We start from the raw sequence: 288,358 nt of genomic DNA on the forward strand, positions 1-288,358 counted from the left end.
TCATTCAGATTTTACATTGTTCTCCATATTATTCTTATGTTGGTTTTAATACATTTGTTTATGTTCAATATATATGAAATATTATGTATAGTGAATACATAAAATAAATCATAACAAATATAATTATATATGATTATAATTATCATTTAATAAGAAATAAGAAATTAAACATATTAAATATTATTTATGTCTTTATGTCAAACTTTTTGCACTCTTTACCCCTTCCTCTGCTTAATTTTTCTTTATAGCATTATTGGATCTGTGAAACCATATAATTCATTTGTTTTCTTTGGTTATTGTCCACTTTCCTCCCCACTGATGGTTATTTTTTTCACTGCTGCACACCAATGCCCAGAACAGAGCCTGGCACTCAGCAGGGCTCAATAAATACATATTGAAAGAATGATGGAATGTTTCATCTGATGATGTGTTAAATCAGATTGTCGGGAAGACGTGTCTTCCTTATCCTATGACCAAGAGACGCGCCTCATCCTCAGTGGGAAGCAGTCCCAGTTTTGGAAAGTAAAAATGTGTTATGTTTAGAGAACATGGGGGACAAAGCAGCAATGACTCCTCCCCATTTGCTTGGCACCGTGAGATATGGTTTGACTTTTGAGTCAAGCACAGGGCGTCATGGGCTTACATCATGAGATATTTCTTGATTCCTGATGAATTAGGTAATTTGATTTTACTTCCCACTAAAGGTCCTCTTATTTCATGAGGTTGGTCTTCAGTGGCCTGCACAATGCAGCTTTCCCTGCCCATCTAGATCGTTCTCATCCCTTAAAGCCTAGATTGAGCCAAATTGCTTTTGTGACATTAGCTGCACTTAATGCTCCCAATATTAAGGCCAATCTTTTTCTCCCATTCAGAGGGCAGTCTCTCGGGTCCAATGGGGCCAGCGAATGGATGTGTATGAGCTCTGTGGAGGTGTCCTGAGAGAAAGAACAAGCTGATTTCAAAGCGTATATAGCAATTTTGAGAGAAGTACAACGGTGTAAATCAGCACCTCTTCTACTAATCCACAAATACAATCACTGACTGACTTAACTCTGTTTTTCTGCTCAGTTCTCGGGAAAACATTTACTTTCTTTCATCTATGGCAATTTCAGACATAAAAAGCTTTATCCTTGGCCTGACCATAGCCCCTTGGTAAGATGTAGTCAGGCTTTAAAAGCATGGTCCTGCTAGTTATTGACAGTTCTGAGTTTACTAAAGAGAGCTACCCTGTTATTCTTTGAGAGTAACCCAAGCCATTGTGTTTATATATTGCCATCAATATATTTAACATAACGAACTTTTACATAGACCTTCTTAGTGTTAGGCACTCATCTGAGATGATTGCACACATTAACTCATTATCCTACAAAAGAAACTGATTATTAGGTAGGTGCTACTATTATCCCCATTTTATAGATGAGGAAACTGAGGCACAGAGGGACGGTGAGTAAAGGCATATAACTGGTAAGTTCTAGAGCCAGTATTCAAACCCAAACACTCTGGCTCCTGAGACCACTGGCTCCACTAGCCCACTTGTCTCACAGCTTTGTTCCCTCCTATCACCCTTCCCATACCTGTCAGCCAACCCCTTGTCCCTGATCTTTTTTCTTCCTGGTCAGAGAAAAATCCCACTGCCCCTCTCTCAAATCATCTCCCAACTACCAAGGTAAATTTCTTGCATTTGGGATGAAGCCACTTCAGGGACCCTTCTTTATTCTTTGGAAACACTCACTAATACTGATTAGTTCACTTCTTGGCTGGCCTCTGCCGTTCCATGCTTTGGTCAAACACACCCATCTGTTAAAATGCTCAAACTATTTTCTCTCTCTGAATTCTTGAATGGAATAAATTACAAATGAAAAGTTCAACCAGGAAATGCTCAAATCTAAATAAAGTTTGGGGAAGGTGAGTCTGGTGGTGATGTCTGGAGGGGGTTAAGGAGAGGGTGTGTCCTGAGAAACTGGGCATAGAAAGCTCTGTTAGAAACTTTCACTTTTGAAGTCATGAAATACCGTAGGAACTTTGGAAATGGAAAGGAAGGGGTGGATGCAAGAGGCATTTCAGAAAGAACAATGGATTGGACTTGTGGGCAACTGCCTCTAGGGATAAAGGAGAGAAGGGAGTTAAAATGATACCGCTATTTTGGGCCTGACTGATTATATGAGAATGTCATTACCTGAAATAGGTATATTCAGGAAGCTAATCTGATTCAGGGAGAACAAAAAGTTCATTTTAGAATCTTTGTCATCATCCCAGTGGAAATGTTCAACAGTTGGAAGACACCATAAGTGAGCATTTAATGAGCTCCCTTCAAGTGTCTAACAGGGCACATGATGTTAAATCTCCTACAATAATTACAGTGAAAGGAAGCTGAGGGTAAGGACGTCTTTTACACTGGCCTCAGGGAGGCACCTGCCAGAGCATTTGGTGAGTTAGAGCATCTTCAGACCTCAACTACAAAGATGGAATTTGGCAAATGATTTGTTTGTAAAGAGTCTGGCTTCCTGTATATCCTAATCCCAAATGGTAGCACATGACTTTTCTTTATGGCTCCTAGAAATCCTCAGAAAGTGACAGTGTCATTAGTTACATGGTTATGTGCTTGATTTCCAGACTCTTACTTCAGATTAGTTTTTAAAAATAACAAACTCAGGCAATCTTGAACTCTGGCCCCAGCTGGTTTCTCTGAAGGCCTTGATAGTGGCAGTTCAGTCTAAGGACTGAGCGGTTAGAGCTGAAAGCTTCTAGGACGGTAGCCCTTACTATCATCAGGCATTTAAACACGCAGACCCGAAAGCTGAAAAGACAAGAGTTAGCACATCGCCCGGAGGGCTCAATGGGCAGGGCCTACGACGGTGCGGTCAAAGAGGCTGCAGACTGGCAGGCAATGTCATGAACCAGTACGTCGAAAACGCAAAGGAGTCTGATGTTTCATATTAGGAAGCGGCCCCAAAGCTCAGACTGATACACCTTCTCCGGTTTCACGTAAGGTCAAGAGTAGTCGCATGCCCCGCGGAGACCAGGAAAATGAACTGCGGCAAATCTCTTCCTTCGATGTCTGAGTTTGACCAACAACCCTACTTCCAGCAAAGTCTTCCGCCCACCCTGCAGGGGGAATAATCTGCGGCGGGGTAGCGTTGGCCCCAAGGTCTGGGCCAAATGCTGAGAAGCAGCAGATTTGCGGAGGCTGAGGGTAGGGGAAATAAATCCAGTCCGGGTTTTGTCTGAACGGGGGGACCGGAGAGCTGCGAGGAATGGCTCGCGAAGAGGGGGGCGGTGGTGGAAAACACACAACACAAACAGCTCGCGCGGAGGGACGGCAGCTGTAGGCCAGGACCGCGCGGGCGCAGCGGGCCGGGAGAGGCGCGCGCGGGCCCGGCCGCCGGCCGCATGGAGCGCAGCGCGGCCCGCGGCTCCGGGGCGGCAGCGGCGGCGGCGGCGGCGGCGGCGGCGGCGGCGGAGGCGGCAGCGCGCCGCTCGCTCACACCCACCCCCGCCCGCGGCCGCCGCGCCGCCCCGCCGTAGCCGCCGGCCGCCGGCGTCCCCGCGGGCCGGTCCAGCGAAGGCGGCGCCCGCGCCTCTGCAGCCAGTGGCAGCCGCAAGCCCGGGGAGGCGGCTCCCGCAGCCCCCCGCAGCCCCGCGCCCGGGGCGCTTGCGACCACAGCGGCCGCCCGGGGGAGGAAGAGGAGGAGGAGAAGGAGGAGGAGGAGGAGGAGGAGGAGGTGACAAACTCTCCGGCTCCGCGCCGCGGCTGGCAGCCCGCGGTCAGGCATGCAGGCGCGGCGTCTAGCCAAGCGCTCCAGCCTGGGCAGCCGCCGGGGGGGCGCCGCGTTGCAGGCGCCCGGACCCGCGCCTGCCAGGGAAGGCACCTTGCCCGGCCTCCCACCGCTCGGCCCGGGCCCGGCCGCGGCCCCAGCCCCAGCCCCAGCCCCGGCCCCGGCCCCGGCCCCGGCCCCGGCTCTGGCTCCGGCCCCGGCCCCGGCCCCGGAGAGCTGGAGGCCGCCGCTGCCGCCGCCGCGCAGCGCCGGGACCGGCCCCCCTCGGGCCGCCGGGGCCGCCGCCGCCTCGTCGCCTGTGCTGCTGCTTCTGGGGGAGGAAGACGAGGACGAGGAAGGCGGGAGCAGGCGGCGGAGGGGGCTCGGGCGGGTGGAGGAGAAGCCCCGAGGGGGCGCGGAGGAGGAGGATGACGACGAGGAAGACGAGGACGAGGAGGTGGTCGTCGAGGTGGTGGACGGCGACGACGACGAGGAGGACAGCGAGGAGCGCTTCATGCCCCTCGGCCCCGGCCGTGCTGTCCCCAAGGGCCCGGCCCGGGGCGCGTTGAAGGTGCGTGCTGGGCACGGCGGCGCGCGCGGGACCCGCCAGCCCGGGGAGAGAGACGGGCCCGGGCCCCCGGGCGAGGCGCGGGCTGAGGCCGGGGACTGGCGACCGGTGGAGGCCGGGCCGGGAGGGGTGTGTCAGGCGGCGCCGGCGGCAGAGCGAGGGAACTGATGAGCTCACACCTCGGGCCCCCAGCACCTTTCCGAGGCGGTCGCTGCCCCATTCCTCAAAGGCCGGGTCGGGTTTCTTGTCTCGTGTGGGTGCAGGGAAAGGACACTTCTCCCTGGCGAGGTGGGGAACTTGGAGATGGGATAAGGTAGGCACGGGTTTGCGCCCGGTGGGGACGCACGAGGTAAGAGGGGGTGAGATTTTATTCTTCGCAGAGGAAGCAGGAGTGTCCTCCCTATTTTTGAGGGCTAGTCAAGCTTATTGAAACTAGCAAGCAGCTTCTCTTGTCAACCTTTCAATTCCTTCTTCATCCAAGAACAATTGTTGATGAGTTTCCATCACAGATGTTTGTAAGGCAACCTCTAAACCCAAAGCGGAAAACCAAGCCCCTGGTTTCTAAATGCATTTTGCTGGCAGCTTTTGGGAATGCCCGCCCCCCCCCCCAACTCCCCTCTTTAAACTCGACATTGTTTAGCATTTGGGTTTTCTCCCCCTCCTCAGAATTGCAGATGGGGGGGGGGGAATCGGGAAAAGTCGAGGTAATTTGGCATTTAAAATGGATGTGAGCTTCTGCTGAGAATTCTAGTGAAGTCTCTTGTGCACTGAAGCACTGGGAGATCTTTCCGTTTGTGTATCTTCAGGAGATAAGGGGTTTATTATTACACAACTGACTGGCTGGGCTTTCAGGCATGCGATTGGACAAAGCAAACCACGTTGAGGTTCATGCACAGTGTATGTTGCTAAGAAGTTTTGAGGGCAGCAAGTGGTAGGCGATGAAGTTAGTGCTTTTTCTCGAGAGCGGTTCTTAAAATCAACTGAGTAACTATTTACTGAAATTTTCAGAGGATAGCGGTATATCAGGAAGAAAAAAAATACATAAACAAGTGAGCTTAATAGAGACTATTTATCTTCTGGGGCTTGGGGAAAAGGAAAAAACTCCTCAAAGCATGAAATTGCAATTCCAAAGAAATGCTAAACATCAGCATTTAGAGTATCCCCAGAATAGACATAGGCACAAATTTCTTTCCTAGACCACCCTGGAAGTACCAGCTCTAGGAGTGAGAAATTTTCAGCAAGTAGTCATTGGGGATGATATTTTTTGACAGTTGCGTGTTGGAATCCAAACCGAGAGCACTCTCATTACCATGGTCTGCTAAAAAGCCTGCATTGTATGGCTACAAGATATAACTGGGTTTAGAATTAAGTCACATGGCATCAGTGATACTGAATAAGGAGAGCAATGATTCCTTAGTGTTTTTTTCCAGCAATACTGAAAGTATGTCTTGTGGCTTGTAGTTTGTGACAGAAAAATCATAATTTATGCTGTGTGATCAAAGTAAACCCAATGTAGGAAAAAAAAAATCAAACCTATAGAAACAAGATAACAGGGTGTGGTAATTCACATTATCAAAAAAGATTATTCACATCTCCAAACAGATTTCTGTTAACTTTTTTAAAAAAATGGGCTTCATTTTATAACATTTTCTGGGCCCACAGCTTTTTAGTAATGTATATATTGAATAGTTTGAGGTATAATTCTTTTCACTTTTTACTGCTTAAATGACATCTTGACACTGGATCTGAAGAGATTTTCTAATGGAATATAGCGGATCATTTTATTCTAATACATATAAAATGTCAACAACTTCTGAATATACTTATGCATTCATTTATTCAAATATTTATTGAGCTTCTCCTGGGTGCCAGGTGCTATTCTAGAACATAGCAGTGGGCACCTTCCAGATGCTCAAACCTAGTAAGAGGAGTCATAGCAATAATCAAACAAACAAATAAGTGTGGTGCTTGAGATTGTGATGCATGCTGTGAGGGAAGTAATGGTATCACAGAGTCTAGGAGGAAGAAGAGAAGGCTACTATGGGGTAGACCTCCCTTAGGAGGGGACATTTGATCTGAGATCTGAGACATGTAGCTTGGGAAGATCTGTCCATTGGAGGGAATAACAATTGCCAAAGTCCTGAGGTGGGAGGGACAAAGAAAGGAGGTTGGTTAGAACTTGGGAGGTACGAGATCTGTCAGGGAGGCAAGTAGGAGCCAGCAACCTAGGGCTTCGTGGGCTTTTTGAAGTAGAATATGAAGTCGTTGAAAAGTCTTAGGCTGTAAAGGCATACAAGGTGGTTTGTATTTAAAAAAAAAAAAAAATTGCTGTTGAATGGATTGTAGAGGACAGCAAGAAGAATCAGGGAGACCGTTAGGCAGTTGTTGCTCTAGTCCAGGGTGGGAGCGGAGGGCAGTTTAGACTAGGCTGACAGGAGTGGAGTTAGAAAGGAGGAGACAAATTCAGGATCTGTTGTGAAGATTGACGTGTAAGGACTTGCTGATGGATTAGGGGAGGATGGTAAAGGAGTGAGAAGTCCCACTGTAAAGGTTTTTTCAATGTGCCATTTGCTGAGATTGGGAAAACTGGGGACACAACAGATTTTTGTGAGGGAAAAATCAAGTGTTCTTCTTGGATGTGTTAAGTCTGAGATGACAATTAGACATGTAAATGGGAATGTAATTAAGCAGCTGGCTGTAGGTTGTGGAGCTGAGGGGAGAGGTCAGGGCTAGAGAGAAAAATCTGGGAGTCAGCAGCATGTTGATAATCATTTAAAGCTGGGGACTAGGAAAGGAGTGCAGTAGGTCAAGAGAGGAGAGCCTTGAGCCAGACTTGGGCACAGCCTTGTTCAAGTTTGGGTGTAGGAGGAGAAGCCAGCAAAGCTGGCTTGAAGTAGCAGCCAGTCAAGTTGAAGGAAACTAGAGAATGAAAGTCCTGTAAGCAAGGGAGGAAGTCATTCTGAAGGTGGAGAGTGGTGAGCTGTGTTAAATACTACTGGGATGTTGAACAAGATAAGCATAGAGACGTATCCACTTAGATGAAATAATGTGGAACGTACTGGTATTCTTGTCAAAAGAATATGAAGACAGTGATGTGAATACAGCAGGCAGAGCAGAATGGGAGGTGAGGACATAGTGAGCCATATGAAAAACTGTTTTAACAAGTTTTGTTGGAAAAGAGCAGAGAGAAGGGGGAATACCTACAGGGCATATAGTCTAGATTTTTTTTTTTTTTAAGATAGGATACAGTAGACTCTAGGTACTATAGAATTATGGGAATTTTCTGGTGTGTGTGGCAGATGCCTTCATTTTCTATTGCTGTGTACCAAATTACCACAGACTTTTTGGCTTGCAGTAGTTCTCACAGTATCTGTGGGTTAGGAGTTGAGGTTCCACTTAACTGGTCTGTTGCTGAGTCTCACATGGTTGCAATCAAGGTGTTAAGCTGGCTGTTTTTTCATCGGAAGGCCTAACTGGGGAAGAACGCACCTACAAGTCTATTGAGGTTGTGAGCAGAATTCATTCCCTTGCATCTAGATCTGAGGGTCCCAGCTTCTTACTGGCTTTTGCCTGGAGGCTGCCCTCAGCTCTTAGATACACTTTCCCTACCTCTGCTCCCCTGTTACTTGTGCTTCCACAACATGACCTCTTCATCAAGCCAGCAAGGGGAATTTTAGTGCCTGTCCTAGCAAGTTAAAGTCTCATATAATTAATTCCCTGTAATTGTAGGAACAATACTCCATCATTTTTGCTTTATTTTATTGTTAGGAGTGGGTTATGAGTTCCACTTAATGGAAGAAGATTTTCAGGAGATAATATATATTTATACACACACACACACACACACACACATGCATATATACACACACACACACACCTTGGAGGAGGGTGAGGAAAATTCTTGGGAAAGTCACAGTGGAGGAGATCTGTAACCCAAGTACAGGGGTTGGCCTTTGACAGAAGCAAGGAAACTTTCTTCCACTGAATTAAAGAGAAGGTGGCAAAGACAGGCCCAGATGTGGGTAGTTGTATATTGGATGATAGTCAGGTGAAGTAGTATTTGTCTATGGCTTCTATTTTCCCCATGCAGCAAGGGGTTGTTGGGGGGCATCAGCTGAGAGTGGAGGAGAGTTGAAGTAAGAGTTGAAGGCATGGCACAGTGCTGTGGGAGAGTAGGAGAGCAAACATACTGAGAAAGCAAATAGAGTTTCCAGATAGTATCAAGGGCCCATCTGATGTCAGTGGTTTTCCATTTATGGTGCAAGCAGCCTGTCTAGGTATGTGATTTTTTCCAAATTCATTCCACTGACTCACGCATGGAGCAATAATAATAAATAATGTTTATTGAGTGCCTACTATGGTCAGTACAAGTCTAAGTGTATAGTGTCATTCCAACCTTATTAAATATTCAGGAGTCAGGCATTATTACTATCATCCTCATTTTACAGAAGTGATAAGCAACTTAAAGATACGTGGGTATCAGGTGGCAGAGCAGGTGTTTGAACCCTGGAAAGCTGAACTCCAGTGCTACCACCCATATGCCTTATACTATACTGTCTCTTTGCAGACAACGTAGACAGTAGGATTCAGCAGGGAGAGGGTTTTGCCAGGTGGGTGAGCAATGGAAAGAAAGAGAGGAACATATTGGTGAGGAAGTTGGCACAGCTGTGACTCTAATGATGGGCTATGGGATTTAAGAGAAGTAAGGATGGGAGGGGGGGTGAGGGATAGTGAAGAGGCCATAGGTCAATGGATTGGAGAAAACAAAGAGTTAACCAATAAAGTCAATAAAAGAATGGGAATAAAATGCAGGGCAGTTTGGATTCCAAAATATCATTAGTATGAATTTGAATGCATATTTGCCAAATATTTATGAGCCAAGAACTGTAGTAAATGCTTTGTGTGAAGGAGGATCTCATTAGAAACGACGACTTGGTAATCAGTATGGCCCCATTCTCCACAACTGAGGACACTGACTCAGAAGTGAAATACTATACCTGATGTAGTGTAGCCACAGGTGGGAACATGGTTCATATCCATGGCCTGTGCTTTTAGTCACTACACTGGAATTTCCCATAATTTACTTGCCCATTTACTTCCCGGAGGACTTGGGATGGCTAAGGAGGTTGAGGATTAGATGCTTTGAAGTATCTGAGATATATTGCTCAATTATTATAATGAACACTAATTTAGACTTTAAATGAGATAACAAGAGAAACTTCGTATTACAGTTTTCTATTCCCGATCAAAGGAGACTTACATATTTATCTGCAGTGGCAAGATTCTACCTTCCACTTCCCCCAAAACATGAACCTCCTAGGGACTCCTATATAAGAAATACTAAGTAGGATAGTAAACAATATCCTTATTCAGAGTTTAATTTAAAAAATACAAGAACACTGCCAAATGGAGGAAGGATTCCGTAGTAAGTTGTTATTCAATGAAACAAAATAGTAGGGGTAGAGATGATAAGGCCAAGGGTTGTGCTCTGGGATGCTGTATATTAGCGTAAGGATAAGAACAGAAGCATCTGAAGGGATTGATAATTTATTGGCATAATACACTTAAGAAAACTCTGAACATGAAAGACTGCTAGTGCTTCTATCAAAATTGCATCTATTGAAAAACTGTGAAGAAAGACTTTTAAATGAGATATGTCTAAGTTCCCACTTTGGGTGCTCAATAAATATTAATTGAATGGAATCTGCTTTCTATGTGCCAGCTCTTCAGGGATGGTTAACTCATCTATTAGACTGTATCTTGAATATCAGATGACTGTAAGAATCCTTTGGCAGGGTCTGTGCAGCAAACACTGAATTCCAATTTGCTAACAAGCATGTGTCTTGCAAATGGTCTGTCTTGGCTCGAGTGAAAGGCATGTGCTTAAGATACCAGACAAAGTTGTCATTCACTGAATTGTAGACTGCTGGAGTTGGAAGGGAAACCGAGATTATCTAGTAATCTAATATCCTCGTTTGACCACTGAGGACACCAAGACCGTGAAAGGTGTAATGCCTTGTCCTGAGAGGGTTGCTTAGCAAGTTTGGTGGGGCCAGGATTAGCACCCTCGTCTGCCAACCCAAAGTTATGGCCCTCCTTTCTGGGTTAGTTTCTTGTGCCTGAGAATGTTCTGCAGTTCTCTGCCTCAGAGCTGTGGCTAGAGGAGTCACAACTTTCTGAAGTGGTCTGTCACTGCTTATCAACTTCTATTTTTAGTATGTTCCTCCTAGATAAAGTGCCTCAGGTAGAGGTGGCCTCACTGTGGCTGTGGTAGCATGTGATAGGATGGGCAGGACCCCCCCGGGAATCCTGCCCAGGCCAGTCCGCCATCCCTATGCAGTTTCCAAGGGACATGTGTACTCAGCCCTCAATTGGGACCTTGCCTCCTCCACCACAATTTTACTACCAGATGACTATGGAAGCATTAGAAAAAAGAGGAGGAAAAGTGAGAAGTCAAGTCTTACCCCCAATCTTCTTACCCCGCCTCTTTGCGAGGAGTCAGACAGAAACGACAGCCCTGTGTGTGCTTGATTTCTTAAAATATAGAGACCCCATTCACTTGTAAGTCTGGCCCAGTCAGATTACTGTGTCTTCCTTCTCAAGAAGGGCTCGGAGAGGAGAAGCATGGGAGCATTTTCATCCCCACCTTCTGACCTACATGGAACAACTGGTCTTCTCACAGCGACTTAATGTCAAGTGTGCTAAAGTAGAAGAAACTTGACCTTTCAGTTGCCCTGTGCAATCTCATTTTAAGGTAAATATATAGTTTCCATTAGACTTTCTGAAATATTTGAGAATATTCCGAGGCTCTCATAACCAGCCTTCTAGCCCAGCCAAATCCGTATCATTGAAAGAAGGATGACTTTCTTTGGTTTGCTTGTCTGTACTCCTGTCCATTCCTCAGTAGGCATTTACTGTGGGCTATTGTTTATCATGTTCCTAATACACATGTGGGAAATAACAGTGGATAAGACCTACCTTCAGGGAGCCCGCAGTCTAACAAATTCCTGCCAGATTGTCTATAAAGAAGTTCTAATTCCTTTTCCCTCCTAATCCCTAACACCAAGATTAGATCTACTGAGAGACCTTATTTGGCTACCACAATGGACGTAATTTTGATATATACCCTAAAACAATTGTAGCCAAACAATCTGTATGAAGAAGATGTTATGGTTTGGCCAGGAGGTGATTTCTGAGTAGCTAGTCTAAGCGTGAGTTTAAATCACTGAATCTGGCAAATAACGTTGGTTGTTCTCACTAACTGGCTGAAGTGGAACAGGATACAACTGAGATATGTGTAGTAGAATTAGAGTGATTAAATTTTTACACTTCATTGAGGATACTGTTTTAGAAAATCCAGTGTTAACGGTTTATATGCAGGGGAAAGAGGCTCAACTCAAGTTTTGAAGGCAGGTCTGTACTTTCAGGGTAAAAAGTTTGCAATAACATACAAGAGGGGTACGTTCATCCTGTGGAACTCCATGGGGCCTTGAGGTACAAAGAGAATAAAAGGATCCTGCTTGTCTGTTGCTCTGTGAGGACTGATTTAGAGTGTGTTATCTTGATGCTATGCCCAACAGTTACCAGTGACACACGTGCTTTCCTTATGTTCTTTTCATAATGGAAGGTTAAGTGAAAGTAAAATCTCCTTGATTCAGACTAATTGGGGATGGCTCGTCAAAATAAGTGAATGTCGAAAGTGCTCCAACATTTTAAATTAAATCCAATTTTTAAAGAGGCTGTGTGCCTTGAAATATGATTTTATAAAACCTGCAGACAGAATAATTATAGTCCATTAGTGTGACCTTCATTGTGGGCTCATTAGTGACATGGGAGAGAACAGGCTTGAGTCAAAGCAGGTGATCCTGCTGGCTACGCCTCACCCCACTGTTACTGGATCTGTAGATCCAGAAGGGATGTAACAGACTCTGGGTTCAAATTCTGACATCTCCCCTTAATAGTTGCATGGCTTATCAGGTTGTTTAATGTCTCTATGCTTCAGTGTTAGCATCTATGAAATTGGGATAATATTGTTTTGTCGTTGCCTATTGTTATTGAATATGACCCAAAGACCTCCTGAAATTTGATATGGATGGCAGCTTATTTCCTTTTATGCTTTCAGAAAGGAATCTTTTGTAAAATTTTCCTCAAGGATCTCAAATCCCACAGTTATTTTGACTATTACAACTTTCTCTTTATTTCATGCTATGGAGATATTTAAAAATCTACTTCCTGAAGTGACTTTGTTCATCTGAACTCTCTGGTTTTCGTTGTATGTGTGGTGAGCTTGAATCTTCCTTTTCATCTCAGGAAGCTGTGAGTCATTTATCAACTTGTGCAAAGAGGACAGAGGTGTTCTATCTCTTAGGTTCATCAGTCTGTTCAGATCTATAGCTCTTATATTGAAGTAAATCTGGCTACTATCCAAAGGGGCGAGAAGAGGCTTACCATATACAATGTGCTGTTAAAAGCTGTGGTAGGAATACAGTGATGTCATCTTCCACCACCTCTAACTTGCAAATAGCTAAGAATCTCTGAGGTGTGTGTTTGCCCTTCCCATCTTCCTCTGCATTTGTGTTCAGGACCTGTTGTATTTTTGTTTGGTGAAGAAGTCATTCTTTGTTTTTTTAGTAGATGGGGATGTGTAACCTAAAGTGTACCTTTAAACCCTTGTACCTACTTACTTCTATTATTGGGGGGATATCCAGAAGGAGGAGAAAAGGATACTATGCTTAAACAATTTGGGGAAATTCTGGTTAAAAACAGAGGTACAGATTTTTTAAAGTTACAAAATATTTTAAACATATAGGAAATTGGGAGAGTAGTACAACACTCATATACCTATAAAGAAGTTATTGATCGTAGATGCCAAGGGCCATTTTGGGTTTCTAAGAAGTTGAATATAGGTTGTGGCATTTATGTATTTATTAGATTACAGAGCCCTTTTTTCTGGAGCATCTTTTCCTTTGGGTAGATTTTAGGAAATACTGGTTTATAATTATTTTATAAATGAGAAATCCATGGATAATGGTCTTGGGATAAATAACTAAAACTGCATTATTAAAGAAATAAATTGTCTCATGTCTAGAGAAAGATTAAAATGTCATTTGGGGTGGGACAGTGTGCCTGGGTAACTGTCGGTTAAGTGTTCAGCTCTTGATTTTGGCACAGGTCATGATCTCAGGGTTGTGAGATTGACCCAGTGTGAGGCTCTGTGCTGATATGGAGCCTACTTAAGATTCTTTCTCTCCCTCCGCTCACCCCCCGCCCCCCATCACACTCTTTCTCTAAAAAAAAAAAGAAGAAAAAGTTGTTTGTGGGTCATGCAATCTTCAAAATATTCCCCTCATAAAGCTGCTAATTTTTTCAGTATCAGGTTTCTAAAAAAAAAAAGAGAGAGAGAGAGAGACTTTTTCATTGTGGTAAATTTTCACTTGTATATCTGTGAATACTGTTTTTGTGTGTGCAATTTAAAAACTGGTAGAGAACACTACCTTTCTTGGTAAATCAAGCTCCACTATGGGTCTGGTGGAGGAGATGGGAGGTGTGAGAGGTGCTATCATAGCAGAATTAAAAGTGCTGAGGGAACAGAAAATCACAAGGTGTTTATACCCAGGAAAGTGTATTCAATGACACGTTTTCCACATTATAAAGGAAAAATGATTTAAAATATCAGAATAGTCTAAATAAAAAGAACATATTAAATCACTAGGACATTGAGATTGACACATTTCCTGTTAACAGGAGTATGACTATTGCAAAAAAGAAGGTTAAGCTTTTGTGAACACCAAATACTTTGTATAAGGACTCTTCATTGTATACTGTTAAATATTTATATCAGTATTACCCAACATTTAATGCATTCTAATTTATAGGGGGCCCTCATAGTTAACTTCATTTGACCCTCTTTGTAATCTGGAAGGTGTATATTATTATCCCCATTTATAGATATGGAAAATAAGCCTCAGAGAAGATGAGGCAATTTCTTCCTTCCTTTCTTTCTTTCTTTCTATCTTTCTATCTCTCTATCATAATTTTGTATCAGATGACATAGGTATTTGTCAAACACTTTTGAAAACAGTGGGTTCAACAGACTTTTAAAATAATTGGAATTTGTACTTAAGCAACAGTGGTAATTTAAACAGTGAGAAAACTTTATTTTGGAGTAAATTATAAAAACAATATGAAATGCAATTTTCATAAACACTTTCATATAGCTTGTGCCTGCTTCACAAGTCAACTACAAGTGTTTAGTAAAGACCAAACCTCACTAATTTCTATTAATTTGGGCTAGGACTCAAAGTTTATTTAAATAATAATTTTTTAGAAAATTAAGCTGTTGAAGCATTCAGAGAAAAACAACTTGTTCCATACAAGGGAACCCCCATAAGACTATCAGATTTCTCAGCAAATATATTACAGGCCAGATGGGAGTAGCATGATATATTTAAAATGCTAAAAGGGAAAAAAATTCCAACCAAGAATACTCTACCAAGAAAGGTTGTCATTCAGAATTGAAGAAGAGATAAAGAGCTGTCTAGACAAACAAAAGCCAAAGGAATCTATCACCACTAAACCAGCCTTACAAGAAATGTTAAAAGGGCTTCCTTAAGCTGAAAAGAAAGGGTACTAATTAGTAACAATAAAACATGTGAAAGTAAAACTCTCACTGGTAAAGGTAAATGTAGTGAATCAGTCACTTATAAAGCTAATGTGAAAGTCAAAAGACAAAAGTAGTAAAAATAACTATACCTATGATAACTAAAGGACACACAAAATAAAAAAGATGTAAAATGTTACATCAAAAACCTAAAACTTGGGAAAGAGGAGTAAAATGGTAGAGTTTTAGAATGTGTCCAAACTTAAGTTGCTCTTATCTTGTTATAAAGTAGACTGTTATATGTGAGCCTCATGGTATAACAACAAAGCAAAAACTTATAGTAGATACACAGAAAATAAAATGAGAAAGGAACCTAGGCATAACACTACAGAAAATCATTAAACCACAAAGGAAGAAAGCAAGAGGACAATGGGACAGAGAGAAACAGCCGGAAAACAGTTAATAAAATGGCAATAATTACATACCTATCAATAATTACTTAAATGTAAATGGACCAAATTCTCCAATCAGAAGACACAGAGTAGCCAAATGGATTAAAAAACAAGATCCATCAAAAACAAACAACAAACAAGAAAAACCAAAACCCATCTATATGTTGCCTACAAAAAACTCACTTCAGATGCAAGGACACATACATACTGAAAATGAAGGGATGGAAAAAGCTGTTTCATGCAAATGGAAACCAAAAGAAATCTGGGGTAGCAAAAAAACCCTTTAAAACTAAAATTGTAATAAAAGACAAAGATGGGTATTACATAATGATAAAGGGATCACTCCAGCAAGAAGATATAACACTTGTTAATATTTATGCAGCCATTAGGAGCACCTAATATATAACCTAAGTATATAAAATGAATATTAACAGATTTACAGGAGAAACTGACACCAATACAATAATGTTAGGGGACTTTAATATCCCACTCATATCAATGGATAGATCATCCAGGCAGAAAATCAATAAGGAAATATCAGCATTAAATGACATATTTGGTCAGATGGACTTAATAAGTGTATACATCCAACCTGCAGTATACACATTCTTCTTGAGGATGCATGGAATCTAAGTGTACATATTGTTCAGGGTAGACCATATGGTAGGCCACAAAACAAGACTCAGTAAATCCAAGAAGCCTGAAGTCATGTCAAGCATCTTTTCCAACCACAATAGTATGGCACTAGAAATCAATTACACATAGAAAACTGGAAAAATAAAAAATATGTGGAGATTAAGTTATGCTATTGAACAACCAATGGATCAACGAAGAAATCAAAGAAGAATTTTAAAAAATACCTTGAAACAAATGAAACTGGACATTTAATATACCAAAATCTATGAGATGCAGCAAAAGGTCTAAGAGGGAAGTTTATAGCAATACAGGCCTACCTCAAGAAACAAAAGAACCTCAAATAAACAATCTAACATTATGCCTTGGGGAACTAGAAAAAGAGCAAATGAAGCCCAGTGTTGGTAGGAGGAAGGAAATAATAGAACAGAAATAAATAAGGACTAAAAATGCAATGGAAAAGATCAATGGAATTAAAACCTGGTTCTTTGAAAAGATAAACAAAACTGGCAAACCTTTAACTAGACTCACTAAGGAGAAATGAGAAAGGGGCTCAAATAAAATCAGAAATGAAAGAGAAGTTACAACTGATACCAAGGAACTACAAAGAATTGTAAGACACTACTACAAATGATCATATTCCAAAAAAATTGGACATTCTAGAAGAAATGGATAAATTTCTAGAAACATACAATCTTCTAAGACCAAATCTTGAAAAAATAGAAAATCTGAATAAACTGATTGAAAGTAAAGAGAGTGAATCAGTAATCAAAAAATGCCCAACAAATGAAAATTTAAGACCAAGCAGTTTCACTGATGATTCCTACCAAATGCTCAAAGATTTAATATTATCTTTTCCAAACTTTTTTAAAAATTAAGGAGGAGGGAATGCTTTTAAATTAATGTTTAGAGGCCAGTATTACTATGGTACCAAAATCAGAAAAGGACACCACAAAAAAAGAAAATTACAGGCCAATATCACTGTTGAACATAGATGCAAAGTCTTCAATAAAATATTAGCAAACTGAATTCAACAACACATTAAAAGGATCATAAACCATGAGCAAGTAGGATTTATTAGAGGGATGCAAGGATGTTTCAATATCCATAAATCAATTAAAGTGACACACCACATTAAAAAATGAAGGGTAAAATTCATATGATTATCTGAATAAATGCACAAAACACTTAACAAAATTTAACATCCATTTATTATTAAAAAAAAAAAAACTCAGTGAAGTGGGTATAGATGGAACATACCTCAGCATAATAAATGCCATATAAGACAAGCTCACAGCTAACATTATACTCAATGGCAAAAATCTGAAAGCTTTTCCTTTATGATCAGAAAGAAGAGCCCCACTCTCACCACTTTTATTCAACATAGTATTAGAAATCTTAGTCATAACTTTGAATCAATAAGAAGAAAGAAAGATATCGAAATTTGAAAGGAAGAAGTAAAACTGTCAGTATTTGCAGATGACATGATTTTATATATAGAAAACCCTAAAGATTCCACCAAAAACCTGTTAGAACCAATATATGAATTCAGTAAAATTGCAGGGTACAAAATCAAGATGCAAAAATTTGTTGCATTTTTATATACTAACAATGAACTATCAAAAAGAGAAATTAAGAAAAACCCATTTGCAATTGCATTAAAACTAATAAAATACCTAGGAATAAATTTAGCCAAGGAGGTGCAAGACCTATACACTGAAACCATGAGACATTGAAGAAGACACAAATAAATGGAAAGAGTACATATTCATGGACTGAAAGAATTAATATTGCTAAGATGTCCACATTCCCAGAGCAATATATAGATTTATGTGTAACTCCTATTAAAATACCAAAGGCATTTTTCACAGAAATAGAACAAACTTTCGAAAATTTGTGTGGAACCACAATAGATCCCAAATAACCAAAGCAAACTTGGGGAAGAACAAGCTGGAGTCATTACACTTCTTGATTTCAGGCTATATTACAAAACCATAGTAATCAAAACAGGGTGGTATTTCCAATAAAACAGACACTCAGATCAGTGGAACAGAATAGAGAGCCCAGAAAGAAACCCATGCTTATACGATCAATTAATTAATTTATGACAAAGGAGATAATAATATACAATGAGGAAAGGGAAACCTCTTCCATAAATGGTGTGGGGAAAACTGGACAGCTACTTGTAAAAGAATGTAAAAGAACTTGTAAAAGAATGGTATCTTACACCATACACAAAAATTAATTCAAAATGAATTAAACACTTGAATGTAAGACCTAACATCATAAAACTCCTGAAGAAAACATAAGAGGTCAGCTCCTTGACATTGGTCTTGGTAACGTTTTTTTGGATCTATCCCCAAAGCAAGAACAGCAAAAGCAAAAATAAACAAATGGGACTACATCAAATTAAAAAAGCTTCTGCAAGGGCGCCTGGGTGGCTCAGTGGGTTAAAGCCTCTGCTTTCGACTCAGGTCATGATCCCAGGATCCTGGGATCGAGCCCCACTTCGGGCTCTCTGCTCAGCAGGGAGCCTGCTTCCTCCTCTCTCTCTGCCTGCCTCTCTGCCTACTTGTGATCTCTGTCTGTCAAATAAATTTAAAAAAAAAAAAAGCTTCTGCACATTGAAGGAAACTATTAATGAAATGATAAGGCAGTGTACTGAATAGGAAAAGATATTGCAAATCATATATCTAATAAGGGATTAATATCTAAAATAAGTAAAGAACTCATACAACTCAACAACAATAACATTCCAATTAAAAAATGGGTAGAGTATCTGAATAGACATTTTTCCAGAGAAAATGTTAGCTAACAGGTACAAGAAAAGATGCCCAACATCACTCATCATCAGGAAAATGCAAATCAAAACCACAATGAAATGAAAGAAACTCTCATGTGCTATTGGGGGTAATGTAAATTTGTATAGGCACTATGGAAAGCAGTACGGAAGTTCCTCAAAAAATTAGAGCAACCATATGATCCAATAATTCTGCTTCTGGGTATGTATTCAAAGAAAATTAAAACATTAATTCAAAAAATATATATATGCACTTCTATGTTTATTGCAGCATTATTTATAATAGCCAGGATAGGGAAACAACCCAAGTGTCCATTGATGGATAAATAGATAAAGGTGTGATACATAAACACACATACCTATACACAATAGAATACTACTAAGACATAAAAAAGAATGAAATCTTGCCATTTGTGATAGCATGGATGAACCCATTATGCTAAGTGAAATAAGTTAGACAGGGGCTCCTGCTTGGCTCAGTGGGTTATAAAGCCTCTGCCTTCGGCTCAGGTCGTGATCCCAGGGTCCTGGGATTGAGCCCCGCATTGGGCTCTCTGCTCAGTGGGATGCCTGCTTCTCCCTCTCTCTCTCTGCCTGCCTCTCTGCCTACTTGTGATCTCTGTCTGTCAATTAAATAAATAAAATCTTTAAAAAAAAAAGTTAGAGAAAGACAAAAACCATATGATTTCACTTATATGTGGAATCTGAAAAACAAAACAAAACTCATGGATACAGAGAACAGATTGGTGGTTGCCAGAGGGGACAGGTTTGTAGGGTATGTGAAATGGGTGAAGGAGATCAAGGGATACACACTTCCAGTTATAAAATAAAGAAGTCATGGGGATGTAATGTACAATGTGGGCACTGTAGCCAATATTATTATAGTTCAAATTTGAAATTTACTAAGAAAGCAAATTTTAAAAGTTCTCATCACAAGAATAAAAGAAATTTTATAATTTTGTATCATGACAGATGGAAAATAGACTTAATTGTTGTGATCATTCATCAGTGTATACAAATGTCAAATCATTGGTACAACTGAAACTAATATAATGTTGTATGTCAATTATATTTCAATGAAAAAAGTATAATTTTGAAAATGTTATCAATTAGCACGTTCACATACTTAGAACTCAAAACTAGTTTAACAAAATATGAGAGAAATAATGTAAATATTAGAATAAGGATCTTAGAACTTATAAAACTGAGTACATGAAGAGTATCTGAAAGGAAAATAATCATGTTTCATTAAGTATTAGTTGTGGTATCTTAGAAAGGGAGGAAAATGGGCACCTGACTCCATGTAAGCCCTGACCTAGTGGCATCTTAAAGTGGGAAAGTGGTGGTTGGCAGTGAGAGAGGAGCCACTTGAAGGTCTGAAGTGACCCAAGGTAGGGTTTACAGAAAGAGAGCAGGCACTTCTATTTGCATTTCTTGTTACATGAGTGCTTGGTGGGTGGTTAAGAGGTTCTGAAAATGTGCATTTAGCCATCTGTTGGGTGACAGCAATTTTTTTTAGCTCTTTATTCTTTTTTTTTTTTAAGATTTTATTTATTTATTTGACAGACAGAGATCACAAGTAGGCAGAGAGGCAGGCAGAGAGAGAGGAAGAAGCAGGCTCCCTGCTGAGCAGAGAGCCCGAAGTGGGGCTCGATCCCAGGACCCTGGGATCATGACCTGAGCCGAAGGCAGAGGCTTTAACCCACTGAGCCACCCAGGTGTCCCTTTAGCTCTTTATTCTTATTCTAAAAGAGATTTCTATTCAAATAGTTTATTCTCTCAACTATATTGATTTTGATCACTTGAGTTTTTCTTGCAATCTAGCATAAAGGTTATTAGGGAAAACTATTTTTACTTTAAAACTTTTAATAGATATGGTATTGTTTTCATTGTTTGTAAACTATGCCCGTGTTTTTATGTTAAAATTGAGATACCTTAAAGGTCTTATTTAAATTCTGTGATCAGTTGGTGGTTTTATTGTTAAAAGTTTTTTTTGTCTATTTCATTCAATATCATGGTTATTTCATTCAACAATATTCACTCAGTTCCTATTCTTTGCCAGCTGCAAGGGCACAGGCAAGAACAAGACCGGGAAAGAGTTCCTGTTCACGCCATACTTGAAGAGACAGTAGACTTTGTGTACAGTGGTATGTTACTGAGATAGGAATGTATGGAGGAAGAAAGATATATATTATATATATTACATAATTGATAAACCCCTAGCTATACTGATTTTAAAAAGAGAGAGAGAACACATTTTACAAATATTAAGAAGGAAAGAGAGGATATCACTACTGATCCTATAGACTTTAAAAGGACATTTAAGACTGTACCCCTGAGGCAAATAATACATTATATGTTAATTTAAAAAAAATTTTAAAGGATATTTAAGACATTTTACTTTATGTCTGTAGAGTTTATGCCAATACCTTTGATGGCTTAGATGAAATGGGAAAATGTCTTGAAAAACATAAATTAACAAAACTGACCACAAGAAGTAACAGGATATTTCAATAACCCACCATCTGTTAAATAAATGGAATTTATAATTAAGGACCTTTGTACATGGAAAACTCTAGGCCTGCATGGCTAGAATGAAAGTGAAATCTATCAAATACTTAAGGAAGAAATAATACCAATCTCACAAAAACTTTTACTAAAAAAGAAGATGGAATTTTCCAAATACATTGTATGAGGCCAACATAACCCTGATATTAAAAATATACAATGACATTACAAATAAAGAACATTATAGACTTTTATGTACATAGACAAAAAATACTAAACAAAATATTAGCAAATCAAAGCTAGCCATATAAAAATGAATAGTATATTATGATCAAAGTTCGCCCTCCCCAAGAGTGTACTTGTGGTGAAATACTTGACAATCAATTGGTATGATTAACTGTATTAATAGACCAAAAGGGAAAAGCCACATGATCATCTCAATAGATACAGAGAAAACAAAGTTCACCAATTTGTGATTTAAAAAAAATTCTCAACAAATTAGAAATAGGAGGGAAATTCCTCAGATTGTTAAAAGAGCGCATGTAAGAAACCTATAACTAATATCACACTTAATACCAAAATCAGTTTATCAATATCACGAACAAGGTTAGGATGTGTGCTCTAACCCCTTTGGTCAACATTGTGTTGGAGGTTTAGCCAGTGTGATATAGCAAGAAAAGTATTTGAAAGATATAAACTTTAGAAAAACAGAAAGTAGGGGCACCTGGGTGGCTCAGGCAGTTAAGCAACTGCTTTGGGCTCAGGTTATGATCCCAGGGTCCTGAGATGGAGCCCCACATTAGACTCCCTGCTAAGGAGGGAAGTCTGCTTCTCCCCCTCCCCCTGCTTATGCTCTCTCACTCTCTCTCTCTTTCAAATAAATAAATAAAATCTTTAAAAAAATAAAAATAAATTTTAAAAAAGTAAAACTGTCTTTCTTTGCAGATGATATGCTCATATACAGAGAAAATCCAAAGGGATTGACAAAACTACTAGAACTAACCAATGAACTTAACAAAGTAACTGTATACAAGGCCATTCTATAAAAATCAGTTGCATTGGGGGCACCTGTGTGGTACAGTAGGTTGAGCATCCAACTCTTGTTTTGGTTTAGGTCATAATCTCAGGGTTGTTAGATTGTGCCCCACATTGGGCTCCATATTCAATACCAAGTCTTCTTGGGATTCTCTCTCTCTCTCCCTCTGCCCCTCCCCACCACACACTTTCTCTCTCTGTCTCTCAAATAAACAAATCTTCTAAAAAAAAAAAAAATCAGTTGCATGTACCGCATTTAGAAAATAAAATTTAAAAAAATTACAAGGACCTCAAAGACTAAACATCTGGGGATAAAATTAAATAGAAATGTGAAAAATAAAAGATGTGTGAGATCTATAAAATATTGATGAGATTAATTTTAAAAGACCTAAATAAATGAATCAATATACCATGTTCAATGAGAAGATTCAGTATGGTTAAGTTGTCAGTTTTCCACAAATTGACTTATAGATTCAACAGAGTCCCAAACAAAATCTCAGCAGGAATTTTTGCAGAAATTGACAAGCTAATATAAAATGTGTGGAAATGCTTGGGGCGCCTGGGTGGCTCAGTTGTTAAGCATCTGCCTTCTGCTCAGGTCCTGATCCCAGGGTCCTGTGATGGGTGGAGCCCCACATTGGGCTCCCTGCTGGGTGGGAAGCCTGCTTCTCTCTCTTCCACTCCCCCTCCTGTGTTCCTGCTCTTGCTGTCTCTCTCTCTCTCTCTCTCTAAAATGTGTGTAAATGTAAAATAGTTACAATAACAAAACAGTTTTGAAAAATAAGAATGAATTTGGAGGACTTATTGTTCTTGAATTTGGGACTTGCTATAAAGTGAAAGTAATCTGAACAGTGTGCTCCTGGTTCTACAGGATAGACGAGTTTATGTAACAGAATAAAAAGCTCCCAAACTGATCCACATAAAAATGGTTCAACTAAGGCACCAGAGAAATTCAGCGAAGTCTTTTCAACTAATAATCCTGGAAGGACTACCCAAATGGAAAGAACAACAATAACAAAAAACCCTGTACTCTTACCTTGTACTATACACAAAAATTAATTCAAAATGAATCAGATACAAATGTCAGCTAAAACTTAACAAAGCTTCTTGGAGAAAATGGAAGAGAATATCTTTGTTACCTTAGGGTAGGCAAAGATTTTTCAGGTCAGAACCAGAAAGCACTGACAGAAAAGAAAAACAATAAATTAGACTTCATCAAAATTGCAGACAATTGCTTGTCAAAAGATACAAGAAAAGAGAGAAAAAATTAAGTAAATTTCCTCTTCTGTCTCTTTCATCTTGGGATATTCAAACATTAGATTCATTTAGTGCCTACTTTGTACCAGCCACTTTACTGGATGCAGATTATACTACTGAACCGAAGGACATGGTCCTCATGGAATATTCAATTTGGTGGGAGAATAGTCAAGCTAATAAATAATACAAAATGACAACTGCAAGGATAGTGAAAGCATGGGACTCATATTACAGTTTTTATTTTACAAATGCAGAAACCTAGCAGTGGTTAATGATTTGCTAAGTTGCAAAGCCAGTCTAAGCTCATTTTTGCTGATTCTTATTCTTCAGTCTCCCCCCCCCCCCGCCTTTTTTTTTTTTTCCCTGTTGTTTTAAGCAAAAAAAGAGTAGAACTTAAAACTTACGCTTAGTGACTAGGATCAAATAGTAAATGGTATTCATGTTTTTAGTTTACTACAAAGAGAAATAGAATTGTGGCTATTTAAAGAAATTCCATTTTAATGTTGCTGTCCTAACAGCCTTGTTTTAAAATTAGTTTTTCAGACTCTGATACCAACACCGAGGTTAGGCAAGTTTCTCTAATTATATTCTCTTGTAATGTAATGCCCAGTGAATTGGAAAGGAGAGCTCTTGCTCAGGCGGCCCCTCTAATCTTTGCTAAGTATTTTTGGTGTATCCTTTTTAAAAAGTTGGCAAAATTGACAGGAAGGCACTGGGGACTAGAAATAGAGAAAAATAGAGTATCATTTGAGAAAGAAGTCTTTACTTTTTATATACATAATGGGAAATGAATGCTTTTGTCCATCTTCCCACCCTTTGATTTGTGATACAAAACGTTGATTATGTCTTATGTTCTTTCAGTGCTTTACACTCTGGAGAGTCATTTCATATGCAGTACCTCTCATAAAATCCTTGACAGTTGTTCGTGTTTTAGTTTAAGCATGAGGCAACCACGGCAAAAGGTTAAATGGTTCTTTCCAGATGATGTAATCAATGACTTTGAATTCTTTCTTTCTGATCTTCCTCCCTGCTTTTGTCTCATCTGCTGTAAGTTTGTAGGATTTTCACGTTGGTGTCTTCCATTCAGACTCATTCTTGCGTTAGTCTCCTGTTTACTCATGTCAGACTAGTAGTTGCTTCTCAGTGACTTCCAGCCCATCATCATTGCCTCCCCTTCCCCCCAAACGCCTATTGATTCCCATTTCCTCCTGTATCCAATAAAAATATTTGCATAGGAATGGATGCTCGGTCAACACTCAAATCAATAGAAAATGAAAGAACAAGCAAGTCATTGTACAAATGCTCTCGAATGATTTTCCTTTATCACCTTTCGTTCTGTGTATCATCTATTACTGCATCCTATTTGGTTTTTTCCATCATGTTATTTTCTTTTCCAGTAATTACTGTGGTATCCTCACTGTTTACTTACCACCCCCCCACCCCCCCCCCCACCCCCCGCCGCTGCTTACTTTTTGTTTGCATTTCCTCCTCATTTAAGTCAGGTTTTTCACAGAATTGGAATTTGGCATTTGGAAGTTAGAAATTGGAAAATTGGTATTTCTATCTAAAATAAGCCTAGGTTTGACGTGACTTTCTTTACATTATAGAAGCAGTATTTGCAGGATATTTTAAATGCTGATAAGAAGAAAGAAGGAACTGGGGTGCCTGGGTGGCTCAGTCAGTTAAGTATCTGCCTTCGGTTCAGATCATGATCTCAGGGTCCTGGGCATTGGGCTCCCTGCTCAGCAGAGAGTCTGCTTCTCCCTCTGCCCCTCCTGCCACTTATATGCTCGATTGCTTTCTCTCTCTCTCTCTCAAATAAATAAAATCTTTTTTTAAAAAGGAAGAAAGAAGGAACTAGTAATCATCAAAAATTATCATCTTTCACAGGTTACCACTATTCATTCCCCTTGCTGTGCATATCCTTCCAGACCATGGGAGTGATATGCTTACAGGGCGATCACCTATTTGGCAACGTATTCTTGGTGACCTGCCTTAAAACAAAAAAAGTAAGCTAGCAATGCTTGAGTAGCTGGAACAGACATGAAAACACAGCTCATACTGCTTAAGTCAAATCAGGAAACATTTACTTAGTGCTATGGTATGCAAAACACCATTCTAGGCACTTCTGGGGCTCAAAAGCAGCCATAGTTACTTCTTACTTTCTACAAGTTTTCAGCCCAGTGAGAAACATGCCCCATTACCTTATTCATTCTTACTCAATATAGTTCCCACAAATGTGTGTGATTTCTTGGACTGTAGCACATTAAAAGTTGGGAATTAGTAGGGAGAAAGTTCATCTTCCTACTAATAATCAGTGTCTGAAGAGCAGCAGGCAGGAACTGATGTTAATGGAAGATATGGAATCTATATTTAAAATACTGTGCAAGTGAGCACATGAAATAAGTTTTAACACTCTGGATGCATTTAATGTGGCGGCAAGGAGCTCCTGAAGCCATATCACTCTGTATTCCTCTTTAATGTTTCCATGAACTTAGAGCATCAAGAAAAGTTTGTTTTGTTCAATAGAGAAATGAGAAGGCAAGTAATACATTTTAGAGAAATTTGCAACAAAAATTACTGAAGTTTATCAGTCAAAGGAGCAGACACTTGTTTTATTAAAAAACTGATTTCTGTGGCATAAGTCCACTAACATTGATGGGATTATTATATTTTTACCATGAGTACAATAATATGGAAGTACCTTCCCAAATGATTTCATTCATTCCCCACAATTGTCTAAGGGTTCTTGTCAGCAAAGCCTCATATTGCTTTCCTGCCTTTCCTTTCCGGGTTCAGATCTTAAAGGTCTAAGAGGTGATATTCTAACCTCAGTGTCCAAAATATGTTGGACATAAAACGTATAGTGTGTTTTTCAAGGGGTCCCTACTGACTGAGGGCACTGGATTCCTTTCTTAGCTATTGCCCTCAAAGTCAGACTGCCCTATAGAAAAGTAAGTGCCTTCTAGCAAAAAGCCTATGTTTTTCTTTCTCAGCCTTTGCTCTCTAAATGGGGATCCTGAGAGATCCCTGCCAAAGTCAGCTGGAAAAAGTAATTGTGTCCCTGCCTTGCGTTGGCTCATGCATTTTCCTTAGATCATGAAAATAAACTTGCTGCTGTTTTCCAAAAACAAAACAATAGGCCAGCCTAGCAGACTGATGGCCGGGGACAATCAGGAAGCAAGCCTGCTTTACTTGTCACCTGCTTTAGATCAGGCACTTGCCCAGGGTCCCTACCTGAGGTGTTCCTGTAAGGTAGAGGAAACAAACATATTTGCTGATATTTACAGTACAGCCTTCTGAGTTCTGTATCAAGGAGCTCAAAAGGGTTCTGGGAACACAGAAAAGGGAAAGTCAACTACTTAGAGGAGTCCATGAAGGCTTTGGAGTAAATGATATTAGAACTAATTCTAAAAGCTGAAAAGGAGATTGTCAAGTGGAGAATGAGGTGAATGGTACTGTAGGCAGAAAGCAAACAGAACAACAATGGAAAGCACATAGTGAGGAGACCAGGGGACAGGAAGGGGCCTGGTGAAGGATAAGGAGATGAGGGGGGAGAAGCAGGCATTAGTGGTAGGGTAGTACCAGCTTTGCTGACTTTGCTGGGGATACACTGTGACAGTGTGATGCCATCATATAAAAAGCATTTCAATTTCATAGGGAGGGTTTTTGCGGGGAAGGGAGGCGATTAAGTACTTTTTATCCCATGCGTGTATTATGCATGATTTTTAAATTGTGTTGTTATAAATACAGAAATGACAAGCTCTGGAAAGGTCATGATAGCTTACCCATTCTGAAAAACGTGCAAACAACTAAGTTTCTATGTTAAAGAATACCAACAGCAAGCAAAAAAGATAAGTTTCTGGTGAATTTTTTCTCATACCGTCATGTGATATAAAGCAAATTATGGGCCTATAATTAAAAGGCAAGCCACAATATTAACCACAATTAGAAATGCAGTTCCATCTAATTCATGATTAAGAAGCAAATATGAATAAAGGAACAAAATCAGCAAAATCACAGTAAATTTGAGTAAAATCCCAGAAAGTTAACATTGCCTATTAATGCAAAATAATATTTTAAGAAAAACTGATGCAAAACATAACAAACTTACCTAAATCCCTGTGTTATGCTGATAATGTAAAAAAAAAAAAAACACAAATACTTTTTGGGAGCAAGAAAAATTGAATTCTAAAAAGAAATATAGTTTGGGACACCTGGGTGGCTCTGTTGAGCATCTGACTTTGCGTAGGTCATTATTCCAGGGTGCTGGGATTGAGCCCCATGTCAGGCTTCCTGAGTCTGCTTCCCCCCTCCCTTTGCCCCTCCCCGCACCTAGCTCATTGCTCTCTCTTTCCCTCTCTCTCTCTCTCAAAAATCCCCCCAAAATAAAAATAAATAAGAAGAAACATATTTCAGTGAACATTAAAGCTACATAACAAGCCCCCCAACTGCATGAAACTATCGTAAAAGGTTTAATCTTCATCCCCACACCTTAGAAATCCAGCATCTTCAGGGCCAGGTAAACAGAACCTGAAAATCCCGATGATACTCGTCAATGCTGGAACTCACTGCAGTGCAGACCGAGTCGGCCTGTGTGCTCAACTCTGCGTTCCAGTCCTCTTGCAGTGTTGTCACAAAGTTGGTAACTATTTTTTTTTTTTGAAGTTGGTAACTATTAAGATGGAACAGTATTAAGTAATACTTTTGTCCCTTTTGACCCACAATCATAATACATTTAAAACTAGACTCTGAGGTAAATAACAAATTCCACCTCAGATGGGCTAGATTTATTTGTTGGTCATGCATGGCTTCCTTCTGTGAAGAAGAGGACCTGGGTCTTTCCTAGGATGTTTTGTGTCGCTGGACTTGCCACTGAGGAGGGTGGGGGCAGGGGAGCAGATGCCAGTCTGGTGACCATTAGCTGCACATCTCCCTTGGTGGTCCTTCTTCTGCCCAGAACATGGTGGCCTAAGCATTAAATATATATAAGGCTAAGTCTGTGCATCTGGATACGAAGTCCTTTTCTTATGGGTTTTTCTGTATAAATGAGGTTATTGGCTTTAGATTTGTTCAGATTTGTAGTGAAATTGTATGACAAACATGTTTGCGCCTTTTTTTTCTCTGAGTTCTTATATATTTAAGTCAGAACTATGTAACACTTAACTTTAGTTCCCACTTATTCCCTTAACATTATTCCATGTATCCTAGATTCTTAGCAGCTTGATGTTATCTTTATTATTTTTCTCTCTTTAAAATTAAATTATTTATTTTAAAAATAAATTATTTAATTAATTAAATTAAAATTGGGTGATTTTTCTAATTGTTGAATATCTTTTTTTTTTTTTTTTTAAGCTCTATACCCAATGTGGGACTTAAACTCATGACCATGAAATCACAAGTAGCATGCTCTACTGACTTGAGCCAGCCAGGTGCCCCTGTCTTTATTATTTTAATCCCCCCAGTATGGGATGGAACAGCAATGATTGCTTATTTCATTATTTGTGTTAAGGATTATGGCACAGTGGAAGATTCAGAGGCCTATGTCTCACTTTTTATCTAGCTCTTAACTAACAGTGCAATCTTGAGTAAATTCCTTTAGTGCTTGTTCCTTTTTTCATTTGTAAAACAGAAGTAGACTGTGTATCTTTTTCCTTTATATCTTTTTTTAGCTTAAAAAATTTCAAAACGTAACTATAAATTCACCCACAGTTGTAAGAAATAACATAAAGATATCCTGTATAACCTTGATCGAGTTTCCTCCAAGAGTAACATCCTGCTTAACTACAAGACAATATCACACCCAGGAAAACTGGTATTGACACAATCCACTGACCTTATTCAGATTCCATCGGTTTTAATGCACCTGAGTGCGTGCGTGCAGTGTTATCACATGTGTAATAGATTTATGTGACCAAGACCACAGTGAAGATAGGGAACAGTCCCATCACAGGGATCCCTCCTGTTGCCCTTTTATAGCCGTAACTACCCCTTTCCCACCGCTACATCCCTAACCCCTAGCAACCACAATCTGTTTTCCACATCTACAATTTTGTCCCTCAGAAATGTTATATAAATGGAATCATGCAGTGTGTAACCTTTTTTTTTTTAAGATTTTATTTATTTATTTGACAGACAGAGATCGCAAGTAGGCAGAGAGGCAGGCAGAGAGAGAGATGGGGAAGCAGGCTCCCTACCAAGCAGAGAACCTGATGTGGGGCTCGATTCCAGGACCCTGGGATCGTGACCTGAGCTGAAGGCAGAGGCTTTAACCCACTGAGCCACCTAGGCGCTCCCAGTGTGTAACCTTTTGAGATCAGATCTTTTCACTACAACATGATTCCCTTGAGTTCCATCCAAGTGTTGGAGAAGGTAATTGAGAGGACATGACTGCCAGCTGACTTGAGAACAGGACCCACGTATTCAGAGGCTCCTCACCCTCCCTTGCTCTTGGGATATAAATGTACCTTCTGCTCATCATTCCCACATGAGGAGCTGTTTTAAGGATGTGGGTTTAAGAGAAGGTGTTTATGAGACCACCTGAATAGTCTCAGTATGTGACTGAGCCCAGTTAAGGCCTCTATATAAACTTTTAAGATTCTGGTAGGCAGGTGTGGAGGTCTACTTGTCATGTGTCTGCCCAAGACAAGCCTGGAGTGTAAGTTCCCTTGCTTATTAAACCTGCCCCCTACCAATCTGGAACCATCTGCCTCTTTCTTCAGTCTTTCTTTGTCCTCATAGATGGGGGCCAGTTTCTAATCTCACCTGGGAAGCTCCTGAGGTTCTGAACCAACACCAAGTTCTTGCATGTGCCAATAGGTCATTCCTTTTTATTGCTGAGCAGTATTCCATGGTATGGATGTAAGTGAAGGACATTTGAGTTGTTTCTGGTTTGGGTTGTTATGAAAAAAAAACTGTGGCCATTCGTGTAAGTTTTATTTCTCTTGGATAAATGCCCATGAGTACAATCGCTGGATCAATTATGGTTAAGTGCATGTTTAGTTTTAAAAGAAACTGCCATAGTTTTTTCATAGTGACTGTGTCATTTTACATTCACACCAGCAATGTATTTTGAGTTACTTTTTATAGAACATGTGAAGTGTAGGTTGAGGTCCATGTGCTTGCATTTGGATGACCAATGCTTCAGCACCATTTGTTAAAAAAATGATCTTTTCTCCATTGCATTGCTTTTCCACCTTTGACAGAAATCAGTTGGACGTATTTATGTGGGTCCAAGTCTGAGCTCTGCTCTGTTCCATTGGTCTGTGTGTGTCTCTCTCTCTGCCAATATCACACTGTCTTAAGTACTGGTAGCTACATAGGAAGCCTTTATACTGGGTAGGGTGACTCCCCTTACTTTATTCTTTATGAAAAATGTTTTTGGGCACCTGGGTGGCCCAGTCAGTTAAGCACCAGACTCTTGATTTTAGCTCAGGTCATGATCTCAGGGTCATGGAAACAGACCCCGAGGGGAGTCTGCTCAAGCTCAGCAGGGAGTCTGCTGGAGCTTCCATCTCCCTCTGCCCCTCCCCGACTTGTGTACGCCTGCGCCCTCTCTCTAATAAATAAATAAATACATCTTCTAAAAAGAAAAAAAGTTGTAGTTGTTCAAGGTGTCCTGTGCCTTTCCATACACGTTTTAGAATGAGAAGGTCTATGTGTGTAAGAGCCTTGCTAGCATTGATAAACCTGAAGATCAGTTTGGAGCAAATTGACACTTTTACTCTATTAAGTCTTCCAACCCTTTGCCGTGATATGTCTCTCCATTTATTTAAGTCTTCCTTTATTTCTTCAGCAGCGCTTTCATATCTTCAGGAAACAGATCCCATACATGTTTCTGCTAGACTTATACCTTAGTATTTTATTTTATTTGGAGTGATTGTAATTGTGTTTTATTTTATTTTATTTTTTGTAATTGTGTTTTAAATTTCAGTGTCCATGTGTTTGTTACAATATACAGAAGTGCATTTGTTTTTTGTTCTATTCATCTTATATCCTGTGATCTTACAGAACTAGATATCTTTTGAAGTCCTTTTAGCTCTGAAATTCTAAAAGAATATTGACCAATTATTCCTTATCTCCAATGAAGATTGATGAGTGGAAGCCAGGTTAAGTTTTTCAGGAATGGAAACCAGGTTAAGTCCAACTAAAAAGAACTTAGTATCCAAAAACATGACTGTGTTAATAGACTACCTAGAAAATACCTCCTTCTTTGAGAGCTCTGACAATGCTATAATTAGCTTTTGGTGGAAGACATACTGCTTGACTTTAGATAATCTATTTAGTCCCCCAGTAAACCCCAAAGATCTCTTGATTCATTTAAAAATGTACCAGTAACAGTATTCTCAAAGTAGAGGATTTAAGGGGTGTGTGTGTGTATGTGTGTGTATTAAGTCTGTATTTTTTTTTTTAAAGATTTTATTTATTTATTTGACAGAGAGAGAGACTACACATAGGCAGAGAGGCAGGCAGAGAGAGATGGGGGGAAGCAGGCTCCCTGCTGAGCAGAGAGCCGGATATGGGACTCGATCCCAGGACCCTGACATCATGACCTGAGCCGAAGGCAGAGGCTTAACCCACTGAGCCACCCAGGCACCCTTACGTCTGTATTTTAGAAGCTGAGTTACTCAATAAATTGGAATGCCTTTTAGTACATATCCTCCAAGATAAAATATCAACTGATTTTAAAGTGTCTGCTTAGGAAATGAATAGTTGCTGCTAGAAACTATGTATGAGTTTCACTCAAGAGCAACTGCTAAAAAACACCAGTGAAGAGCATGCAAGTCATTAGTCAATGAATCAGACGGATCAGTGATATCAGTATGGCCCTGGATTACCTAGGTAGGGATGCAAATCTCTGCAAACCAAAAGACTGATCTAGTCTTGCATGATTCATGAACAGCATTTCCTGATAAGACTAAGGGAATAAGGTGGCTTCGTGGTCCAGCCTTCAAAATCTTGAACATACAATACAACACGCTGCAGTAAAGAAAGCAAAAAGTCATGCTTTATTTTATTTATTTAGTATTGCTAGACATGAATAGTGCCACGTAGTTTTTAATACAGCAGAGGGTAGGAGCTTACCCCTTTTTCTTTAGCAATTTTTATTAAAATCTTCTAAAATTAAAGCATATACTTCCCTCCCCCAGTCAAGGATGAAAATGGTAATTTAGGAACATCAGATACTGGGGTTTTAAGATGGAGACTCATATGTCATTTAGGGCATTAACAACTGAGTAAAGTGGCTCCAAGTTACTATAATTTTTCAAGGGTTTTGTGTGTGTGTGTGTGTGTGTGTGTGTGTGTGTGTGTGTGTGTTCTGTTTTGGGATACTTGGGTGTGCCTCTTCTGCTTTGAAATTTTACTCTATAAGCAATCTGAATTCATGGTTCTGAGGATACTTCCTTACCATTAATCATACTAATAATAAATCCCAAATCTTTAAGACAGTTCCTTCCTCAGTGTCTAAAGACCTTCCAAATTCTCAGAAATGTTTGTAGAAGTTTAGATGTGTGGAGTATCCCATCCCTAAAAGAGGAATGCAGAGTATTGGAGTATACTAGCTCTTTTTGGTTCTGATATAAGCCAGGCGATTAGTGTGAGAAAGGTAAATAGCACAAGTCACACAGCACCACTTTTAATCAAATGCTTGAACTTCCTAAATGCAGCCAAGACTCTTCTTATCAGCAGGGTCAGCCTCCGGTGTGAGGAAATTAAAGTGCAAGTGCAGGAAACGTTCTGCATTAGATTTGGCATCGAGCAGGGCCCTGCTGATGACTGTGTTTGCATGGAGCTCTGAGGGATCAGAATCACTGTAAAAGTGAGGAAGGGTGTGGCATAGGTGCTATAGGGCTATCTATTACTACAAACTGTAACATCCTATGTGTCTTAGCCTTTGGTGGTCTTGAGAGGCTAAATCTTTACCAAGGGTAGCATAAATACGTAATAGGAACATTGACTAGAATAGGTCCTCTGTAACTTCCATTCATGTAGCTTCATGGTCAAGTTACCTCAAGGGCTCCAGGTTTTTTGGAAATCAAAGTTAAGAAATATTCCATGTTCAGAAACTTTTTTTTTTTTTTTAACTAAAGAGTTTTGATCATCTCCACATAAAATAGCCTATTTAGTTTGGAGGTAGATTTTTAAAATTCAAAAACTCTGAGCTGAAGTAAAATGAGAAAAACAGCTTTTGTTTTCCTGTGTTCACATCTTCAAATGGCTCATCAGATCCCAGCCTCCCAAAGTGGGATGGTGAATTGACTGCTGTACCAGTATCTGCTTGTCATCGTGGTAGGGAAGTGAAGAGCACAGATATCTTCTCGCTGGCTCCCTCTCCACCTCCCCTCCAGATCAAATGCAGCATCCATTCCTACTGATTTAACTTACTGAGTATTTCTCAAGTAAGTATCCTCACCTTTGCAGCAACCACCACGGGAGCATCTCTCCAGTAGGCTAATGCTCACCGCCTCATAGTTGATGTCCACATATATTAAGTTCCTATTGCCACTGCAGCAAATTACCACAAATTTAGCGGCTTAAAACAATACGATTGTATTTTCTTACTGTTTCGGAGGCCAGAGATCCAAATGGTTCTCACTGGGCTCAAGTCAAGGGTGGGGGGCAGTGTTGGTTCGTTCCTTCAGGAGGCTCTACAGGTCAATCCATTCTTCTACCTTTGCCAGCTTCTGGTGGCCACCCATATTCCTTGTTTTGTAGGCCCTTCCTCCGTCTTCAAAGCACATTGTTCTGCCCTCTGCTTCCATCATTACACGCCCTTCTCCCCACAGTGAAATCTCCCTTGTGGTTTTATTTAGAGCCCACCTGGATAATTCAGGATAATCTCCTTGGTGCAAGATCTTTAACTTAATCACACCCACAGAGTTACTTTTGTCATATAAGGTAACATTCACAGGTCCCAGGGATTAAGATATGGATGTCTTTGAGAGTCATTATTACCACACCCTGCCACACTCAGTCTCTCTGCAGTTCACCTTGACACCGTAGCCAGAGCAAATGGCATATCTGATCTATATACCCTTCTACCCCCAGTTTAACCCCCAACCATGGATTCCATAGTCAGAGCATCAAGGCCGCATTTTTTACCATGCCGTGTATGTCCTTAGTTTGCTAACGCTGTCATGACAAAATGACATAGACTCTGTTGCTTAAGCAACAGAAATTTATATTGTTTCAGTTCTAAAGGTTCAAAGTCCACAATCAAGGTGATGATAGTCTTGGTTTCTAATGAGGGCTCTTTCCTTGGCTTGCAGATGGCCACCTTCTTGCTGTGTCTGCACATGGTCATCCCTTGGTATGTGTGTTATCTATGTTCTAAAATCCTTATGAGGATAATAGTCATATTGGATTAGGGCCTACCCCTGTGACTTTATTGTACCTTAAGTACTTCTTTAAAGACCCCCGGGTCCAAATATATTCATATTCTGAGGTATTGGGGGTTAGGATCTCAACATGTGAATATTGGGAGGACACAATTCAGCTCATGATATAATGGTCTGGGCCCTTGTATCTCCTTGGCTTCACCTCATGCCCTGTACCATTCCTTATTCTGGTCTCCAGCTTTGGTGATTTTTTTTCCCAAAGTTCTTAAACTTGCATGCTTTCCCGTCACAACTGTCATTCATTTAAATAGCTCCCTGTCCCATCGGACCTCAACCCAGCCATCACTTCCTGATATGGACTGATGGAGGTAATTAGATTAAGGTAAGGTCATGGAGGTGGATACCCATGATGGAGTTGTTGTCCTTATAAAGAGAAGAAGAGTCTGAGAACTCCCCCTCTCTGCCTTGTACACCAGGAAACCACTCCTCACCAGACACCAAATCTGCCATGCCTTGATCTTAGACTTCTTGGCCTCCAAAACTGGGAGGAGCAAATATTTGTTGTTCAAAACCACCTAGTCTATGTATTTTTGTTATAACAGCCCAAACCAAAAAAGACACTTTCTCACAGTCGCCTTCCCAGACTAATTTTTCCCCTTCTGTGTGTTCATAGCTTTTCCACATACCTCCCTATCAGAGCATTTGCTATAATTTTAATATTGTTTATGTTTTTGCAGTTCATTTACTTATGCCCCTCACTCCCATTAATCTGCAAGCTCCATGCGTGTAGGCACCTTTATACCTTTTTAGCGTACACACACACACATGCGCGCGCACACACACACACACATACACACACGCACACACACACCCCATCCTCATTATCCCCTTTGCCTACATACAATACCTAGTAAAAATATTTATTGAATGAATGACTGCTTTTCAAGAAAACACTCTTTTCAAAGGTTACTAAAATATCTTTATTTCTTATTACCACTGGAGAAAAGGAGACTGGTGTATGTGTGGGTTGGAATAAATATTCAAGCTTTAGAATTTTTATCTTCTTTAAAGCTTTTACACAACCTCTTTTACAAAGAGTTCCATGAGAATGATCTTTAAATAAGGAAACTAAGAGGTATTTTAGTTGGGAATTAATGTATTAACATCTACTTAAAAACTGTGTGTTATACAGAGATACAGAAGGTGTTTATATAGTGTCTATCACTTGTCTGCTGTTTTCCTGGAAGAATGTACATGTTTTTGGCTGTAAACAACTTATTTGCCTTTCGAAACTGGAGAATAAATTGTGGCTTATTCATATTTCACCTTCTTTTTATAGAATATCCTTGAAATATCTAACACATGAGCAAAAAGTTTCAACTTGGAAAAAAAAAAAAACCAGACTGTGTGACCTTTGACATTCCTGAGCACAAGTCTTTGCACTGTGGAAGGTCCTGTGAGAATCACTGCTTGGCTGCCAGCCAGGTTTCATTTCTTAGACCGGGGTGTCAGGGCCACATGGCGTGTTTGGAAGGAGAATGTTAGTATACGGAGACTGTGAACTATGGACAAAATCCCTTCTACAAAGTCCATCTCTGAAAGTACTAAATTAAATAGCACCATTCTAGAATAAGCAAACGAGTACAAAGTTCCTACTTTACCAAATTAGTAAACTTTACATTGACATAAGGTTCCTGTTTTTAAAAAAAAACAAACTTAAAAAAAAAACCCCCAAAACCCTATAAATTGAGTTAGTCCATAAGCCAAACATATCAGATATATGGGTGGAATGTAGTTTCTTCTACATGCTTTGCAGTAGCAAATAGCCACCGGGCACATTTTAGCAACAGCCAGCATAGGGTAGGGTTGTCTTTTGGCTCATTCCCTGGGTTGAAGATGAAAGCGCCCATCAGCAGGTGAGAAGGTAAACCTCCACCCGCCCTCCGCCCTCCGCCCTCCGTCTCTGTAGGATTGCATTGCTTTAGGGAAGATTGTGGCTGTTGTTAAACAAGCTCTGGGACAAAAAGTAAAGCAAGCAATGATGTGCCGGTGCTGGGCACCCACTCTTCCTGTTCATCTTCACTGTGGTTCCTATTTCCTAGGCTTTTCTGAGGCAGGTTAGAACTCAGCAAGTGGGGTGATATGAACAGTGGTCAGAGACACTGAGGGCATCCCACTGGGCTCACTCCAGGTACCAGCTTTTAAGCAAGGAAGATGGATTTCGTGATCTCTTCCTGGTTTTATTTCTGTCTGTATTTTTCTTATGACCCATTTCCCACTCTAGGCGCCCAGAAGCCTTCCCTACCTCTGGCTGCCCCAGTGGCCCATACTGTTCTCTCTGAGCAGAGCCCCATTGTCCTCCGCTGGGCCTCCTTTTCTGTCCGTTTGTAGTCCCTTTTACACACTAAGCCTGGATCAGATTGCTACAACCCTTTGTCTTTCATTAACCATCACAATGGACATTAATCACTCTCACAAACTAATTCTCAATTATATATTGCCAGAGAGAAAGGGCTAGAGTTCATTGCCTATTTACCATGGATCACTTTATATTTCCATCTAATCCTTTCTACCCACCTGTTATCCCTCTTTAAAGAAGAAGACCAGATCTTAAAGTGCAAAACAGCTAGGATTTGATCCCAGTTTTATATAATTTCACAACAAATATAAAGTCCTTTTCCCGGGATGTATATGGTTTAGCCAGAGGTGCTAGATTCATGATATAAGTATGACTTAACCCTGCTGTTGGAATGTCTGGCAATATTCTCAGCCATTGGGATATAGATCTGAACTGGGGATCTCTCTAGCACCTTCAAGTTGTGACACATATGTAGCTTCCTACTTAAATGGTGTTTTTAAAAGTTTGAAAGTTATAACTAAGAACAATAGTTTATTAACAATCATTTTTATGGGGTATGTTACACTTAACAAAATCTTCTTTCTTACTTGATTCTCTCAATAATGTGTGGATTCTTGGGGATTAAGGCTAGAAGTGGGTGGTTTAGGCCAGAAGAAATTGTAGTCCAAGTGAAAAATGATGTTAGCCATGGAAGAAGAGAGAAGTGCATAGACTAAAAATATGTGTTGGGGGTAGCAGACAGCAGTGGCTGCAAAGACCACAAGTATGGAAACCTAGAAACATATGGTGGTGTGACAAAGGCCGCGGATTGCTTCATTCAACACCTCTGCCATCCCTTCCTGCGTAATTTTCCTATGCTGCTGTGGCCAGAATTTCTCAGAAGGAGTCCCTTGCAGCTAGAATTGTGTGTGGCTTCAGTTCTGCGAACACATGAGGCACGTGACAAGAGGCACAAGAAGACAGTGAGAGGTGGCCACGTGTGGAAGACATCTTCTGACAGACACAGTGTCAAAGTTGCTTGGTGCTGCTGGGGCATCTGTCATGGAAGTTTTAGTTTTTAGTACCTGTTGTCATGGGGTTTGACTGGTGGGAGGCAGTGCTATAGTACTTTTTCTAGTTCAGACTTAAGATGTAGTTGGGCTTTTCTCCTGGCTCTGTGCTTCCCACTCATCTTTCAGCATGGTTTCTTTCTTCTGTCGTTGTCTTTTTGAACATCCCAGTCTGACTCGCCAGGCTCTGTGGAGATTTCCGAACTACCAATAACCCTCTTTCTGTTTAAGCTAACTAGAGGATTCTGTTCTTTTCTTTGGCAAATATGAATTGGGACTTACTTATCCCGCTATCATAAAGCCAAGAAAAGATGCTACTTCAAGGAGCCTGCTTGTGTTTAGTACTGTCGAGAATGCAAATTGGACGGTGTACATTTATTAAATGGAGTGATATGTAGTTCACTGTGATTCTAGCAAAAGCATCTTTTTTGGGAGGGAAGTAGAAATCGATTATAGTAAGTCAAAGAGGTAGGCAATAAGAGGTAGAAGAGTGAAGACAGCTCATGTGGCCATGTTACTGGTAACTTGACTGTGACAGGGAATACAGCAGAGGTGCAGTCGTTGAACACGATCAGAGGTCAAGATAAGAGATATTGGAGCCGGGCACCTGGGTGGCTCAGTGGGTTGGGCCTCTGCCTTCAGCTCAGGTCATGATCTCAGGTTCCTGGGATCGAGTCCCATGTCGGGCTCTCTGCTTGGTGGGGAGCCTGCCTCTCTCTGTGTGCTTGTGATCTCTCTCTCTGTGTCAAATAAATGAATAAAATCTTAAAAAAAAAAAAAAGAGAGAGGTTGGAGCATATTTGATTACTTATGGAAAGTAACCAGCAGAGAGACAGGTATAGGAGAGAGCAGGTGAAGGGAAAGGTCTGTGAGACCTTGAGTCAGTTATATAATTTCTGGGTGCCTTCGTTTCTTTAGTGTAAAGTTTGGACAACCAGGATCATTCCCTTAGGATTTTGGAGGGAATTGGGTTGAAATAATGTATGTGAAGAAATTTTAATGCCATGTCTTGTATTTAGTAAAGGCTTCATAAATGTAGTCAACTTTATTATTACTACTACTAACTCTTGTTATCGTCTTCTGTAGACTTTAGAATATTGTGAATATGGAATAGTAATCACTCTGTCCCTTGATTCTACAGATCTTCCTTTCTACTCTTGCAGACTGGCGCCATTGCCATATTATCATTGCCATATTACTTCCATTAACTAAAGTAAACATTTATCTAGTACCCAGTGTTTGCCAAGAATGCATTATCAAAGGTGTCAAATAAATCTGATTTATATATCAGATACAAAGCTAAGCAAAACTTGTTCTCTGCCTCCAAGTAGCTTCGGGACCACCGGAGGAAAGAAATGGGTAAAACATTAATACTTTAAACCACATTTTATATTGTATCAGTCTGGTTCCAACAGGAGCAGACCTGCTAAGACTGTACGTGTGTGTTGTATTTATTTATTCATTTATACATATATGTGCACTTTCTCTCTCTCTCTCTCTCTCTCTCACACACACACACACACACACATTTGCACATTTATTATATCTGGCTAAGCAAACATGAAGTCCATAAGCATCCAGGCAGGAAGGAAGGATCATGAACAGGCCAAAATGCCATAAGCACACCTTTTTATCTTGAGGCCTGCCTGTAATCATTTATCATGGGTTAGCCCATTTCTTCTGCTGACCCATCTGCCTTCTTACGAAAGACTGTGCTGAAGTGGGAGAGATTTCTCCCTTACCCCTATCTACTTACTCCTTTATATGCCAGTTGGACCTTTATTTTATTTTATTTTATTTTTTTTTTTTAAAGATTTATTTATTTATTTATTTGTCAGAGAGAGAGAGAGAGGAGTGAGAGTGAGCACAAGCAGACAGAGTGGCAGGCAGAGGGAGAAGCAGGCTCCCTGCCGAGCAAGGAGCCCGATGTGGGACTCGATCCCAGGACGCTGGGATCATGACCTGAGTCGAAGGCAGCTGCTTAACCAACTGAGCCACCCAGGCGTCCCTGGACCTTTATTTTAAAGAATTAAGTTTACGATCAGCAGATATACAAATTTATTCTAATATGCACTGCTTAATTTTTTGAATACACTCTAGCTGCATTTATTAACAGATTTTATTTAGTCATCTGTGCAGCTAGTTAAAGTGATTGGCTGGCTGTGAATTAAGAGCACAACCCAAGCTAAAGTGTGAATTCATTAGTTTTCAACTTTAGTTTTTGATTTCACCTGCTGTTTACTACTCCAAGGAATAATAAATTGTATTTTAAGCGAAATGTATATTTAAGCAAGAAACTTTAGCAACCAGCATTCTTTTTTTTTTTTTTTTTTTTACTGAAAATGTGCTTCTTAATCGCTCTGAAAATTAAACAAGCTGTGTCAGACTGTGGCAAGCACTGTTGAGTTTGAGAAGCTATCTTTATATTTCTATTGCCAAACGAATTCAAGGTATTGGGTTAGATAGTCTAACGCTTTCGCTTTTTGTTGCAAGAAGTTGAAACCAGCGCAGTTTTACAGAAAGGAAAAGTGGGGAGAGGTGGATAAGCGGGGATTATGTTTGTGAGGGGAAGATCGCAGCTTCTAGCAGGAGGCAGCCTGCAGCACACCCTGGGGTGTAGACGGGTATAAGACTGGAGTGTGGGGGGTTGAGGCAGCTCTCAGATCCCGTCTGTCTGAGGATCCTTTTGCCTTCTGTTCCTGTTTCTCTCCAGAGTCTGCTCATCCGTCCTCTTCACTCTTCCCTGATTTCCTCTAGTTCCTCATGTGCACATGGCCTGGCCTCACCACCTGCGCTGTCATTTCCAGCCACTGCCAGTAATCGACATCAGTTTCTAGCTCTCTCCTATCAGATTCCTGAAAGAAAAGATTCTCTGGGCCCTGTTTGTGCCCAAAGAGAATATGCAATACTCTCCTCACAAATTGACTTGCCTTTTTATTGATACATATCAGAAGTACATTCAACAACTTTCCATAAAGTTCTATTCCAACCACTTTTGAGAAATGTGTGGTTCTGGGGCGCCTGGGTGGCTCAGTGGGTTAAGCCTCTGCCTTCGGCTCAGGTCATGATCCCAGGGTCCTGGGATCGAGCCCCACATCGGGCTCTCTGCTCAGCGGGGAGCCTACTTCCCCCTCTCTCTCTCTGCCTGCCTCTCTGCCTACTTGTGATCTCTGTCTGTCGAATAAAATAAAAATAAAAATCTTAAAAAAAATGTGTGGTTTGGTCAGAGAAACCATGTTTTGAAGTCTGATTTAATTCTCAGGTCAGTGGCGAATAACTATTTAACCCATTAAAAAAATGAGCTTTAACATACTGCTTGAGTTCCCATGAATCTCTTCTTTCTTGCTGTGGGTTTTTGCTAGGATTCAGGCCTGGTGGGGGCAAGGGAGCTCAGAGATGTTGCGCCTGGAGGCAGAGGGGAAAAGCAGGATGGGCTCCCAGCAGGGATGTGCGGAAGGCCCTGTGAAGTTTGCCATTTCTAGAGTAGCCCTTCTATTCAGTGTGATGGGGCAGGGTAAGGTGTCAGTGAGAGGGGTCCCTTGGGAAGAGCCTCCAAGGAGGAAAGGTCAGAGAAAAACGAAGGTCTGTCCTGGGCCCAGGGGCCCCAGCTTCTCCTGGTAGTGGCAGTGGCAATCAGTGAGGCTCTGTGTGACAGTCAGAGCAATTGGTATGGACAGTCTTCTGTAGGTCAACTGTCTCTCAGTAAAATAGCTGTCTCTACTCCTTCAGAAGCTTCTAAGAAAAATTTTCAGGTGGGGCTCAAATAGTCACGGTAAACCAAATGTGGAAGAAATTGAAGATGGCATTGATTGTCATTGTTATTCTTGACTAAAAAAGTTCGGAGAGCAAGTGAGCTAGATTGGCTGGGAGCCACAGGCAGGTGTGAGGCAGTGTTTCTAGGCATCCCCGGGGGCCAGGCTGCTTGATGACCTGCCCCTAACACTTTACTCACCAGGAATCTTCACTCCTAGAAGTTTTAAAAATCATACAACTTTAACCGTGCCTTGCTTCAGAAATTTTGCCTTATTTTCTCTCTATAGGTTTGTCCTGGATTAACCTGCTGATATTCGTAGAAGGAAGGCCCAGAGTCCTTAATTTAAAAAGTAAAATAAATCCCATTTTCTCTATAGATTTTATTATGAAATAAGGATTGCATTCCTAGAGATAAAGTCCTCCATGGAATAAAGTTGAATACGCTGATAAGGAAAGGATTAAGATGGTGACCATTCTGTACTTCACTTATTTCTTCCCCAAATATAGCACAATTCACTGTTTCCTTCTGGTAGTTTAGGAAATTTCTTTTAGACCAAGGAATCCCACGCTTTGCAGCCTCAGGAATTTGGCGTCCATCCTCCTTAGACTTTATCAGTAGGTGCCATCATATAGCACATATAATCGCCTGAACATTCGTTTATTTATTTTTTTCCCAAATACTTATTGAGGGTCCACTGTGTTTGAGACACTCTTCTAGGTGCTGGGAAACATCAGTACATAAAACGAAAAATGTCATTATATGTTAATTAAAAAAAAAATGAAAAATATCTATCCTCATAGAGCTAACATACTGGCGGAACAGCCTGGCCCATAAACATAATAAATAGTAAATTACACAGTTCATTGTGAAATGGTAAGTGCTAAAGAGGAATATAAAAGAGAACGTGGCAGATGTGGAGGGGGAGACGAGTGCTACCACTTTAGAGAGGTTGGAGACATTTGCACAAAGATTGAAAGGGTGAGGAAACAAGCAGTGTGCGTTTATAAAGGAAGAACATTCCTGGAAGGTGGGAAGACCAGCGGAAAGGCCCCAAGGGCAGGAGTGTGTCTGGCACTGGCACGTTCAAGGCGGGTAGGACAGAGCTGAGAGTAGGGGAGGAAGCAGGATAGGGAGAAGGAAAGATAGAGGGGAGCCAGCTCAGATGAAGCCCTGGAGGCCACTGTGAGGACTTTGGCTTTTATTTTGTGCAAAATGGGGAGCCACTGGGGAGTTCTAAGATGAGGACGGGCATGATCTGACTCTTCTTTTTAAGAGATAAGACAGGCTACTGTTACTGAGAAGGAACTGGGAGCATGTGGGAGGCAGGGCAAGGATGCGAATAGGGATCCAGGGAGGAAACTGTTGTACAAATCCTGGCAAGAGGTGAGGGTGGGTTGGCTGTGGAAGGTGGTGGGAAGTGATTGGATTTTGGATATATTTGGAAGGTAAAGGCCACAGCATTTCCCCATGGATTGGATGTGATTGGTTAAGCTTTGATTTATATAAAACAAATGGAATACCTAGTTGATGTGATAAGTTAAACATTCTGTATACTGAAGGTAAATCCAATAAGGTTGAGCCATATTGATACTGATTTCCCCTCTCTCCTTACTTTTGGTTAGAAAAGATGTGCAGGTATCCTTAAGTGAACCTGAGGTCTATATTGTATTTTATAGAAATAGGCATTTCCATTCAGGGCTTTTCAGAAAGGATTTAAAAAAAAATACTTAAGTTGTGTGTTCTCACTTGCATAATTTTAATAGAAGGCTTGAAACTTCAGCCAAGAAAGCTTTCACCAAACATTTTTGCAATAACTTCACTAAATGTGCAGCTGACTAATCTATTAGGCAAGCCAAGTCATGCTTTGTTGACTATTAAGTTGTGAGGATATTAAAGTTAAAACTTGCTATAGTAAATCCAGCATTAACAACTGATGGCTGAGATAGTGTACAAGTTTTATTTTTTTGTTTTTAGACTTTTATTGATTTATTTGATAGAGAAAGAGACAGCGAAAGAGGGAATACAAGCAGGGGGAGTGGGAGAGGGAGAAGCAGGCTTCCTGCCGAGGAAGGAGCCCGATGCAGGGCTCGATCCTGGGACCCTGGGATCATGACCTGAGCCAAAGGCAGATGCTTAACAACTGAGCCACCCAGGCGGCCCGAGATAGTGTATTTGTATGGTTAGAATGCCTGGTGCCAGAACCTGACACAGGGTTTCAACTTTGTTGTGAAGAGTTTTACTTCTTGCCCTGTCTTCATACCACCAAACCAGTCTGACTTTCATCTGCCATTGACTGTGTTGGTACAGAGAAATAATACACTTGAGGATAAAGCAGTCAAACACTTCATTGGCTTCAGAGGGCTAAGGGAATAATGTAATCAAGGGTCTAGCAATTGGAAACAATTGTTTTTAAAGTGTTTCTATTACACCTATTCATTAGGACTGGATAGATTTGCCATGAGACTTATTTTTCTGTGTATCTAGCATGAAATTTGAATAATTTAATCTAAAGTGACAAGTACAGTTCAGTTGACTGTTTTTGGACATACACTTTAACAATTGACTCAAGAGTCTACCCTTTCTTTGAGCATGACTCTGAGTGGTAATATTTTAAATTAATTTACAATCAGTTATTCCTATTATTAATGTAACCTTTGCTTTCTTTGTGACATGTTTGAAAATCTTTGGGTCTGACTACGTATCCCACACTGTGGTTGATATACCATTTGTCATCGGTTACTAAATATGTAATGTGTATTTATGTGTTTTGAAAGCAAGTTTAAAAAATCCTAATATGGGGAAACACAATCTGAAATAGGAAACAATTCTCTTGCAAAGTTTTTCAGATATGACTGTGTGGTTTCCTGGTGAATGAAAGAGTCTTAAAGACTGGCTTGGCCAAGTAGACCATTCACTTGCTTCCTAAGTCTTGTTCTCCAAGAGTGGTTTTGCTGTGGTATGAATTTCATTCTCCCTCTCTCTCTTTTTTTAAAAAACATTTATTTATTTATTTGACAGAGAGAGACACAGAGAGGGAACACAAGCAGGGACAGAGGGAGAGGGAGAAACAGGCTTCCTGCCGAGGAAGGTGCCCAATGCAGGGCTCATTCCCAGGACCCCGAGATCATGACCCCAGCCAAAGGCAGATGCTTAATGACTGAGCCACCCAGGTGCCCTGTGAATTTTATTCTCTCTTCCAGAATTTTGATTTTACTTTCTTACTATGCAGGAAGCCCCAAAAGGCAAAAGAGTTGGCTTTCTGCAGATTATTCCTGGAAATCCAGTTAATCTCCAGAGCCAACTCCTCAAATTTTATTGGGTTGAGATGAGTAAGCAAGGACAATTTCCAAGAATGTTGACACATGCTTTTTGGCATCTCACCACTGCAAATCCAAAGGGAGGGTGTTAGGATTAAGGTGGCCTGGAATGCACTTGAGCATAGACAGAAGAAAGGATTGATCAAGTAAGTGGGCTGATGTTAGAAGCCATCCTCTTTTCTGATGAGCTGTTAGAATCCTCCTATGAGAACCAGATGTTTTTGTATTGAGAAAAGCTGATGAGCTTCAGTCCCTGTCTTAGAAAGTGGCATCCAATTTACAAAGGACACCATTTAGAGAAATTCAAGATTTAAATAGATACTGTTAACTTCTTGTTTAAAATATTGCAATTTCCCCTAGTATATCATATTTATAGTTATGCTGTTTATCTCCTTTTAGGAAAACAAAAGCTGTTCATTGGAATAAAAATTTCGAGTTTTATTTGTTCGTTAACTCAGTAATTGGTAGTATTCTCATATAATTGAACACTGAAGCTTTGTTCCCATGCAAAAAATTATACTGGATAATGCATGTGTCTGTGATATGCTACATGAAGGGCTTCTGTGTTGGGTAGATAGAAGAAATTCAATGGTAGTAATTGAAAGGTGCTGATAATCAATGGAAGTAATAGTGCAAATGAATGTATTATTTTTTTTAAAAGATTTTATTTATTTATTTGTCAGAGAGAGTGAGCACAGGCAGAGGCAGAGGGAGAAGCAGGCTCCCCGCTGAGCAAGGAGCCCGATGCGGGACTCGATCCCAGGACCCTGGGATCACGACCTGAGCCGAATGCAGCCGCTCAACCAACTGAGCCACCCAGGCGTCCCAAATGAATGTATTATTTTAAGTAATTCATTTTCCCCTTTAATATATGCATATATACTAATAATTGAAAGATAGTAGAAGAACGAGTATTAGCTATATAAATGCCAGATTCTTGAGAAACAATTATATAAGAATGATGTGTATTTTCTCATCATAGAATGACTTTGTAGATTTTAAAATACCAAATTACATGCAAACAAAACAAAAAGCAAAATTGGCCTATAAATCTGCTCCCAAGGAAAACCATTCCTAACATTTTGGAATGTCCTTTTAGAATTTCCTCTCTCTTTATATGGATATATCTCTCTTCCCTGAAATCATATTACATATACTCATTTGGATTTCCTTTATTTTTCTGTTAATACATTAAATGTCTTCCCATTTTAATAAATACAGAGATATGTCTCAGTTTTTAACCATACCTTTTGTTTATGCATACTTAACACCAAATTTTTAATAGGTGTTCAGGGAATTTGCATTTGTTTAATGTTATAAATAGTTCTGTAAAAGAATTTCTGAGATAAATATCTTTGTGTGCTTTTCTCTTTTCTTTCCTTAGATGTAGAATTGCTAAAACAAAGGGATGCGCAATTAAATTTGCTACCTTTCGCCAGGTTTGCTCCCTCCAATAGTAGTCGAGAGTCCCAGTTTCCTTATATGTCATTTAGCACAGAGCATTATTCCTCATAATTTTTGTGACTCTTATTTTTGAAATTGTCTTTATTTTTATTTTTTTAAATTTGAAAACCTTAAAAACATAAAAGTCTTCCGTAATCTTGCCACCTTAAAATTGTGTGTGTGTGTGTGTGTGTGTGTGTGTGTGTGTGTGTATGTCCCCATCCTTAGGTATTTCTAATTATATAAGAAAAGAAGTCAAAATCTTTCTTGGCACATTCAGTCTTCTGTTCCTTAAGGTGTATAATTTTTAGCAAACCACTCTGATTTTTAAGTGCAGTGCAATTATTAATTAACTGGTAATTAATAATTAACATATTAGTCTTTAACTTGCCTGTTTCTCTTAATAGATCATGGACAATTGTTTTCCTCTTAATAGATCTTCTTTTGGTGACTTCATGGTATGTCCATTGTGTGGGTGTTCCAGGCTTTGTTCCCCTATGAAGAACATCTTGGTTGGTTGATTCAGAAATTCCAACCTCTGGGAATTTTTCCTGCAAAAATATGTTTGCACAAATGCATAAAGCTATATGCATACATATGCAAGGATGTTCACTATAGAATTATTTATAATAATGAAAAATTGAGAAGAACCTCAGTGTCTGTCAAGATGAGATTAATTAAAAAATCTGATCTCATGAGCTGTTACTTTTCAGTGTTTTAAAAAATTAGTAGATGTACTGATTTATGGTGAAGTGAGAAAATAAGCTGCAGAATAATACATGTAGTATAATCACATTCATGTTTGGATGCTCCAAACAGTGTATACACATTGATAGGTATTTAATGTATTTTAAGTGATTTAAAGTATTGCAGTAAATTGTTAAAAGCTGCTCTCTAGAGATAGGACCTGACTGGGCAGGGCTAGTTAAAGGATGGGGAAGAATAGAAGGCTCTTGCCATTTTATTTTATACACACTTTTATTGAAAATTTAATAACAAACATATTTTATAATACTTTTAAAAGTGAAAAGTGTAATTAAACTCCACAGAAACAGTAAAAATTAAAATGTTTAAGTGAGACAAGGTAGCTTCTGAGAATCTACCTACTTAACTTGACTTCATGAAAACACAGTTAGGTAGAAAGTAGTATTTCTTATGGATACACCATATTTCATTTACACTGTGGTAAAAGAGTAAGAAGAAAAGAGGAAGAGTGAGTAAACTGTAAGGTCAAAAGGGAGTTAGCTAGAAGCAGAAATGAGCCATTGATCCTGTTTCCAGAGGAACACGAGAGAACTCAAATTCCTCTTCTTCAAGAGGGCTCTTCATTCATCTACGAGCAGCTGTGTGGGGCATAAATCCTTAGTTTTCTAGACAGAATATTCCCAGTTCCTCCCAATAAGATCCTTTGCCATGCTGATCATTCTGTTGTGTTGGTTCCAATTTGTCATTGTCCATCTTAAGTGTGACAACCAAGATCAAATACGACTACTACCTTCCAATGTCCAGTCTTACCAGCATGAGATAGTCAGATGAATCCTTTCCTGGGCAGGAGACAGTTTATTTTTTTCTTAATCTAGACTAAAATTATTCCTAAACCTTAGCCTCATATTTTCTTAGCCTCGTATTTTCTCCTAGAATTTACTAGTCAATGGTCTTGCTGTTTCTCTTCATTATTTTCACTCGGGGCTTCTAGACTGTGTGTGTGTTTGTCTTCTGGCCGTCTTCCGTGTTGAGCCCTTTGCCTCCTTCTGACCTATAGCGTAGAGTGCTTCTTCTGATACCCTTGATATTTCTGTTATCAAAACTATCCAGCTCATAGGAGTCACATAATTAATTGATATCTGCTTCCAGGAAGGAAGCTAACGTGGCCCAGGCCATGTAGATCATCCTAAGACATTTACTTTTGTCACCAGGGCAGTGTGCAAATTGGGGAAAAAGTAGATAAGAGTGCCCTATTTGGAGAGATGAAGTACAAAAATTCCTCTCCAGGTAGAAGAATTAGAAAAGTGTCTCTCTTCTATGGGTGATGAAGCCAAGGGACGTGACTTGAGTGGGGGCTGGATTAAGCCCCATCTTACCAGTATGCAGGATATAACATACAATTGCTTGCAGCAGCCTGGCTTGCCATATCACCTGTGTTTCAAAAAAAAAAAAAAAAAAAGACTCAATAGAATTTATGGAAGCTGCTTTATACACACAGTTTCCCAATTTCTGGTCTCAGGGTTCTCGCGAATGTACTTTCCACACTGGTTACTTTTTTTTTTTTTTTTTTTATTAACAGTACTGGTGAGGTATAATCTACATACCATAATATTCATCTCATTTTAAGAATACAGTTCAATTATTTTAAATAAATTTATAGCATTATGCAAATATCATAACAGTCTAGTTCTAGAACATTTCCACCACCATAGAAAGTTCTCTGGAGTGCATTTACTGTTGGTTCTTTCTCCTACCCCCAGCCCCAAACAATCACTGATCTGTTTTCTGTCTTTGTAGCTTTGCTTTTTCTGGAAATCTCGTATCTTCTTTTAGCTGCTTTGTTCTGCTAATCTAATAGGAGTGCAAATTTAATTAGGGTTCATATGTTATTCTTTTTGCTCTGTTCTGCTAATCTGCTAGAGGTGTAACAACTCAATATTAGTCCTATCCCTTTCTGCTACTACTAACCTTACTCATCCCTTTCTTTCCATTCTGACTCAGCATTTAAACATGCTCTATTACCTTTCATCTTGGAACATTTTCCCTTGTCTGGCATCCTCTCCAGCCACCATTCTATCTCTCTGAGCCATTTCAGAGTCCAGTTCCTCAAGATTTGACTTCATGTGCTCTCTCTACTCTCTAGTTTCCTGTGAACTCTCCTTTCAAAAATCTTTTAAATGTTAATGCCTGATACAGATAAAAGAGTGTTAATAAGAACATGGAATCGCTATATGTAAACCTTAAAGCTTAGTAATATAATGAAGATCTACACCTGTCACCCACTCCTTCCACCAGATTTACATACAGTGAAATCCATGGCTCAAAGTATCTAAAATCTCTTCCTCATCGTTATATTTTTTTGTCCTCTTTGGTCCTTTCCTAATGCTTTTAATTTCACTTTTAATATAAGGAGTTTGGGCTAAATAGCCTTTGAAATCCACTACATTGCTAAGATTTCCTGATTACTATTGAGAGATTAATTTTTTTGTTTAGGCTGTATTATGGAAGATTTATAGCTTACCTTGTTGAATATTACTATAATTTTAATGAAGTCTTGGCTAAGATCATGACAGAATTATAACATAATCTCTATAGGAAATTTATTCTACTTTGTATTAATTTGCTTTACAATGCTAGATTTTTTTTTCCTTAAAATTTTGAAACTAAGAGCTGAGCTTCCTGTAATATTCTCCACTAACCCTGTCTTTGGATTGAATTCACTTAATCAGTACAGTTGGCCCCAAGAGAGGTATAGATGTCAATTATTGCTACAACTTAATACTAATGACTACTTAAATATTTAATTAATGCAATACTTGGCACTTAGAGGGAAACTATTTATGATCGTCCAAACCAGGCCTTTGTTTTCATCTTCTATGCCTGGTGTTCAGTGTATTCCGGTTGTTAACGTAGGCTTGGAATGAGGTGCACCTCCCTCTCCTACCTCCAGGCAGAACAAGTTACACAGAAAGTGACTCGTGCTGGGTATTTGAAATAAAGTAATTACATTTGTCAATTTTCCAAGCTACACTTTTATTGAACATTCATTGCATTTTTGGAAGTTTGAAATTTTTTTATTTTTCTTTTTCTGTTGTGTATTGATGCCATTACAAGAGCTCTTTAAACCACTAATTTTAAGAAATACTGGTAACTTTTCCATGAGTTGCGAGAAGACCAAAAGTGACTGATCATTTTCCTGGGCTTAGGTCTGACAGGAACCCCATGGGAAGAAGATCATTTTGACCTGACAAGTATAGGTCAAGGAGAGAAGACAGCTCAGTTTAGAGCTCTGTGTTCATATGAAAGATACATTCCAGCCAAGTGGGTTCCAAGGCACAAGGTTATCCCTGGGTTCTGGAAATCCTCATATATGAGCGGGTCCTGCGACTCTTAACATGCGCCCTTTAGTCTGAAAATTTCTGGTCCTTAATATCATACATGGCCAGTCTGCTATTATTGAACACATACATTCTCATTTTTTTTCTGAAAATGTCTTATGTTTGTGGGTTTAGCTTCTGTATTTGATCAGATTTTTTGTGCTTTCCCTCCTACCTAAAATTAAAAAGAAAAGACAAGTATATCCTCTGTTTAGTGGGTAAGTGAAGATTTCTTGCTTTTATAGACTAAGTCCGTGAAAGGGATGAACTGCTGAATGGGCCTGTGACATGTCTGACAGGTGTGCATATTTTGAAACATAATCCACTGAGCAGTGGATCACTTTTCTTTCTTTCTCTCTCTTTCTTTCCTTTTTTTTTTCACTTTCCTCTTCTTAAGATTTTATTTGTTTATTTGAGAGAGAGAGATAGGAGAGAAAGCATGAGCATGGTAGGGGCAGAGGCAGAGGGAGGGGGAGAAGCAGGATCCCTATTGATCAGGGAACCAGAAACTTGGCTCCATCCCAGGACTCTGGGATCATGACCTGATCCAAAGGCAGATGCTTAACTGACTGAGCTCTCCAGGTGTTCCCTTTGGCTCTTTGTACACTCATGAATTTAACAAGTTCATCCCAAACCTCACTTACAATACCAACCACCTTTACAAAAATCTTTCTTTGACTTCAGTCTGTTTTTCATCATCACAGACTCTGAAATAACAAGAGTTAAGGCCCTGAGGCTTAACTTTATATTTGCCTCAAACCTTAAGCCATGTTGCATTTAGTCAAAAATGATAAGAAAAATTAATGACTTTTTTTTATCATCGTAGTAATAAGAGATTTCATTAAGATCTTAGCTGCTATAGATAAAAGATAAAAAACAGTTCTTCATGAACTAAAGAATATGGTTAAGGTCAGTATTTATAGTCAAAGATAAGGCTCATTTTATGTTTATAACACTTTTCTATTCAATATAATTAGTGTGAAATATTTAAGAATTTATATACTTAATTGACTTTCTCAGTTGTAGAAGAGAAACCAGTGATGTATTAAAGTTTAAGATTTGTTTTAGAAGCATTATGCTTTCAAGTCTTCAAAGTTTTTGTATGCCTGAAAAGTTCCTCTTATGTTTGTGATGCTGCTTTTTTGCATTATGACAGATGATGCATCAAATGCCTGTTACTTCGTAATGTCAGTTATTTTATCTCTCTGTTATATTTTTCTCATTTAAACTATAAAATCTTCAACATGAACAAGGAAGTGTCTGATCTGTGGTCTTTTCTAGGGTCATCTGCACATAGTCATGCAAAGCTGATGTTCTGGGCGAGTAAGAATTCTTGTGTTTCATTTCACAGGTGGGGAGCATTAAACGGGAAATGACCTTCACATTTCAACCAGAGGACTTAAAACGTGACTCTAGTAAAAAAATGTCTCATCAACACTTGTTTCCCTTGGCCATGGAGGAAGATGTGAAAACAGCAGACACCAAAAAAGCCAACCGAGCCCTTGACCATGAAAAAGAAAATACTCGCTCCATCTGTCTCCTTGAGCAAAAACGAAAAGTTGTTTCTTCCAATATTGATGTTCCTCCAGCAAGGTAAGGGAACATTAGACTTTCTATGTGTCTGCCCCAGGAAGTCAATAGGGAGCATCTACAGTCTCCACCACTGTATCTCTCTATAGCATATAGACTTAGGAATTTTTATTTTTATTTATTTATTTTTTTTGCCAAGAATGTTTCTCTGTTGTTTGGGTGAAATAGAGCAGTAGCCTTGCTCTTTGGAACTTTGAGGCTGCTCTGGTTGGAAGTATTGTAGCTCCAGAAAAGAATGTTTTATTAAATTTTGGAAAATGAATACTAAAGAGGAAAAGAATAACTGTTAAAGGAAAAACATGAAATGTAGTACTGAGCGTAGCCACTTAAAGCAGAGATACTCAGATACTCAGATTTTGGACAGAGGTTGGAGAGCTATGGCTGCAGGCCAGATTCAGCCCCTGGCGCATTTTGTATAACCTGTGAGGTAAGAATGGTTTTACATTTTTAAAGGGTTAAAAAAAAATGAAGAACATGTGACATAGATCATAGGTGGTCTGCAAAAGCTAAAATATTTATATGTGACTCATTACAGATAAAGTTTGGTGATCCCTGGTTTATATCATGGTAATCCTTTTAAGACTGATCTACCTCAGAGCTGGGCCAAGAGGGTTTATGGAAATATCAAAAGACTTTTATCACATTACAATTTTACTTAAACTATATCCAGTAGCATTAAATCAAAGGACAGTATTGTGGCAGAATGACAATGGAATAGCAGAATGGAATATACTAGACTTTTACTTATTTTCTTGCTTGTCATTTATTTCACCTAGAAAGTAAGTTCCATGTTAGGCAGGATTTTAGTCCATCTTGTTTGTGCTGTATCCTTAGCACTAGAATAATGCTTAATTATGTGCTAGGGGCTCCATCAATATTTGTTGGATGAGGAAAAGAAAGAAAATGCGATAGCATGAAAGATTGCTTATTTTTAATATGTATACTGTATTTTGTTACCAAGAGCCATTTATAATGAAATTTTATAAGCAATTTTTTGAGATAGCCTCTATTTTTTGAATGGTTTCAGACAGCTAACTAGAAAAACAGCATCCTTGCGAAAGGAATAAATGTTTTTTTTTCTACCTATCCACTTTTATAATTAGAATTTCATTGCTTTCTATATTTAATCAAAAATATCTCTTTGAGAAAATTACATATTTTTCTATTGTTACCAAATTTGTCATACTTTCTAAAATTGTAGGTCTTCTTGTTTTCCTTAACTTTCAGCTGCAAATTTTCATATATTCATTACTTCTGTCTAACTACGTAGAATTATTTGCTTTTTTTTTTTTTTTTTTCATATAAAGCACGTTAAATTCTTTAGGATTAGTTCCTTTAACTGGACACTCATCCTGAAATGTTTTTATCATGCCCTAAAAAACTGGTAGGTACTTCAATTCATATCTGTTATTTGGTTGACTCATAGGAAAAGTGACATGTTAATTTGAAATCTGAAGAGCTATGGTTTTATTTTTTTCCAAAGCTTGTGGTGCAAAAATTAGACTTCCCCATGTCAGATATTTTATTGACAACTTGCAGTTCAACAGGATTTACTCTACCTAAAATTTCCACTAGAGCATCTTATGTTAAAAGACCTGGAATTAATCATTTTAAATTACCATAGATTGTTTTAGATATATTTTTCTCCTCTAATTTCACCCCACTTGCAATAGCTTCTGGGGAGAATAATGAAAAGGAAAGAAAGAAAAATGTCTTCTGTTTTTTCTGCCTCTGGTATGTGGAATATTTTTTCCACTTTCTCTAGTTTACTAAGTGGACAATGTTATGTCCTATACACCTAAAAGTTATGAGTTGCGTCAGTGTTATTGTAGTGTTCTTAAATAGTATAGGTGAATTAATTAGATTTTAATTCCATTAATGTACAGCAAAAATTCCCCAATGACAGGGTATAATTTAGACCTATTCATCTATTATGGGAAATACTAGTTAAAGCTTCATTGTTTGAGATCTCAACTGATACACTTGTTTTCATTGCTGTAGTAAGAATTTAATCATCATAAATATGCCAACAGTTGGTGAAATAAATTGCTCTTCTTCTTAATGACAATGAAGGAATTAGAAATTGTGAAGTCTGATTATCTAACTCTCAATCCTTTTGGTTCTATTTCCATTTGCTGTCATGGAATTATTTTGTAAATGTCAACTTTCCACTATCATCTAAGTGGATCAATATCTTGTTTTAAAGAAACTCCTTTACTTGACATGGTAAGAAGATACAAGACTTTTCTTTTTGTTTATAAAGGAGAAATATAATTCTGTCTGTTGGCAGTGTATAAATAATGAAGTTTGAGTACGTCTACAGTATGGTGAAGTTTATTGGTAAACGGAAATCTGTATCTTGTATAATACATAGTACACATATGGATAATATATATACATATATATATATAGTCTATCTCTCTAGCCACATGAGTATTGCAACTTATTCTCTTAAATCCAGACGTTAAGTATTGGACAGTTCTTTGGTGTTTGTGGTTTTTTTTTTTTTAAGATTTTATTTATTTATTTAAGAGAGAGACAGTGAGAGAGACCATGAGAGGGGAGAAGGTCAGAGGGAGAAGCAGCCTCTCCATGAAGCTGGGAACCCACTGCGGGACTTGATCCCAGGACTCTGGGATCATGACCTGAGCCGAAGGCAGTTGCTTAACTAACTGAGCCACCCAGGTGCCCTGTATTGGAGAGTTCTCAGAAAGGCAAGATAACCATTTTTAACCAATAGAGTATCACTGTTAGAGAGTTTCTCAATAGTTTAAAATAAATTCTTTCTCACTTTATCTTTTGCTTATTCCCACTATAGCTAAGAAGATTTTTATTGATGTGTGCTTTCTATATTTTATAAAATGGAACTTGAAGTTTATTTTCTATGGTTTATATAATGAAGATAATAGATATATTTTATGTTTCTTCATATCCCTAGAAAGGTCGAGGAACTTCCCTCCCCAACTTTATACTTCACTGTGATTGAGCATTTCCTGCTTCCATGCAGTAGATTATTTATTGAGTACCTGCTAGGAAACCGGTACTCAGTAAAAAAAGAATGAAATGGGATGCCGACCCTCTAGAGTTTACAGTTGAATCATAGAAACAGACACCTAAGTAGCTAATTTCAAATAACAGTTCCTAACTTGCTTTCTTTGTATTACAACTGGGTGAATTTGTATATAAAGAAGAATCTCTTAATATTAGGAAAGCTATTAATTTGATACAACTATTGAAAAGCCTTTTTTTTTTTCCTTCGGTTAGTCTCTTTTTCAAGGTAGGGATGAATGGAATAGAGAAGGAGGAACTCTGTATCTGAGACCTACTTTACCAAATCCCTTTCTGTTTACCCATTTTCTGAGGACCCATTTCAGGGAAACATAAATTTAAATAAGCTCTTAATCCTGATGTGTTAAGCTGGGTCTTCTGAGAAGCAAATGCCAAGCGTTTTATTGGGACAGATACCTGTGGGTGAAAAGGGGTGGGGTGAGGCAAGGGACAGGGAAGGAGGCAGACGTAAGTGAGACTGTGCAGGCCTGAGCCCAGTGAGGGAGAGAGCCAAGGAAGGTTGGGGGTAAGCGTCCTAGACTGCCTTGCAAGGCTATCGTGAGTCCTGCATTATGTAAATGCATTGGAGTCCACTTACCTGTGGAATATTGATTTATCAATCTTAGGAAGAGACAGTCTTTTCTTTGGGGGAGGGTTGTAGAGGTGGAGTGAGTGCATTATAGAGTTGGGGTACTCAGAGTATTCCAAGTTCTTCAGTGGAGAAAACCAAGCAGAGAGAGCAAGAGTGTGTGAGAGAACACATGAATGAGCAGCGTTTCTTTGGAACTAAACATTTATCATTAACAGAAAAAAAATTGTTTGCAACAAATTATTGGGGAGCACTAGTTTGGGGTTGGGGGTTGTCCGTGCTAACAGTGGGGGCAACACTCTGTAAACGATGCCTCTCTCTGAAGTTGTCGCAACTTACGCACTTAGTAATGCATGGTTATGAAAGAAAACAACCCCCTCCAGAAGAGATTGTGAATGGAGAATGAGGAGTTACTAATTATAAATATGTCATCTTAAGTATTTTTTAATCTCTAGGGAAAAATACTAGCAGTCTTGATTTCTATGGAGAGTTGAGAAAAATGAAGTTTAAGAGTATAAAGAAACAGGGGTGTGAGCTCTTGAAGAGTCCATCCAGAAAGGAATTCCGATACTGTAGTTTGGCTCAAGAAATGAGTAAGAGGCCAAAGGTCAGTAAGACAAATGCCAATCAGAGGTTTCTTGTGGGCAGAGCTCAGTGATTCATTAGTCAAGACAGTGATTTTAGCCTGATTTGAGTAAGATGATGAACGCTGGCACAGATAATAAATGAATCATGCCCCGATTAGTGATGAAAATCTGGGGAGAAAGAAAGAAAGAGTTGAAATCCAGAATAGGGAATTTACATATTTGTCAGGGATGTGAAGCATACAAGTAGTTGGAAGGAATTTTTCTGTTCTTGGAATGTGTGCCAAGCTGTTGGCACATGAGACTTCTGGTGAATTGGGTTGCTTGAATGTAGTTGGTAACACCGAATTCTTTCATAGTGCAAAAAGTGTTTGTTTGGGTGTTTGAACTGATCCAGAGGGTAACTAGGCACAGTGGTAAAATCTGTGAGTCTCAGAAAAGAGAACATGAAGGACCCAGGAGAGTCCGTGTTGGAGCAGGAACTTCCACCCTTGTTAATTCTGCCTGTTGTGGGGAGTTGCTGGGGATGTCACTGGGCCAACTCCCATATACAGTTCACGAAGACTGCTCTAGTGTTTCTATGTATTTTAAGGATTATATGTATTATTTCTTGGCATATATTCATTGAAATCTGCTGCTTTTAAAGTAAACAGTTTTATAAAATCTTCTGATTTTACAGTAAACAATGTAGACATTTACCAAAAGAGAAACAAGGAGAAACAAGTACTGGACACTCATGTCAGAATTGAGAAATTGCAAAAGAGTTGTAAATTGTGAGAAAGTAGAAATGATGGTAATAGGAATAAAGGTTTTCGGTCTGTGTGTGCCAGTTATCTGGAGTATGCATAGATCGAATCATATCCCCCAAAAGATATGACAAAGTCCTGATCCCCCAGTACCTGTGAATGGGATTTTATTTGGAAATTAGGTCCTTGCAGATATAACCAAATTAAGATGAATCTCTTTAGGGTGGGCTGTAAGCCAGTATGGCTGGTAACCATAGAAGAAGAGAGGAGAGGAGACAAAAGGCGCAGGGAGAAGGCCAGTGGAGGCGGAGATTGGATTAATTTGTCTGTTGGCAGCAATACCAAAAGCTACGAAAAAGGCATGAAATCGATTCCCTCCCCAGAGCCTTCAGAGAAGGTGCTGTGGTCTGAATGTGTCCCCTCCCAGGTTCATTTGTTGAGACTGAATCCCCAAAGTCATAGTATTAGGAGGTAAGTCATTTGCCTGTTGATTAGATCGTCAGGGTGGAACATGGCGCCGATGGGATTAATGCCCTTATAAAGGAGGTTCAGAGAGCTCCCTTGCCCACTCTACCAAGTAAGGATACAAGAAGTATGCAGCCCAGAAGACAACCCTCAGTCAATCATGTGGCACCCTGATCTCAGACTCCCAGGCTCCAGAACAATGAGAGATAAATTTCTGTTGTTTGTAAGCTACCTGGTCTATGGTGTTTTGTTATAGCAGCACAGAAGGACTAAGAAAATATTGCTCCCTGACATCTTGATTTCGTCTTTAGCCTCCAAAATTGTGAGACAATAAAATTCTGTTGTTTTGAGACACACAGTTTGTGGTGATTTGTGGAGGGTGCTCTAGGAAAATTAATATAGGTTGCTAGTGCTGATGAATACCTCTATGTCTTGCCTTATAAATTTACTTTGAGTAGAATAATCATTCATGTTCATTAATTAAGACTTATGCTTAATAACATTATTAGTTACCTGTGCCTCTCAGAGAGGGACACTATCACTGCATATTCTATTATTTCTTATTATAAAGGAAACCCTTATTCAGTCTTTTCACAATAGCATTTTCATTCAAACAGTAACCTAGAGAACTTACCTCATCTAATAAACAGGTAGAATTTTGCTTTTCCTATGACTATTCAACTTGTGGATATTTGTTCAGTTTGTCTCTAAGTCAAGTTTATTGAGGTATAATTCATGTAGGAAAATGTACCCACTTTAAATGTGCACTTTAATGAGTTGTAACAAAACTGTGTACCTGTGTAATTAATGCCATAATCAAGATACAGAAAATGTTCATCCCCCTGAAAAAGTTTTACTGTGCCCCTTCCCAGTCAGCCTGTCCTCTGACCCTCAGCACTTGGCAGCCAATATTCTATGGACTAGTTTTGTCTTTTCTAGAATTCATATAAATGGAATCAAACATATATTTTCGGGAATCTTCATTCACTCAGCATGATTTTTTTAAAGATTTACTATATTTTCCTTTTGCATTTGTCAGTAGTGTGTTACTTTGTATTGCCAAAGAGTATTCCATTGTATGAGGATATGATAATCTGATTATCCCTTCTCCTCTGATGGATATTTGGGTTGTGTCCAGTTTAGGGTTATCAGGAATAAATCTGCTATGAATATCCAGGTATGCTTTTGTGTGGAATATGTTTTCATTTTTAAATACCCAAGACTTGAATTAATAGTTCATATGGCCATTGTATATTAAATTTCTTTTAAAAACTGCCATACATTTTCAAAGTAGTTGTACCATTTTACGTTCCCACCAGTAATGTACAAGAGCTTCAGTGGCTTTATGTATTCACCAACACGTAGTATTTTCAGTATGCTTAATTTTTTTATGAAAGTAAGAAAAGTATTCTTCCTAATTTGCTGAGAGTTTTTCTCTTCAATAGATGTTATACTAACAGAAATTTTTGCATCTATTTACATGAGCATACTTTTAAAAATTATTATATGTTGAATTATATCGATCGGTCTTTGACCATAAAGTGAACTTTGCAACACTCCCTTACACATTGAAGGATCCATTTTTGCTAAAATTCTGTTAAGATTCATTCATTTACATCCATTGACCAGTCATTTCACTTACCTGGATCTCTTTGTCTGATTTTCATAGAAGTTTAATGATAGCCTCATAAAATGTGTTAGGAAGTGTTTCCTTGTCCTCTCTTTCTTCTCGGTTTGTTTTAGGTCTGCTATTACTTTGCCTTAAAGGATAGGTCCACCACTGAAAACCTTGAGTTTTCTTTATGGAAGTGTTTTTAATTACAATTCAATTTTTAAAATCGATATTATGTTATTTAGATTTTGTGTTTCTTTTTTAGTCAGTTTTGTAATCTGTATCTTTCAGTAAATTTACCCATTACATTAATTTAGATGTCAAGTTTATTAATGTATAGTTCTTCATTATATTACCTTATTTTTTCTAGTATCTGTAGATATTATAGTAATGTCCCATTCTCATTTCTGATATTGGTTAGTATATTGTCTTCCTTTTTTTAACCAATCTTACTAGCAGTTGATCAGTTTTGTGGCTCTTCTCAAAGAGCAACCTTTGTATATATTGATTTTCTCTATTGTTTGCCCATTTTTTATTTCATTGATTTCTTTTTTCATCTTTGTTATTTTCTTCTTTCTGCTTATTTTGACTTTAAGTTCCCTGTTTTGTTAGCTTCTTAAGTGGAATTTTCATCATTAATTGTAGATCTTTCTTCTTTTCTATTAACATTTAATCCTTTCCAATTTTATCAATAATAACTCCTTTTTTATTTGAAAGATTTTCATTTAAATTTATTTATCAGAGAGAGAGAACACAAGCAGGGGCAGGGATATGCAGAGGGAGAAGCAGACTCCCTGCTGAGCAAGGAGCCCAGTGTGGGACTTGATCCCAGAACCCTGGGATCATGACCTGAGCCGAAGGCAGACGCTTAACCAACTGAGCCACCCAGGCATCCCAGTAATAATTCCTTCTAAGCACTTCTTTATGTATACTTCCCAAATTTTGTTTGGCTGTTTCTTCTTAAAATTAGATGAATAGAATTAGCTCTTATTGTAAAAAGTAAGAAGCATAATACATTTATCTTCTTATTGTTAACAATTGAGAAAACAATCCAGAAAGCAAATACATAGTATATTCTTGAAATAAGATATTTAAGTCATTGCCTTCATTATAATTAAACTGACATGTTTAGAATTTTTTGCCATCTTAATTTTTTCTTTTTTAAGGCATGCTTTACTATTTTTCCTCTTTCATAATGTTATTCATGAATTCTGCGTAGTTACTGATTTTTTTTTCTACTTGTGACTGCTGGTTCTGTGTATTACTGATTTTTTTTTCTACCCCTTTAGTGATTTTGTCTACTTCTTAAATTTTCAGTTTATCAGAATTTGTTTTATGAATTTTAGAATTGGTATGTATTCTTGATGAATTGACCTCTTTATTATTGTGAAATGTTTTTTAAACTTTTTATTTACATTCAATTAATTAACATATAATGTATTGTTGCTTTCAGAGATACAGGCCTGTGATTCATCAGTCTTATATAATACCCAGTTCTCATCACATCATATGCCCTCCTTAATGTCCATCACTCAGCTACTTCATCCCTCCATGCCACCCTCACCTCTCTGACAACCCTCAGTTTGTTTCCTATGATTAAGATTCTCTTATGGTTTGTCTCCCTCTTATTTTTTCCTCTCTTCCCCTATGATCCTCTGTTTTGTTTCTTAAATTCCACATATGAGTGAGATCATATGATAATTATCTCTCTGGTTGACTTATTTCACTTAGCATAATACCCTTTAGTTCCAACCACATCATTGTAAATGGCAAGATTCATTTATTTATTTATTTATTTACTTTTTTGATGGCTGAGTTGTATTCCATTGTATATATATATACCACATCTTCTTTATCCACTCACCTGTCAATGGACTTCTGGGCCCTTTCCATAGTTTGGTTATTGTGTACATTGCAGCTATAAACATTGGGGTGCAGGTACCCCTTCAGATCACTACAATTGTATCTTTGGAGTAAATACCTAGTAGTGCAATTGCTGGGTCATAACATAGCCCTATTTTCAAATTTTTGAGGAACCTCCAAAGTGGCTGCACCAGCTTGCATTCCCACCAACAGTGTTGGAGGGTTCCCCTTTCTCCACATCCTCACCAACATCTATTGTTTTCTGACTTGTTAATTTTAGCCATTCTGAGTTGTGTGATGTGGTATTGCATTGTGGTTTTGATTTGTATTTCCATGATGCTGAGTGATGCTGAGCATTTTTTCATGTGTCTGTTGGCCATTTGTATGTCTTCTTTGGAGAAATGTCTGTTCTTGTCTTCTTCCTATTTGATTGGATTATTTGTCCTTTGGGTATTGAGTTTGAGCAGTTCTTTAGAGATTTTGGATACTAGCCCTTTATCTTATATGTCATTTGTAACTATCTTCTCACATTCTGCCAGTTGTCTTTTGGTTTTGTCAACTGTTTCCTTTGCTGTGCAAAAGCTTTTTGTTTTGATGAAGTCTCAATAGTTCATTTTTGCCTTTGTTTCCCCTGTCTTTGAAGATGTGTCTAGAAGGAGGTTGCTGCGGCCAGAATCGAAGAGGTTGCTGCCTGTGTTCTTCTCAAGGATTTTGATGGATTTCTGTCTCACATTTAGGTCTTCCATCCATCGTTGAGTCTGTTTTTGTGTATGGTGTAAGAAAATGTTCCAGTTTCATTCTTCTGCATGTGGCTGTCCAATTTTCCCAACACCATTTGTTAAAGAAACTGTCTTTTTTATATTGGGTATTCTTTCCTGCTTTGTCAAAGATTAGTTGACCATAGAGTTGATGGTCCATTTCAGGATTCTCTAGTCTGTTCCATTGATCTATGTGTCTGTTTTTATGTCAGTGCCCTGCTGTCTTGATGATTATAGTTTTGTAATAGAGCTTTGAATAGCGCTTGAAGTCCAGAATTGTGATGCCTCCAGCTTTGGTTTTCTTTTTCAACATTCCTCTGGCTATCTGGGATCTTTTCTGGTTCCATACAGATTTTAGGATTATTTGTTCCAGCTCTGTGAAAAAAGTTGATGGTATTTTGATAGGGATTTCATTGAATGTGTAGATGGCTCTAAGTAGTGTAGACATTTTCACAATATTTGTTCTTCCAATCCATGAGCATGGAAGATTTTTCCATTTCTTTGTGTCTTCCTCAATTTCTTTCATGAGTACTTTATAGTTTTCTAAGTACAGATTCTTTGCCTCTTTGGTTAGGTTTATTCCTAGGTTTCTTATGGTTTTGGGTGCAAATGTAAATGGGATTGACTCCTTAATTTCTCTTTTTTCATCTCATTGTTTGTATATAGAAATACAACTGATTTCTGTGCATTGATTTTATATCCTGCTACTTTGCTGAATTCCTGTATGAGTTCTAGCAGTTTTGGGGTAGAGTCTTTTGGGTTTTCCACATAAAGTATCGTATCATCTGCAAAGAGTGAGAGTTTGACTTCTTCTTTGCTGATTCAGATGCTTTTTATTTCTTTTTGTTGTCAGATTGCTGAGGCTAGGACTTCCAGTACTGTGTTGAACAGCAGTCGTGATAGAGGACATTGTTGTCATGTTCCAACCTTATGGGAAAAGCTCTCATGATTCCCCATTGAGAATGATATTTGCTGTTGGTTTTTCATATATGGCTTTTATGATATTAAGGTATATTCCCTCAATCCTTACACTGTGAAGAGTTTTGATCAAGAAAAGAGGCTGTACTTTCTCAAATGTTTTTTCTGCTCTATTGAGAGGATCATATGGTTCTTGCCCTCTCTTTTATGTAGTATATCACACTGATTGATTTGCATATGTTGAATCACCCTTGCAGCTCAGGAATAAATCCCAGTTGGTCGTGGTGAATAATCCTTTTAATATACTGTTGGATCCTATTGGCTAGCATCTTGGTGAGAATCTTTGTATTCATGCTCATCAGGGATATTGGTCTGTAATTCTTCCTTTTGGTGGGATCTTTTTTTGGTTTTGGGATCAAGGTCATCCTGGCCTCATAGAATTGAGTTTGGGAGTTTTCCTTCCATTTCTTTTCTTTTCTTTTTTTTTTTTGAAATAGCTTCAGAAGAGTAAGTATTAATTTTTCTTTAAATGTTTGGTAGAATTCCCCTGGAAGGTCATCTGGCCCTGGGCTCTTGTTTGTTGGGAGATTTTTGATTATTGCTTCAATTTCCTTGCTGGTTATGGGTTTGTTCAGGTTTTCTGTATCTTCCTGTTTCAGTTTTGGTAGTTTATATGTCTCAAGGAATGCATCCATTTCTTCCAGGTTGCCTAATTTATTGGCTTATAGTTCTCATAATTATTTGTATTTCTTTGGTGTTGGTTGTGATCTCTCCTCTTTCATTCATTATTTTATTTATTTGAGTACTTTCTTTTTTCTTTTTGTTAAGTCTGGCTGAGGGTTTATCAACTTTACTAATTCTTTCAAAGAACCAGCTTCTAGTTTCATTGATCTGTTCTACTGTTCATTGATTTCTGCTCTGATCTTTATTATTTCTCTTCTCCTGCTGGATTTAGGAGGAATTTTTATTTGCTATTCTTTCTCCAGCCCCTTTAGGTGTAAGGTTGGGTTGTGTACTTGAGAATTTTTTTGTTTCTTGAGAAAGGCTTGTATTGCCATATACTTCCCTCTTTGAAGTATCTTTGCTACATCCCAAAGATTTTGAACAGTTGTGTTTTCATTTTCATTTGTTTCCATGAATTTTTTAAATTCTTCTTTAATTTCCTGGTTGACCCCTTCATTCTTTAGTAGTATGCTCTTTAGCCTCCATCCAAATTTCCTCTTGGGATTGAGTTCCAGTTTCCCATTGTGGTCCAAAAACATGCTGGGAATGATCCCAGTCTTTTGGTACCAATTGAGACCAGATTTGTGACCCAGTATGTGATCTACTCTGGAGAGTGTTCCATGAGCACTAGAGATGCATGTGTAGTCTGTTGATTTAGGATGGAATGTTCTGAATATATGTGTGAAGTCTATCTGGCCGAGTGTGTCATTCAAAGCCCTTATTTTCTTGTTGACCTTCTGCTTAGATAATCTGTCCATTGCAGTGAAGGGTGTGTTATTGTATTATTATCAATGTGTTTCCTTGATTTTGTTATTAATTGGATTATATAATTGAATGCTCCCATATTAGGCGCATAAATATTTACTATTGTTAGATCTTGTTGGATAGACCCTTTAATTATGATATTGTGTGCTTCCTCATCTCTCATTGTAGTCTTGGGTTTAAAATCTAATTTGTCTGATATAAGGTTTGCCACTCCAGCTTTCTTTTGATGTCCTTTAGCATGGTAAATGGTTTTCCACCCCTGACTTTCAATTTGGAGGTGTCTGTGGGTCTAAAATCAGTCTCTTGCTGACAGCATTATCAATGCATCTTGCTTTTTTATCCAGTCTGATAACCCTGTGTCTTTTGACTGGGGGATTTTGCTCATTTACATTTCAGAGTAACTATTGAAAGATAAGAATTTAGTGCCATTGTATTACCTGTAAAGTGACTATTTCTGTATAGCTTCCTGGTTCTCTTCTGGTCTGTGTTACTTTGGGGCTCTTTTCTTTGCTTAGAGAATCCCTTTTAATATTTTTGTAGGGCTGGTTTGGTGATCACAAATTCTTTAATTTATTTTTTGTCCTGGAAGGTTTTTATTACTCCTCCTATTTTTGAATGACATCCTAGCTGGGTAAAGTATTCTTGGTTGAGTATTTTTCTCATTTAGCACCCTGAATATATCATACCCGTCCATTCTGGAATTCCAGGTCTCTGTGGATATTCTTTTGCCAATCTAACTTTCTACCCTTGTAGGTTATAGAACTTTTGTCCTGAGCTGCTTTCAAGATTTTCTTTCTGAGATTTGCAAGTTTCACTATTATATGTTGGGGTGTTGACCTATTTTTATTGATTTTGAGGTGGTTCTCTGTGCCTCCTGGATTTTGATGCCTGTTTCCTTCCCCAGATGAGGGAAGTTCTCCACTATAATATGTTCCAATATACCATCCACCCCCTCTCTTTCTTCTTCTGGGATCCCAATTATTCTAATATTGTTTCACTTTATGGTACCACTATCTCTCAAATTCTCCCCTGTGATCCAGTAGTTTTTTAACTCTCTTTTTCTCAGCTTCTTTATTCTCCATCATTTGGTCTCTGTATCACTAATTCTCCCATCTGCCTCATTTATCCCAGCAGTTAGAGCCTCCTTTTTTTTTTTTTAATATTTTATTTATTTATTTGACAGACATCACAAGTAGGCAGAGAGGCAGGCAGAGAGAGAGGAGGAAGCAGGCTCCCTGCAGAGCAGAGAGCCCGATATGGGGCTCGATCCCAGGACCCTGGGATCATGACCTAAGCCAAAGGCAGAGACTTTAACCTACTTAGCCACCCAGGCACCCCAAGCCTCCATTTTTTATTGCATCTCATTAATAGCCTTTTTTATTTCAACTTGGTTAGATTTTAGTTCTTTTATTTCTCCAGTAAAGGATTCTCTAGTGTCTTCTAGGCTTTTTCAAGTCCAGCTAGTATCTTCATAATTGTTATTCTGAACTTTAGTTCCAGCATCTTACTTATTTCCATACTGATTAGGTCCCTGGCAGTCAGTCCTATTTCTTGTTCTCTTTTTTGAATTGAATTTTTCTGCCCTGTCATTCTGTCCAGAGACGAAGAGATGAACAGGAGAACAAAATACTAAAATGGCAACAACAACTCCAGAGTAACATACACTAAGCAAATCAGAAGGGACTTGAAACTGAAAAAAAAAATGTTCTTGAAAAAAAAAAAAAAGGATAATCAGACAAGTGAATGAAATAGAGCAATACACTGGATTCTGTGTATATTTTGGTCTTTTTTTTTTTTTTAAACTGGATCCCAAAATTGTAAAAAAAAAAAAAAAAGAAGAACTAATATATGTACAAAAATAAAATTCAATACAGTGAAAGGATAGAACATAACTATAAAAATGGAAATTAAAAGGCAAGAAAAAACAAAGGAGAAAACAACAACAAAAGGAAGGGATATAAATAGGTGAACAGAGCAGAACAGAACAATACACTATCTCCTGAGTGTATTTTGGTCAGTTTGTTAGAAGAAACTACATCTCAAAATTGTGAAGAATGAAAAATTTGCATATCCAAAAATAAATTTTAAAAAAGATAGAATGTAACTGTAAAGATGAAAATTAAAAAAAGATTTTAACAAAACAAAAATAAAACCAAAAAAAAAGGAAAAAGAAAAAAAAGAGAATATGATCAGACAAATGAATAGAACAGAGCCATACACAAGATTTTGGGTGTATTTTGGTCTGTTAGAAGAAACTACATTCTAAAATTGTAAGGAAAGAAAAACTTATATACAAAAATAAAATTAAATACAATGAAGAGATAGAATGTAATTGAAAAAATGAAAATTAAAGAAGATTTTATTTTTTAATAGATTTTGTTTATTTACTGGACAGAGAGCTAGAGAAAGAGCATAAGTAGAACAACAGGCATAGGGAGAGGGAGACACAGGCTTTCCATTGAGCAGGGAGCCCAACATGGGGCTTGATCCCAGGACCTTGGAATCATGACATGAGCCAAAGGCAGATGCTTAAGCAACTAACCCACACAGGCGCCCCCCAAAAAGATTTTTAAAATGAGTTGATAAAATGAGAAATTCGTTGAAAAATGAGAGAAAAAAATTTTTTTAAAGTTGAAAGACTAAAGAATCATGGGGAAAAGCCATGAATTCTGTGTACTCTATTCCCCTAGCGCTAGAGTTTTGCCGTCCTCATTGATCAGTAAACCTGGTCTTGGCTGGATGTTCTTGCCGATCTTCTGGGGGAGGGGCCTATTGCATTGATTTTCAAGTGTCTTCCACTGCACCTCTCTCCCTGTGGAACTGCACTGCCCTTGCCAGGGGCCAGGCTAAGTAATCAGCTTCGGTTTGTTCTATGTGGTTTTTGTTCCCTGAAGGCTTTCTGTGAAGCTTTAGAGAATGAGAATAAAAATGACAGCCTCCCCAGTCTCCAGCCCTGGAGCTGAAAGTTCAGGCCCCACTCTTCAGTGCGCCCTCAGAGAAAAGTAGTCAATCACTCCTGTCCCCCTGGTCTCCCTCTACACTCCATGTTCACCCAGCCTGTGACCAAGCGTTTCCGTCTCAGGCACACAACCGTTTGGAGTCTCCAAACCCTGCAGACTCCTGTGGTGCACTCCTGGGGGAGGAAGGGATAGGGGAAGGTCTTGCTGGTTCTGCCGCTTGTTGGGCCCCTCTCCCAACTGTGCTGGAGTTTCAGTTTATGGTAACCCCACTTTGAGAGCCCACTCCTGGGTTCATTGATTGCAGCCAGCTTCCCCACTGCGATGCCTGGGAGCTCTGCCACATTCAGGCACCGTGGTCTTCCTGTGACCCCTGGGGATCCTGAGAGCACACTGTCCCACCTATGATTCTGTCCCTGTCTCACTGTCTAAGTGTCTCTCAGGCAGGGATGTCCCTCATCAGAACAGACTTCTAAAAGTTCTCATTTTGTGCTCTGTTGCTCTATCACTTTCCAGTAGTCGGCTTACAGAGACTCCCTCCCCCGCGGTCTATCTTCCCATATATCGCCTCAGATTCACTTCTCCACACCTCCTACCTTGCAGAAAGTGGTCGCTTTTCTATTTGTAGAGTTGCAACTATTCTTTTCTTAGATCCCTGGTTGAGTTTGGAGGTGTTCAGAATGATTTGATAGCTCTCTAGCTGAATTCCTGGACCAGATGAAACTAAGGACTCCTACTCCTTCACCATCTTGGATGCACTTCACTTCTTTTTAAAAACTTATTCTTAAGTATTTTATTTTTTTTGTTGCTCTTGTAAAGGAAGTCATTTTCTTAATTTTATTTTGAGATTGTTCACTGCTAGTGAGTAGAAATAAAACCAGTTTTTGCATATTAGTCTTGTATCCTGTAACCTTACTGAATTCATTTATTAGTTTGTATAGTTTTTGTGGATTCCTTAGGATTTTATATATAGAAGATGATATCTGTAAATATAGATAGGTTTACTTCTTCCTTTTCAATCTGGATGCCTTTTATTTCTTTTTCTTGCCTAATTGCCCTCAGTAGAATCTCCAGTACAATATTGAATATAAGTGGACATCTTTACTTGTTCTTGATCTTAGAGGGAAACATTCAGTCTTTTGCATTAAGAATGATTTTAGCTGTGAATTTTTGGTAGATGCCTTTCATCAGGTTGAGAAATTTCCCTTCCATTCCCAGTTAACATGTTGAATGTTTTCTAATGAAAGAGTATTGAATTTTGTCAAATGCTTTTTCTATATCTGTTGAAATGATCACATAATTTTTGTCCTTTATTATACTCTACATTTTATAGTAATTGATTTTCAGACATTAAACCAATCTTGCATTCTTAGGGTAAGTATCATTAGGAGGTGTTATCCTTCCTTTATATTGCTTAATTTGGTTTGTTAGTATTTTGTTGAGAATTTTGCATCTATATTCATAGGCAAGACTGATCTGTTGTTTTCTTTCTTGTGATGTCTTTATCCGGTTTTATTATCAGAATAATATTGGCCTTGGAGAATGAGTGTTGAAGTGTTCCCTTCTCATGTTTTTTGAAGAGTTTATAAATCATTGGTATTAATTCTCCTTTAAAGTTTGGTAATATAATCAATTATCCTTTAAATTTTTTTAAACAAAAATTATGTTTATCTATATATTGATATCTTTGAGTCTTTTTCTTTGCCTGCCCGTATTTTCTCTGCATTGCCAATGGCTTTCTCCACTTTGTAGAGAAGATAAACAGAAGTATCAGATTTTTTTTTTCTTCTAGCAACTTGCCCAGAGGCAAGAAGTTCATTGGGAGCCCGGATGCAAGAGATTATCTTCCCCATTATGTTCACACACACACACACACACACAAAAAAAAAAATTTTTTTTTTAGTAAGGACTCTGATTATTCCAGCTTTTGCCAGGGCCACTCCTGAACCCATCACTATAGCCAGGAGATAGAGTTTGTGGCCAGTTTGCCATCATGTGCCTTTCCCCATTCTCAGGAAGAAAGGAAAGAAATCTTTGAAGCAGTCGAAAACAATAGCTGCCACCCCCATAGCTTTAAAAAGGAGTTTTACTAGTTGCTTGTAGGTTTCCAAGGTTATTGGTCCACCATAAGCAATTGTGGATCCATTTAGAATAGGATCAAGAAAAATAGAATGAGAGGTAACCTATTTGCTCTTCTTCCCTCCTGTTGCTAAGGATCTCACTGTGAATATTTAGAAAAAAAGTTTCTTGCTCACTATTGTTAGAACAGACACAGATATAGCATTCTCATTAACTATGTTTTTCTGACTCTGACTCTATTAATTGGTTTATAACCAAACATAAGGTAGTTGCATACCTTGCTAATAGTTTGTGGATGACATCTATTGACAAGAATATAAAAGTATGTATACACATATATACTTCTGGTAAGACTAAATAGTGCCATATTATTCAATTCCAGTAAGACCAAGAAGATTATATGAATGAGAGTGACCTGGAAATGTCTCTTAGTGCTAAGTCACCAGAATACCATTTCATTCTTTAATTTATTCAACATATTTATTAACTAAGTGGATTTTACATACCAAGTACTGGAATATAGAGTAAAATAAGTTAGACTTATTTTCTACCCTCATAGAATTGAGGAGAGGTTCTAAACAAATAATACACAAATAAATACATGATTATAAATTTTAATAATTTTAATACACGGAAGGTACAGAATATTATGAGGACCATAAACAGAAACACTTACTATAGGTTGAGGAGTAAAGAAAGGTCTCTTTAAGGAAAATACACTTTAGCTGACACCTGAGGGCTGAAAAAGAACCAGACTGAGTTGGGAGGAAAGTATTCCAGGTCAAGCAGGAAAGTCCCATCCTGAGAAAGAAGGCTGGTGTGGCTGGGGAAGTATGGCAAGAGGTGAGGTCAGAGAAGGAGACGGAATCCGAAGAAGCTGAATCACGTGGAGCTACATTGGAGTGTGTTAAAGATCTTTAAATTATATATTTATAATTATATATAAATATAATTATATATTATATATTTATTATATTATATATAATATATATATAATATATATTTATATATATATTATTATATATATAAATATATAATATATAATATATATTATATATTTATAATTATATATTTATATATAGTGAGAAGGAGTTTATTATGGAGAAGAGTTATACGATTCCTTTTGTATTTAGGAATTATCACTCTGTTACATGTAGATGGGATTGGAAGAGAGCAAGGATGGATACCGGGAAACGGGAAGCTACTGCGTTAGTGCAGAAAAGATAGCATAGAAATTTGGACTAGTGGGGTGATAATTCAGATGAAGAGGAGAGGACAGAGTTGAGATATATTCTTGAAGTAGAAATGAGTCTTCTTGGTTGTATGCAACAGAATATGAATGGGTGGTTTAACAAAGGGTGGAATTTTTTTTTTGAAAGACTAACAGTTTCTGGCAAGGCTGGAGAACCAGGTTACAAAGCAGGCAGGAGAGTGGACAGCCAGAAACATGGTTACGTTCGTTCGTTCTACAGAACCAGAGCTTATAACTGGGCTTTTTGACTTCTAAAGTGAGAGCTGTGTGCGCTTGGAAATTCCTCAGACACAGGAAGGCACTGGGTATCCAAAAAATTGGCAGATGTCTATCATAGTAAGGCATCATAAATCCCATTTTACAAATGAGTAGATAGAGTCAGAAATGTTAAGTGATTACCCAGGCGCACACATTTAACAAATGACAGACCTAAGACTAGGCTTGGTTTCTGACCCCAGGTGAATTTTTGTTCTTTATTACCACCGTTAGTGTTTATCAGCGAACATTCATTTATTGTCACTTACAAATGTGATGCCTTAAAATACATTAATAATTCTAATATCACTTGTTATCTAGCCTCTAAAAAAAAACCCTCAGCAGTTAGGCAAGCATTATCAGATAACCTACATCATTAGAACATGGCATTTGTTATTCTCTTTTTGCCAGACATTGTTTTTTTTTTTTTTAAGAAGTGCTGATGCTTAAATTGGTTGGATTTCACCCAAACAGCAATTACAATTTGATTATGCAAAGTAGTAACTGTCTTCTAATTATAACTCTAAAGCTAAAGAGATCTATTAGCAAACCAGTTGTAACAAAGAAAAAAGAGAAATTTGGCCAAAAATATTCCTAGACCTAACAGCAGTTTATTAGAATACTCCAGATTGTTAGTTTGCTGTTGGAAAAAAAATGAACCATAAGGTACTGTTTGTTTTGTGGGGGTTTTAAAACACAATGATGTCATATTTGTCACATGCTGGATAAGATAAAATCATCTTCTCCTTGTAAGATGCCATTCTGGGAATTGTCTAGTCTAGAAGGAACTTCAGAAATGAATTAACCTTTGAGTTCACAGCTGGGAAATGACCCAAGCTAAAAGCCATATCCTACATGTACAATGGGAAATTGCGAACTAACTTGACCAGTGTTTTCAGTCTTGTTGTCTACCATTTCTGCTTTGTGTTTCATGTACTGTCTACCATTTATAGAAGAGTCTCCTGTGTCAATTTTGGAATTAAGTGAGACATAATGCAAGATTGTAAACATTACTTCTGAATCTCTAGAAGCATAGCAGTTCCTGGAGCAAATGTTTAATGAAATGCATTAAAAACTTTTTAGGTCACAAACTCTGTAGCCAACATGAAACTACTGAAAAATGAGAAAAGGTTAAAAGTTTAGTTTACACTGATCTTCTCGAACACTTAAAAAAATATATATATGGACAGGGAAGGTGGGTGGAAGGATAGGTTAAATAGGTGATGCAGATTAAGGGGGGCACTTGCGATGAGCGCAGAGTGAGGTATGGAAATGGTGAATCACTATATTGTACATTGTACAATATTACACTGTACATTAACTAACTGGAATTTAAATAAAAACTTAAAAGGTATATTGGCAGGGGACTATAAACATAACTTCCTGTGATTGGAGAAACACTAATACTGTATAACTTGTGGACTCTTGTTAAGAACTAAACGAATCTCCATAACTGTAAAGACCATCTTTTCCAGGAGACCTTTATCAGTTTCCGTCCCTTCCCATCATTTTACTAATTCAGGTCAACAAGTAACTGTTGCCAGTTTTCTTTCTACAGTCTGTGTGTTATGCAGCAGCCAAAATGATGTTTCTAAAACTTAAGTATAATCATGCAAGTAGAGGGATGGAGACAGAAAAAGGCTAGGAACCAATATAATTGTGCCATCGGTAGAAAATCTTGCCAGGGATTTAGATTCTAAAGTCATCAAGTAAGTCAAGATTAAGTGCAGACAAAATTATTCTTTATAATGTGAAACCAGAACCTACCATGGAAGACTTGGGGTCTAAAAACAAATAGAAAAAGAGACAATTCTTTTCTTTCCTGGGACAAAATTTCATTGAATGGAATGGGAGGAATGTTTTATTGTTGTTTTTTTTTTTTAGTTGTTTTTTTTTTTAAAGTAGCTCTCTCTTCCTGCCAAGTGCCTGTAGTTGAAGTTGAATTTCTGTAATTTAAATGCACATATGCTGCAACTCCACTCTCCAAATATCCTACTAAAATATGAAGAAAATTAATAAGGTAAGACCGAAAACCTTTCTAAACCAGCAGTTCTCTCTCTTATTCTAACACTGATAACATTGATTGATGTTATCTTTATATTTGTAGCTGTCACTTAGGAAAGCTTGTGTTTTGTGATATACATTTGGTACAGGTTGTGTGTGTGTGTGTGTGTGTGTGTGTGTGTGTTTCAAAGAAAACTTGATATACATATTTGTGTTGACCTTAAAATGACATTTAAAATTAATCAATTTTCAATAATTATGTGTTATATTCCTTTATTATAAGCATACAGTAGTGCCAAATTAGAATATGCCACCTATTTAGAATTGCATTGTGAATTTTGGATTTGGGTCATTACTATGAGTTGTTTTTTTTTTTAAAGATTTTATTTATTTATTTGACAAACAGAGATCACAAGTAGGAAGAGAGGCAGGCAGAGAGAGAGAGGAGGAAGCAGACTCCCTGCTGAGCAGAGAACCCGATGCGGGGCTCGATCCCAGGACCCCGGGATCATGACCCGAGCCGAAGGCAGAGGCTTTAACCCACTGAGCCACCCAGGCGCCCCCTCATTACTATGAGTTTTTAAAAGAATTAATAATTTGTGTCACTTTGCTATTAATGAAGGATATATTCTCTGAATCCATTGTGTAGTTATCATGTAAAATACTAAACATATGATGTTCAGGCATTTGCAGACATTACTTTCAAAGAGTTCTGAGGTAATGAATAAATGTATGCCATTTCTGACAACAAAATGGAGAAGATTTGACAACTGAAATTTCAGGGGACTAGGAGCACCTATTGTCCTAGGTGGAGCACTGGCTTTGTTGCACAGGCTGGGCACACGGGAATGTTCCAAAATGCTTAGGTGTGGTGTTATTCTGCTTTCGTACTACTAGTGTCATAGGTTGCCTTTGCAGAATTGGTTTACATTTATTTTATGTAACATCTTTTTTTCCTTCCAACACCTGTTCAAAATTTACACATGTAGTAGAAATAAAAACCATTGGATTCTTACTGCCCCTCATTCTCCACCTCCTCCCACCAACATCGATTCTGTATTCTGCTTTTATCACAGAAAGGCAAACAATAAAGAAACAGGATATTGGTCATTATTATTTAAAAAGTATCACATTTAAAAATACTAGCAAACTGAATTTAAAAAATGCATTTAAAAAATTCATTTACCACTATCAGGTTGGACTTATTCCCTGGAGGCAAGGGTGGTTCGGTATACTTAAATCAATCAACGTGATACAATACATCAGTAGGAGAGGTGAGTTGGGGGAAATCAGAGGGGGAGACAAACCAGGACAGACTGTGGACTCTGAGAAACAAACTGAGGGTTTTGGAGGGGAGGAGGGTGGGAGGTTGGGTCAGCCTGGTGGTGGGTATTATGGAGGGCACGTATTGCATGGAGCACTGGGTGTGGTGCATAAACAATGAATTCTGGAACACTGAAAAGAAATAAAATAAAAGAGAAAGGGTAACAACCATATGATATCACTTTAGTAGATGCAGTAAAGCATTTGACAAAGGACAACATCCATTCTTTTTTTTTTCAATATCCATTCTTGATAAATCCTTCAACAAAGTAGACTTAGAGGGAAGATATCTTAACATAATAAAGGCCATATATGAAAAACCTATAGCAAACATCATACTCTAGGAGGAAAAACTGAGAGCTTTCTCTCCAAGGTCAGGAACAAGACAAGGATGTCCACTTTCACACTCTTACTCAACATAGTACTGGAAGTCCTAGCCACAGCAAACAGACAACAAAAAATAACAGGCATCTAAACTGGTAAGGTGGAAGTAAAGCTTTCACTGTTTGCAGATGACATAATACTATATGTAGAAAACCCACAAGACCCCACTAAAAAACTACTAAAGCTGATGAATGAATTCAGTAAAGTCTCAGGATACAAAATTAATGTGCAGAACTCTGTTGTGTTTCTATACATTAATAATGAAGCAGCAGAAAGGGAAATTAAGAAAACAATCCTGTTTACAATTGCACCAAATATAAGAAGATACCTAGGAATAAAACTAAGAGGTGAAAGATCTATATTCTGAAAACTATAAAACTTTGATGAAAGAAATTGAAGATGACACAAAGAAAGAGAAAGACATTCCATGCTTGTGGATTGGAAGAAAAAATGTTAAAATGTCTATGCTACCCAAAGCGATGTACAGATTTAATGCTATCTGAATACCAATAGCATTTTTCACAGAATTAGAACAATCCTAAAATTTATATGGAACCACAAAAGACCCCAAATAGCCAAAGCAATTTTGGAAAAGAAAAGCAAAGCTGGAGGCATCACAATTCTGGACTTCAAGTATATTATAAAGCTGTAATGAGCAAAACAGTATGGTACTGTGTGATTTCCCTCATATGTAGAATCTAAGAAACAAACAAACAAGCAAAGGGAAAAAGAAAGGGAGAGAGGCAAACCAAGAAAGAGACTCTTAACTATACAGAACAAATTGATGGTTACCAGAAGAGAGGTGGGTGGGGAGATGGATTAAATAGGTGATAAGAGATTAAGGAGGGCACTTCTGATGAATATCGGGTGATGTATGGAAGTGTCGAATCACTATATTGCACACCAGATACTGATATGACACTGTGTATTAACTGTAATTGAGATTAAAACTTTTAAAAATATATTCTTAAAAAACAGTATGATAATGGCACAAACATAGACACATAGATCAATGGAACAGAATAGAAACCCAGATGAACCCACAATTATATGGTCAATTAATCTTTGACAAAGCAGGAAAGAATATCCAATGGGAAAAAGACTGTCTCTTCAACAAATGGTGTTGGGAAAATTGGACAGCCACATGCAAAATAATGAAACTGGACCACTTTTTTTACACCATGCACAAAAATAAACTCCAAGTGGATTAAAGACTTAAATGTGAGACCTAAAACCATATAAATCCTAGAAGAGAGCGCAAGCAGAAATGTCTGTGACATTGGCCATAGCAACATTTTTCTAGATAGTTCTCCTGGGGGAGAGGAAAGAAAAGCAAAAATGAACTATTGAGACAAAATAAAAAGCTTCTGCCCAATGAAGGGAACAATCAACAAAACTCAAAAGCAACCTATGGAATGGGGGAAGATATTTGCAAATGACTTATCTGAAAAAGAGTTAGTATCCAAAATATATAAATAACTGGTACAACTCCACCAAAAAGTACCGCAGAAATAAATAATTCAAGTAAAAATTGGGCAAAAGACATGAGGAGACATTTCTCCAAAGAAGACGTACAGATGGCCAACAGACACATGAAAAGATGTTCCACATCACTCACCATTAGGGAAAAACAAAACTACAATGAGCTATAACCTTACACCTGTCAGAATGCCTAAAATAAAAAACACAAGAAATAAGTGCTGACAAGGATGTGGAGAAAAAGGAACCCTCTTGCACTGTTGGTCGGAATGCAAACTGGTGCAGCCACCCTGGAAAACAGTAGACCTTTCTTTAAAAACTGTAATAGAATGACCTGATGATCCAGTAATTGCTCTACAGGGTATTTACCCCCCAAAATAAAAAAAAAACAAACCACTAATCCAAAGGGATACATGCACCCCTATGTTTATTGCAGCATTATTTACAATAGACAAATTATGGAAACAGCCCAAGTGTCCATCAGTAGAGGAATGGATAAGAAGATGTGAGATACACACACACACACCATACATACATAACAGAATATTATTTGGCCATAAAAAAGAATGAAATCTTGCCATTTGCAGTGATATGGATGGAGCTAGAGAGTATTATGCTAAGCGAAATAAGTCAGTCAAAGAAAGACAAATACCATATGATTTCTCTCATATGTGGAATTTAAGAAACAAAATGAAGCATCAACGGGGAAAAGAGAGGGACAAACCAAGAAACAGACTCTTAACTATAGAGAACAAACTGATGGTGACCAAAGGGGTGATGGGTGGGGGGATGGGTGAAATAGGTGATGGGGATTAAGGAGTTTAGTTGTCGTGATGAGCACTGGGTGATGTATGAATTGTTGAATCACTATATTGTACACCTGAAACAAATATAACATGTATGTTAGCTACACTGGAATTAAAATTAAAACTTAATAATAAAATGAATAAAAGTAAAACAAAAAGAATCATGTTTGAGCGGTGCTGTCCAATAGAAATTTCACTTGAACTAAATATATAATTTAAAAACATCTAATAGCTACATTAAAAACAAGAAAAAGAAAATAATTTTAATACTGTATTATTTAACTCAGCATATCCCAGATATCATTATTTCATGTAATCAATAGAAAATTAGTGAGATATTTCACATTCTTTTTTCACATACTAAGTCTTCCAAATCTAGGGTATATTTTACACTTACAGAACATCTCAACTTGGACTGGGTGCATTTTGAACAGTCTCATGTGCCTAGTGTCACCTGCATCAGAACAGTGCAGCCTTAGAAGAAAGGATCTGTTAATTATACATTTCAGCCCAGCTTATCATTTATCCCCAAAACAGTGCTTTCTCTTTTTTCTACCCAAACACACATGAAAAGAATTCCTCACCGACACTGACAAAGGTGGAACAGTGGCTTCCTTAGGCAGTATTTCTTAAGGGTCATGGAGGAGGAAGCAGTATCCCGGTAAGGAGAGGACAGTTCGGCATCTGTGGGTCAGGGAACATTTAGTTGTGAAAAATCTGCAGCAGGATTCCAGAATGTCTTCTAAAGAGAGAATGACTCCCAGTTGTGAATAACTGTTGTTTTTACAATTATTATTATGAAGATGTGTAAATTCCATCTAAGTCGAAGAAAGGTTAAATCAGTACGTCACAGACCTGGTTCTTTAAAAAACAGAAAGTCTGCTGCGTTTCCATAGTTTGCGAATGCCTCTTCAGTTATTAGACAATGTACCCTGCTGTTCCCCACGGCAGCAGCCATGAGAGCAGGGCAGGCATGCCAAGTCAAGTTACTCTAGGCTTGGCCCTGGGTTACCACCCTCAATGCATTTGCTTCCGCTTTTTGATACAGTAACAAAACAGTTAATGCATGCTACTTGTAGACTAGGAAATGCAAAAAATATACCAAAACTTTCTCAAGACTCCTAAGTACAAGCGGTTTACTTTGTTATTGGCTTAAACTGTTACTGATTCTCTTTTTAAATATTAACTTATTTTTTTCCCCTCCTCCAAGTTAAGTTCTGGGTGGAGAAGTGTTAAGGGATAAGGCTTGAGAGTTAGGCTTAACCTGAAATACTTGGGGAATTTGATTTTTATCTGTTAGGTGATGGAGAGCTATTCTAGTGACACTCTAGACCGACATTTCAAAGCTATCACCTGGTCCACTGTGGGGATCAGGAGGCAGGGAGGAAGTACATATGTACAGTAAGGGCAGAAAGACTATTTAGGAGGCATGTGTAGAATCTGAGAGAGATCATCATGAAACCTTGAGGCAGGACCAAAGCACGGGAAAAGAAGACTACTATGTTCAGGAGAGTGTGAGATATAGACTACAGAATTTGGGGTGGGGGGGTGGTGAGTAAAGCAGATGGGGAACTTCCTAAAGATGAAAGGGTACTCTGAAATTCTGGCTTGAGTGTCTTCAAGGAGAAAGTGGTTGGTGATGCTATTTAAAAAAAAAAAAAAGAAATTCAGAAATCATGCAAATGAAAATAGATGGTGATGGAGGGAAATAAGGGGCGTGGTTGTAGACATGGTGACTCTAAATTGCGTTTACAGTGAAACCGTAAAAAAGGATTGCAAACTTTGAACACGCACAATACACGATTCCTGAAGAATGGCATATAGACCCACTTAAATAGCAAAATCATAATCATAATGTAAATAAATGTACTGTAAGCGCTTGCTATTTTAAGATATTTTGTTTTAAAGTAGGTACCCCTTCTCTACATCTTGATTTCCATTTCATATTGGCTTTTCTTAGGGCAAGATTTCCTTGCACAGCTTAATCCCTGAATGAGGAAAAGATTCTGATTGCTCTTCCTTGCTCAGGGTTTGTTTTGACTGGATTTGGCAAACATTCGCTTCTTCAATGGACTGCATATACTCAGCTCTCCTAAATCAACCCCAAAGATAGCATGCAGCCATGTAATAGATTTGCCTAATTCTGCTGCCCCTTTCTAAGAATAACGTCTCGTAAGGTCACCTGCTATTTTCTACCACCCATTTGCCACCATGTACTAAAAAGTGCGCGAAGTGGGGCTTTCATCTACAGAGTGTGAGATCTCATCAAATCGTGGTGGAAACATACATTTTTATCTCTTGGGATTGATTACACCAGGATAGCTGTAATCTTTCATGTTACTTGGATGTGACCAGACTTTATCGAGTTCTTTAAAGGCCACTCAATAAAACATAGCACTGAATGTTAAATACTGGAAGCCGTGAACTGTTTTGGGAGGAACTGTGCTCTCTAACCACAGTTGGCCAATACATTAACCATGTGGTTTTCCAAATATCACCTCAGTTCTTGGCACATGTATGTAATTTCACAAATACTTAGCAGGTAGTGTTAAGGAACATGCAGACCTATCACCATGCAAAGTGCCAGACAGCTGCACATTTAACAAGGAGGGGTGGACACATAAGGAACTCGGCACTTGGCTCATATTGAGTCTCTCAACCTCTTCAGAAAGCTTTACCCCCATTGAAAGCTAAATATTTGTTAAGAATTGGGTTCCCTCACATGCTTATCTTTCAAGGCTATGAAGTGTGCCTTTGAGCCATTGCTAACCCATAAACAGTGCATTTGTATGTCCCTCATATCCACAGATAATGAAACAACTTGAAAATTAACATTTGCAGTTGCAAGGAAACACGGCTATGCACCTGCAAAGAAATGCATTTTGTGATTCACCACCAGTAGATTAAGTCTGCAGTCCATGTTCTCATTCAGTTAACAATTGACCCTTTCTCTGTAGGCAGGTTAAACAAAGTACAATTCTCAACTTTAAAAAAAAAAAAATCTGCTGTCAGTTGCAGATCACTTTGGGAAGAAAGTAAGTTCAAACAATAAGAGTTCTTGAAGAGTGTGTTCCTCTATTGGAGATAAAATAGCTTAGAAAACAGAACTGCTTGTTAGGAGGAAGGAACTTGGGTGCTCTGCTGTTCACTGATCCTAGGAGGTCCCTTGACCTCCTCCCATGTGTCCGGGGCCAGGTGTGGCACGTGCCCCTTCCCCATGGGAGCCCGGCTTTCTCTCTACCTAGCTGGGGAGTTTCCCTCCTTACAACACTGCCCAAAGCCAATGGAGGAACCTGTATCTTAGATACACTCATGCTGTATGGAGAAAACCAAGAAGATTTAAAACGATATTGCCTTCTCCAAGACTAGGAAGACTCAACAATCTGCTGAGGTTAAGAGGAAGTAAAAGCCCATTTTGTGCTCTTGAAATATTCAACTCATGTTTACACAATGTTAGTTTCCTTATTATTTTGCTGTATCAAATTTCAGTATTTTTGTAACCATAGTAATGGATGTGAAAACATAGGTCATTCCTCTCATCAAGGAATCAGATGATGGTGTACACTATATTTAAATTTTTATTTTTATATTTTGACTATTTTCTGTGCAAACAAATGAAAGATATATGAGGCAGAGCTGGAATAGTCATAAGGAAACTAAGCTGCCATGTGTAGTGGCCACATTTGCTACTCGGAGAGTGTTGGTTCATTGTCTGTTGGCTAACTTTTTTGGAGGGGGGACAGTTATTGGATAAGCACTTGGAAGTTTACTGGATGTCCACTTAGAAGTAACGGTTGTGGTAAGCTGTCCCAAGGCCTATCCTGTATAGCACTCAGTAAGCTTTCTCTTTCATTTAAAAAATACACTTTTCTCCACTGTATAGGTGTTGTGTGGGAATCTGATGAAATTAGTTCTTAGGTATCACTAGTGACTGTGGGGCCTTCCTGCCTCATTCATCAGATCATGGCAAACTCCACTGAATTTGCCCCGCCTGAATGTGGTACCCAGAGACAAGCTCACTGCCTATGCTCTGGACAAGCAAGTGGCTCAGGGTTGTGATGTTTCTGGGCTCAGAATTTTCTATATTGAGTCACTCCTTCTGTGGCCACCCTTGTAAATACAACATTATTATGTTGGAATTATGCTGCTTGCATTTCCTTTGGAATCACGCCCAGCTGAGCTCACCGAGTCTGCTGTTGGCTTCCTTTGGTCTCAAAAGGGAAACCACACCAGTTTGCAAGTGTGTTCCAGCAGCCATACCGAAGACACAGAGCTTCTGCTTCAGTCATTCCTCCAGTGTGTGGCGAAACTGTACAAAATGAGAAATGAGTTCTTTGTGTATACGTGATGTCAGCCTGAGGACAACACGGCCCTGAGTGGTAGGTGTCTCATCTAGAAGTGACCCAGTGGCAAAGATTTTGGCCATAAAGTATGCTGCCCTGTTTGATATCAGTCTTATTCTTTATTAACCCTGTCAAAATCAGGCGGAAATCCATCCATTTGCAAAGATCAGTTGTCAGCGTGGGAATGGCTTTCGCTGTTGGTGAGGCTGTCTTGTCTCCATGTTATCAAATCTCCAGATGTCCTATTTCCTTTCAGAAGAACCAGTCTTAATGAGGGGGGAAAAAAAAAATCTTCCCAGACTAGAAATTTTAAAATACTGAGTTTTTCTGAGCCTATGACTGAAACTTCAAGTCCAAATATGTTTGTTGCTTCTTCATTTTCTGGACTCTGAGTAATTTAATTATATTAATTCTAATTATCCACGTAAAGGAAAAACACAAGCCTTTTCTTTGGCCTACCTGGGCTAGAAATAAAATAGGCTATTTTGTCCAGATGATTCCTGCAAAACGTATCAGGTGTCCACACTGTATGTGCTGTGGTAGTGCTGAATGAGATGGTCATTGTGTCGTGCCAAAGCCAGGGTTTATATCTCACAGAGCAGAAGGAATTACGAGCATCTTTTTTTTTTTTTAACATTTTATTTATTTATTTGAGAGACTGAGATCACAAGTAGGCAGAGAAGCAGGCAGAGAGAGAGGAGGAAGCAGGCTCCCCGCTGAGCAGAGAGCCCGATGCGGGGCTCGATCCCAGGACCCTGGGATCACGACCTGAGCCGAAGGCAGAGGCAACCCACTGAGCCACCCAGGTGCCCCGAATTACAAGCATCTTAAAAATCATCTGGTCTGTCCACATTATTTGAAAGTTGGGGAAATCAGGTTTTCTTTAAAGCTAAGACTTTGAGTTTTAATAATGGACTTAAACACTTTCTGAAAGCTCATTTTTCCAATTCTGCCACATTTTCATTTGTAAGGCAGCACTTAAAATTCATCGAGCCCGACTTTATTTGCTGATGCGCTAATAGTCTTCCTTCTTGTTTGAGAGGAAGAGATGCTACTTTCTGCTCCATCCTCTGAAACACACCACCTGCTTCACCAGGCTGGAACGGGGTGTTTTTCCACTAAGGAGTACACTTGTTTTTGCAGTTAGAATGCAGCAATGGTGTTGGAAGACTACACTGATGATGGCAAAAGATCAAAGGTGAGAGGCGGTAGCAGGTGACGGCTTAGGGAATGATCAGGGCAGTGTGGTGCATTGCCGTGTGCAGAAGCACAGGGACCCAGTGAGAATCCTAGAGTTAGGGAGAAAAATTAAAAATCAAAGACAGGCATAGTTTCATGTAAATCAGACCATTCTAGGTCGGGGAGGGGGCATGGTTACTGTAATCAGAATTAAGATCAGGAATACTTAATTCGATGGATAGAACAACTCATCTTTGTTTTCTTTTTCCTGTACCTTTGGACACTAAAAACAAATGAAAAAATTTTAAGCAAATTTAGTGAGAAAGAAAAAAATTTATTATCCTACAATGAGAAAGATGGCCTCTAATTTTAATGTTCTTTCCTTGACCCTCAGGGGCTTTATTTCTCTTAGTTGACTGAAATCACTCCCAAGCAATTTTCCGTGTTATCTAAGAGGACATGTTAAGTCAAAGCTGGGTCCTGCATGAGTCTACTGAAGACTCTGCGTCTAAGTTGGTGTTGGTTCCAGACTGTGGCCTTGGGAATGCAATGCTGTGTCTTATCAGCAAACAGGGAGTTCCTTGCTCCCATTTGTTCTCCACGCTTCCCAGAGCTACAGCATCAAAAGCCAGAAGTGCGGGGGAGAAGTACGGATGGCAGCTTTAAAGGCAATGATAGTTCTGTTAAGTGACAAAGTAGATCCCCAAGCTTGAAACTTCCACAGCAAGCAACTGGACTAGTGATGAAGGGGGAGGTTTTATGTACCTAGTCTTTGCCTGCTTCAGTGGTAAGATAATTTTTACAGTTTGATCATGTTACTTATAGTTGTTTTTTTTTAAATTTTTATTTATGTATGTATTTATTTATTTTATTTCTTTTCAGCGTAACAGTATTCATTGTTTTTGCACCACACCCAGTGCTCCATGCAATATGTGCCCTCCTTAATACCCACCTCCTGGATCCCCCAACCTCCCACCCCCCATCCCTTCAAAACCCTCAGGTTGTTTTTCAGAGTCCATAGTCTCTTATGGTTCACTTCCCCTATAGGTACATCCTAGTAGCATTTTAACAGGAAGAATCATAAGCCTTACTAGTCACTAGCTGGATGCCTACAATGGCGTTCAGAAATAAGAGGAATTAACAACAACAACAAAAAAATTACAAAAACACAAAAAATCAAGTGGTTTAGTCCACAATGAAGTTTTTGGCCTAATGGACAGTCTTTTGTTTTGTGTAGTTTCTACATCTTTGATGTTAAAATGGCTTTTCTTTTATGGAATCACGGTGATAGATGAAAGTTGTTCTTAATATTTAAATTGTGGGCAGCTTAAAATGTTAGCAACTTAATGTTAGGTCCCAATTTTTTAAATATTTTAACATCCTGAAATTCCGAAGTCTGGAAACTAGAGGAAAAAATTATCCCCTAAGATTCTTAGAACTTGGATTCTTTTACTTTATTGACTGCATACTCTTGGTAAACAAAAATCTCCCTTTTGACATCTGTTTTTATAGATGTTTTAGGCACTTGGACCAATTGAGCTCTTAAACTCTCTTCCAGAGTGGGTAGTCAGGAAACATTAGGATTCATCTTCAAATATTGCCCTATCTCTGGAGAATTCAGCATTCACTTTAGAGTTCAGGTCTATAATGAAAAGATAAATCCAACCAACCCTAAAACAACTTGTGACTTAACTTAATGCTCAAGCATATTATTATAATTATGTTCTTGCAACTTTTAATATGTGTTATTGGATAACCTCCTACAACTTAATAATTTTCAGGTTTTATTTGTTTTTTTAAATAAGAACCAATTTTTCAAAGAAGCAAATGGTTATGCCGTTTAAAGAACAGAGGTTTTACAGCAGTCAAAATCAATTTCTTTTCAATGGATAATTAGTATCATCACTGGAACCCAAGCCCCATTCTACCTACAAGAGGTATTTGGAAAAGTCTAGGGGGCAGTTTTTGTTGTGCAAAATAGTTCTGCGCAGTGAATAATTCTCCTACCCCAAATGCCAGTATATCCCCATTGAGAAATGTTGACTGATTTCATATTTATAATAAAATGGTGGAATAATATTGGACATAATATGATTATTATATTAACTACACAAATACTGTGTATCAATATCATTATAAAATACTGAAGATAAAGTATCATTTAACCTCAAATGAGCCTTACTGTAAATCAGAAGTCTGTTCTGATGCAGTCTTTTGAGGGATTTTATTTCATTTTATAGCTTAACATAATGTGAAAGTGTATTTTCCATGTTCCAGTCAGTCCTGGGTATATTTGGCTGATAGTCTGAAGAAATAAAATCTTTCTGCAGCCTTCAGTTATTAAAATAGAACCAACCACCCACTCATTTTATTACATTCGGTGGAATGTTTTTGAATGACAGTCTAAGTATTTTAATTGGTCTCTAGCTGATTTATAACCCCTTGTTTTATGTTTCACATTTTATATCTCAAAATTACAAGTTACAGTCCCATTTTTATACTGCACCATTTAAGCAGAGCAAACAGCATTTTTTTTTAAAAAAGGAAAAGGCAAGCTCCATTCAGAAACCCAAGGGTTATTCATTTGCATTGTCTCCACGTTTTTAGGTGCTGGTGCTTCCTGTCTGTCCCTGCTGAGTATCTCTCCCACTATTCATAGAAGTTCTGTGTGTCAGGATGGGGGATGGGTTGGGGAACGGAAGAGATTCCTGCACGTCTGGATTCTCTCTGCAACCTAGAAATAAGATATGTCACCTGATCCCCTGGTTTTGAATGCAACTTTGCTCAGTTCCATATTCACCCCGTGTACTTCCACCCCCATACTAGGCTTCATGCTCCATCCATATACTCTGTGGCTCTTCTTCCCCTTTTGTTTTCATAAACTCACATGAAAAAGTTTCTATGTGAAAAAGTTCCTTGGAATTCTACTCATTGGACCATAGAGACCAGACAGGGAAGATAATGTTAGAGTTCTTCCTCCAACCCCAAGCCTCAAGATACACCACACTTTTACCATTTTACGTATCTACCATCAGTGGTTCACTTATTGAGGATGGTAATTACACATCCACTTGTCGGTTTGTACCCAGGCACAGCTTTGTGTGTGTCCAAACAGAAACAGAATCTGTAATTAACTGTGCACTTGTTTGCAAAGATGCTGGCAGTTTTATGGTTCGATCACCTTGATCTAGGTGCTTCGGTTTCATGTTATACAGCTTTCTCCCCAGGAGTAGGTGAGGCATGTTGGGAAACTAAAATAACTTCTTTGTTACTTTCGGTGTGATATCTTACTGCCCCGAAGAATTTTTTTTTTTGCTTCTGAAGAGTATATCTATATTGGGTGATTGGCTCTTTACGGGCTGTTTCTGAGAAAGATTTTCAAAATGTTGAACTATAAGATGAACAGTAGTTCTCTTGGACAGTCAACTTGATCGGATAGTTTTCTTAATTACTATTAGAATTGAAGTCTGAGTTATTACTACATGGGTATATTTCTTCGTAAGGCAAATAGAATTGAAGAAATTCAGGCTTCTGCCCTAAAATTACTTGTATTCGAAACGGGTCATCCAAGCACAAAAGTCCAAACACACCAAAGCAATATTAAGAATTCCTTAGCAATAAATACATTTCTCTTCCTCTGTGGTGTGCCTCTACCTTGTCTATTCCTATTCCCATCACCTAGACACCCTCAGTTTTGTAACTGTGGTACCACTCAGTTTTGTCCAAGTGATGTCAATTTTCTTACTATTGAATCCGAATGTAGATTTCAGATGTTCTCTATGTAACGATTCCTACACAATTGCGACACTTATTATGTTGTCTTTGCCACATTATTTGAAATTCTTCCACCTTCTTGCTTGTATTGGATATTATCCAATGCACTTTAGCAAGTAGGAACAAGTCACCCTTCTTCCACAAATGAAGAGGCGACACTGCATTGTCTCAGATAACCAGTTGCTTTTTCCCTGCCAAATCAAAACAAGTAACTCTTCTCAGTTTTCATCCTGGCACATAGAAAGCATGGTTGCTAAAAGGAATGAATGAGACCTCCTTCATTTATTGTGGTGGTCTATGTAGTTGATGATCCCTTTTTGCTTCTTGTTCTTTTCCTCTTATGCATTTAATTGTGTGTTTTATTATACTGCAATACACAATCATTTTAAAGAATTTGTAAGTACAGATGAGCAGAAGAAACAAAGCAAAAAGCATCCATAAACCAATCATTAGGTGATAACTACTACTAATACCTTGATGTGTATTTTTCTGTTCATTCCTTTAGATTTACATATATGAAGCATACTTATTCCAAATAATAGTTTTATATTATAATTAGTACATTGCAGACAAATTTTATGAATATTTATCTCCACTCATCTAGATCATACATTTAAATTACATCATATGTATATATTATTTTTATTTAATATTACCCGAGTGGCAATTTTGGTTGGTTCCGTTTATTTCTCATCACAAGTAGAATTGTAATTTACCAAACTGGTTATAACAAGTTACCCCCAACCCCTACTGACTTCGAATACCTATCCGTTTCTGTGGGTCAGGAATCTGGGCACGGCTTGGCTGAGTCCTCTGCTTCAGGATCTCTCACAGATCTGCAATTAAGGTGTTTGGCCAGGGTTGGGTCTCACCTAAATGCTTGACCAGGGACACTTGCACTTCCAAATTCATGCGATTGTTGCAGAATTCACTTCCTCAAGGGCTGTTGGACCAAGGGCCTCAGCTCCTAGCTGATTGTTAGCTGGAAGTGACTCTCAATTCCTTACCATGTGGGCCTCCCCAGCATGCCAACTTGCTTCAGCAATGCCAGGAAGAGGAATCCTTCTTTACTCTTCATGTGTTAAAAGGGTATCATGCATTTAATTTGCCAGGGGGAGAGTCTGCCAGCAAGACAGAAGCCATAACCTTAGGTAGCCTAATCAAAGAAGTGGTACACTATCACCTGCATTCTGTTTCTTAGAAACAAATCACTAGGCCAGCCCACACTCCAGGGGAGGAGATTATACAAGGGTGTGAATGCCAGGAGGTAGGGATGACTGGGAGTAATGTTAGAGTATGCCACCAATGTTAACTATCTTGTAGCTAAGCCTTGTGCACATTCTTACATATTTCTAACTGATAAACCGGAGAAAAAATATTCCTGATATGTGGGGTTTTTGATGTCTATTGCAAAATTGCTTTGCAGAAGTTGTTCAAGCTTGCATTCGCACCAGCTACTGCACTCCAGAGATTGTGAGCAGTTCTGTTTAAAATCTTTATCAGTCTAATAGGTGAAAATGGTACCACCTTGAATCTCTTTCCTTTGACTTTCATGGTGTTGAACTTTCCAGCATTCCTGCGCACTTATATTTTCCTTTCTGTCTCTTTTCTTTACTTTTCTTTCTAACCCCATATAACCCAGGTCTCTGCTCTTTAGCCTTGTTTTTCTTTTTCCAGTCATTCAGCAAATGTTTGAGGGCTGACAGTGTCCCTTACCTTCAGTGAAGTCACCTTCTCCAAGGTTAGGCACCCCCCACTGTGAGCTGATTCCCAAGCAAAAGTCCAACCTGGCCCTTTTGGATTTCATTCCCATAGTTCCAGCCATCTGCAGATTTATGTACACGGATGTCCCAGATATACCTCAAACTTAACCTGTCCGCCTGACCACATCTCTTCCTTGGCCCTTTACTCTCCACAACATGTGCTTACCTTCCTAGCTGTTCCTTGGTTGCTTCCTTCCTGACAGTACTGCCACCACTCCTTCAGCCCAGTGAGTGTGCACAGAAAACTCACCTGTGGGAGCTGTAGGTGGATTCTCCCAGCACAGAGTAAGGAAGAGTTTTGGAGTCCCTTTTGGAGTAGGGGAGTCCAGTGAGCCATGTTCTCCAGTGAGTCAGGCTGCTAATAAGACTATGGTTCCCATAACTGAGCTTCAGTAATCACCTCTCTACTAAGAATGAGCCACCAAGGTTCTAGTCCTTTCCTGCACCTGGGATAGCCTGCCCCTCTGATAATGTATAATGCTGGGCCCTGCCTTTATCACCTGCTCTGAGGGGTGGTGGAAATCTCTTTCCCCTTCTTGGGAAGAAATTGCTGTTTATTTCTGCTTAAGGATCTCCAGGGACAGGGACTGCTGTAGCTACGGATACACTATCGTTCCTCTTCACGTCTACACCTTCTCCTCTCTCACAAGTGGGAAGTGAGAGCAGAAGGTCCTTCTTCGCTATCCTCTTTTACCCAAAAGTGCAAGGAGGTTTGCACATGGAAAATATCCTTTGCTATCCCTCACTCTCATTGGATTTCCATTTCACCTGAATACTTGGGGCAGAGCCATCCCTTTTTCCTTTCAGTGAGCTGAGAGAGCACCTGCGTGTACTTAACCAGTTCTACTTCAACCCGTAATGCTCTGTTCTTGTGCCCACCCCCAGCCTCGTGTTGCATCCTAGAATACCACGTGAACGCCTTTCCTCGGTCGCTCCCCTCCACCCTGAGGCACGCCCCTTGTGATGTATAGTTTCTTTTTCCCTCCTCACCATGGTCTCTCAACCTGGATTTTTGATTCATTCTTCTATAGTGGTCTGCAGCGCCTTCTGTGTTTCCTCTTACCTTAGTCCTTGCCCTTTCCCTTTGGTACCCCACAGCATCCTCCAGTAATCTCCGTTCGACACCCTCAGAGATTACCCATGGTGCCCGGCGTGCTCCCACTCAAGCCTGCACCCCATCCTTCCATCTGGGACTTCAGCATCTGCCTCGAGCTTCTTCCTGCATCTGTCTCCGTGCTGGCACTCATCCCGTGGGCTCCTGCTGCACCGGTCTTTCTCTCGTGTCATTGTCACCTGATCAGTTCCCCCTCACCCATAGCATCCCATTTCCCACAATTTTTTTTAAGTCTATAAATGGGCCCTATCTTATGTATGTATGCATGGGATATTATTTCCTGTAACTATCGGACACACTGTCTTCACTGTTCTTTGCTGTCTCTTGCCCTTGGTTATTCCTTCCCCCATCCCTTTCATGTCTTCCTTCTCCCCTGACCTAAGGTCCTGCTCATCCCCAAGGTCCAGCTCAAGGCCCATCCACTCTCAAGGGAACCTCTAACCTAACTGCACACTAGCGTCACCTGTGGTATTTCTCAAATAGTATTTCACCGGGGCCTGACCCTGAAACACCTGAAACCTGAACTCTTGGGTGAGACTCAGACAGCTTTCTTTTTTCTGAATTCTCCCCATTTGTTACTAGTGCACACTCACCAGTGAGAACAGCAGCGTTTAGCTGATACAACACATGGGCAACCCTGCAGGTCTTAGAACCAGCCCCATACAGTTCCATTCTTTCCCCACCTTCACCAACCAGAGGTTGAAGCTCATCAGTGCTGTGCTCATCAGCGAATATCTGTTGACTGACAAGTCACTTGATTTTAACATACAAATAACCCATCCATAAAGATTTATCTTTCAGCTATTTCTTCTTGACAGCCTTTGCTGAGTCTAACAGTCTTTATCCCTATCAGAGACAGAAGCAAAACCTTGGGATAATGGCGGATGCTTTGGGGACATTTACTTCCTTATATTCACCGAGTGTTTAATTGAGCTGAACCACATGGGTTTTTTTTTGGGGGGGGTGGATGGTTATTATTTCTGATCTTTGTAGTGTTCTTGGTGTTTACCATCATCAACAACCAATTTAATTTAGTCAGTTAACAATACTTTGTCTAAATTTACAATATATTCAACCTATCTAAGTGTGGTGGCTAAAATTAAACATGATAACCTAGAGCTAGTTCCTCTGTCACCAGGGCCTGACACAGTGATACTGAGACCCCCTCGGAAGTAGGCGTCGGTGTCTCCATGCTAGACATTCGACCAGTTTTTAATTATTTCTTCACTTTAAAATTATCATCAAAATACTGTTTTTCTTTTTCACAGAATCATACTGCTTTTTTTCTAATGCGTGTTTTTGGAGTGTGTTTACTCACAGTTTCCCTTGGGTTTAGCATTGTGTCATTATATGGGAATACTCAATAACTGAACCCAGTGGGACGTAGAATACTATTTCACTTCACTTTAACACTGTTAATTCTCTGATATACATCATTCCCCAAACAAGGACGATTTTCATTTTAAACTATTCTTAATGAAAACTTACTTTCAGAAGCCCATATTTGATCAAACTCAGCCAGCAGTGTCTCAGAGTAGACATCCTTAGGAGATCTGCTTTAAAAATAAAAATGGGCAGCGGTGAGTGCATTAGTTGTTTTTAAGTGGGTATTTTTAAATTACTTAAGGGTGCTCAACATTATTTTTATCCGTTAAGATTGGTTTGGCAACATGTAGGAACCTCAGTAAGAGTGGCTTAAACAAATTCATTTTTTTCCCCTTTGTGTAATAAGAAATCTTAAAGAAACCACTTCATAGCTTATGGAGTAACTCAGGATATCATAACAGGCTCATGCTCCTTGAGACTTCCCCCTCCACCTCCCTCCTTACGTGCCCGTCATCCTCCTAGACCTACTCTTCGTTCTGTAGTTTCTGACGTTGCACTTGTTTCCAGGAAGAGACTAGAGGAAAGGCAGAGCAGAAGGGGAAGAGGTGAGTTTGCTTTTTTCAAGAGCTTTCCTGTAATTTCCCTTCCCTGAAGACCACCTGGTACTTTCCCATTACATCTCACTGGACAGAATTGTCACTCAGCCCCTCCTACAGCCTGGGAAATTTACTTTCTGATCTGGGAACATTGCTGTTCCAAATACGCCACACATTCTGATAGTAAGAAAGAAGAGGAAACTGGTTGTCGAATTGGCAGCTGGTAGTGTCTGCCATTCTATTTCAATGATTATTTTCATTCTTTTTCATCATTTGTTGTTAAAAGTTATGAATTTAATGATCTTAAAAGACAAGAAGAGTTACTAACTCAAGACCAGCATTTGTGAGATTTCTATAAATTATAAATTAGTTGGGTTCAACTGAGCAAAGTTTTACCCTATTGGTTTTCTTTTTTTTGTTCATAGAAGTATTCAACTATTTTAATTGTTCCAGCACTTTTTAGAAACCATGTCACTGCATTTGTACAAAATGCTGATTATTGTCATGCATGGAATTTTATTAATAAAAATAAAATATGTCATAAATTCATGCTGCCTGGTGTTTTGATTCTGAAATTTACAAATACACTTGAAATCCTGCTCATATGGGAAAATAGGAACCCACTGAATCATTATGGCTTCAATACAGCAGAGAAACTGTTCCACTCCTCCCATCAGAGTGGGCATTTTTATTTTTATTTATTTATTTTTTTTTTAAAGAAGAAAAACCACAGATATTTTTGTCTTCATGGAAAGGATGATTTTTTTTGTGGATTTTGCCTTTATTATTATTTTTTAATTAATTAATTTATTTTAATAAACATATAATGTATTTTCATCCCCAGGGGTACAGGTCTGTAAATTGCCAGGTTTACACATTTCACAGAGTGGGCATTTTTAGATGAAAAGTTTATTGTAATTAAGATTTTATGTAAGATAATTTTATAAAAGAAATGAATTCCTTTTAAGCTTTTTTCCTCTTTCTTCACAACGTGCTGGTGGTACTCATCGGTCATCCTCAGTCACAAACTCCACTGTGAAACACAGACCTCAGAAATTGGAGGGAGGGAGAGTAGAACTGAGCTGTGATTATTGTCACCAGAAAATACACTGGGAAGGAATGAACACGAGGCAGTAAAAATTTGCCTTGCTGTTGAAAGAAAGAGAAAAAAAGAAAAGGAAGGAAGGAAGGAAAGAGGGAAGGAAAGAAAGAAAGGCGGGAAGGGGGAGGAAGGAAGAGAAAATTAGTTGAATCAGCCGTTCTCATCGAGTCAGTAGAAATACATTCTGCGAACCTCATTTAAATTCTGCTAACCTCATTTGGCACAGTTTATAAGAATATAGGTGCATGTGTAAAATGCACTTACCCTCCACATGATGCCATGGCTATGTTTATTGAAAGCTCAGTTCAGGAAGCTCCTTCATCTTCTGGCGGTTGTGGGGTGTGTGTTATTCTTTCTCTGAGTAGGAACATCTGGGTGCTGATGACACATTGGTGACATGATCAGAACTTTACCACTTATTTAAGAAGAGGGAAAGTGTGTGAGTGTGCATGCACATGTGCAAATGTGTGTGTAGACACATGTGCTCCCATATGCATAATTTCTAAGGAAAAGGGGAGGTAAAGAGCAAAAGAATCTGGCAGCATTTCTGAAAAAGGTGCTCAGAATTGCCTGATTTCCTTGGACGCTATCCCAGAAGCGTCTCATCAGATGAACTAACACACAGCATACAGCAGATGTAAAATAGAGCTCAAAATCTTCTCTACATGAGGTTATTGCAACGGTTCAAATATTTGCTGTAATCTTTGCAATTAAAGTATATACTATCCACCTCTACTTCAGTCACATTTATTCAATAAAAACAAGCCTCTTCTGTTCTTTAGTATATTTTACTTCTGTATTTAACATCTAAGGGGAGCTTACTAACAATGTGTTCTTTCTGTAATAGTAATTTTAATTTAATTTTTAGTAATTTCTTTCTGTAGTAGTAATCAGGAGTTTTATTTATCCGTTTCTTGATAAAAATATCCTAATATTTTGGGCTATTAGCACATGGGTTTATATTTCAAGACCATTTTTGTGAAAGCAGCTCTTATTATAGGTTTAGACTTTTGCCTTTGGAAATACAGCTCTTGGTGGGTCCAGTCTATGACCCAGGAGAAGAATCTCCATCATCATATCCAGCACAAGCTAATGGTGACCCAGTCTCTGAGCCTGTCTACTTATACAGAGTTTATGACTTTTCAAGACTATCCTATTCCTTTGTAAAACAAAGCTCTGGTTTTTACACATTTTTCCTCACATTAACTTCAAATTGTCTTCCATATATCTTCCATGATTGGTTCTGATTTTGCCCTGTGGAGCAGCCCCAAACTCCACTCTTCTATGTGACAGTTACTCTGATATTTGAATCCAACTATTATATGCTTTCTGAATATTTTCCTCGCCAGACTAAAAGTCCCCATGGTGTTTGAAGCAGGGAAGAGTCGCGTATGGCAATGTGGCAGGACAAGGTTCAAGTAAAGGCTGGTGGGCCCCGGACAGACACAGGAATTTTGTGTCTTCAGAGTTGACGGGATATGTGAACACAACTCAGCACCTAGGCAGCTCGCATAAGAAGGGAGTTTAAAGGCAATGCCACGTTTAGAAATATGTGTTTAAACAGGGGTTAGTTTAGTATTTCCTTCCTCCGTCAGCTGAGATGACCTAGCAGCAACCACAATCTGGTAGCAACAATGCCTCACACCCAGCTGTTGGTGTTTAATACCATTCTCCAGCAAAAGGAACCAGGGATTGAAAAAAAAGGACTGAATCTAGGAGGAGGGAAAGAACCATCCAGGATGAGCCTGAAGAATCTTGTCTTGCCAAAAAGTAAAGAATTAAAACACCACACTCCTGAGTGTATGTCAAAGACCACAGGATCCAGCAGAAAGAGCTTCTAATGCACAAGTCTGAGACAATTTAAACAACAAAATAAAACAGTATTGCATATAAACCAAAGTATAGAATAAATATCCATGAGTCCATATAAACATAAATAAAGAATCTGATAAATAAATTATAGGGGAGAAAATCTCTTGTGCAGAAGAATTCCAAATAATTATGTAAGTATTCCCACTTTAACCTTCAGTGCTGGCTGCTCATAGTGATCCCCTTCCAACTAGTATAGTATGAAGGAGAAAAATGTAACTTTACAGTAGAGAAACCTAACAAATACTACTTCAGCCAGGTTATCAAGGTCATCTGCAGTGATAAGTCATGTTACTACTATATACCCTTGATATGATGTGATGAAAATGACATTTTACTTCTGTGAACTTCTTCCTCCAAACAAATAGCCCCAATTCTAGTCACTCAAAAAAAGTATACAAATCCCAGTTGAAGGATGTCCTATAAAATACCTGTACACACTCTTCAAAACTTCAGAGTCACCAAAAACAAGGGAAGTCTGAGAAACTATCATAGCCAAGAGGAGCCTAAGGAGACATTACAATTAAATTCAGTGTAGGTATCCTGGATAGGATACCAGAACAGAGAAAGGACATTAGGAAAAGTAAGGAAACCTGAATAAATTAAGCACTTCAGTAAATAATATTTCAATACTAGCTTTTTAAAAATTGCAACAAATGTACCACATTAAAATAAAGTTATAATATTTATAATTATAATACTATAATATTATTATTATAAAATAAAGTTTATTTATTATTATAAAATAAAGTTATTAAAATAAGTTAGTAATAGTTGGGGAAACTGGATGAGGACGTTTAGGGGAACCCTGTACTATCTTTTCAATTTCTCTATAAATCCAAACTGTTCTTAAAAAAATTTATTAAAAAAGTCTTTTTTCAAGGATGTCTAGGAGAAAACCTGGAAGACCTTGTATATGGTGATATCTTTAGAAATACAACACCAAAGGCAGGATCCATGAAAGAGCCAACTGATAAGCTGAACCTCTTAAAATTAAAAACATCTGCTCTATAAAAGACAGTGTCAAGAGGCTGAGAAGACAAGCCACAGACTAGGAGAAAATATTTGCAAAAGACACATCTGATAAAGGAGTTGTCTCCAAAACAGACAAAGGACTCTTAAAACTCACTAATAAGAAGACAAGAGACCCCGTTTAAAAATGGGCAAAAAACCTTAATAGACACCTCACGAAAGAAGGTATCAGATGGCAAGTAAGCATGTATAAAGCTGTTTAGCATTATTTGTCATGAGGGAATCGCAAATTAAAACAGCAATGGGATAATGCTACACACCTATTAGAATGGCCAAAATCTGGAAGACGGCTCTGGATGAAGAGCCACAGGAACTCTCACTCATTGCTTGTGGAAATGTAAGATGGCTTAGCTATTCTGGAAGACAGTTTAGCTGTTTCTTACAGAAGTAAACATATTCATACCATATTATCCAGCAATCATGCTCTGTGGTATTTACCCGAAGGAGGTAGAAACTTCTGTTCACACAAAAACCTGCGCACAGATGTTTATAGCAGCTTTATTCATAATTGCCAAAACTTGGAAGCAACCAAGATGTGCTTCGGTAGGTGAATGGATAAACTGTAGTCCATCCAGACAATGGAATATTATTCCCTAAAATGAAGTGAGCTGTCAAGCAATGAAAAGACATGGAGGAAACGTAAGCGCATATTACTAAGTGAAAGAAAGAGATCTGAAAAGGCGACACACTGTATACTTCCAATTACGTGGCATTCTGGAAAAGGCAAAACAATGGAAACAGTAAAAATATCAGTTGTTGCCAAGGGTTGAAGATAAGGAGGAATGAATAGGCAAAGCACAGAAGATTTTCAAGACAGTGAAACTATACTGTATGATACTGCAGTGGTAGATACACGTCATCAGACAGTTACCAAAACCCATGAAATGTACAACCCCGAAAGCGGCCCCAAATATAATCTATGGACTCTGGGTAGTAATGATGTGTCAGTGTGGGTTCATTCATCGTCACAAATGTCCCCTGGTGGTGCAGGTTTTCCATCATGGGAAAGGGAGGGGGTATAGGCATACTCCCTGTATTTGCCATTCAATATTGCTGCAAACCTAAAACTATTCTCAACAATAAGGTTTCATCATTTCTTAAAATGCCAACAAGACGTATATTACTTCCTTTCATAGTAGTCAAGCTGAATGGAAGTCAGATTTCTAAAGTTTACGCAGGTTGCTAGGATATGAAATCAGAGCAAGGAGGAAAAACTTAAATTGTACGACTTAAATGTCTGATGGCTCCAAACTTGGCTAATCGAATGCTCTCATCTTTCTCCGATGGGGTGGGCAAGATGAGTGTTTGCCTTCGTGATTCCCACTTTGGGTCCTGCTTCCTGGTCGATATCCACCCCTCCGTGGCAGCTCACATCCCATTCTCTCTGCAGACTTTCAGATCTGCTCTCCGGGACTCCAAATATGTAGACTTCACACTCTTATGGCTTTGACCTATTTTGCTTTGTGTAATTTAACTTTCAAAATGTGACACTTACTTCATTTCCAAATATTTCCAAGTACTCCCTCAAAAGCACTGCTGACGATTCCAGCTCCTTCAAGTATTCTCAATAAAATACATTTCCAGACTGTCTCTTACCCTGGTCGTCCTCTGATTATGGTCCCATTACTGAATACCTTCCCTACTATTTTATTTTAACATTCATTTTAAAACCAAATGCCCAGAACTGCTGAAGGGCTCTACATGTCATCTGATTATTTCAGAGCACAGTGGACTCTTGTATTCATCTGGACATGGTAATTACATTAATGCAGCCAAAAATAATATTAAGTACTTAGCAGCCCCATCTCATGAGCTCTTGTTAAGACTGTAGTCCCAAACATCCCCGAGGCCCTTATCCTGTGAACTGGTACATCACACAGCTGCTCATAAAGTCTCTCCTCCAACTTGGGCTTTTATAATTGAATCTCTTTAAATGTAAATGCAGACAATTACATTTGTCCTAGTTAAGTTTCATCTTGTTATTTTGAGCCTCGAGTTCCAGCTTATTGAAATCTTATTGAATCTTGGTTCTGCTGTGGATTTCTGCTGTGTATCCTTGTCTGCGTCGAGGACCCAGGCAGAGGAAGCTTGCCGATCAGTCTCTCCCAGCTGGGCTAACTCAAAGCCAGAGGGACGGAGAGGAGACAGTGGTGGTGATGGCCCAGGAATGGAGACGGCAAACTGCCTTCTCCGACAAAGTAGCAGCTCTCTGATGTTTCTGGTGGCTAGGCGCATCCAACATTGTAAAATGTATTGAAAGCCATTCGTTACTAATTGCAATTAACATACTGAAGTTTATGAAGGACTTATAAATTAGGAGAAATCTCAGGCTGTATCGTCCCTCCCATTCTTCTGCATTCTCTGAGACCTTCTCTTTAAAGATTTTATTTATTTTTTCTTTATTTGAGATAGAAAGAGAGAGAGAGAGCACAAACAGGGGGAGTGGAAAAGGGAGAAGCAGGTTCCCCTCTAAGCTGGGAGCCTGATGCGGGGCTTGATCCCAGGACCCCGGGGTCCTGACCTGAGCCGAAGGCAGACGCTTCCAGGCTGAGCCATCCAGGTGCCCCCTCTGAGACAGTCTTCAATGGGAGAAAAGGGGGCAGAATTAACTAGTGGAAACCTGGCTTTCTCATGTAGGCTGCAGTCTATACATTGGGTGTGCCCAGCACTGCTCAGCGCGGTGGCCCTCAGTCTCTTTTTAAGTCGACAGCGTGCCTGAAGGATCGTGTTCCCTTGAATAACACCCTTTCCTAAGTGTGGCTGCTTGCATTATGGGCTGCTGCTTTAGCCCAGGCTGCCAGCATGCTGGGGGTTATTCTGGTGCATCAGATGTTCCCCTCCCCTCCCCTCTCTCCTGCTGCTTCGTGGCATGCCACTGGCTTGAAAAAAAATCTCAGCTCTAGCATTTAAAGCAGTGATTTGCACACTGCAGCATGCGAAAGCTGGGGTTGGCAAACTAGGGCCCATGGACCAAATCTGGCTCCACCCTGTTTTTATACATGCTTAAATGGGTAAGGGGCAATAGTTTTCAAGAACGACTAGTATCTCCTGACACAAGAAGATTATATGAAATTCAGTCTCTCGTGTAATAAAATGCATATTAAAAAGCAATAAAACTGCACTGAACACAGACACTCTTGTTTGTTTATATATTGTCAACGGCTGCTTTTGTGCCACACTTCAGATCCTTGCGACAGAGACTTGATGGCCACGAAGTCTAAAATATAGACCACCTGGCCCTTGACAGGAAAAAGTTTCTCAGTTCGGAATCACTTGCATCAGACTCACCTGGGATGCTTTTGAAACCGGATTCCTGAGCCCCACCCCGGACGAAAGGCATCAGAATTTGGAGATAGGGCCTAAGAATGTACCTTTTCAGCTAGCTCATGTGGGTCACATGTTGACAAACGCTGACAAAACTAATGATACTGAGCTGAGTGTATGGGAAAGGAAAAAACTCTACCCTGCTTTTTCTGCCCGACCTACTGTCTTTTATCCGGTGTGATGTAATCTTTCTACAAAGTGTATATATTCTCTTGGTCACTTTCTAAACACTTCTCCAAATCACCTCTCTTCCGAACTTTTCTATTCTGCAGTAAGAATGCTGTATTCCTTTTCTAGGGCTGCCATAACAAATCGCCACAAGTTGGGTGACTTAACAGAAATTCGGTCTCTCAGAGTTCTGGAGGCCAGAAGTCTAACACCCAAAAAGGCATTGTTCTTTCTGGGAGGCCCGGGAAGTGTCCATTCTTAGCCTCTTGTAGTGTCCGGTGGCTGTTAGCACTCCTTAACTTGTGGCCTCATCCCTCCAACCTCTGCCTTCATGGCCATGTTGCTTCCTCTTCTTTTTCTGTCTCAAATCTTCCTCTGCCTTTCTCTTACAAGGACACTTGTCATCAGGCTCAGGGCCCACACCGATAATCCAAGCTGATCACATCTTAACTTAATTGCATCTGCAGAGAACCCCCCCCCCCCCCCGCCGCCAAAGTCATATTTCCAGGTTCCAGGGATCAGGGCACGCACAAGTTAACTCAGTATAGATGTCTTTGTTCTCCTCTGGCTCCAGCAACCTTTCAGTTTCCAAGTCTTGAAGATCCCGTCCCTCCTTCTCCAGTCTTACTGGTACCATGTTCATTCTAAGTAAGGAATCTCTTACTTAGTAATTTATGGTGGGGTCCTACTCTTTGACAAATTTAGAACACATTTCTGAGCCTGGAAGTAGGGGCTTTCTTGAGGAATATTGCCAATGGAATTTTCCACGTCCTTCTCCCACTCCTTCCTTTTTTGCCCCTTACCTTCCAGCCACACTATACTATTTGCTGTTTCCGTCCCTGCTCCTGTCTTGTTTCTGAACTCGCCCACACTTTTCCTTCCTTCTGGAAGACTGCCTTTCCCTCCATTCTTACCACGGCTAACCCTGCCCTTGTATCATCTACAACCGGAATATCTTTCAAAGCTCATTTGACGTCCTACCTCCCCACGAGAGAGTTGCTGTTTCTTCCCACTGCATGGGAATCTCTGAGACCTTCACCCCTGTTATGGCATTTACCTTCTCCTGCCTGCTGTTACAGCGTCGGTACCGGCATTGCTGTGGCTCTACGTGTAAACCTCCTCAGCTCAGGAACTGTGAGACAGGTCAGTGGTGAAGAGATAGGCTCTGAGTCACACTGTCTGGGACAAGTCCAGTCACTTACCAGCCATGGATCCTTAGGCAGATTATTTAAAATCTCCTCATTATCATTTGCATCGTCGATGGAGAGAATAATAACAAATCCTTTCTGGAGCTGACCTCATGAGGATCACATGAGATGAGGCGTGTAAAGTACTTGGATTATAGTAACCACGCAACATTGAGCTTTTTGTCATTGTCTGTCTTATCTCTGTCTCCTGAGGGCTAAGACAAGGGCTTCTATAAGGAGGTACTAAATAATACCTGTAGTGTTTAAATCATCACATTCAGTCCTGAAACCGGAAGCAGGTGACCTGAGTTTTTCTATTCAGACTCAATGTTTATCAGCTCTCAGTATGACGTGTCATTAGTAAGAACCAACATAAATAAACCAACTTCCTGTCTTTTACAGGATGTGAGTCTTGTTAGAGATTCTGTGATGGTGTTCTTTTCGGTACTATTTCTTTACATCAAATGGATAGTTGGTATTTAACTATGGTTTTCATTTTTGCAGTGGTTTCTGTCATACAACCTAGTTTGCAGCCAAACACTAACTGGCCTGGAGTAACCAAAGAGTGGAGACTTCCATTGTTATGGAAGTCCATTGAAAGGAGCAAGCGTTGGAGCGCCTGGGTGGCTCAGTGGGTTAAGCCTCTGCCTTCGGCTCAGGTCATGATCTCAGGGTCCTGGGATTGAGCCCTGCATGGGGCTCCCTGCTCAGCGGGAAGCCTGCTTCCTGCCCCCCCCCCCCCCGCCTGCCTCTCTGCCTACTTGTGATCTCTGTCTGTCAAATAAATAAATAAAATCTTTAAAATAAGAAAAAAGAAAAAGAAAGGAGCAAGTGCCTGGGCAAAGGAAAGCAGCCATGGGCCTATGATACCTATCAGTAACTAGCACCTTGAGAGATTTTTCTCAGACTATAGTGACGCTCTTAAGGAACAGTGCCCTCATGGCAGATCTCATTAAAAATGGCCCTTGAACAAGACTGCATTTGCTTCGTGATTCATCATCGAACACACTCTGCTATGGGTTTGGGGGTTCTTGGTGGCTGCAGGGGTGCCTGGCTCTGGCAGACCTTTAGACCAGATGGGCTTAGTGGTGGCCCGTTCTCAAAGCCTCTTAGTCCAGTTGGCGAACATGTTTCTAATGAGGATTCAAAACGTGAGGTCTGGGTATCATGGTAGGAAGTAGTAAAGGAATGTGGGCTGAGCTCTGGCTCAGAACCAGATTTTGAATAAACTTCAGAGGAGTCGCTATAATTACAGAATTTGGCAACAGAGTTGGACTGCAATGCCAGATTAGTCTTCCCCAATACAGAGCCTGCAGTTTTATGAAGTAGGAGCCTGATTAATCGGATATTGCCTTCTGGTGTTGAACTTTCTGGTCTCTCCTCCTGAACTGTGCTCTTTGAGACTTCCCTAGGATTGTTCTGAGCAATCCTTTGTAGAGGCAGCTTTTAGATATTGTTAAAGTTCTTCCAGACGTACATAAATTCCCCAACAAATGGATTGTTCTTATTTAGGGTCATATCTTCTGGAATTAAATGTATGTTTTTTCCATGGAAACAAAGTTATCAAGCTTACTTCAAAGGAAAACTTAAAAAGCAAAGCAAATTTAACCTATTTGGTAGCTAAAATGTAGTACATTGGCAATAATACATGTTCTTGAAAACCTACTTTTTGCCGGTCTTTGTCCCTTCCCAGCTACCCATATCTGGAAGGCAGCCTACCCCTCAAAGAACCCGAGAAAAATAGCTGAGTAACGATTTTGTATCTTTCCCTACAAGTGTCTCCTTGTGTGGAGGTTTAGAGTCTGTTGGTTGAAAACTGAATCTCTCTGATCAGATGGTTGGTTCCTGTGGAAGAGGCCAAGTTCGTGTCCAGGTTTGGTATATGGGGTTTTTCATTCACACCTCTGGTGGGACCTCTGATGCCTAAAGAGTAATAATGACAATGATTTTAGAAATAATAACTAATGCACACATACTGTATACCAAGCCTGGCTTTATAGATATAAATGGCTTTATAGATACTAATTATAGATACTAATTCATTTAATCTTTACAAAAACCTTCTGAGCTTGGTTTTCACCAGTTTCCATGCAAGGGAAACGAAAGCAGTAGAGAGGTTAAGGAAGATGCTAAGGTCAACGGCTCACAAAACGACAGCCAGGATTCCAATCCAGGCGGTCTATCCAAACTCTGGATACTGTGAGACCATCACTGATTTCACCCTGTGCAACCTCAGGTGCATTTTTCTAGCTACTACCGTAGTCTGTGTATAGCATTCCATTCCATTATGTATATAATGTTGTGTTATGACCTCAAGGAAATGAGCCGTTCACACAACACATTCCCAAGGAGTGCCCTACTGCCTGCCCCTCCATTATCTAGAACTGGTATTGGCCTTTGTGTGGTCCTGGCCGTGTTCAGACTCCATTGGCGGTTGCTGACCCTTCCTCAGAGCTGCTGCTTTTGCTCTGAGGTTTCCCAAATCCCAGCTTTTCCCATTTGTCCCTCCTCCACATCCATCCTCCTCTCTCCCTGGCCTGCACCACCAAGGTGACGGTGTCCCCTGACTTCCCTGATGGCTAAAGTTGAAACCGCTTCCCCGCCACTCACAAAAGCAAAGCAAAACAAAAAGCCAACAAAACGAACTTTCTTACTCTTGATGCTGACAGGAAAAGAAAAACAAGTTTAATTAGAGGACTCTGAAGGGTAAGACTGTAGATGCAGATTTGGGAGAGTCTACAGGAAACTTAAGGTTTTTCAGTAACAATAAAGATGCAAGGAACTGAATCTGTGGTTGAGTCTCATTCCACTTTGTTTCTTATAACACAGTCATATCGGCACCTGTCTTTTCTGTCAATGTGCAGAGGTAGGGAAGTGAGGAGCGATTTTCCTCAGATATTTAAGAAAGAGAGTCAGACTGTGGTAGGAGAGCCCGTGTGGACACACCTGGGCCCTGAGCGCCAGGTGCCTCTGATAACTTCGACGAGTTGTGATTGGTGAACAAGAAAAACACAACTTGTGTGTGTTCTTTATATGGGAGGAAAGACGCTGTTGTAGGGGAGAGACGTGAGGTGGTCTGTGTGGGATGATGGGATGGCAGTGCTGACGGGAGGAGCAGGGGTGGGGTGGCGTGGTGATGGGGTAGAGAGGGTGGTGTGCAAGGGAGCTGCTGGCATGCTGTTGTATGAGTGACTCTATTACCCGACTGTACCCGGGGCCTTGTCTACAAGTACACTGATGGCATTTCCTCTACAAGTGCCTTGTCTAGAAGTATTGATCACATCCCTAGAAAAATTAAAATAATGAGATATTAATAAAAGAAATTCTAGAGTTCAGTGAAGTGACTGCAAGTAAGACAAATTAAAAAAAAAAAAAAGCAGTTGCCTCTGGTTAAAGGGTAGTTCCAGTTTATAACCAGTAAGGAAACATAACTTTAAAAAATTTCTCAACAGCAAAATAATGTAAGAATGCTCTTAATGAGAAGTATATGATCTATACAAAGTTTTTTTTTTTTTTAATTTTGCCATGCAAAAGAGTATGACTTAAAGAAAGATATACTCTTTTATTTAATAAAAAGATGAGGGCACCTGAGTGGCTCAGTTGGTTATGCGACCCACTCTTAATTTCGGCTCAGGTCATGATCTCAGGGCTGTAGGATCCAGCCCCTTGTAGGGCTCCACACTCAGCGGGGAATCTGCTTGAGGATTCTCTCTCTTGCCTGCTCCCTCTGCCCCTCCCCCCACTTGCACACACATGTGCTCTCAAAAAAATAAAATCTTAAAAAAAAAAGTCTGTTCTTCATAAATGGATTTTTAAGGTTCACTGCAATTTTTTTCTTGACTATTTCAAAATTTTATTTATATAATTACAAGTTAAAAGAATGCCTGAAGAAATCTGAAGTTAAAAGGGTGCCTGGCTGGCTCAGTCAGTTAAGCTTCTGACTTTGACTCAAGTCATGATCTCAGGATCCTGAGATGGAGCCCCAAAGCTAAGCGGGAAGTCTGCCGGTCCCTCTGCCCCTCCCCACCCCCACCCCCACACAGGCTCTCTCTCTCAAATAAAGAAAGAAATAACCTTTAAAAATGCTAAAAAGCAACTGGCTTGGACTTAAAAGAAAAAAAAAGTCATGTCATGAAAGACAAAAGAGAGAGAGTGAGAGAAATGGAAAGAGAGAAAGGAGGAGGAGGGTGGAGAGGGAGGGAAGAAGGGAGGAGAGAGAGAGACAAAGAGAAGAAAGATGGGTCAAAGGAACTATATTAGAAGACATTAAAGAGACAGGACAACAATTAAATGCAATGGGTGATTCTTGACCAGCTCTCTCTTTTTTTTAAGGAATAAATTGTGGGAGCATTGAGAAAATTTAAATATTGACTGTGTATTGGATAACAGTTTGAATGTAGTAATGGTATTTTATGAAGGAGAATGCCCTTGTTCTGAAAAGATAATACACTGAAATATTTAGAGATGAAGTGTCATGATGTCTCTGGGTTACTCTCAAATAGTTCAGCAAAAACGTGTGGGTGCATGTGTTGCGTGTATACAAATATAGAGTGAGAAAAATAAAATGTGACAAAATGTTAGTAATTGGTGAGTCAAGGTGAAGGCTCTACAGGTGTTCATTGTTATTTTCTTTCAGCTTCTCTGTAGATTTGAAACGGTTCCAAATAAAATGTTGGCAGTAGGAAGGGGTGTGGGGCAGGGTATAGCAAACATGAGAGAGCATATTAAGGAAAATTCTAAAAAATGAGTTATGAGGGCTATTAGCCCTGCCAGATTCTGTCTTCATTAAACAAGCAGGTTATTAACTGTGTATTCTGCTCTGTGTTGCTACACTTACTAATACAGTAATGGCACAAAGCTAACCAGGAATCAGTGGACTGACACAGACAGCCAAAGGACCTGCATAACTGAGCATTTCTCACATGGTAAATCAATGAGGAAGGGCAAGATCATGCATGAAATCATAATGAGATAAATTCTTGGGAATTTAAAAAAAAAAACAACTCTGCCCTCCCTTGCAAAACAGACGCTGAACGAAATTATATGTTGGCTAATTGAATATAAGTAAATAAATAAAATTACATTAAATTTTTAAAAATTAGGTTAGATAGAAAGTAAAATAAATAAATAAATAAATAGAAAGAATGATGTAAATAACATTCTAAGCCTAGAGTAAATAGAACAAATCACAGAGAAGAGTCAGAAATTTCAGCTCTATAAAAATCAAAACCTTGGCAGACAGCCTCTCCTCTGCTGTCTTGCCTGCTGCTTCCTTGGTGTACTCAATAAACTTCTATTTCCTTAAAAAAAAAAAAGTTAAAGCAGTATCACATTAAGAAAAATGTTTTAAGCTGATTTGGAAAACAGTACACAGGTTGATATTTTTTATTATTACAAAGAATTCATTCAAATTGATTTTTTAAATCCCCAAATCCAAGAAAATAAAGGGCAAAGGTCAGCCACAGACACTTCATTAAAGAAAAGAAACTAGTAAACCACAATTAACTAAATCATTGCAAATTAAACACTATTTCAGCTCCAAAACAACTTCTTTTTTTTTTTTTTTAAATAACAGTTCTTGTGGGAGAGGGTGGAGATAAGCTCCTACTTTCATTCATTATTGGTAGCATTATAAAGCCATACAATTCTGTTGGGAAATAATTTATCAGTTCTTATTATGAGGCAAAAAAATCATTATACCATTGATGCATTGATTCTAGCTTAAGCAAACTAAAATAGTTCTAGCTTAAGCAAACTAAAATAGTGGGTGTGGTGAAAACTATGTACAAAAACTTAAAATGAAACTTTGCAAGTGTGCTATCTGTTTAACAATAATGGGCTACTTAGTGAATTATGATATAGTGCCCAAGGACTATTGTGCAACTATTAAAATAGTGATTATGGAGATTGCATGGAAAAATTATTTTGAAATGTGACATTTAGAAATGTTGAAAAACTGGGGCACCTGGGTGGCTCAGTGGGTTAAGGCCCCTGCCTTCAGCTCAGGTCATGATCCCGGCGTCATGGGATCGAGCCCCGCATCGGGCTCTCTGTTCAGCAGGGAGCCTGCTTCCTGCTTCCTCCCTTCTCTCTCTGCCTGCCTCTCTGCCTACTTGTGATCTGTCTGTCAAATAAATAAATAAAATCTTAAAAAAAAAAAAAAAGAAATGTTGAAAAACTACCTGCATAATATAAATGATATTTTTTAATGCCAACTTAATGAGCTACCTTTATCTCTATGATAAATACTCATCTTACTGAATTTTTTATCCTTTATAGTGTATCTTCTTTTCCCTATCAAGGAAGAAAAATAATTCAGTAAAGTATCCCATGCAAGGCAGCACTTATCTGTGTAGTAGAGGAAATTTCCATCACTTACCATTTCACTCTAGAATCATCCAGAAAGATAGGTATTTGAACAACTATATTTTATTGTTTTTCTTACTGTATAATTTACTTGTTTTGCCCACCCTATCATTTTTACCACCCTGAGTAAATCAAGAAAGCAGACTGAGGGGAAGTATTCTCAGAGAATGGTGTACGTGAGAGACAGGTATGATCTGTTTTTTTGAAAGTACGCCACTTTGCTTTAACAAAAGACCTACATTAGTGCCTGGTTTTGCTAACCGAAAGAAATCCAAAATGGATTTTTGCTTTTACAAGAAAAGGCAAAAAGTGACAACAGCATTCCGTGTTTATTTTGCAGCGAACTGTTAGGCAGTGTGGACCCCAAGGAATAAGGGGGGTCCTGCCCAGCGCCTTCCCTGCTATACCTGCTGTAACTTCGAAGCGTGTCTGTGAGCTTCTGTGCTTTATCTCGATTTGGTTTATGCATCCTCAGCAAGATGGGTACTAAGGTGTCAGAATAGCCTTAAAAAAGCTATTTTGGGAGTTTGAGAATGTCCCCAAAATTTCCCATGTGAATTAATGGTAATTGTTTGTTCATTTTACACCATTTCAGCTTACAAAAGTTTTGATAGGAATACTCTGCTTTCTGATATCAGGGGAAATTTGTATTCAACTAAGTAATGGTTACTATTCTAAAAATATTTACCTGCCATTGATTTTGGCCTCATCTATGTACAGATTAGACAGGTCTACCCACACAGCTGAGTATAGTCTGTACCAATCTACTTGATAAACACTGGAAAATTACTTGTTGAAGACAACTTTATAATTTGTTTTGCCTTTAAGCATTTTGTATGGCTTCTCAGGTGCCACTGTTATAAATACAGAAAAGGCAGACCGATAGGACAACCAAATCATTAGCATCCATACTTTTACTCAAATGTAAGTGGAAAAGTTGATATCTAAATTAAAAACTATTCCATGTCATGTAGATAGAAAATGAAACACAGATCACAAACCCATTATCTTCTCTACGTACATTATCAGTAAATTCTTTGCAGTTGATGTAAGCACAATTGTGGTTTTATAACAAGATATAGCAAGATAACAAGGTATTTGATGCTCCATAATTATGGCGAGATTATCAACTGATTTGTTGGGATCTAGTGGTGTTTTGTTTGGGGGTTTTTTATCCCTAAGGCAAGATTTTATTTATTCTTTTGAGAGAGAGAGTGAAAGAGCACAATCTGGGGAAGGGGCAGAGGGACAGGAAGAAGCAGGCTCCCCTTTGAGCAGAGATCACAGCATGGGGATGGGGGGACTCTAACCCGGGACCCCGGGATCATGACCTGAGCCAAAGGCAGAGGCTTAACCAACTGAGCCACCCAGATGCCCCAAGCCTCTGACTCTTGATTTCAGCTTGGGTCATTATCTCAGGGTGTTGGGCTCTGTACTCAGTGTGGAGTCTGCTTGCCCCTGACGCCACCAAACTCTCTCTCTCATAAATCTTAAAAAAAAAAAAAAAAAAAAAAAAGCTGAGTGAGAGACTTCAACTTTCCAGAAGATCAAGTAAACATACTTTTCCCTATTCTTTCCAGTAAAAACTAAAAACTCTGGACACTTTATATTTTATATTAGACAAACATAAAGATGAACACTGGAGAAAAGCAGGCACATTAGCTAGAAGACCTCAGGACCAGAGGAACAATAGGGTAGGAGTTCCCTAGGTTTAGTTTTTGCTTCATATATTCCAAACTTGCTAAAGAAGCAGGCAAACCAGAAATGCCAACTACACAGACAGAAAAAACTCCAACAAAAAAAGCCTGTTCTCTCTTAGACAAAAGACAGGAAAGGGGCAACCTAGCATGACAAAAAACTTTTAGACAACAATCCCCCTACTTCAGCCAAACATCTCAGAAAAAAAATATGGGCCGAACTCCACCACCAGTACCAGAAAAGGCACAGTGGGAAGCCTAGACTTCTACCCTGGTCAAGCTATAAACTTGTCACTCATATCATTATTCATTAAAATGAAACTTTGCAAGTGTGCTATATGTTTAACAATAATGGGCTACTTAGTGAATTATGATAGAGGGCCCCAACACTCCTGTGGAGATGGTTTCCAAGAAGGTGAAGTAGGAATCCTAGACTCTCATCCCTATAGGCAGTAAGAACCCCCTTAGTGGAGACCATGCAGGGAACTGGAACTCCCACCCCCACCCAACAGATGTCAACAGATCCAAGTGGGGAAACTGGACTTCTATCCCCACTTTGTGGTAACAAGACAGAACCTCCCCCATTTCCCTTGCCAGAGGCACATCAAAGAAAACCAGTAAAAACAGGCTTAAATGACATCCAGGGTCTCATCACATAATACACAATGTCTAGGTTTCATTTGGAAATGACTCATAATACAAAAAACTAGGAAGAGCTCAAACTCAATGAAAAAGGCAATCATTAGAGGCCAACACCAAGATGACAGAACGGTTAAGATCATCTGACAATGATTTTAAAGTAGTCATGATAAAAATGCTTCAGTGAAAAATTATGAACATGCCTGAAACAAAAGAAAAAATAGAAAATCTCAGCAAAGAAATAGAAGATCTAAAAAAGAACCAAGTGGAAATTTCAGAACTGAAAATACAATAACCTAAATAAAAAGTTCAATGTATGGACAAAATTGCAGAAGGGGAGTACAGAGAAAAGAAATAGTGAACAGGAGGATAGAACAATAGAAATTACTGAGTCTGAACAACAGAGAAGAAATGGGCTAAAAAGAACTGAATAGTTCTTCAGGCACCCATGGGACCATAACAAAAGATCTAACATTTATGCCATGAGATCCCTGGAATGAGAGAAGAGAGAGGGGCTAAAAAACTACTTGAAGAAATAATGTCTGAAAATGTCACAAATTTGACAAGAGGCTTAGACCTATAGATTCAAGAAAGTCATTGAACCTAGATGCACATGCACATACATACATCTTATTGGTTTTGTCTGCCTTGCCAATTTTGGACTTGCCAGCCTCCACAATAGGCCAACTCTTTTATTTTTTTTTTATTTTATTTTTATTTTTTTAAAGATTTTATTTTTTTGACACACAGAGAGAGAAATCACAAGTAGGGAGAGAGGCAGACAGAGAGAGAAGGGGAAGCAGGTTCTCCACTTGAGGAGAGAGCCCGACGTGGGTCTCGATCCCAGGACCCTGAGATCATGACCTGAGCTGAAGGCAGAGGCTTAACCCACTGAGCCACCCAGGCGCCCCAGGCCAACTCTTTTAAATAAATATCTCTCTCTCTTTCTCTCTCTCTCTCAGAAAGACAGAATAGGAAATGTTGTTATATATATGTATGTATATATAAAACATATACATATACATATATATCACATATAATATATACATATAAGTGTGTATTATATACATACAATGCACACATATAAATGTATATGAGATATGTATATGTGTATTGTACATATAATACACATATGCACATTCATATAGACATGTTCATATACGTGTGTATAAGATACACACATGTATATATGTGCACAGAATACATACACACACCTGCACACACACACATCCTATTGGTTCCATCTCTCTGAAAGAGAAAGATTTATCTTAAGGAATTATCTCACATGATTGTAGAGGCTGGCAAGTCCAGAATTGGCAAGGTAATCCAGTAGGCTGTAGACCCAGGGAAGAGTCATTATAGTTCAAGTCTGAAGGGAGTCTACCAGCAGAACTTCTTCTTCCTCAGGAAAGTCAGTCTTTGACTGGATGAGGCCCATCCACATTATAGAGGATAATCTTTACTCACAAACTACCAATCTTAATCTCATCCAGATAATGCCTTCACAGAAACATCTAGAATCACGTTTAACCAAATATCTGGATGACATGCCCTAGCCAAGTAGACAGATACAATTAATCATCATATCAAGAATTAAGCTTCTGGAAGTTTTGTTTGTCTTAGACAAAGAAAAATCTTGGGAGCATCCAGAGAAAAATGACACCTTACCTATAGGGAAAAAACAACTCAAGTGACAGATTTCTCAGCAGAAACCATTAAGAGAAAAAAAAAAAAGGTAATATTTTTCATGTATTAAAAGAACATCAACTCAGGATCTATACTTGGCAAAACTATCTTTCAGCAATGAATTGGAAATCAAGGCATTCTTAGATGGAGGATAAACCTTGAAACATCAGGAAAGAAGAATGAATATGGTAAGCAAAGATATGTGTAAATATAATAGGCTTTTTTTTCTCTTCTTGAGGTTAATATCACCCTAATACCAAATCCAAAGCCAGTAGAAAGAAAGAAAGAAAATGATAGAGCAATCTCTCTCATGAATATAGACTCAAAAATCTTTAGTAAAATATTAGCAAATGTAATTTAGCAATATATAAAACAAGTTTTAGGGTGCCTGGGTGGCTCAGTTGGTTGGGCGATTGCCTTCGACTCAGGTCATGATCCTGGAGTACCAGGATCGAGTCCCGCATCCGGCTCCCAGCTCCACGGGGAATCTGCTTCTCCCTATGACCTTCTGCTCTCCCAGGCTCTCTCTCACTGTCTCTCTCTCAAATAAATAAATAAAATCTTTTTTTAAAAGAAAACAAGTTTTATACTATAGTATACTATAGCTAGGAGGGGATTATTTTAGGGATGTAGTACATGCCTATGTAGAACATGCCAAGAAATCTACAAAAACAAAAAACTCCTAGAAATAACAAGTGAGTTACAGGAACAAGAAAAACATATAAAAATCAATTATATTTCTATATACTAGCTATGAACACTGAAATTAAAAATACAATACCATTTATAGTTGCTCAAAGGAAAAAAATATACTTAAATGTAAATCTAACAAAATACGTATAGGACTTATATGCTGAAACTACAAAACTGATTAAAGAAATCAAAGAAAGTTTAAATAAATGAGACATATTGTGTTTGTGGATTGAAAGACTTAACAGAGTAATGATGTCAGCTCTCCCAAATTGATACTCAAGACTAACATAATTGCTATTAAAATCCCAACAATATATTTTATAGATATGTACAAGATCATTCTAAAATGTGTTTGGAAAGGCAAAGGAACTCGGATAGCTAAAACAATTTTGAAAAGGAGAAGAATCAAGTGGAAGAATAAATTGCAGATTTATGTAGCTACAGTAATCCAGTGTGCTATTTGTGGAGAGATGGACACATAAATCAATGGAACAGAATAGAGAACCCAGGATGCCTGGGTGACTCAGTTGGCCAAGCGTCTGACCTCAGCTCAGGTCAGGATCCCAGGGTCCTGGGATCAAGTCCCACATCGGGTTCCCTGCTTAGCGGGGAGCCTGCTTCTCCTTCTGATGCTGCTGTCCCTGCTTGTGCTCGCCGTCTCTCTTTCTCCCTCTCTGACAAATAATATCTTAAAAAAAAAAAAAAAAGAAAGGACTAGAGAACCCAGAAATAGACAAATTAAAAAATGCCTAACTGATTTTTTACAAAGGTGTATAAACAGTTCAGGGCAGGAAAGTTAACATTATCAACAAGCAATGGTGGAGGAATTGGACATCCATCGGCAAAGAAAAAAAAACCTTAACCTAAGTCTCATCCCTTATGGAAAAATTAACTCAAAATGTCTCGTGAATTTAAATCTAAAAGGTACAACTATAAAATTCTTAGAAAAAAATAGGAGTAAACCTTTGGGATGTAGGACTAAGCAAAGAGATCTCAGGATTGGCACCAAAATTACAGTTCATAGAAGAAAAATTGTAAATTGGACCTGATCAAAATTAAAAATTTGTATTTTGCAAAAGATCCTGTTAAGAGGATATGAAGATAAGCATAGAGTGGGAGAAAATATTTGCAAACCACATATCCAAGAAAAGACTTGTACGTAGAATATCAAAAATTTCTCAGAACTCAACAGTAGAAAAACCCAATGATCCAAGAAGAACAGGGGCAAAGGGCATGAGCAGACATTCCACTGAGGGGGATACAGGGAGCAAATGAGCACATGGAAAGATGGTCAGCATCATTAGCCATCAGGGAGATGCAAATTAAAACTATAATGAGATATTACTACACATCTATCAAAACAGCTAAAATAAAAAAAATTATGACAACACTGAACGCTGGCAAGGAGACAGGGAAACTGGACCACCTATGTATTGCTAAGAGAAATGTAAAATGCTGCGCCACTGTGGAAAATAGTTTATTAAAAAACTATACATGTGGGGCACCTGGGTAGCTCAGTGGGTTGGAGCCTCTGCCTTCGGCTCAGGTCATGATCTCAGGGTCCTGGGATGAAGCCCCGCATCAGGCTCTCTGCTCAGCAGGGAGTCTGCTTCCCTTCCTCTCTCTCTGCCTGCCTCTCTGCCTAACTGTGATCTGTGATCTCTGTCTGTCAAATAAATAAATAAAATCTTAAAAAAAAAAAACAAACTGTACATGTAGCTACCATATGACCCAGCAAACTGCACTCCAGGGCATTTATCCCAGAGAAATGAAGACTTAGGTTCACACAAAAACCTGTACTTGAATGATTTTTAGCAGTTTTATTCCTAATAGCCCCAAACTGGAAGCAAGCCCAATGACCTCAGTGAATGAATGATTAAACAAAGAGTGGTACATGCATCCATACCATGGAATGCTACTCAGCAGTCAAAAGAAATTGCCAGTGAACTATGCTGGGTGAGAAAAAGCCTATCCTCTACTATCACATCCTGTATGATTCCATTTATTTAACATTTTTGAGAGAACAAAGCTACAGAAATAGGAAACAGTTGAATGGTTATTGGAGGTTAAGGAGAGGGTCAGTGTGGGAGGTGAGTGGTGCGGTTCTCATGGGATAGCATGAGGGATCCTTGAGGTGATGGACATATTCCCTATCTTGACTATACTGATGGCGATATCCTGGTTGCGATATTGAGCTGAAGTTTTGCACGATACTGTGAAGTGGTAAAGGAAAATGGGTAAAAGATACAGGAGATCTCTATCATTTCCTACAACTTCGTGTGAATCTGCAACTATCTCAAAAGAAAAAGTCTAATTAAGTACAACTGAGCAAGTGGGTCCCTACAGAATGACCAAATCAAATATTTCAACAGTAAGACTTTGTTTTCTCAAAAAAAAAAAAAAAAAGTGAGTACAATCTTCTTAAGTTTCCACATCATTGTCTAATAGAATTTTTTAGTATCTCCCAAAATGCTAGCACCGTCTTGGACCATCTGACTCGGCTGGGAAGGATAATCTTATACTAAGACTTTAACTGGCTCATAATTTCATTACTCTAAACTGTAAGCTGCTTTATGGCACAGGCTACAGGTTTTCTTTGTGCCCTCAAATGTTTACAAGGTCCAGCTAGCACACGTTAGATTTCAATAAATATTTGTCAGATGGTTGGATGAATGGATGAAACCAGTGTTTCACTGATAAATATTTAACAGCTCTGCAGAAGAAAAAGGAAGCTCTCGTTTGTATCATTTGTGGATCTCTCTGGTATAAATACAATTACTTAGCCAATTTCAACCTCAGGGACACTAAACACTCAGGAGGGGATATTAACAGTCGCCCTTCGTGAGCGCTTGTGAGCAGATACCAGCATGCCACTGGCTGGAACTGAGTTGGGTACTGTTAGCATGTGGTGCTAAGTGCCCTTATTTTTGATGCCAACCTTATGTATTCCGGTTAAAATTAAAAAGGAAACTGGGCCTCTCCCACATGTACTGTTAAAGATGTTATATTGGTTTGAGAGATCCATTGAGAATCAGTGAGTTGTTGGTTCCAAGCAAACTCATCATCTCCCCCTAGAAAAGAAAAATAAAAAAGAACATGGTTTATTGTTAGTGAATACAAACCTTTTTGTGATGAACAGGACATTTGTGTAGGGAGCTAAGAAAGGTGTGAATTACAGTGATTTAGGATCCAGCTCATGGTGGAAGCAGGCTTATTTTACCTGATTAGCCTTTTTATTTCTTCTTGGGGGTCATTACTTACAGGAGACGAACTTAAAAGGACATACAATATAACGCGTTACTTCGTTAGGGGGTCCAAAAGAGAAATCTCCGCTTGGCTTTGTGGAGTGGGCTTGTTTTTTCAGTATTAGAGTCTCGTTTCTAACATCTGAGTAATCACACATCCCCTCTGCTTGTTTTCAGTCTTGTTGAATGTTTCTGAAAACTGTCTCAAAGACAATATTTTCTCCTCACCCTCTCCTGCAGCTGCTACATAATCTACACTCAGAGTCTGTGTTGCAACACACATGCCCTCGGGCCATAATCTCTGCTTGCTTTGGCAGGGCGTACTTGTTCCAAAGATATCGGTGCGTTTGGGTTGCTATAGAGATTTCAAGTGAGCTAAACTGTCCGAGAAAACCTCAGAGAAGCCAGTTCAGTATCTCCTGAAGCTCACGGTGATTAGCAGACCCAGATACTCTTAAACTGTGTGCTGTAAGCAGAGGAACCCCCAGGGAAAGTGGTTTGATGCCCCGGCTTGAGGGAGTCATTCTGAAATCAGCAAAAGGGCTGAATAGCGAGAAGTGGGAGAATTTCCTTGTAAACATGGTTATAAGAGAACACCTAGGGTATTGATTCACATATTACGGTCTGTTTCTTTGGGACATTGGATGTTAGTTGTTCAGTATTAATAAGTTTGTAAAAAGTAGCCTGCAAATTACATAATTCAAGGTCATTGCTTCTACCAATTTCAGACAGAAGACATGAGGTTTTCTTTCTGCTTTTCTATATTACCATGGTTTCTTTAATATACATTATTTTATGATTAAAATCATACATTATTAGAAAAATGAAGTATTATTGCCAATTATTATTTGTGTAGCAGATAGTACACAGTCTAGAAGTGAAGTAGTTAAACTAAGCCAGAGTTAGATTAGTAAACAGAGTTCCTTTTATTAAAATAATTTGAACACTGGTGACCATGTGTTTCTCCATGTGGTTAGAATCAGAAATGAACACTTTAACGGGTGAAATCAAATAAACTGTTTTTTAATTTTTGTAAGTTATTTATTAATTAACTAAGTAATTTCAGGTCTTCAAAAGATGACAGATTTGTGAGAGATCTTTATAACAAAGTCAAACTGTTTAAATTAAGCCTCTATAAATTCCTTGGAGTAATGCCAGAGGTTGGACAGCACTCACTGGAATGGATGTAGAAGGTCAAGTTTCAGGAAATTCTGACATGGACTAACTTTTATTTTGGAAAGCTGCTTAACCTCCCTATGGTACAGTTTCCTCATTTATAAATGAGAGTCAGATTGAATAGCCCCTAATTCTCTCTCTCACGTTGACATTTTATGGTACAGTAACCAGCTGGGCGTGGTAATTTAGTAATAGAATAATCGTTTAGAAGCAAATATGAGGGACCCAGATATTTCAGAACATCAGTAACATAGATCAGGAAAGGACAATTCAGTATAGTGAAAAATCTTGATCCATGTATCAGCTAAGTCTCTTTCTTTTCCTTTTTTTTTTAAATTTAAATTCAATTAGCCAACATACAGTACATCATTAGTTTCAGATGTAGAGTCCAGTAATTCATCAGTTGCGCTCATCCCGTCATGTGCCCCCCGCTTAGTGCCCATCATCCAGTTGCCCCATCCCCCCACCCACCATCCCTCCAGCAACCCTCAGTTTCTTTCCTAGAGTGAAGGGTCTCTCATGGTTTTTCTCCCTCTCTGATTTCTTCCCATTCAGTTTCCCCTCCCTTCCTCTATTGTCCTCTCACCATTTCTTATACTCCTCATATGAGTGAAACCATATGGTAATTGTCTTTCTCAGAGTAACTTATTTCCCTCAGCATAATATCCTCCAGTAACATCTACATCGATGTAAATGCTATGTCTCTTCTGATGGAGATGAGTGAATCTCAATTTACATTTGCTGGCATCTCAAAGTGAGTTTCCCATCAGGCCTCTGTGACCCAAAAAAAGGACAGGGTTACAGCTGGACTTCCAGAACTACAGCAGCAAGAATTGGAAGGAATCACACTCTTCCTGTCTGTTTCTCCTTCCTCCTGAGATCCATGCCATTCTTTTCTCCTTTTCTCTTTCTGCATACAGCAGGGGAATGGCCATGGAGGGTCCATGCTTGAGTCTCACAGATTTACAACTCAGGGACTCTTCACCGCATTAAAACAAAATTCTGGAAGAAAATTCTTGTTGGCCTGATTTAGATGAGATGCCCACCTTGGATCAGCCACTGTGAGCAGGGAAGTGAGTCATAAAAGATAAAGACCCACTAGAATAACGACTGAGGTTAGAAGAAGTAGATTTTCTAAAATGGAAGGTTACATTCACCAAAAGAAGAGAAGAAATAGAAACTGGACAATAAAATGGTAAAGTCCACTAACATTTTTCAAAAATTATTAAATGAGATGAATATTCAATACTTCTTGTATATGCAGTAACCGCACTAATGAACTATTGCTTAGTAAATGTGGCCATAGTTTCATTAATACTATGCTAGAATTTACCTAGCCCCAGTGGGTGCTCAATTGGTACCTGTTATTTTTATGATCTAACCAAGAGATTAAAATCACAATTAGAATTTTTGGTATTAACTATTTGAGAGTACCATAAAGATCCATGACACAAAGAAACTTGCCTTTTAGCCAAATATATTTATTACATATTCCTGCATAACAAAGTACTACAAATTGGCAGTATGAAACAACACACATTTATTATATCAAAGTTTCTATTGGTCAGGAATCTGGGCACAGCCTACCTAGGTTGACTACTCAGGGTCTCTCCCATGAAGCTCCATTTAAGGTGTCAGTCTCATGAGGTCTCATGAGGTCTCATGTAGAAGCTTAATTGGGCAGGGATCCTCTCTCCAGCTCACTTTTGAAGTTGGCAGGATTCATTTCCTTTTGCGTTGTTAGACTGAGGGCCTCAGTTCCATGCTGGCTATTGGCCAGAAGCAGCCCTCATTTTCTTGCCATATGGCCCTTCCCACCATGGCGACTTGCTTCATCAAAGGTAGTAAGACGGGGAGTCCGATAGCAAGATGGAAGTCATAATCTTATATAGCCTAATCATGAAAGTGACATCCCATTAACTTTGCCATATTTTATTGGTTACAAGCAAGTCACAGGTGCCACCCATTCGTAGGAAGGGCATTGCACAAGAGTGTGAATAGTATCTTAGCGTCTGTCTGTCACACCAAAATATTGATTTAAATAGTATTCACCCAGTCAGTGTAAGGCTGGTGTGTAGGAGTGAGATATTTAGCTAGTGGGAAAACAGCTTTTAGTGGGGGGGAAAATGGCCCTGTGAAGAAAACCCAGACTTAGATCTGGTTTACTCTAGGGTCCAGAAAAAAAATGTATAAAGCTAGGAGCATTCTAGTTAACTCCTCAGATAACCACAGTGTCTAGTTAGTAGTATGACAAACTCTTTAATTCATCTTTATACCCCTAGAACTCCTAGCTTGGTGGCTAGCTCATAATAGGTGCTATGTGCTGAATGATGAACTTTTTTAAAAAACCTATTATTTCCATGTGGTAGGAAGCCATATAGTGTACTAGTTCAGAGCATGGACTTTGGACCCCGAAAAACCTCCTGGGATCGCATCCTTTTCTCTGCTATTTACTTGCCATGTGACCTTGAGCAAGTTACACAAATTCTCCAAGCCTCAGTTTTCTTCATGTGTGAAATGGGAATAATAATGCCATACATATTGCATCTGAGGCACCATGGACTTTAGTATGCAGCATTATTTTATGTGTAATTCATAAAGAAAATGGCCACCACTCAAACTATGATATGATTTGATTGATTATAAAGTGTACCCTGATTTCAAACATATTAGAATGTGAAAAAAAAAGTATGCACTTTAAAATGGTTATCATACCAGTGCCTACTTATATTCCTAAAGTTTAAGTGAGATCGCATGCATAAAAAACACTCAGCAAACACTGCCTTTCAGATAGTAAGAGCGTAGTATTAGCTATTTAATTATTATTAGCAATTTGGTCATCTTGGAAACCCTAAAACAAATCATTATATTTTGCTTCCTTTTTAATACCCAAAATCAGGTTGCAGAGCAGAACTACACCGCCAGTGGTGACTTTTGCACAGGAGTGAGATATCAGCAAAACGACTGTCTCAGACCCGTAGTTCTGTCCAAAAAGCTTAGGAAGTGTGACACTTGACAAAAGCCGTAGTGGAACGTGCCCTTCCCACATTTCACCTCTTAAACGAAGGTAGAATAAAGGCCCAAATTGTACTTAGTAATTCAACAGGTCGAAAGCCAGTTTTTAAAGCAGTTTTTAAAGCTTCTCTGCTTGCCTGTTCCTCCGATAGATGATAAATTGGTGACTAGCTGAGCAATTACTCCACGGTGAACTGAAGGAAAGCCTTTATGCGTGAAGCCGACAGTGCTTCAGATGACAGTGAAGGTCTGTTTGAAGCCGCGTGATATTGAGACCAGTTGCTCAGAAAGAACTGGTATAAGTCAGCACCAGTGAAGGACATTTCTAGCCAGAGAGGGTATCTGTTAATTTGGCCACAGGTCTAAGAAGGAACACCTAAGCATTTCAAGTATACGGAAGAAGAGCCAGCCACTCTTTGTCTCCTTGGACACCTTGAACGACTCCTTAATACTTGTCCCATCATAACCCTTAGCACACTGCTCTTGCTACTTAATTGCCTGTGTGCCCTGCGGAACTGTAAGCTCTGAGGGGGTGGTGAGTGTGTCCCCCGGGCTTCCCGTTATACCTACAGTACTAGTACTCAGAAGGTTCTAAAACCTTCACTGGATGATTGTGTGGATACTGTGTGACCTTAGGCAGAGAAGTGACTGAGGCACAATGATGCCAAACTTTAGTGAAATTTAAATAAAATAAATACATTTGAATTTGAGTAGAAATGATTATTCAATAGGTATTTGTCAAAATTATGCTCTATGGTCTCCCATTAATAAGGCCTTTTCTTTTTTTTTTTAAGATTTTATTTATTTATTTGACAGAGAGATCACAAGTAGGCAGAGAGGCAGTCAGAGAGGGAGGGGGAGGCAGGCTCCCTGCTGAGCAGAGACCCCCCCCTCACCCATGTGGGGCTCTGTCCCAGGATGCTGAGATCATGACCTGAGCTGAAGGCAGAGGCTTTAACCCACTGAGACACCCAGGTGCCCCGGCACATTCTTTAATCGAGTTCCCAGAAAATGGATATTTTATCAACTGGAAGAATAATAGAGAAGTTGTTATAAACCACCTGTCTCTCAGTTTTACTCCAAATTATAGGGCAGTATGGGAACATCTTTACTCTCTTTATTCTTCAGTGATGTTCAAAGCCCTGTGACAGTGGCGAGGTCACCTAAACTTGTAGACTCAATTGCCTAGTCTGTAACATGGACATGATAATAATACCTCCTCATGAGGTTGACATGAGGATAAGAAGAAACTGTATCTTTAAAATACCTAATACTATTCCTAGTGCATAGTAAGCAGTGAAGGAATGATAAACAACATATGGTCATCATAGTGGAAACCCTTGTGTTCATATGTCTGGGTGCGAAGAGACTTTGGATGTTCTTAGGGGGAATGAGCTTATACAGTGTCCTTGAATATTTCTCTGCTGGTATCCAAAACTTGAGTTTCTGATGCAGCAAATATGCTCTTTGAGGGATCCCCAATGATACTGTAGTTCTTCAGCTACATATTCTCTATTAAGAGACTCCATATATCTATAATTTTTTTTAATATTATGTTAGTCACCCTACGGTACAGTAGTGTTCCATGATCCATTGTTTGAATATAATAACCAGTGCTCCATACAATCCATGCCCTACTTAATACCCACCTCCAGGTTCACCTACCCCCAACACCCCTCCCTTCTAAAACCCTCAGTTTGTTTTCTGGAGTCCACTTTCTCTCATGTTTCATTTCCCCCTCCGATTTCCCACCCTTCATTTTTCCCTTCATTCTCCTAATGTCCTCCATGCTATCTCTGATGTTCCACAAGTAAGTGAAACCCTATGATAATTGACACTTTCTGTGCTTGACTTATTTTACTTAGCATAATCTCCTCCAGTCCCATCCATGTTGATACAAAATTTGGGTATTCATCCTTTCCATATACACATTCCATTACACATTTCCATATACACATTCCATTGTGTATATGGACCATATCATCTTTATCCATCTGTTGAAGGGCATCTCGGCTTTTTCCACAGTTTGGCTATTGTGAACATTGCTGCTATGAACATTGGGGTACATATGGCCCTTCTTTTCACTACATCTGTATCTTTGGGGTAAATACCCAGTAGTGCAATTGCAGGGTCATAGAGTAGCTCTGTTTTTAATTTTTTGAGGAACCTCCACACTGTTTTCCAAAGTGGCTACACCAACTTGCATTCCCACCAACAGTGTTAAGAGGGTTCCCTTTTCTCCACAACCTCTCCAACACTTGTTGTTTCTTGCCTTGTCAATTTTTGCCATCCTACCTGGTATAAGTGGTATCTCAATGTGGTTTTGATTTGAATTTCCCTGATGGCTAATAATGATGAACTTATTTTCATGTGTCTGTTAGCCATTTGTATGTCTTCTTTAGAGAAGTGTCTGTTCATGTCTTCTGCCCATTTTTTGACTTGATTATTTGTTTTTTGGGTATCGAGTTTGAGAAGATCTTTATAGATCTTGGATATCCGCCCTTTGTCTGTAGTGTCATTTGCAAATACCATCTCTTATTCCATGGGTTGCCTCTTTGTTTTGTTGACTGTTTCCTTTGCTGTGCAGAAGCTTTTGATCTTGATGAAGTCCCAACATTTTGTTTTCATTTTTGTGTCCCTTGCCTTTGGAGACGTGTCTTGAAAGTTGTTGTGGCCGATGTCAAAGAAGTTATTGCCTATGTTCTTCTCTAGGTTTCTGATGGATTCCTGTCTCACATTGAGGTCTTTCATCCATTTTGAGTTTATCTTTGTATATGGTGTAAGGGAATGGCCAAGTTTCATTTTTCTGTATACAGCTGTCCAATTTTCCCAGCACCACTTATGGAAGAGACTGTCTTTTTTCCATTGGATATTTTTTCCTGCATTGTCAAAGATTATTTGAACATAGAGTTGAGGGTCCATATCTGGGTTCTCTATTCTGTTCCATTAGTCTATGTGTCTGTTTTGTGCCAGTACCATGCTGTCTCGGTGATCACAGCTTTGTAATAGGGCTTGAAATCAGGCAACGTGATGCCCCAGGTTTGTTTTTCTTTTTCAACATTTCCTTGGCATTCCAGGATCTTTTCTGGTTCCATACAAATTTTAGGATTGTTTTTTCCAGCACTTTGAAAAATGCCATTGGTATTTTGATCAGGATATAGATTACTCTGGGCAGCATAAACATTTTAACAATGTTTATTCTTCCGATCCATGAACATGGAATGTTTTTCCATCTTTGTGTGTCTTCTCCAATTTCTTTCATGAGTGTTCTGTAGTTCCTTTTTTTTTTTTTAAGATTTTATTTATTTATTTGTCAGAGAGAGATCACAAGTAGGCAGAGAGGAGGCAGAGATAGAGAGAGGGAAGCAGGCTCCCCACTGAACAGACAGCCCGATGTGGGACTCAATCCCAGGACCCTGAGATCATGATCTGAGCCAAAGGCAGCAGCTTAACCCACTGAGCCACCCAGGTGCCCTGTAGTTCCTAGAGTATAGATCCTTTACCTCTTTGTTTAGGTTTATTCCAAGGTATCTTATGGATTTTGGTGCTATTGTAAATGGAACCAATTCTCTAATTTCTCTTTCTAGAGTTACATTGTTAGTGTATAGGAAACAACAGATTTCTGTGCATTGATTTTCTATCCTGCCACATTACTGAATTGCTATATGGGTTCTAGTAATTTAGGGTTGGAGGCTTTTGGGTTTTCCACATGAAGTATCATGTCATCTGTGAAGAGAGAGAGTTTGACTTCTACTTTGCCAGTTTGAATACCTTTTATTTCTTTTCATTGTCTGATTGCTGTTGCTAGAACTTCTAGTACTATGTTGAACAATAGTGGTAAGAGTGGGCATCCTTGTCATGTTCCTGATCTTAAGGGAATGGCTCTCAGCCTTTCCCCATTGAGAATGATATTTGCTGTGGGTTTTTCACAGATGGATTTTATGAAATTGAGGAATGTTCCCTCTATCCCTACACTCTGAAGAGTTTTAATCAGGAAAGGATGCTATATTTTGTCAAATGCTTTTTGTGCATCAATTGAGAGGACCATGTGGTTCTCTCTTCTCTTACTTATGTGTTCTATCACATTGATTGATCTGTGAATGTTGAACCACCCTTGCATCCCAGGGATAAATCCTACCTGGTCGTGGTGGATAATCTTTTTAATGTACTCTTGGGTCCTAGTAGCTAGGATCTTGTTGAGAATTTTGGTTATCCATATTGATCAGGGATATAGGTTGGAAATTCTCATTTTTGATGAGGTCTTTGCCTGGTTTTGGGATCAAGGTAATGCTGACCTCATAGAAACAGTCTGGAAGATTTCCTTCTGTTTCTATTTTTTTGGAACAGCTTCAGGAGAATAGGTATTATTTCTTCTTTGAATGTTTGGTAGAATTCTCCAGTGTCTATAGTGTTTCTTAGTCCCAGTTGACTTATTGCCCTGAGCCTGAATCTACACTGACCTCATGTTCAGAGTCCTATAGGACAGCTAAATGACTCCCTGGCTATTGGGCTGTTGCTTCCAGTTACCCCAGGGATAAAATACTAGAAGTGTGAGATGACCAACAAGTGGAACTGGGAACATGTTCTGCTGGATCAGGGGAACATTGTCAACCCCAGTACCTGAGGGCACTCATTTCCTCTAACATGAACATGCTATTTGGGGGTACTGTTGTTTATGCATTTCTCTTCCCCTCCCCATAATATTTCATGTCCAAGAATTGAGTTTTGGAAAAATAGAAGAGCTCAGTAATGTGAAGTCATGGTTCTCAGGCCTGGGTGCACACTAAAATCATGGGGGTGGGGAGCCAGGGGGAGGACTGGGAAGTAGTTCAGATGCCTGGATCCACCTGGAACCAAGTAAATCTGAATCTTTTTGGCTGGGCCCAGATGACCACTCCATTTTGAGAACCACAGATTTAGAGATTCTGGGAATCACTTTGTTTCTCAGTAGTCACTTCTGTTTTCCTTAGCTGGACCTATTCTCTTTTATTTTTTTCTTGAGTGTTTTATTTGCTTTTGGTTTCAGTAGAGCTACTAGAAGATATCACAGAAGTTGACTGGATACAAATCTTAAGCTGTGTTGGGACTGGGTCACTAAGTAAAGATCAGTTTGAGTGCCTTGTAGGTACCAGGACCTGTGAGGGACTTTCACACAACTGTCTTCTGATAATTATAATTAACTATTGACTAATTTTCCCATTAGTCACATTAGGCTCAGTTTGCTTGGGTAACAAGCAACCCCCAGATCTCATTGGATTTAAACAGTTTAACAATAAAGGTTTATTTCTGGCTTATGCTTCATCTAGGACTCAGGCACTGTGGTAAGGAGGAGAGCACAGAGGACTGGGCACCCTTGTTGGGAAATTGATACATGTCACTTTCACTCACATTCCACCATCCTTCAAGGGAGTAGGGCTTGCAGTTCCCCTGTATGCCTGGACAAAGGAGGCCTGTAAATAGTCCCAAAGACCCTGACTCTAAGAATGTTTTTCTCTTTGGTAGCAAGTCAGTTTCCTTTGGTTTTATCCATTTATGAAATCCCAAATTATTCTACAACTCTCAGAAGTGTTTGTATCTCACGTCTAATGAAATTACTTTGCTGGGGTGCCTGGTGGCTCAGTTGGTTAAGTGTCTTCCTTCAGAGCAGGTCATGATCCCAGGGTCCTGGGATCGAGGCCCACATCAGGCTCCTTGCGCAGCGGGAAGCCTGCTTCTCCCTCTCCCTCTGCCTGCTGCTCCCCCTGTTTGTACTTTCTGTATGTGTGTCAAGTACATAAGTAAAATCTTTAAAAAGGAAAAAAAAAGGAATTTCTTTGCATCCTTATCATTTGGCATTTTTAAGAAATTTTGTGAAGGTTTTTTAAATGTAATACTTGTTTTAATTTTTGTTACACTAATGACTTCAGATATTTTCATTGTTTTGTCTTATGTATCTGTTATACAGTTAGAGGTGACTACCTGTGCCAATGTGGAAGAAATAGTCATCCAAACCCCTCAATGGCTGTCTGGCTTGGTGGCGCATGTGTGGAAGGTCTTGGCTGTCCCCTTAGCAGACCGCTACATCTCACAGCAGCCAGGACCATGACAGAATATTGAGCCAAAACAAATGTTGCAATTAATTCAGACAAGATGATTGTAAGAAAAAAATACACTGGAAGAAAAGAGTAGGGCAGGGCACTTCAGGCTTGGGAGCAGACAGGAGAGACGTTTGTCTTGCTCAATTCTGATGCACTGTGACAGGCAGTGGTTTGGAACTTGTGTGAGTGAGACTTGCAGCTACTTGCCCTGGGTGTCTGTGTCAAGGCTCCACCTGTACCACTTCTCTTCCTGGTGAAGAACCCTGATATTCCCAGATGCCAGATGTTCTAGTAGCAAAACAGCAAAATGCTAGGAAGCGTTTCTTGGCGGGTCAGAGAGGCCTGGCAATTTCACACCGCATGCTCTTTCTCCATCCTCTCCGCAGCTGGCTTTGGGATTCACCATTTCTCAGGGGCTCCCACGTGTTGGGGCAGGTCAACAGGCCCAGCATGGATATTACTTTAAAAATTTCAAAAACATTCGGTCCTCTTCATAGCAATTTGCTTCACTGCCTCCTGCTTTCCACAATATTCCCTAAGAGAAAAGGACACATTTTCCTCATTAGAATTAGGAGAAGAAAAAACATTGCTCAGAGCCATAGCCAGGGCTGAATGCTTTTGAAGAAGGAGTGATATTTGACACAGAAATGCATCAATGGGAAAGGCCACATTTAATGTTTGCTGTTTGGGTTCAGCACTGGAACCAAACCAGTTTTTCTTGTCCCCCCCCCCCTCTTTTTTTTGTCTGAGTGGCAGAAAGCCCAGAAATATAAGTTTGCATGCCAAGAGATGGCTCTAAATATAGTGCTGGGTGGGCAGGAAGATTGTTTCCTCATGAATGCAACTGGTGTGTGCTGAGTACTTCTCGCCATCCTCCACGGGAAGGGGTGAATTTGGCTCTGCTAACCCTCAAACCGCAGGCTCTCCTTCTGACGGGAAGCCTATAGAAACATGAGTCTGGACAGGTTTGCTCTGCACTCACATCTCCGGCCAAGATACAGAGATCAAACAGTCCCTACCTAGCTGGCTGGTTTCAACTCTTTAAGATTTAGGAGTGCAATTAAACACATAACAATGGCCAGCTTTTTAGAGACTGGCAAGAAGGCATTGTGAATGTCTTGTTTAAACACAGATTGTTTATAAGAGGTAGAAAAAAACATTGCTTTGCCCCTGTTTGCTTGGAAATACAAGAGGACGTTGCTGGCTACTGTCTAACAGTCAGCTTTGAAACTTGACGACTTTTTTTGCTTGTTCACAAGGGTAGCCTTTGGCTCTTTCTTACCTTACTCTTTTTTTTTTTAAGGATTTTATTTATTTGGCAGAGAGAGGTCACAAGTAGGCCGAGAGGCAGGCAGAGAGAGAGAGAGGGAAGCAGGCTCCCCGCCGAGCAGAGAGCCCGATGCGGGGCTCGATCCCAGGACCCTGAGATCATGACCTGAGCCGAAGGCAGAGGCTTAACCCACTGAGCCACCCAGGCGCCCCTTTCTTACCTTACTCTTGATGCAATTGAAAGGAAATAGAGTTAGGAAGATTAGTAGACCCGCTTGAACGCACTAACTTTAAAGATTGCTTTTTTCCGTTTTTCCCAGATGTAGAGCAGGCCAGCGCCCTAAAGAACTTAGCTCAAAAATGCTTACTATTCTCTTGCCCTCAGCAATTAAATAAAATATACTTGGAAACTGCAGCTCACAAGTCAGATTGTTCCAAAAGGTTGGAGAGAGCTGGTTTGATAATTATTTGAGTCCAGTTCCTTGATAAAGGTTTATTTTATCTCATTTTGGTTTTTTTTTTTCTTTTTTTTCTTGGCAGTGGACATAAAATGACAGCTTTGCAGATCAACATTGATTTGGTTTTTATGGTCAAAGCTTGTTATGCCTAAAGAAATACTGGAGAGTAGCCAGTACATGTTACGTAATGAAATCATCTATGTTGAATGTATTAACGTTGAGCAATTAAACTGAGCACTCAGCTGGTTCTCAAACCCGGTGTTTCTTAACCAGAGACCATCAACTCAGTAACAAAGAAGCAGGAGGAGGATCTCCTCTCAGGAGAATCCTGCCTGACAGAGAGCCCTGCCCGCTCGCAAAAGACAGATTCCATTGATTGGGAAAATGCAAGGGAGAGATAGCCACTAGTAATTCATTAAGGTTTTTATGTTAATTTGTATTTTCTTCATTATAACATCTTCCATGTCTATTTGGGAAATAGTACAGACATATGGTGGACGCTTTGAAGCCCTGAAACTGTTTCCTCATAATTAGCAGGGAGAAACTAGCTTCAACGGAGAATTAAATGTTATTCAGTGGACGGACAGTGGTTCGTGTCCCTGCAGACCGATAAAAACTTCAGGGCCTGCAGTTTGGAAACCAAAATGCAGTCTGTTTCTGTGCCTCTTTATAGGACTCTTGTGTCACCCCTGTAAACAAAGACCAGGAGTGAAGCAGAGGACCAACCAAGGTGTTGTTCTTTGGTGAGGGGAGAAGGCCCCAGGGGAGAAAAGCATTTTGCTGCCCCCTCCCTTCGCAGGTGATCATTAATGTGATTGCCGGCTGGAAGTTTAAAGGTTTCCTCAGCTATGCCCCTTCTCGGTGTGTCCAGATAGTAGGATTTCAGTGGCTGAAAAGCAAAACTTTTCTCATTGACATTCTTCTGTTAAAGCCAAGTTAGGCATCTATGTTGCAAGAGTAAACATTTTCTCACACAGAATTAGAGCTATTCATTAATAAACATTTTTCTTAATTTTCCTTAATGGATCTTTGTGCAAAAAGAGTTGTCCTGGAACAACCACTCCAAGGTGCCCTTAGAGACTTCACTAAACTCCTTACAGCTGGGCTGTCCAGGATAGTCTCCATGAGCCCTCATGGGGCTACTGAGCCTTGGAGATGCGGCTGGTCAGAAGTGAGATGTGTTCCAAGTTTATTTCTTTTTTTAAGATTTTATCTATTTATTTGAGAAAGAGAGCAAGAGAGAGAGCAAGCACATGAGCGAGGAGGAGGGGCAGAGGGAGAAGGAGAAGCAGACTCCCCACTGAGCAGGGAGCCTGATGCGGGGCTTGATCCCAGGACCCTGAGATCATGACCTGAGCCGAAGGGAGTTGTTCAACTGACTGAGCCACCCAAGCGCCCTGGTGTGTTCTAAGTTTAAAATATACACTGGGTTTTAAAGACTTTGTATGGGGAAAAAGGACACAAAATATCTCATTAATAATTTTTATATTGATTCTACTTTAAAATAATAATATTTTGCTTCATTTTTCCCTCCCTTTCCCCTACGACCCCTCGCCCTGCCTCTCAAATTCCTCATGTCAGAGAGATCATATAATAATTGTCTTTCTCTAGTTGACTTATTTTGCTTAGCATAATACCCTCTAGTTCCATCCACATCATTGCAAATGGCAAGAATTTCCCTTTTGATGGCTGCATAGTATTCCTGTGTGTATGTGTGTGTTTGTGTGTGTGTGTCTGTCTGTCCATCCTATGGTGTATGTCTGTCTATATGTGTGTGTATATACACATATGTCCATATATATATATATATATCACATCTTCTTTATCCATCCATCTGTTGATGGACTTCTAGGCTCTTTCCATAGTTTGGCTATTGTGGACATTGCTGCTATAAACATTTGGGCGCATGTGCCCCTTCGGATCACTACATTTGTATCTTTAGGGTAGTGCGATTGCTGGGTTTTAGCGTAGCTTTATTTTCAACTTTTTGAGGAACTGAATGCTGTGAACTGTGTAAGACTGATGATTCACAGACCTGTACCCCTAAAACAAATAATACATTACATGTTAATAAAAAACTTAAAAAGATAATATTTTGCATATGTTGTACTAAATAAAATATACTATTAAAATTAATTTCTACTTTTTAAAAAAATGTGGCCACTAGAAAATTCAAATTGACACATGGGGCTTGCATTGGATTTCCACTAGGCAGTGCTTCTCCTTAGACTATGAGGACATCCCACCCCTCTGAGTCAGTGAGTGAGAAATAATACAGGCCTGAATTCCACACCAGCTGGCACTCACTGCCCCTTCTAGAAGTAGATTAGGTTGATCTGAGTGGGATCACTCAGGAATTCCTGAGGATCCCTGAGGAACCATTTCCTGTGCCAATCCTGATTAATGTTTCAGCTGCCTGTGGGGTATGTGTGGAGAGGGAGTAAAGGCCACCGTACCTTGGCTGAGTGGGAAGGAGTGCCCAGAACTCCTGGCCTGAACTCGTTTGCCCACGCAGGAGGAATTCTTAATCCACTTAAAGGACAGTTGAGTAGCAGCTTCGAAGGCACCCAACTAAGCCGAAGCCACAGTGAAGGAGTTTCTTTTAGAACAAACACCTTCAAGGAGTTGACACGGTGCAGGCGAGGGAAAGTCTGCACATCTGAGATCACCCAGGCTGGTTGAATTCAGCTCAAAAAATCACCTTTGGTAAAGAGGGAAGGAAGCATGGAGTGGGGAAGGGAGGGCCCAGCCCTGGACCAGTTACTGACACCACAGGGATAGGGTCGTAAGTGCCCATTTGTTACTATTCTTCACAGGGACAGGTTGTCCCAGCAGATAGTTACTGAATGCTAATGGTTAGCCTTTAAATAACATGGGTTTGAACTGCATGGGTCCGCTTAGATGCGGGTTTTTTTTCAATAAATACAGTGCAGTGCTACAAATGTATTTCCATTTCCTCACGAGTTCCTTAATAATATTTTCTTTTCTCTACCTTGCTTTCTTATAAAAATATAGTATACACAATATATAACTTATAAAATATGTGTCAGTCGACGTTCATGCTATCAGTAAGGCTTCCTGTCAACAGTAGACTATTAGTAGATAAGTTTTGAGGGCATCGAAAATAGAGATCAGATTTTTTAAATAATTTTTTAAATTTTTTTATAAACATATAATGTATTATTAGCCCCAGGGGTACAGTCTGTGAATCGCCAGGTTTATACACTTCACAGCACTCACCATAGCCCATACCCTCCCCAATGTCCATAACCCAACCACCCTCTCCCTACCCCCCTCCCCCTGGCCACCCTCAGTTTGTTTTGTGAGATTAAGAGTCTCTTGTGGTTTGTCTCCCTCCCGATCCCATCTTGTTCCATTTATTCTTTTCCTGCCCCCCAAACCCCTGACGTTGCAAGAGATCAGATTTTTTACTGTATGTGTATGTGCGGGGGTGGGAAATCAGTGCCCCTAATCTGCCCATTGCTCAAGAATCAATTGTACACATTTATTAAATGCTAACTACGGGCCAGATACTAGGTTTCTCTCTGGGCATTAAATGCTGAAATAAAAAAATAAGATACAGTCTTTGACCTCAAAGGGATTATAATCTACTAGGCAGGTAAAGGCCAATTGTCACTTGAAGATTGTAAGGTAGACTCCTTAGAGGTAGCTAGGGACATTCTTTTGTGGGCAAAGGGGCTGAATGCACACCTCGCTCAGTGGGCAATGGCCCTAGGTATCTGGCTGCTTTAGCCCTTCCCACAGAATCTAAGTTCGATGAGAGCAAGGGTTTTTGTTTCTGTTTGTTGACTGCTAAATCCCCAGCATCAAAAACAATGATTGGAACTGTGAAGTGCTGAGTAAATATTTGTTAAAAGAACCAGGGTTTGGATGAGATTCCTACACACTCCATTCCTCTCCAACGAATAGGCCCAATATGGTTCCTGAAGGCCTAGAAGCTGGGGAAGACATCTTCAAACTAGTCGCCTTCCTCCTTCGCTCCCTCTTTTTTTTTCTCATCCTTTCCTTCCTTAACTTTCTTCTAGATTTAGTATCTCTCCTGAGTCTAGGCCAACTTGCTCTGGCCCCAGTCAGTCTTTCTCTTTCCAGAACTTTTTTCTACCCTTTCCTTCTTCCCACCCAAAACCAAGTTGCTTTTTCTCTTGCTATTTCCCATGGTCAGTGCCAAATCTAAGATGTGGATTTTATACTGTGATTTGAGCCCAGAGGCTGTGAGAGGATCCTGTGAGATCTTTCCAGGGTAAAGCTGGGCCTCTAAGCTCAGAAGTCTGGTTGCCCACGAGTATAAGGCACTGATGTCAAGGCAGGGAGGCTGCGTGATGGCCTCAACCCAGATACCTTAGGCACCATCTATTGTTGGTAAGCTTATCCCTTCCAAAGACATGAGGACATCTCTCATTCTTATTTCATTACACGCACTTTCTCTGTTCACAGTTTGGCAAGCGTGGCCATTGCTGCTATGAACATTGGGGTACTTATGGCCCTTCTTTTCACTACATCTGTATCTTTGGGGTACATACCCAGTAGTGCAATTGCAGGGTCATAGAGTAGCTCTGTTTTTAATTTTTTTCTTTAAGTATATTTTATTTTTATTATTCAACTAGTTACAAATAGTGAGTATATATTTTGCTGGTACATGGGGGGGGGTTTCTTTTTTTTTTTCCATCTTATTTTATTTTATTTCTTTCCAGTGTTCCAAAATTCATTGTTTATGCACCACACCCAGTTCTCCAAGCAATACGTGCCCTCCTTAATACTTACCACCAGACTCACCCAACCCCCCACCCCGCTCCCCTCCAAAACTCTCAGTTTGTTTCTCAGAGTCCACAGTCTCTCATGGTTTATCTCCCCCTCTGATTTCCCCCAACTCACTTCTCCTTTGAGGAACCTCCACACTGTTTTCCAAAATGGATGCACCAACTTGCATTCCCACCAACAGTGTAAGAGGGTTCCCCTTTCTCCACATCCTCTCCAACAGTTGTTGTTTCTTGCCTTTGTGAATTTTTGTCATCCTACCTGGTTGAGTATACCCAGGGTGGGGAGAGGCCTCCATTAGATTTTGCATGGGGCCCTCTTTTGTTAGATATACCAGTGATTTTGTGTCTGGGTAAATACCTGCCATTATTTTGGAAGAGACATCTCTACATAACAACCCGACTTCTCTGACAATCCAGAAAACATCTTTAACATCTGATTGTAACACAGATTTTCTGAAGATGGAGTGTAATATTCACATACATCCTTGCCACTAGTAGGAATATTGTTCCATGTAACAGCTATTGCAACCTTCCAGAGGAAAATGGAGTACTTTAGACATTTTTTCTCAAAATCTACATAAATAGGTTAAAGTTCATGGGGTTGGAGTGGCTTTCAGAATTGCTGATGCAATCATAAAGGCCTTCAGTCAGCCTAAGTTCACAACATGGAATTGAGGATATACTGAATATAGTTGTATTTCTCTAATGACGTTCTTTTTTTTTCTTAAGATTTTGTTGAACATTATATCAAAAACCCATGATGTACTATACCTTGGCTAATTGAATTTAAAAAAAGAAAAGATTTTATTTATTTATTTGAGAGAGAGAGAGCACAGTGGGGGGAAGGGGCAAAGGGAAAGGGAGAAGCAGACTCCCTGCTGAGCAGGGAGCCCATCATGGGGCTCAGTCACGGGACCCTGAGATCATGACCTGAGCTGAAGGCAGACTCTTAACTGACTGAGCCACCCAGGCACCCCTCTGATGACATTCTTCATCCAAGTTCATTTTGATGGCACAGTATTTGGAAAGAGTAATTTTCTAAGCCCTTGTCCCCAGTGCCACTTCCTACTTCTGTTTTTATTCAGAGGTCTGTGTAGCACATAAAATAAAGCAGCAAGTGATGATCAAAAGTTTTGCAGTGGAGTTGGTGTTTTCCATGCCACTTTATAGTTCTGCTTATTTATGGTGTAAATTGTACTCAAGTCCCATAAATAGAGCCTTTCAATTTAATTGAAAAAAATTATGAAGTGCTCAATGGGTTCCAGAAGAGCAAGAATCTTAGTTGTTTGGAAAGTCTGTTTCGTGCTTACAGGCCAGTATGACCTACCACAGAGCCACACCGCAGCCTGCAAATTTAGCAAACCCAGAAACTTAACTGAAAGTCAGAATTGGCCCCATATGATTAAAAACAATTTATTCAATTACTTTATTCCTTCAGGCAAAAAACTAGAAGTGTTGGGACCTAGAAAACAGATGTGGAAAGCCCAGATTGAGCACATGTGTTCGGACAACAACATAGTGTCAGAGAGACAATATACTGGATTCAGTACTACCCCAAAATTTTCTATTTTAACACTATTGCCCTTAAAATGGAAATAGTACCACATCATGTGATGAAAGACTTTAGAGACTGATAAGTGCCTTCACAATATATTTTCATTTCTTCTTTCTAATAATATGGTGAACTTGTGAGTACACTTTACCTGCTTTACTCTGCATATTGCATGTAAGTGTTCTTCCTCCAGGAAGCCTTCTCTGACTTATTCCTGCAACCAGTATCCATACCATCGAGGACTGGGTTCAGTGTCCTCCACAGCAATGCATCCTTACCCTTCTCAGCACCTACTACTCTCCACAATTTACCTCCACCATCTGCTGCCCCACATTGGACTTGCACTGGAAAGCATGGTCCTATCTATGTAGTGCTATCTAGTTGATTCTTGTGCTCTGTAACTTACTACAACATCCAAGCATGTTGAAGGTGCTGAATTGAATTGAATTACAGAGGTGGAAACTAAAGCTCAGAAAACTTAAACATCATCCAAAGGCACTAGAATGTGAACCCCAAAAGAGTAAAGATTGGGACCATCACATTCAATATGATATCCCTAACGTCTAGAAGAGTGCTTGGTTGGCACTCAAAAATCTTAAATGAATGAAGGTAACAGGTGAGAAGTTGAGTGAGGACATAAGCATAGGTCTGTATTCCTGAAACCCTGTACTCTTCCGAACATGTCCAAAAACATGAAAGGGAATCTAAAATATTATTTAATAAGCTCCTACCACGTGCACGGCTCTGTGTAAGCCACTTTCACATACATGACCTCATTTAATCTTCATGACAGGCCTGGGGTTATGTTTGTATGAGGTTACATTTCTCTTGGATAAATATCCAGAAGAATAGAGGAGGTACTTGTTTAACTTTGTAAGAAACTGTCAAACAGTTCTCCAAAGTGATTCCATCCCATCCTTTCTACCATCCTCACTGCAGTACTGAGGGAGTGTGCCTAAGACTAGGAAATCAAATCAACTCTCCCTTGACAGAAATATATTTAATCAGCTAAGAGTCCTTGAGACAATTTTGATGTTTTCCTTATCTTTCTAAAAGGCTCCTTGTTTCCGTTTTGTACACTCGATCCGTCTTTAGAATCTGCTGGTTCTGAGCTCATGTTCCACTTTATTTCAAAGTGCACTGTTGGTTCAGCTGTAATCTGATATGTGGAATTTGGCCTTGCTTCTGTACATTTGCTGGTGTTCTGTGATGGGAAAGCACATCCAAAATTATAGAAAGAAGATTCACAACGTAATTCTGTTGTGATATATATGTTTAACGGCAAAGTTGCAATTTTTATATTCTATTTATTACAATTGTAAGGTATTGCCCTTATTTTTAAAACTTTGGTTGAGGTGGGTGGTGGCCCGTCTACTAAGACACTGGACATTATCAACCCACAGTGTTATTTCTTCTAGGAGATAGTATTTCCATCTATGGCAACATTTCCCTTAGAACATTTTTCTAGTGCTAGAACTTAGCTGCCTAAATGCCATAGCCCTAGCAACCAAAACTAAGGAATTTCCCTCTGTGCTTGGGGAATGCCTTGAATTAAAATTTCTCTTTTCCTCTTTGCCTATCTTTAAAACACTTAGCAGTGGATTATAATATTGCTGAAGTAGGGGCTACCCTCAAAAACATAATAGCACCCTGCTGCAAAATTCCAAGGGGATTGAAAATTATTTAGTTTCTTAATTATGAGATTGGGAATTTCAAAATTTTTATATCAAGCATGTTGAGATGATGATACATAAACTTAGACTATATTATAGAAAAAATTAAGAAAAAACAGAAATGGAATGCTACACGATGTTGTAGGAATAGAAGAGAGGGGTCTTCTCATTTTAAAAAAAGGTATTTTTCATTCTGAACTTACACATTTAAGAAGTTGGTTGTTCCAATTTTAAGTATTTTTTCTAAATAACTGACCATAGGTTTTCTTTCAAGTAGAGGCCATGAATATAAGTGTTTCTTTTTGTTCATTTTGTATTGTTTTGATTCTTTTCTATAGCAATTTATTACTACAAGGGAGTAAGTCAAAAGTTCAGGAGCCACTGAGCATTGAGGAACAATCAAAAATGAAAATGCATCTGTTTGTCCTCTAGTTTAAATAAACCATGTAATTACCTAATTGAATTTAATATTCCTTAGTTTGTATCTGTCTTCCCATTACCTCTGGCCTCCCCAGCAGTAAAAGGGGGTGTTCCATTAGTTAAGTACATTATCTTAAACAGAGACCACCCTTTCCCTGGCTCTGTGTATAAATAAGTATATTTGTGCCAGTTGAGTGCTTTTGTGGATTGTGATAAAACTGTCATACACTAAATTGCAGCCAGATTAGATCATGACAAATGCAGCAGGGATGACAAGAAGATTTCTTGAATGGATATTTGAAATTTTCCATCATGTGAAAGTCCCTGAGATCTTTGCTCTCACAAGTGATTACATTCTGCAACAGGGGAGACAATATTTAATGATGTGATTAGCAGTTGGTGACATATTTGGCTTCATGTTCCCTTGTGATTGAGTTACTTTCAAGCAGTGCCTTAGGGAGATGTATTAACCCTTTCATGGCCCTAGGATCGAATTCAGTGGAGTACTTCTCTCAGCGCTACTTCAGCGTTTTAGAATAGCGTGATTTGAAAAAATAGATTGCAGGACACGTGTACTTTTACATTTTCTAGTAGTCACATTTTAAAAAGTGAAAAGAAGCAGTTGAAATTGACTTTAACGATATAGTTTATCTCACCCAACATGTCCAAAATAGCATTTCAACATGTAATCAATATTTTTTATTAAGGAGATATTTTTCGAGTCTTTTTTCAAAATAAGTCTTTAAAATCTGGTGTTTATTTCACACCTACAACACAGCTCAATTTGGACTAGCCACATTTCGAGTCAAGAAAGAGCTTATCTTGCAACCTGCAAGCCACTCACTTGGTTGAGTCATGAAAATTCCTAACTTTTCTTTTTCTTCATTTAGAGCCACATTTCACACTCCTTCAGTTTTGAGATCACTAGAAAAGGATGTTTTTATATTTTCATTGTCCATAAACATTTATTGGAACACAGCCAGGCTCATTTGCCTACATAATTTCAGTGGTGAGTAGAAAGGGAAATTTTGATAATTGCAAAAGTGAGCCTTTACTGAACCATCCACGGTGTTAATAAGCAAGTCACACTAGTCCATTTTCTCATTTAATTCTCACATGACCCTAGGCAGTTAGGCATCGATATCTCTGTGTTACACTTAAGGAGCAGAGAGATTGATTCACCTGTTTGAGGTCACATGGGTAATAGGTGGCAGAGTCAAGATTTGAATCCCAGTTCGTGGGCCCACTCAGCTAACTGAGCTGACCACTGTGGGCTGGAGACTCACGGCAGACTGAGCTTCCAGGAACCCTTACAGATGAGCTAGAATGGAGACTGTGCAGAATGGCAACTGAGAAAGCTGCTAGGTCAGCTCTCGAACTTGCCTGCTTTTCTGAACATACTCAGGCAGGTGCCTCCCTCTTCTCCAGCCATACTTTAGTTCACACTCATTCAGTGGGACATGCAAGGATATTTACTCACTAACATCACAGAGACACATCTTTAAGTATATTTATAAATTCTGCTGCACCCTTACACCCCATCTCATTTCATGGGGAGGAGGCTTTTTCTGTTTCTCTGGAATCTCTATCTGGACCTAGGAGTCTCCTAACTATGAATATAAGTAAGGAAGTCACCTACCCCTCTTTCTCTGCTGCTCCAGGAAACAGTGCTTTGAATGGAGAGGGAAAGCAGATGTGGCTTCTGAACATACTTTCTAGCTAGAAGGCTGAAGAGAAGGAAAACGTTTTGGAATGTAACTGATCTGATGAGCTGTTGTCTTCCTGTGGAGGGCTTTGCTAAGCCTTGAGTTGTTAGCATGTTGACCATATCCAAAGCTAGACCTTTCCTTTGGATCATATCCATTTATCCATCAATACAGCAAATAGGACAAGGTCAGGAAGGATGAGGAGAGAGGACTGGAGGTTTGCTGCCTCTCCCTCCAAAGCTTGGCCCTTGTATCTCAGAGAAACAGAACATTCCAATGAAGCCAATGTGTGGGACACCTACCTGAGCCGTCTGGGTATCTACCATAGAAGAAAGGAATGACCGAAACACTGTTTGTTTTCCTGGAATCTAGAGCTCCAAATAAAGATTTGGACAAAATAACTTATTAGGTATGACCCAGAAATATTATTTTTAATCTTTGAAGGGATGAAAGCCACCCATTACTTTAGAAATCCAAAAAATAATACTCATTTCCTCAGTGAATTTCTGGGCTGAATATTTGCTAAGTAACCTGAATTGGCACCTGTCTTTAGTCATGATTGCCCATCAAAGTGGGAGTGAGGAAGGAGTAAACTAACATTTCCTATTTAACTTAGAGTTCTAGCCTAATCTTCGGGTCCTATCCAGTCATTCCGTTGTGAGCCCTGTTGTTTCTCAGCTCGTAGACCTGGGTCTGAGGGTTAAGAGAGCAACCATTATAAGTTTTGGCATCCAATGGTAGACATTCAGGACAGTGTGGGAACTGTGAGGAAGAAGAGTCATTTTCTCTTCAGCCAGTAAGTATTTGCTGAAAACTATGTGCTCAGAGGAGACAAAAGTACATAAAACTATGTCACTGCTTTCAAAGTCAGTTTGGAGAAGTAGGTGTACATCTGGAAAACAATATGCAACAAGATATAATCGAACAAGACCTGTATTGCCCTTTTAACATGTTCTTGGGAATTTTGTAGAATATTAAAAATACATTTGAATGGTATTAAAATGGTTCGTATTATTGCAAAGGTTAGGGGGCTCAATGAAAAGAATATGGACTCTGGATCCAAACCCACCTTGTGTCAAATGCCAGACCTTACTAGCTGTGTCACCTGTAGGAATAACCTAGTCCTTATAGGATTGTTGTAAAAACTAAAAGAGAGAATATACATGTGCAGCTTTAAATTATGTCTGAATAAATCTTACAAAAGAATCCCAGATAATTTAAGTAGATTTTCCTCCAGGAGGTAAGTGTTAACTCCCTCACCTTGAGTATGGGCTAGATTTATGACTCACTTCCAAGAAGAGAGAAGGCAAAGGAAAAAATACTAACTGTATGGAGAAATCTGGTAGATATCCCTTTAAGCAAATGATCAAGGTTAACATTATGAGAGAGAAGTCATGTTGATATGATGTATCCCCTGAAGTGTTCGGATGAGAAGAGCACTTTAGCTCTGTGGTAACCTTTCTAAAAACACATAACCCCAGTTTAATCATGAGAAAATATGTCAGACAAACCCAAATTGAGGGACATTTTGAAAAATAAGTGATTGGTACTCCTTAAAACAGTCAAGGTCATGAAAAACATGGGAAAATCGAGAAATTGTTGCAAACCAGAGTGGACATGGTAACCAAATGCAATACAGTATCTTGGATGGACTTTGAAAGAGAGAAAAAGACATTAATGAAAGAAAAGGGTGATGTCTGAATAATGTCTGGAATTTTATTAAAAGTAACATACTAATGTCGGTTCCTTAGCTTTGACAAATGTGCCAAAGTAATGTGAGATAATGACATTAGAGGAAAGTGAAACTCATTGTGGGGTATGTAGAAAATTACTGTATTATTTTTGTAATTTTTCTATAAATCTATTCATAAAAATAATTCCAAATAAAAAGTTCATTTTAAAATGTATCAAATTCTTTGATACTCCTGCCTTCAAAAGATGGAGCTTGATTGCCCTTTCCTTGAATGGACTATATTTAATGAATCACTTCTAGTGATAGAAGGTAGCATAAATGATGACATGTAGTTTCAAGACTAAGTCATAAGAAGCAAGTGACTTCCTCCTTGCTCTATGTGGGATCATTTGTTCTGGGGGAAGCTTGGTGCCATATCATGAAGTTACTCAAGTAGCTAAGAGGAAGACCACATGGTAAGGAACTGGGGACTTCTACCAACAGCCAGCAAGAAGCTAAGTTTTTTCTGAGAATAGCCATACCACTGAACTTACTTACAAAACGACCATCCAGCCCCAATCAAGCCTTCAGATAACTGCAGGCCTGCCTAATACCTTGCCTACAGCCTCTAGAGGAACTTTGAACCAGAACACTGAAGGAAGTGGCTTCCAAATTCCTGACCACAAAAACTGTGTTATTTTAAGCCACTAAGCTTTAGGATAATTTGTTATGTAGCAATAGATAACAAACACAATATGAAACATGGTTAGCATACTGGCTTATATATATAAGTATTCAATAAATTATAATTTCTATTATTATTGTTCAGAAATTATTTTTTTTCCTCTCTTATTCTGGACCTCACATCTCCTCTCCACTTGGAACAGTGATTCTTAACCATGACTACACATCAAAATCAGCTGGTGAGCTTAAAAAAAAATTAAAGAGCTAGGGCCCAAAGCCTTAGACCAGATTAATTAAACTAAAAATTTTAGGATGTGCCCCATCAGTCTTATTTTAAAATTCCCTTAAAATTTTCATACTCAGCCAGGGTAAAGAACCATTGCTATAAAAACAGTAACACTTTAAATGGGGATTTTCTAAGGGAAACAAAGGCAAAAATTAACTATTGGGACTTCATCAAGGTAAAAAGCTTTTTTTACACAGCAAAGGAAACAGTCTACAAAACCAAAAGACAACTGACAGAATGGAAGAAGATATTTGCAAATGACATATCAAATAAAGGGCTAGTCTCCAGGATCTATAAAGAACTTATCAAACTCAACACCCAAAGAACAAATAATCCAATCGAGAAATGGGCAAAAGATATAAACAGACATTTCTCCAAAGAAGACATCCAAATGGCCAACAGATACGTGAAAAAATGCTCAACATCACTCAGCATCAGGGAAAAACAAATCAAAACCACCATGCGATACCAACTCATACCAGTCATAATGGCTAAAATTAACAAGTCAGGAAATGACAGATGTTGGCAAGGATGTGGAGAAAGGGGAACCTTCCTACACTGTTGGTGGGAAGGCAAGCTGGTGCAGCCACTCTGGAAAACTGTATGGAGGTTCCTCAAAAAGTTGAAAATAGAGCTACCCTACAACCCAGCAATCGCACTACTGGGAATTTACCCCAAAGACATCAATGTAGTGAACTGAAGGGGCACCTGCACCCCAATGTTTATAGCAGCCATGTCCATAAGACCCTAACTATGGAAAGAACCTAGATGTCCATCAACAGGTCGTATACTTACATAAAATGGAATATTACACAGTCATCAGAAGAGTGAAATCTTGCCATTTGCAATGACATGGTGGAACTAGAGGGTATTATGCTAAGCAAAATAAATCAATCAGAGAAAGACAATTACCATATGATCTCACTGATAAGCAGAATTTAGGAAACAAAACAGAGGATCATAGGGGAAGAAAAGAAAAAAATAAAACAAGATGAAACCAGAGAGGGAGACAAACTATAACAGACTCCTAATCATAGGAAACCAAGTAAGGGTTGCTGGGGGATGGAGAGGTGGAGGGATGGGGTAACTGGATGATTGACATTAAGAAGGGCATGTGATGTAATGAGCACTGGGTATTATATAAGACTGATGAATCAAAGGCCTATACCTCCAAAACCAATAATACATTATATGTTAATTAATTGAATTAAATTAAAAAAATATTAAATACATAAATATACAAGTAGGGGCTACCAAATTTCTAAGACTTCTGAAGTTAGGACCATAAAGTTGTATTTCTTGCTATTTCATCAAAATAGGCTTTATTAATTGGGGAAAGTGTGTTGCAAAAAAAATATAAAAAATCATGCACTAAAATAGCATGTGATTATATAGCCTCTTTTGAAAGGAATGAAATAATCTTTAACTAAAGGAGCTTATCAACTAGACAGAGAAACCACAGGAGAATTCTCTTGACCTTACAGCAGCAAAACAGATTGTTTGTGGACTGTATTCCAAAGGACAGTTAATGTTTTCCTTGGTTAATGTACTGAACTGGAATTCCTTCTTTCCTGTTTATATTTTCTTTCTGTCAAGCATAACTACCAGAGCAACATTTGCTGCATATAAATCTTAGAGAATTATCTGCATAAGGCATCTGGGAAAAAAATAAATCACCAATTTGTTTAAATACTCTTTATTTGACCCCCCCCCAAAAAGTCTTCATGTTTATTTATTTTTCTAAAGATGTCAAATTTGTTTTATTATGTTTGTTGTTATAATGGAATAGGGGTGTACCACGCTTTAAGGATAGCATATATCAATATAGAAAATATAGATGTAAAGACAAAAATTAGAAGATTGTTAATTCATTTTTCCTTTTTTTAAAATTTAATTTTATCTTACTCTTTTTCAGTGATCCAAAATTCATTGTTTAAGCACCACACCCAGTGCTCCATGCAATACATGCCCTCCATAAATACCCACCACCAGGCTCACCCAACCCTCCCCAAACCCTTCAGTTCATTTCTCAGAGTCCACAGTCTCTCATGGTTTGTCTCCCCCTCCAATTTCCCCCAATTCCCTTCTCCTCTCCGTCTTCCCCTGACCTCCATGTTATTGCTTATGCTCCACAAATCAGCAAAATATGAAAATTGACTCTCTCTGCTTGACTTATTTTACTCAGCATAATCTCTTCCAGTCCCATCCATGTTGATAGAAAAGTCGGGTATTCATTCTTTCTGATGGAGACATAATACTCCATTGTATATGTGGACCATGTCTTCTTTATCCATTCGTCCATTGAAGGGCATTTTGGTTATTTCCACAGTTTGGTGACTGTGGCCATTGCTACTACGAACACTGGGGTACAGATGGCCCTTCTTTTCACTACATCTGTATCTTTGGGGTAAATACCCAGTAGTGCAATTGCAGGGTCATAGGGAAGCTCTATTTTTAATTTCTTAAGGAATCTCCACACTGTTTTCCAAAGTGGCTGCACCAACTTGCTTTCCCACCCAACAGTGTAGGAGGGTTCCTCTTTCTCCACATCCTCTCCAACACTTGCTGTTTATTGTCTTGTTGATTTTGGCCATTCTAACTGGTGTAAGGTGGTATCTCAGTGTGGTTTTGATTTGAATCTCCTTGATGGCTAATGATGATGAACATCTTCTCATGTGTCTGTTAGCCATTTGTGTCTTCTTTGGAGAAGTGTCTGTTCATGTCTTCTGCCCATCTTTTGCCCAGAGTGATTATCTGTTTTGTGTGTATTGAGTTTGAGGAGTTCTTTATAGATCTTGGATATCAGCCCTTTGTAGTGTCATTTGTGAATATCTTCTCCCATTCCATGGGTTGCCTCTTTGTTTTGTTGACCGTTTCCTTTGCTGTGCAAAAGCTTTTGATCTTGAGGAAGTCCCAAAAGTTCATTTTCACTTTTGTTTCCTTTGCCTTTGGAGACGTATCTTGAAAGAAGTTGCTGTGGCCAATGTTGAAGAGGTTACTGACTATTCTCCTCTAGGATTTCGACAGATTCCTGCCTCACATTGAGGTCTTTTATCCATTTCAAGTTTCTCTTTGTGTATGGTGTAAGAGAATGGCCGAGTTTCATTCTTCTGTATATAGCTGTCCAGTTTTCCCAGCACCATTTATTGAAGAGACTATCATATTTATTTTTTAATTAAGTTTTTCATTTTAATTCCAGTACCATTAACATACAGTGTTATATTTGTTTCAGGTGTATAATATAGTGATTCAACAATTCTGTACACTACTCATTGCTCATCATGATAAATGCCTCCTTTAATCCCCATCACCTATTTCACCCACCTCCCCACTCACCTCCATTCTTATAACCATCAGTTTATTCTCTACAGTTAAGACTGTTTCTTGGTTTGTCTTTCTCTTGTATTTTTCTTTTCTCTTTTGTTTCTTAAATCCCACATGTGAGTAAAATCATATGGTATTTGTCTTTCTCTGACTGAAAAGTCTTCATATTTTATACTGAAAGCATGAAGCCATGAAACACAGAGCATATAATTAATGTAGAAAACTTTGTTATTTCATCTTCTTGTATAACCTGAGTAAGAAAATAATCCACCAGGAATAGGTCTCTATCAAAATGAGTTTTGACCTTTCTGTCTTGTCATCTGGATAGCTCATTGGCAAAGGAATGAAGAAAATGCTAGTTTCTGGGATAAGCAGTCCCATTATGGTCCAAAGAAATTTTGTTACTTAGATTTGGACGCTGGGTTGAAAATATTTTAAAGGCATTTGTTCAGCATAGATTTTGTGAGTGGCACTTCAGAAGATTACTAAGATTCCACACCTGACTCAGTATGTTTGCAGCACCATTGTTAAAATGAAAGCTAGCATAGAAGGTACTCCAAATTTTTTGCATTTTAAACCACGAATAAAATATAATTGAAAAAAAGAATGACAAGCATGAATCAGTTTTGACAGAGAAGATACACAGGAAAAGGTAGTATTTTTTCCTTATAAATAAGAATTCTAGGTCACTGATATTTGGGTGTCATTTGGTTAAATCAGGAGAAAGGAAAGCATCTAAGCTGGAAGAGAATCACAAAAGCAAAAATAAGCATCATGCGGGGAATAGTGAAATGATTGACTTATATAAAGTGGAGGTTTATTTGAAAAGTAATGGGAAGTGATTTTGAATAAGTAGCCCAAGACGAGAAGCTGTTGAAGCCCTGAAGGCCAGACTGAGTACCCAGAAACCACTTAAGATTCTTGAGCTCACTGAAATTAGGAGGTTCTGTACAGAGGATAGGCTAGAAGTAAGCAATTGAGGATGATTTGAAAAGAGAAGGAAATTAGAGGGATAGACAAATCTAAGACATGGTAGAGATGAATTGAAGAACTTGAATTTGATGATTAGTTAGTTTCATAGTCTTCTTTTAGCAGATGTGTCTTAGGCTGAGGACCAGCTTTAGATGGGAGATAGCCATCAATAGATAGTGATTGGGGTAGCCATACAATCAACAAATAACCTACTCTGAATCTATAAATCATGAGTGTGATTCTATAATTCCTATAAAATTTGTGTACATGGTCAATCTTGCAAAGGTGTTTTTATAAGATATTCATCCTTCTATTTTAGGTAAACTCAAACAACATTTTTTTTTTAATTTTACTTATTTATTTGAGAGAGAATGAGTGAGAGAGAGCATGAGAGAGAAGATCAGAGGGAGAAGCAGACTCCCCAAAGAGCTGGGAGCCCGATGCAGGACTCGATCCTGGAAGCCGGGATCATGACCTGAGCCAAAGGCAGTCGCTCAACCAACTGAGCCACCCAGGCGCCCTCAAACAACATTTCTGTAGAAGATAAAGTTTTGTCTGTAATATATACCTAACATATTTCTTTTAAAATGATATTATTTTATCTAGGAATTTGTTTTCTCCATTTCTGATCAGAAGTACCTAACATTTTAAGTTCTAGTTCAAGCACATGCTAGATATCTAATTCTTGTTACTAATAACCATATCACTTCAAAAATAAGATTTCCTTATGTGTTTAAAATATTTCTCACTGTCTTTGTTCAGTAACTAGCTTTTAGGTAAACTTTCTGAAATAATGATGGTATCAAATAATCCAGAAAACAATAGAGATTATTCTCAGCAGCCTCTAGGCCTCTCCATAGTGCTGATTAAGTGTCCTCACAACATGGCTCCTAGATCTCCACAGAACTAGATTCTGCACCCTTTTCTGAAGGCTAAATATGAAAAAGCAATGACCTGCCTATCTAATGATTTGGTCTTGGGGTAATTTGCTTGGCATTCTATCATTAGGGTTTCTTTGTATTCTGCTGTGACTAGCTGACTTGTCACAAATGAGTGGGTTGGCAGTTGCTCAGAACTTAATTTAAAGACTACTGGTTCCTATAGTATGAGAGTAGTTTGAAAAAGTGATGCTATTAGATCCTTAGCCAAGTAAAATAAAATTATAGGTAGATAGATAGATACAGATACACACATACACGTATATATATAATTATATATATTATATAGTTTCTGTTTTCTGAGGTGTCTATAATGTAGATTAGTTAATAAAACCATACAAGGACTTCCATTTCTATATAGGTAAAAATTCAGACCAACTCTCCTGCTGAGAATAACAAAATCTGGACAAAATATACTATAAGGAATCACTTGGAGGCACCAGAGATCTAACAAGGCAAATTTATGGGAAATATGGGAAAATGAAGAAATTTTAGGTTGATGAGCCTGCCATGAGGGGCCAGTTTTCTACTCAGATGTCTATTGGTCCTGGAAGATATAACTGAGAGGCTGAGAAACTAAACAGGGCTTCTGATAGCCCTGTATAAGAGAAGAATAAAACTGGGAATCTAGAGTCCACCAACGTTGGGAATGAGGCTTGTAAATACCCCAGGCTCTTGATTAAGACACTGAATGTCTCCCATTAGGAATAAGAATGAACTGTACAGACTGACCTTTTAAGTCTGAAGCTCAAATTCAAGTCACTCTTAATTCTTGAAATTAAATCAAGATGACCTCAGATGGCTGGTTTCTAAACCTGCCAATAGGAAAGGAAAGCATCTCTCAAAGAAAAGAATGTCATCAAGTCTGAAGTTATTTCTACAGATTTTCACATGCTATGTCCACTACTCAATTAATAATAATCAGATCATGAGGCAATAAGACAGTATGGTTGAAAAAAAGCAAGAAAAATAACAGATAATGGACACATGGGACTCTACATAATAAATTAGCACACACAGGGACTTAAATTTTTTTTTTGAGTTTTTATTTAAATTCTAGTCAGTTAACATACAGTGTAATGAGTTTCAGGTGTATAGTATAGTGATTCACCACTTCCATACAACACCTGGTGCTCATCACAAGTGCACTCCTTAATCCCCATCTCCAACGTAACCCATCCCCACACACACTTCCCTTCTAGTAACCATCAGTTCGTTCTCTATAGTTCACAGTTGGATTCTTTGTTTGCCCTTCTCTCTCTCTCTCTCTTCCTCTCTGTCTCCCTCTCTTTTTTCCTTTGCTTGTTTCTTTTGTTTCTTAAATTCCACATGTGAGTGAAATCACATGGTATTTGTCTTTCTCCAACTGAGTTATTCCACTTATCCTAATACTCTCTAGCTTCCTCCGCGTCATTGCAAATGGCAAGATTTCATTCTTTTCCATGGCTTAATAATATTCCTTTGTATTTCTCTCCCATATCTTCTTTATCCACTTATCAATCAATGAATGCTTTGGCTGTTTCCATAATTTGGCTGTTGTAAATAATACCGCGATAAACATAAGGGTGTATGATCTCTTTGAGTTAGTATTTTTGTATTCCTTGGGTAAAGTGCAATTGTTGAACCATAGGGGAGTTCTATTTTTAACTTTTTGAAGAATCTCCATACTATTTTCCACAGTGGCTGCACCAGTTTGTATTCCCACTAACGGCACAGGAGGATTCCCCTTTCTTCACATCCTCGCTAACACCTGTTGTTTCTTGTATTGTTGATTTTAACCATTTTGAAAGGTATGAAATGATATGTCATTTGGCTTTGATTTGCATTTCCCTGATGATGAGTGATGTTGAGCATCTTTCACTGTTGGCCATCTGTATGTCTTTATTGGAAAAATGTCTATTTATGTCTTCTGCCCATTTTTAATTAGATTACTCATCTTTTGGTTGTTGAGTTGTATGTTATTTATATATTTTGGAAACTAACCCTTTATTGAATATGTCATTTGCAAATATCTTCTCCCATTCCATAGGCTGTCTTTTACTTTTGTTGATTGTTTCCTTCACTGTGCAGAAGCTATTTATTTATATGTAATCCCAAAAGTGTATTTTTTGCTTTTGTTTCCCTTGCCTCGGGAGACCTATCTAGAAAAATTGCTACAGCCAATGTCAGGGAAATAACGGCCCGTGTTTTCTTCAAGGACTTTTATGGTTTTAGGCCACATTTATGTCTTTAATCCATTTCGAGTTTATTTTTGTGTTTAGTATAAGAAAGTGGTCCAGTTTTATTCTTTTGCATGTAGCTGTCCAGTTTTCCCAACATCATTTGTTGAAGAAGTCTTTTTTCCATTGGATATTCTTTCCTGTTTTGTCAAAGATTAATTGACCATATAATTGTGGGTTCATTTGAGTTTTCTATTCTGTTCCATTGATTTATGTGTCTATTTTTGTGCTAGTACCATACTGTTTTAATTACTACAACTTTGTAATATAACTTGAAGTTCAGAATTGTGATGCCTCCAGCATTCCTTTGCTTTTTCAAGGTTACTTTGTCTATTCAGGGTCTTTTGTGATTCCATACAAATTTTAGGATTGTTCTACTTCTGTGAAAAATGCTGTTGATATTTTGATAGTGATGCATTAGATGTATAAATTGCTTTGAGTAGTATAAACATTTTAACAATATTTGTTCTTTAAATCCATGAGCATGGCATGTCTTTTCATTTTTTTGTGTCATCGGAAGTGTCTTTCATCAGTGTTTTAATAGTTTTGAGAGTACAGGTCTTTCACCTCTTTGGTCAGGTTTATTCCTAGATATCTTATTATTCTGGTTTAATTGTAAATGGGGGGTAATCAATAGCTGGATGCTATGAGTAGGCATATCAGAATAATTAATAAATAGGAAAAGGGATTAGTAAACTGGAATAGAATGCAATGAACAAAAGGATGGAAAAACGCAGGAAAGGGGATATGGATACTATATGTAATTGAATTTTCAGAGAACAGAAGAGAAAGGTTAAGGCAGAAGTAGTATTTGAAGAGATAACAACTGTGAGTCTTCCAAAACCAATGAAAGATATAAAGGCACCAATTAAAGAAGACCTATGAATTCCAAGCAGGATAAAAAGTGCAAAACTGTAGACTCTTATACACTCTATGCATATATAATTGATCTTTACTTAATATTTTTAGCCTGCATTTGAAGACATTATTGCTGGTTTGAATGGGGCTATTCATTTTTGTAATTTTGGAGAATTCCTGCCTTAATGTGATAGGAGATTTTGCTACTGTTTGTGTTTCATTCTTTAAAGTTTTTTTTTTTTTTTTTTTCGAGAGAGACAGAGACAGAGTGAGAGAGAGCATGAGAGGGGAGGTCAGAGGGAGAAGCAGACTCCTCATAGAGCTGGGAGCCTGATGTGGGACTTGATCCCAGGACTCTGAGACCACGACCTGAGCCGAAGGCAGTTGCCTAACCAACTGAGCCACCTAGGCGCCCTGTGTTTCATTCTTAATTGTTCCTTGGTTACAGGCATTTGGGTCAGCCTGAAACAATATATAAAGGGAAAATGTACATTGTAACAACTCCCATTAACTTGATATTATCCAGCCATCTAGCATTCTATTATTCCTAACTTTCATACATACTCCATGCCTACTTCCGTACATCTAAAAAGCAACAATAGTTAAGATTTATAGAAATGATTTTGAAGTGTTGAAATCTTATCAGAATCTTCCTTTTAATGTTAAGTGTTTACCATATTTGGGGGTTAAATACATTATTATATATTCCAGTTCTTTAAAAATTGACTGTGTGTATATAACTGAATATCTGAATAACCACACACAGCATTTCTTGGCATGCTATGTAGCAGAGTTTGTTTGACATATACCTGACTCTTTTGTTTAGAAAAACCACCATTTTTACTTCTACTAGTTGTTTTTAAATGGCAAGCATCTTAAGTAATGGCAAGCATTTAACAAGAGAAATTTTTATTAACATTAAGTTCCCAAAATGGTGATGTGGATTATGAAACAGTGAATGTTGTCCATCTAGAAATGGAATCTGTTTACAACAGGTGGGGACAGATGGCCATTCCAGCTTCAAATAGAGATTGTTAGCTGCCATAAGGAATCAACTACCTTAAGGCAAACTAGGTTTAACCCACTATCTCTTAGACTGGTTTCTGTCAGGTAAAAAAAAAAAAAAAAAACCTTAAAAATGAAGACATTTTTCTCCAAATGTAAACATTCAAAATTAGGGTCTTAAGAAGTCAGGTCTAGTTATTAAATTATAGGATTCTATTTGTTTCTTCAAAGTTTAACACAGACTTAAGGGGGTCCAAGATGGCAGCATAGGAAGATCCTAAACTTCCCTCCTCACGTGAACATACCAAATCTACATCTATATCTGGAACAATTGAGAAAAGATCTGAAAATTAGCTGAGAAGCATGATCAGAACAAATGATAAAAGGACCACATCAAAAACAGGTAGAAGAGGCAAAATCTTACCAAAACCCTACCTCTGGCACCACAACCCACAGTCAGGATGAACCTCACAAATCCAGGGCTTCTCCCTGAGGAGCAAGAGGTTTGTGCCTCAGGTACCCCAACACTTGGAACTTGCATCAGAGAGACAAAACCCCAAAATGTTTGTCTTTGAAAACCAAAGGGTTATAGGGAACAAAGATGCTGCTCTGAAAGGACTCCCACACAAACTAACTTGCTTGAGGGCCCAGCACAAAAGAAACAGTGCTTAGAATTTGTGTGAAGGAGATTCAATTGCTAATTTTAAGCATCTGCTAGAGGAGCAGAGGCCTGTTGAGAGTCTCTCCAGGGACAGAGGCCCTGACAAACACCATTTTTGCATTCCCCCTCTACTTGCTGGCCCTGGAGGTCTTGCATAGGTACTGCACTCTCACTTCCTTGCCAAAGTCAGCGAGCATGCCCCAGCTCTGCATTCTCCCACTGTCTTGCAAAAGCTGGTGGTGCACTCTGGCCTCCACTTCCTTTTCTGCTAAAGCCAGCAGGCATGCAGAGTCCGCATAGGGCACATTCCTTTATCACCTGGCTCTGGTGGCCAGGGGCTCTTGCATTCCTGGGTCCCATGTGACTATAACAATTGGAGAGACAGTTCTTGGCAAGTTACCACCCCAGGGCACTGCATAGACAGCACACTGAAACACACTCCAGTTTTATAGGGGAAAAAAGCGTGAATTTACTTCGCCTGGAGCTCCAGTCTAAAGGGCAGTCTTTAGGTTTCTTACACATCTAGAGGTTACAGAGGTACTGTCAGGGAAAGTAGGCTATAGGACACTATCTTTGTGCTCTTCCTCAGCCTCACTATGGCTCTTTGGTGCCTTTCAAAAAGGAGTTTATCCACTCAAGGAGCTCCAATTATTGCAACTGTCATGCAGAAGACACCTCTAGATCACGTGGTCTGGAGGCCAACAGGGTTCGTGACTGCATATTTTAAAAGCAGCTGCCTGCAGGTCTGCCTTCCAATTAGCTAAAACTAGATGCTGAGATTCCTTCTTTTGGAATATTGAAACTGTCAGCAGCTGAGACCTTTCAAGACTAAATCTGGCTGCTTAGACAATCACAAAGGTTTGAGAGACAACCAAGAGCTAGGGCAAGGTTAAATGATAAGTTTCATCTCCTACACAAAGCTACTCCTTCAATACTGGAAGAAGTAACCATTTTACTTAATACATAGAAACAAACACAGAGTCAAGCAAAATGAGGAAACAGGAATATATTCCAAGTGAAAGAATGAGATAAAATCTCAAAGAAAAAAAAAACCCTTAATGAAATGGATGTAATTTATGTGATAAAGAGTTCAAAACAATGGTCATAAAGATGTCACTGAACTTCAGAGAAGAATGGATGAACACGATGATAACTTCAACAGAGCAATAGAAAATATAAGTAAGTATCAAAGAGAAGTCACAGAGCTGAAGAATATAATAACTGAACCAAAAATACACTAGAAGAGTTCAACAACAGAATAGATGAAGCAGAAGAAAGGATCAGTGATCTAGAAGACAGGGCAGTCTTCCCAAATACAGCAAAAAGAAAAAAAAATAATAAAGAATGTTTAACAAGTGAAGAGAGTTTAAGGGACCTGTGGGACATCAAAAGGAAAAACATTCACATTATAGGAGTCCCAGAAGTAGAAGAGGGAAAGAAAGGAGCAGAAAACTTATTTGAAGAAATAATGGCAGAAAACTTGCCTACCCTTGGAAATAGACATCCATAACCAGGAACCCATTGAATTCTAAATAAGATAAACCCAAAGATATCCACCCAAGACACATTATAATTAAGATGTCAGACATTAAACATAAAGAGAGAATCTTAAAAGCAGCAAGAGAAAAACAACTTGTTATGTACAGAGAACCCCCATCAAACTATAAGGCAATTTCTCAGCAGAAACTTTTCAAGTCAGAAGAGAGTGATATGACATATTCACATTTCTGAAGGGGAAAAAACTTCCTACCAAGAATACTTACCTGGCAAGGTTATCATCCCGAATTGAAAGAGAGATAAGTTTTCCAGTCAAGTGAAACCAAAGGGCCTCATCACCACGAAACCAGTCTTACAAGAAATGTCAAGGGACGTCTTTAACCTGAAAAGAAAAGGCACTAATTACAAGAACACATGTAAAAGTATAAATCTCAGTGTTATAGGTGGTGGATTAGTCACTTATAAAGCTAATATGAAGGTTAAAAGACAAAAGTAGTAAAAATAACTATTACCACAATAATTAATTAAGAGATACACCAAAAAAAAAGATGTAAAATGTGATATCAAAAACATAAAATGTAGAGGGGAAGGTAGTAAAAATGTAGAGTTTTAAAATGCATATAAACTTAACTTGCTATCAAATAAAATAGACTATAATACATAGGTTGTTATATGTGAGCCTCATGGTAACCTCAAAGCAAAAATCTAGAGTAGATACAAAAAAAAGATAATAAAAAAGGAATAATACTATAGAAAGTCATGACTTTTTATTCAAAATAGTACTGGAAGTCCTAGCCAGAGAAACTAGGCAAGAAAAAGAAAAAGTGCATCTAAATTGGAAAGGGAGAAGTCAAACTGTGCAGACAACACAATTTTATATAGAGAAAACCCTAAAGACTCTACCAACAAGCTATTAGAACTAATAAACAAATTCGGTAAAGTTGCAGGATTAAAAAAATCAATATACAAAAATCTATTGCATTCTTATTAAATAATAATGAACTATTAGCAAAAGAAATTGAGAAAATAATCCCATTTACAATTTTATTAGAAAGAATAAAATACCTAGCAATAAATTTCATCAAGAAAGTGAAAGTCCTGTACACTGAAAAATTATGAGACATTGATGAAAGAAATTAACAAAAACACAAATAAATGGAAAAATAGTCCATGCTCATGGATTAGAAGAATTAACGTTGTTAAAGTGTTCATACTATCCAAAGCTGTTACAGATTCAATGTAATACCTATCGAAATTCCAATGGAATTTTTCACAGAAATAGAGCAATCCCAAATTTTTTATAGAAAACAAAGGACCCCAAAGAGCCAAGCCAATCTTGAGAAAAAAGAACATAACTGCAGGCATCACACTCCCTGATTTCAAACTATATTACAAAACTATGGTAATCCAAACAGTATGATATTGACATAAAAACAGATACACAGGTCAATGGAACAGAATAGCGATCCCAGAAATAAACCCATACAAGAAAATGCAATGAAGAAAGGACTGTCTCTTCAATAAATGGTGTTGGGAAAACTAGACAGTCACATGCAAAAAAATGAAATTAGACTACTGTCCACCATACACAAAATTAACCCAAAATGGATTAAAGACTTGAATGTAAGGCCTTAGACCATAAAACTCCTAGAAGAAAACACAGGCAGTAAGTTTCTTCACATAGGTCTTGGTAATGATTTCTTGGATCTGTCTTCAAAAGCCAAGGCAACAAAAGCAAAAAATAAACAAATCGAGTGCTTTAAGCCAAAAAGCTTCTACACAGAGGAAACCATCAACAAAATGAAAAGGCAACCCTCTGAATGGGAGAAAGTATTCACAAGCATATGTCCAGTAAAGAGTTAATATCTACACTATATAAGGAACTTATACAGTTCAAGGGCAAACCAAAACAAGCAAACAAACAAAAAAACCCACGTAATTTGAATTAAAAATTGGCAGAGTAGCTGCAAAGACATATTCCCAAAAAAGTCACACAGATGGCCAACAGGTACATGAAAAGATGCTCAGCATCACTAATCATCAGGGAAATGCAAATCGAAACCACAATGAGATATCACCTCATACCTGTTACAACGGCTATTTCCAAAAAGAGAAGAAATAAGTGTTGGTGAGGAAGTGGAGAGAGGGGAACCCTCATGCACTGTCGGTGGGAATGTAAATTGCTCCAGCCGCTATAGAAAATAGTATGGAAGTTCCTAAAAAAACTAAAAATAGAACAAACATATAACCCAGCAATTCAATTTTGGGGTATTTTTCTGAAGAAAACAAAAACACTATTTAAAAAGATATATGCACCCCCTATGTTTATTGCATGCAGCATTATTTACAATAGCCAAGATATGGAAGCAGCTTAAGTGTATATCACATACACACACACACACACACATACACACACACACACCATGGAATATTACTTTACCATAAAAAAGAATGAAATCTTGCCATTTTTGACAAGGTGGATGTATCATGCTAAGTGAAATGAGTCAGAGAAAGACAAACACCACATGATTTCACTTTTATGTGGAATCTAAAAAAACAAAACAAGTGAACAAACAGAACAAAACTCAGATACAGAGAACAGAATGGTGGTTGCCAGAAGGGGGGGGGGGCGGGTGGGGTAGAGGACTGGCTAGAAGAGGTGAAGGGGATCAAGAGGTACAAACTTCCAGTTGTAAATAAGTCATGGGGATGCAATGCATAAATACTGTAGTGCTTAGTTGAAAGCTGATAAGAGAATAAATCTTAAAAGTTCTTATCACGGGGTACCTGGGTGGTTCAGTGGGTTAAAGTCTCTGCTCTCAGCTTGGTTGTGATTCCAGGGTCCTGGGATCTCTGCTCAGCAGGGAGCCTGCTTCCTCCTCTCTCTCTGCCTGCCCCTCTGCCTACTTGTGATCTCTGTCTGTCAAATAAATAAATAAAATCTTTAAAAAAAAAAAAAAAGATCTCATCACAAGCAAAAAAAGAAAAAAAAATTGTAACTTTGTATGGAAATTGATGGTAACTAGACTTAGTGTGGTGATCATTCCCCAGTATATAAAAATATCAAATCATTATGTCATACACCTGAAACTGATACAATGTTATATGTCAGTTATACTCAACAAAAAATCAAAACTTGGGCCTATGAAGCGTTCATATTACACCTTTCATTTACCAATTTGTAATAAATTCAACTTGTATTGCTCAAGTGGTTTTCTATTTCATTCCAAAGATTAACTTCCAAATATAAACCACCGACTTTACTGTGCCAGGGCAAAGTTCAGAAGTAATGTTGTTTGCAAACATCCAGTCTGAAAAGGTGGGGAACTAGATGCTCTCACAGAGAAAAAAAAAATCTAACCTCTTTCTTAGAAATTAAAAATATGTTTTACGGTTGGCAATTATACTCTATCCCCTGGGACCACCATTAGCTAAATTTACAACTATTGTGAAGGATCGCCACACTCATACAGCATGATTTCAGACATAGTCATAAAGTGTACAAACAATATTTTCTGGATGCATATGTATTTCTCCTTTGAAATGTAAGAGAAGAAATGCTTTCCTAGGAATTATATATTTTAAGTCTACTTCCTTGCCAAGTTCCTTTCTTGGTGCCAACTTCGCATCTCCCCAGGAGTTTCTGTTCCTGGCATCCTATGGCACAGATTTTGGTGCTGGTAATAGCAAACTACGTGATTTGTTTAATAAGGGTTAGAACTGGGCATGTACTTTTATGGAGAGATGTCTTAGACACAGATAAGAAGTCACCGTCCAGATGATTCTCTATGATAAGACCCATCAGAAATTCGATCCAGGTTGGGGGAGGGGGCTCCAGGAGTAATCAGAATCTATTCTCCATGGATGAGATTTCATTATACCTAATCATCCTAGATTTCATGAAATCTCACACATAGAGAATAGATTCTCTCTCTGACTGGAATCCCCCAGAGTCATGAGTGCATTTCCCATCAAGGATCAGTGCTACTGCTGAGCTGAAGCGCTCAATTACCTGCCAGCCAGATGGCACTTCCCCATTCTGCAACCAGCGTTGGAAGGAAAATGCTTGAGAGGGGGTGGACTGTGAATGAAAAGGGATTTGGGAGAAAGTCCTCTCCCCACCCCCAAATTGACAGAAAAGTAATAAGCTCCTATGTAATCCAGCGAGGGGGATCCAGAAAGACAGGTTTTAGGTATCATGGTGGGGGAGGGGGATTCTAGGTCCCTGTCCTTAGTCATTATGCCCTACCCTTCATCGAGCTCCTACTACATATCAGGCACTGGACTCAGAACTGTACATTGTCTTATTTGATCCTTACAATGAATCTATGATAAGTTTATTATCACATCATTTTATAGATGGGGAAATTGAGGCTCAAAGCCTTTGTGTCTATTGTACAAGGCCACCTAGCCTTTGTAGTAGAGTTTATACCCAAATCGAAATCCTGAAGACCTAGAGCTCCTCTCCCACAACCACTATGCTACATATCCTTACCTTTTAGTACTTTTCATCCCACCTTCTCTTCTCCTCCATCGGTATTCAAAGCTCCACACCACTGCCTCCAGGCCCTACTTCAGATACCAATCATAACTTCTGACCAATCACTATAAACTGGAGGTTCCCACAACCCTCTCCTCAGGTTTGATGAACTTGCTAAAGCAGCTCACCGAACTCGGGAAAACAGTTTACTTACTATTTAGCAGGTTATTATAAAAAGATCCCTTAAAGGACACTGATGGAAGAGACAGGTAGCACAAGGCATGTGGGAAGGGGCAAGGATATTCCATGATCTTTCAGGATGCACCATTCTCCCAGCATCACTGTGTGTTCACGAACCTAGAAACTCTCTGAACCTCATACTTTGGGGATTTTTATGGAGGTTTCATCACATAGGAATGATCAATTGTTAACTCCATTTCCAGCCCCTCTCCCCTCTCGGAAGCCTGGGTGAGGGGAACTAAAAATTCCAAGCTTCTTATCATTGCTTAGTCTTTCTGGTGACCAGCCCCCATCCAGGAACCCATCAACAGTCACCTCATTAGGACAAAAACATTCCTATCATCCAGGAAATTCCAAGGGGTTTAGGAACTCTGTGTCAGGAACCAGGGTCAAGGACTAGTGAGAACAAAAGATGCTCCTAATGCAAGATCTTATGACTTAAGCAGTTACAGTTTTAGGAGCTCTGAGCTAGGAACCAGGGGCAGAGACCAATATGTAATTTTTCTATTTCATGCTAGGCTCTTAATAAATGCTACTCTCCATGCCTTCTCCCTTTTACAAGCTGGTGTGTAATGGTGTGTGTGTTTCATGTGTCCACCGAAATGAAAAATGCTGGGCATGGAAGACATCCCAGCTTTAGTCACCTATAGTTTCTTGGTAGAAACAATACTTTCTTCTGTCTTTTACTAAGTTGTTATTAAATATTGCCATGCCTCCCACAGAGCTGCACTGTGGCCTGTAGAGCAATGTTGCATAGTGATTAGCAGTGCAGGCTTTGGACCAGGGTCCAGCTGGCTTTACGAGTTGCTACTGTCTGACCTTGGCAGATTACTTACCTCTCCATGCCTCTCTCCTCCTCTGTGTGTGTGTGTGTGTGTGTGTGTGTGTGTGTGTATGGTGGGGATAGAGGGTTATGTCTACTCTGTAAGGTTATAGTAGGAACTAAATTAGATAATATATGTAAAACATTTAGCGTAGTTCCTAGCATACAGCAAGAGTTAAATAAGCGATAATGATCATTACTATTATTTAATATTATTGCCGTAGTTAATTTTTTATACTCTTGGGCTGAAGGCTTTGAAGAAACACAGACACTATCTCTCGCCATTGCAGTTGGACCCTGTTTTTGAAGAATGCTGGTTACCTTCAGTAGTCTGATAAATGCAGTAATTAATGACTTATTTACTGATAAGCTCTGTTTTCCTTTGATGCAGGAGCTGATACTAATGCAGGTGATGTGTTATGTTTCCCACGACACCTTTGAATAAAATGCCATTTCCTCAGGAACAGCTAGAAATACCGATGCTAATTTTTCCCGTGCTCAGGAAAAGCAAGAGCGCTCTCGCTGCAGTGGGCTGGAAGGAGCTCTCCAGAAACATTATGTCATCCTAATTTGCACTGCCAGGGGATGAGCTCATGGGGCGGGGTCTCACAGGGCTGCAGCTGTGCCAGTTCCTCACTTGTAGGATGTGCGTCTCCTAGCTCGCCTCTCTCTCCCTGCTACCCCCTCAGCCGTCCGCCCCACCACCTCTCCCTCCCGCTGCCTGCGCCAAACAGGAGCCACTGCCTGACAAATGATTGAAAACGGAGGCGAAGTCCTGCAAAATAGAATCAGGCGTCAGAAGGCACAAGAAAGGCAAATTGTGCATTTTAGTTATTTTGTGTTCCAAAAAAAACAGTTGCAGAACTGCTGTTGTCAATGAGAAGAGACTTCTGTCGGTTCTCTTTGCTTCTCCTCCTTTGTCTGACAGCAGCATCTTTCCTCTCTTCTACTTCAAACAACAGCCAATCAACCCATACAGGAAAGGAGCTGATCACGGCTGGCCCTAAGCCACGTGACTGTAGCAAGGAAGAAACATGTGAGCAATTTCCTACATTCTCCTCATTATAATATGTATTGTAAGTATGTTTATATTCCTTCTAGTCTACCTGGTAGTATAGTAATGGCTAAACCTACAGACTTCAGAGCTGGCAGTCTGATTTCAGGTCCCAACAGAGACACAGGGTGAGAATTATGCATCTCTTCAAGCCTCAGTTTCTCTGTCTGTAAAATGGGGGTACTAATCAAGCCTAGATCAAATGATCTTTGCAAACATTAAATGAATATTGTCTGGTAATCACTAAGCACAATGTCTGGTCCATGGAATGTACTCAGTCAATGTGAGTGATCATTAATAAGCTACACATGCTCAACTGCTTTATTAAGCAGTCACAAGAGAATATATATAATGTATATAAATATATATTCTAAATATGAATTAGAAAGATATAAATTATTATATGATATTCTTTCAAAGAAATTCTTTACTCATAAAAAGGACCTGTTTGGGTGTTTACCTCTTATTATGGAAATGTCCAAACATACATTGAAATAGAATCATATACTGAGCCCCCCCAGTACCCATCACCCCACTTCAACAATTATCTAACCTTTTGGGAGCTTTGTTTCATCTACTTCACATGCATTTTTTTAAGGTGGAGTATTTTAAGGGCAAATCCCTGACATTGTGTCATTGCACCTATAATACTTGAACATATGCCTCTAACAGAAAAAAGGATTTTATTTTTAACTTAACCACAGGTATTATACACCCTACAACAATAAAATAATTCCTTATTATCATCTAATAATGTCCAGTCCATATTCAAATTTCCCTAATTGCTCAAAAATGACTTTTTATATATATATTTTAAAAATCACAGAAAATATTTCTCAATGCTTAGACTTTTTTAAGTGATTTCTAAATATGGCATATGAATTCTTTTTCAGAGCTTAATTGCAAGCATTGAAAAATATAAATATTGGTATTTATATAGTAGAAAAAAACAAATTGCTAATTTGTTTTTAATCATGGTTAATCTGAATGGTTTGTTTTAAAGTACGAGGATCTGTATTGGTTAGGGTACCTAATACATAATAAATATGTTATTAATTTTTAATCATTAATTTTATGTGATTCAGAGGGCCAGCATTCTGATATGCTCATTTTCTAAATACATGATTTAAAAATCTTACATAAATCAACACTTAGTGGAGAAATAAGATCATAACTTATTCTTTCCCTGCTTGTTTCATTTTAATTTAATGTCTATAAGTCACTATCTACATTAGAAATTTGTTTAGAAAAACATTTAATGTTCAGTATTGCCAGTAGCTGTTCTTGGTTACATGTAAACATTTAATTTAACTTCCCCAAAATATATCTTTTTCCATTTAAAGGCAAGTTCTGTATGGTACCCGATGTGTTTAGAATTCATATAACCAGTGTTAACAGTAAGTCCCCAAGGAGGCATGAGTTATGTGCATAAAAATTTATGTGTACACTCTATTTTTCATAAAGGATATAGTCTCTATTTCATTGCTGAACATAAGTTCCCAGGATGACATCATATTTTTTCTTTGACAAATCAAGGTCATTCAAAAGGCTCTGTGATCTGGCCCCATTACTTCCCTGGCAATATGTCTCATAACTTCCTCTTTTCTCTGTCCCCCAAACCCACAAGGCTGCAACTGTGTTGGACAACTAGCCATTCTCTCTGTGCTTTCCTGTCCCTGCCCATCTTGTTCTCAAGCTCTTCCATATACCTGAGGAGGAGTTGCCAAATTTAGTAAATAAAAATACAGGAGGCCCAGTTAAATTTGAATTTTAGATAAACAAGGCATTTTTAGTGTAAGTGTATTCCAAATACCACACGGGACATACTTATACACAGTTCTTGTTTTTCTATCTGAAATTCTAATTTAACTGGCAGTCCTGTGTTTTATCTGGCAATGCTAACCTAAGGAAGCCCTTCAAGGGCTGGCTTTTCTTCCAAGAAACCTTCCCAGGTACCCTCCCTACCCTGCTACCACAGCATTTTGCTGGAACCTCTCATTAAATACCTAAGTACATCAACGTTTTAAAATCAGTCATATTTCTATGTGTCTCCCTACCACTTTGCAAAACAAACAGCAGGCCTTATTCCTAGAGTTCTGGATTTAACACTTATACCCCACTCCCCTCTTCCACCCCAGATATTAGATAGTACTAACCCATCACAACATTTTCCCCAGTGAATTGTTTCTTTGGTTTTCTTCATGTAAATCTGGATGGCCTAGGTCCATCATTATTGGTTGCTAAGCGCTAAGAGTATAGCAGGCACTGTGGTAAGCAGCGGAGGTAAAGAGGTGAATTAGATATGTTTCTGACCATTAGGAACTCACAGCTTGTGGTCTCAGAACTAAAACACATAAATGGGCAGGGATTTTGGTAGGTATGATTTATTTGATAAATATTCATGAAAATCTCACTATATGCCCAGCACCATTCTATGCACTGAGCATGCAGCTGTGCTCAAGGAAAGCCCATGGCCTCCTTGAGCTCATTTCTTGAAGCGGGAATATCCAACTGGTAGATGTGAGTGAGAGGTCCAGGTAACCTTGCAAGATAGCTAGTGAAGAGGCTGAGTCCCGAAGTAGAGCAGGATTTGCCAGACAGATGAGGAGTGGGGAGTTGGCACTCCAGGAGGAAAACTGGAACAAAGGAAACAAAGGAACAGACTATGAAAAAGCCCAGCATGTTAACCTCGGTTAGGGCAGAGACTTGGTCATCTGCTGCTGGAAATCCCATGCATGAACTAGTGCCTGGCACAGAGGAAGCACTTGATGAATAGTTGAATGGGTGGATGTAAGCAAGTAGGGTGTACTCGGGGAACGGCAAGAGGATCGGAACAGCCACAGTGAAGGGCGCGAGGCGTTGCTCTAAAAGTAGACAGAGGGCAGAATCGTGAAGAGTTTTAGAAACCACACTTAGAAATGTGAATTTAAATTATAAACAGTGGAGAGCCACTGAAAAGTTTTGAGGCCTGGAATGACATGATTGCAATTAACTTCTGAAGACATTGCTCAGATAGTGCTGTGGAGAATGGATCGAACAGAGTGGAGACTAGGGCAGGGAGACCAGTATGAGTGGCTATTGTTTTGGGAGGATGGACCCAGTAGAGAGGTAATAAGGGTCTGTACTAGTCAGTGGTGGTAAAAAATCAGAATGGGAGAAGGATTTTAGGTTATTTCTGCAGTAAAATCCATACATGATTTGGATAGGTTGGGTAAAAGGGTCAAGAAGATGAATGAGCCTCAGACGACTCCCAGTTTTCTGGCTTTTACAACCATTTGGACAAAGGTTCCAGTGTGGTACACAGGAAGCCAGTTGGAGAAGGTCTGGACAGGAGGGATATTTGGAGGAATCATTAGTGAGCGTTGAGAGATAAAGCCATGATGATGGATGTAGCCAGCCAGGGAGAGCATATAAAATTAAATTTGAGGGAGGCCTGGGAAATGTCATTTTGCAGACCTGTGTTTATATTTGTCATTTTGCAGATAGGTGTTTGTCATGTACATATACTTACATATATGTATTTGCACATGGTTGAATGGAGCCAAACCCAGCATCGGCTTGGAAAAGGAATAGTGAGTCATTAACGTGGCCTTGCTATTCTACACGTAGAATGTTTTTATAAATGAGAAAACTTATTGATTTTATTTGATTTATTATTGACACAATCTGTGACTCCCTAAAGAAATATCATTTGGGGTGCTTGGGTGGCTCAGTTGGTTAAGCAACCAATTCATCCAAAAGAATGAAATTGGAATCAATCCCATTTACAATTACACCAAAACCCCTAAGATACCTAGGAAAAAACTGAACCAAAGAGGTGAAAGATCTGTACTCTGAAAACTATAGGATCCTTATGAAAGAAATTGAAGATGACACAAAGAAATGGAAAAACATTCCATGCTCATGGATTGGAAGAACAAATATTGTTAAAATGTCTATACTACCTAAAGCAATCTATACATTTAATGCAACCCTATCAAAATACCACCAGCACTTTTCACAGAGATAGAACTAACAATCCTAAGATTTGTATGGAACCACGAAAGACCCCCCAAATAGCCAAAGCAATCTTGGAAAAGAAAAGCAAACCTGGAGGCATCACAATACCAGACTTCAAGCTCTATTTCAAAGCTGTAGTCATCAAGGCAGTCTGGTACTGGCACAAAAACAGAGTCATACATCAATGGGACAGAATAGAGAACTCAGTAATGGACCCACAACTATATAGGCAATTAATCTATGACAAAGGAGGAAAGAATATCCAATGGGGAAAAGACAGACTTTTCAACAAATGGTGTTGGGTAAACTGTACAGCAACATCCAAAAGAATGAAATTGGACCACATTCTTATGCCATGCACAAAATAAATTTAAAATGGATGAAAGACCTAAATGTAAGACAGGAAACCATCAAAATCCTAGCAAACACAGGTAGCAACCTCTTTGACCTCAGGCTTAGCAACTTCTTACTAAACATGTCTCCAGCAGCAAGGGAAACAAAAGCAAAAAGGAACTATTGGGACTTCATCAAGATAAAAAGCTGCTGCACAGTGAAGGAAATAATCAATAAAACTAAAAGGCAACATTCAGATTGGGATGAGATATTTGCAAATGACATATCTAATGAAGGGTTAGTATCCAAAATCTATAAAGTAACTTATCAAATTCAATATCCAAAAACCAAATAATCCAGTTAAGAAATGGGCAGAAGACATGAATAGACATTTTTCCAAAGAAGACATACAGATGGCCAACAGACACATGAGAAGATGCTCAACATCACTCATTATCAGGGAAATACAAATCAAAACTAGGAGATACCACTTCCCACCTGTCAGAATGACTAAAATTAACAACATAGAAAACAAATGTCAGTGAGGATGTGCAGAAAGAGGAACACCAGAACACTGTTGATGGGAATGCAACCTGTTCAGTCATTCTGAAAAACAATATGGAGGCTTCTCAAAAAGTTAAAAATAGAGCTACCCCACAACCCAGCAATCTCACTCCTGGCTATTTACCCCAAAGATACAAATGTAGTGATCCAAAGGGGCACCTGCACCCCAATGTTCATAGCAGCAATGTCCCCGATAGCCAAACTATGGAAAGAACCTAGATATCCATCAATAGATGAATGGATAAAGAAGATGTGGTATATATATACAATGGAATACTATGCAGCCATCAAAAAATGATACCTTGCCATTTGCAATGACGTGAATGGAACCAGAGGGTATTATGCTAAGCGAAATAAGTCAATCAGAGAAAGACAATTATCATATGATCTCACTGATATGAGGAATTTGAGAAACACGACCGAGGATCATGAAAAGGGAAGGAAAAATGAAACAAGATGAAACCAGAGAGGGAGACAAACCATAAGAGACTCTTAATCTCAGCAAACTGAGGGTTGCTGGAGGGGAAGGGGGTAGCTAGAGGATGAACATCGGGGAGGGTATGTGCTATGGTGAGCACTGTGAATTGTATAAGACTGATGAATCACAGACCTGTACCCCTGAAACAAATAATACATTATATGTTAATTAAAAAGTAATAATAATTAATAATTAATATATAATAAATATAATAAATAATAAAAAATTTAAAAAGAAAGTTCAAAATAGAGCTACACTATGATCCAGTATTTGTACTACTAAGTATTTACCCAAAGGATACAAAATACTGATTCAAAGGGGCACGTGCCCCTAGATGTTTATAGCAACATTATCAACGATGGTCAAATTATGGAAAGAGCCCATCAACAGATGAATGGGCAAAGAAGATGTGGTGTATATATACACAATGGAATATTACTCAGTCATCAAAAAGAATAAAATCTTGCCATTTGCAGTGATGTGGATGGAGCTAGGGCATATAATGCTAAGCTAAATAAGTCAGTTAGAGGAAGACAAATATATGATTTCACTCATATGTATAATTTAAGAAACAAAGCAAATGATCATAGGGGAAGAAAAGGAAAAATAAAATAAGATAAAAACAGAGAGGCATACCATAAGAATTTCAAAAGAATTTTTTTTTATCTAATACTCAGAGTTACTCACTTTTTTTTTTTCCTCAGTGACACCAACACTAATTTTTCTAATTGACTCCTCAGTTGCCATCCTGGAGCTTTTGGCACACTGAGGCAATTTACAGAAGCATGGATGAAAGGTTGCCCTTTTTCAAAAAGTGAAGAGGGTAGTCTGGGGATATGGACAAAAAAAAATTCACTCTTCCCAACAGCAAATATACTCTCAGATCAGCTGTAGAAGAGAAAACACTGTATGAAGTGTACATACGAGTTGAAAAGAGTGTCATAATGAATTATTATTATAAAAACATAATTGCTTTGAAAAAGCAATTTGCTTTAACAATTGATGATATATTGGTGCTACAAAACATTATAAAAAAACTGGAAAAATCTTTAAGTTACGCACTCCTCTTGCTTGGTTAATGTCTTTAAGTTCTTGTTTCACTTTAAGTCACAACTAAATATTTTATACTGTTCATGGTTTATGCAACAATAATGAACTTTTATTAAGAAATCACCACGTTCCAGGACATGTCCTAATTTTTTATTTGTTTTCATTGCTAGCTAACCTCACAATAGTCCTGAGAGGTACACAACTTTTCATTCCCATTTTACAGATGAGGAAATCGAGATGGAGAGAAAGTAACATGCTTGAGATCACACAGCTAATAAGTGACACACCAGGCAGTTTGGCTTCAGAACCTATGTTCCTAATAAGTAAGCCTTTACTCTAAGCTCTTGATTTTGAATTAAAAGTAGAACATATGAAGGAGCACCTAGATGGCTCAGTCAGTTAAGCTCTTGATTTCAGCTTAGGTCATGATCTTAGGGTCCTGAGATGGAGTCCCATGTCAGGCTCTGTGCTCAGAGCAGAGCCTGCTTGGGATTCTCTCTCCTTCTGCCCCTCCCCCATTTCCCCTCACACTCTCATGTGCTTGCGCTTCCTCTCTAACTCTCTCTCTCTAAAATAAATAAATCTTTATTAAAAATAATAAAAATAAAACGTAAGGTGCATATTTAGCCTTTTTATGGTTTTGCTCTTTATTAAGCCTTTTTGATTAACTGACCAAGCTAGCATGTTAAGGGGTCTCCTACTGGACTGTAAATGCTAAACAATAATGATAGTTCTAGAAACTATAAATCAGGAATGATGCAGGGTATCTTTTAGTGTCCAAAAACTGCTCAATTGGTCTGGTTAAAAAAACTTAATAAGTCATCAAATAAATGATAGAAATGGATATTAAAAAGTTTTCAGCAATTTTTAAAAAGTTCTTCTAATTTCTAACCAAATACCTATTTCTCTCATTTTAGTATGCCTTTGGAGAAAAATTTTCAGAATACATTTAGGTACATCGTGGAATATGGTTGACAATGTAAATACTCATATCTTTTAATTAAGCAGACAATTAAACCCCTGTGCATATTCTCATACAAAGCATCGTGACCACTTCCATCCTTCTCTACCCAATCTTCCAGGCCTTCCTCATTCCTTGCTTTCATTTAGCGTGTCTAAGATATCCAGACTGTGACATCTGCATTTTCCTTCCTTTTTATACAAAGGAATCTCAAGCTTCTTCCTCTTTCTATTTCCTTAAAGTTAGCACAGCATTCCAAAGTAAAATTTGTTTCCTCAAGATTTAACACAATTTGCAAATCTCTGTTTAAGCGGTATTTCAGGCCAGACTCTGTGTTGGGCCCTGGCTATACAGCAAGGAGTAGAAAAGAAAGTGCTTCCTCCCTCACAGCACATGTAGTTTGTAAGAGGTGTAAACAGTTGAACCAGAATCACAATAACAGCATGAAAAGTGATACAAGAGGGATGGATGGTGGGCATACTAGGGGAATTGTGCCCAGGCAGGGCCTGGGAGAGGAGCCACTGGAAATCAGCCTTTGGGTTTTTTTGTTTGTTTGTTTGTTATTTTTATTTATTTTATTTTATTTTTTTAATTTTCAGTGTAACAGTATTCATTGTTTTTGCACCACACCCAGTGCTCCATGCAATACGTGCCCTCCCTAATACCCACCACCTGGAAATCAGCCTTTGTGTTGGAGATGCTTGACCTCCACCTGGCCTGCCGGGGCTGACTGCCTGGTTGGCTGACTGATGACTGCCTCCCTCGGTGACTGGCTGCCTGACTGAGATTGATGAGACTAACCAAAGGGTAGTTGCTGGTTAACCTTCTCCATGGCTGACAGCAGGGCTTCGGTCCCAGCTTCTCGGTTGTCCCTTCTAGATGAGAAAGCAGGGTCCTGGAAACAGTCCTTTCTGCTATTTCTATTCTACCACTGAGGGAAATGAGAGGAGCTTTCTCTTGCTCCCCCCCCCACCTTCCCCTGGCTTTGGCAGCTCTTACTGCCACTGCTGCGATTAAGGGGGAAAGACCAGGGGCAGCAGGAGAATGACTCCCTTCTTTACCCAGGTGCTGAGCCTCCTCCGTGCTGAGTTCCAGAAATGGAACATTCTGGACTGGTGTAGGAAGTAGTTCACGTTGGAAGTTCCTATGGCCACGACACAGAGATTGCTCCATAAAACAGTCTTGAAAATTCACGTCATACTTTAGCATTTCCTATGTGCAAACAATTATAAAAAGAAAGTTTGGATGTTCTCTTATAACCTGCATGACCTAGGCTGTGACACTTTGGGGAACAGGTAGGAGGAAAAAGGAAGAAAAGCAGAAGAGGCTCGGCACCGAGAGCTTAGAGACTGCCTTAAAATGGAGGTGGGACACAGAAATATAAATCTGCTTGTACCGGGGGCTGGCCAACCTTTGATGCGACTTGGGATACAGCTGATATTCAAGGAGTCACACTGGGTAATAGGGGAATGCAGCCAGGGTCACCAATGAGAGGCATTGGTGTCCTAGGAAAAGCATGGACCTAGGTGAATTCAAACCCTAGCTCCGCCATTTAAGAGCTGTGTGATCTTGGACAAATCAAAACCTTTAAACCTCCTCCTTTTCCGCATGAGATTAGTGTGAGGATGAACTGAGACAATGTGTATAGACTGATTGACGGCCTGCCATCAATATTAGGTCCTTCCGTGTCAAGTAAGCTAATTGACTTTCTGAGGTCACACAGTTGGTTATGTGGAAGCCAGTCTGGGCTGGAAAGTGGACCCACTGCTCAGTATGGAGTCTGCTCGTTTCTCATGGACTCAGTAACCTACTTCTGCCAGCTGCAGCAGTGACCTGCTTTCTCCCAGCCCTCAGCCTCTAACACATCGCCTAAAAACAGAGTGATAAACAAACCTCGTTTAAGCTCAACAGCCACGAATGAGCCCAAATCCTTGGTGAAACGGAAGAAAATGCCTCAAAGATTTGTAGAAGCAAGCAACCTTTTGAGTACATGTCAAAGATCCCCAAATCTGCTATTTACAAGACAAGTAGGAGATCCTTTGTCCTTGCTCCTTTAAGCTTTGTGATAATTGACCTATGTCACATTTTGAAAAGAGTAACCCTGCCATTATTGGCCTAGCAACTAGGAGTTATTTGTATACTAATCAGTAGTTATTGTTACTCTGATCTTTCCTGGAAGCCTGCCATGGAAGCTTGTCACGTTGTTTTGGTACCACCCCAGGGAACACACTAGGTAGTCTTTGATGATGATCAAGACATCACTAACTAATGGCTCCCTCTGCTGATTTTAAACCTCAGTAAATTGTTTGTTATCCCACCGGAACCAACAAAAACGTATAGCGTGCCCACTCTGCGCAAGAAATGGACTGTGGCCCTACAGAACACAAAGATCAAGGCAGCTGGCTGCCGGCCACTGGAAGGAACGAACCTGTGTACCTAAAACACCAAACTGCACAAAACCGTTAGTTAATTTGGCACAAAACAAGGCTGAGTAGCAAACCATTCCGGGGTCGGTGGCTTAACCGACAATTACATACTCTCACCCATTCTCACTCACATGCAGGCTGCCTGGGGGTCTGCCGACCTGGACTAGCTTTGGCAGGGCTGTCCTTCAAAGGGCAGGTGGGGGGGCGCCTGGGTGGCTCAGTGGGTTAAAGCCTCTGCCTTCGGCTCGGGTCATGATCCCAGGTCCTGGGATCGGGCCCCGCATCGGGCTCTCTGCTCGGCGGGGAGCCTGCTTCCCCATCTCTCTCTGCCTGCCTCTCTGCCTACTTCTGTCAAATAAATAAATAAATAATCTAAAACAAACAAACAAACAAACAAAGGGCAGGTGGGAGCTCAGGTTTGCTCTGCATGACTCTCCTTCTCCTTTGCTTCGTGAAGGGCACGGGTACAAGGAGGGATGAGGTTGACTTAGAGTAGGTAGCAAAACAAAAACTCTAACCCAGTTGTGTAGGCTGCCGAGTCTCTGTTCCACTTCATCCTCCTACTAAAGTATACATCTCGTGAATTCCGCTCTCTGGTTCTCCATTGTGTCCTCGATGCCTGGCGCGGAGCAGCACGTAGTAGGAACCAATGGATACTTACCCAGAAACTAATTAAATGAATAAGTGGTGCTGCATTCCTGAATAGCGTTGTGACAGAGCAATGGAGTATTCAGATGTCTTCTCATAAGAGCCCTGAGGGAGAGCCCTGCTGTTCATGCAAGATTTATGGAATGATGGGAAGACCACGGTTGGACTTAAGACATTTCACACATATATTTTCTACTTAAACTTTTCCCTGTCAAGAAGGCTCTTACATTAGCTAAAAGTGTGCAGAGAGACTTTAACTACTGGAGTTATTTAAAGAGTGTGGAATGCCTTTGCAACTTAAAAATGAAGTGCGATCAAGTTTAAGCAGTGTTTTAATTGGCCTTTCTTCGTTTTCCCTGAAGCAGATAAACCAAACCAACAGAGGAAGCTGACAGCGAGTAACAGCAAGGAACAGATCTTGCTGATCTGGTACTTAGGTATTGTTCCTGACAGCACATGCCTTCCATGTAGAATCTAATAGAAAGCTCCTTTAGTAGATAAAACTGATGAATATTGTAATCCGAGTTTGAATAGACTCTTGAGTTCTTGTTTTCAGATTTTAGGAATAGGCATGCAATCTTAAGGATATGGAACAGAGACCAGTGCCAAAAATGTAACTATTTTGCTTGAAATAGCTTTATTATGAACAAAAACAATTTAAATGACTCAAAATGAATTAGTGGAAGTTTTCTGGACATGCAATTAGACATCTGCCCAAAAACTCCTTCTGTGGATTAGGTCCTGACATAATAAGTTTCCTGTGAGCAATCAGTATCAGTTACAGTGTTTAAGAATGGTAAATGTCGTCTTGAATACTTTGGCTGCAGATGCTAGAGACTAAGGGAAGATGTCTTTGGGTGATTCAAGGATAGAGGGTCTCAGATGAACTAAGTCCTTCTGTGAGTTGTTGATTTCTTTTTAAGTGATCTGATTTCCTTTCAGTCTATGAAGGGAAAGAAATATTTTAGAAAGCAGGCTGGGCAGAAGGATATGGATCTTTGGGCAGGGGGCCTGGGTGGCTCAGTCGGTTAAGCATCTGACTCTTGACTTCAGCTTGGGTCATGATCTCAGGGTCATGAGATTGAGCTCCCCTCAGGCTCTGTGCTCAGCGTGGACTCTGCTTCAGATTTTCTCTCCCTCCGGCTCTGCTTCTCTCTCTCTCTCAAATAAATAAGTAAATAAAATCTTTAAAAAAAAAACAAAAAAAGGATATAGATCTTTTAAGTGTTGGAGAGAACCTAAAATTACTTGACCTAGCTTATGCACCGAGACCTTTGAAATTAAACTCCCATAATTCCAGTGTGTCACGTGACTTGGTTTAATGCCCCTATTCCTACTGTTTATAAAAAGATAAAAGAAATTATATACCCTCTACCTCCTCTGAAAGGAGTCAGTAGAAGTTCCTCATCTGTCAACCTCTGAGACAGACTCAGGAGGTCTCAACCCAGGCCATTCATTAGAGTCTCCTGGGAAGTTTTAAAAATATCAATGTCCCAGGCCCACCCCAGAGATTCTGATGTAGTCTGGAGTGGAGTTGGACATCTACATTACTCTGAAAATTCTCCAGGGGAGTCCAATGTGCAGGAAGGTTTGAGGAATGCAAGATGAGACCAATCTTGCCAAGTCTCTAGAAGGTGGGAGTGGAGGCATCTCTGGCCTCACTCCCTCACTTGGGCCTCCTGCTCCTCCATAACCCCATATCCCCAGAACAGAAATTGGAAGCCACAGAACACAGGGTCTAGGAGTCTGCCACTCTGATCCACAGAGCAAAGTCACTGCCATCAATGCGTTGCTGCCAGCGGACACTACCCCAAAGTGCTGTGCTCTCTGGCACCTCTTCTGAGGCTTGCAGGGCCCCCCTTTTGGACTTCAGTGCCCCCCTCATAGGAGAAAGAATGAAATGCTCACTTGGGAACATAAAAACATGCATCTCAGTTAGTCTTATGGAAAGCAAAGGATAAGGGCAATTTAATTCACACCTTGTGTGGGCTTAATAAATTAATAGTGATCCTAGAAATACATCCTCTATTTCCACCTATGAGAAAGGGGAGTAAGTTATTCTTTTGCGATGTTATCTTTTCCATCTGATAGACATCAGTACCTGAATGCAGAGTATAGTATTTGGCCTGTATTTTAATGAGTATAATTTGATGAGTCAGAATTTTGGGCTTCACAGCCAAGAAATATGATCAGCATACATCCATAATTCTTTTTCATCTTAGAAATCACTATTGTTTCCATGGAATCAGTCGAAATGATGAATATTAAATCTGACTTCTCCTTGTGTGCAAGGAAGCAAAATGGCAGACAAGAAAGATGAGTTGCAATAGAGAGATGTTGTGTTAAACAAAATATTTATACTGAAATATCACAGTCTGGCCTTATCAGCTTCCTGCTACCAAGCCCTTTATATGACCTATAATGGGACCTGTATGTTACTCACAGTTGCACTGATGAGATGACTTATCAATCAAATGGAAACCAGTGGTTGGAGCCCTCTTTTCTTAAAGAAAGTGGCTGATGTAAATAAGTAAGCCAGAAAGAAAAGGATCAAAGGCATGCAGAAGAGGCTGGTCAGAGCAATCATTAGTAGTGTCCAGTAATCTTATAGAATGACATTGTCTAGAGGTACAACAGCTTCCACACAGTCGCTAATACCTCCTCGGAGCCTTGGGAGCAGTCAATGGTTCATTGACCAAGAAGGAATTAAAAAACAAAAGTGAGCAACAACAACAAAAACCCAGAAAGTCTGATATGCATATGAACATTTTTAAAAATTCTCATGGACAAAAAAGAACCTACGGAAGAGGTCAAGGTTTTGAACCATGCAGAATTTTTCCTTGATTCACTCATTGATTCAACAAATATGTGTAGGACACATCAGCCACTGTTTTTAGCACTGGAGATAAGACTGCTTTTCATCAGTATTGATAGAATTTCACCTCAAAGGTGACAGAGGTTCAAGAGAAGATTTTCCCTCTGGTACATTTCAAGTTCATTAGTGTCAAAAGAACTTCCTCCTGACTCAAATATTGTTCTCCTTTGACTTGACAAACTTCTGCAAGATGGCAGTTTTCACAGAGAGGAAGAACATGTGCATCATGCTGTGGATGCTGGTGAAAGATTTAGGGACCAAAACCTCAGACAGCTAATGTTTATCTAGAAAAAAAGTGGCAGCAGGGTTAGCAGACCATCTCAAGTATAACAAGCTGAAGGAGCATTTGAGGATGGCAATGTATTCTCCCAGAACCCAAAGCAAGACTGTAAGACTTTGTTGAGTGAGACTTGAGGCCCAGCCATCCCTGTGGTATACCCCTTTGAGCAATATAAAGAGGGTGTTCTCCTTGATGTCAGCATCAGATACAAGGAGGGTGTTTCTCAAAGGAGAGCACTCACTGAAATAAATCTTAAGCAATGACATTGAGATACATCTGTCTTCTAGGATGGCAGGGAAGACATAATTGCAACTAAAAGAAATAACAGATTAAAGAGATTCTCCTACATTATGGAGGTTCCCCAAAAAGTTGAAAGTAGAGCTACCTTACAATCCAGCAATTGCAGTACTGGGTATCTATGCCAAAGATACAAAGGTAGGGACCCAAAGGGGCACCTGCACCCCAATGTTTATAGCAGCAATGTCCACAATAGCCAAACTAGGGAAAGAGCCCAGATGTCCATTGTTGGATGAATGGATAAAGAAGATGCAGTATATATATGCAATGGAATACTACTCAGCCATCAAAAAATGAAATCTTGCCATTTGCAATGACGTGGATTGAACTAGAGAGTATTATGCTAACCGAAATAGGTCAATCAGAGAAAAATAATTATCATATGATCTCACTCATATGTAAAATTTAAGAAATAAAGCAGAGGATCATAGGGAAAGACAGGAAAAAGTAAAACAAGACAAAATCAGAGAGAGAGAAAAACCATAAGAGACTCTTGATCATAGGAAACAAACTGAGACTTGCTAGAGGGTCAGGGGTTGGTGGTATGGGATAACTGGGTGATTGACATTAAGGAGGGCACGTAATGTTATGAGCACTGGGTATTATGTAAGACTGATGGGGGTGCCTGGGTGGCTCAGTGCTTTAAGCCTCTGCCTTCAGCTCAGGTCATGATCTCAGGTTCCTGAGATAGAGCCCCGTATTGGGTTCTCTGCTCAGCAGGGAGCCTGCTTCCCCCTCTCTTTCTGCCTGCTGCTCTGCCTACTTGTGATCTCTCTCTCTATGTCAAATAAATAAATAAAATCTAAGATAAAAAAAAAAAAGACTTATGAATCACTGACCTCTACCTCAGAAACCAATAACACATTATAAGTTAATTAATTGGATTTAAATTAAAAAATGAAAAAATAAAGGGATTCTCCCAAATGACTAATTACTGAAGAACCTCACTATTTGCAATTATCTTACTAGTTTACTTCTGTATTAGCTGTCTTCTCTATGCTTGCTCCGAAAAAGCAGGTACCTTGTCTTATTCACCAATACCTAGACAAGTTGCCTGATAGGAATTTTATCAAATATTCCATGACTGATCTGAAAAATTGATGATGTAGATGACACAAACCTGGAAGGGACATCAGATTCTACATCCTAAAACCCTCAATTTAGTGGAATGGCCAACTGAACTGAAAAGGTGACATTTAAGAGCAATAAGATGTAGTCTCTCATCTGGTTCACAATTACCATCTGTAGAGGGGCAGGACTGGAGAGAACTGGCTTAATAGCAACACCTGTGAAACACTTCGAGGGTTTAGTTAACCATAAACTCAGTATGAGTCAACAGTATGAAAAGCAAATGTCCAGTAACGTTACTAGGAGGGAGTCCCCATTATAGTCAATTGATTTTCAACAAAGGGGGTCAAGATAATTGAAGAACTGTCTTTTCAGCACGTGGTGCTCTGGCAATTGGGTATGCAAATGCATGAAAATGAATTCAGACCCCTACCTCAATCATAAAAAAGTGGACTCAAAGTTGATCAAAGACCTAAATGGAAGAGGTGAAACTATGAAAAAAAACTCTTAGAAGAAAACAAAAGCATAAAGTTCATGACCTTGGATTAGGTAACAATTTCTTAGCTGACACCAAAAGCACAAGCGACAAAATTAAAAATAGGTAAATTGGGCTTCATCAAAGTTAAAAATTTTAGTGCTGGGACGCCTGGGTGGCTCAGTGGGTTAAAGCCTCTGCCTTCGGCTCAGGTAATGATCCCAGAGTCCTGGGATTGAGCCCCGCATCGGGCTCCCTGCTCGGCGGGGAGCCTGCTTCCCCCTCTCTCTGTCTGCCGCTCTGCCTACTTGTGATCTCTGTCTGTCAAATAAATAAATAAAATCTTTAAAAAAAATTTTTTTTAGTGCTGCAAAGGCACTATCAAGAAAGGGAAGACAGCCCACAGAATGGGAGAAATGTTTATAAATCCTATATCTGATAAGGGTTCAGTATCCAGAATATATAAAAATGCTTACACACAGTAATAAAAAAAAAAAACTCAATTAAAAAGGACAAAGGACTTAAATAGACATTTTTCCAAAGAAGAAGGTATTCTTTGGAACATAAGCCCATAAAGATGCTCCACATCAATATAGTCTTTAGGACAATGCAAATAAAAGTGATTCACACAATCATGACTATCATCAACAGGAGGGATATTATCAAAATAGTAAGTGTTGGAGTAGATGTGGAAAAACTAGAACCTTTATAAATAACTGGTAGAATTGTAAAATGGTGCAGGCTTTGTGGGAAACAGTTTTCAGTTCCTCAAAAGGTTAAACATGGAGTTTCCTTATGACCCAGAAATTCCCCTCCTAAGTATATATCCAAGTGAAATGAAAACACATGACCACACAAAAACTTGTATATGGATATTCATAAAAACATTCACAATAGCCAAAGAAAGTGGAAACAACCCAAATGTCCATCAGCTGATAAACAAGAAAATGTGACGTATCCATACTGTGGGATAGTATTCATCAATAAAGAGAAATGAAGTTCTGATACATGCTACAACAGTAGTGAACCTTGAAAACATTATGTTGAGTGAAAGAAACCAGTCCCAAAGGTCACATATTGTGTCAGCCCATTTCTATGAAATGTCCAGAATAGGCAAATGCATAGAGATAGAACGCAGATCAGTGGTTGACAGAGGCTGGGGAGTAGGTAGTAACTGCTAATGGGTACAGAATTTCTTTCTAGAAGTGGTAATGGTAATTAATGGTTGTACAACTCTGTAGATATACTAAAAACCATTGAATCATACACTTAAAAAGCATAAATTTTATGGTATATAAATTATACCTAAATAAAGCTGTTACCAAAAAAGAAAAAAAAAGTTCCCCCAGAACCAGGTCCCCTTTCATAGAGCACTGATCACATCATACCTGAAGTACTAAATTCAAGTCCTGGGCGTAGGACAGAAGCAACTAAGAGCTTAGCTCACCAATAGAAAAGCAGCTGGGATAATTGGGGCATTTAGATAGTTCCAGACAAAATATAGAAGACATGTGGAATGTTTAACCTGATTTAAAAAGAAAAAGATTTACAGGGAGCGGTTTAGTCCTTCAAATTTGACTGACATTTGTATGGAAGAGGAGTGAGACTTGCCCTCTGTCTTCCTGGAACACTGAGGTACCTAAGGAAAAGGCTGGGGGTGTCTCCACACAGAGGACAGCTTTCTAAACATTGAACGGTCTGAAAAAGAAGGAGTTCCCTTCAGGGATAATGCGTTCCTCGCCATGAAAGCAAAGGCTCAGTGTTCATAGGCTAAGGATGCAATGAGAGGCAACAGTGGCTTCGGATGACAGGTTGGACTAGCTGACCCCGAGATAGTTTTTCTGTTAGTGGATTCTATCATTTAATCCCAGGGGGCTCTTCTGGGTTGGAACTGATCACTCAGATCTCATATGCCCGGAAGTCTGTGATATTTTTTTTCCCTTGATCTACTTCTTACCTTGCACCTGCTTGCATTAAAATGCACCAATGTTTTTGTCTGTTTAATGCACTCTTTTTAAAATATCTTCTGAAATCCGTCCTTATCAACTAGAAATCCGGATCAGCCACTGCCCCGGAAGTAGTTCTGTACCCTTGTCCAGATCCTTTATAAACTGGCCCTAAGTTTTATGGGAACTCATTTGTTGACATGACTCCCTTCAGAGAAGTGCCCGTTCATTTCTACCTTTTTTTTCTGTCTCTAAACTGGCTCTTTATTCATGACAAGTCTCCTGCGATTTCATGATAACTCCATGTTAAACAAATAGTACATAAGGTGGAACCTTACAAAAGGTGTTTTTCAAGATGGCAGGGATCGCCTTCCATGTACGTCCTGCCACAGAGTCTGACTGTGTGGCACGCATGGTCTAACCTTCTAGGTGCTGGAACTAAACTTCAGCAGAGAGGGAGGGTGGTGAGCCATTCCGTGCACAGCTTCCCCCTTAGCCATATGCATATTTATCTCCTCCAAGAATAACAATAGATGAATCAGGCATAATTGTCTTTTGCAGAAGTCATGTCATGGGTTTAGTGTTCTGTGGCCCCACTCTTTTAATTTCACCAGCATAAAAGGGAAAAAAAATCCATGCCTCAACAGTTGGTGGTTTCCACGATCCCCTGGGAGCCCTCCTTATAAAACAATTACACCGGACCTGTGAAGACAGATTGTGTATTTTAAGTACCACAGGTCCTCCCTTAATTTTTCTTAATACAGTGAGTTTGTAACGTAGTGGAGGCTATGGATCAATTTCAAGGAATCCATCAACCTGCCGAAATAATATACAAAATCTTGTGTCCATGTAGATGTACATTTATTCTTTCCTGATACAGATTTTAACACCTGACCTGCCATTCATAATGGGTTTCTCCATCCCTGTACAGGACCCAAGCCTCATTAGTCCCAGTGTCCATGAGACTGGTGCTATTTGCCACTATTCACGCCCGTTGCCTCCGCTGCTGCTATCAGACCCACCACTGTCATCAGGACCACTGTCAGTTCCTGTCTTCCTGGCTGCCACTTCCTTATAATCTCCGATGTCTGTCATTTGCAGCCTAGACCATGCACAGCTCCCCAAGCAGTTCCGCTTGTAGCTGGAAGCGTGCTAGGAAACTCCACTAGGTGATACCTGGAAGAGCTGTGTTAGGCGAGGCCAGGGATCCTGTGTGTCTGCCTTTTGGGGCTGCAGTCCACCCCAGGCCCACAAGGGGAGCCCTTGCCTCCCTGCTGCCACGCTGGCTGGCCTTGCTTGTGCGCTGGCGGCATTAGCAGTCTCTAGCCTGTAGTGAGCTGCACTCACGTGTTTGGCCCCCTGTCCATTTGCCTAATCCTGTCCACCTCTTTGCCATCATTCTGGGCAAAAACACTGTCTTAATCAGCTCAGACTGCTTTAAAAATACCATAGACTGAATGGCTTTAACAGCAGACGTTTCCTTCTCACAGTTCTGGAGGCTGGGAAACCCGAAACCAAGACACCAATCAATGCGGTTGTTGGCGAGGGCCCTCTTCTTCCAGCTCTTCCTCTTCTTACAAGGCTGCCCCTTCTCCTTCCCTTCTTCTAAGGACACGGCTCCCATCACAGGGGTTCCACTTTCATGACCTCATCTAAACCATTCCCTCCCTAAAGCTGTTGCTCCTAATGCCATTGCATTGGGTTTAGAAATCCAACAAACAAATTTTGAGAGGACTCATTCCGTCCATAAGAAACTCACACTGTGGTGTTCCGCTGCCTGGATGGGAATCCAAGCTCCACTGCTCACTTGGCTTCACCTGTCTGTGTCTCAGGTCCCACACCCCCCAAAATGGTGATGGTAATAGTACTGGCCTCGTAGACTTATTATGAGGGCTCACTGAGTTCATGAAAGTAAAGAGTGGAGTGGTGGCTGGCGTGGAGTAGATCCTGCAGGAAGGTTAGCTATTATGATTTATTTAAGGAGATAGATTATACCCTGGGTTTGATTCAGGGGGATTGTAATCCAAAGGAGTTATAATACAGGCAACTCTGAGGCAAATACCTTGAACAGTTCTGGTGACAAGAAATCCTCCCAGATGTTTTATTTAACTTGACCGTCCTATTTCTCTGGACCATGACGACAAGTATAACCCATGCCAGGTCAGGAATAATCCACGCCAGACAGCTGGTCCTGAAGGAATGTCTCTCAGAGGAGCTGGTAAAGGTGTCCCGTGGGGTGGTGGGGGCAGGGGCGGGTGAGATTTGAAAGAAACAAGATCCTGGTGTTAAATCGCAAAATCACCATAAAGAAACAGCCCATGTGGGAGGGCACGGAAGTGGACCAGGCAGATCCTTCAAGAGAAGCTGTTGCTGCGGGGAGCCTGCTGCTGCCACTCCTTTGGACCCACCGTAGCCACCAAAAACATGCTTCCTCTGGGCTGTTTCTCTCCCAGGACCTAGCACGGGAGAGCTGCTAGAGCCAGGCCATTCCACCCAACAAGGGATGCTTCAAGCAGGGCACTGTTGCCCAGACACCTCATCAGCTCGCATTGAGACTTCCGTAGAACCTCTCTGAAGTACTTCCCACCCCATCTTCCTTTTCCTGGCTTCTTTCTCACAGGTGTCAGACCTGCCTGGGGGCCTGCAGAGCTCCTTGCGCCCCGCCCACCCTATCCACCCGAGGCTTCTTCCCTAGTAAGCGGCTCACAGAACTCATCCTGTCTTGGTGACTGCTCCTGAACAGACTCAAACAGACAGAACCGCTCTTACTGTCCCCTCTCTGAATTTCTAGAGCTTGTGTGCCTACAGAATGAAAGCAGGTGCTTATTTCTATCTGTGCTGGATGAACCTTTGTAGAAACAACACATCAAATAAGAAAACAAATGTTAATGGAGCTAAAGCCATGTCACACCGAAAAGGCTTTCTTCCCCATATTTTTATAATCATTTTTAATTGGACCATTTCCTCATCAAATTTCATATAAATCCAGATTCTGTAGTCTCTATGCTTGTTCATTCCTTATTGTAAGCTCATGGGTTCAAGAATTCAGAAAGGCAAATTTATAACCCTTCCTGATGATTCCTCCCCGCAAAAAAAAAAAAAAAAAAAAAGAAAAGAAGACTGATAGGTAGCATTGAGCTGTTGACTAATAGAGGCCTATTTGCATTGGAAATATTTAGAACTTCATTAGAGCACAGAATTGAAGATTTATTGAATTGGTAATTCCACCATGGTTTAATCAACACGCCATTACAGTAAATGTACCTATAAACTGCTGCTCCACAAATACGACAGCCTAAATGAGTGAGAAATTACCAGCAGCGGTGGAAATTATTATTTATACATGATAGCTGTACACGCGTTTCTAGTGATGCTTTTTACATTAAATATTAACTCCAACATCCTAAGCTTATATTGTTTATATTTATGTTGTTTTCAGAAGAAATGTGAAATAGTAGCTGTGATGCTTTCCCCAGACTGTGGCCCTCACTTGGCTTCAGCCTAAGCCCTGTTTGGTGTTACTAACCCATATTCATCCACCTCTTATTACAGGAAACTGGATATGCCCTGGCCAGGAGCCAGCCGGCCACGTTACTGATCTGCTCTTATGCCCAGCAGTAACCTTTGCATTGTGTTCCTCACTGTATCAGTTTCTCCTGGTTATTCCTTTGGGGAAGTCATGTTCCTTGCGCACAGAGCAGACATAGCTAAATGTGCGATTGGTGGCCTTTGGGTGTTCCACAAACAGGTTTGATTTCATAGCGCTTTGATCGTACTGTTATGAACAAATTTAAGAGTGCTAGAATTACCATTTTCCAGGGACAAGACAGTCTGAATTGATCAGTCATCCAATAATAGTTGTACGGATTGACTGAAACATATATTGGTAACACGGTTAAAAAAAAAATGAAAGAACACAGGAAACAGCCAGCAACGTGCGTGTATGAGAATTCTTCAGAGGGCAACAGAGATGCTTTCATTTGTTTCCCAGAACCTGGACATTCCCAAGTGCCTTACGTAGAACATTGACAAGCATGGAACAAGGGAGTCTGCCTGAAGCAATACTTTGCACACAGTAGATATTATCGAGTTGAAGCTTGCTTGAACTATACTAATAGATTATCCTCAACAAAAGTCAGCTCCAGAAATAAAATTACCTACAGTACACACCTTAGGAAGGAGAACTATTGTCTAGCTCATTGATCTGAAACAATCAATTTAAAATGAGGATAAATTGGCTCGCTTCTAGCCTGTGAAATGAAAGATAAATATTTAAATAAGAGCAAATATCAGGGGGCGCCTGGGTGGCTCAGTGGGTTAAAGCCTCTGCCTTCAGCTCAGGTCATGATTCCAGGGTCCTGGGATTGAGCCCCATATCGGGCTCTCTGCTCCACGGGGAGCCTACTTTCTCCTCTCTCTCTCTGCCTGCCTCTCTGCCTGCTTGTGATCTCTGTCTGTCAAATAAATAAATAAAATCTAAAAAAAAAAAAAAAGAGCAAATATCAGATTGAAACTGCCACTTAAAAAGTAGTGCGTATCAGCAATTTCATACAGTTCCACCTAACAGTATGAAAGAGGTATTTGTGGAGGGGTCAGGATTTAGGTATGTGAGTTGAATTGAAATTTAATCATTCAGAACATTTTAAGCACATTATAAGAACCCCATTAAAGAAAATCCATAGAGAGTCCTTTTGAAAGCAAAACACTCTTTTTTAATAGGAGTAATAAACCCATAATTTAATCTACTTTTTTGTGACTTGATCTTTTATATGCTATGTTCTCGTTAATTTAGAATCACTCACACATATAAAAGAAGACTTTTTTATTATAAAATAATTTTATTTTTTTTGAAGACTTACTTATCTGGGTAAGGGGAGCACATGCACAAGGGGAGGGATATCGAGCAGAAGGAAAATCTCAAGTAGACTTCCTGCTGAGTACAGAGCCCATGGCCAGGTTGAATCTCAGGACCCTGAGATTATAACCTGAGCTGAAATCAAGGGTCAGCCCCTTAACCTACTGAGCCACCCAGGCACCCCAGATAACTTCAGATGTAATACAGGAAAAATTGAATAATTTCAGTTATAGAAGATGACATGTACACCTCAAATTTAAAACAAGATTATGGAAATGATCATGAAAACAACATTAGTGTGTGGCATAAATACCCATTGGGCCACTGGAATAAGGCAGGCCAGGCTGACTGGCCGAGTGCCCTTAGGAAGACACCAGTCTCTGTATTTGTAAAATAGGGAAATAATACCAACCCATGGTGGCAATCTAAAATAGTATACATCAAGTGTCTGGCATTGGGAATGCTCAGTAAATATTAGCTATTATTAGAAAGATGCAGTTTTTGAAAAAAAGGATTATAATTTTTTTTTCTCTTTTTTAAGACAAATCTGGAACTCAGGCAGCTTATAAGGGATTAATTCCCCCTATATCACTTACCAGTTTGTTCCCCTCTTCATATCATGACAGTGGAGGCATCAGCCCTCCCGTGGTATAGCCAGAGGTCGCCAAAATCTGCAAGCAGGTCCCAGACATGTTAAACATGAAATAAACCAAAGTTTAAAAATATAATTAAAAGTCCAAATTCACCTTCAACCTAGAGCATGAGAGCAAATGAGCTCACTTCACCATGTCTGACAGTTCTCTTCTGCCAGCTTGACTGACTGCTTTGGGGTGGGGGGCGGGGATGTTTCCCTCAGAGCTCATACCCCAGTGCCTTTGCAACACATAGGCAGTAATGACTCTGAAACTGCTTTATCAGAAGGAGAGCTTTCCCAGGGCTCCTGGGTGGTTCAGTCAGTTAAGTGTCTGCCTTAGGCTCTGGTCATGATCCCTGGGTCCTGGAATTGAACCCCGTGTGGGGCTCTCTGCTCGACAGGTATTCTGCTTCTCCCTCTCCCTCTGACCCTACCCCCTGCTCGTTCCCTCTCTCATACACAAAAATAAAAAAAATCTTAAAAAAAAAAAAAAAAAGGAGAGCTTTCTCTGTCACTCCTAGGGAGCCTGTTAATCCTCTCTTTTTGAAAAAAGCAAGAACGTAAATGGCTACAACCATCCCTTCTAGCCCACATTTAGATCTGTTGCCAACATAATAATGTTACTATTTCAGGTAAGAGAAGCAGCAGAAATAAGAAATACAATATTTTTCATCTTATTATTTTTTTGATCTAGGAAAAAATGATCTTATTTTTCTTTAGTTGGCAAACCAGAAGACCCTGGATTTGTTTTCTCCCAACTGTCCTCATGAAATAACTACGGCCACCATAAAGTGTAGCTGGGAGTTCTTTACATTACTGAGACCTAAAAGGATTGAAGGCCGCCAAGCAATAATGTAATGTAATTAACCCTACTGATAAGTCTGGATAGAAATTTAAGAGGGAGAAATGCAGTTTTTTTGTTAAAATTCAATTAGCTAACTTACAGTACATCATTAGTTTCAGATGTAGTGTTCAATAAATTATCAGTTGCATATAACCCACAGTGCTCATCACATCATATGCCCTTCTTAATGCCCACCACCCATTACCCCATTACCCCATTAACTGCCTAGAGTTAAGAGTCTCTCATGGTTTGTCTCCCTGTCTGATTTCTTCCCACTCAGTTCCCCTGCTTCCCCTGTGGTCCTCCACGTTATTCCTTATGTTCCACATATGAGTGAAACCATATGATAATTGTCTTTCTCTGACTGACTTATTTCACTCAGCATAAGCCCCTCCAGTTCCATCCATGTCAATGCAAATAGTAAGTGTTCATCCTTTCTTGATGGCTGAGTTATATTCCATCGTATAGATGAACCGCACCTTCTTTATCCATTTCTGTTGAAGGACATCTACGCTCTTTCCATAGTTCAGCTATTGTGGACATTTCTGCTGTGAATGTTGGGGTGCACGTGCCCCCTTGGATCACTACATTTGTATCTTTGGAGTAAATGCCTAGTAGTGCAAATGCTGGGTCATAGAATAGCTCTTTTATTTTATTTATTTATTTATTTATTTTTGTTAATTTCTTGAGGAACCTCCATACCGTTTTCCAGAGTGGCTGCACCAGCTTGCATTCCCACCAACAGGGTAGGAGGGGTCCCCTTTCTCCAGAGAGATGCAATTTTGATTACAGTTTTCTTCTTGAGGACAGCTGTGATGCTTATCGGGTGGACCGTTAACCTGCAGACTGCCTGAATGACCCGGTGCACCTTCACCCCAGTAGCCTGAGCCCCGTCACCTCCGCTCACATGGGGGCCCTGCTCACATGGAGGCCCTTCCTGGTGAGGTGCTCCCCAGGACTCCAGGCTGACTGGATGGCAGCCAAATGCTTCCGGAAACATCCACACGCTCTTCCTGGAGAGTCTGACAACTTTGCTTTGGCTGTTGCTGAGTAGCAGCAGATGTCCAGTGCAGCAGGAAGAAGTCAGCAAGGATGTTGCCATCCCAAAGGGCTGGGAACCCAGGAGTGGGACACAGGGCCTGTAGGCACAGCCACATCCACCTCCTATCATCTCCACCGCATAGAAACCTCACCAGTGCACAGAACACGGAGTACACGTGGAGACGCTCCCATGGATCTAGACACACAGAGAAGCACACCCAGATCCACACAGGACACAGACACACACAGGCACACACACAACACACAGATACACACAAGACACAGACACATACCCTCACACAGGTATGCACACGGATGTGGACACACCGAGAGACACTCACACACAGACCCACGCAGGACATCCACCCACAGAGAGACATGGGGACGGTCAGGAAGGGAACTTGATGTGTTCCCTCTGGTCTCCCATCTCCCGGCACCTACATGACAGGCCCGGAAGGGCACCCCACGTGCACAGAGGGCTTTGTGTTCAGAGAGAAAACGTAGTTGTAAGACTGGCCCAGGGACTCCGGAGAGAACGAGTCAGCTGCAATCAAAGCACCAAGCCTACAAAGCACAAAGGCCGTGGAGGGATATTCACGATGCTTCCCCAAGCTACACTTTGCAGCCTGCTCACATCAAGAAGTCCGGCTAATCACACAAAATTGTTTTCAGGGGATTTGGAACTTATTATTTAATAATGTTATTGCTGCCATTCTAGAGTTCACGGGTAGGTCTGTGAGCCTGTGTGAATGTAGAAGAATTATCGCAGACATGGGAGCAAAATCAATTTTGCAGAGGTAGGCCAGCATCTTTTAGGCCCAGTAAAAAATTTTATATAAATGATTTATTTAATAGCTGCACTTTTGAGGAATTGTTTTCCACCAGAGGAACTGAATAAATTACCAGATCTAATAAGTCGAGAGAGAGAGATGATGAACAGACGACGACTACAGAAGTTTCTATGCTCCTACCCGCCATCCCTCAGCCGTTGTGAACCATTACTTACTGCCAATTTGTCAAAAAGAAAAAACCTTTGGGGCACCTGGGTCGCTCAGTGGGTTAAAGCCTCTGCCTTCAGCTCAGGTCATGATTCCAGGGTCCTGGGATCGAGTCCCACATCGGGCTCTCTGCTCAGCAGGGAGCCTGCTTTCCTTCCTCTCTTTCTGCCTGCCTCTCTGCCTACTTGTGATCTCTATCTGTCAAATAAATAAATAAAATCTTAAAAAAAAAAGAAAAAACCTTTATTAAGACTGTACTTTAGGCAAGGTTTCATATTAGATGTTAGAAACAGATGCCAGACCGTGTCCTGATCTGGAAAGTGGGAGGTGGAGAAAGCACGAGCAGCCCAGGTGCTACAGTGCAGGCACGGAGGCACCTGGCCCCTCCTCGCAGGTACAAACAGGTTCCCAGGAGTGGGACTGAGCCCATGGCCAGGGGAGTGGAATAGGCCAGTGGAAAGGGGAGGAAGCTTGTTCCCAGCAGAGGGCATTGCTTGTGCAAAGGTATGGAGAGGAGGAGAATTATGGAGAATTGCCATGAGCAGGGAGCTGCCCTGCAGAGCACCTGTGACAAGGTGGAGGGAGAGGTAGAGAGAACCATCCCAGAGAGAGCCAAGTGCTTCCTGCTGCGGCACTGAGTTGCATCCCAAAGGCCGTGGGGAACCTCTCAAGAATGAATTTCTCCATGGCCCCATGACTGTCAACAAGCCTTTGCCCCTCCACACCTGTGTAAACTTCCTGCTGCTTTGAGGCGCCTTCCACGTGTCCTGCTAGATTCTCCTGCCATCTTGGCCATTCACTCTTTACTGAAGGTGTGAGCTGCCTGGTCACAGCGTTCCTCTCCTCCTCAGTCCTGCTGTCATCCTGGATGACATCCGCGCCCATCTCACCACTCATGATGCAGTGACATTCACCTCTACTCCCCCTTCCACCCCTACCCCTACGACCACACCCTGGACCTTGACATCTCCCAGAATTCCTCTCTGTATGACCCCTCCATCTCCAGCACCCCTCTCCTACTCCTAACCTCCTGTTCCTCCAACTCTCTCTTTTGCTTACACTACACCTCTTTTTTTTTTTTTTTTTAGCTCATTAGAATCTCTGGTTCCTCTCCATTTGCTCCCCCGTATTTCAGTCCCCTCCAGCCTCCACTCACTCCTAATCCAGCCAGGATCCCAGGCTATCTCCCCAAACATGATTTTATCACAGCCTTCCACTTTCCTGTGCTCTTATTCATTGAACCCCAGCCTCCCAGAAAAACCCAGTGAGGTATCTGTCCAGGAGCCTGCCCTCTCACTCCTGTTCCAGGCTCAGGGCACGGCTCTCAGAACCCCGTGGGGTCACCATGACAGAACCAAAGCCTCCAACCTCAGCGGAGCTGGCTTTGCTGCCTGACACACTTCGTGGGACTCGTCAGTTTTCTTTGAAACCTTCATGCCTCTCCCACTCCTCAGAGGGAAACGTGTTTCCTTCTGAGGAAGGAATTAGAGCTGAGACCTCCAAGAAGAAACATCATCAACTCCTGGAGCCCCACACCTACCATGCAGCCATGCCTGTTAGTTCCCTGTGCTCCGGTTCTAAAGGATAATTCCTCCTTCTTTGTTCTAAAGCTAACTTCACCCGAGCCCAGGACCCCACTCTATGGCAGCCTTGCCCACTCATAATCCCTTCTCTCCTGTATGTACGAGTTCCCCAACACTGCTGGCTCTTCTCTATCAGCACGGAGATGGGCCAGAGTTCATTCGTCCAAAGCAGGATCAGACAAACCTGAGCTCTCTTAACTCTCTCAAACAACCACATTCTTCTTCCCTTCATGGCCCCACTTCTTTAAAGAGACATTTACGGTAACACTTCCTCACCTCCTGGTACCCATTCACTCCTCAAACCACAGCCATCCTGCTTCTGCTCCTGCTCAAGTTTCTGCCTACTTCCGTGCCCCTAGCTCGGGGGGGGGGGGGCTCCTGATTGGGGTTCGTCCGTCTCCCACCTCTGAGGCTGTTAACTTGCCCCTCCTTGAGCTTCTCGCCTCTCTTAGGTCCTCTAACCACCGTCCTCATTCCTCTTCCACTGCTCTGTGTCCCTGCGTGCAGGGGGACGAACACCTGAGCGTGTGAGTGGACCCAGAGAAAAGCCCAGGGCGAACAGGAGGGAGGAGCAAGGTCTCGGAGGTGGGAGCAGGTAGCACAGGTCGGGGCGCGGCTTCCACCAGGAACACGTCCACCTTCCGGGGAGACTGAAGAAAGGAGGTAAAAAGGTCGTGCCGGGTGGCCTGAATGTTCTCTGTAATGTAGGAGGTTAAGTGTATCTGCTATCTGGGTGTGTAAGAGCTGAAGCTTGGAGAGAGAGAGAGAGATGAAGACACAAAATAATCACAAGTACTGACGGGAGTACGTGCTGATCAAACACAGATGAAGGGTCTGATGGTCTGATGGAGGGAAGCTCAAGTAGAGTCCGGGCGAGGCTCCAGTCCTCAGAGTCTGGTGTCCTCCATCCGCCCTCGGCTGCCCCTGGGCGGAAGAGGAAAGAACGGCCAGGGAGAATCCAGCCAGGGTTCGGGGGTTCCAGGCCCGTGAAGCAAAAGGCTAGAAGGCCCGGGGTTCAAGGTTGCTGGGGAGAGATGTGGCCAGGAGGTCAACCCGGGAACCCACACTGGAGGGAAGGAGGAGGCAGCAGCGAGCTGGGGACATGGGAGGAATGGAGGAAGCCAAAGACTGGGCTGTTCCTGGGGGATGGAAGCGCAGACGGGGGCGGGGGGGGGGGGGGGCGGGGAGACGGTGTGAGCTAGAAGGAAAGGAGGAGCTCGAGGTTGCGGGAGAGCAGTAACACGTTAGGGCCAATATCAGATTTGTGTTCTCGTTTTTATTTGGACTATAAGCACAGAAGTATAAGAATGGTCAAATGAAGCCCTCAGGGTCCGTCCCCTTATTCCTACAGTTGTCAGCATTTTACCCATTTGATTTCATCTACTCATCCTCCAACTCACATTTTAGGGAGTGGGTGAGTGGGAGGCAGTAGGATATTAAAGCAAATCCTACTTCTCATGTTATTTAACCTATAAATACTTCAGTAGATCAAATTAGAGGGTTTTTTTTAACGATTTTATTTATTTTTTGACACAGAGAGAAAAATAGCACAAAAACAGGGGGAGCAGCAGGCAGAGGGAGAGGAAGAAGCAGGTTCCCCGCTGAGCAAGGAGCCCAAGGTGGGGCTCAATCCCAGGACCCCAGGATCATGACCCCAGGCAAAGGTAGACACTTCACTGACTGAGCCACCCAGGCTTAAACTTGGTTAAACAAGTTTAAACACTTAAACTTGGGTTTTTAATTGAAGAACAGTTCACTGAAACAAGAGTTTAGGTAAGAGATAATGAAAACCATTACTATTAATTGAATGTTTAGTGTATGTCCGATATTTTACATATACAATTTAATTCTCCCAAAACCCCAGGAGGCTGGTGTTATTATTGTTCCCATTTTATAAACAAAGAATAGGGAGCTATACAAAGCTACATGATGTACCTAAAATCACTCCTCTAACAAATGCAGTTGCTGGGTTAAACCCCAGTCCATCTGACTGTGGCATCCTAACTGTCAAGGTCAGGAGTCTGCTGAATGTTGTTGAGATGAAGGGAACAGAAACTACAAAGTTAGGATATGGGATGCTGTCACCACATCCCCTAGGATCATAATTCCAGATGAGGTAAACAAAACGGCTATCAATTTTTTTTTCCTGTTAAGTAGGCTCCACATGCAGTGTGGAGCCCAACTCGGGGCTTGAACTCACAACCCTGAGATCGAGACCTGAGCTAAGATCAAGAGTCAGATGTTTAACCAACGGCACCCCAATAATGGCTACAACTTCTGTGCCAAAATATTTGGTGACTTTTAGGGGAGAGAGGTACTTATAGAAGGTCTGGTTGATGCTCAGACAGGAAGAGAGAGAGAGCAGCTGAGCCACCAGGCACCCGGGTTTCTGCATGCAAGTGGAGGGATGCTTTAGGGGAGGCAGGTCAAAGGCCAACAGTGAGGGTAATAGGGTAAGTAACTCAGGTGGAAAGGAGGACTGATCCTAATGGAAAGCCCAGGTACAGTAAAATGGGGAGGGTATGTGAGTGGCTGTTCATAATGGAATATGGAGTCCAGTGAGCAGATAAAGGCCAGGAGCAAAGTCACGGTGGGAGGATCTAAGGAGAGAGAGCAACAGGGGGGAGAAAGAGAGAAACAGGACTGAATATCACCGTTTTGGGAAAAATGCATTGGACATCAAAGCAATCGCGTGGTTCCATGCTTGTCAGTGTGGGCCAGTGACAGTCTGCAAACTCTATTACCAGCTGGATGCAGAAATTGAGGAGAAACTCACAGGTTTGCATAGCAGTATGACAGAGCCACAGTCGCCATGGGCCTGATTTCCTTGTGTTTTCCAGAAGTATCCATCCATGACAGATCAGAGATTTCTTTCAAATGATCCTTCACCACGGGCTGCTTCAGAAACACTGGTCAATATGGCCTATGTCCTAGGATGTGTTTGCACTAATTTCCCCATCTTGTTGATCAAGGCCACCAGATACTTCATAGCAACAGGCAGCTTCCTTACTCTTCCCTGTAGAGTAGAAGAAACAACAGCTAAGATGAAATTGGAGTTGTTCACACTGACCACTTTCGCTCCAGGATACCATTAGAGAGGAAACAAAGCTTCACGCTTAATCACATTTAAAAGTTAACTGACTCCAGGGGCACCTGGGTGACTCAGTCACTAAGTGTCTGCCTTCGGCACAGGTCATGATCCCAGGGTCCTGGGATCAAGCCCCGCATCTGGCTCCCTGCTCAGTGGGAAGCCTGCTTCTCCCTCTCCCACTCCCCCCTGCTTGTGTTCTCTCTCTCACTGTGTGTCTCTGTCAAATAAATAAATAAAATTCTTAAAAAAAAAAAAAAAAGTTAACTGATTCCAGTTTTCCAAACTTTCAGGAAAAGCTTTCCCAGAATTCCAAGACGGGGGTTGGTTACTGTGGCCTTTCCCATAGAAGAGATTTTATTTTCAGCCTTTATTCTTTGTTTGAGGATTATCACAAGTTTTTAAAGTAACTGAACGTGGTCTAGACAGCAGATTTCAGTAGTTGCTAAGGAACTGGATTAGTGCTAATCTAAAGAATGTATTATTCATTTTTATTTCCGTTTGTTACTACTGTACTTTAATTGCAGATAAATGTCTTTGATGGCTCTCCAGGGTGTAAAACATTTCTCTGTTAGCTGGTAGGTTAGCCAGGGGAGACCAGGTTTGTGTGCACCCTGCAAAGAGATGGCACTCAGGCATGAAGTGGCTCAAAAAAGGAAAAAAGCCTTCTTTCCTTGTAAGCAAGGCCACAGTCAAGCGCCCAGGGCCAGGCCAGCCTATGACCCACGGCCCGGGACCGTGTCTGCTGATCCCGCGCGCACACACATGTCTGATTGCTTCCCTATGTCACAGATGATGTCATTCCACAACCTGCCGCCACAGTCACCAGGCAATCAGTTCCTCAGATAAAAGATTGGTTGTCAAACTAAGAAACTCATTTTCCACACAGCAGCCAGGGTGAGCTTTTAGGAAAACAAATCTGATAGCATCACCCCAAGCTCCACGACCTCTCCCACCCGACTCTGCCTGAAACACTCCGGTGATTCCCAGGGCCTTTAAGATAAGGATTAAAACCTGTACAGGACTTCAAAGACCCTCCCTGGGCTGTCCCCTCTCCCAGGGCACAACACACTGTGCTCAGCTTCTCTGTCCCTTGGGAAGACGGCCCTGCCCATACTTGGCACAGCCCAGCCCAAGGCTCGCTTAGCACCTGCACTCGGGGCCAATCGCTGGAAGGTCCCCCCTGAGCTGGCAGGACTTGAGTAGGTCCTCAGCAAATCCACACCACTCCTTCCTGGCATTTGCCACCTCTGTAGATTCATGTTTATTTGTTGTCTGTTTGATCAAGGACCGGTTTTCAATGGACTAGAGCTCAAGAAGGCAAAGGCTCTGCCCGATTTTCCTTCACTGTATTTCCCGTTTCTAGAAGAGCCGCTACAGCATAGCTAGCACTCCCAGAGTGAGCATGGAAAGCAGAAACTCTTTAACATAAACTCCAAACCGCCTTCCAGACTTTGGCTATTCGTGAACAGACCTCGGGGGCCATGACGTCATGAGCTGTCTGGTTGCCAAGGCATCAACGTGAAGCTCTCGAGGGACCCAGCAGCTGCTCCTGCATGTGCCAGTTGCCACCTCTTATGGAGGAATTCCTGAGAACTTCAAACAGTTCTTTTCTTTATGAAAAATACCCCCCCCATCCCACCCCCCAAAAGAAAGCAACAGCTGCTAGTGCTGGTGCCTATTAAGAAGGCCAAGTGAAGCAATCTGATACTGTCCTCTTTCACGGGAGATGTATGCTGTGGGTGTGTTCGTGAATGCGAAGGTTAATAATAGCTAACTAACATCTATGGATATCTGACAATGGGTGAGGCTCTGTGCTGGTGCCCTGCATGTTTACTCATGTAATCTTCTCAACAGATCTATTTTTATCCCCCTTTTACAGATAAAGAAACAAGAATCAGAGATGTCAAGTGATTCACCAAAGGTCACACAGCTAGTAATGGCAGAGAGTAGACTAGAAGCCACATGATCTAATTCCAGAGCCTGCACTCTTACCCATTACCTTTATCCCCTCTCTCAGAAAACTCCAGGACACATCCTTAGCACATATCAAGGGAGTTCTGTACTCATAGACTAAAGACTCTTTTCACAGAGGAATAGTTGTTACTTCGTCTGACACTTTTGGTTTGAGTTAAGACCTAACTAAAAATAGCTAAATAGCCTACCCTTAGTTTCTTCCCCTTCCACACATTTTCAATTTTGATCCATTTCTAAACTAGAGATAGATTGATTATCTGTCTCTTTCCCAGGTTCATGAATTGCCAATGGCTTCTCTCTGTTTAAAAGAATATGATAAATCACTTAGCCTGGCACATGAGGCCCAAGGAACTGGCCCAGGCTCTGTCCTCTCTCATCACCTACTACATCCTTCAAATAAGGACTCCTAAGCATATCGCAAGACAAAGACTTGCCTGAAATGTGAATCTCTCATCTTGAAATCCTACTCATCCTTCCAAGCCAGGTCAACCTGGGGGACAAATCACGTATAGAATGACAACAAATATTACTATTATTTAAAAATAGTTCTAAATATTATTAAGTTCCATAAAACTCAACTAAGTCTGGGAAGAAAGATTAAATGGGGAAAAAAAAATTGAGAAAGGCCTCAGCCTTTTCCAAACATGTGGTTGATAAGGTACTCAACAGTAGATTTAAATTTAATTTAAAATTAGGAAAGAATATTTAACCTCTAGAGGGTTTTTTTCCCCCCCTCAACAACTCTTAATCTACCAGAAGGCCTTTGCAGCAGTTTTCTCAAAGTGTAACGAATTCTACTTTGTATATCATCTCATCATGTTTAATTATAAGGATCTGAATTTGCAGCACCAATTAATCAGTAATTAGATAGTACTGTACCAAAAGAAATTAAACAAAGATAAAAACAAAAACACAACTCAGCACAAGACCATATCATCTGGTAACATTTCATGTAGCAAGATAAAAATACTCCCAGAGAGATACAGGTTAAATGAATCAGGAATAATGTATTCTTTTGATTTTGGGTTACTGTTGTTGTCAGTGACCTCCAGAACCAGTGGGACAGTCAAAAGTAATCCAAATGCAAAACTGCTCTGATTATTTAAATGTTTATTCCTCTTTTCACTGTTCATCAGAAATCCAGTTTATGACACTCAATAATTGTTTTGAAATGTAGTGGTAAACTTTGGCAATACAAAAAAAATGCATATTCTCTTCTTTTAAAATTATAATTCAATTAATCAACATATAGTATACCATTAGTTTACTATAGAAACCTTTAGTTTCAGATGTAGAATTCAGTTGCATATAAAACCCACTGCTCCCACGTGCCCTCCTTAATGCCTGTCACCCAGTTAGCCCATCCACCCGTCCAACAACCCTCAGTTCGTTTCCTATAGTTAAGAGTCTCTCATGGTTATTTTCTAGTGACACATTCTCAGTTGATGTTCATGTTTAAAAAAAAAAAAAAACACAAAAATCAGCTTTTGAGTTAATTATCATTTAGACCTCTTAAACAAAAATGTTCGCCTTAGATGTGCAAAAAAAAAAAAAAAAAAAACCCCGAAAAGATACAAAGCAGATTGAAGAAGGAAAAATAAAGGTCCCCGAGACCAAGATGTAAGAGAGGGAAAGGCGTGCCTGTACAGCGAGTCCCTTTAGAATCAGGGCAGAGGGCAAGGGGACCTTTTCCCTACAGTCATGCCATTTCCCTTTGCCAAGCTCATGGCTGCTTATTCTGGTTCTCAAGCCTTTTGTTAATAAGAGGAAGAGAAGGCTGACAGAAAGAGAAGTCAGCCTCTCCTGTAATTCAGTCTTGAAGGAGATGACAAGCAGCCTGCTCATGTGTGCCCCCCATTGGCATGGAGTGATCCTGACAGCTGGACTCTGGGGAGGGCAGCCGGTCAGAGGAGCCCGAGGGTCCACATAGCAGGATATAGAACAAACCTTTCTCCTTCAAGGCCTCCAATTACTCCTTCCCCCTGTGACCATGACTACATAGGGAGATTGAACCAACAAAACACTCAAAATTACCTTAAGGCACTTTAAGTTCTTTCCCTGGTGCTGTTTCAGGAGCCTTTGTGTCTGTAAGAAACTGGCATCATCTTTACTCCCAAGTATGAGGATCATGTAAATAATGGATATTGTGAAATCTTTTAATTGTGTGCCAGATGAATGAGTGGGTTTTTCTCTCAGCGTATGAGGTTGTCTTGAAAACTCTTGCTAAGTGAATTTCACTGTGTACTCTCAAGCTTGCTTTCTAGAAGCATTTAATTGCCATTTTCTGAAAAAAAAAAAAAAGTGATTTGTCTTTAGATAGAACAGTTTGCCGAGTAAGCAGGTAAGGTGATTTGAGAAGAACTATAGAAGAAAATTTGAAAGATTCTCATCTTTTGGCACCTTGGATTGAAAGAGTAAGCTTTGTTTAGTAATTCAGTGTCATCGTGGACATTGAAGAACCAAGTTATAATAATCTTTATAACTTCATGATGAAATTAACTGAGTAGTGCCCCCAAATTTGGGAACAATTTGATTTTTTTCCCTCCAATTTAAGAATCTCTTTTCCCAGCGTGTTGGGAAGTGATGCTATAAAGTTTCTATCCCTAAGAGTTTACTGCTTTAAAAATTATAGAGCACGCCTTGAATAAAAGCCACATTTGTCAATGTGACATTCATTTGTCAATATGGTTTATTAATGCCCTGTCATACTTCTTCAACTATTCTCTAATTTGAAACTGTTCGTCTCTCAGGAGGTGGTACAATTTATCTGATTCCAAGGTACCGTGTAAATTTTTGCTTCTTGATATTAACTTCTTTATTTAAATAAGCTTCAACAAGCTGACTTCAGTCCACAATGATCGTTATCTTATGACCCTTCACGCGGGGTTAACTGGCCAAAAATTAATGAACCAGAGTAATCTCTTCATCTCAGTGAATGATGCCCAATGGCTCTTCACTTTAACAACATGGTAACTATCAGGATGCCCCCTGTCCTTCCTGTAGGAAAGTGTAGGAAAGCAGGGCACTGGGGTTTAAACACCTCTAATCGCATTTCTCCTCCACCATCTCCCATTTCAGTAAATGGCTTTAGTCAGTGCTCAAGCCAGACTGCCTGACAACCACCCTGGATTGCTCCCCTTTGCCCATCTCCCACCCTCAGGGCACCAGCCAGACCTGACAGAGCAGGTGCCACTCTCCCCCTCCCCAGCGCAAGCCACTGTCTCCTCTTGTGTCCAGACTCCAAGCAATTACCTCCTAAATGGCCTCCCTGCCTTGAGTCTGCCTTCCCTAAAATCCATTCTCCGTAGAGCAGCTCAGGTAATTATTTTTAATCATATTATGTCACTAGGGCTGCTCAAAACCTTCCAGTGATTTCCCATTCCACTTAGAATAAAATTGAAACAGTTCCCATGCGCAAAGGACCCGACGTGACCAGCTCTGCACCCTTGTCCCCTTCTCACCCAAAGTGGGACGCTCTTCAAATACCCAGCACCCAATCCCACCATCTAGCCTTTTGACAGTTGTCCCTTCTGCTTGGAGGGCATTTCCTTACTTCCTCAGAACTGACCGCCCCCCTTCACACTTCACCTCAGGTGTCACCTTCCAGAGAAACCTTTCTTGACCACCTTAAGTGCAGCCACCGTCCATCACTGTCACGTCAACCTGTTCATGCACTTCACAGCACTTGTCACTATCATGAATTATTCTGTTCCTTTTTGTTTGTTTCCCAGTAATTGTGTTTCTCCCCACCAGCCTTGTCCATTGTTCACCATACCGCAGCTGTGCCTAGAACAAGGTCTATCTTAGAGCACACTCTCAGTAAGTATTTGTTAGGTGACTATCCAATGAGGAATCCTTCCCTTCCTCATACTATAGGATTTTGACTGGATCATAACCTCTGGACCTCGGCAGAATTCCTGATCTATACAATAAAGCTGAGAAAAGTTTGGCTTTTATGGGGCTAAGTTAAAGGAATAAGTGTGTAGTAGCGTGGGACACATTGTACATGTGGGGCACATAGCCCATAATAGATCACAATAGACACGGAATGAGCACAGGTAACAATGTCCCCTCTGTTTTACAGGAAATCCTCAGAGGAACTGGACATGGACAAGGTGACAGCAGCAATGGTACTAACCAGCTTGTCCACCAGCCCTTTGGTTCGGAGCCCACCTGTGCGGCCGAATGGTAAGCCTGGGGTACGGGACCTAGGGGAGGGCTCCCTGACACCAAGAGCAGAGCCCCTCTTTGAAGGATCTCATTTCTAACACACACATAATAAACAGTTTAACCACCCCTCAGTAGCAGAAAGCAAGGGAAACTGGAAGAAAGGGAGACCTCACAGCTATCATCTTCTTCCTCATCTTCCCAGAGACCTCCCAGCATCTCATTCATACATACATCCATTCAGCTCACATGTACTGAGCTCCAGCACCTTTCCAGAACACATTTTTTAGTGCTCATACTTCTTTTTTCCCAGGTAAATGGAGGTTAGGCCAATAAAGTTATTTTCACCAGCATTATTTCTGTTTAATTAGACCAGTAGTTGGATCAAAGAACTCCGAATATTAAATATTTTGAAAAAGTACTATCCTAATAGAATAATAATATTAATCAAATAGAAGTATGCAGTCCATTCATTCATTCAATATATATTTATTGGGTAGCATGCTAGATGGTTTGAAAACAATGTCCATAATCAATCATTCATATTGTACAATTCCGATGGGGAAGGAACCCCATCAGTCATATTAATGGCTAGCATTTATTCAGCACTTATTATATGCCAAGTTCTAAGCTTACTTCATCTCATATAATTCTCACAAAAACTCTATGTTATTATCACTGTTTCACAGATGAATAAACCGAGGCACATGAGGATTAACTAACTTGTAAACAGCAGAGCTGAAACTCCATCCCGTATTTTTCTGCTTCCAGATCTGCTATCTTAGTCATGATATAATATTGACATATATAATTCAATAAGATATATCAGGAGGGCAGCAGGAGATGAAGTTGGAGAGCTTGACCCACTATCAATCAAGAGAAGCCATGTGTTCCTGGCTAGGAGTTTGAACATTAATCTGAGTCTACAGGGTATCTATTAAGGGACAGGCACTGGAACATTATGATTAGGATTCCAAACAAATACAAAAAACAAGACCATATGGGTGTCCTGGACCTTGGTGGTCACAGCGGGGATGAAGAGGACATAACTGAGAAACATGGAGGAGGCAGAATTGGCAGGACGTGGTGATGATGGACAGAGAGAATGAAAGAAAGGGAGTGACAAGGGTGACTTCCAGGCTATCCATGTGCTTCAGGAGGAGGCCCCTCCCGGAGATAGGGAGCAGAGCAGGGACATAGATCTTTGGGTGACTGTTAGGGCAAGAGGTGGGGTTGCTGAAGAAGGTGAAGGTCCAGTTTGGAACATGTTTAGTAGGCAAAACCTTTCAAGGGTCCTTGTCTGGTGGAGATTTGGGTCCATAACAAGAGAGAGACCTGGGCTGATGGTGCAGGACTGGAAGGCATCATTGCAAAGCCAGGTGAAGAGATGAGATCGCCTCGAGGGCACTGTGTAGAGACAGAGTATGATGAGAAGGTGGCTAAGGGGGCTGGTATGGCCTGTCATCCTATAAGGGACCAGCAGAGGCTAAAGAGCCTGAGGGGACCTGAAGGGTCACCAACAATGTAGAGGAGAACCAGGAGAGTGTGGTTCATGCAAGTCAAGGGAAAAGCATGTTTCAAGGAGAGCCTCTGATGCCTCAGAAGGTCAGTCATGAGTCCTTCTCATGACTGAATTCTGTATCAAGTAGAAGGTCACTGGTGGTTTTGGTAAGAGCCTTCCCAGTGGACCACCCCTGGGCAGAAGCCAGGTCACTGAAATCCAGTGCACTGAGACCACCGAATGAAACCTTCTCTTTAAAGCCAGCCTAGTCAATTATGGGACTGAGCTACAGTTCACACACCATTTGGTTATCAGCATGAGTTGTGAAAATGAATACGTTGGCTATCCAGTGGGTCCTCCCCCATGCTTACCCCAATCCAACTGGGGTATAGGGTGCTCTTAAAATGAGCCTGACCATTCCTATTGAATGACCTGGCCTTCTTCTCTGGGCTTCTTGGCAAACAGGTATCCTGACTTACCTTTCTCAGCTTGGCAATGCCGCTGAAGAAAGATTACAGTAAACGCAAAATAGCATCTCCAAGACCCATTAGAGGGAAAAAAGAATCACAGAGGAGAAAAAGTATTTTTTTTTGCTCTAATCATCATTTTTACCATTGTGTTCTTTTTTAATCGAGAACATCTTTAATGTTCCTTTGTATTAAAAGTTCAAATCAAAAGAAACTTTTCGCTTCTTCAATGAAAACTTTTGTTAACATTGTTACAAAGAAAATAATTCAGTGTTTGTTATGGTTTAAAAAAGAACTACCCAACTAACAATCCCAAATTGTCTATTATCTCTCATTTAGTCTGCAACAGGAAGCAAATTTTTAAAAAGGGAAAGTAGTTTATGAAAATGAAGGAATTATTAATTTTTTTAGAAATAAAGACTATGTCCAGGATTACTGCATGTCAATGAGGTTTCGAAAACTGTCGTGTTCCTTTTCTGTGTCTGAGAAGGATCGTTTTGTCAGGATGCGGTATGCAAAGAGAGTAAGAGACCAGCAGTGTGTGCCTACAATTTGGCAAATATTTGTTTAAGCAAAGAAGACAATGTTCTCTGATAAACACTCTGAACTGGTTCTGACTTTTTTCTGAAAAGTTTATTTCTATATCACATTATCTTTCTGTTTAAGTAGTGTTTCTAAGGGAAAGGCCATTCCCAAGTAAGCAAATTAACTTTTGGCATTGCCATGAAGCAATGTAACCACACTGTAATAATGGCTGGTTTTCAAAATAAATTCAATTCTTCATACCTAGGCCGGTGACACATCTAGCACCATGAACTTATTTTATTTTGCAGTGTTTTCTACAGTATGTTTATAAGCCTCATAAGCCTGCCAAGTGAGTCTGTCACACCAGGTAATATTACCTAAGGCCTTACATGAGGCTCCTCTTGAAGTCGTGTTGTATTGAATGGAGCTTTCTTATTTACAGTCGGGGACTCGGTCCTGTCAGTGCATCAGTCTCTGTGTAGACTGTGGGGGTGAGATGCTAATTTGGTTTTGTTGCGGCTGGCGAGGTATGAGCCTGTATAAATGACCCCTGGATTCTGTCAGAGCCTTTGCTTTAATGAGATGGGGAACTTCCTCTGCTATTTCCGCCTCAAACTTCGGTCCACCAAGAGAACTCTTCATCTGACGTAGCTGAGGAATACGCTAGCACTCTAATTATGTGAAGGTGGTTAAGAAGTTTCTCCTTGAATGCTAGTCTACCGTTTCCCTTCATTACGAATTACATAGACGTAAGCAACATTTTTTTTTAAGATTTTATTTATTTATTTGACAGAGAGAGATACAGTGAGAGATGGAACACAAGCAGGGGCAGAGGGAGAGGGAGAAGCAGACTCCCCGCTGAGCAGGGAGCCCAACAACACGGGCCTAGAGCCCAGGCCCCAGGGATCACGACCTGAACTGAAGGAAGACGCTTAACGACTGAGCCACCCAGGTGCCCCATTAGCAACATTTTTTAATGAGGCATTTTGAGACTTTTTCTCCTTTGTACTTAGAATATAGCTTTAATATATTCAAAATGTACATAAATATGAAGGAGAAATCATCCTTTAAAAAGAAAGTAGAGGGGTGCCTGGGTGGCTCAGTCGTTAAGCGTCTGCCTTCTGCTTGGGTCATGATCCCAGGGTCCTGAGATCGAGCCCCGTGTTGGGCTCCCTGCTCGGCCGAGAGCCTGCGTCTCCCTCTCCCACTCCCCCTGCTTGTGTTCCCTCTCTCGCTCTATATCTCTGTCAAATAAATAAATAAAATCTTTGAAAAAAAAAAGAAAGAATTATACAAATGCTCATTAAGATTGGGCATCTTGAAAGGTAAAACAAATCTTCAGTGGTTTGTGGAAGACATTCATTGCATGAGGACAGGCCCAAGACATTCTAACTGGGCAAAGGTCTCTGTACATTAGCAAACATTTTATAATGTTTCCCCACAGGTGGAAAGGTAAAATTCAACACCAATCTTACCAGGAATTATTACCAATAAATCCTCCTCTGACCTCAGTTTTGCTAGAGACAAAAGAGGCTGTTCACAACACACGTGTGAAGGAGAAGACCAATGGGTAGACCAGGGTTTGGGCCCAGCACCCACCCGAGTTACACACCAGTCATGCAGCAAGTCACTGAACTTCCAGCTGCCTCACGATCTCTGTCTGTAAATTAGGCATGACTGTCCTTACTCTGAGACCCAGATGTCGTGAGAATGCACGAGATCCTGTGAAGGATCTCCGTGAGATGTAAAACACTCACCAGTTGAAAGGCACTGTTATTTGTTAGAATAAGCAGCTGTTAGTATAAGGTAGATGGCCGTAGGTAACTATCTGGAAATTAGTCCCTTTGACTCTTCAATCTGAGACTTGTTCTATAAGCGTAATGCAAGGATCACAGACCTATGAGAAATTTCTTTTGAAAAGTTAAAATCAGGGATGGGGGTGGGGAAGACAGCTGCGGATGAGTTCTTTCTTAGAAAGGCAGGAGCTCCCCAGACTTTGTAAACAAGAACATCTTCTTTTTTTTTTCTTATTTTCATCTAATCTCCACTGTTATCCTGAGAAACTAGTGTTGAACAAAACACCACACATCAAAAAACTGAGAAAAACCTGTTGTGTGATGAAAATAGCTACATGTTTATAAACTGTAAAGCAACGCGGATTTTTTTGGTTTTTTGAGGTTCAGAGTACATCTTACATCCCCAGCCGTTGCAAACTGTTGAGTGGGCTGCAAGCGCTTTCATGAGCAGAGCATCAAGTCCCCCGTTGCCCCCATTGCCCGCGACCCACCCCCGGTGCAGCCCAGGCTCCTACTGACACTGTGTTTGTGTGCACGGACAGAGGGCCTCAGCGGATCCTGGAAGGAGGGAGGAGGCGTGCCTTCCAGCAGCAGCAGCGGCTACTGGAGCTGGAGCGCCCCCAGCGACCAGTCCAACCCGTCCACCCCGTCGCCGCCGCTGTCCGCCGACAGCTTCAAGCCCTTCCGTAGCCCCGCGCCGCAGCCGCCGCCGGACGACGGCATCGATGAGGCGGAGGCCAGCAACCTGCTCTTTGACGAGCCCATCCCCAGGAAAAGAAAGGTTGGTGTGTGGGCCACACCGTGTTTGGGTTTGGGTTGCAGGAATGTCCACCTTCCAAGGGCCTGTGTGAGCCTAGGGGGGCTGATGCGGCTCTCCTCCACCCCACGCCGGGTGGGGCAGACCGAACCGGCCCCTGCTCCCCTCTGATGTTCTCTGACGGTTCAAAATAAATGAAGGCTCATGATTAAAAACAAAAATGACCAAGTCATTGAGAATGTTTCTTCCAAGAACACATCCCCTTCCCGCCCACCGACCCCATCCCCTGTCAGTTGTTGCACTGGGATAGGAATTAACATCAGGTATTCTACGACTAACCAGCATTCAGAAGTTAGAAAATTGTACTTCAGGCTTGGTTTGGTAATTAACTCACTCTCTCGTTGGGACTTAATTTTTTCATCTGTAAAATAAAATTGGTATTATATTTTTCTCTTTTCTGCTTCAGTAAGCCCCAAAGCGTTGTTGGGAAGAATATTTTGTGCCTTATTTTTATAAAACCAGTAGAAACATACGTGCCAGATGACATATAAACATATGTGTGTATTTAGATACTAAAAAGTACATATTTGCTCCATTAAAAGAGAAAAAGGAGAACTAATGAATTGATTTAATAAGTTAAGTGATTATAGCTTTTATCTTTTTTTTTAGATTTTTGTTTATTTATTTACTTATTTGACAGAGAGATCACAAGTAGGCAGAGAGGCAGGTAGGGAGAGAGAGGGGGAGGCAGGCTCCCTGCCCAGCGGGGAAGCAGGCTCCCTGCCAAGCAGGGAGCCCGATATGGGGCTCAATCCCAGGACCCTGGAATCATGACCTGAGCCAAAGGCAGAGGCTTTAACCCACTGAGCCCCTGATTATAGCTTTATGTAATCCTCACAGCAGTCCTGCACCATAAGTATTATTTTCCCATTTTGATATGAGGAGGTTGACAATCAAGGGGTTTTGCATTCACCTCACCCCTGTCATGCAGGTTAGAAAGGGCCAGAGCTGTCATTCAAACACAAGTCTGCCTGGACCTCCAGCTCACATTCTTTTCATTTTCTTCACATACATTTAAATCATTATGTTGGCTCCCAATTTTTCAAAAGAATTTCTATTTCCTGGAATAAAGTCATACTACTATATCTAGAAAACACTTTAACATTATTTTTCAAATCACTATATATATATGTATGTATGTACATATATATATATATGAAACCATTATTTTACATTTTAGTCTTTTAATTGGTTATCAGTAGCTTCATTATTCATGGTAATTCACAAATAAAAATCCAAAGCCAAACCTTGAGGGCTGCAGTGCAACCTTTTTTATCCCCCCAATTCATTTCAAAGAGCAAAACAAAGAGATGGCATGGATCCAACTGTCCCTCCCTGCATCTCTCTTAGCATCCTTCGGCATGTGTGACAGTGGACATTGTATAAGCACACTCTCTTCTCGGAGAACAGAGCATTCCTGCAGTCTCCTGTCCTTCCCAGAGGCGGTGGCATGAAGGCTTGCTGTTTCACACACCTCTCCGTGGGGCAGGGGGGCTGGAGTTGCTCCAGCCTCCTGTGGGTCCCCCGGGGAATCTGAGTCTTTGCTTGACTCGTCAGGGAGAGAAGCTGCCACCTGTGTCAGTGGGAACCTGCAGGCAAGACAGCCATGTGGACCCTGTGGACCCAAAGTCTTGTCCTTTTGCCTCTGGCTGCACAGACTTTCTCTCTGAGCTCATCTGTGTGATCTCATCCAGTAGGTCCTGGCATTATGGCGAGGACTCTGGCCCAGGAACACCCCCCCCACCACACCCCAGCTTGTAGGGTGCACTGCTGAAAACCTGCCACAGCCTTTCGTTTCTAATGTAGCCAGGAGCCAAAACTCACACTCTTGCATTACTATTAAGTTGCATTGGTCAGACTTGTAGATTTTATAGGCTTTAACTAAGCTAGGGGATAGACAAGTCACCAAAGGAAAAGGGGCAGGGGGCTTAATTACAAAGTGGCTTTATTTGAAGGACACAGACCCATTCTGCAGGATGCTGGATAACAGGAATAAATGCATGAATAAAAGACATGTTCAACCTCTTTCTTTTTAAAAAAAAATTTTTTTTCAAAGATTCTATCTATTTATTTGACAGAGACCACAAGTAGGCAGAGAGGCAGGCGGGGGGGGGGGGGAGCAGGCTCCCTGCTGAGCAGAGAGCCCCATGCAGGGCTCTATCCCAGGATCCTGAGATCATGACCTGAGCTGAAGGCAGAGGCTTTAACCCACTGAGCCACCCAGGCGCCCCTGTTCAACCTCTTTCTTTATGATTTTTCCCTTTGGAAAAATCAGTTTCAAGTCATGGCTCTTACATGGATCAAGTCCTTGCCTTTTTAACTTCAAGTTACATTGACTAGTGAGAGTAATGAGAATGTGGGATGGTTGCTAATCATTTTTTTATTTATTAAGAGAACCAATATTTATTGTGCACCCATCAGGCACAATGCAGAGAATGGAGGTCCTGAGAATGGAGGTGTAGCCACTTCATTTAAGGTTGGAAATTGGGCAGGTGGACACTGATGTGGAAAGAGGCCGTAATGATCAGAGTGATAACCGCTGTGCTCACAACGTGGCAGAAACACAGTAACTGTGATGCAGTTATCTTAGAGTTTTAAAAATCCTATTTCAAAAGATTTCTAAAAGTTAATTTGCTCAATCCATTTGCCAATATGTTCTAGTTAGTCAAACTTTCTGAGTTCATCTAATTTTTTCTCTTCAACCCCTCAGATTCCTAATCTGAGACCATGGGCAATTGTGATGTGTCACGTTTCCTGTGGGGACTGTTTGAGAATCTTCTAGATCAGTATTTTCCAAACTGCGGGTCTCAGTCCACTAGCGGGCTCTGGGTCAATTTAATGAGCAGTGAATAGCACATCTTTAACGAATAAGACAGAGTAGGATACATTGCACTCAATCAGGGGAGGTGTTGTTCCTTGATGCTTTTGTTTCAATTATACACTTACGTGTGTAATGTGCAAAATGCATCTTACTGTGGCTCGTGGTTTAAAAAGTTTGGGAGACCCTGTTCCCTGGTATAAAGAGAGAATGTGGTAAGAGGAGCACTGAACAGAAATCAACGTTGCTACCCTGAGAGTTTAAGAAAATCATCTCACCTCCTTGATTATCAACTTCTTCATCTGTAAACCAGGCAAACAGCTATTATAAAACCTCTGTCCGGATAATGGTGAAGATTAAATTTGACTATAAGTAGAAAGGTTGTGAGGCTGTACAAGCGCTAAAACCCTGTGTCCTGGAAGGTAGCAACACTGTAACAGACATTTTGGACCCCTGAACAGAGGTGGAAGCAGCATTCCCCACCCACCCACCCACCCATGGGATTATGAAGAAGTGATCCTGCTCTTCCTCCTCCTTATGAAAGCTCTCTCATCTCTTCTGCCACCTCCCCCACACATGAATACCTCACTCTCACCTTTATGGTGACCCATGTTCCTCTTATGTAAAGAGGAAGAGAGTATGAGATGCATTGCCTACACCGGGCACTATCTCTCTCTCTCTCTCTCTTATTTTACTTATATATTTGAGAGAAGGCAGCATGAGAGAGACAAAAGCAGGAGCAAGGGGTTAGAGGCAGAGGGAGACGCAGACTCCCAGTTGAGCAGAGCCTGCAGTGGGGCTCAATCCCAGGACCCTGAGATCTTGACCTGAGCCACCCAGACGCCCCAGGGCATTATCTCTTTCTACTAGCAGCAAGGAAGAAACAGTTGCAGAGAACAATTACATTTGCAAATTTGTTACAGTTTACAATGTGCTTTTAAATGAAGCCTTTCATTTAATCATCACAACAATCCTTGGCATATTCCTACCCCATTTTGCAGAAGAGGCTCCTTAAGGTTATGTGACTTGCCCAAGGTCCTGTAGTTTATAATGTGGCAGAGATAAGATCAGCTTGGCTGAAATAGCAAAGACGAAACTCCTGAAGAAAATTAATTCAAGAAATCCACATTTCCCTCTGCCCACAGAGGAGAATAACACGGAAAGAAAATAATCAGATGCAGCTACAGCCAACATCGTGTGGCAGGGTGGGACTGGGGTGCGTAGGGTTCAGAAAAAAATCCAAGGGCGGAGAACGGAACTCCAGGCTGTCCGCTGCCGGGCTCACTTCCTGAATGAAGTACCCATTGCATTTAAGAAGATCTTCAGCCAAAGTAGTGGGAATGCAAGAAAGGGAAGTGAAAGGCTTCTTTCTCCCGGTCCTGGAGATCAGCCAGCCAACTGCGTCAAGCCCAGTGTTAGCTGAATTTTCCTCAGGGATTTCAGACCGACGGACCGCACAGAGAAAAGCCAGGACTCGGGCTATAGGGAACGTGCAGTTCCCGTCACGACCACAAGGTGACGCAGTGATCCTAGCTACAGCCGCTCTGGGAGTCTGGAAGAAAACAAATTCTGTGGAAGGCTTGGGAGTTAACCATCAATCCCAGAAGACCTCTAGAAAATGAAGGAGTGCTGATAACTACTTATTAATATGTACTTTTTGTCCATGTCAGATTCCTAATTCTGTTGGATTCTGAGTTTGTCCAGTTCCGGAACAGAATAAAACAGTTCAGTCTCTGGAATTGGCACCCCAGCTCCAATACTTGGGTGACCATAAGCAAGTCGCTTGACTTCTCTAAGACCCCGTCTCCTCGTTTATAAACATGGATCATGATAGCACCACACCGATGGGATTGTTCTGAGGATGATGCAGACAATGCCTGCTGGGTACTAATATTTTGCTTTCCTTTTCACCCACTTGACAATGGACTGAATAGAAATTCGAGAAGCACGCATGTGGAGACAAGGGGTACTCACCTCCATTCTCCATTCTGTCCCCACACTGACTGTTATCAGTGTTGGTGCAGCTCAAGACACCGCATCCCCCAGCCACTTGAGCCACCTTGGACTTATCAAGGGTTAATGAGAGAGGCCACCGTGACAGGGGCAGAAAGCAGGGGCAGTACAAGGAAACCTGCCTCAGGACTCCGCCTTTCAGAACATCGGCCACAACTCAAAGACAATCAATCACTAAACCCAGGCCTTCATCGTTTCCACTTATTTTGATAGGTGTCTTGGCCATGGGCCATTTCACCCGTGGACTAGGCAGAATCTCGAGTCAGGGGAGAAAAAGTGCTGAGTTAACATAAGGTGCTTCAGTAATTACTGTGCAGTAGTAAACAATGAATTCGTCATTTGCTCCACTCCGCGTTTTCAATCTTTCAGAACCAAAAAGCAATGAGTCACTTTAAATTGTGAATGACAGAAAAGGAAACAAACCCGTAAAGCCCTCACCAAGAAGCCGTTGCCAGTCTCCACGCTGACTTAATTCCTAGCCCACTAATTCTGAGTAGAGAGTGCCTCCTGTAAGAACCTCCGCTCCAGAAATAGACCCATCTGTTAGAGCTGCCGGGGAGGGCGGTGCTAAGAAAAGCAGCTCAGGGTCACACTGTACGGATTTCGCGGTGATGACACAGCATTGCCAGCCAGATCAGGGGAGCGGATTGGCTTCAGGGAGGATCAGGACACAGAAGAGTGAGATCTAAGCACTTTAGTGACAGGATCCCAGAATAATCTGCCAGGCAATATAGAAGATCTGGAGCCTGGAACCTCGAAGGACTTCAGAAATCATGTAGCCCACCCTTTCCAAGTTACAGGACCACTTGATCGTCTCCAGAAATGTCCAGATGATCCCAAAGATGAGATGCACTTGGAGAATCCACTGGTTGAGAAAACATGTGAATAGGGATTTTTATGAATTGGTGAATGCTTTTGTTGTTCTAGAAATCATTTTAAACCAAGCTGATTTAGGTATAATTTCCACACAATAAATGAACCTATTTTAATAGAATGAACCCAGTTCAGTGGGTTTTGACTGATTTCTCCACCTGAGGAACCACTGCTCCAACGGAGGCAAGCACTCCTCGTGCCTATCCGCAGTAAATGCTCCCCTCCTCCGTGACCCCACAAACACCAGTTCTCTGACTCCCGTCACTGTAGGTCCATTTCCCATATTGCCACACTTCAAGTAAGTGGAATCATAGAGAGTGTACTATTTGGTGTACGAAATCCCACGTGTTGGCAACAGGAGTACTCATTCATCGCTGGTGAGAATGTAAAATGGTCCAACCACTTTGTAAAACAGTTTGGCAGTTTCTTATAAAGTTAAATATATGCTTACCATCTGACCCAGCCACTCCACTTAGATGTTTACCTAAGAGATAAGAAAACGTATGTCCACAAAAGGACTTGTAGGCTCGTAGTTCAGAGCAGTTTTATTCATTATCACTCCAAACTGCAAACAACCCAAATGTCCCTAAACAAGTAAATGGAGAAACAAAATCATGATTTATTCACTCAACAGAATACTACACCACAATAAAAGGAATCAAACTACCCACACATGAAACGGGGGGGTGAATGTCAAGAACCATAGGCTGAGTTAAGTAGCCAGACACAAAAGAAGACATTCTGTATTATTCCATTTATGCAAATCTTTTTATTTTTTATTTTTCTTCTCATCACAGCCTCTGTAAGCAGTGCATCTAGATGGGAGATGTTGAATCCGTTTGGTACACATTTGAATTAATCCGTCACTTTGCACTCACCTCACATATCTCCGAGATTACTCGTTCAGTCCTCCTGTCTTACAAATAACAAAAGCAAGCCCCCAAGTTGAGATGAAATGTGTAAGTCAGCTTTCCCAATAAAGGAAAGAACTGGAACTCTACCAGGTTCTAGGCAGTTACTGAATTTTTAATACATCTGTTCGCTTCTCAGTCTTTTGGAACGTGCTGAGGGTCTGAGGAGACCTCTTGGTCCTCAAAGAGCCATTGGAGCCTCTGCCAAGCAGTGTGGGTTCCTCCCATGGGGAGGCAGGCTGAGGAAGCACGCATAACGCAGCCCAGACCATCTCTGCAGAAAAGTAAAGACTCCCGTTCCCTCAGGGACCCCGGTCCTCTCTGGGGAGGCTTGGATGTATGAACAGCCACCCCAGCACACATGTAGACACGTACACACACGTACACATATATATACACCTCAATCGCTACATAAGACATGTGAGGGTCTTCAAAATTACCTCCAAAATAGCAGCTTGGTATCAAATCGAGGCTGCAGAGTGGTCAACCTGGTAGTAAAGTGATGTTCGCGTCCCTTCTGGAATATGGCTTTAGTCGGACTTACCGCTGGGCATGTACGGAATACTTCAAAATTCAGCCACGTTTGTGCTCTTGAAAGGGACTTTCTGAAAGGGACCTTCAGCCGTCATCTTGTCGGACCTGTGGACCAGTCTCAGTTCTTTCAGGAAGATAGAAGCTACTCCGATGTATTTCAGCCTGAAACAATTCAAAACCAGGGCTGAGCCTTGCCATGGGAAAGGCAAGCAGAGAAAAGATAAGGGAAGCCCTGGGCAGAGCTCTCAGCCTATAGCTCCAAAGTGGCTGGGGTGTGACACCGTCAGGAAACTGCTGGGAAGGAAGAAGGAAGTTGTCTCCAGTCCTCCACCCAACTGCACCTGAGTTGGGTGACTCCCAAGTGGTTGCCTGGAAGCTGCTGAGACACTACCCTTGCCCTCCACCCACCCCTCACCCCCACCCCCCACACATGTGAGCCGCACTCCTCTGGGGGTTGTTGTCGTGTTAAAGGAGGAGAACATATGGAAGACCCCAGCACAGTGTGGTCCCTGGCCAAGGGTGGCCGCGGCTCCCTCGGATACCCCAGCTTTGTGAATTTCTTTCTCTTAGAGCTTTGAGGGGCAGCCACAGCAGAAGCACAGATGGGCATGTCCAGACTTTGGCCGCTGCGCCTCGGCCAGGAACTTTGCTCGCTTTGACCTCCTTGGGCGAGCTGGGACCCAGGTGGCAACCAGGACAATACTTATTTAGCTATTTTTTCCTGTTCTCCTCCTCCCATGGCTTGTTGTTGGGTTGGTTTGGGGTTTGTTTTGTTTTGTTTGTTTAAATATAACAGCAAGTAGTCTTTGTAGACTAAGGATTGGTATCCATTGGATGTCGTTAGGGGACTTTGCCGAGTACTTAATCACCACGTAAGGGGTCTCATGGTTTGACATAAGAACATCCTTCACCAGTGCAGAGAGAGGCTACTTGATTCCGTTCGAGTTGAGATTATCCTTTCAGTGTCTTTTTATTCTCCCAAAATATTCAAGCAAGTGTTATAGGGTAGCTTCCATTTCTTAAAGAAATGACTTTTTCAAATTAAAAATAAGATAATTTTTACATTTGGAGGTTAACATAAAAAGAAGGTACCCCTCCCCAGTATTTCCGCCTTGCAATAATACATGTTGATTTGCGTTACATATCCTCCCCCCTAAAAAAGATAATGTTCATATACTTTTATAACGTCCTTTTCCCCAGTATCCATCAAGGTTCTGGGCAGGAAGCAGGCCATGTACTCCAGTGGAGTCACTGAAGTATAACAAAGAAGTTCTCCACAGAAGTGTAGACAGGGTTGGGGGACATCAGAAGAAGGCACCCTCAGAGCTAACAAATTACCAACCCCTAAGCCTGAAGAGGCAACCAGAGGGGCTGCCAAAACCCAGGGGCATACCGAAACTGAAAATATCACCAGAAATGTTAGTTTTGGGAGGAGAAATGTAGCCACTGCCCACCTGTGGCCAGGCAGACAGGAAGCTGAGTGAATCCCTACCCTCTTGCATTCCGGTCTCTCCTCTTGCCTCCTCACCTCCTGTCAGTGCCTCTCATTGGCCAAACCAGTGGGCCAGGGGACCCAGTGATGCATAAAGCTGAGCCTCCAGGCACTGACCTGGGTGGAGAAGGGAGTTGTGGGAGCCTGTAGAGACCAAGAGGAAGTATCAGCAATTCCCTTCTGCACTGGGAACTTGTTTTCTCATGTCAAAGAAGCTTTTCTTACAACTTCATTTTTAAGATTCCTTAATATTCAGTTATATGAAATTATTTAACCAATCTCCCCATAATTCCCTCAGTTAGTAACCTTGAGATGATTTCAGATTTCTTGCTAGTCTAAAAATCCGTGCGATGATCATCTTGATACACATCACTTGGCAGACATGTCAAATGATTTTCTGAGGATAAATCCCTAGAAGTTCAGTTGGGTCAAAATGATTAAGTGCTTCCAAAGCTTAATCTGTTTTGCTCTTAAATTTAGAGATAACAAATATCTGTGCGTGTGTAAATTATAAAGGCAGAGCTCTGGAAGTTTGGGATAAAATGGGATAATAAATGAAAGACATTGAAAGGAAATGCCAAAAAAGGAGAAGTAGAGGAGAGAAAGCAGAGCTTTCCTTCCCTGAAGGGGTTTGGGAGTGCCCCCTCCCCAAATACAGTGAAAGGTCTCCCCACCAGATGTATTCATGCTTCTGAGTCCACATTTGCAACCACCCTGCAAATCAGCAGGATCTTTCTCTGTACATCTGGAGTGTAATACTGCATAAAGGCCTTCTGATGGCTTATGCTAATGGCTGGAATTGTTATAAATTAGACAGTCATTTTTCCTGTTGCACATTTTCCATTTTCTTCTGGTGAACTTAGACCTTCTTCAAGTACTTATCAGTGCAGGGTGTGTGAGGCTGGAAGGAAAAAGTACTATATGGAGTGGAGAGAAAGCCATCTAGAATCCAGTGTTCACCACACTTGCCATGGGCCTACACTGAGAAGTTCATTTACAGCCATGTAAGATAATCAAGTGTTAATCACACTGGGAAATCTTCTTGGATTCCACAAAACAACCATCTTTTTGACAAACATCCTTTGAACATCGATTATTTACTACATTCCAAAATGCTTAAGTAAATTAAGATGTCTCAAATATGGCTCATTGCTGTGGCCCCAAAGCACAACGTTCCCAAGATTCAACACAACGAATTCTAATTGCTAGGTTATGTTAGGCACAGGAGTAGAGTGAGTGTTGGGCAAGAAATCATGGTTCCTACTCTCAGAGAGCTTCCCATGATCAAAACTATTTAGTCCAGCCCCAACAAGTCTCTTGGAAACCCAGCAAAAGAAAAAAGCAAAGAGGAAGCAAAATTGATCATTTTTCATATGCATTACCAACTTTTCTTTGGTAACAGATTTCCGTGGAGCCCTTAGCAGGGGTCCATGGAAGTGAGGGTGTGACTAAGGAGACGATGCTCCAACAATTGGGAGTTATCCCAATTCCAAGGGATTTAGAGAGGGTCTCAGTCAGCTTCGTTGTACCTTTTGGATTTGATAGCCCTGTATCTGCTGTTTCCTCCTAACTAATGGAAGGATTTATACCAGTGACATTTATTTTTCTATAATCAGTACTGAGCTTTACTGCTTATCAACTTAAATAAATAAATGTTTGACATATTCCTGCAAGGACTATGAACAGCAACCTTATCAATAATACTTGTTATGCACAAAAATACCAGTATGATAGTCATTTCCTAAAACAATCAGCAATTTGAACCTTTAAAAAATTCCTAAGATGTAGAAGAAATTTGGCTCTGGTGTTGTGTAATATATTCTGTTAACCAACTCATTGGTAGGAACCATTCAGGGACACTGGATATGTCTCCTAATTTTGGGGTTCTGGTTTCCCACTATGAATTTGAAAATAGTATCATATGCCTGGGTGGTGCTTTCCCGGTCTCTAAAGCCCCATGTCAGCCTTCTCTGCTCCCCTCAAAGCTCCCACACAGCCTCCCCCCCCGCCCTTCACTTCGACCTCACTTCCTACCTCACTGAAAAATTAGAAGCATTCAGACAGGAATGCCTTTTTTTTTAATCAGCAAATTAACTGAATCTGCATCCATCCCTTGGTTTTCTTCCCTGGCAGGGGAGGACCGCCCTGCTGCCATCCAGGGCAGCCCTCCCAGCCAGGCTGGAGGCAGGAGAGCCGGGTCCTCCTTCTTCGGCAGGGCCTCAGCCCCTGTGCCCCCCACCCCCACCCCCACCCCCGCATCTCTGCGGCAGGGGGCAGGGTCCGTCTCTTCTCCCTTTGCAGCTGTTCCCATCAGCATAAAAATCCACTTCAGTATCACTCCTCTTTACAAACTCTCCCTTTACCGCTGGCAGATCAGACCAGCCACCTTTCTTGAAAAGGGTGGCCCTTATTCTCTCCACTTCCTTCAACCCCACTCACTCTCCGTCCCTAGGCAGTCTGACTTCCTTCCCGGCTACTCTGTGAAACCTGCTCTTGTCTGGGCCACTGACAGCTGCCATGTTCGGCCTCCGTGGACTCTCCCCAGGCTGCGTTCAACAGTGTTGGCCACATCTTCCTTCTTGAACACTTTCCTCTACCTGTGCCGTAATACTGCACTGTCTTGACTCCCCCCACCCCCGCTCTGACTGCTCTTCCTCTGTGTGTGTATGTGTCTGTGTCTCTCTCTGACTGTTCCTACTCTCAATCTCTCTTTCTCTCTCTCTCTTTGATTCTGCTCTGTCTGTCTCTCTCTCTCTCTGACTGCTCTTGCTCTCTGTCCGTATCTCTCTCTATAACTGCTCTGCTCTCTCTCTCTCTCTCTGACTGTCCTGCTCTCTCTGTCTGTATCTCTCTTTCTCTCTGACTGCTCCTGCTGTCTCTCCCCAGTAGGAAATACTGGAAGCTACAGAGTCCTGGGCCTTCTACCCATCTCTAGTTGCATCTTTCCCTGCATGATCTCATCCAGACCTAAGTTTTAAGTAATCCTAAGTTTTAAGTAATCAGCCCCGGACTCCAGACGTCCATCTCTAGCCCTGACTTTCCCTAAGTTCCAGGCTCACATGTCCGGTGCCGTACCTGCCACCTTTTCCTGATCTATAATAGTTATCTCTAAATCAATATAAATCTATCAAAACAGAACCACAATTTGCCTGGCTATGCAAGTCGTCTTAAAGACTATCATATGCCTGGCCTAGAAGTCGTACCGCTCCTCGTATTCAACCCAAAGCCAGCACTGTTGGATCTGCCTCCAAAACACCTCTTGAACGTGTCTGCTTCATCCGTGCTCCCTGCCCAGCCTGCCTCCGTCCACCATTTTCTCTGACCTGCGGTAGTAGAACATAGACAACCTTGTCGCTCTCTCCCCAAGCTGAGTGATAGTTTTTTAAAAAGATTTTATTTATTTCAGAGAGAGAGAGAGAGAGTGCACAAGTCGGGGAGACAGGCCAAGGGAGAGGGAGATGCAGACTCTCTGCTGAGCAAGGAGCCTGATACGGGGCTCGATCCTAGAACCCCAGGATCGTGACCTGAGCGGAAGGCAGATGCTTAACCGACAGAGCCTCCCAGCTGCCCCTGAAGTGATGTTTTTTAAAACCTAAATCATATAATCATATAATATGACTCCCCTGCTTAAACCCCTTCAGTACCTTCTCTTTTATTTTAGAATAAATTCCAAATTCCTTACTGTCACCTACAAGACCCTCATGATCTGGCCCTCCTTGTCTGTCTGCCTTATCTCAGATGATTCTCTCTCTCTCTCTCTCTCTCTCTCTCTCTCTCTCATTTCCTTCTAAACTCACTCTTCTTTCTGGCCCTCCAATCTGCCAAAATCTCTTCCTCTTTCTCCCGGAAAACTCCAGCTCTTAGCATGGCTATCTGCTGCTCCAACCTTTAGGTCCAGCTCAAAAGTCACCTTCTAGAAGCCTTCTCTGACCACAGCCACCACATCCCTCTCCAGAAACCTTACCCTAGCGGAAGCAGTCACCATCTATTAACATTTCTGTCCTCCCCCACTAGCATGTAAGTTCCTGGAGAGCAGGTTTTTTTTCTTTTTTTTTTCTCTCTATCCCTGGCACCTGGAATATTCCCAGCTAAACAGCTCTTTGGTTTCATTAATCAAAGAACACCATCAGCAGAAAGGTTTGGAATGAATCAAAAAGTGTTTTCACCTATCATGACTTTATTTCCAGGCAGACATTTGGACTCTCGGGTACATGTAATTTCAGTTTGAGTCATTAATTCCCTTAAGTGGATGAGATTTTTTAATAGTTTAGTTTCATTGTTTGAAAAGTGGGTAAAAAGCCCTCATGGTGTGAGGGTTTGTTCATTAATATTGTTAAGTCATTCTCTGCTCAGAATACAAAATACCAGGCAGAGTTCCTTCCTGTGAACCTTTGGGGTTGAGGGGTAGGATGGAAACTCTCCCCTTTTGGTTCACCCTACAGCCCGTGAGTTTAGTTCAGTGGCCCAAGGCGATCAGGGAGCCTGAGATTTGTGAGCTGTCCCCTTAGAATAAATGCAGACTCATCGGGATTGTGTCCTCTTGAGTCTCCTAAGTATGTGTTTGCTTCCCAGGTTCCTTCATGCCCTTCTTCTCCAGCTCCAGCTCCTGTGTAGCTCAGAGCGGCCTGCAGCCAGCATCCCCCAGCTGCTGGGGACACCCAGGCCCTGATGCGGGAACGGCTGGCTTGTGGGGTCGTGAATGCCAGCCCTCCAAGCAGAGCCTCGGGGACACGGTGGGCTGCCCGGCTCCTGCTGTCGCTAGTCTGCTCGAGCTGACCTGTAGCCCTCGGATGCTGTGATGTTCCTTCCACACGCCATGCTGAAAGTGGCCATTCCCCAGCACACAGAAATACTCCTCAGTTCTGGAAGTTTCCAAGTGTCTTTCCAGTTGAGAAATGTATAAAAAGTCTTCAGGGGGTGTAGGGGTCAGGCGGTGGCAGGATCAGGATACTAATCCCATTGGTAATACCTGAATGAGTCATCTTCTAAATGTGTAAATGATTGCCCTGTAGAACAGGGGATGTACTGGTGGGCCCCACACGGGCTTGATGGCAGAAATCCTACTGGACCTGTAAACAAAGCTGCATCAATCCCATCACTTCGAGGAAGGTGTCACCACCACAGTGTTTATTGGTAAGAGTAGGCTTACTGTTGGAACAGCCTATTTCCAAACCTCAGTGGCATAACACCATAAAGGTTTATTTATTTCGGATGTCACAATCCAAGCAGGTCAGGTGGGATGGGCCCACATAGTCCTTTGGGGACCTGGGCTCCTTCCTCCTAATGCAGGATTCTTAACCTGCAGTCCACAGTCCCCAAAAGGCTGGACAGAGTTCAAGAGGCTCTGTGAACTTGGAGTGGGAAAAAAGTGTATTTTCATTGTCATTAAACTCTTAACTATAATTCAGCATCTCCTGCAGGTACGATTGACAGCATCAAAGCACAATACTAGTGCCTCCTGTGACTTTACTACCAATAGAAAGCGTCAGTAGTTTCATATCACATTATAATTTTAGCAGATACCGTGAAATATCATATAGGCTTAACACGACTTTGAAATTATGATAGTTCTTATACTTACTTCAAGACCTTGTTATTCGATATGTTCCTTAAAGAATACTAACCATATCGCAAAATATTTTTAATATTTGGGTAACTATTTCAATACGCTTGCTCTTCTTTGTGTTTCTCTGTGTTTTATTTTAAATGTTAAAAAAATAGTAGTTTCCACAGGTGCATAGCAAACAAAAGATTAAGAACTCCTGATCAAATGGGTCCCCTGAGTGGTTGAGTGTCCTCAGCATCTAGTCAGCGGCCAGGGCTGAAATGGCACTGCCACGTAGTTTAGAGACGAGTCTTAGAAGGAATAGCTATCACTTCCGCTCACAGGCTGTTAGTCCTAAGTCAGCCACACGTCCCCACCTGACAGCAAGGGAGGCTAGGAAATGAGGTCTCGCTGTGTGTTCAGGATGAAAAGGAAACGGGGCTCGGGGAGCACACAGAAGGGACCGTCACCAGGCCTATGGGAATAATTAGCAAAGTGGTGGCATCCCAAGGACAAAGGCCTTCTCTGGAGAAAACTAATCTCCTGTCAAATTCATTTCAGGAAGTATAATCATAGGAATACCATAACAACAACCACTTGTTGAATAATTGCTCCAGTTGGTGTTGTGCTAAAGGATTCACTTTCATGACCTCGTTTAATCCCATAATATCCCTCTGAGACAGGTACTGTTATTGTTGCTACTTACTAAATAAAGGAGCCAAGGACTTGAGTAAGTCCAAAATCAGTGCTCTCAGGGATGTCCGGGTGGCTCAGACATTAAGCGTCTGACTTCAGTTCAGGTCATGATCTCAGGGTCCTGGGATCGAGCCCCGCATTGGGCTCCCTGCTCGGTGGGAAGCCTGCTTCTCCTTCTCCCACTGCTTATGTTCTGTCTCTCACTGTCTCTCTCTCTCTCTCTCTCTCTCTGTCAAATAAATAAGATCTTTAAAAAACAAAAAAACAGGGGCGCCTGGGTGGCTCAGTGGGTTAAAGCCTCTGCCTTCGGCTCAGGTCATGATCTCAGCGTCCTGGGATCGAGCCCCGCATTGGGCTCTCTGCTCAGCGGGGAGTCTGCTCCACCCCCCGACCCCACCTGCCTCTCTGCCTGCTTGTGATCTCTCTCTCTCTTTCAAATACAACAAATAAATAAATAAATTTTCCTTAAAAAAAAAAAAATTCAGTGCTCTCAGTCACTGTGCTGGACTATTTGGGGAAAACACCGAGACCCTTGAAAAGAAGGTGTCATTGTGTCCTGATAGAAAGGGGCGGTTCCTGGTGCCCAGCTCCCAGCATTCCCAGCTTTGCTAGAAGCTGGTTTATTCACTGGGCACAGTTTACTGACACTTTCTATGAATCTTTAAAATGATGGCAATGATGGTATCTATTTCTTAGAATTAAATGAGGTAAACTTTTGTAACAGCACTTGGCATATGGTAAGTGCACAGTGGATGTTAGATACCATCATTAACACCTAAATGACATTGTGACTGCCTTAATGAAAGTGAACTAAATACTCAGAGCAATTTAGTATCCATGAAGGATCCAGAAAAATGTCTAAGGTCACCAAACTCCTCACCAGCTGGTGGGATAGGGAGGTTCCCTAGAATGGTATGCTGCATTATGTCAAGATGATGGGAAGTTCTTACCTTTTCTTTTTTAAAAGATTTATTTATTTATTTATTTATTTATTTATTTATTTATTTATTTTGGAGAGAGAGAGAGTGCAGGGTGGAGGGGCAGAGGGAGAAGGAGTGAAAGAGAATCTGAAGCAGAGTCCCTGCTGAGCACCCGGTCCAACGTGGGGCTCGATCCCACAATCATGAGATCATGACCTGAGCCAAAATTGAGTCGGACACTTAACTGAGGCACCCAGGCACAGCAAGTTGTTACTTTTCTTTGGGGGGGGGGGGGTATTTATTTATTTATTTATTTGAGAGAGAAAGAGAGAGACCACAAGCAGGAGGGAGGGGGGGAGGGAGAGGGAGAAGCAGGCTCCCCGCTGAGTGGGGAACCCAACAGAGGACTCAATCCTAGGATCCTGGGATTGTGACCTGAGCTGAAGGCAGATGTTCAACCGACAGAGCCATCCAGGCGCCCAAGTTGTTCCTTTTCTAACAAAGGGGAAAAAATGTGTTGGGTCGGCAGAAAATGCGGATGGGCTAGTTTTCATTTTAATGTAACTTTCTCCTGTTTGCAGAATTCTATGAAGGTGATGTTCAAATGCCTCTGGAAGAACTGTGGGAAGGTGCTGAGCACGGCGGCGGGGATCCAGAAACACATACGGACCATTCATCTTGGGTAAGGCAGTCCTCCCCTCAGGGCTTGCTGTGGCCGCCATGAGCTCCATTGAGGGCCACCCACACTAAGAAATGACACAGGAATAGAGACTGGGCCTGCTTGATCTTCCTAGTCCCTGCGGGGATGGCCACTCTGATCATGCAGGCCAGCATGGCACAGTGGGAAGAATGTGGATTTAACCTTGCAAACCCTCCCCAGTTTACTTGCTGAGTGACCTTAGGCAAGTCACTGCTCTGAGCCTCCATACCCTCTGACAATGAGACCAGTAGTAAAATCAGCCCTGTGTAAGGGTCAAAATATAAAATGTGTGTGAGAGCAGTCTGAAAAATATAAAACGCAAGGGTAGGAGCCCCTGAAATTGTCTGTCAAATTAAATGTGCATTTTTTCCCCAAGGCAGAGTATTCATGACTTTGAGCCTCAAAAGCATATATGTGGCCTCAGAAGGGCTTAAGAACCACTGTGTCAACCAGTGCTGTGGTTTTTACTCTTACGGTAGCCGATGAGTTGGCTCCATCATTTTCTGTTGCTCAAATAAGCCCTTTATGTGTCCACTCTATGCTTTTCCCTGTGTTATGTAAAAACCTTTCTAAGGAAAGAGAACACAAAGTTTCCAGCAGCGACTATGAGGGGGTCCCACCTGCGGGGCAGTGGAGGTTCATCAGCCTTCTCCCTTAGTCTCTGGGTCTCTCCTGCCCAGGGACATCGGATGTGGAAGGACCTCGGGAGGCTGTACGGCATAACCAGTGTGTATAAGGCAAAGGCAAACGCATGAGCAAGTCCCCAAATGGTTAGACAGAGGAGTCCTTTCAACAAGGTGATGTCGAGAAATAAACACTAGAGTCACCCTGCCCAGCAAGGGACAAATTTCGGAAATTCATCATTCATACAAAAGTGGTATAAAAAGAAAACAAGGGATGCCTGGGTGGCTCAATGGGTTAAAGCCTCTGCCTTCAGCTCAGGTCATGATCCCAGCGTCCTGGGATAGAGCCCCACATTGGGCTCTCTGCTCAGCGGGCAGCCTGTTTCCCCTTCTCTCTCTGCCTGCCTCTCTGCCTACTTGTGATCTCTGTCAAATAAATAAATAAAATCTTTTTTAAAAAAAGAAAGAAAAGAAAATGAAAATGGGTTCTAAGGGGCCTCGGTGGCTCTGTGCTGGTGGACTCCTTCAAGGACTATAGAGGGAAGCAGGGATCTAGCACGCTTCCCCGTAGTGCTCCCGGTTTGGCGACACAGCCAGACCCTTCCAGAGGATAGCACACAGAAGGTTCCAGAGCGCTGTGGGCGTGGTGCAGCAAGACTGGGCTTCTGTTCCCCTCGCCAGAGGGGCTGTCTCCCTTCACCCTCCAAGAAATACCACACCGAAACCCCGCAGGGCAGAACATCCTCACTCCTGTTCCTGAGGTCTCCTGAGAAGGAAATCCTGCAGTGTCTCCCCTCAAACCTCATTGTCAGGACCACTTCGTAATGTAAATAGCTCAGTTATTTAAAGGTTTAGGGAAGAAACCTCCCGAAGCTATAATCAGGAGTGAGGGTGTTTGTTTTAAAGTCCATCTGCCCAGAAAACCAAATCCTATTGAGTACCTCGAAGAAGCCTGCCAAGGCTATGTATTTATAGACGATAAGTGGCATCTCACGATTTGTCTCTGAGCTCCTGGGCTTCTCTCACGGTGGGTAAAATTCAAAACGCAGCCGCTACTATTGGCTTCCCTAGGATTCCCTTTTTACACTGTGCTCTTAAAATTGCCTTGGTGAATTAGGATTCCCAGCCCTGCCAGCAGCCGCCCCGGGGGTGGGCCTGGGAGAGCGGAGCTCCGAGGCCTGTCTGTGTGAATCCGAAGCCCGGGACCTCAGCTCTCTTACGGGCGGGGAGAGGGAAATCACCTTTGCTTTAATCCATGAGCTCAATTATGTGATATAAGATGATGGAATGTTTTTAATGAGTGTTGGCTGGTGGGGAGAGAAGGGGAGCATACCAAAGCCCCCCTCCCCCCAAAATATGTATCACATCTGATACGGCTGCAGTAAAATATACTGCTTTTCTCTTCAATGTCACTGCCCTCTTGTACAGCAGGGGCTGATCCTGATTTATCCCCGTGTGGGACACACGATTTCCCCTAGGCCTGTGTGTGTCTATTAGTAGCAACTCAGCCTGCCCTTTTCTGGAAAGGAAGTGGGGACAGGAATAGAACAGGGGCACATTCTTGGGCCCACTCTCTGGGGTCTTTAATGGTATGCTTGTCAGAAAGCCAAACCCTGCCAGACCTGGTACAGTACAGAGACACCTCCCCAGACGCCTGGGCCTGAGAGCTCAGGGGAAATGGGACAAGGCTGGGAGAAGCCGTGGATTTGACCAGACAGAAAGGCGGAGGAGAGGGGGAGATTTTTATTTTAGGTTCTATATAGGGCTTGGAAGGAGGGGGGGCGGGGGGGGTGGAGTTTATTCCAAGTGAGTGATCTACTACTGCTGGATATGAAATTTGGGGGTACCTCATGGATGAGAGACGTACAGAGGCCGTCCTATAAAACCAGGCGGCTTTAAAAAAAAAAAAAAGATTGCTAGATGTGTACCACTTGTCCAAAAATTAACAAATTGAATAAATCTTTTGTAAGGTGATGGACAGGGGCACCTGGGTGGCTTAGTTCGTTAAAGATCTCACTTTGGCTCAGGGCATGATGCCAGGGTCCTGGGATAGAGCCCCCCCACCACCACCACCACAATCAGGCTCCCTGCTTAGCCAAGAGCCTGATTCTCCTTCTGCCTCTGCCCCTCCCCCCCAGCTCGTGCCCTTTCTCTCTCTCTCTCTCCCCCCCTCAAATAAATAAATAAAATCTTAGGGGGGAAACAACAGACTGAAGAAAAAAGTCATCTAACTAAAGTAAAAAAAAATTTTTTTTAAATAAGGTGATGATGGGACACCTGGGTGGCTCAGTCCATTAAGTGGCTGCCTTCCCTCAGGTCATGATCACAGGGTCCTGGGATGGAGCCCCGCATCCAGCTCCTTGCTCAGTGGGGAGCCTGCTTCTCTCTCTGCCTCCTCTGCCTGCCACTCTGCCTGCTTGTCTCTCTCTCTCTCTGACAAATAAATAAAATCTTTTAAAAAATAAAATAAAGAGAGGGACAGTTATTTTATTTTACTCAAAACTTTCTGTTTGAGTAAACAAAACAATTGCCCATGTCTCAGGGAGAACTTTGAAAACACCAAGAAGATATTTCTCTGGATGATAGTAAAAATTGAGGCCTTCTAACTTCAACTTTATTTTATTTTATTTAAAATATTTTATTTATTTATTTGACAGAGAGAGACACAGTGAGAGAAGGAATATAAGCAGGGGGAGTGGGAGAGGGGAAAGTGTTGAGCCACCCAGATGCCCTCAACTTTATTTAAATTTAAATTTAATTTAATGTAAATATTTTTATTTAATTCAATAAACACTCAGTGTTTCTGATGTGTGAGGCACACTTCTACACCCTGTGTATTTATTAATACACACAAAATTCTCACAAAAAATTCTCACAAAAAGCAGGCGCTACAATTATCCCCATTTCATCTGTGAGAAGCCAGAAGCCCTGCGCCATGGCGGCTGTCCCATCACACTCACAGCTGAAAGTGTCAGGATTCGAACCTGGGAAATCTGACTCCAGGATTTATGCTGATAATCACTGTGTTACAAGGACCTCAGCTTCATCCATTCAACCTTTAATAAGCACCTACCGTGTGCTGGACACATCGATATGTGTAGAGGGACGCAGAACAAATAAGACATAGCCCTGGAGAATCCCGGTCTTAGGGAGGTGATGAGGGTTTAAAAAAAAATTACAGAAATGTGCCAAATAATTAAGTAAAGTGAATTAAATAAAATGAATCCACTTCCAAGGGAGCGTAGAGGACCTCGCAGTGAGGAGTTACGTCCTGACTCCTAACCTTCAAAATACAACCCAGATTGGACATTTGGTCACTTCCATTGCCCAGACACTGCCAACGGTCATCTGGATGATCACTGGCCACAGCCTCCTTGCCCGCCTCCCGCTCTTGCCCTCTGTCCCGTCTTCCAGACACTCATCAGAGTGATCCTAAAGCACCTTAGATGCTCCACAAGCCCCCTGGCTTCCATCGCGCTGAGAACAACGTGCAAAGCCATTCCCAGGCCTACGCAGCCCTGCGCCATCTTGCCTCTGTCTCTGTTCTCCCCAGCGCGCTGAGCACCAGCCATGGGCCTCTTAGCCGTGGGTGGAAAACACTGACCTGCCCACCCCAGAGCGGCGTACTGCTCTCCGCTGCGTGATCTTCCTGCACAACCTGGGGCGGGTTTTTCCCTCACGTCGCTCAGGCTCCTGCCCACGTGTCACCTATTCAGAGAGACTTCTTCTGAACACTTTCTTTGAAACAAATGCCTTCCCTTCAGCAACTCCCCTGCTAAAGGACGCTGAATCTGCTTGGTTTTTCTCTCTGGGATCTACCACTGATATATTAAATACACATTTCTTTATGGGTTCCGTTTCTGCCTCCCCCACTAGAGGGTCAGTTCCATCAGGCCGTAGCCTGTGCTTAGTTCATCATATCAGGAGACCCTAAAAAGTGCCTGGACATCACAGATTCTCAATAAATGGTTGAATAATTGATTGGATAAATTGTTTTAAGAGGTCAAGGAAGGCTTCCCTTGAAAGTGGACAGTTGAGTGTTGCAGAATAAGTCAGCGTTTGCCAGACAGACAAGACCAAAGAAAAGCATTCCAGACAAAGGGAACAGCAAGTACCAGATTTCGAGGAAAGAAAGCTCACTGGGTTGGTATAATCGTTTTGCCCTCTTTTGCCCTAGGCGTGTTGGGGACTCCGACTACAGTGATGGCGAAGAGGACTTTTACTACACTGAGATCAAGCTCAACACAGACTCAGTGGCAGATGGACTGAGCAGCCTGGCCCCTGTGTCACCGTCTCAGTCCCTGGCTTCGCCTCCCACTTACCCCATCCCAGATTCAAGCCGAACAGAGACTCCTTGTGCCAAAACTGAGACTAAACTGATGACACCCTTGAGCCGCTCAGCTCCCACCACCCTCTACCTCGTGCACACCGACCATGCTTACCAGGTGACGGGCGGAGGACAGTGAAAGTAAAGTTTGACCCCCCCCAACCAAAAGCAGTAGCATTCTGCCATGAGAGGAAAGGGTTACCTGGTGGAAAAACAGCATCACACAAGTAGCCCAATAGCTGAGTTCGTTTTTTCTTTTTCTCCTTTTAAAGCCCAGATCTCACACTGATGGGACCCTTTGGGCTCTTGGATTTCCCAGTACTGATTGAACATCCAATCCTTTAAATGTTGTCATAGGATTAAAATCCTTCATATGGTAAAGATCTCAGAAGGGTGCCTGGCACATGGTATAAGTATCTGTTAAACAAAAAATAAAATAAATGAAAAGGTGAGCAATGACACAATTGCCATATGCCCCAAATCTGGGACTTCCTACCCCGCCTTCTGAAATGGTAACTATGCCTCATAGAGAGAGGAGATTATAGTGTTCCCCAAATCAACAGTGTCAGCATCACCTGGGAACTTGTTAGAAATGTAAATTCTTGGGACCACCCCAGACCTACCAGGCAGAAGCTGGTCTGCTTCACTGGAAAATCTGATAAGACCTTACAGACCAACCCTGCAAATCTCCTTTGTCCCCTCAGCAATTATTAACTCTTGTAAACGTTGATTTGTTTTAATGACATTTCAAAACATTCAAGTTTTAAGAAAACATTTTTTCCATAATTCTCAACTACTTTGTGCAACTTAAAAAAAAAAAAAATCTCCTGTCTGTGTTCTCCCACCCTGGTTTTATAAACACTTTCCATGTAACTGAATAGTTTTCAGTTACATAAAAGCACCAACGTTTTTTAATCACTCTGTTATTGTTAGGTATCTACTCATTAGTCTCTCCAGTTTCTTCCACTGTCATTAGTAACTCTACTACGCACACCTCTGTGCCAGTAGCTTTTTTTCCCCCCTTTAAATTCCCAGAAGAGTAATTACTGAGTCAGAGGATATAACATGAACAGCTTATGGCTCTTGCAAAGTATTTGCCAAAATATTTTCCAGCAATGCCAGTTATAAAACCACAGTCACCAGCAGCTACATCTATAATTAGATGTAGAAACCTGTGGAAGAAACAACCAGCCACTGATTTACTAGACTTACGCTCAAGAGCTTTGGAATGGAGCTAATTATTAAATTAGTTGAGGCAATAAATTTCATTCCTGACTCTTGCTATGTTGGTCGAAAAGAATAAATAATTTCTTTGTTCTTGTTTGTCAGTGTTGCACTTAGAAACACGGGCTTGAAATCATGGGCCTGAACCAATTTCAACTATGTTGTTCATCTCTGTGAGAGCTGGAACACACAGTAGGGGATCTAAAAGGTCCTTTCCAAACCATGTATTCACAATATTGGGATTGCTCTATTTATAGACATTAAAAATGATCAGCATGGAAAATGTTAAAAACACAAGCAAATGAAGAAAATTCATCCCCTAATCCCAACAAAAAGAAGCCCCTTGGTTAATATTTTTTGTATGTCCTTCAAGACTTTGTTCTATGTATGTATACCCATTTTAAAAAGGGGGCGGTGGAATTTATTGTAACACTGTTTTTCTTGTGCTTTGTTTTTGCCACTTACTATATCATGAACATTTTCCCTTGCCAGTAACTATTCTTCAACAACGTCAGGCTCTGTGGATATGGATATATCATGATTTATTTACCCACTTCCCTATTATCAGACATTTGCATTTCCAGTTTTTAGTACCCTAATACATAGCTCTGCAATGAACATCCTTGTATCCATTGCTTTAGAATTAATTCTAGAAGTGGCATAGCTAATATACAGAATACTAAGAGTTTTGATATATTTTGCCAGATTGCCTTCCCCAAGTGTTGTACCAATTTACCTACCTGGCATCCCTGTATAAGATTGTTTCTTTCCTAATTTGATAGTGAAGCATTGTGTTTTACACACAGATATATCCTAAAATAGGTATATGTATGTGTAATAAAATTTCTCTTCAGAAACCATCAAAAACCTTCTGCTTTTATTCCTTAGATAGCTTGCTGAGATACATAGAAAGTTTATTTCTAGCTATTCTCTTGGACTATGTTTACCCCCTCCCATTGGATAATTAGTCTAAGATATTAATCCAGCTGAAACCATTTTCGGGCCCCAACTTAGGCAATGATAGTTTAGGACTGCGAGGAGAAATGTTGTTTCATAACAATGTTCTCCATTTTCTGTTGGACAGGCCACGCCCCCTGTGACCATTCCAGGATCAGCCAAGTTCACCCCCAACGGCAGCAGCTTCAGCATTTCTTGGCAGTCTCCTCCGGTTACCTTCACCGGCATTCCAGTAAGTAGAAAAACAAAAAGCCAGAAATCTGGCCATCACTGCACATAAATTTGGGGAACAAATTATAAAAACATGCAAGAAAAAGACAAAACTCAGAATGCCAGAAGTACTCTATTCCTTAAGTGACACTTGTAAACACCCGGGTGCGTATTTCACGGTCCAGCCCAGCCCAGCTTGTCTGTGGAAAAGGTGTTATGAGGAGCATTTGAGAAAATGAGGGGAGTTGCAGCCGCTGATAAACAACTTGTTAAAAACGTGTCAAGATTTTTTTGTGTCGGTGGGGTATTTGTATGTTTCCAAAAGGCTTTATAGAATTATTTTTTGAACTGAGACACCGAACATAAAAGAAAAGGACCCTGTACATAAATGATATTTATCATTATGAGTAACTTGATAAAATTTATGACTTTGAAATTATTGTTTGTAGGTGTGTCATTTTGAAAGGTTCAAAAAAAAAAAACCCATAAATTGAAATCATTTTTTTTTCTTCCAAAGCTTGAGTAATCCATGCTGATAGGCACTCTGAAAATAAGAGTGCTGAACTATGCAATCAGGTTTAAGTGGTATATAAGCATTGATTTGACATGGTAAATGATTGCTGTCTGATAAATCACCATGAATTAACTTGATACCTAACCATTCATTTAAAAATGTTGGGTCTTTTGTAGCTTATCACAGAATATCCACAGACCTACACACTGTTGATGCCCACAGTGGTTTATAACTCCTGATAAGGTTCACAAAGTGGCTTATGATAACAGACACTAACCCTATTTTCTCCTCGCCACCCCTCTCCCCAAGGACCTCACAAAAGCCTCTTATTGTCAACCATTGACAACTTTCAGAGGTTTCCAGAAAATACTAAGGCCTCCTACAGCACTGATAAAAATGGAAGCAGCGCAATCAATTATGCTGTACTCTGTCGATGAATACTTTTTAAATTTCCTAGGAGAACAGCCAACAAGAAAAAGCATCCCACTTTGGGATGCAATTTGGGAATTTGTGGCTTCCAGAAAATACTCCTGGACTTTGGTTTTTAAATAATGATCGAGGATCTAGAGTAATTATGAAAGTCACCTGCTTTGTCTAATAGTAGTAACGGCTGGCTAGTCTGAAGGACAGAGAATGCAAGGAGGGATCTTGTCAGTAGACATTAGAAGAGATCACGTAGGTATCAGCTTTGTTTCCGTCAAGAACAATGGTCAGCTGAGGAGGGTGTCAGAGGTTAACCATCAGTCCTTTGGGGGACTTCGACTTATTTATTTTTTTGATAGACATAAAAAAAACCTTGAGTGGCTCTCCGTATCACTTTCGAGACAAGCCCTCTAACCTGGAAAGGCAGCTACAATTACAACAGGATCATAGAGACCCACTATTCTGAATCCCATTAATTCCGGTCTTCAATTTGAGAATTTTCGAGAGCATACACCATATTTCTCACCTGGAGTACAAACAACAGTAGTGTCTGGCTGGAACAGCCCAGGTCAGACTCCTTTTCAGATTACCTCTGTGATCAACCAAAATGGAATTTCTTGCCTTTTGCTTTCTTAATTAAATCATCTCCTTCTGATGTGCAGAGAAATCACTGAGTGGTGGATAACCAGCTATGTGTCCTCTAAAGTGACTAAATGCTTTACCCAGTAAGATACCAGCCAGGATACCCTCTACTCCTTTTTTTCCAGGAGCAAGATCTTAACACTCTTCTCTGTTGTGGACACTGTGTATATCTCTGTTCTCAGCTCAATGCCCTAAATTGTTCCAAGTCCCTAATTTCATCGGTTCCCAGGGACAGTCTAGACCGGGGAGCTTTGATAGAAAGTGTATAGAGTTAACTAGGTATCCCACTAAAATCCTACTTGCTCTTCTAACGTCTTCTTTCACCACGGAATTCTGGTTGGGTCATGTTTCTGCCAACACTTTAGACTGTTTTAGCTGCCATTCCTATTTCAAGGAAAGGGAATGCTATTTTCCCAGGCTTTGTTTTACCCTAGAGAAAAGGCTCGCTATTAAAAATGTTCTTTATGTTATATACTGTCTGTTGAGGCTTAAAAAAACATAGGTGTTTACTGGTTGCCTCCTTCTTGTGGGAGCTGGATCATACAGTGCCGCACCACAGAAGCATACAATTGGTACGTGTCTGCTGACTGGGTGCCAACGACTATCCCCAAATTCTCCAGAAATGCTGTCCCCGTCCCTAGGAGACGTAGAGCCAGGCAGACTCTAAGAGCGTATGAATTCCTACCATCTAAACTAGTGTAATAGGGTTTTGAGACAGAAGCTCTAAACATTTTAAATTATAATGAATTAGTATTAGCGCAGCCCTCAACTGTATCCAAACGGAAGAACAAAGCAGTTCCCATTGTATAAAATGCTCTTTAAAGAACACGTTTCTCTTTGTACTCCAAAGCAAATACCCTGAGCTTGTCAACCCCATTTAAGGTTTGCTTTTTTCCCCCACATCTTGGAGACCTGGTATTGAAGAAGGGATGCTTTTATATGCTTCCTAGAGAATGGAAATAATCTCCTTCGGGGAAATCCCAAGGTTTGCAGGATTTTATTTATTCATTTGCCTACACAACATTTCCTGAACATCGGGCTTTAATAAGTTCCCTGGGTAAGACGTCTTCCCAGAGGTGTGGAGTGGAGAAGGCTGTTCTGCATAGCTACAAATGTGACTGGAGGGGCAGTGTTTTCTAGCCGAAGGGTAAGGAGAAGACACGCATTAATTACAGCATTCTTTGAGCTGTTTTTCCCAAATGACCACACCTTTTCTTCTAATTATCTACATTCTTTTCTGTCTTTTCATGACAGAAAGCTGAGAGTTCTTGACTCGGTATGAGTCTGCTTATACTGCCATCACAGAATACCATAGACTGGATCACTTTAAGCACCCAAAAATGTATTTCCTCACAGTTCTGGAGGCTAGAAGTCCCAGATCAAGGTGCTGGCTAGTTCCTGGTGACAGCTCTTTCCTTGGCTTGTAGAGGGCCACCTTCTCACTGTGTCCTTTTATGGCCTTTTCTGGTGGTGGAGGTGAGGGAAGGGGTACTGATGGGTGGAGAGAGAGGCCTTGGGTACCTCTTCTTAAAAGGACACTAATCCTATTGGATCAGGGTCCCAGCCTTTTGACATCATTTATCTTTAATTACTTCCTTAAAGGCCCCATATCCAAATATAACCACACTAAGGATGAGAGCGTTTTTAATATATGAACCAGGGCAGGATGGGGGGAGGGGACACAAACATGCAGTCTGTAACAAGCCCACACAACCGAGAGTGAGTCGACCTGCCATCCAAGGGCTATTCCAGGAGGGGGTCAGGCTGGAGGGAGGGTCTCCAAACCTAAAATAGTGTGCTTAATTATCAGACGTTTAGCTGGTTTGTTTTTTATTAACACCTTGAGGGAGGACTCAGAATAGTATAAGAGGTTACAACCAAGACAAGGAACATCAGCTTCTCAATTTGAGAGATAGAAAATCCCAAAGAAAAGAAATTTCCCCAACCTAGTTACAGAGGGACACAACATTCTTTATAACTGCTCCGGTGTGAGGCTCAGATACAAACCCTGACTCCGGCGTTTGCTGTCTGGCCAGTCACATTATCTCTCTTAAACAATGCCCTTAACTTTAAACCACCCCATGGAATTGTTTTTTGTTTTTTGTTTTTTTTAAGATTTTATTTATTTGACACAGAGCATAAGTAGGCAGAGTGGCAGGGAGAGGAGAAGCAGGCTCCCCACTGAGCAGAGAGCCCGATGAGGGACTGGCTCCCAGGACCCTGGGATCATGACCTGATCAGAAGACAGACGCTTAACCGACTGAGCCACCCAGGCGCCCTGCCCCCATGGAGTTGGATCATTGAGCCCAGTGCCTGGCACTGGCTAACATTATGGAGCATTCACTATCTTGCTACCTGTGATGTGTCCCATTGGTATACTACACCTGTCAGAAGAAGTGTACTCTCCCTATTCAGAACTATCTGATATAACCCATACCTACTCAACACAAGGGAGAAATCAGCCATGATTTCTGCAGACTTTAAACTCTTTAAACTTTTTTCTTTAAACTCTTCTGAGGTCCCACCTAATCAGCAGAAAAATGAGAGGCATGCAGAGGCCTGTGTGCTCCCCAGTCTGTGTGTGAGACACCATTACTGTGTGAGCTGTGCCATTCACAACAAGCCAGCCAGGAATCGCTCTCCTGAAGCCTGGAGGGACCGAAAACCCCCACCCCCATTTAGACCCGCGGGGGCTGCCCCAAGACCTCTACCAAAGCCCATGTCAGGAGCTGAGTCCTTAAGGACTGAAGAAAAAGTGTTCTCTGGGGAAAACATAAAATGGAGATTATACTTTAAAAAATTTTTTTTAATTTATCTATTTATTTAGGAAAAATACCATATAGTACTCTCCAAGTCTATTATACGCTTTATAGACCATGCCCCAAAAGAGAACTTAGAAACAATTAAGACATAAAACTAAAAAGACTTAAAAAAAAACAAAAAAATAGAGACTGAAATGGGGAGACTGCCGGGAGAGATAGCCAACATCGCACTGTGCAGGCTTTATTTTAGGACCCATCGTATTTCCATCAGCTCCGCAGCAGGATGATGGAGGAGTGGCAAGAGCAGCACCTTGACCTCACTCAGAACTAGTTCCAAGGTCAGCTGGTAGGAGATGGCCTGTGTTCGAGTACGGGCCCCACCAGTGACGGTGCGGCACAGACTGAACTTCTCCACTCCCTTACCGCGGATGTGGACATGACACCACTACGACCGACCCTAGGGTCGCAGGGAAGAGGAAGGCAGATAGCTCTCCAAGGCCCTCCGTTTAACAAGCCCTCGGTAAATTACTACTACCACTCCTTAGAACTCCTGGACCTTCCGCAGGCCGTCTCCTGGCTCGATGTCTAAGTTCTCTTATCTACAAAATTCAGATAGCCGCACTTCGCTGGCAGGATTAAAAGAAATGATACCTGAAGGAGTACCCAGTCTCTCACATTTGCGAGCACTAAACAAATATCCGTTTCCACACCAGCTGCTCCCTTCCCTTCCCCACCCTCAGCCCCTGCTAAAATAAAAAGCTTTCTACCATGATTGTCTTGCTATTAAAAGTCTCAAGGAAAACTCACGAGTTAAGTCATATTGATCCTCACACAGAGCTGAGTCACGGCCAATGTGTAAAGCGGGTCCCGGCTTCTGCTGCGTTGTGCCCCATAAAACCCAGGCCTGGGGTGGATTGGGAGGGGCTGCTGCCAGACAGGACTATGCACGCAGGCCCTGAGCTCCCCGAGTTAAGAAAGCCATAGCGGGAATAAAGACTGTAGTCAAGGGTTGTTCCTCCATAGTCCTCAAACGGTGTCTGGAATTTTTGAAAGCCTGGTCCTCACTCCTTCCTCAAACCAATCACATCACCAGTTTTCCCATTTCAGTAAGTGGCATCCCTCCAGCTGCTCGGGCCAGAAGCTAGGATTCACCCTTGACTCCTCTTGATTCATTCCTGATTCTTCTCAAGATTTGTCTTCCTTTTTTCCCATCCTTCAGCGAGTCCCAGACTCTGCCTGATTCTGCCATGAATCCAGCCCCTTCTAATCACCACTGCCACGCTCTCGTCTAAATCATCTTCCCCCCCAAATGGTGCAGAGCTCTTAACTAGACAGCAGGGCTCCTCTCCAGGCTGTCTCCAATTCATTCTCGAAGGAGCCACAAGCGTCTTTTTAAAGCATTAATCAGATGTCTCACTTTCTTAAAATTCTCCAGTGGCTTCCCTGGCACTTAGAGCAACATTCAATTCAAATTCCTCGATCAGGGAACCTGGGTGGCTCAGTGGGTTAAGGCCTCTGCTTTCTGCTCAGGTCATGGTTCCAGAGTCCTTGGATCGAGTCCCGCATCGGACTCTCTGCTCAGCAGGGAGCCTGCTTCCTCCTCTCTCTCTGCCTGCCTCTCTGCCTGCTTGTGATCTCTGTCTGTCAAATAGATAGAAGAAAATCTTTAAAAAAAAAAAAAAAAAATTCCTTGATCACAGCCAGGAAGCATGACCTGAATCCACTACCTCCTATCCTCCTACCCCAGCCTCCACACAGTATCTTCTGGCCCCATTGGCACTCTGCACTTAGGAGGCCTCTGTCATTTCTCCCCCTTTCTCCAGAGTGCCCTAAAGATAAAAGATAACCTCCTAGGGTGCCTTCTCTCACTGCCCTAAATAAGTAAATGTCTTCTCCCTTAATGAGGCTTTGCCTATTGACCTATTTTACTTTCTTCATGCACTTATCACTAAAATGATCTTACTTGTTTGTATTTATTGTCTGTGTCCCCACTAGAATGTATGCTCCATGAGGACAGAGACTTGGCATTGTTCACAGCTAGGTACCCACATTCTAGAAGGGTGCCTGGTGCATAGTAAGAACTTCATAAACATCTGCTAAATGAAGAGCGCCCTGTCATCTCATATCACCTCACATAAAAGGGGTGTGGCCCTTTTGCACAATTTAGAACCTTCCATATTACTACTAGCGGATGGAAGTAGTTGACTGTCATGTCAACTAAACTTTTCCTAGTCATCTTACTAAATAAGGCCGTATTCTTGGGATTCTATGAATTCTGTAATAATTTTTAGATTTTTTTAATTGTCTCAACCATTTAAAAGCATTCATATAAGCACATTCTAGATCACCACAGTGGCTGTGAACACCTGAAGCACTAATTCCCTCTGGTTTGCTGTAATGCACCCTGATCAGGGATGGGATATGGGGTAGGTGTCGGGGGGGGGCAGGGAAGGGGGTGGATATTTTCCTCTTGGAAAGACCTACATATCTATCCACATCAAATGCATACCCTGAACTCCAAAGCATTTATTTTTAAAAAATTATGTATGTTAATTCACCTCTTCTGGCCCTCGTTCCTACCCTGCTTTAGCAAAACACTAAAGACCAATGGTACAGAATAATTCAGAATCATGGCAACAGTGGTTTAAAATGTTGGGTTTTTACTTATGTGTTTAATTTTTTCAATTAACATCTAGGAAGACAGGACTGATGTATATTCCTCTGAACTGAAAGAAAATAAAAAGTGCAATACCTGTACTAGAGAAATTCAGTTCTGGAAGTATGCCTTAGGAATGTTCCCATGACTGTACGTCCCAGTACTGGTACTTGGATGGCCATGCTGGTCTCTAGATAACTAAGTTTCTAAATTCATTGGGTTTCTGCTCCTCTACATATGGCAATGCTGTATATTTACTTGAAATATCATTTCTCATTTCTTATAAAAACTCTTTTTTCGTAGCTGTTGAGAATCCCAGGTGCTAGGACAATACATAGTGTTATGAGAGCAGATGATGCAAAGGGTCTAGCAAGAAACATTAAGAGGCATCAAAAGCCAGGGGCCTCCTGTTATTGGGACTGAGAAGCAGAGGTGTAACAGGGTTCAGACACATGCTCTGGCATCAGGTAGAGATCAATATAAGCGCTGGCCCTGCCATTACAAATTCCATGACCTTGGCCAAGTTCTTCAACCTTGGCCCCATGCCTTGGTTTCCTCATCTATCAAGTAGGAACAAGAGTAGTACTTGTCACGTGGGGTGGTTGTGACAATTAAAGCCATTGTCCGTGAACCTGGCATGTAGCAAGTGCCCAGTAAGTATTTCAAGGATGACCTTTGTTCTTGACTTGCTTGGACTCTTTGCTTCTAGCCTTTATTCCCATTTGGACCCCACCATCTGCTGTGTGGATGTTTTATGCAAGAAGCCATTTATATAGGGGCTGTAATGATCTCGTAAAGCAAACAGAGGGCTGAAGTCCACGTTCTGTCATTGCTATTGACTGGCTATATAATTTTAGGTAACTCTCCTAACCTCTCTAGGGATTTGTCTTTTTTTTTTTTGAAGGTTTATTTATTTATTTGACAGACAGAGATCACAAGTAGGCAGAGAGGCAGGCAGAGAGAGAGAGAGGAGGAAGCAGGCTCCCCACTGAGCGGAGAGCCCCATGCGGGGCTCAATCCCAGGACCCTGGGACCATGACCCAAGCCGAAGGCAGAGGCTCCAACCCACTGAGCCACCCAGGAGCCCCAGGATTTGTCTTTTTTAAAGATTTTTATTTTTATTCTCCAGAGAGAGAGATAGGCAGAGGGAGAAGCAGGTTCCCTGAGGAGCAAGAAACCTGATGCGGGACTCAATCCCAGGACCCTGGGATCATGACCTGAGCCAAAAGCAGACACTCAACCCACTGAGCCACTGAGGCATCTCTAGGGATTTGTCTTTTTTAAAAGGTAGATCATGAGGCTTAGACTAGGTGAGACTATACTTTAAGGTTTGGAATATTATTCAGATGAAAAAATGTTACTATGGGCAACTTGGAATACACATGTGAAGTCATGAGGATTTTTTAACTGTTCATCGTTGCCGAGTCTTTTCTGTTCAGGGAGCATTTAAATTCTGCCACGAGCATCACCCCTCTGCATGCTAACAGGTGTCTCTGTGAAGGAAGCCCTTCATCTCCATGTCTGATGTTGACCACTGCCCATGTGGCAAAGGCTAAACAAAAGCATGGTGAGAAGAACCTGCCCCATCAACTTTGTTTTCGTGTCCTTGCCAGGTGTCACCAACACATAATCATCTGGGGGGCACAGGAGAGCAGAGACAGCACACTCACACGGTCTTGTCCTCGCCACCCAGAGGGACCGTCAGCCTGAGGTATGACTGCTTGAAATGCCACCTTATCTCAAGGGAATTAACTGAAAAACAGAAGAACAGGAAGAAGGGAAACCAGAGATACCATCTTCCATAAACTTGCCCTGGAATGGACAAAACGCCCTTTCTTTTGTTGCCATCATTTTCTCCACCCATCAATTACTAGCAAAGAGTTGTTGTTGGGGGCCGGGGACGGCGGCCAGGGTGGGGTGGGGGGGACAGTTTGCTGTAGGTTTTCTCAAGGAATAGGTAATGGTGATTACTGGGTCTATTTAAAACCATATGGCCTTAACCTCTGTATTAAAAGAATTTTAAGATACAGTTTTTAGTTTTTAATACAGATCAAGAAAAAACACCTCTGATTTCCCTTAACCAGAACGCTAGAAATTTGAGGAGCCAGAAAGCACTGGAAAGCACATACTTAAAACTTAAAAGAATAAAGCTCTCTACTGGCATTTTTTGCATGTACCTGTTTAATTCAATTTGATGGAGAGGGACATGGCCCCAAATGGACAAGCAGAAGCTTCAGAGTTACAGTAGCCAATAGTAACAGCTGAGCTTGATGGCGGGACAACATCCAGCAGGTGCTCAAGTCCCAATCTAGCAAGAACCCCTACTAGGTTTCTTAACGCTGTTTCTGGCTCTTTCGAGGGCTCTCAAGCCCTGCAGAGAAAGCCCCCTGACTTCCCCCTCCGCCTAACTGCTCCTCGCCTGTCTTGCAGGAAACCCCGGGGAGAGGGCAAGAAGTGCCGCAAGGTGTACGGCATGGAGAACCGGGACCTGTGGTGCACGGCGTGCCGCTGGAAGAAGGCCTGCCAGAGGTTCACTGACTGACCCCTGGGACCACCGAGCCGGCGGCCCGCCGCCCCGCTGCCCTCGCCTTCCACGGCAGGCTCTGGAAAAGCGCTTTTTCTTCCGAACAAAACCCACTTGAAGCCCAGGAAAAGCACTTCCAGGAAACTTGGTGGAATGACAGCAAAAAATAAAATAAAATAAGGTCACCACCCTCACTGCTCTTGCTGAGAACCCAGCATCGGGCAGTTTAATTTTTTTTTTCCTTGAAAAAAGAAAAGTCAGTTTTGGTTTTTTTCCCTGCTATATGTCTAGGTCTGAAAACTGCAGACTCCGTAGCAACTGAACCAACAAAGCCCGTTTGACCTAGAGAGGAGGCATATTTTGATAAGCTTTCTGAATAATGCCATTTCTGAGATTTTGGGGGACATATTAAAAGAACAAGAAGCTCCACGTTGTTCAGTGGCGTCTGTACAGAGGACAACGCCTGCTTTCCTTGTGAACAGCATTCTCCCCCGACCTCTCGGAGCAGTGCACATCATGGCGTGTTGCCAGAAAGCTCAGCACCTGGGTATCTCTATTCTGTCTCGTTTGTCTGTCTGTCCTGTTTCCAAGATGGGCCCCGCCCGGAACCGCCGTGGCGCTGTTGGCCGGCAGGGCCCGGAGGGCATCCCCTCGCCAAGAGATCACCAGCAGACTTCAGCCCCCAGCTGAGCCCAGGACATCCTGCCGCGGGAACCCCAAGGAGTCTAGCGGTCTCAGAAGCCCTTCCCCGGGGGGGGGCGCCTGGGCCCCGGCCCCGTGCAGGACCCGCACGGGCGGCGGCCGTCCGGGTAAGCCTCGATGCTTCTTTCAGGGACGCGGGGCAGACGGCGGCCCCGGTATGTGGGTCGCTGCTCGTCGGACAGTGTCCTTGCCAGGACAGCGGGTCAGCCGGCCTTCCCTCCAATCTCCACCCCGGGCTGGTTTCAGAAAAGGTCGAGAGCTCGGACTATCCCCGCAGGTTCGCTACGCACGGCGGAGCCCACCGCCCACGTCCCCATCGGCTCGGAGAGACGGGCGAGGTCCGCAAACTCCCATCCATTCTGAGTGCACTTTCATAGGTTGTATGCTTTAGCGCGTCCGGGAGATGGGCTCGTGAACGACAGAAACATGATCTGGGTACTTGGGAGGTCCCAAACTTTATTTTTCTTATAAAAATATTGGAACTGTTGGTTAAGAATTTGCTCAGAGGGGAACATACAGAACACCAAAAGGAAAATGCATGTGGGTATAGGCATTTCTCAAGCTAGTCGGACCAGGGCTCTCACTGTGTTGCTTTTGGCAGACTTCCTAGCCTGCTACGTATGTACGTATGTTGGTTGGTTGCTTGGTTGGTTTTGGTGGTAGTGGTATGGAGGAGGGGAATATATAAGCTCGTCTACCGTACTCTGGATTGCCCTGCGAATGAGTTCTTTCTCCTATACCTATGCAAAGTAGTAAGAGCACCTTATGGGGGCGCTGTGTCAGGACGGGGAGCCTACGATCAGCCATAGGAATGTTCGATGAAATTGCACAGAGGAAAGTTTAATATATGTTGAGAGATTGTACATACACTTTCGTTTTAAAGTGTTGAAAGAAGTCATCTAGTAATAACGATTATCCTTTTCCTTTTATAATCGAGGGAAACAGAAGGAGGTTCCACAGTATCATATCCACAACCTGTGTGTTCGTATCTTTTTGGCAATTTTATTTTTTAAGCTTTCATGTGACTTTTTAAACATTATACCTTGGGAGGGACCCTGCTTTCCTCCATTTATTTTTATTTCAACACTTATTTCAAGAGAGCAGGAAAAGAGCTTCATTTAATTTCACGCCAGGATTGCCAATCAGGAGTAGCTATGGCACCAGTTATAATGTATGTTTTCATATTTACAAGGTCAGCCAGGAAAGGGCTTTTTTCTTTTCTTTTTTTTTTTCAAGGAGGAAATGTATTTGCATCCTCAGTCCTAGCGTGTCTTTTCTCCTCCCTGGAGTCCTGTTGCTCTACCTATAGACACCCTCTGCTATGACTTGATGCTCTAGCCTGAGCTGTGGGTGGGCTGCATGGTGGCCACAGTGAATCCAAAAAGGATAGTTGGCTGGGACACAATCCCAGGGCAGAGGTTTTTCTCTTCAGTGAGGCTCCCTGGCCCGTGATCCTGGGATTAAGTCACTCATCAAAAATAATCAAAGTGACGAGGGGCTAAATCCATCCTCCCCACCCCCCAGAACTTTGGAACACAAGGAGGGAGAGGTCTTCGCCAGGGAGCAGTCCTGGAGCGAGGTTTTGTAGCTGGCCCCTAGAGATGCAGGCCATGATTAGTTCTGAGCTCTGGCCTGGAGGGTCCAAGCTCAGTCTTTACCTGGTTTGTAGCCAATGCACAGGTGCAAACAGAAGTATAGAGCTGAAGGCAAATTGCCTGGGATTTTTTCACCTTTCTAAAGCCTTCTTTACACATACTCTTCTGCGTCTCCTACCCAAGTGGGGGCTCCTTTCTGCCAACTGGGCCTGATCTCTGTGTACCTTCTTCTCTGGCATCCAGGTGTGCACAGACCCTCAGTAGCTTCCTGCACACACACACACATCCATTCTTTGCACCAAGGCATGTCATAAATAGAGAACCACCAAAATTCACCTGGCTGGCCTTGGGGGGTGGGGAAAAGTGATTAACTTAATGCAAGCCACCCAGAAAGCGATGAATTGCAATATACAGCTCTGTTTGTAAGAGCTAAAATTAAAAAAAAAAAAAAGACATAGAGCTATTTTGTTATATTTTGGAATTAAATGAAGTGCCAAATTAAGCCCAACATTCATTTTCTGCCATCGCTGTGGTACCCTGTTCTTTTGTGTCTTCATTTGGGGAGGGGAAGCAGAGGATGGGTGGAAAGGGCAGTCCCGCAGCACGCTGGCTGGTTAACTGAAACTCCATCCATCCCAGGGACCTCAAACTTTGCCTGTGCAAAAGGAATGGTAATACATGGATTCTGGACACAAAGTATTTCTAAAGAAGGCATGCTATAGCCTTTTGACCTTCCTCTCCCTTGATCCCCCTTCCTTCAGAAAAGAGTTCTCATCTCTGTCTAAAGAAGGCATCTCATAGTAATGGACGGGCATTCTTCAGGGAGCTACAAAGCAAAGAGTTCATCAGGCTGTAGTATGAAGACTTAGTCCTTCCCAGTGGATATACACCCCATCTGTGGGAAGCAGTGTGACAAGTTGGAGAAAACACCCAGGTAGCAAGTGGGTGAGTTGGGGACCAGAGAGGAGATACAAGAGGTCTATGGACATCTGGCTCCTGCTCCTCTTCTTAATGCTGGTTGGCCAGGGGGGACTGTTTCTGGGCACCTCCGAGGGAGCTGTCATGTGGTCCCCCAGCAGTGGCTGCCCGAAGCAAGAAGAGAGCTCCCGAAGGGGAAGCAGCTTTGCCCAGGGATACAGGACCTCACGCACATCTCTAGGGGGCACAGACTTCCCGCCCCCTTGCTTGCTGGCGAGTTTCCTCTCTTGGTTGGGAAAAGCCAGTGTCAGGAAGAAGGCAGCTGGTTTCCACCTGAGGGCATGTCCAGCTACGGAGTGCCTGTCAGCCCCGCCACGCACCAAGGTGCCCCTCATTAGACGATTTTGTGTCCTGTCGTAACTGTGCTGCCGATGAAAACTTGCAATAGACAAGGATGGGGGTTATAGTTCTTGGACTTTCCAAAATCTTTCCCGGGAAAGAGTTACATGAATGTTGCAAGAGATTTCTGAAACTGAAATGCCCTCTATCAGATTTCAAGATCATTTGAGTTTCAGTCGGCTGTCTCCAGTGTCACACGAAGCCACACTTCTGAAAGCCACGTTGGGTTCTGAATTTGCCAGTGCGGCTGAACCCATTTCCTCCTCCCTCAGACTTCATCGGAAAAAGAAAGAGCAGCGCTCAATTGAGAATGTTGAGAGAGAAGTGGCAAGGATTGTACCTACAGGAGAGAATACCTTGAGAATAGTAGCAAAATACTGTAAATAATATTCATTTCCTCAGGGAAAATTAAAGGGTATGTGAAAGAGAGATCTGGAAGATCTCAAGACTAGAAAGACTTTTATGATCTCTAGAGTCTTTTTCGGGTCAGAACGGTTTGGTGTTTGGGGGGTTTGTTTTGTTTTTTAAGGAACATGATAATTATTTCAAGACAAATTTCCATGAACTGGACAACACCAACTTTTGGAGGTGTGCAGGAATGCTGTATGAGAAAGAGCTATTTCTTTGTGGCTGACGGCGGTCTGAGGCTGACCTTTGAACCACAAGCACGCTCCCTGGCCGGTATTCATAGACTCCTGGAAGGCTTTTTCTGAATGTAATTGTGAATACGAAGCCTTGCTGTTCCTCTTTCGAATCGGCCGGTTGGATGAGTGCACGCAGAATCCCGTAGGTGAGAGCTGTTAAAGACGCGTGTTTTGCTTTAATGGCGTGTTAAGGAGCAAACTTCCACGGACTTAATGCGGACAAGGTGCTGCTTTTTCTCATGACCCTGTAGAATTTCTGTCGACCGCATCAACTGTAGTGTTGACCTGTATGAACACAGGGAAGGATCTGTGCATACAAATGAGTGGAAACAGAGCAGAATTCATGAATATGGATGAGGATGTGGATCCTTTTGGAGAAGGCGCTGGGTACACGGGTCAACTGGAAATTTCATTTCTCTCAGAAAATAACCCTACCAGCGGCACACACCCCCTCCCTGTTCTCAGACCTGTGCGGATTCCTCCATGCTGGAACTGTGTCGTTGTGTCTTTTTGCATTGTAACTCGTCAAACCAGAAGTCCGTAAATGAAATGAGATTAGCACTTTTAGGTACCAAGTGTATGATTAAGTAATGCACACCAATAGATCAAGAAAGTATAAAATGTATTTAAGACTGACCGGTTTGCTTATTGTGACTGACTTTGAAAAAGCCTGTATCCAATGATATCCATGCTTTAAAAGGTGTATCTAGGGACCGGAAATCAAAAATGGGAATTTTACTTCTGGTCCTGTTTTGTAAATAGTTCCTTTTTTTTTTTTTTTTTTTGAAGACAATCTCATGTTTTATACCTTTTTCTGTAGGTCTGAGAATCACAATGGTAATGTGTTGTGTCAAAAATGTAATCTTAAATACGATAATAATTATAACTCAATTTTCCAAATAAGACAAGGATTATACCGCTTTAGGCTTCTACGATTCTAAGAGACATGACACTTTTATAATAAGCATTAGTACTTAACTTCTCAAGTTAACAGAACTGGAAATATTTTACAAGATGCCGTGTTTTGTAATCACAAAGAACATGAACATTTTGTGGGAAATGACCTTGGTTTTATACATTGTAGCTTATTTTTTAAAATACAGTATTTACCAGACAGGAAGTGTTAGTATTATAAGCAATTCCTGCTCTCCAAACAAAGGGCTATGCCTCTTTTAAGCAAGTGTTTTGATGCATATCTTTTCAATGAACCCTCTGCAGCAAGGGTAGAAATGCAGATCAGACGGAAAGAGTATTACAAGAGAGTCAAGCTAGCAACAGCTACTCCTTTTATCATTGCCGGTGTGTTTGCAAAGTATGATGGAAAAAGACACGTTAAGAATCATCCTATGTATCTTAAATCAAAAAAAAAAAATGTTAGTAGATATGCTTGCAGGCAATGGGAGAAATATTCTTGGAAATTCTTTAGTGTAAAATGAGATTCTGTCACAACGACAAGCTCACCACAAACCTGCATTTAACTAGCAAGTATCACTGGGTGGTAATTTCCCAAACCACGGTATGTAAGCCCAAAGATAGAATTTTTAGGCGATCAGTGGTGTTTAAAGTAAGTTTTTCCTCAGCACTAACTCAGTAACTTTAATTTCCTTATCAAAGCGAGTGCTTGATTTGTCACGAGAAGAACGAGCAGACATGCAAGGTTGCAACCAGAAAGTCACTGTATTCCCAAGAGCCGGGAAACAAGGGAGGGAGCCATGGAGAGTTTATTAACTGCACAAATAATTTTGAGCTTTGCCAAAAGCATTTCATAATGCTGTACAGTTTTTTTCTAGCCCACTCACTGTTAAGAAAAAAAAAAAAAAGCAAGCATCTTTTCTTTCTAAGATTTCAGTAACTCAAAAGCTAGACTAATTAGCAGTATGCAGATAACATCAAAAGTAAAGCTGGGATAGAATGACCGTATACCCATTGGGCAACTCCTATGAAGAGGTCAGAGGGTCACTCAGATCTTGCTTTCAAATAGGCTTTAGAATCTGCACACATGAGGACTAGAAATGTGTGGAGACAGGGGAAACCATGTACAGTCTCGACTCCTGGTCTCTGAGATGAGGCTGTCTGCAATTCTGTATCTTCATTCCCTTGACTATCTCCATCGTTCGCATTAAATCCCCAAGAAGTGCTTATTGCTGTATGGTTTTGAACCAAATGAGTCTTGCTTCTTTTTGAAATAGAAGCTTCCTAATGGTTTATAGCAGGAACCTTAGAAAAGCCAGGCAGGATCTGTAAACGAATGATTCAGATCAGGCGACACAGGGACACTACGAAACGGTGGAGATGCTGGTAAACCAGAGAGCTCATGCCCCCGTTGCGTGGGGCACCCAGCCCTAGACAATCAGAACCGTGCAGAAATCAAGCCCAGGGCTACTAGATCTTCTGACTTGGAAGTAAGATGTTACCAGACATTTAAGTGTTGACAGCTCAAATTCTTGGCCAACACTGTGCAGACCAAAGAGAACCTACATATGGCCAGAGGCGGCCTCTGGCCACCAGTCTCACCCGTTGGGGAAAGCACATCTCACATCCCACGGCCACTGGGTCAAGTTCGCCCCTCAGGCCCACAGACTCACACATTGGCACGATCTGGGCCACTAAAATCAAAAGAAGGGAAAGACGTCAGTTCTCCCCAGAAATCATTCTCATGGAAGACTTGAATATAAAAATAGAGTATCCTTAAGCTAGCCTTGCCTCTGATCAAAATATGCTGAAGTACTATCCAGCTCTCCCTCCGCCCCCTTCTGGCCTGCCCAGGCCATGCCCCAAAGCATGGAAGAACTGTCATCCCAACTTAAGTTCTCACCTACCGTGACCACTGTGATGAGGGGCTGGCAAAGAGCAGCCTCATGCCTTCAGAGAAGGCAGCCAGGAGCCCCTGGAGTTTGAGATAGCACACTCTGCCTCCTTGTGCCAAAGCCCTTTACCAGCCCCTCTACACTCCTTCCCACTCCATCCTGCCTCAAGAGTTTTCATGCCAGGGTAAAATTTCCATTGTTTCATCTCCACTAGAGCAACACCCTTGCTTCAGAACTGGTAGATATTTTAGAGTGTCCACTAACCCCCAAAATGGAGTTTTTCCACACAGAAAACCTTTGCACCTTTGTCTGAAGGCAAAGACAAAATGGGAAGGAAGGTGTCATGGAAAAAATTAGAAGTTGCTTCTTTGGCTCCAATGGACTGTTACCTAGACTGTATCTTACACCAGAGTCCTGATGGTATTGAGATAATCGCTAACCCTTTCACATATATTATAAAGCATGTTTCTTTCAGATACATTATTTCATTTGACTTTCCTAAAGACCCAGTGTAGAGTAGGAATATTTGGGATCACCTCCAAGGCCAGCCCAGGATAGTGTTAAGCCCGTGAGTCAGCCCTGTCACTGCCTGAAGGGAGGAGGGGAAGGGGTTGGGAAAGTACTGGCTCAGACCGATGTCTTCCAGATGCTTCCAGACGCTAAACCTGGAAAGACCCAGGGACCCGCCAGGTTCTCAGCCCAGGACCTTCAGCATAGAAACCAAGCGTGCTCTCATTCCCCATTGTCACATGCAAATTTAATCAATGCCAGCAGCACCCCTTTAGGCTGCTGCCATGCCCATACTCCCCAAGGTCTAACCATCTAAACAGTTAATCATAGGAGTTTCTGAGCTAATGTGATGTTCTGAGTAAAAGTTTTGACTCCTTGGGAAAAAAATTATTTTCCTGCCACCATTCAACATTTGTTCTCCATGTAAACGGAAATCATTGCTAAAATACTGAAAAACAGCTCAAATTTATTATTTTTAATGATCAAATCCAACTCAAAGTTGAAAATACCCATGAGATGGTGAAGTTACATTTAAATACGAATGCAAATAAAATGACATTGTCGATGCCTGAGATCTCCATCAGGGTGAGTGACTAAAAGGCTGTCCAGTAATGAACAGGTTTCAAGGGGCCCTTCTCCCTCTACTTTACCATCGTGAGTTTAGGGTGGAGCCACTTCCTGAGAGTGTAGTCATGGAGCTAGGAGGGACCTAAACCGTTTTGGCCTGCCACCTCCTTGATTAACAGGCTTTTTGATAAGTGATGCATTTGCTATCTGTCCGAGAATAGAGGAGGAGGAGGAAACAGCCGAGCACTCTCCTCCTCTCTGGGGAAGAAGCCCGTTTTGCAAGAGTGAGCACCGGGCCCCAGCGGCAGGGCTTCGTGAACAAGCAGGAAGCGGAGGTTCCAAAACAAGATGACTCTAGACTTGGAAAGAAGGCGGGGATTGTGAATTCAATGCTCAAATCGCCGTCTTTGTTTTTAAAAAACGTTCTTTCCTATTGGGCACCGTTCACGTCATTATTAACAGCCAGCTTCCAAAGAAAAGGGCCCCTTTATTTATAGTATGAAAATGTTAAAAATGAATTCTTGAGCGTAATTAACTGTTACAGTTGCTTACGAGGGACAATTCCCTAAATTTTTAATTCAGAAAATTCACGAGAGTGGAATGCAGAGCAACTCCTGAAAAAGGCAAGAGAGCTGTCATTAAAGAAGAAAATTTTCTTTCAAAAAAAAAAATTGCTCATCTGCTTCCTTCTGAATTCTTTCTACATCTCTGACTCAGGAGGAAAACCAGGACTCTGGAGAAGAAATTGAGCGTAAAGAGAGAGAGAGAACAGTCCCCGTTCTGGTGATTAGTCTGAACCACCCTCCCTTGTCCTCCCCCCTCCCCAAATCTTGGCAACCACCTTGTGTCCGCTTGTGTGACCTTACTGAGGCCACACTGTTATTATGTATGTTCCCTTCCAAAAATTCCAAACTAAACACCTTGGCTTCTGTGCTGCTGACTTCTCACTCTTAAATTAAGGTCCAAGGGGATAAATATGACTGTGACTTGTACGTGAGGCTCAGTCGGTGAGGCTATCCTCTCCTTTCCAAGAAAAATTTCCATCTGTCTGAACAGCCCCCGGTGATCATTCAGACAGACAGCAGGTCAGTCAGCGCCCAACCTGCGACATGCATCACAAGACTCAGACAGACTCGCTGACAAAGGACAAGGCAGATGTCTAATCCTTCACCTGGATTCAAAGCCCTCCGCTCGAGTCACCCACCAGGCCCTTCCACCGGGAAAGCCAGCTGTGTGATCAGACCACCTTGGAAGGACAGAAGAAGGGAGCTTCACATTTAATGTCTCTGGGCCCTGAACTCTGCCCGCAATTATACAGCATGAAAACTGACTTGGCCTTTATTGTGTGAAAAGCAGGTGGCTCCTGCAAGGTATAATTATTTTAACTTTATATGTATGCAAGGAGAAAACTACTCCAGTCTGCTCTCACTGTTAAGCCCCTGTCCCTCACCCTGGTGGAGCTCTCTTCCCATGCTTTGGGCACACATGACCAAGACAGAGCGGAAAAAGGGAGAGCTTTGGGGGCCAGCAACGCCAGAGTTGGAATTACCCCTCAGGGATCTACAGTGTAGTGTAATTATAAACCGCCCCCCCCAAAAATGGATGCATCACTTTGCAGATTACAAATCCTTGCTTTGCTTTTTATGCTTTTTTATCCTATTCTCTGCTAATTGGAAATCAATGACTGTGACTTGACCAAGCCCTGTGATGATATAGCAAAGCCCCTTCTTCCAAAGTATCCTGACTGTCTGGGGAACCTCTGTGATCACTGGTAGAAAGCTTTAGAATAGACTTAGATTTTTAGGAAAGAACTCAATACCCCCAAAATGTTCCATGACTTCAATAACTTAAAATGCTCTGGGTGTAAAACAACCCAGAAATGTGGATTATATATGTTTTAAAAAAAAATGCCATTAATCAATATTTTCCTACAACATGACCTAGAATTCTTATTTTTATAATTAATGGTTGGATGATGATCAGCCATTTAAACATATGCTCTCTGGAATAACCAGATACTAGTGTAGTTTCCAAAGTGTTTCATGTCTCAAAATCTATATACTTAGAAGAAGAACTCAGGATAAGTAAAAATCGCTAGGTCCCAAAGGGTTCATGACCATCATCAAATGCAACTACCGAGTGGCCTACGGTCATCTTTCTCAAACGAGGAGGCTGGGGAGCGAGAGAACAACAGTAATCACAAACCCTCCGTTGCCCTTAGTCCATGGTAAGGTTTAAAAAAAAAAAAAAAACGCTTTTAAAAATTAAGCCATCTTTCAAATCATTTTCTACACCAAATCTAAAATGTTAAAACAAAATTATAAGATATGTCAAATGGGGTATTTAGTGGAAATGCTATCCGTAAGAAGCATCGCTTTTTAGTGCCCGCAAAACAGTGTAAAGAGGGAAGGAAGAGAAAGCAGCGACCCTTCCTGTGTGATGCTAGTGGGAAAATGACAGGCGTTAACCAGGCATTGGGCACTAATTCAAAAGCAATGTGATGATGCTATCCGATTTTGAGAGATCTTCTGAAATACAATCTTACCACCGTCTGGAGGTAAGGAAGTACTTGCTTACAAAAAAGTCTTTAATATTAGTGAATGAATGTATAAAGTTACAAACTATGCATTTTCAAAGAGTAACGTGTATTTTGTATCAAATGCAAGTAAATTTTTTCACAGAGTTATCAGAAACACAAATTACTCAAAATAAACTTGAACACATAATGTTATGGGAATGTGGGACTCCCATTTATATTCTTCCAGCTGATATTTTTCAAGACAGTGCATTGAAATTTCAGACTCGAAGCAACTTCGGCCATTAAGGTAAATAAATAGGAAATGGTTTCTATTTCACTTCTGAAGCAGAAATGAGAAATGCTGGCTGTTACAAAACGTGCCCGGTTTTTTGAAGGTGGATTTTCTAGTAACACTGGATTAATAGGCAAACAAAACTGCGCAAGGTGAATACGCATCACGTTGGATAAATATAGCCTAGGTCATGCCTGTTGTGTTTAATTCTCACTCTGAGAACACAAATTACTCTCCAAAGGGTTTGGGTGATAGCATTTTGGAGAACAAAATATAAAAATGCTGTCCGTCAGAGCAAATCATCAGGCTTTTTTCAAAATTACATGGAGATAATTATTTATACATTTCTGGAACGTCCACTTAGAATATACACATGTTTCTTCAGCCTTCTTGTTGATTTTTTATTTCCATGAAACCTTTCCCCTGCTAACTTACCCTTGCTCCTTAATTAGTACTTTGTTACTCAGCATGAGAAACACCTTCTTTTCTTTCATCTGACAGTGTTGAAATAACTCCATTTCTCTGCCATTCTAGTTCTCTTCTATGTCTGTTGAGCAAGTTTCTCAACTGTTTGTAGAAATATGGAAAATACGGAAACACGCACTTCTAAACCTGGTACTTACGGTTATACTGGATATGTTTGCTACCTACATAGACGTTTTTGGGGGTGGGGATGTGTCTTTTTATATGATTTCTAGCCAAATGCAGATGTTCTGATACTACATTTCTGAATACCTATCTGACTGTAAATACAGCCTGTGGACGTTCAGGTGAATACCGCTTGGACGTGACTGTTCCTCGGCCATGCTCCTTGCCAGCTTTTGGCACATTGTACATAGATTTGTTGAATGTTTAAATGACGTTGTTTTTTCTAAATGCTGTTCTCTAAAACAACTTTTTGAATGTTTTTTGCTTTCCACTGTTTGGGATTTTGTGTGTTGGTTAAAAAAAAAAAAATGTTTCCTAAATATTTCACACCAGGAAAAAGATTTCAAATAAACTGGTGCTAATTGAAATAGAAGATAAATTTCTGATGTGAAGACTTAACACATGAGACGTTCACACCAGTTAAATGAAACTGCACTTTCCCGAGGGGACAGCTGGTGCCTACCTGCCGCGGGCATCAGGAGGACCACTGAAGGTTCGCAGGTTCTGTGGCCCACTTACGTGTAACGCGTAAAAATGGCGCTGTCCCCCCAGCGTTGAGGATTTGCCACATTGGTCCTATGGAAGCATTTAGGTAGAAGTAAAGGCTTAGAGTAAGAATCAATTTAGTAATAGTCTTCTGGTCTTTGGACTTTCATGTTCTGTAATGCTTAGCTGTAACAATGAATATGGTGTTGCCAATGTAGTCTGACATCATCGTTGACCTGTACTTACTGCGTGTATGGTTCTACCTTGGGTTGCACTGGCACATGCCAAGCGGGAACACTGGACTTTCAATAAGACCATCCTGACTTCTACAGTGTCCACACAGATGAATTTAAATGCACTTGTAACTGGTTAATTACCATGGAGTCTAACTTCCACTTAATAAAAGTTTTTGTGTATCTGCTTCTATTGGGGGACTGTTTATTTAAGTAAAGGGTAACTAACTTATACCCAAGAAAGGCTCACTGAAGACAGAGGGTTGGAGGTTTTACCTACAGTTGTAAAAAATAATTTAAAACCAAAGGGATGGGGCGCCTGGGCAGCTCAGCTGGTTAAGCATCTACCTTTGGCTCAGGTCATGATCTCAGGGCCATGGTATGGAACCCCGCATGGGGCTCCCTGCTCAGCAGGGAATGTACTTCTCCATCTGCCCCCTGCTCATGTATCTCAAATAAATAAAATCTTTAAGAAAAAGGAAAAAAAAAATAAAACCAAAAGAATGTCTTCCCCATATCAACATTCACCATCAAGGCTATCTTTAGAAATGCGGAAGAGACATCTGTCTTCTAGAGTTCAGCTCCAGTAACTACAACTCAAACCCATTCCCTTGACCATGTCTGCCCAGGTAAGTCAGCTGCTCGCCCTGTGCCGCTAGACCTATTGTATCGGGCAGGCAGACACAACCTGGCAAACAGAGGAGAGGATACCTTTATTCTTATGCCAAGCCAGCCTGGAGACTGTTCCCCAGCCCAAGGCTGGGTCCGCTAGGACTTGATATAGTCCCCTACAAGAGCCAAGCATATGTATGGGTGCAGCGAGGTAGCAGGCTTTGGAGTTCCACGCACTTGGGCACAAATCCAAGTTATGCCTCTTGCAAGATAAATAACTGGACGAGTGATTTAACCCTGTAAGTGTCGTCCTCATCATGGGACATGATAATAAAAGAGAGGAAGAAGAATTAGCCTAGCTTCAGTAGTATCTTTACCTACCTCTCGTCCAATCCTCTCCTTGGCTTGGGTGGGGAGGACTATGATCTCTTTCCTACTGCCTGGTTCAGAGAAGGTCCCACATCACAGGGCAGTTGCAAGAATTAACATGTCACCAATGCACAGAGAAGTAGCCCACAAATGGAAACCAAAATACTCAAAAACTGGAACCCTCAGACATCCAGAATGAGTGCTTAAAAATACCAGAATTTTCTTCTCGGTTTCTTAAGATTCTTTCTAAAATAAAAATGTCCTGGCTTAGCAAATAGCTTACACAGCACATCTGGATGTTTTCTCGGTTACCCCAATCGTCATTATTTCATCAGTTCCTAGAATGAGCAGTAGAGACAGAGCCGTACAGCTCAGCCCATTCCCGAACTGAGGGGCTGAGGGTGATGATGACTGGCCTCCCCTACCCTCCCTACCCTGCCCAGTGGGTATTCTGTGTCTCTAGGGACTAGTGGCCTATGAGCCTATTGTGACTTACCTAAAACAGAGCTCATCTCTTTTCTCTGTTTATTGGCGTTCCTCTGCTCTTGAACCAGATGTGGACAGCTTGTCAACCCCATCACTGCTTCCCATTTCCTCCCAGTCATCCACTTTCATGCTTCTGTTCACTCTCATCTCTTCTGGCTCCAGTCTCTCCCCAGAGTCCGAAGCCACTGCAGGGACAGCTGGGCCCCGTATTCACACCCAGCGGTCAGAGCTCTCCCCAGGCTCCCCCACAGCATGTCCGCCGGGCCCACGGCTGCACGCATGCCGGCCCTCCTTCCACAGCACAGCATCCTCAGGCCTCCTGACAAGGATTTCCGGACAGGGGACTCCCGGCACCTACAGTTGTGCAGTGAAAGAGGATGGACACAACAACCTCCATGAATGGGGCTCCAGCCCCCCAGGCTTGCTTCTCCCAGGCTCTCCCTGCAAGGCTCCAGGAAGCTGTCCTCCGAGAACCGCTTTCAGAAGCTGTGCAGCCCTCAAGGGTGGGAAGCAGGAGAAAATACTGAGAATCAGGACTATAGATGATGGCTTGCAAGGTTATGTGTAAATCATCTGTTTGCAAAACACGTTTTTACCAAATGCTTATTGTCGAAAAGGATGTTGCATAGAGAAAGCTCCTGAAGAAACGAATTATTTTAATGGAAAAAAATGAAAACTTCCTATCCCTCAAAAAATATCCTCCAAGACCCTCCATTTCTTAAGTTGCAGACTATCCCTATTTTTCATATCCACCTCTGATAGTGTGCCACCGGGTGTATAGGAGGTGAGCAATCAATTGTTAATGAGTAAATGAACCAACAGATCAGAGTGTTTCTCCAGGCTCTGGATATGCTCTCTGCTCTCAATCTACCATTGCCCAAACAGAGCAAAGTGAGAGGAAGTAAGTGAACATTTCGAAGACTGCCACAGACATTGATTTGGCCTAAGTAGCATTTTTTTAAGGTTCTTTAGGCTATGTACTTTCTCAGAACAGCCAACTCCCAGTGACCACATTGATTACCTAATAATTACCCAACATAGGACAAAGGTACAGTAACATCCACTGTTTTTAATGTACAAATCCTTGCACATAGCAAGAATTCAATAAGCATCTAAGCAAAAAAAAAAAAATGCTTCTAAATGAAATAAGTTGTAAAATAGGTCAGCGCTACTAAAAAGCATGCAGAGTGAATGGGAGGAGACTACTAGGATTTGAGTCGATAACACAGGAAAGGAAATCTAGGCTGGCCCTGAGACAGGACAGACACTATTTTATAGGGGCAGCCGGCTATGACAGTGATTGTTTATTTGCTTGGTATCTAAGTAATATACATACATAGTAAAAATTTAAAATCAAGGCAGGAAAAAGCTTATATTGAAAGCTCTGTCCTCTTCTACCCCTTTCTCATATGCTTAGAAGCAGCAATTTCTAACTCATTTGTTTCTTCTAATATTCGACTCCATTTTTTCTAAATGATATGCAAGTATTGCCTGGTGGACAGGAAGACCAGCACAGACAGAGATAACCACGGTACCCAGAGCAAGGGAGACACGGCCCAGCAGGAGGCTGCAGAGGGAGCCAAAGGGCCCAGCCCAGGCAAGTGCCTTAGTTCCAAGGGTGCCCCTGTCCACAGTGCAGATCAAATGTTCTGAGCAAGACATGCGTGTTGCTGGCATCAAATTGTGGGGCCACCGGCAGATCCAGGAGTCTCTCGTGAGTCTGCTGACTAGCAATCAATTCCCTAAAGCGTGGTGAGCCCTGCAAACAGTCAAGCGTCCTCTCCTCTAAGTCCAATCTGTAAACTAGCCTCCACTCCAGACCGGAGCCTTGAGCCAACCAGCTGGCTAGTGGGTCTCTCACCATCTCTTTCCACAGCATGTGCACCAACATGCCTGGTTTTCGGGCCATTCCTTATTTATCTGATTTCTTTGTAAGGCCCGAATCATCACAGGAAAACGCCTTGAGTCAGATTTTGAAAAATGGCTCCAGGCCCAAGTTCATCATTATTTACCTTGAGGCTCTATGAGACACGCTGGGAACCAGTCCACAGTTGGCAGACCATAGAAATCCCACTCAAACTAGATGAGGCAAACACAAGTGGGGAATTTACTAATAATAAGGATAACATGGCAAGGCCTTGTGGAGGCCTAGAAGCAAGGTTGAGAAAGCCACTGGGAAACACAGAAGCCATACTCCCTGCCTTTCCTGTCCTGTCCCCTCTCTGCAATGGTGAAAAATGGCCACCAGAGGCCCACACTGAACTCACAGCACCTGTCCATAGTGGCCTGGAATCCTGGAGACCCAACTCCAAACTCAGGAATCATTGGCCAGCTTGAGCAAGATATCTCCCCGTCCCTGCCCCCCAGCTCCAACCAACGGGGCGTGTGGCAGGTGCAGTGTTAGGAATCATGGCGGAGGGACCTTAATAAAAAGGTGTGAAGTTGGGAAGGAAATGATGGGTGGAGAAAATAATTAGCATTCCTACTACAAAATACAAAAGTCAGTTTTTCTCGCTAATACACATAATAGTAGAATTTGCACCTAAGGTGGTATTAAAGATCATCTAACCTAACTCTTTTACTTCCTAGATGAGATTCCTGACCCAGGAATGTCATTTTGCATTAATTATTACTGTTGCTTGATGTTAGTTTGTTTTCATAAGATTTTCTTGCTTTCTTGTTTTCTGAAAAACAAAGTTGTCTATTCTCTTAAACATAACCATGAAGCCCATACAGTGTAGGAACACTGGAGCAACACTACCTGAATTCAAATCCCAGCTCCACCATGTACTGGCTGTGTGACCTTGGGGAGGTCAATTAACCTCTCTGTGCCTCCATTTCCTGCTCCATAAAATGTGAATAATAATATGACCTACCTCCTGTGAGTTCCGTGCATTCACAATGAGTTAATATGTGTAAAGTGTGCAGTGTGGGGCCTGACACACATTGAGGGCTATAAAAGTATTATGTGAGTCGTTGACACCATCATCATTTAAATAGCTTGAGACAAATGCATTAACCAACAAAATCACATCAAACCATGAGAGCAGGAGCCATCGGTTAAGTTGTAGTAAAGCTACAAGTAGATATTTGTTTCTGACAAAGATCATTTCTAATTTTTCCAACGTAGAATTCTTCTACACTACAGAAGAACAAAAAAGTAAAGAGAAAATAAAATTACTGATAATGACAACACTCAAAAAAAAAAAAAAAAAAAGCACGGGTAGATTGATGCATTTTTTTTCAAACTACTTCCGTGCATATTTATGAGCACGGTTGTGATCACACAGTATATATAATTCAACCTGTAGCTTGTAGCCACTTAACATGATAACATATGCATATTTTCCCATATCATGAAATATTTTTGAATGCCTCCACTTTAATGCCTGTGTAATAGTTAAACATGTAGATATACACTGATTTCCTGAAATAGTCCCCTATTTGGAAAACACAGGTTGCTTCCAATTGTTTTTTAAGATTTTATTTTTAAGTAATCTCTGCACCCAACTTGGGGCTCAAACTCACAAGATCAAGAATCACACACTGGGGGCGCCTGGGTGGCTCAGTGGGTTAAAACCTCTGCCTTTGGCTCAGGTCATGATCCTGGCGTTCCTGGGATAAAGCCCAAAAAGGGCTCTCTGCTCAGCGGGGAGCCTGCTTCCCCCTCTCTGCCTCTCTGCCTGCTTGTGATCTCTGTCTGTCAAATAAATAAATAAAATATTTAAAAAAAAAGAGAGAGAGTCACACACTCTACCCACTGAGCCAACCAGGTATCCCTGGTTGCTTCCAGTTTTAAACTCCTTTAAATTCTTAATACAGATTGCCAAATTACTGTCCAAATTATTTGGTTCAATTTATTCTCCCAACAGCACAGTGAATGAGTGCCTTTCTAAAATGAATATTACCATTTTTTAAAAGATTTTATTTATCTATTTGGCAGAGAAAGAAAGATCACAAGTAGGCAGAGAGGCAGGCAGAAAGAGAGGGAAGCAGGCTTCCTGCTGAGCAGAGAACCCAATTCAGGGCTCGATCCCAGGACCCTGAGATCATGACCTGAGCTGAAGACAGAGGCATAACCCACTGAACCACCCAGATGCCCTGAGTATTACCATTTTTTAAAAAATCTTTCCTAAATTGATAGGTATTAGAAGACAAGTCATTCTTATTTTAATCTGATATTAAATATTTTTCTTTGTCAACCATTTAAAATTCCTACTTCCAATATGTTATTTTATGTCCTTTGCCTATTTATCTTTTGAGATCTTAACTTTTCCTTATGTATTAGTAGGAGTTGTTTATATTGCTAGGTTGTAAACTTCTGTCTTATTTGCTATAATAATTTTCCTAATTTATATGCATTTAAAATTCAGAGGCATTTCTGCATACAAATTTTTAAATTACTATATCACGAAATCTGTTGATGTTTTTCTTTAAAATTTCACATCTTACTTATAGCTTAGCTAGGCCCCTCATACTGAGGTATCAGAAAATATTTCTTCACATTTTCTTTCAGCTTTTTTTAATACTATTGGGGAGGGATTGGGGTTTTTTTTACTATCTAAAACATTTGTTATAGGTAAAGATCAAAATGTAATTTTTTTTTCTTCCCAAATAGCTGGCCAATTGTCTGCAATTCATTTATGATTAACCCAGCCATTCTGCAGATTCACATTACCATTAGCTACTAAATTCTTATCATATTGGAATCTGCTCAAGGCTCTTTTGTTCCTGATTAAACTCAATCAGTTCAACGTATTTCCTGCCTCCTTTTTCTATGGGCATTTGCACATGATTAGGCACAGGGATGGCGAGGCAGACAGAATCTGGTCCGGGAAATCATGTTCTCTCATCTGCTGAGAACCTCATTCCATGTGGTCTTTGGACTTCCGTCTCCATCATCCCATCCCTGGCTCTTGATGTCTGTGGTCCTGCATGATCTCTAGTTGGCATAAAGTCCATGCACATCTCCTAATAATACCCCACGTTACTCCCTCTAGGACCCTCCCATCATCCTGGCCTTGTCTCAACTCTTCTGCCTCTCTCCTGGGGTCCTGGGAGACTCAAAAGCTGTCATAGGCGATCCTAGACCTTGACATGCTGCATTACCTCTCCTACATGGCCTTTCAGGTGCCACAATGGTCCTTCGCCACAGTAAGCTCTGAAAAGCCGGGCAGAGACCCCCTCGACTTTGAAGTCTCCCTAAATGTATTTGGCATTGCTCACACCTCCCGCTCCTACAGGACTGTTGGTGAGATTATACCAGAGGTTTGCTCTGTGGCTCTCCCTTCTGCCTCTCCAGATTCCTCCTCCTCCTCCCCTCCCCCTAGCAAGTCTCTACTTTATAATATCCTGTGCCCCTCTCAGCCCAGTGTCATCTTTGACAATACCTTCTCCTTCACTCTTCGGGACAAGTTCATTACCAAGTCCATTGGCTTTTACCTACAAACTATCTCATAAATGTACTCAGTACAGTGTTTCCATTCCCACCCAGGTGGAAGACTGCATCCTTTACCGCCTGCCCTTCCTCAACGGCACCTTGCAAGTCTCCTTCCTGCACCTTCGAGCCCTTTCGGTGCATTCGCCTCACGGGAGCCACTGTGCCCTTAAACACACAAACGTGATCACGCAGCTCTTCCTTTGTGCACGTTGGCAAATTTCCTTTGCTCTCAAGATGTAACTCCAGTTCCCGACAAGGCCAGCAAATGGGAGTCCCTGCTCACTTCGGCCCCATCCAAGGGAAGCCTCTCTCTACCTGCTGGCTTCGGCCCCTTATGCACACGTCCTGTGTCCCTTTCTAGGGCCTTTTCCCATGCTCTTTCCTCTGCCCGGAAAGCTCCCCCTAAGCTTTACTGTCCTTTTCCCTGCCCTCACCTCCACTCCCACCCTTCATCTGGCTGACTCCTCATCACTTCCTTGGGGAAAATCCCACCCCACCAGAGGTTAGGTCTCTCTTAGTCACTGCCCAAGAGCTCTGGGAAGGCAGGGACTATGCTGATCTTACTTGCTACTTCTCTGGTATGTAGTAACCAGTGGGTCATGATTGAATGAATGAATGAATGAATGAACATAAAGGAAGGATGTGGGAGATGCAGGTAGGAAACATGAATCAAGTCATAGGTACCCAAAGTGTTTGTCTCCATTCATTATCAATCATTCTTTCTCATATATTATTTTCCCAATTCATGCAGATTAGTTTATGACACTGAGCTTGTGTTTGGTCAAAATCTCCAGGAGTAAATTGGCCACATTTCTTTCCTTATCCATGATCTCAGCTTCTATCTACCTATCCTACCAAAGGTGTAAATTCCCAACAAACTTAGGAGGGAAAGAGGGCAATCAGGCCTCGAATGATACACACATCAAAATGTACTTGAAAGTTTCTTAAATGAATGAACGGAATGAAAACTGCAAAGCTGGGGCGCCTGCCTGGCTCAGTCAGAAGAGCATGCGACTCTTGATCTCAGGGTTGTGAGTTCGAGCCCCAAGCTGGTATAGAGATTATTCAAATAAATAACTTTAAAAAAAAAAAGAAAGAAAGAAAGAAAGAAAGAAAGAAAGAAAGAAAGAAAGAAAGAAAGAAACTGGAAAGCTACTTCAGTCACATGGAGTTTGATCTACCAGTCACCCTCTGACCAAAAAAAAAAAAAAAAAAGCTGCCAAAAAAGAAAACCCAAAGTGTACCATCTCCCCTCTAAATTTTTTGAGGCAGTAGTAATGGAAAGATGGTTTTCTGAAAAAACTCAAGCAATAAATGTCTCTGAATAGAGGTTTAAGCCCTAGAACTTTTATAATCTGACAACAGTCTGGAAAAACTGGATTATAAGCATGCACCCTTGACTTTGCCTAGACAACATGAATCATCTCTTTTCTCCATCCAGTGTCTGCCACCTTCTGCAGTATCACTCTTTTCAAGCAGAGCTCATGGTCCAAAATTGTTATGTAAACCACAACACCTTCACATGAAATTATTTACTTTTAATAACAGAAAAGTTATTTTTGGCTACAGTGAAACCATCAATCTGGCCTGTTTTGCTTCAGTTCATTTGTTTGGATAGCCATCTGGCAAGATTATTCAACACCATGTAAACAGACTCTTCCTTGGTACGAGTCAAGTATTTTCTATTCAGAAGTTGATGTTGAAGGAAAAAAAAAGTGGGCGTGCCTAAGGCTGAGCTCTAATTCTTTTTTCATCTTCTTCTCTTTGCTTTTTATAGCCACATAAACAGTGGATTTGACTTAGAACTTCTTGTACATGTTTATTCACCATATGATAATACCGTAATCAAACTGCTTCCAAATGCCACGTTTGAAAATCAGCGTCGTAAGGTTCGAGAAACCAGAACTGGCTGTAGATGCTGCCTTCTAGGACTGAGGGATCATTCATCCCTAGGTGGAAAGGTCTTTGGTTTTGAGGGAAACACTTCAGAGAGCTTTGACAGTTCTTTTTAGGAGGAAGAAAAGAGGTTCTTTGGGCAAGCCTGAATGGCCAATTTTTCTGCCTAATACGCAAATGAAACTTGGGCAGTTGGGCAGCGTGCGTGCATGGAGGACACAGAGGATAATGGACCTGGGAACAGAAAAGGAAACAGGGAGACTTGAGGAGAGTACAGTACTGTCCAACAGAAATTTCTATGATGAAGGAAATGTTCTACATCTTGCCCAATGTGGTAGCCACTTACCATATGTGGCTACTGAGCATTTGAAATGTGGTGATATGACTGAAAGCCTGCATTTTTAAATTCTTTAACTTAAAGTGCCACTTGTGGCTAATGGTTATTCTACCAGACACTGCAGAAAAGAGGACCCTTCACATCAACCCTTCCCCTTCCCCAAACCTGAACCACAAACAGTAGGGAGAGGCCTGAAAGCTCCAGAAAGAATCTCCCAGGGTAGAGACACTGAAGGACTTTCAAGAAGGTGATGAGTGAGTGACAGTCAATGCTAAGTTGCCATTTGCTCTGTGTTTCCTTTCTGTTGTCCACAAACTTCAGTAAACATCTCCTATGCTGAAGTGACCATGCATGTCAAACTGCCTGGGGCTGCCCCCTTGCATCTGATATCCTCGTGTAATTACTAAGAGTCCCTGCTTCACTCTCAAGTGTCCCACTTGGACAATGTATCATATCAACTCCCTACTTACACACATCGCCTTGTATTGGTGGTGTTGTAGAGATCTGAGGAAAGGAATGTAAAGAGAAGCTCAGACTTACCCATCACCTCTCTCCAGCAGCCTTGTGTAAGAGCTTGGTGGGGGGCTTGGGGGGCTGGGCAGAACCAGCATGCTGCCCAAGAGCCAAGCAACATGGCGGACCAGCTCACAAGTGGGCCCGCCAGCACAGAAGTGAGACCAAACTATCCTTCCCCTAAGTAAACTAGAGGAGGGTGAAAGCAGGGAGAGAGCAGCGGGGAGAAAGCCAGTTACCAAAAAAGAAAGAGGAATATCGTTTCTCTGGTATTCTCATATATTACCCAGAAAAACTGGACAGATTAAATGTCTTTCCACTTCTCCGTGTTTAGTAAAATCCTTTATTAGTATGCAGAACACTCTACTGCAATTAAATCTGTAATAACAAATATTTTCAAGGCATAATTAAAGTTTAAAATAAAATTATCTGACATTTCCATAAGGAAACAATAAAACCAAACAACCACATCTAAGGAAAAGTAAAACCCAAAAGTCCAACAGCCCGAGCTTTAACTAAGATATACTATTTGACATTAATTTCTAACTTTAGATCCAACACTTTGTTTGTTCATGTGTGTTTTTACCATGTATGTGTAAATGCACATGCGCATGTGGTCAAAATGTTTAAGATCTACTCTCTTAGCAAATTTCCAGTATATAATATAATATTTTCTCCCTATTTCCCCTACCTACCAGCCCCTGGTAACCACCATTCTACTCTGTATGAGCTTGGTCTTTTTTTTCAAACAACTTAGATTACTCCCATATCTTGGCTATTATGAACAATGCTGCAATGAACATGGGAATACAGATATCTCTTCAAGATAGTGATTTCAGGGGCGCCTGGGTGTCTCAGTGGGTTAAGTCTCTGCCTTCAACTCAGGTCATGATCTCAGGGTCCTAGGATCAAGTCCCACATCAAGCTCTCTGCTCAGCGGAGACCCTGCTTCCCCCCCGCTCCCCACCTGCCTCTCTGCCTACTTGTTTTTGTCTGTCAAATAAATAAATAAAAAGTCTTTAAAAAAAGAAGAAAAGATAGTGATTTTATTTCCTTTGGAGAAATACTCAGAAGCAGAATTACTGAATCATATGGCAGTGTTATTATTTTTTAAGGAACTCTATTGTTTCCCATAGTGGCTGTACCAATGGACACTCCCACCAACAGTGAACAAGGGCTCTGCTTTCTACATGTCCTTACCAACATTTGTTATCTCTTGTCTTTTTGATAATAGCCATCCTCACAGGTATGAGGTGATTTCTCATTGTGGTTTTATTTACATTTCCCTGATGATTAGTGATGTTAAGCATCTTTTCATATAACTGTTAGCCATTTGTGTATCTTCTTTGGAAAATTGTCTATTCAGGTCCTTGACAATTTTAAAATGAATTTTTTTTTTTTTTTTTTTTTTTTTTTTTTTTGCTTCCTATGTGCTCTTAAAGCCTTACACGGAACATTAAGTGACTTCTCACTTAGCAGATTTATAAATAAGAACTAGACATTTTGGGGGCATCTGGGTGGCTCAGTTGGTTAGGCATCTGCCTTCCGCTTAGGTCATGATCCCAGGGTGGGTCCTGGGATCAAGTGCCATATCGGGCTCCCTGCCCAGTGGGAAGTCTGCTTCTCTGACCCTCTCCCCCTCTCTCCTCTTGTACTCTCTCTCTCTCAAATAAATAAATAAAATCTTTAAAAAAATAAAAAAGAAGAACTCAACATTTTTACTATATCAGTCCTAAGTCCACTGTATTGCAGTTGAAGAATAATTTACTTTCCTTTACTTCCAGACATACACACATGTATTTTTGTCCATTTGATGACCCAAGAAGATAAAGTCCTAGAGTATATTTCGCCTAAATATCACTGAGGTGATAGCAGCAAGAGGAAGAATGGTGGAGTGATTAAGAAGGCAGGCTCCAGAGTCAGACTTCAGGTTTGAATCCTGGTTCTACCATCTTAGTTTTCTCAGCTGTAAAATGAGGATACGTTTAGTAATTAGCCAAAGAGGCTGTTACGAAGATTCGGTTAGATAATCCACACAAAGCACTTGGCATAATTCCTGGCAAATATAATATGTGCTTACTAAGTGCTAACTGTGATAAAGAAGAGGATGATGGTAATCAGTGATTAGCTGGGAGAGAGAGAGAGAGAGGAAAATTTGAGAATTTAAGTACAACTCCGAAAACAAGTTACAAAGACATACTTTAAAAAATGAATCCTGGGGCACTTGGGTGATTCAGTTAAGGGTCCAATTCTTGGTTTCTGTTCAGGTCATGATCTCGGGGTCATTGGATCAAGTCAGCGTCAGGCTCCGAACCAGGCATGGAGCCTGCTTAAGTCTCTCTCTCTCCCTCAGCCCCCCTTTTCAAACAAAAAATGAATCCGAATTGAGGGTTCACTCTTGCTGCTCTAAGACAACATTCAGCCTTGTCAGTCGTTTATCCATCATTCCCTCAGTTGGTTAGGCATCTGCCTTCGGCTTAGGTCACAAAATTCATTCTGTTTTCTAATAAAATATGAATTCCTTGAACTATATTGACACATATTTGTATACTGACACCAGAGTAATTTGAAATATGGAAGGTAACCAGTAAATATTTATTTCTTTAAAGATTTTATTAATTTACTTAAGAGAGAGAGTGAGTGGGAGAGAGAGCACAAGCGGGGAGAGGGGCTTAGGGAGAGGGGGAAGCAGACTCCCTGCTGAGCAGGGAGCCCGATGCGGGGCTCAATCCCAGGACCCTGAGACCATGACCTGAGCCAAAGATAGATGCTTAGCTGACTGAGCCACCGCAACAGTTACTGACAGCATTCATCATGTGAGTGGCACTGAGTGCGCTCGGCGCCAAGGACACACACCGCACTCGCTGCTGAGGTTTAGTAGGAGCTGATCACACCAAGCCAGAGTATTCTCATTTATGAGCAGAAAGAGAAGAAATTGGCTTTTTGCCAATAAATTCAGTACTGACCTCCACAATGTCCACTTTGTATAGTCCCCTCTTATAGAAGACTTACAGAACCCCGGAGCCTCACCTAGTGCCTCACTGCCTCACTGGGATGCAGAAGCAGCAGCACCGCCGTAGGGGTGTCCCCAGTCAGCAGGGGACTGGTTTCAAGGCTGTACATCCCAGGTCAGAGAGGAGAGACTACGAACACAGTCTCAGCGAGTGCGTGTAGGAGCCTCCCTTGCTTAGAAGCCCCATCCCTCGAGAACCATCTCCACTGGAACAGCCCCAGAACCACAGCTTCCGGGAGTCCGTGAGGGGAGAGCCCAGCCAGTGCCCACGGAGCTCAGGAAGCCCAGAGCTGTGGCTTCTCGCCAGGCAGGTACATTCATTCATGGCCCTCCCAGCCCAGACTCAGCTTAGCAACCACAGTGCATTCTTACCACGAGCAGTGTGGCCTAAGAACAGAGCTAGCGTTCACCTCCGTCGGGTTTCCAGGCAAACCGAGCAAAAAAGTTAACTCCGGGTCATTTTATTTTTCATGAAGAAGGGGGAAATGTTTTATTACTCTTTCACTCAGAAATCCCTATTCTCGACTCCTCTGAGCTCCCAAAATCTTACCAGGAATCACTGGTGACTGAGAGGTCTCTGAGGCACCCTAAATGCAGTATGTACAAGACCAACATAATCTTCTCCTCTCTCCCTGCTTGGACATATTATGATCCCTGTTGTAACTCACGCAATCGTCATCCATCCAGTCATCCCCTACATAGAATTCTCCCACGGCTGTCCATTCCAAGAGCAGGACAATTCAGGCTCTTCAGAACTTGGACATGGTCTGCCTCCAGCCTTCTCCACAGCACCCTACCTTTAGACAAAGACTCTTTATCATTCTCCCATTTGTCATCATTAGAAAATATCTGCAGCCTTTTTTCAGACCTGGAATAGCCTTCTATTGACAAACAACTGGTGAACCAAGGGCTTCAAACTCTTGAAAAACCAACTTGAACATCACCTCTAAGAAGACACATGTTCATCCCCAGTACGAATTAGTCATTCCCTCTGTGTTCTCCCACAGCACAGGGGAGGCCTCCCTTGCAGCACTGCCCATGTGGTTGTGGTCCCCATCACCCAAAAGCTACTGCAAGGAAGAAACCAAGCCTTACCTATGTTGTCTCCCCAGAGCCATGAATCCATCTCTGCACATGGAGTACCTCAAAGTCTACTGACTTGAATGCAAATAGTTGCATTGAAGCTGTGCCTTAAGAAACCAGTAGAACTTCTGAGGAGAAACAAAGAGGATAAGGCCCAGAAGCAAGAAAGTGGGGGCACAATGGTCCGGTTTGCTGACACCCGAATCCTTGGAAGGAAAGCGACATTTCAGATTCACTGTGATCCTATCCCAGCCAAACAGACTTAGGCTTTATTCAGTATGAAATGGCTGTAACTCACTATTAAAACTATGCAAAGACTTGAAAAAAAAATTAAGAGGTTATAACACAATCAAGTCTTTAGCTATGATCTTTTTCTAAATGATAAAATACATAGATCTTTTGGGAACAAAAAAAGGGTTCCTCAAATCAAGGCTCTAAAAACTAAACAAAGGATATATTGTAAAAAGTGCTAAGATTTTTGTTTGTGATTTCATCTATCCTAATACACAATCTTTAAAATGAGGGATGAGGGGCCCAGGGCCTTCTGATAGAGGCTTAAGGGGGTAAAAAGGGAAGACCATCATTAGTGCTACATAGCATGGAACCACTAGACCTACACGAATGCCGCCCCTTCATACCCTGTCATCATGCAGTCATAGTAATGAGATTATGAACACCTGCCAAACTGACGAATAAAATAAGTGAAAGGAGCTGGGACAACCCACAGACCAAAATAATGCAAGACTTTTGCAGTCAATTTCAAGCATCAGGGGCTAAGAAAAATACCAGACAAAATTACCCAATGTACCGTCCCTAGTTCTTGGGGGAAGCAGTTTGGTTTTTTAACTTATTTTTGGAAATGAACAAAACAAATTCCTCAGTGTGACTCGAACTCTTCCATCTTTCTTGTCTTACCTCATCAGGGGCAGACTGGCATTTCACCCAATCAATCCCAGAATGGTTATTAAACACTTACTATGTTGATAGTACTCTCTCTGACACTAAGAGAAAAAAAAGGGGGGGGAGTACGTAGTTCCTGCCACTGAGAAATAAAATTGAAAAAGGTAAACAATAAGATAAGGAGATTTCTAACATGCATTGTTGAATTTTAAAAAGTGAGATACAGACTACCAGTGATATAATATGCTCCTGTTTGTATAAAAATGTGTACAGTATATACATATGCTTATATAGGCATGTTTTTGCATTGGAATGTTCTAAACACTACACAGAAAGTCATGGCAGGAGGTTACCTCCGGAGAGGTCTGCCATGTGGGGTCTGAAAGATGTTTCAATCATGTATCCTCTTACACTGTTTGTTTGCCATGTGCATGCGTTTCTTTAATTTTTTAAATTATAAGTACAACACACAAATTTAAGCAGCATCATAAGTCAGGAGACGATTACAGGGAGAAGAGAAACCAACATTTATTGACTAAACTCTCTGCACCAGGCATATCTCCCCGGCCACCTCCTGATCATTACTGCACAACGGGTGTGGCAGGGATGTTTCTAGCCCCTGGAAAACAGCTTGAAACCTCTCCTTGTGCTGTTCTGCCACCTCAGTCAAACAGGCAGTTGGCTCTGACTCTGAGCTTTTCCTAGTATATGGAATGCAGCCAAATTTGGATGGTTTCCCAGAGAGGGTAAATAGTGTGTTGGAGATTGAGTTAAAACAACCAAACTCCTTTTTAGCAAGCCGATGGGATCAATCCAGGGCTTGTAAAGTACTACCTAAATTGTTTTTAGTTCCTTTGATTGCTTTTTTCATCTTGAAAACTGTAAAACACACACACCCTCTCCAACTTAGGATCTGCTGCTTTAACAACTATTTACCCCAAGTAGAAACCAAGCATGTATGGTTTCTTTTGTGCCGATGGAAGCAAGATAGTACTTTCTATTATTATCATTGTTAATAAAACAAATTAAACTTCTGTGATATCTGTAAATTACAGTTAACGTAGATTCCTATTAAACCTTTATCATATGCTGCCCTCTAGTGGACTCTTCGGTAAAAACCTGCTAAAAATAGATTTTAATTAAGTTTTAACCTGTTACAAAAGAGAACGGTAATGATAGATGCACATCTTTTGAAATTAAATATTCACCATCCAACAATAATTTCAATTAACTCTGCCCTTCATAAAATGTTGACCTTGTCATCGTTTTCTTAAATATTCTAAATATTTCTCTTGCTGGGAAACGTTTACCTTAACACACGTAAATGTGGTCTGTTTTCCAAGTCAGACCTGAATTGACGTCACAAGCACCCCAGCAAAATGTTTCAGTGCCTACAATTTCATAAAAGTGATCACTGTAACTGTCCAGATGTTCACAATAGTTTTAAAATCATGTATCAGCGATCCTGTTCTGTCAATATTGTTAAAGCAGAGCTTAAACAAGGAGCAACTTTTACTCTGTAAGGGTGTTTTAGCAAGAAAGCAGGAGGACACCAGAGTATGATGTCCTTGCTTTGGATATACTGGCAGCCACTTGGAAACCTCTGTCTTGCCTTTCTGCCTCATTGCCTCAAGTCATTCATCACTTAGTTTAATATAACTCGGGACCCAAACACACGCAGGCTGCCAAGTTCTCAGAGCTTTAAAAATGATTTTTTCCCCCCAGCCAGATCATGCTTTGTGTTTACAGCATCCTCTCCCCGCCCCCACCCCAAGAAGCTCAGAGGGCTTTGCCTAGACCTGCACCGCACGGTTCTGATTACCTGCAGGCACCAGAGCCCTAAGCATCCTTTCAGCCCCTGGGGCGGAATCCCTGCCCGGTTCCAATCCCGTTCCCGGGCCTCGTCCTTAAGGCTTCGGCAGCTCCCGGTAGAAGGAAAAATACGTCGGAAATCTCAGAGCCTGCGTCTTTCCCGCGCGGCCCCGCGGCCCCGCGACACCAACCCTGCGCGGCGGCGGGCGGCGTCCCTGCAGCCGAAGGCCGGGAGCCCCGAGCCGGAGTCCCCGCTGCCTCGCCCTCCCCGCCCCACCCCCGCGAGCTGCGCCGGGCTCCACCGCCCCGGCAGGAGACGCGGCCCGGGGAGGACTCGGCGGAGCCGGGCCGCTTCTCGAAAGTCCCCTCCAGCCCCAGCACAGCCGCTTGGACACCGGCTCTAAGGTGTCACCCTCGGAACTCGGCGGCGTTCGCCCCGGGGCCGCCAGGCCTCCCGGCACTCCCCGCCGCTGGTCTGGAACGCGGCCGAAGCCCGCGGAAAACCCGCAGGGAAACCCCCCCTTTCGTTGAAACTCCTGATGTTAACATTCAAGAAGGAAAGGAGAGTCACCTGGAGAGAATATAAATTGCCATAGGAGAAATCTGTCCGAGGACCCTCCTCGGGGCACCACCCACCCTCCCCGGTTTTAACTCTCCCTCGGTTCCGCCTAAGTGTCTGTCACTACCCCCTCGATTTTAAAACTCTCGCAACTTACAATTATCACCCTTTTCATCTTCCCTGGGGTTTTTCCCTTTGATGTCCAGTTCCATGTGGCTTCTTCTCCTCGGGGGATTCCTTAGCTGGCATTTCTGCCACTTTCTTAAACTTTTCTACGTACTTTATCGGCTCCTTCTGCTCCCTTTTCCTTGCGGGGAGAAACGCATCCAGGGTGGAAACGCTGCGTTTAAGCCAGGTTGGGTTTTGTGTGCGCTAACACGTGCGCTAAGACAGTGTGGCCTTTAGAAAATTAACGTGTAAAGAAATACCTCGCATAGGTTTTGCTGAACCAGAAAGAGACAGAAGAGAGTGGGAGAGAGGAAAAGGGGAGACAAGAGAAAGGGAGGGGAGAGGGAAAGGGGAGAAGAGGACGAAGGGAGAAGGGGCAAGGGATAAGGGGGTGAGGAAGGAGTGAGAGAGAACCTGTCTTCATCTCTTCATCAGGCCACGTAGAAATAAAAACAGAAACCCCAGTTCCCTTCCTGTGCGACTTGCAAACTGGCTAGTAACCTGCAGGACCTGGTACAAAAGGAAACCGAGGAGCCCTTGCTTCAGAAGGGACTAAGCCTTCCAGGGGAGGACCGCAGAGCGCCACACCCAACACGGGGCTGGCGGACCTCCCCACACCAGGTGCGCACACCCACCGAGCCAGTCCTTTCTCCTCCCATCAATCAAAACAGCTCTCACTCCTGCTGTGCTCACTGTTGTTTGGGCCCCCCTGCCCCCACACAAGGGGCAGCCCCCGCTTGGGCGATCAGTTTGTCTTGGTTTGCCCTAGACTACCAGAGGCTTAGCACTGAAAATCCCACATCCCTGGTACCTCCTTATTCCCAAGCACGTGGGGGCAGCTGGTCACCTCCCTGTTCTCTGGGGAGCTGTTCTAGTGATAGAGCTGTCCTCTGCTTTTCTACTGGTTTTAATTTCTTCCTCTCAGAACCAACAGTGATCTTAGGCCAATCCCTACCTCTCTGGTGGGGTGGGAAGCCATTCCAAATGCCCCCAGATTTATTCCCCTACTTTTCACATGCCCAAAGAGAAGCCTGCCGAACCATGATTCTGGCTGTTCATATGTGTCAGAAGTAAGCCGAAATGTGCATATATGTGGCAACACCTGTTGGAATTTCTTGTAACTACTTTGGAAAGAATGAAGTTTCCACACTGCATTTCAGGGTTTGGTGCTTATACACTCGTAGTCTTTTTCTGTTTTAAGGTGTGATACTCCAACAATGTATAAAGCATTATCTCTCCTAAGACAGTCACACATTAACAAAAAACATACCCATGTAAAAGCTAACGAACTGTCATTTCATTCTAGAGGGGACAATCTAAACTACAAACTGAACTTCACATGCCCCTCTACTGTGAACTGAGCATTCACCAAGTACTTTTCTGGGTCTGGAGAAAAAAAAATTTTTTTTTAATCATCAGAGAGAGAGAGACACACACACAGAGAGAGAGAGAGAGAGCACAAGCAGGGAGAGCAGCAGGCAGAGGGAGAAGCAGGCTCCCCACTGAGCAAGGAGCCTGATGTAGGACTCGATTCCAGGACCCTGGGATCATGACCTGAGCCAAAGGCAGACATTTAACCCACTGAGTCACCCAGGCATCCCTGGGTCTAGAGACATCTTGATGGATATCATGCCATATCCTCCCCAGAAGTGCTGAAAGATTAATATCTAGATGTTCTTAGTAGTGTACAAATATGAACATTAGTCAGTTAACTCCTTAAAGGGGTACTCAACCCTGCTGGAGTCTTCCTATCTTTCCCTAGAGTGTATCACAGCAACTATGTATTACACGTAGTGTCTTACTCTCCCCCGGAACACTGGAACACTGCATGGGCAAAAACTTCTTCATAATTTCTCCTCACATAGCTACTGTCCCTCACATCAGTTAATGCTCTTGCATATCTTCCCTGAGAAGAGAGAAGCCATTGGACAAGAGCTCCCACAGCCTCCTCAAAGTAAATGGCCCAGTCTGCCTTCAGCTGTGCCCAGCCTTACTGGCCTCTTTCCTACAAGCCACAATGCAGGGCCCCAGTCCTATCAGAATCCAACCTTCCCTGATACTGTGCCATCTATCCCCTCTTATTCTCCTCAAAAGTCTTGCCTTCCATGGTCAAGCCAATTTTAAATATTCTCTCTCTTTTGTAGTTCACCTTCCAACTAAAACTCATAGAGTAATAGTTCTCAATAGTGTGGTCACTAAACCACCAGTATCAGCGTCACCTGGGATTTATTAGAAAACCAATTACTTACTTCCAATTACTAATTAATTAGAAAACCAATTACTTGGGCCTCAACCCAGACATATAGAGTCAGATACTCCGGGGCTGAGGCCTAGAAGTCTGTGTTTTAACAAGCCTTCTGGGTGGTTCTGATATGCACCAAAGCTTGAGATGCATGGATGTATGGCAGACACTTCTCGGCTTCCCTCTGCACTGCCCGCCACCTGTGTCCACCTGCGGATGCATAGATCACCCAAGGAGAGGGCTTTCTGGAGTAGGCTAGAGATTGCTGTTCTTAGCCCTCTCCAGATCCTATTTTTATTAATGACTCAGACGGAGGCACAGATGGCACACTGATCTCATTAACAGATGACAGAGAGCTGGATGGGGTAGAGATGTTGAATGATGACATCAGTACCCAAAGACACAAAGTAATGGCCCAAGTCTATCAAGATGAAACTTAATAGGGCTTATTAGCTGGGATTAGATTCAGCTTTGAGGGACAGAAAACCCAAAATAGTATTGGCTTAATAAGATAGAAAGTATTTCTCTTTCACATAAATGTACTCTGGAAGCGTCAGGCCAGAGTCAATGTGGTGGCTCTGCTTCCTGGAATTCCCAGGATTTGCACTTTCCATTTGTCCCATTCCTAAGGTATGGCCTCATCCTTGAGTCTAAGATGGCGACATCCATGTTTGAGATAACAAAATGGAAGAAGAATGTCTTGCTGTCTTTAAGGATTCTGGATGCTATCACATTATCCTTCTGCTTGCGTCCTGTTGGCCAAAACTCAGTCTTCTGGCCATAGTTGCAATGGAAACTCAGAAATGTCTTTATTTTCTAGGCAGCTGAGCTAGAAATGCTATTACATGGAAGAAAGGGAGAACAAATATTGGGACACAGCAAGTAGACTCTGCCAAACAAAGCAAAAACAAAGTCCTTAATATAAGGCATAAAAGGTAAATGTCTCTTGAAGGCTCTGATGAGGAAAGGAGAAATAGGGAGTAAAAACCGCGAAAGCAGCCCTTAGCTGTCTCCTTTTACAAAGGCAGTAAATCCAAGCCATACTTGCTTAAGTAAGAGAGAAAGTATGGGATAAAAAGCTGAAGTTTTTAGACACATCGCTAGCTTCGGAAATGTCTCAAGTGATGTCATCAAGAAACGTTCTTTTCCATATCTTAGTTCCACAGTCCTTCATGTTGGGTTTATGGCAAGATGTCTTCCTGCAGATCTAGAACCTAGTCCCTGAATGCGCTGGTAGACCAGAAGACGTTCAGATTCAGTGTTCCCTACCCTCATCTCTGCTGGTTTCTCAGGTCAGCTTCCTTTAGCAAAGCAGCTCTCAACTCTGACTAATCACTGGAATCCCCCAGGAGCTTTTCAAAATGATACCCAAACCTCTCTTCCTAAATCTGATTTTATTGGTCAGTATGGGACTTTGGCATTTAAAAAAAAAAATCTCCCTGGGTGATTCTCCTGTGCATCTAGAGTGAAGAACCCCCTGATCTAGCGTACTGCAAAAAGTGGAAGCTTTGCCTCTCAAGTTTCTCTGAAGTTGTCTCCTCAGACATCATGTGTGTGTACCATGTGTCTCCTCCATTGGGTCCTGCCTTACCGCGAGTCCCCCTCGCTATACTGCTGGTCACCACCCAGACCTACAATGCCTGCACTCCCTTCCTAGGATCTAGCTTCCCTCTATGGGACCTGAGGGAGGGAACATTGAGGAGACACCTCCTGACTATCCCAGCCTTCTGTCCTCCCAAGATCTCTACACATGGCTGGCAATGTTGACTTTCTTTTATTAAAGGACTCAAGTGATTTTTAAAAGGGAAACACAGTATGAAGGAAAAAATTAAAGGTTTGGGAAGCCATCTGCTTATAAACTGTAATTGAAACCTAAGATCGGGACTTGAAGAATGTTGAAAGTTAAAAGCTCCAATGCAAGGATTAGCTGATCAAAGAAGCTGTGAAGGATTATCCAGAGAGGTCACAGGAAATGCCCAAGAGCATGGACTCCTGGAAGCCAAGAGAACAGAGGCTGGCACCAAGACTAGCTTACCCACTTCACTCTTTTGTCTAGTGACCCGGCCTGTTGTCATCTACTCTGGTGACTTCCTTCCATGAAATGTGAAATATACAGAACAATGCCCACAATTTCAACAAACTCAACAAATGCTCCAAATTTCACTGGAAGCTCAAGTTACTACCTTTTGATATGTTGTCAGTAGATACTCAGATTTCTCTACAACAATACAGAAGCTCCCAAAAGGCCAGGAGTTTTTCAAAAGATAGGGCTCCTCAAATCCTCACAAATATTAAATCAAAGAAATACAGAGTTCTCAAACTTTGCATGCTGAGGTGCCCTAAGTCACTGCAGTGAATCAGACGAGCCCAGCAGGAAGTTTTAAATTTTTGAGGGAAATGTGACAACATCTGTCAGGCACGAATTACTACTGGTAATTTATTCGGACCTGAGTACATATTAATCTGAAATGTTTTTATATACTTTTTGGCCTAGGGCCCATGAATAAACTACTCGGTTGACTTTAACCAGGAGCTGAGAAAGTTTGGGAACTTCTGCATAGGGAAATGATTTACTCCTACAAGCCAATAGCACTCTCTAACTCATACTTGCCATCTTTGCAGCTGTCAGCTTGAAAATATGACACCCGAAGAGCACAAGAATTTGTTTCTTACTATAGCTCTGAAGGAATTGCTCCTGTTCAAAATTATAAACAACCTATGGGTTAGGTGAAATTAGAATTTACAATAGAAACAATCTAGATAGTATACTAAACTAAAATATTTTATTTCAAACCCCTGACACATCTAAAGAAATCTCATTTGTATTCAGAACATTTTCAGGCTCTATCCTTTCCTTTCAGCCAAACACCTCAGTATGGGTGTCATAAAAGCAAATAAAACCACGAGTTCAAAATCATAGGCTACATCCTAGTTTATGTGAATTAAACTGGTTGAAGTCCATGGCCAAAGAACACATTTCTAATTTTATATTATATCTGCATTGTATCTGGTTTTATATATGTACTAGTCAGGATAGTCTTGGTTATGTTGCTGTAAGCCCTAAAAAGACAAACTCTAAAATATCAGTGGATTAACCCCCCAAAAAACTTTGTTTCTCTCACTTACCTACAATCTGATGTGGCATGGGTGTCTTTCTTCCACCCTAAGCTGTGTCAGCTGAAACACCTGGCCCCTAAGGTCCCCAGCCGGGGAAAGAAATCGACGCAAGAAGTATGCTGGTTCATAACTGCCTCATCCCCAGAGTAACACAGGTTATTTCCTTTCATAATCCATTGGCCAGAACTTGTCACGTGGCTACAGCCTCTCTCTCTCTCTCTCTCTCTCTCTCTCTCTCTCTCTCTGCAAGGGATGCTGAGAAATGTGGGAAGAACATGGACACTTGGTAACAATGTTTCTGACACAATCGGCTTTGTTATAGTCATATCGAGTAAGGATACAATTTACTTATTCATTCATTCATCAAAAACTACTGGGGTGCCTGGGTGGCTCAGTGGGTTAAGCCTCTGCCTTCAGCTCGGGTCATGGTCTCAGGGTCCTGGGATCAAGCCCCATGTTGGGCTCTCTGCTCAGTGGGGAGCCTGCTTTCCTTCCTCTCTCTCTCTGCCTGCCTCTCTGCCTACTTGTAATCTCTATCAAATAAATAAATAAAATCTTTAAAAAAAAAACTATCTATTGAGGACCTACTATGTGTCAGGGATTAGGCTTACAACCTAGTGGAGAAGGCTAGACAATAAAGAAGATACCAGGGGCACCTGGGTGGCTCAGTGGGTTAAAGCCTCTGCCCTCGCCTCAGGTCATGATCCCAGGGTCCTGGGATCGAGCCCCACTTTGGGCTCTCTGCTCACTCATTGGGCTCTCCTCCTCCTCCTCTCTCTCTCTCTCTGCCTGCCTCTCTGCCTACTTGCGATCTCTATCTGTCAAAAAAAAAAAAAAAGAAGAAGAAGAAGAAGATACCAAATAAGCGAACAAAAACATCATTGTAGATCATGGTGTGAATTCTTTCTTTCTTTCTTTCTTTTTTAAGATTTTATTTAATTTGACAGACAGAGATCACAAGTAGGCAGAGAGGCAGGCAGAGAGAAAGGAGGAAGCAGGCTCCCTGCGGAGCAGAGAGCCTGATGTGGGGCTCAATCCCAGGACCCTGGGATCATGATCTGAGCCGAAGGCAGAGGCTTTAACCCACTGAGCCACCCAGGCACCCCTGGTGTGAATTCTTTCTTAATAAATTCAATAAATTTCGGTTGAGTGCTGGTTTTGTATCCAATATAGTTCTACTGCCAGGGATATAACAAATGAAATAGAATCTCAGCTCTCACAAAGCTTATATTCTGGTGGGGAGGACACCGCACATAAAAGTCATCAAGAGGAGATGAGCTAAGAAGAAAAACAAGGTAAGGTAGCTAAAAGAGATACAACGGCCTCTCTGCTAGAGTGACATTTGTTTTCAAGTTCCGTGTGGACGCTGATGAATCCGCAGAAGGACTATTAGCCGTTATGCGTATCTCTCCTCCCTTCCAGATTGAACCTCAATGTTGGGACCACATCAGATTTTATTTATTAACAGGCAAAGATTTTCAAAATATGTTAAATTAAAATTTTAAAATTCAGGTTCAAAATGGCACGTACATAATAATCCCATCCCGAGAACTGGACTATATGAGAAAACATGGAAGTCACCACATTTATATGCTAACAGAACAAATCCTAGATGTCAAAAGTATACATAATTTTACTTCCTTCCTTTTTTAATTTATGGAAATTGGCATCTACTTTCTAACTTGTTTGCAATATGCATTTGTTATTAAGATAATAAAACAAAATGAATGAAGACTCTGTAGGGATTGAAGGCTAAATAATTCATAGGTTATATAAATTTTCCTGGGAAAAGAAAGGTATAATTTTTTAAATTTGCTTTTAGGAGAGTCAAGAAGGCAGCCAAATTTGGAACATGTGGAGGTGTTCTCAGAGTTAAGATTTATTTTTCTTTTGTGGGATGGGAAAGGTGGGCTTTCTTGGAAGAAAGAAAAAAGAGGAATTAACAGTGTTAATCTATGAAGAAGGAACATGACCCCTTTCTGGGATAAGTCTGAAGGACTTTTCTGCCCCCAAGTGCGTGCTATACAAAATTGCTAGTCCTAGGGAGGCTGTGTGTCCCTTACCCAGATGAGCATGCCATCTATGAAAAGACCTAGACATGTCGGAAATCAGCCTGCTTCATGAGGTTCCAAGAGAATGAGGGAGCCCCATTTGCTTTGGCCCCAGCAAAAAGTATCAGAAAGCATGAGAAGAACCCAGGGAAATGAACATGGAACGATGACAAGGCTGTGTAGGGATTCTTACTGGATACTAGAACAATAATCACCACCATCATGGTTGTCGTCATAATGATGATGACACACAGTTATGGAGTCTCAGTAGAATGCCAGGAAATGTGTTACATATGTTATTTACATTATCTTACTCAACAGATTGTGTACAAATTCATTCATATTTGTGTTATATAATCTATTCTATTTTAATATCATGGTGTGTTTAGCGCCAGAATACTTACAAGGAAGGTCACGTAAGGAAGAAGAACGCTTCAAGACTCTGGCAGGTAACAATTCCCAGGTACAAAAAGGAAGAGTCCTAGAAAGCGTGGGCTGGGAGCCCATGTGGCAAGAGATGCGGAAGTTATATTATTAGTAATATATGAAACAATTTACTATTTCTGGATAGGAAAAAGTTCTGGGTGGGAAAGAATTCTTTTTCTCACTTGGGAGTTCTCTAGTGAACTCTGAACACCAAAGAAGTAGAATCATAAAAGAAGGCAAGTGGGAAAAGATCGAGAACGCGGCAAGTTCTTCCTTGCGCGTCTGTGCTCCTTTCCATCTGGCACTTGTTCGTTCCCATCCTATCTTGGGGCACAGTTCTGGGATAATGGAAACATCGGCTTTAAACCCAAACTGGGAGGATCAGGAAAAGAAAATATTAAGAAGTCTCTCAAATGGCTGTTTCTTCATTCGTGGGCAATAGAATGTATCTGAAAAGAGAGCCAAGAAGCAGCCCATAATCATACACCTTAATATTTCTGCAGCAGGGAAAAATAATCAGATGAAATGGGAAAATAACTTCATATCTGTTCAGGCCAGGTTTTCCGAGTACTTTGTAGAGTACCCGTCCACATCTAAAATTCTCGAAGTCTCCATCGTTCCAGCTCACCTGGTCTTTGGCTGCACCATTGGCCTGGCATGCTGCTCGGCTGTTCCAAACAATCTACGTGCTTTAAGATTTTCCTTTTTAAGGAAACTACTTTAAAAAAATTTTTTTTTTCCTTTTAACTTCAGTTTTCAGAGTCTGAGGATTTGGGGAACTGCAACTAAAGGATTGTGGTAAGGATCTGTAATTAAAATATTTACCATGTGCTTTTGTAGCAAAAATATTAATTTTTAAACAAAGTTTGTAAAACTGAAGAATAGGTTAAACTCTAATTTCTGGCTGTCTGATCGTCATACCTTTTTTTTTTCTTTTTTTAAAGTAATCTCTACTTAAAAACATGGGACTCAAACTCACAACCCTGAGATTAAAAGTTGCATGATCTATCAACTGAGCGAGCCAAGGGCTCTGGATGTTCATAGCTTCTGATTGCCTTTTATGTAGGCTTTAAACTAACAAACTACCATCATTTGGGGCACCTGGGTGGCTCAGTGGTTTAAAGCCTCTGCCTTCGGCTCAGGTGGTGATCGCAGGGTCCTGGGATCGAGCCCCGCATCAGGCTCTCTGCTCAGTGGGAACCTGCTTCCCCCTCTCTCTCTGCCTGCCTCTCTGCCTACTTGTGATCTCTGTGTGTCAAGTAAATAAATAAACTCTTAAAATTAAAAAAAAAAGCTACCATCATTTAATTGAAATTTCTTTGTCCTGTCTGTTTTCTACACAGCATAGCATGCTATGTTTCCTTCTGGTGTCCCCTGAGATGACTTGAGTATCACTGGGGTGTGCAGACCCCCAGGCCCCTCTTTGGCCTGATTCTCTGTCCTCACTTCTATTAGGGTCTGCGCTTATTTCCTACTCTTAGCTTCTGAACAGCAACAAAGTGTTTCATGGATTTTTTTGGACAACTTTATATATCCAGAAAATGAGCTTTCTCTTTAGACACTGAGTTCTGTCTTGGACTTATAACAGATCAATCTTCCTTAGGACTGAGGAGCCTCATCTTTTGGCAACATTTCACCTGATGCCCCAGTCCTTGTTGGACCGTAAATCCCTCCAACAGCCATATGCTACCTCGAAGACTGCCCTTAAAATGTTTCTGTCACCTTGCTCCCTTGACATGTATGATTTTTTCCCCCTCCAAATATTTGATTTAATATTCTTTTACTTCTCACATGGATTCTCAAATTCAGTAGAAACTCATGCATGCCATACCACCTTCAGTGTGAACTTGTAACAACTGCTCTATTAGTCAGAGTTTTCCAGAGAGAGAACCATTTTGAGATTATATATTATTTTTTATTATTATAAGGTTATTATTATAAGATATGGGTTCACGTGGGGCACCTCAGTGGCCCAGTCAGTTGAGCGTCTGACTCTTGGTTTCGGCTCAAGTTGTGATCTCAGGGTCCAGAGATCGTGCCCCATGTCGGGCTCGGGCTCTGTGCTCAGCATGGAGTCTGCTTCGGACTCTCTCTCTCTCCCCCTCATAACCTCCCACCTCCTCACCACCCTGCCGACTCTCTTTCTCTCTCAAATAAATAAATAAATCTTTAGGGGGAGAAAAAAGATATTGGCTCACGTGGCTATGCAGGCTGAGGAGTCCCATAATCTGCTGTCTGTTGGCTGGAGACCCAGGAAAGCTGATGGTATAGTGTGCAGGTATGTGAGCCAATGGTGGAGATCCCAGTCCAAGTCTGAAGGCCTGAGACCCAGAAGCACAGAAGACAGGAGAATATCAGTGTCCCGGCTCAAGCAATCAGACACAGAGTGAATTGAACCGTCTCTTTGTCCTACTCAGGCTTCCAGTAGATTAGAGGATGCCCACCACATTGGGAAAGGCCATCGGCTTCACTCAGTCCACCAATTCAAGTGTTTCTTCTAGAAACGCCCTCATGGACACACCCAGAATAATAGTCAATCAGTCATCTGGGCACCCCAGTTAAGTTGACACATAAAATTAGCCATCACAACTGGATACATTGAAGTAAGAGTTTCAGCTGTGCCTTTCAGCCCCTCTGTGACTTGGGAAAGTCAGAGAAGCCATCTGGGGTCTGCTGTGGGAAGCTGTGTCCAGGCTTCCTCTCGATGCCTTTCCATGCTCAGCTAAACAGCCATCTCTGAATGTGTCCACTCAACACACGTGGGCATGAACGGACAGGGTTCTCATCAGCAATTTTCCATTTGGGTTCAAGGGCAAGAAAGGCTCAACTTACCAAGGGAAACAATTTTAGGAATATAAGACAGGCACCACAGAAAGTAACAGAACACTTTTCTAGGAGAGAGTTTTGGGCTTTTATGGACAAAATCTAAGGAGAAATGTTGCATGAGCAACCTGCTCGGCCCTTGGTTTCGTTGAGGACAAAACAGTCACCGGAAGCCCATTTACATTGAAAATTAAGTCGTGCTGAAGAGTTCAAGCCCTTCCATGGTGGCATGGTCATCCAGCTACGGAGAAGTCTGCATGCCACTTCGACAGTTTCAAATGACCGCGATGCTTTGCCCGTGCTTTATAGGATTTTCGCTTAAAACAAGAAAAGGAAGCAATTCTTTCTAAAACCACTTCTGGTATTTTCTCCCTTAAAAGAAACCCTCCGGGGGTGTCTGGGTGGCTCAGTTGGTTAAGCATCTGCCTTCAGCTCAGGTTGTGATCCCAGAGTCCTGGGATCGAGCCCCATGTCAAGCTGCACATCGGGCTCCCGGCTGAGCAGGCAGCCTGCTTCTCTCCCTCTCCCTCTGCCCCTCCCCACTCTCGTGCTCTCTTGCTCTTTCTCTCAAATAAATAAAATCTTCAAAAAAAAAAAAAAAAGAAAAAAGAAAGCTGCCATCCACACAGAGGGATTTCTCACCAAGGGGTGCCACAGTCTTAGAAGGGTGGGAAGAGCACCCGTGCTTGAGGGCGGTAGGGGGAGCTTTCAGAGACATTGTGGAGCCCGGGCGGGTGAAGAAGGTATCCACTAGGGCCATGGAGGGTTGGAAGACTGGCTGGATCAGGAGGTATTCACGCCGAGAAGGAGGCAGCAGAAGTGATGGGGATTGGTTACACATAGGTTACACACTGGTCCTGGGATCGAAACTCGTGTCAGGCTCCCTGCTCATTGAAGAGTCTGCTTGTCCCTCTCCCTCTGCCCCCCGCTTCATGCTCTCTCTCTCTCCCCCTCTTTCCTCTCAAATAAATAAATAAATAAAATCTTTAAAAAACAACAACAAAAAAGGATAATGGGAACCAGCTCAAACCCCAGAATGTTGTGACTATCAGTGTGACCTTTTGGTTTTTGATAAATAGGTATATGATAGGAAGGTAGATAGATAGATAATGTTTAGATACAGAAACATATGTGGGGGAGTGTGCGTGTGTGCGCCCGAGCTCTGTCTACTGAAAGGGCCAGGGAGCAATGAGCACACCTCAGTAAGCACAACCCAATAGTGATGAGCCTAACAGCACCCAGACCCTGTTGAAATACCACTGTCCTTCAAAATACACCAGAACTCCTTACAGAAATGGCAATTGCAAGGCTGCTGCAGAGAAAGTACAGGATGAACCTAGAACATCTTGTTGGACCAGAAATCAGAGAAATGCTTGAAGAATGAACGACAAAGCCATGTCAAAAGGACATGGGAGCCAGCTTGAAGGGGCCAATTCCGTGACAATGAGGATCAACATAAGAGTAGTATTCAAGATTCTGGCACAGAGCCCACCCCACCTCTGGAAAGCATCATCCACCTACACAAACGGTAGCCAGATTGCATCTTGGGAACTGCTGTCATTTGCATAGTGTTTTGCATGACTTCTTGGGCTGCCAGGGATTCGGCCCCAGTGGTGGTGGCATAAGGTGACCAACGTGCATGGCAACTAAGACAGGCCAAAGCAAAAATCCGGGAAGCTCTCAAGGACCACACGTACCCACCCTCTCGTAAATTAAACCTCTCTTCTTTCTTTAAGCCAGGCAAAACTATACCAGCTTCAGAGTCTTGCCTATGCAAAATTATCTCCCTACTACCACTGGAAATCATTCATCTCATTTTAAACACAATGCCCAAAGGGGAAATGCCTCCAAATTAAAAGGAGTCAATCCTCAAGACAGTCGTTCTCCTGTCTCTGCCTGATGTGAACTTGTCTTTCCAGACAGCAGGGGCCATGACTCACTGGCCCTTTTGGACCCAGAAGTGGAGCAGATGCAGCGGAGAGGAAGTTAGGCAGGAAGATTGAAAAAGAGTAAAAAGGACTTCTGACTCACTCAGGCCTTGAAACCAGGGTTCGGGCTGAGTTGACTTAAACCCCAAGGGCCAACGTGGAAGATGAATGAAGACCCACAAACGTAAGGAGTGTTTTTAGTTGCAGCTGTAAGAAACGTTATTGAAGGCAGGCTTAAGTCAGTAGAATCGAGTAAGTAAATTACCCTCCATAATATGGGGGGGTCTCATCCCATCAGTTGAAAGCCGTAAGACAAAAATGACTAACATCCTCCAAGAAGGAAGGAATGTGCTTCCAGACCGCCTTGGAGTCAAAACCACAACTTCAACTCTTGCTGGCATTTCTCGGCTGCCAGGCTGCCCTACAGATTTCGGACTCACCAGGCTCATGATCGTCATGTGAGCCAATTCCTTAAAGCACCTCTATCAATCCAGTCTTTCCCCCTCTGCCCTCCTTCCTCTCCCCCTCCCCCCCCAGGTCATACCTTTACAGGTATATAAGATAACATGGTACAGTAATTCAATAGATTCTATATCGAATGAGGAAAAACTGGGGAAAGAACAACGAATACAGGACAGGACTTAGAACATCATATTGAATCTTACCTGAACCCTTTCCTGAAGCTGAATTAATAACACAATGCTGGGATCTATTGATTGTATTAGTACAGGTCCAAGGGATCTGCTTCCGTTTCTCTTTAATTAAGTAGAGACTTATGACTGATTTGGGGATTCCGCTCCGCCTTAAAGGAGTTTACATTTTTCTTTTTCCACAGTGAAGTGATATTTACTTTGTTAATAAGCAGAGTTCTCTCAAGCCGTGGAGTGCAATACCTATCGTCCGGGGATAGCCTAACATGGGCACTCTGGCTCATTAGATCTTCGGGGAGTGGTGCTGAGAGTTGACATTTTTAACAAGCTCCCAGGCAAGGCCATTTGTCTGGGCTCCACGTTCTGAGAAGCAGGGAACTGGAGCCGTGGTTGTCGAGCTCCAGGGGCCATCAGAATCCCCTACAGGGCTGCTTAAATGCTGGGCCTCAGCCCCAGAGTTTCTGATTCAGTAGGGTCTAAAGTGGGACCCCCGAATTTGTGTTTCTAACCCGTTCCCAGGTTGTCCTGATGCTGCCAGCCTGAGGGCCACACTCTGAGAAACCCCAGTCTGGAATCTTCTCCTCATCATGAGAATCAGCCACAGCGCTACGCAGAAACATGGATCCCCACACCCCTGGGTGAGAGTCGGGTTCAGGAAGTATCGGGAGGACCCGGGAACGTGTGTTCTTAACAAGCATCCTGATTGCTCTCTGAGAGGCCGACGCCCACCCCCCAGCCAAAGGGTTCTTTTCAATCCTTGCTGTTTTTCAAAACCCTGTGTCAATACAGAAGTGTGAACCCAAGCTGAATCCCCGACTCCCACCTTTGGAATGGGGGCCAGCTGTGCTCGCTTTGGCAGCACATATACTAAAATTGGAATGGGGGCCAGGTGTTGACACACTGGGAACAGTCACAGGTGATCCTAATGCATCACGGAGCTGAGGACCACCTTGCACTGGAGCTGTGGTCCCTGACTGCAGTTGTGCCCTAGAGCTCGCCACCAAGTATCATTCTCTTTGGTATCACCAGCCGACGTTCTGATGTAATTAGTCGGGGCTTGGTGTTGTTTTTGTTTTGTTTTTAAGCTTTTATTTATTTATTTGAGAGAGAGAAAGCAGGCAGGCAGGAACAGAAGGAAGAGGGAGAAGCAGGCTCCCCACCCTGAGCAGGGAGCCCTCTGTGGGACTCGATCCCAGGACCCTGGGATCATGACCTGAGCCAAAGGCAGAGGTTCAGCCAACTGACCCACCCAGGAGTTGTTTTACATCGTCCCAGTAGCTTCTAAGATTCAGCGAAGGTTGAGAACTCTGACTTGGAGTTTCAGCCCCAGACTGGCTTCAGGACAAGTTTAAAACTACAAGATTCCCTTCTCCCCTAAGCCCTGGGGCAGAGTGAGCAAAGCAGCTCACCTCAAGTCTCCTCCTCTCTTGTATATGGGACACATCTAGTCTCCTAAGGGTAATGACTCTACCTTAGCAAGAGGCACCTCTGGACCCCGGCTGACCAAAGCATCGTCAAAGAGAGTGAAGAAAAAAAAAAGAGAGGGAGAACGAAGAAAGTACCCTCCTCAATTTTCAACTCAGGACCAAATTCATTCATTCATTCATTCATTCATTCATTCATTCGTTCATTCCTTCAAAATATTTATTATGCTCCCACTGTGGGCCAAGAGCTAAACGAGGATTTGGGAATTTAATTGAATTTAATTAATTAAGCTGTGTCCCTGGTTTTAAGGACCTGAGGGTCTAGTCAAAGATTCAAGCAAAGAAATGCTACTGTGACTCGTATTGACACTCTTATTCCCTGGGACTTCAGTGACAGAGGGGGCACTCTAATCTCCTCCTCCAAATGAGCTGGAATACAAGATCTGTGGCCCCCGCTGTCTTCTTCTGGGTGCAGGCACCTGCCGCACTGGCAAGGTGCCGTGTCGTTCCGTGGCCTCACTAACAAGATGTGCCTTTGAGAGAGCACTCAACATAGCAGAACAGTGAGTTCATTTTTGTTTGACGTGGAGAGTTCTGTTTTCTGCCATTTCCCATAAACTGAAATGCCTGCGGAGTTGTTCAGTCTGGGAAAGACTACAGTTCACCAAAGGGCCTGATGCTGTCTGAGCCACGGGCTCCTCCTTGTTCCCACTATCTGAGCCATCCTGTCATCTTCAGGGAAGAATCATAAGGGCATCTGGGCATCTCGCTGGAGCAGGAACCGCCACATCTGAACTTGAAAGCAGTCGCCTCCCGTAGTGAGAGCATCCTGTCATCTCCCTGTGGATTCTTGATAGAAGTCATCAGTCAGGGGCGCCTGGGTGGCTCAGTAGGTTAAGCCTCTGCCTTCATCTCGGGTCATGATCTCAGGGTCTTGGGATCCAGGGTCTTGGGATCGGGCTCTCTGCTCAGCGGGGAGCCTCCTTCCCCCTCTCTCTCTGCCTGCCTCTCTGCCTTCTTGTGTGTCTGTCAAATGAATAAATAGAATCTTAAAAAAAAAAAAAAGTCATCAGTCAGCTGTTTCCATCATTTTGGGTTACAAGTAAATAAAATATTTCCCAGTGCTTCTTGTCATCCCTCCTATTAGAATGTGATGAAGCATTTCTACTGATTACCCACAGCCATGTTGTCAAACAGCAGCAGGTTGCTAACATCTGGAGGGGAGGAGACTGGTGAGGAGGGTTTTAATTTAGTGAAGAGTTTTCTTTAATGAATTCATTTTGGCAGGAGGAAGTCATGACGGGCATCATAATGCCAACTCCTCTGCTACAACCTTTCTAAAGTTGACGTTTCCCCCTTTCCTCAATCAACCCTGTTATTCCTTCCCTTTCAGCATCCTCAAGGGTCAAGACCCTGTAGCTAGAAAATATATTAAGGGGCTAGCTTTTCTTTAAATGAAAAATGTTCCACCTTGCTTTGTCTTAATTTACAGGGTTTTCCCCCCTATAAGGTGTATGATTTGTGCCTGACTAAAGGCAGACTGGGTCTAGCTGGTTTGAAAGGTCTAATACACACTGTCCTGAGACTTTGCTGCAAAGCAAATTAATTTTCTAGGGAAATTGACAAGATTAACAGGTCTTCATTGAAGCCAGCTTCCAAAACCCGAAGTTTAAATCTGTTACATAGGTTACATAGGAGTGATTTCTTCAACTCATTTCTGGGTTGTTTCCACTTTTTTAATTTGTGAAAATCATTCCCTGCCCCCGCCAGAAATGAGCCTTCTTCAGGTACACGAGTAAAATCAATGGTGTGGTTGTGAATACCACTTAGCCGCTTGCTTGCTTAGATTACGTAAACTCTGTAAGCCTCAGTTCTTCCTCAATAAAATGGGGCTAATCTAGTACGAAGGTCATGGGTCACTGTGAGCATTAAATGACAACAGATAGACACGAGACTGAGTGCCATGCTTGGCCCCAGAACAGTCACTCAGTAAGGGGGTTTTGCTATAGTCTGTGATCGTAATTCTCTTTAGAACTAATAAGGGGGGCACCTGGGTGGCTCAGTGGGTTAAAGCCTCTGCCTTCGGCTCAGGTCATGATCTCAGGGTCCTGGGATCGAGTCCCGCATCAGGCTTTCTGCTCAGCAGGGAGCCTGCTTCCTCCTCTCTCTCTATCAGCCTGCCTCTCTGCCTACTTGTGATCTCTGTCTGTCAAATAAATAAATAAATTCTTTAAAGAAAAAAAAAGAACTAATAAGGAAGGGTTTGGATGAAGTGATATCCAAGCAACTATTTACTATATATATATTATAGTTATATACTTAATATATTTTATTATATATACAATATATAATATTAATATAATATATAACATATTATGATGTTATTATATTATATTATATTTTATATTTTATATTATGTATTATTAACATTATAATATATAATATATACTATTAATATTAATATATTAAACATATAACTACAATAAATATAAATATAATAGATATATTTACTTATTTTATAATATATATTTGTCTATTATTTAATATATTTATATAGTATATACTATATAAATATAATAAATAGATATTTATTTATATATAAATGTATGTGTATATATGAGTGTGTGTGTGTGTGTGTATATACATATATATATTTTTTAAGATTTTATTTATTTATTTGAGAGAGAATGAGTGAGAGAGAGCATGAGAGAGGAGAAGGTCAGAGGGAGAAGCAGACTCCCCAAGGAGCTGGGAGCCCAATGCGGGACTCGATCCTGGAAGTCCGGGATCATGACCTGAGCTGAAGGCAGTTGCTCAACCAACTGAGCCACCCAGGCACCATATTTTTCTTTTTTTATAAAGATTTTATTTATTTATTTGACAGAGATCACAAGTAGGTGGAGAAGCAGGCAGAGAGAGAGAAGGAAGCAGGCTCCCCGCTGAGCAGAGAGCCCCATGTGGGGCTCGATCCCAGGACCCTGGGATCATGACCTGAGCCGAAGGCAGAAGCTTAACCCACTGAGCCGCCCAGGCGCATATATATATATATATATATATATATATATGTTTTATATATGTTTTATATATATATATATGTTATCCTTTGTTGTCAGATCCCAGATATCTGCTTGTATTTATTATCTTTTCAGATTTGGGGGTAGATCTGTAGGGTGGACCATAGAGAGGCAGGCTTGCTTTGCCAATGTAAGAGAGAGAGCAATTCTTTAGGGAAATGTAACACCCATGCATTAGTAACATGCCATTGTACTTTACATCAAAGTGGAAAATTTTTTTCTGTAACCCTTTCTCTAGAAGCAAAATAACAGTGTGGAAGTATTGCAGAAGATGTCACCCCTTAATTACTTTACTATGCTCCCCAAGTGAAGGGGGGTGGGCCTAGTAAAGGAGCCTGAAGTCTTGAGGAGTTTGAAGCCTATCTCTGGGGCGCCTGAGTGGCTCAGTCAGTTAAGCGTTGCCTTCTGCTCAGGTCATGATCCCGGGGTCCTGGGATGGAGTCCTGGGTCTGGCTTCCTTCTCAGTCAGGAGTCTGTTTTTCCCTTTGCCTGCCGCTTCCCCTGCTTGTGCTCTCTCTCTCCCTCTCTCTCTCTCTCTGCCTTAAATAAATAAGTAAATAAAATCATAAAAAAAAAAAAAAGAATTCCATCTCTGCTACTAATTGGTGACCTTGAGCAAGAATCAGTACTTCACCCTTTCAGGGTGAGAAACTGTGTGAATTTATTAGAAAGATCTTTATAAGTGTTAAGTTATAATATTTTAAGGAGATGTGACCTGATTAACAAATACAACAGTTTTCCATTATCTATAAAGAGAATAAATGCTATTTCCCATGTTGACATTGTCCCAGATTTTTACATTGCATTTCAATAGGAAGATGGCTCTGTTGTGCACAAAACCGTGGTGCCCAGAGTTGCCTAAGCGCTCGATCCAAGCCGATGGAGAGGAATTAATGGCTTCTCAAAGCCAGGGTCATTACTGCAGGTGCTGCCAGAAAATTCCACACTGCTGCCTAAATACAGAGACAAAGATAATAAAATAGAGAAGAGAGACAAGGAGTCGATTCTCTCAGGTCGCCTTCAGGGGTCAGAGAACCTAAGATGAATATAAGCTGTTAATAACATCCCCGAGGTAGTAGGACTGAGTTTGTGGGTTAATGAAGGGTGTTAAAATGGAGCCAGCCCAAGCCAGCATAACCCAGCACAATTGAAGTTTAATTATAACAAAATAGTCTCTATTTTTTGGCACCATATAGCCTCACAAAGATACCTGTGCTTCGATAGCACTTTGTCTGTCTGGGAGTATATGGTGGCTTTTAAAAGTCATTTCATAAAGAAATAAAAATTTAAAAAAAAAAGTCATTTCATAGATAAGGTCAATGTAGTTTGCTAAACTGCCTCCCGAACTCTCTCCCCAAGAGAAAATTATCATTGATTATGAAGAGAATAAATGCTGTTTTTCATGTTGACAGAAAAAAGAAAAAGGAAAATTGGTCCTGTAATGAAGCCTAGAAATTACAGTGGTTTATAAAATAATATTAAACAGTTTGGTTTTCTTCCTCACAAAATGAATCTGTTGCACAGTCAGTTTGAGCGCTGGACAGAATCCACACTGACCCACGGTGCCAGATAGCGACCACGGAAAGCTAACGGTCAGTCAGGAAGATCAACAGGTGCATATCGTCACCAGTTTGCAGCCCGGCCTCAGGCCCTGCTGGACCAAAGCCCCTGACTAAGGATCTGACTCACCGTCTCCACATCTCCCCAGCCTGGACATACACATTCATTAATATGAATTCCAAATGACGGCAGTTCTTAGCATCAACAGTGCAACGCCCGGCCCTTAGCGGCTCCTCCCAAAACTCCCCCAACTTGTTTCTGGGTATCTCCAGGGTGATATCTTGGGCATGTCCAGTCCCAAGTCTGCCCAGGTTTGCCTGTTCCTGCTGTCACGTCAGGAAACCATACCTGCTTTTGCTGCTCCCTCCTGTGTAGAAATACCAATGTCTGAAAAGGAGAAGCTGAGTCAAGATCCTCCCCAAACTACTGGAGATGGTCTGAGATGTCACAGCACTGCTGGGTCCTGGCGGAAAGGTGGGAATATGGCCCTCTCCTGATTTCAAGGCACCATGTTGTCACTTGGGTCTGAAAACTCAGGGCAAGACTCTCTGAAAATCACCCATGAAAAGAGTCTGTTTAGCTTCCTACTCAACTTCTTTCTCCACTGGGGCCTCCAACCAGACAAAGGGCCTAGCTAGAGAACAGATCCATGTCACCTCCTTCCAACGTCCTTGTCCCTTCCACTCTCCCCATCTCCCCTCCACAAAAGAAGAGAAGCAAACAAAAACTCTCTCCTTCAATTAAAAAAACAAAACAAAACTATAAAATATTATCCTTATCAGTCAGGATAGGCCATGTTATGCAGCAGTAACAAACAAAACGAACAGTGCTGTGACATCCCAAGTTCGTTCCTGGTGTCCCCTGTGTGTTCTGTGCAGGATGTTAGGGGTCTCTGCTCATCCAAGTCAGCCAGGAAGCCACGCTGATGGAGTGTCTTGACATGCTCTCATGGCTTCTTCTGTGGTCAGGCAGCTGCTTGATGTGACACAAATCACCTCTAAATGCAATTCTTCAGCTAAAGAAAGTCGCACGAGCATGCGTAAACTCCGGACAACACGAAAGCACAATTTTATCATGTCCTTGGATGGGAGAGAACTGGAAGAGTTGTTACCAGCCTAATGACATCAGATAAGCCCATTCACATAGATGGTGACCTCCCTGCTAGGTGCACACACAGCCAAACTCTGAACTCAGCTGAGGCTGAGCCAGAGCACTTGCTATAATCACGAGAAGGGTAAAGTCACTTCCTCTGGAAATGCAAGCTGTCGCGCTAACTCTGTAGGCTCATCTTCCATAGGCCCTCCGTAACTGGGCAGGACCACATGGGCCACCTGTCATTGGGAAGAGAAACACTGTCATATTCAAAAACTCATTTTTAATGCCCGAAGACTACAGCTATTTGGTTAAAAAAAAGTAGAGTTTTATCCAGAAAATTCTTTTTTCTTTCCTTTTTTCTATTCTTTTTCTTTTCTTTTTTTTTTTTTTTTTTTTTACTTCCTAGAACAAGAAGTAGAGTGGTCGCACGTATATTCAGAGGTAACACACCTCCTCTGTAATCTATGAAAACCCTGGCATTCTGGTGCAACCTTTCATTACATTGCCTCTTACACTCATGAGTGTTCTCTAGGAAACACATGCCCTTTCGCAGGTGAGAAGCACGGAGAGTAATCATTTGCTCATGGTTCTCATTTCCAGTATCTCTTAACTGGCCTATTTTGCCCTTCAATGAGCCTTATTGGTTGTTTTGTTTTGTTTTGTTTTTTTCCTTTTCTGTCTCCTTTGGTCTCCCTGTTTTATTTGTTGTTGTCACTGTTTGCTTGCTGCCCAGAAAATCAATATCCCAGCCAATCCTAAGCCTCGCTCTTGATCAGCTGTTTTCTTCTCAGAAAGGAAGAGGCATCTCTTATAGGACTCACCCACCTACATCCTCCCACGGCTGCTGAAGGCCACCCTCCTGTACCAGCCGCTAGGAGCACTTCAGCCCCACACCCACCAGGCTCCCTCCCGTGCTTGTGGAGCATCTAACCTACAAATACTCAGGGTGCACCTAGCTGGCTCCTTAGGTAAAACCTGTGACTCTTGGTCTAAACACTTGTGAGTTTAAGCCTTACATTGGGTGTGGAGCCTACATAAAAAACAAAACAAAAAAACACAAATACTTGAGGAGAGGAGGTGCAAACACAGATGTGTAGAGCGGACACCTAGTGATTCCAGACAGCTAGAGGCTGTCAGTGGTAAGGACGTGGGGATGGGGTTCAGGAAGAGATGTGGTAAGCTCACAGTCGGCCAAAAGAAGGGAAGGCTGCCTGGTGGCATCATAGGAAATATGGGCTCCTGTTGCCAGATCTGATTTTCATGAGATGTCATAAACTCAGATTTTTATGTGTGAAATCCTTCAATCATTAAATGTCAGCTTAAACTTTTAGAAAATCCTGTGCGGGTATTTCTTGGAATATGTACCATTTTCAAGTGTTACTTGGGCAAAATAAACTTTAAAATATTTTAAAATACATCTGCAGGCAAACATCTGGCCCTCCAACTTTCAGTCTGCAACCTCTTTCCAACAACAAGCAAATGAGGGAATCCATGTGTGTACACGTGCACACACACGTAGTTTAAAACATCTGGAGTGGGGATGCTTGGGTGGCTCAGTCGGCTAAGCATCTGCCTTCGGCTCTGGTCATGATCTCAGGGTCCTGGGATCGAGCCCCACATCAGGCTCCCTGCTCAGCGAGGAGCTTGCTTCTCCCTCTGCCTGCTGCTCCCCCTGCTCGCGCTCACTCACTCACTTTCTCTCTCTCTCTGACAAATAAATAAATAAAATCTTTAAAAAAGAAATCTAGAGCAAGAAATAGCTTAGGGGGCATTTAACTACAGAACACAGTTTCAAGCATCACCCACTAGAAATGGAAGTAAAATAAAAATTAAGAGGTAGTGGGAAAGCCATTTCACACAGAGGAATCAGAGATCAGAAACTCAAGAGCCAGAAGCGTGAACACTGACCCTGCAAGGACCCTGTGGCACCACAGAGAAGTGGCAGGATCCTAGTTCCTCAATGTCTTCATCGTGAAACAGTTTTGTTTTGTTTTTTTTAATTAAGATCAGCCTGTCGCAAGGGGTTCTGTAAAACATGAATAAAAAACTGACACTACTTTCACATCAAGGTTTCTCAGTGACTAGGAAAGCAAACATGCTTGGGATCATAGACCCTTGAGAGGCACAAGATCTTAAAGTCATCCCGGACAATGTTCTCATTTTACACTTGAGGGATGGAAGGCCTGGGAACACCAGGACTACCCCAGCCTGGCCAAGAGTGGGAGTGGTGGTAGGACCAAGAAGGAAACAGCCCTGTTAGAGAACATCGGGAGTCCCAAGTGTGAATGTAGGATCCACCCCTTACAAAGTGTACGACCTTGAGTTTGCACACCCTTCAGCCACCAGCTCCCCTGGGTATCCTTGGAATGACACTTTGTCCTAGCCTACAAGTAGGGAAACTGCCAGAATGAGAAGAGACGATGAAGGCAAAAGAACTACAGATCAGAAGCATCACACAATTACCAATGTTAGTTTGCTTTCTTTGTCTTCCCTGGAACCCCTGCGCACCTCTCCTCCGATCTCCCACCGCACTCTTTCCCTAGTCAGAGGCTTTATCCCACTGTGTTGACTTTGCCATGGACACTCAGATTTTCCCCAAGACTGTGAGCTCCCTGGGGCCAAGGGCTTTGTCTAAGAGACCCTGATGAATGTTTGCTAAATGAATGAACTTCTAAATCTCGAAGCTCTAAACCCGAAAGACCTAACCTAAAAGAGTTGAACATCTTTGGGTCTCACTAATAATAAAACAAACATATTCATATAAATGCATAAACGAAACCTTTCTGAGATGTGTTTACACGATTTTAAATTGATAACTTGCAACCGTCTTTGTGCAGGGACTCTGGAATGACATGCGGAGAGAGAAAAAAAGAGAAAGAGAGAGAAGCGACTATAATTCAGGTTGTCTCCTGGCCCCTAACTTTGCAGGTGCCTCTCTTAACCAAAGTAATATATCTACCTAGAATCAAGCTTTCAGTTCTACAAGCCGCCCATCTGAGAAATTAGTCACTTGGCATTATGAAATTTCAGATACTTACTCCAGTGTTAAAGACCTGGGTTTATTGTAGGAGTCTCAAATTAGCCTGCTGCTAAGTATGGACATATGCAAAGCTCCCCTTTATGTAACTAAGCATTAACGCCTACTTTATCTCCTACTTCATCATCTGTCACAGTCAAAAACGGGCAGCACAAATTCAAATTTCAAGGGAATAAAAAAAATATTGCCCAGGAATTTCCCCTTTAAAGCATGACCTTAAGAAAATTTCTTTGCAGGGAGCCTGGGTGGCTCATTGGGTTAAGCCTCTGCCTTCAGCTCATGTCATGATCTCAGGGTCCTGGGATGGAGCCCCACATTGGCCTCTCTGCTCAGCAGGGAGGCTGCTTCTCTCTCTCTGCCTGCCTCTCTGCCTACTTGTGATCTCTCTCTCTGTCAAATAAATAAACAAAATCTTTGGGAAAAAAAAAAAGAAAATTTCTTTGCTCTATGTCTTTTGGATTAGGTAAAGTAGGGTGGAGAGAGAAATGATTGAATTTTTTTGAACCCAAAAGCCCAACAAAGGTAATTAGCCTAAGTACTGTCTTGTAACCCACACCCCTGGGGAACAGTTCCAATCCAAAGACCTTGAGAATTTTTCAGATTCAAATTCTGGAAGCTGAAGATTTATATTAGCATTATTTCCATGTAGGAAGAAGCAACATATTCTCTGCCAAAATATAAGTAAAATTCCCCTTCTCCCTACTGCTAATTTTCTGCCCAATAATCTACTTTTATATAGTATCTGTTTATATGTCCTAGAGAAATGTTATACTATTTTAAAATTTGGAATTTTTTTAAAGTTTAAGAAATAATGTTTTTTCAGGGGCGCCTGTGTGGCTCAGTGGGTTAAGCTTCTGCCTTCAGCTCAGGTCACGATCTCAGGGCCCTGGGATCTAGCATTGCCCCCGCATTGGGCTCTCTGCTCAGCGGGGAGCCTGCTTCCCCCTCTCTCTCTGCCTGCCTCTCTGCCTACTTGTGATTTCTCTGTCAAATAAATAAATAAAAATCTTTAAAAAAAAATAAAGAGTGTTTTTTCTAAACAGCCAGCAGTTTCTGTAGCCAGCAAACATGAATAATGATCTCTAAATCAGAAGACACAAGATAAAGTAATGAAATCACATTCGCTCTCAGGGAACTGGTGCTTTATTAAGCCAAAATAATTAATGCAATCCTCCTAATTGATTCATCCAATATTTATTCAGCATCTCTAACACGCCAGTGTTCTGGAACTTGAGAATGTAGCAATAAACAAAGCAGACAAAAATCTGCCCATATAGAGCTTACGTTCTAGCAGGAAGAGAAACAAAATTCTATATAAGTAAAATGTATAATATGCCAGATGTTGACAAGTGCTGTGTTCGATTGCATTAATGGCCCCAATTTTTTTTTACCTTTCTTCTATTCATCCCCTTTGTCATGTCCCCTGTGATAAGCTGGGCTTTTTCCCTTCTCTTTGACGTTGAGCCTGAACATGTGACCTGCTTTGGCCAACAGAACAATGTAGAAGCCACAGCATGCCAGCTCCTGAATCTAGAAAAACATAGACCTTGAGAGGCCTTGGTGATTCCAACGCTCTTCTTGTTCCTCTGCCATTGCTGGAACAATATGCCGGAGTTAGTGTGCTGGCTGCTGGAGAAAGGGAAAGGGTGAGAAGCAGAGCTGCTCCAGCGAATTCTCTCCAGCCAAACTGAGTCTAAAGCAGAGCCCCTAGAGCCCCGGGATGCAGGTGTAAGCTGAGCCAACATCAGCAGCACCATCCGCCATCCATCCGATGTGACCAGCAGGTGACCTCCTGCTGACACACAAATGCATAAGCCAGAATCATAAATGACCTTATTCTGGTGTTGAGTTTTGAGGTTTGTTATACCTCAATAGCTAACCAATGCAAGTGCTAAAAAGTAGTCCAAATAAAGCAGCTAAGAACAAGAGATCATGTGTGTGGTTGTGGTGGGGGAGTCAATTTCAAAGAATTGCCTTGTATACAGTTATTTTTTTAATATAACACATTATTAGTGATTCTAAAAACATTCTCTTTTCAGGACTTGAGAGGTTCTTATGTTTATTACCTAACACCCTCATCCTGTGTGTGGCACTCTCCTCCTAATACTATATGAGCCCAAGCAAATGGGAGGCAGAAAAAATTTGCTAACTTGTTCTGGTGTAAGGAGGCCTGGGTGGCTCAGCCCATTAAGCGTCTGCCTTTGGCCCAGGTCATGATCCCAGGGTTCAGGGATCTAGTCCTACTTCGCATTGGGCTCCCTGCTCAGTGGGGTGTCTGCTTCTCCCTCCACCCTTCCCCCTGCAGGAGATCTCTCTCTCTCTCTCTCACTCTCTTTCTCTCTCAAACAAATAAATTAAATCTTAAAAAAGAGGAAGAGGAAGAAGGAGGAGGAGGAGGAAACAAATTAACCTTCTTTTTGGATTCCAATCCAGTTAAACATTTTTGCTTTCTCAGGTTTGAAATGCAGTATGTGAGCTCTTTTTTTCTTTTCTTTTCTTTTTTTTTGGCACTGGTACTGGATAACGAAAGCTACTCATGCTTTAAAATATGTTTAAAATATGCTTAGAATTGGAACTAAGAGTAAATTGTTATTAAAAATGATAATTATGAAGCTACTATTTATCTCCCATTTACTATCTGCCAGGGGCTGTTCTAAGCATTCATAAGCAATGGCTTATTTAATCCTCATAAAAATATCCAGGAACTGTCATGTCCCCAGACAAGGAAACTAAAACTCAAAGTAGGAATCAGTTGGCAGAGCTGGGATTGAAATTCAGATCCAAAAGAAGATATGATACCCACACATACACACAAGAATATTACACAGCCATCAAAAAAAGAAAACTTACCATTTGCAACAACATAGATAGAACTAGAGGGTATTATGCGAAGTGAAATAAATCAATCAGAGAAAGACAATTATCATATGATCTCCCTGATATGTGGAATTTAAGAAACAAGGCAGAGGATCATGGGGCAAGAGAAGAAAAAAATGAAACAAGCCAAAACCAGAGGAGACAAACCATAAGAGACCCGATCACAGGAAACAAACTGAGGGTTGCTGGGGAGGGAGGGGGTGAAGAGGTAGGATAACTGAGCAATGGACACTGGCGATGTATGTATTAGAATGAGCACTGGGTATTACAGAAGACTGATGAATCATAGACCTATATGCCTGAAACAAATAATCCATTATATGTTAATTAATTGAATTTAATTTTTTTTACATGAAAAAAATAATCAGATCCAGAGCCACTCATGCCAATGATGTTTTG

The 288,358-nt window shown here is 41.2% G+C and overlaps 1 protein-coding gene across 1 annotated transcript; it reads left to right on the forward strand.

Annotated features, from left to right (window-relative positions):
• The first annotated feature begins 4,094 nt into the window (after nucleotides 1-4,094).
• Nucleotides 4,095-232,309, forward strand: ZNF704 (zinc finger protein 704). The gene is made up of 9 exons (XM_080800649.1): nucleotides 4,095-4,326; nucleotides 52,303-52,544; nucleotides 193,596-193,699; nucleotides 198,510-198,748; nucleotides 215,168-215,268; nucleotides 220,087-220,354; nucleotides 222,545-222,649; nucleotides 231,238-231,335; nucleotides 232,055-232,309. The coding sequence occupies exons 1-9, from the start codon at nucleotides 4,270-4,272 to the stop codon at nucleotides 232,164-232,166; spliced, it is 1,326 nt and encodes a 441-aa protein (XP_080656775.1). The 5' UTR covers nucleotides 4,095-4,269; the 3' UTR covers nucleotides 232,167-232,309.
• The last annotated feature ends 56,049 nt before the right edge of the window (nucleotides 232,310-288,358 follow it).

This window comes from Martes martes (assembly GCF_963455335.1).
Source record: "Martes martes genome assembly, chromosome: 4".
NCBI lineage: Eukaryota > Metazoa > Chordata > Mammalia > Carnivora > Mustelidae > Martes > Martes martes.

What these genes read in the sequence shown, in the direction of transcription:
- ZNF704 (XM_080800649.1), top strand. Translation starts at nt 4,270, where the DNA reads ATGCCCCTCGGCCCCGGCCGTGCTGTCCCCAAGGGCCCGGCCCGGGGC. An exon ending in ATACGGACCATTCATCTTGG is followed by an intron (nt 215,269 to 220,086) that starts GTAAGGCAGTCC and finishes CTTTTGCCCTAG; the next exon opens with GCGTGTTGGGGACTCCGACT. An exon ending in AGAGGGACCGTCAGCCTGAG is followed by an intron (nt 231,336 to 232,054) that starts GTATGACTGCTT and finishes CCTGTCTTGCAG; the next exon opens with GAAACCCCGGGGAGAGGGCA.